Source organism: Hyperoodon ampullatus (genome assembly GCF_949752795.1).
Source record: "Hyperoodon ampullatus genome assembly, chromosome: 2".
NCBI classification, from domain to species: Eukaryota; Metazoa; Chordata; class Mammalia; order Artiodactyla; family Ziphiidae; genus Hyperoodon; species Hyperoodon ampullatus.
Genome location: NC_136915.1, coordinates 143,947,770 through 144,236,127, shown reverse-complemented (window position 1 = coordinate 144,236,127; position 288,358 = coordinate 143,947,770). Strand labels below are relative to the sequence as shown.

The 288,358-nt window shown below is 36.7% G+C and overlaps 1 protein-coding gene across 2 annotated transcripts; it reads left to right on the top strand.

Moving 5' to 3' along the window:
- Positions 1 to 59,101: 59,101 nt before the first annotated feature.
- Positions 59,102 to 286,156, top strand: SYT14 (synaptotagmin 14; the record flags this gene model as incomplete). 2 transcript variants are annotated; one of them, XM_079697992.1, is made up of 8 exons in its annotated part: positions 59,102 to 59,144; positions 136,253 to 136,417; positions 142,922 to 143,137; positions 208,505 to 208,776; positions 213,782 to 214,231; positions 281,804 to 281,993; positions 284,532 to 284,588; positions 285,843 to 286,156. In XM_079697992.1, the coding sequence occupies exons 2-8, from the start codon at positions 136,306 to 136,308 to the stop codon at positions 286,154 to 286,156; spliced, it is 1,611 nt and encodes a 536-aa protein (XP_079554118.1). In that variant the 5' UTR covers positions 59,102 to 59,144; positions 136,253 to 136,305. The 2 variants fall into 2 exon arrangements, with proteins under 2 accessions (XP_079554118.1, XP_079554119.1); XM_079697993.1 differs by lacking the exon at positions 284,532 to 284,588.
- Positions 286,157 to 288,358: the final 2,202 nt, after the last annotated feature.

Genomic DNA, 288,358 nt, shown 5'->3' with positions numbered 1-288,358 from the left:
AGCTATATTTGAACAGAAACGTGGGAAATCTTCATCTCTGTTCAGCTCCATGGTCTTAGGACAGCTGGAAGGGCGATGCCACCCAGTGTAAGGCTGTGGACTCTGAAGTTAGACCAAGTGTCAGTTCCTGCTCTAACACTTAGCAGCTCTGTGGCCTTGGGCAAGTTGTGGCCTTGGGCAAGTTGTGGCAATCTCTTTAAGCCTCATTTTTCTCACCTGTCAGAAGACAAGAATAATACCTCCCTCTTGGGGTGGTAGTGAAGAATAAAGAAGATTGTATTTGTAGAGTGTGTGCAATAGAAAACACTTATTAAATGGTAGAGAGAGAGATCTTTTTCTCCACGTTACAGAAGAGGAAATGGAGGATTAGAGAAATTAAGTAGTTTGAACAAGGTCATAAAACTAGTGAGTGGTAGGGTCAGGGTTTTGTTTGACTCTAAATCCAAGCACCATGGTTTCACTGTTGGTGCGCATCGAAGCAAACATTTAAATACATACAGTTTTAGGGCTTCCCTGGTGGCGCAGGGGTTAGGAATCTGCGTGACAATGCAGGGGACACGGGTTCGAGCTCTGGACCGGGGAGATCCCACATGCCGCGAAGCAACAAAGCCCATGCGCCACAACTATTGAGCCTGCGCTCTAGAGCCCGCCAACCACAACTACTGAGCCTGCGTGCCACAACTACTGAAGCCCACGCACCTAGAGCCCGCGCCCTGCAACAAAGAGTAGCCCCCGCTCGCCGCAACTAGAGAAAGCCCACGCGCAGCAACAAAGACCCAATGCAGCCAAAAATAGATAAATAAAATAAATAAATTTTAAAAATAAATAAATAATACATACATACAATTTTACTGGCTGTGAACTGAGCAGAAGTATTCTGATCTATCTGTCTAGAGAAGGCCCATCACAGACCATACAGATTATACTCCCTGGGGTGTATCTTGGCAAAGATGATGCCAATTCCCTTTGGTTCTTGGGCCCATCTTGCTCAAGGATCCCATTGCTCAGAGTCCCTGAGCCCATTTCTCTCTAAATGCTGGAACATTTGGTCTCTTGGGTACCCTGTATCCAGAGTCTGTGGCTTCATTTTTTTTCTTTAGCATCTAAAAAATATTTCTTCTCTTATTTCCTGAAACCCAAAAGAAAATTGGTGGTCCTGGCTCCCTGCCTTTTTACCTCCACTTTTCTCTCAAGTTTCTGTTTTAGTTTGGCTTCAGTGGAAAATTCCACTGCAGCCTTCTATGGATGAATGCAGACTCTTTAGTTATATTGAATTTACAGAGATCAATTTTTATAACCCTAACAAGGTTAGTTCCTGAGTTCCTCTGCTTGTTAGATGATCGTGGACCCATTCCTCTGGGTCCAGGGGACCCTCAGGGAGGCTAATTGACAGTGGTCAGGCATCTGTCATGAGTCATTTCTATCGTGTTGGAAAAGAGAAATTTATGGCTTTGATCAATATGTATCCTTAGGGCTCGGCATCTCCTGGTTCTATTCTCTTTCTGGCACTCTGAAGCAAAAGCATTTTTTTCCTTTTCTATTGGAATAAATTCCTCCTTGCTACAGTTTCTCTGAGGGCCTTGACCGCAAAAGAAATCAGAAACCATACCATAATTTGGGCTCTGTTAGTTCTCTTTCTCCCTCCTTCTGATTTTCTTGCCTTCCCCTCCTTCCTTCCTTCTTCTTTTTCCCCCCTCCCTTCTTCTTTTTTCCCCCTCCCTTCACTTGCCTTGCTCTTCTACCCTCTCCTTCCCTCTTCTTATCATTTCTCTCTGAATTACTCCATTCTTTTCAATTCAATAAATGTTGATTAGATACCCAATCATTTGGGCTAGATAACTGAGCATCCAAAAATGAGAATGTATCTGCCCTCAAGGAACCCATAGCCTACAACCTAATAGAAACTTTTCCTATATTGCCTTTCTTTTTCCAGTTTATACGGAGGACTGAAAAAAATCTAGATATTATTTAGGGTCAGTAAAGATTATCACAAAATGTCAAAAACACTTTGAGAATTATGTGTGGATTAGTCATTCACACATTAGTATGAATTAATTCAGTAAGATTGCTTTCTCTCATACCTAGTTAAGCAGCTTCCCTGTAAGAATAAAGATTCTGGTTGGAGAAGAAGTGGGGAATTTGGGATCACAAAAGAGTTGGAGGTTGGCAGCTTCAGGAAAGCACTTCAAACAGAATAAGGACACTGTTTATTAAGAGAGAAATTTGTTTCACTCCAAGGCTTGTCAAACATCTCTGTGAACTGTTGTCATAATTTGAACCAAGGCTGAATCAGAGAATTTGGAGGGCTTATAATTTTTATTTCCTCAGCTGTAAAAATTTTTGACCCTACTCTCAGCAACAGTAGATGGAACTTGTTTACTGAATATCTCCCCCACTAGACTGTAAGCTCCATGAGATCAGGACATCATCTTATTCATAACTATGTCCTCACGGCCTAGAACAATGCCTGGTCTACACATAGTAGGCGCTCAGTAGATACTTGTTGGATGAATGAATGAATGAGTGGAGTGACAGTAGCATACAAACTGCTATAGGGGTACAAGGGAGGAGGAAACTGCATCAGGTTGAAGGTTTGGTTTAGAAAGAGCTTCATGGAGAAGGTTTTTCAATGAAGAGTTAGGGGACTGGACGCCTGGAGTTCAAGGACAACCCAAGAAGAAAATAACTTTGCTGAGAACAAACAGGGGACACAACCAGTTGGAACAGTAACACTTTGAAAGAACGAACGCTCTAACAATTAACTCTTGCTTGAATACAATGGAAAGCACAATCAGATGTGTGCCTGTGTGGGTTGGTGGGATGATATTACCTTCCTCTGACTAGTCTGGGAATTGTCAGGAAAATGGAGGTAGCTTCAGGCCAAGAAAGGATTGCTAAGAGGACTGCCTGGTGGCCTGCAGGGTCACTTCATGCCCCACAAGGCAAGGCCTCTCACTGAAGGCTCCACTGACCATTGGAATTCTCACAAGAGATGAAGGGTGCTGTCTCTCTCAAGGGTTGTCATTGCTTGAATCCAGGAGTCCTTCCCAAATTTGTTTTCTACAGGGTTGTGCTACCCAGAATGAGTGATGGGGTCACCATACAGTCTCCTTTCAGTGAAGTCTTCCCAACCCAGGCTGGTATGGGCATGGGGATGATTCAGCCCCAAGGCAGGGAGAAGACCAAATGTCCTTCAGAGAGCCCATTCAGCCTGAAAATACAGGATTCCTCCTTGCAACTGGCTGCATACTGAAGACCTATTTTTCAGCTCCCTGAGTGATGGCAAGTGTGGTTAACTCAACTCTTTCATCTTCCGCTGTGCATCAGGCCCCACCCCCCAACCTAAACCTGGAGATTACTCCTTCCTTCCTGGTGTCCTTTTTTTCCCCCCTTGGTCTCAAAAATAATGAGATATCATGAGTTTGCCATCCATCACCCTATCAGCAGCAAGTGGGGACTTCTGATTAGTGGGATACCACAGGAGCAGCGGAGGGACCGTGGCAACACTGGCTGCTCCACCTGGCAGCCCTGTCACCCCTCAGCAACTGGCATTCTGTCTGTCAAGAAGAATCTGTCTGAGGATTATTCATGCAGCTGGACATAATGAATTCAGCTGTTTGCTAGTACAGCAAATGGGTTTTTTGTCAGTGATATTAGGGTCAAGCTGAGTAATATGATGTGTCCATACCAGAGGAATGTCCATTTAGTAGTTTCTGTGGGAACACACACATTAGGAAAATCACATTTTGCATGGCTCTGTAGCTGAGGGAACTGCTTGTTAAAAATTTCCACTCAAGCAACCTCAAGCTAAGGATTTGTATTCCAAAGAGCTGGACCTATTTCACCAAAAGTATTTACTTGAGAAGTAGAAAAGTCCCACAGGCTCAAAGAGCAAAAATAACTCTGCCTTATATAAAACCTCTGAAGGAAACTTAGCCTTAGTGCAGGAGAAAAGCTGGAGGTCTACAGAGAGGGCAAATGGCTGACACATGATGTCTTTCAACATAATGTCAATTGGCTTTTTTTAATGACAATGTGGGATTGACTTTAATTGCCTGTGAGTTTACACTGGGAGCAAGAACAGATTTCTGTCATCAAGAGAAGTAGCTGCTTACTTCATTGCAGGGACTGGAGGAAGTTTCCTTAGTCTTCCTCAGAAACCCCTCATCTGCTCAAGTGATGACTAAAATCCCACCATTTCAGATTTGTTCCTTGGCTTGATATTTGCCTTTGAAGTGTCACCAATTAAACCTCAGAATTGCACAGTGCCAGCCTGCACAGCTGTATATGGCAGCCCTGTTAAGTGTTATCAGCATGAACAATTTGAGACTCTTTCTCACGAATGAGTTTTGAAGGAAGGCTCTGGGACCCGGTGGAGAGGAAAAAAGAATATAGACATGGTAGAGAGATAATGAGTACAGTTCCAGAAAAGCAAGAAAAACTGGATTTGAAATGGAGCCTGTTTCATAGTCCGACAAAGGAAAATTTAGTAAGTAGAAGTCCCAATCTTTGTCATTAAGGAGCGTACAAATCTAGGACACTTTGAAGGGTACATCTCATTCAGCCCAGACAGCTGGTCTCCACAAAACAAATTAATAGAGCTAATCAATGAATTTGGTAAAGTAGAAGGATACAAAATTAATGCACAGAAATCTCTTGCACTCCTATACACTAACAATGAAAAATCTGAAAGAGAACTTAAGGAAACACTCCCATTTACCACAGCAACAAAAAGAATAAAACACCTAGGAATAAACCTACCTAAGGAGACAAAAGAACTGTATGCAGAAAACTACAAGACACTGATGAAAGAAATTAAAGATGATACAAACAGATGGAGAGATATATACCATGTTCTTGGATTAGAAGAATCAATATTGTGAAAATGACTCTACTACCCAAAGCAATCTACAAATTCAATGCAATCCCTATCAAACTACCAATGGCATTTTTCACAGAACTAGAGCAAAAAAATTCACAATTTGTATGGAAACACAAAAGACCCCGAATAGCCAAAGCAATCTTGAGAAAGAAAAACGGAGCTGAAGGAATAAGGCTCCTGGACTTCAGACTATACTACAAAGCTACAGTAATCAAGACAGTATGGTACTGGCACCAAAACAGAAATATAGATCACTGGAAAAAGATAGAAAGCCCAGAGATAAACCCACACACATATGGTCACCTTATCTCTGATAAAGGAGGCAAGAATATACAATGGATAAAAGACAGCCTCTTCAATAAGTGGTGCTGGGCAAACTGGACAACTACATGTAAAAGAATGCAATTAGAGCACTTCCTAACACCATACACAAAAATAAACTCAAAATGGATTAAAGACCTAAATGTAAGTCCAGACACTATAAAGTTCTTAGAGGAAAACATAGGCAGAACACTCTATGACATAAATCACACCAGGATCCTTTTTGACCCACCACTTAGAGAAATGGAAATAAAAACAAAAATAAACAAATGGAACCTAATGAAACTTAAAAGCTTTTGCACGGCAAAGGAAAACTTAAACAAGACGAAAAGACAACCCTCAGAATAGGAGAAAATATTTGCCAATGAAACAACTGACAAAGGATTAATCTCCAAAATATACAAGTAGCTCATGCAGCTCAATATCAAAAAAAAACAAACAACCCAATCCAAAAATGGGCAGAACACCTAAAAAGACATTTCTCCAAAGAAGATATACAGATTGCCAACAAACACATGAAAGGATGCTCAACATCATTAATCATTAGAGAAATGCAAATCAAAACTACATTGAGGTAACACCTCCCACCAGTCAGAATGGCCATCATCAAAAAATCTACAAACAATAAACGCTGGAGAGGGTGTGGAGAAAAGGGAACCTTCTTGCACTGTTGGTGGGAATGTAAATTGATACAGCCACTACAGAGAGCAGTATTGAGGTTCCTCCAAAAACTAAAAATAGAACTACCATATGACCCAGCAATCCCACTACTGGGCATATACCCTGAGAAAAACATAATTCAAAAAGAGACATGTACCACAGTGTTCATTGCAGCACTATTTACAACAGCCAGGACATGGAAGCAACCTAAGTGTCCATCGACAGAGGAATGAATAAAGAAGATGTGGCACATATATACAATGGAATATTACTCAGCCATAAAAAGGAACAAAATTGAGTTATTTGTAGTGAGGTGGATGGACCTAGAGTCTGTCATACAGAGTGAAGTAAGTCAGAAAGAGAAAAACAAATACCATATGCTAACACATATATATGGAATCTAAAAAAAAAAAAAGGTTCTAATGAACCTAGGGGCAGGACAGGAATAAAGACGCAGATGTAGAGAATGGACTTAAGGACATGGGGAAGGGGAAGGGGAAGATGGGATGAAGTGAGAGAGTGGCATGGACGTATATACACTACCAAATGTAAAACAGATAGCTAGTGGGAAGCAGCCGCATGGCACAGGGAGATCAGCTCGGTGCTTTGTGACCACCTAGAGGGGTGGGATAGGGAGGGTGGGAGGGAGGGAGATGCAAGAGGGAGGAGATATGGGGATATATGTATATGTATAGCTGATTCACTTTGTTATAAAGCAGAAACTAACACACCATTGTAAAGCAATTATACTCCAATAAAGATGTTAAAAAAATTAATAGGCTTCAAAGTGTCTTCATGATATATTTTCTTCCAGTTGGGAAGGAAAAATCAGATGTGAAGGTAAAGGGTCTGAGGTGAGACAACCCACCTCTTCTTTCCCAACACAGAAGACCCAAAGCAGTCTTGTTGAATGATTCCCTGTTCCTCCATGGGAGTATCAAGCCACATCTACCAGAGAAGGAAACCCCTTTGGCACCAATCTGACATTCATAGCAGTCAGCTTTTTGTGATCTGGTGACATTATCCATGTTCCCTGGAAGACAATAAAGCCTTTCCTTCAGCTCAGGTCAGAAAACACAGGGGTCTCCTGCCAGGTAAGCACTCTCTCAGCCCAGCTCCAGGGGCCTTGCTTCCCCTTCCTTCATCCTTCATCCCAGATGCCCCTCCAGCGATCAGCTTGCATTCCTTCCCCCTCATAGGTGTCCCTCATACCTACTCTTCTAAGACCTCTTTTCTCCTCAGGACTAACTTCTGAGAAGGTTATTCACTCATTAACTACACTCTTTCTTGCTATCCTCAAAGACAAACACCCGGGCTCTTTTGTTCCTTTTTATCCAGTTGCCACCAGGAAGAAAAAGCCAGGGTACAAAGATGTTCCAAACATGGGGTGAACGCAGAAGTTCCAGAACTTTGATGAGTTCTTCCAGGCACTGTCCCATACCATTATCCTCCCACGACTGCTCAGTCCTTGGCCCCTTTTCTTCTTAGGTCTGGATAATCACACGATTGCACTTCTGCCATCTTTAGGCCGAAACCTTCCAAGTCTCCATCTCTGGTCTCAGCTCTTGCTGAGCATGAAACCTCCACATCCAACTGTAGGATCAACAGTCTCACTTCAGTGTTCTCCATCCAGGACCGACGCAGCATGTCGAGAACAAAATTCATTAAGTCTCCCCCAGAATCTGCTCTTCCGCCTGAATTATTTATATTGGCTTCCGCATCCACCCAATCACTTAAACCCCAAACCTGGGAACCTTCTCAGACAACTTCTGCTCCATCCCCACACCCCTATAACTACTGGCAAAATCTTACATCTTCCTACCCTCTCTGTTCCTGACCCCTCACTTCTTCTCTGTCAGTGCTCCCAACCCCAACTTAAGCTCTCATCATCTCTCCCTTGCACTGCTCCAGTAGTAAGGGTTGTCCCTGATCTATCTTTTGCAATGCTATGACAGACTCTTCGTGCTTCCCACCTGATTAAAACCCTCAGCACACCATCCAAGCTTTTTAGGATGGTCTTTGAGGTAGTCTGCTTAACTCTGCAACTTTATCTCTAGTGATGGCCCCCACCTGCCACATCCCCCTTCCCACTGGCCTTGTTCCAGGCCATCCTCACTTCTTTACACCTCCGTATTTTATTCATTGTATCCCCTCTGCCTCTCACTAACCCCAATGCTAAGTCACTTTTTCCAAGAGAGCCTCCCTCTCTAGCAGGTAAGTCTGAAGTTAGATTTAAGGCACAGCAATAACTATGACGTAGCTGACCAATAGCTCAGGATAATTCAACTGCCTTCCCACTCTTAGGTCCATTATGGTGGTTTGGCATAAGGAAGGTGAACTGACCCTCTGTTTCCAGTATAAATTGAAATACACTTTAGCTTAGCTAATGTAAAGAACTTAAATAGATAAGGAAGGAACTGCTGTAGTCAGAATGCTCATGTTCTATTGCTTAACCCTTAGTTTTCTTTTCTTTAAAATGGGACTAATAATAATCCTATCTCACAAAGTCATTGTGAGAGTAAAGGAATTAATACAAGTAAAGACCCTAGATCTTAGAACAGTGGCTGGCAGAGAGTAAGCGTTTAGTAAATGTTAGCTATTGATGTTAGCAGTAGCAGTAAGACTAGTACTAGTAGTAGTATTTATAGAATTCCATTTTCCCTATCAAATCATCAGAAGAATCTTTACCCCCGTAACTGTCAGAGAGAGTATGGGGTGACTGTGTGATTCAGGCATCATGTTTGTATTCTGATTGATGGCAGAAATTGATCAACAGATAGAGCGGTACAGATGAAAACACACAACACATTCCTCCCCACACACCCTGCTTTATATTTTGTAAAGGGAATTCATGGCCTGGTAGGTCTGGTGTTGAGTATTTGTGCCTCTATTTAGGCTCATGGGCACCAGGGCTGCCCAAAATTCAGCCAGAGGCCAGGTACTCCAAATCACTTCATGATCCTCCATCTCCATGGGCTAGAGTTTATAAGGCACTTCCACCTCCATGATCCCTTGTGATTTCTACTGCAAACCTCTGAGGTTTTTACCTCCCCACCCATAGACAGACACTGTCACATACCTCTAGAAATGCTCTAGTTGCTACCATTTGGATGGACACTCAGAAAACACCTTTTTAAAAAATCTAAACTATCTGCTGTGGTGGTTTTGTAAAGACACAACCCAAGGGAGAGCCCTCAGCGGGTAGGTTTAACTCAAACCACTGAGCAGGGAAAATACCTAGGATTTGGCCTGGCTTTATAAGAAGAGCCATATTTTTCAGCTGAATAAAAAGACTCATCAGCTCAGTGCTTTGTGACTACCTAGAGGGGTGGGATAGGGAGGGTGGGAGGGAGGGAGACGCAAGAGGCAAGAGATATGGGAACATATGTATATGTATAACTGATTCACTTCGTTATAAAGCAGAAACTAACAAGCCATTGTAAAGCAATTATACTCCAATAAATATGTAAAAAAAAAAAAAAGACTCTTAAAAAGGGAAAAGAGGAATGAAGGAACTAATGAGGCATCCCTTTCCTCACAGATAATGTGGGCTGTTCCCCGAGTGGTCTGCAGTGGTCTGCATCTTTTACACTTCAGTGACAATCAAATGCCTTGGAGATAAGGCAACAATTATGAGACCTGAGAAGAAATGAAGGAAAACCCAATAGCAGCCAAATAGCACTGCCATCTATTAACAAATTATTACAGGCTGAGGCAGACTTTAATGAGATTTTAACAAAAGAAATCTAGTCACGCTCCTCTGGGGCAAAGGGATTTTATCATGATGTGAATGATTAAACGGGTAAGAGGCCCTCCCTGGGAGCTTCAATAAAGAAGAAAATGTGAGCCCCGCGTTCTGACTCTCCAAGGGCTCTGACTCCCATTCCAGATGTAAAACTCTTGGAAAAAAGGGCTCGTGTAATACTGTTCCACAGGAAGTTTCAGTTTGGTACCTGGCCTGGTGAGCCCTGAGAGTCTTTAGGAAAATTGTTCTAGACCTTTGTTTTGTGATTCCAATGAGTCATTGTAATTTTGGTTACCCTAAAGGGCATCACCAACTTCTCAAGAGATTCTTAAGTCAGCGGGTATCACGGTAGCATTAATTTGGAAGAACAGTGAGGCTGGCTAGAGTCAGGACCTGCCTGCCCATGACCTTGTAAAACCACTGGGGCTTTCAGAGGAGGAGGTGATATGAGTCTAATGGTTCAAGAGAGGATAGAGAAAATAGGCTGCGTGGAGTAGGTCAGAGGGAGGGAGGCAAACATTAATTCAAGGAGGTCAGTGTGCACTCTTGTCCGACGAGCTGGACCACTTACATGCAATGGATTTTTCTTTTTATTTCTCCCACCCCTTTCATTTATCTACTAAATGAAAACTTGTAGTCAGTCAATAATATCAGGGAGAGGTATAACCATTTCAGCACTAATATTTCTGTGATCCTGGAATTTGTTTTGTTTGAAAAGTGTGCCTCTGATGCCTTATTGAAGGGAACTGCAGAACAGTGATCTAGTAATGCCTGGGCTGGTAAAGAGTGTAGTTCCTCAGGAAAGGGACGCTGGACCATGGAAGGATACTGCAGGAAGGGTGAGTCAGTGGTCTCCCTCTGACCAAGATTCTTTGCTTGACCAAACTTTAGTTAGGATCCTGGACCTTCTCCCTAGGCCCATCTGTGCACTTCCTTGTAAAATCCAGTTTTAGCAAGAACCCCTGGCCCTTGATATCTGATCACCCTCTTTATCTGATGGCATTCCTCATCCTCCACCAGATGATATCTGATCACTCTAGCCTGTCTTCTGCAAGAATCCTGTTAGGTCAGTCTAGCAGAATCTCCCGACCCCCGCTGTTTCCTCTTAGAAATTTTCCATCCCCTGACCCCCACCGTGCTCCTTGGCTATAAATTCCCATTTGCCCATGCTGTATTTGGAATCAAGCCCAGTTCTATACTAAGGTCTCTTTTCTCACATTGCAACAGTACTGAGTAGAATCTGTTTTGACCACTGTAACTACTGTCTAGCTCTGGTTTTCCTTGACATCTATCTGAGGGTGAGTCAGGGAGACTGATCCCTTGGTAGTTGGGGCACAGTGTAAGATTATGTCACCTTTTGTGGCAGAATAACAGCCAGAATAGCTACATAAGATGCTGGTGATACTCCCTTTGGGACCAATGGCAGACACCAGCTGTTAAAATATTTAGTGTCTGATAATATATGATAAATGAGTAAGGAGTATAGTAGCACTTCCCTTAATGGCTCACACTGTAGGAAAGAGAGTTAATAGAACTGAGGATGAACTTACAATGACCTGGAAGATAAATCTCAGGAACATACATCTTTGGGATAGATAGCTCATTTTGTTAGAATCTAGTGCTATTATTACTATTTGCTAACATTTATTAAGCACTTACTAAATATCCAGTGCCGTTTTAAGAGTTCAGTGAATGTTACTTCAGTCCTTTGCATACTGTCTGTGATGATGAACCAGTATGTTTTTTAAAAAATTCTCTATCTGTCATGGACAAACAGTTTTGTAGAATACAATAAAAATGTATTATTCGAAAAGTGAATTTTTTTTATTAAAAATGAAAATTCAAGGTTCTTTTTAACTGTTAGATTTAACAGATATAAAATTACTCTGGCAAATTGCTATGAAAATTTCTCAATGCTTATTCTTAACGCTATGCTTATCTCCCCATACACCAGTAACTGGCACCTGTCTAAGGACCATATGTTGAAGAGAACATATGCTAAAGAGGTTGTATTATCTCATTTAGCCCTCGTAGAAATCCTACAATGTAGTTAATATTTCCATTTTACAGATGAGGAAACCAAGGCACAAAGCAGTTATCTTTCTAATGAGGCCAAATTAGGTCTTTTATCAGTCAGTTAGCTTTGCAAAGAGGAAAATCTCTATTTTATGACCATGGAAGTGTAGCTCACCTAGTCATTGTAAAACTGAGTAGCTTAAGAAAAACAAGGCTTAATGAGAAAGTATAAATGGAGTTCTATAATCTAGGCCTCTATTAGGAAAACTGTTAAGGGAATATGCCAAACATTTTAGGAGTCTCATTTTTGCTATATTGAGCAACATGGTGACATGTTTAAGAGTGTGGCTTAGGTACTAGGCTGCCTGGGTTGGCTTCCTGGCTTGGCCACCTACTTGCTGCGTGAATTTGTTAGTTCCTACCTGAAAGGATGTTTGGGAGGAATAACTCTGTTAATATATGTAAAATATTTTGAACAATGTCTAGCACATGGTAAGGGCTCAAAAAATGTCAGTCATTATTTTTGTATTTGAAAAACAATCCACTGTAAAAATTTCAGATTCCCCAAATGCCTCCATCTCTAATGGCCTGACTTCTGACTGAATAAACCAATCTTCCCTGCCTTAAACTAGAGCCACGGGTAGAACTCAGCAATGCTGCAGTGGTTGCAGCCAGACCTAGGGTACAGAGTGGGGTTTCTCAAGCGCGCCGCTATTGACATCTGGGGGGAGGCTGTGGTGTGCCTTGTAGGATAGCAACATTCCTTGCCTTGACCCATTAGATGCCAGTATCACCCCCTTCCAGTTGTGACAAAAAAAATGTCTTCAGTCATTCCCAGGTGTCTCCTGGGAGGAAAAATTGTCCCAAGTTGAGAACCACTGATAGAAAAAATATTAATAATAGTCCCTTATATTTTTGTAGCTTTTCAGTTTAAAAAGCCTCCTACATGTTTTAACTCAGTTGGGTAAAAGAAAAAGAAGGAAAGGGTGAGAAAGATTAGAAGAGGAAAAGAGAGAGGAAAGAAAGAGTATGAGAAAGGAAGGAAGGAGGGGAGGAAGGAAGGGAGAAAAGGAAGAGAGAAAGGAGGGAGGGAGGGATGAAGGGGGGAGGGAGTGAATGCAAAGAGCATAAATAGATGAAGAAAGGGCAGGCCCTCGACTAAGGAAGGAATGACTGAACAGGTATGTGCTCTTGTGTGATCTCCCACTAGTGCATCGATATCTGCATGTCCTTCCAGCACCCCAAACTCAACGTGTTCAAATCTGAACTCAGCAGATTTCCCCCCAGACATGAGCCTTCTGTGTTGCTGCAGTTTCTGTTACTGACCTCACCATTCCTCCAATCACCCAGGTCTGCAAATGTGTCTTCTTAAAAGGGTACCTCCTACCAACCCTCCTCTCTCTAACACCTAATTAGTTATCAGGCTTCCTGACTCTACTTGTTATCTCCCTCAGGGTCAGAGTCATGCATTTACCTGATGTGAACGAGGAAAGGACCTTAGACCTAGCCCATCACTCTCATTTCTTTCATAGATGAGGAAACTGAAGCCCACTGAGGTCTAGGGCATGACCTTGGACAGATTACTCGGAGTCTGGTTTCCTTGACTGTAAAGCAGGGCTAATATCATGTGCCTCATGGGGCTGCTGTGAGCTGGTGCAGACCTATCACTGTGTCCCCTTGTCTTCCATCAGTCAGTTACAGGCTGGAACCCAGCACTGTTCCTCATCCACCACACTGCCTCCTGGATCGTGCTCCTGTCCCTCACCTGCACCCAGGGCTCCTGTCCATTTGACCTCACCACCCTGTCCCATTGCCACTGCCCCATTCGTGGACAGCCCTCGGGACTACCCACCTAGTATGCTGGGAGATCTGGACTCCTAGCTGGACTTCTGGCTCCAGGCTCTCCCCAGGCCATTCATTTTACACATCGCTGTCATGTTGGTGTTCTAAGACAGCACTAGGATCAAGCAGCTCTCATTTAAAAAAATCCTTCACCCGTTCCTCATCATAAAACCGAAACTTCTTGGCCTCCTTTTTAATATAATTCCCTCCCCCTCCTCCCCATGATATGTCCCCAACTCCCTAATCTTCATTCTGCATTCTGCTTCTTATCTCTTATTAACCTAAAAATGCAGTTTCTCATATAGACCCGATGCTTTCCTACCTCTGTCCTTTGCTCATGCTATTCATCTTGGAGTTCCCTTCCTAAATCCACACAGCTTCAAGGGCTATTTCACCTAACTTCCTTCATGAAGTCTAATCTCATCTTCCCGGTTAACATGCATTCAATCTCTCTCCTCTCTGAACTCTTATAGCACTTTATCTACATCTATTCTATGGGTTTATGTCTTTCCACCTTGTATCATAAATATCTATATACTTATTTCATTTCCCCCACTAAACTAGAAGCTCCTTAAAGATCCAATATGTACAGATTGATTTATCTTTGCATCTTCCATGGGGCCTAATACAATAAATATTTACCTGGTCATATAAATGACACTAACTGTCATACTTCTTTATCCCTTATGGAACCCCTATACACCTATCTAACTAAACCTAGCAGTGGTTTAAAAAAGAAAATCAACCCTATCATACCATAGCAGCATGAAGAGAGTCCCTATGTATAAGTAAAGACATGTGTAAGTCAGGAGTTTGTGTCATGTGAACACATGTGTGTGAGCATGTGTGTGTGTGTGTGGTAGTGTAATACAGTGACTCAGGGTTCTGAAACCACACGGAACTGGTTTCCAGTCCTAACTATAATGCTTGATGGGTATGTGACCTCGGACAAGTCTAACTTGCATATCTAACTTCATTTCCTCATTTGCAAAATAGAGATACATACTTTATAATGTTATTATGAGGACCATTTATTCATTTCATCAACAAGCATTTACTGAGTCTTCACTATGTGCCAGGATCCTGGTAGAAACAAAATAATATACATACAGTGTTTACCGATGTACCTGGTACGTATTGAATATTTTAATATGTTTAAAATTCAGCATTAGAGTAATTAGAGCAACACTAGAGCAGCTATTCTCACACATAAATGTGCACATAGAGAGACCTACAGATAGCCACTAAGAGTCTTTATTTTGAAATCTGGACAGAGGGAAACCCAGTCTTATTCTTTAGCTGGAATTTTTTCTTCTCCAATTAGCTTGAATGTATTTTTCCCCTTCATTCTCTTAGTATCCATACCCATGGAAAAAGTAGGAGCTGTTAGTAATGCCATTTATTAAGTGTCTACTATGGGCTATTAACCTTCTAACAACTCTTGCAGGCAGATTAGCTGGTCTCCATTTTATGAGACTCAAAGAGGATCGGACTTTCCAAGGGTCGTACAGCCTGGAAATAGTGGAGTCCTACAAATACCACTTTCTACCTGCCCTGGGTTCTCCTGAGCAGGCAGCTTTAATGCCAGGCCAATGTGAAGAATGATTATTTGCTCTATCAATTTCTCAGAAGTTTCTGTCAATAATTCTTCTGGGTTCAGAGTTCTCTAAAATATTGAAACAAAGTTAATTTCAAACCCTGTCAAAAGAGGAGTGAACATTTTATGTTGGAGGGAGACTTCCTAGTACTCTCCCGGCATTCTCACCTCTTCCCAGAGGAGGTGACTGCCGCCACCTGTTCAGATCTCCACTCTCAACTGGCTCTTCCCCAGAGAGGAAAAAAAGATTGATTCCTGACTGTTGATAGCAAGCAGGGTTATTGGCCTCCAAAACAGAAATAGGCCCAGCAGGTCCTCTGGCACAGGTTCTACAACTGTCCTTCTGCGGGTAAAGCAGAGCCCATGGCCTCTCCCTTGTCTGTGCAATGAAGAGAACTGTTTATCCTGCTTGTGGTGATATGTATGATCTGGGGCTCAGCCTAGCAGCCTTGCTTTAGTGGGTTCACTTCAGACCCAGAGCCTCCAGTCCAGCTTACCCCTGGGGACCCTCCTGCTTGTCCCAAGGCTCAGAATCCAGGGCAGAGGTGAGGGACCCCCACTTTGGCACCAGTTCTAAGCAGATTTTCTAGTCTAAGTTGCACCATAGATTCCCCACATTGTGGAGATTATTGGACACTTGCCAAGCCATTAATAAAGCTGATATTCTTGTCCCCTTTTGGCTAGTGGTCCTTATATGTATTATCTAACAGTCCTAACCCAGAGCGAGAAAGATGGTCATTGTAGGTCCAGAACTCCTGGCTCCATTATTAGGTCAGGGGCTTTCTGCATTGCTTTCTGCTTCTTTGTCTGTTCTATATCAAAGCTAACCTTATTTTCATAGATCAGCTTACCTGCAGGACTCTGCAGTAATTTTAAGCCATGTACATAGATACTATCTAACAGTCCTCAAAGATGACCTACCACAGGAAGTATGTTCATTTCACAGTTAACAAAAATAAGGAGGATGGAGACTCTTTTGATAATTTTTGTTTAGGGGCCCAGAATTCCAAACTGAAAACTGCCTAAGTAGCTCATACACGTTAACCAAGTTAATTCTGACAAGTATCAGTCTAGGCAGGTTTATTTAGATTTCTACTTACCATCTTAAAAATAGTTTTAGCCCCAACCTTACCACCAAAGTCCTGTGACTTGGACAAGGCCCTTTTCTGGGCTGCAGCTTCCTCACCTGAACAGTGGATGTTTTGATCCAGACCATTACTGACATCCTACTCCCATATTCTATTTATATTCAAAAGTCAGTATTTGGGTCTGGATTGCCTTCAGGTTGTGTTGGTGGTTCTGAGAGGTTTCGGGAGATGAGTGAGTCTAGAGAAAAATATCTAATAAGTAAAAAGGGAGGAAATTGCCAGATGCAAAGTGGGAGTTTATTCCAGGCATATTAAATTACCATGAAACACTTCCATCTACATTTATTAAGAACAGGAAGCTCAGCTTTGCTTGCCTAAAGCCTTCATTTCCAAAGCATTAACAAATTATTCATTTCCTTCATAAGTTCTTTAGTCCTTGGGGTATTTAACACTAGGAGTTTGACCATATTATTACTTATTCTCATAACATGTGATAAAGATGATACTAAATATTTTACACAAATGACAGTAGATATGGCTTATGGATCCTCATTAATTTATTTTGCTTTTAGCATAATAGCTTAATACTTTAACCATAGACTTTTTTTCACCCAAAGCAGAACTGGTAAGTTTCAGATTTGTGGTATTTTAGTAGATAAATACCACTGACCACATAGCAAAACATTCTTCTTTTATGCAAATATGTGTCAAAGATTATTGAAATGAGAAAAAGGTTTACATTCTCAGCCACTTAAAAAATAAGATTTTAAAACAGGCCATATCACTATTTAGCTATGTACTCTGTGTTCGTTTTCTATTGCTGCATAACCTAGTACCGCAAACTTATCTGCTTAAAGTAACATCTGTTTATTAGCCTGCACCTCTGTAGGTCAGAAGTCTGTGTGAGCTCTCCAGGGTTTTCTGTGTGGAGTCTGACAAGGCCAACATCAAGGTGTTGGCCAGCGGGCTCTTGTTGGGATGCTCTGGGGAAGAATCTGTTTATTTAGATGGTTGGCCAGGTTCGGTTCCTGTGGTTGCAGGACTGAGGTCCCATTCCCTTGCTGTTGGTGGGAGGCAGGTCTTAGATCCTTTGGGTTGCTCCCATCCTTGGAAAATAAGCCTTTTTTTCTAGAAGCCAGCAACGGTTTTTTGAATCTCCTTCATGCTTTGAATCTCTGACTTCCTCTTTTGTGGCTAGCCGGAGAAAACTCTCTGCTTTTAAAGGATGCGTCTTTTGGGTAAGGCCCACCTGGGTAATTTCTATATCTTAAGGTCAACTGACTTGGGACTTTAATTACATCTGCAAAATCCCTTTTCAGCACTACCTAGACTAGTGTTTGACTGAGTAACCAGGGGACAAGAATCTTGAAGGGCCATTTTTACAGTTCTGTCTACCACATACTCTAACACAATTATGCAAATTACCTAACCTCTATAGGCTTTTTAGGATCCTACTGACAGCTTTGATGACCAAACCGTTGAAGGGGTTTCACTTTCTAGAACTTTACAGAATCAGCTAATTAAAAACAAAACTAAAACAAACAAATAAAAACCCTCTCAGACTGGGTTTACAAGATGTCAAAACATATGAACAAAAAAGAATCAGATTTAATTACAATACTTTCAGTTTTGCTCATTGCTATTTCCCTAACCCTTACAACAGTACCTGGCAGAAAGTAGGTGATCATTAAACATAGTGTTTGTGGAATGAGGGAATACACAACACTAATTAGAGCCCTTTGGTTATCTCTTTATCAAGTATTTACTGCACACAATGCATTTGTGCTGAGTTCACTGAAGAATATGAAGATTCATAAGGCTCCACCCTCACCTATGATGGTTAATTTCATGTGTCAACTTGGCTAGGCTAGTTGTTTGGTCAGGCACTAGTCTAAACATTGTTGTGAAGGTATTTTTTTTAGCTGTGATTAACATTTAAATCAGTAGACATTGAGTCAAGCAGATTATCCTCCCTAATGTGGGTGGGCCTCATCCAATCAGTTGACGGCCTTAAGAGCAAAGAGAGAGTTCTATCTCCAGCATGTCTTCAAACTTAAGACTGCAACATCAGCAGTTCCCTGGGCCTCCATCCTGCCAGCCAGCCTTGCAGATTTCAAACTTGCCAGCCCCCCCAAACCATGTGGGCCAAATCTTTAAAATAAATATCTTTACACACACATGTGTACACACACGCACATACACACACACACACACTATATACACACACCTTATTGGTTCTATTTCTCTGATTAACCCTGACTTATACGCCACCCTGAAGAGGTTAGAGGTTAGAATAATGTTGGGAAGATTGAAATGTGTCTAAAGGAAAACAGCTAATAACATATGATTGCTCATAAAGGGAGGGAATCCGCTGTCTTGGATTTAAGGAGGATGGGTGATCACAGAAGGCTTTATGAGCAGTGTGGGGTTTAATCTGTAGCTTAAAGAACAGATGAGAGATGAACAGGTAGAAAAAAGAAAGGAGGGTGTTGCACAGAAGCAGACCTGGGGAGGTGGGCAGACTTCTGTGCTCTGGTTACAGGAAGAGCAGCCCAGCTAAAGAGTCCTAACGGCTACCCTTTACGAAAACACTATTAGAAAGGGAAGCTGGAGCCAGCTTGCAGAGAGCCCTTATCAGCCCCGAGCAGCCCTGGGCCTAGAACATAGGCTGCCAAGAACTTTAAAGATTCTTCCTTGGAAACAAACAGCATTAAGTGCTCTCCTGTGGCAGGCTACATCAACTTGTCCAAGCCTCTCATCTTGCAGTGAGGAAACTGAGACCCGGGGTGACTGTCCTCAGGTCACACAGGAAATCAGTGGCAGAGCCCAGAGGAGAAAGCAAACTCCCAAGGCCTCAGCTGCGGCCCTGATGACCACAGCTTTCTGCTTCCTGCTGCTTCAGACTCATCTCCTCCCCCCTCCCCCTCGCCTGCATTCCAGCCATGCTGGCTCCCCTGCTGCTCCCACACCTTCCAAATTCATTCCCACCTCCGAGCCCCTGCACTTGCTCCCAGCCCAGCAGGGCTTTGCCTTGGGTTTTCACAGGCTGGGGGGTTTTGTCTCAGGTCTTGGCTCAGCGACTGTCTCTCAGAGAGGCCTTCCCTAACCACCGGCTCAAACAGTGTCTCCTCCAAACCTATCCTCTAAAAACCCTGATTTCCTCTCTTTATGGCATTTATCAAGATGAGGAATTTTTTTTTTTTTTTTACTTCTCACTTGTCTCCCCAGCTAGAACATAAGAGAGCAGGATCGTTTCACTGGTGTGATTTGTTCACTGCTTTAACTCCAGCGTCATGAACAGTGTGTATTAGTCACTCTACAAACACGAATTGAATGAATGAATGTTGAATACAGGCAGAGCTGGGAGATGCTGCAGGTTTGGTTCCAGACCCCCGCACTAAAGCAAATATAGCAATAAAGCAAGTCACACAAATTGTTTGGTTTCTCCATGCACATCAAAGTTATGTTCACACCATACTATAGGCTGTTAGGTGCACAATAGCATTATGTCTAAAACAACAAAGTACATACCTTAATTAACCAACACAATATCTGCCAAGTGCCATAAAGTGAAGAACAATGAAATGAGGTGTACCTGTACAGATCTCAGTACATATTTGCCGAGTGACTGAAAGGGGAAAAGAGATCTAGAGAAGCAAAGAGACACATGCGTGAGGTACACAGAAGTGCACAACCATCATGTCTGGTCCCAGACACTTGCTCTTTGCCTTCTTTCGCTTTTTCTCCAAAGCAGATACCTCTGGATTGTACTGCGAGGTGGCAGGTCTTGCTGGCTAAAAAGCCCTCATAGGACAGACTTCAGCTGGTCACTCAAATTCCCCACAGTGCCCATTTCAAACCCAACTGCTCTCCCAAAGATGAAACCTTACACTCCTCTCCTCACATTTCCCTCATACCTGAGAAGTTGGAGGTCATCTAAAATGAACTCTGTTTGCTTCCCTAGGCTTGCTTCAGATAATTGTCTTTTATCACTTTTCCCTTTCTGCCTTAAATGTTGATGCACCCCACTTCCATTCAAAGACTTCCTTTTTTCACTTGTTGTCTTAGCCCCTTCCCAAATGACTTTCCTCTGCCTCCCTGTACCCGCCCCAGATGCCATCCCCGGATGGATCCTCAGTAAGCCACATCTCTGCACGTTGCTTTCCTGCTCTAACACCTTCACTGGTTCCACTCCAACTCCAGGTCCTCCCCACAGGCAAGGCCAGCTTACTTCTCCAACCTCACTTCCCATGCCTCCTAGGCTTAAACTGGTGTCAAAGCATACAGGATAACGAATAGCCTGCAATTTTAATGAAGTGAGGCTGTTGGCCTGCAGCTGTGACAGTAAAAGAAATTTGACCACAGGGAATCTGGTACAAAGGCATTTGGGCAGAGCAAATTCCACCGTGTCGGTTTTACTGTTTTCCGTGACAAGATAAGCCACCCTGTAGAGAGTCTGAATCAGTTGACTTCTTCCTCTAAAATTTTTCTAGCTGTCTAGCTGTTTGTGTGTGGGGTGTGACTGCATCGCTGAATATACAGAGCCTGTCGATTCAGGGATTTGGATCTCAGAACTGTCGATTATTTTATATCATCCTAAGCCTCCTCTCTCCTGCACTATCATGGATAAATGGAAGCTGATTGAGTGTTAGAGTTGCACAGGGAGATAAATTCAATCAACAAACATTCAGCAAACACTTATTAAGTACCTAATGGATGCTACTGAAGGGTAGCAGAACATGCCACTTTAGCACATTGATTATATAGAGCTAAAGGTGACCTAAAAACAGATGCAAGAAAGGTGCTCTGGTTTCCTTTTTTCTCCTTAACACAGTAGATAAAACTCCATGTGAAAGATGCCCTTCCTATACCAGAAGGAAAAGAACATTCTTACCCCCAGAGATGGGGAGTTGAGGCCAAAAGAAATCTTTACCAGCAGGCCTTGTTAAAGTAACCCTTATTTTCCTTAGTCTTCCCATATATTTCAGTTACTTTTCCATAATTACTACTCTTTGTTCAACCTAGTATATAAACACTTAGGCCTAACTACTTTGTGCGTCTTCATTTTCCTATGAAGACTCCCATGTACGTGTAAAAATATTAAATAAAACTTGTATGCTTTACTCCTGTTAACCTGTCATGTCAACTTAATTCTTAGACTCAGCTGGCCCTGAGAGGGTAGGGGTAACATTTTGTCTCTCCTACAGTACCTTGAGATGCTCATAGCATAGAGGGGAACAAAAACATATAAACACAACATTATTTTAGAAGAAGAGCTGCTCTGGTAAGGGTCTGTGCAATCTTACAGATACTCGGGGAACAAAGAGACAGTGCCTCTCCCACAGTCTGAAGAGGACAGGGTGCCAGGACTAAGAGGGTGTGAATTTGAGGCAAGTCTAAAGAGAGAAGTAGGTTTTCCAGATTTCAACCATATCCTCAATATAATTTGAGAAATATGTTAAAACTTCATGAACAAACTCTTTTAGTGACAATACTTTGGCCTTACTGAATGATAACCACATGCCTTTCTACTCCTCTGACCTACTTTTTCGTGAGTGTCCAAAGAGATTTGTAAGCAACAGCTAAAAGAATAGTTATAAGGTATCAGGATGGAGTTTTGAATTAGAGGCTTCCATGTGCTGAAGCCGATGGTCTTGTAAGCTGAAAAAAGTCACATGGCTATGAGAGAGAAGCAGAAGGAGGGACAGCAGGGCAAGAGGAGGAAGGAGCCCAGAGCAGGCCTGATGCTACTGAGTTGTGAAGGGCTGGAGCTTGAGTCTTTCAGGGAATTTTTTATTGAAGTATAGTTGATTTACAATATTGTGTTAGTTTCAGATGTACAGCAAAGTGATTCAGTTATAATATATATATTTTTTTCAGAGTATCTTCCATTATAGGTGATTACAAGACATTGAATACAATTCCCTGTATTATACAGTAAATCTTTGTTTATTTTATATATAGTACTGTGTATCTGTTAATCCCATTCTCGTAATTTATTCCCTTCTCCCTTTGCCCTTTGGTAACCATAGTTTTCTGTGTCTGTGAGTCTGTTTCAGACTCATTTGTATTATTTTTTTAGATTCCACTTATAAGTGATATCATATAATCTTTGTCTTTCTATGATTTACTTCACTTAGTATGATAATCTCTAGGTCCATCCATGTTGCTGCAAATGGCAATATTTCATTCTTTTTTATGGCTGAGTAATATTCCATTGTATAATCTCTACCACATCTTCCTTTTTTTTTTTGGCCATGCTGTGGGGCTTGTGGGATCTTGGTTCCCTGACCAGGGATCAAACCTGGGCCCTGGCAGTGAAAGTGCAGAGTCCTAACCACTGGGCAGCCAGGGAACTGCCTACCACATCTTCTTAAACCAATCGTCCATCCAGGGATTTTTAAAAAGTGGATCCATCGTGATGTTTCTGGGAGAGAATATAATTTAACTGAGAGAACCTATACACATAAATTATAAGACAATGATTAACCATATAGACAAGGAGCTGGAGGAGGGGTGCCTTGTGTTTGAGACTGGTTATGTAACTGCTTAACAAAATGTCTATTGGTTCCTTTGCAGGGCTCTGAGTCAAAAGTAAGAATAAGAGCACATCAAACATGGTATTGTGGGTCAAACCAATTTCATTGCTAAAGGACAATTCATGGCATCAGTAGTAGCTGCCCTTAAGATTACCATCTAAGGCTATAGAGGTACCCTGTACATTCCTAACTTCTTTCTATGAATTTGAAATTTTAAATTACTGAGTCAACAGCAATAAGCATTTAAACTATTTTTGATAACTATCCTATATTGTTTTTCAAATGGGCTGTATTAATTTTACCATGCCACCAGCAGCATACATATATATACCAAATTCATGACAACCTTGATGACATTTAGCAAAAGTAGGTTGTTGAGTGAATAACTGGTGGTTCAGTATAATTAAAATAGTACCTCAACATTGGCTTAATAAGCATTTCTTTGATTACTGGAGTTATCTCTTTATGCTGGCACAAAGCACTACAAGGTTTTCATGAGGAGACATGGGCATTTCCACTTAAATAGGGTGACTATTTGAATAGGTCACCTGTTTCAAGATTTCTCCCTTCTTTTGTCCTCCATAGAAATCGACACATCCGGTCATTGAGTTCTTTTTTTTTTTTTAATATTTGGTTGTGTTGGGTCTTCGTTGCTGCATATGGTCTTTCTCCAGTTGTGGCAAGTGGGGACTACTCTTCATTGCAGTGCGGTGGCTTCTCTTGTTGCAGAGTACGAGCTCTAGGCGCACGGGCTTCAGTAGCTGCAGCATGCGGGCTCGGTAGTTGTGGCTCAGGGGCTCTAGAGCACAGGCGCAGTAGTTGTGGCGCACGGGCTTAGTTGCTCCACGGCATGTGAGATCTTCCTGGACCAGGGATCAAACCTGTGTCCCCTGCATTGGCAGGCAGATTCTCAACCACTGCGCTACCAGGGAAGTCCCTGGGTCTACTTTTTGAATAGGAATCTATTATTTTTTCCATGAAAAAAATACTGCTCTTTCCTCTCTGAGTCATTAGTTGTAAGAATTAAAAACAAAAACCAGAAAAACCTCTGCTTTCTGCATTATGTTTCTTCAGAGTTCCTTTTCTCTGTTCCTTCAGGTCTCCCTTTTATCTTGGAGGTATTTGTTACTCAAATATCTGGTAATCTTTGGCTACAGATTCATGTTAAAAGCAAGATACTTTCCCATCTCTTTATTTATTTTGGTCTTACTGCTTGTTTTTAAAAGAACAGCTTTATTGAAATATAATTCACGTACCATAAAGCTCACCAATTTAAAGTGTACAATTGAATATATTTTAGTATATTCACAGACATATGGAATCTTCACCAAAGTCCATTTTAGAACATTTTCATTACCTCAGAAAGAAACCTCATATCCTTTATATGTTATCCTCCTACTTACCCATCCTCTGCAGCCCTAACAACCACTGAATCTACTTTTTGTCTCATTCAGAAATACATTTCCCTATTCTGGAATTGTATATGAATGGAATGATAGAATATGTGGTCTTTCATGACTGGCTTCTTTCACTTAGCATGTTTTCAAGTTTCTTTCAGGTTATAGCATGCATTCATACTTCATTCCTTTTTTTAATTTTAAAAAATTGTGGTAATACATACATGTAACATAAAATTGACCATTTAAACCATTTTTAAGTCAATTCAGTGGCATTAAGTACATTCACATTGTTATATAAACATCATAATGCTCAACTTCCAGAACTTTTCATTACTCCAAATGGAAACACTGTACCTATGAACAATAACTTCGCCCCTCTCCCGGCCCCTGGAAACCACTATTCTATCTCTATGTATATGACTATTTTTGGTACTATTTTTGGCTTATATAAGTGAAATCATACAATATTTGTCCTCTTGTGTCTGGCTTATTTCACTTATTTTCATCACACTGTTTTGAGGGGTTTTTTAGTGGTTGCTCTAGGGCTTACAATATACATCTTAACAGCTTCAAATTTATACTAACAATTTCAATGAGATATAGAAATGTTATCCTATATAACTCTATTCTCTTTCCTCCCTTTTTGTGGTATTATTATACATCTATATTACATCTATATATGTTATAAACCCAGCAATACATTGTTATAATTATTACTTTACATAATTTTATGTTTTTTAAACATAAAGTTATAGTTATAGTTATTACTTTACATAATTTTGGTTTTTCAAGAAGCTAAGATAAAAAAGGAGAGAAAGTATATATTTATAGCTTTTGTTATATTAACCTTCTTATTTATAATTTCTGGTTCTCTTCATTTGTTCCTGTGGATTCAAATTACCACGTGGAGTCACTTTCTAATGCCAGTACAGCTTTGCTCTCACCTCCTTTGGGCTGTTAATGGCAAATGTAGTATAGTCCTATATGTTATATGTCCAACAATACATTACATACATGTTGCTTTATGCAATATGGGCATTTATCAGGTGAAACTTTGAGCCGTCACTATTTATCATTGTTCTTTTCCCATCTCTTTATTCTTTATCTGTGTGTGCTTAAGAGATAGTAAAGGAAAAAAGAAGAGACCATAATTGATTCATAGCAGGTCTGGGGAAGGTTAATTCCCATCAGGAAGCAACCCGTAGAAGAAATGACCAGGCTGGATTATTTGAGCAGCATTTATAATATGCAGCAATATTCTGAAAAAATCAAGAGCATATGCTTTTTTGGTCAGTTAGATTGCTACCTGCTAGCTGAGTATCTTTGAGAAAGTAAATTATTTTTCTGATCCTCCATTTCCTCATGGGTATAATGGGTATAGTAATATCTATGTGGCGTTGGGAGTTAAATGATGTAATATATATTAGGTGCTCGATAAATTATAGCTATTATTATACTTAACTAAGAAATAAAATTTCAGAGCACATCCCCACAAGGCTCAGGGATTACCCTAGTGGAAGGACTCTGACTAACAGGAGGGATGATGACCCACGGTTATTCTGGTTGTCAATAGCAGGGCTGATGATATAATGACTTTTGTTGTCAATAGCAGGGCTGATGATATAATGACTTTGGTTGTCAATAGCAGGGATGATCATATAATGACTTTGTTTGTCCATAGCAGGACTAATGATATAATGACTTTGCATTGCAAAGCAAAGTCGAATTTAGGGACCAGGGATATAGGGCCAATGAGTATGATGTGAAGCTTTTCTATTATTTTATCCTTGTCTTAGAATACACCTGCACACATTTGGAAGACAGATCATCAAAATCCCCTGTGACTACACAGTAGTGTAGTTTTTGGTTCATTATTTCCATGGCAAAACATCTTACTTGTAGGTCTTTTATTTATATGCATGTTTGCTGGAGAGCTGTGAAAGCAGAATGAGGAGAAGAGGGAACATTTGCTATTAATGTCCTTTTTTTTTCTTGCAGTCATAGTATAAATTGCTAAAAAAAAATCCAAGAAGAGTATCTTAATTAGTCAACTGTGGTACATGATAACAATGGGTAGTAGAGTACTGAGGTAATTAGAAAAATCTTTATCAACAGGAACATACCTTTATAATGTATTGCTCCCAAATATTTCCTCTCCTCTTATCCTCGTGGTGTGGTTTCTTTTATCTTTTCTTTTCTTTTTTTTACCACACCATGTGGCATATGGATCTTAGTTTCCCGACCAGGGATCCAACCCATGCCCCCTTGCAGTGGAAGTACAGAGTCTTAACTACTGGACCACCAGAGAAGTCCCCTCTCAGGGTGTTTTTAAGAATTTTTTTTTCTTTTAGAAAAGTTTGTTGTCAGGTGAGTTCATGGGAAGAACTCTTAGAAATATCAATATTCTAGAGAAAATTATCAGAAAAAACTCATAAATAGAACCGAGAGGTGTCTTGTCTTGCTAAAGTGACCCACCCCAGCTCTTAGGAGCTAGCATGTGCCCCATGCGGGAAGATAGTGCAGAGCCTTTGCCTCAACAAGGCAACAGAAGCCCTCCAAAGAGCTACTCCCTCTTCCTCTTCTGGATGCTAGGTTAATCACTAGGCTTATTTCCTAGCACGCCCAGCTGGGTACATACTGTACCTGAAAAGGGAGCAAAGAGGTTGTACCCAAAGAAGCTGCAAGAATTAGCTCGCATATACTGGCAGGATCTGGGGTGCTTGATCAAAGAAACCAGAAAGTAAGATTAGATAAGCAGGATTTCATTAACCTGAGGACACTTCTAAATGGAAGAAGGGATGGTTCTTAGAAACCTGGAGAAAGTGATGGCTCATACTTGGTGGAGTTGAAATGCCTAAGTGGCCATGGCAGACAGTGACAGAAGGGATTTAAAGTATCAGGGAAATGGGCATGTTGGAATATATATATTATGTGAAGTAAGAAGACCCACCAGAGGATTGTGTTCCACAGGAGGGCCTAGAAGTCACGTCATTTATCAAACTATCAGGAATGTGCTCATGAGATGGGCACCAGCATTGCCAAGAAGTATTTGCTCTTCTCTGTAGGCCAGGGCTGATGGTGGGAAATGCAATCACAGAGCTGGGCTCATCAATAGCAATGATGAAGGGGTTATGAAGCAATGGAGGCCAGTTGGTGACCCCTGACTACCAGAATCCAGGAAAAAACAATTATGATTATGAGGGTAAATTTGGAGAGATCCCTAAGGAGACTTAATCTACAAGGCAGCTGCGGAGATAATTAAGTGAAGATGGCATCCCTAGGGACAATAAATGGGACGCCAAAAAGGGGTGAAATCAAAAGAAAGCAAGAGGGGACTTCCCTGATGGTCCAGTGGGTAAGGCTCTGTGCTCCCATTGCAGGAAGCCTGGGTTTGATCCCTGGTCGGGGAACTAGATCCTGCATGCTGCAACTAAGTCCGCATGCCGCAACTAAAAGATCCCGCATGCTGCAACTAAAAGATCCCGCATGCCGCAACGAAGATCCCACCTGCTGCAACTAAGACACAGTTCAGCCAAAATAAATAAATATTTTTAAAAAAAAGAGAGAGAGAGAAAGAAAGAATGAAAGAAAGCAAGAATAGGTGAGCATAAGGATGGGGGCAGTTGCCCCCCAAAAAGTTATTATCCCTTGCTCAATTCCTAAGCCAATTGGACCTATGCCAATTTTCAGACCCCCAAATTTTTGACTGAAGAGGTGAATAGGTCCACAGGAAAAATGTATGGTAAAGATTCTTCCAGTCCTTTTCCAAAGGGACCTTCAGCTATTTACTCAGGAAACTATGCATTGGAGAAAGGAGAATGCCCAGACATTTTGAGAACTGCTAGACATAGGAACTAAGTTAAACTGGAAATCTAAAGTGTCGTCATGGCCCTTCTGTTACAACTGTGGCATATGCAGACCCATTCAGCATGGAAGAAGCACTGAACGACCAAGTATACAAAATAACTTACCCAGTCGATGCTAGCCAGCCTTTAACATCAGGAATCACAGAATTGGCTCATGAATGGAGTGATAGTGGTGTCAGAGGTAGAGTCTAGGCATGAACTCAACAGCATGGAGTCCTGCCTATCAAGGCCTGTCTAACCACTACTTCCTCTGCATGTCTGACCTGCCAGCAACAGAGACCAATGTTGAGCTCACGATATGGCACTGTTTCTTGAGAGACCAACTGGTCGCTAGGTTTAAATTTTATTACACTGGGTCCTTTCCGTCCAGGAAGGGCCAGTGATTAATTCTCACAGGAAAAGAAACTTATTCCAGGTATGGATTTGTCTTTCTTTCCTGTAGAGCCTCAGCCAGCACCATTATGATGTTGTTTATGGAGTGCCTGATTCATAAGCATGGAATCACTCCCAGTATTCCTATAACCAGAAGATCAACTTCACAGCAAAGGATTTGCAGGAGGGGGCCCATGACAATGGGATCTGCTGGTTGTATCACCTATCACATCATCCAGAAGTAGCAGATCTGATAGCACATCAGAAAGACCTGCTGAAGTTACAATTGAAGGGCCAGCTTGGAAGCATACTTTGTAAGGAAGGAGTGACATCCTATGAGATACAGTATGTACACTTCACTGAATCAGGTATATGGCTTGCGAACGAAGGGGTAGAAGCATAAGTGGCTCCATTTACCATCACTTCCCATGACCCATGGGGGAATTTCGCAGTTCCTATCCCCATAATTCTGGGCTTTTGCAGGTTTACAGACCCTAGCTCCCCAAAGAGGGGCAGGGTCCCATTGAACTGGAAGCTAAAACTCCCACCTGTGTACTTTGGCTTCGTGTGTCCAGGGATCAGCAGGAAAGAAGAGGGTCACCCTCTGTCAGGGATAACTGACCCTGATTATCAAGAGGACATAAGACTGCTGTAATATAATAAGGGCAGAGAAGAATATCTATGGAATACAGTGATCTTCTTGGGTGCTTATTGGCACTCTCTTGAACAATTGTGACTGTGAATGGAAAAGTGCAGTAACTCTGACCTGATAAAGGAGTCAGGGGCTCAGACTCCTCAGAGACATGTGTTTGGCTACAGCCATCCTATAACCTGCCAAGACCTCCAGAAGCGATAGCTCAGTGTGTGTGGAATTTAGAATGGATAGAGGAAGAGGAAGATGATGAGAGGAAGATGGTGAGTTGCAACCCTCAATCAACTGTAGAGATGAGTGCTGTAGTTCATCCCACTAATCTAAATTTCTTCTCAGGAAGGAAGCCCTATATGAACCATGGAGATGCTGAAAGATATGTTGCAGTGTTCGAGGCAAGGAAATGCTCTCTCTAGGAAGAGACTGAGCTAAAGATAGAACGTGGTAGAGAGACTAGGGTCTGGCCACTTCTGATCAAAGGGGAATTCCTTCAAGAGGCAATCTTTGCTCTGGAGCTCGCCATTGGACTGGCTGAAACTTCCTCAGAGTTGACTCACAAGTCTGATGCTCTTTCTACCCAATATCCTTCCTTCCTCTCCTTTTTTTAAATAAATTTTGATTGATTGATTGATTGATTTTTGGCTGCGTTGGGTCTTCATTGCTGCGCGAGGACCTTCTCTAGTTGTGGTGAGCAGGGGCTACTCTTCACTGCAGTGCGCGGGCTTCTCATTGCAGTGGCTTCTCTTGTGGAGCATGGGCTCTAGAGCGCAAGCTCAGTAGTTGTGGCGCACAGGCTTAGCTGCTCCGTGACATGTGGGATCTTCCCGGACCAAGGTTCGAACCCGTGTCCCCTGCATTAACAGGCAGATTCTTAACCACTGTGCTACCAAGGGAGCCCCCTTCCCCTTCGTTAACAAAGATCAGACCTGCATTGTGTCTGAGGCTTTCTACTCCTACTCCTATTCCCTTTCCCCTTTCTCTTCCCATAAATCTCTTGCACTTCTAACTCTACCTTGGCATTTGCTTCCCAGAGAACCCAAAGTGACACGCCGACTGTGAGACCTTTCCAGCTTGTGTTTCTGACTTAAGTGAATAGATCCTTTCTTATCTCTTTTCACTTTTTTCTTTGAATCCATATATGTATACATATAGCTGATTCACTTAGTTATACAGCAGGAACTAACACAACATTGTAAACCAATTATACTCCAATAAAGATGTTAAAAAAAAAAGAATCCAAGTTTTATGTGCACATAATTTAAAAATCAAAATATTCCTACAAAGTTTGTAATAAAACCCAGCATCCTCTTTGTCCTCTCCCACCATTTTCTTCCTCCTAATAGGCAACCATTTCCCCTTGTTTACCTGATTATTTTTGTATATCTACATATCTCTAAATAACATATTGTATTTTTACTACTCAATTTTTCCATTTTGGTTATTATTTATCCCACTAGAGAAGATAAGGGTTTAGCTCTCATTCCCTTCCCTACTCTTACCACACATATGCACAATTTCCAAAGTTTCTATACTGCAAGGATGTTGTATTATACTTTGGCTAGATCAATATCAGTGTTTACATTGTGATGGTGAAATGATTGCTATTCAGAGCTAAGCAATATAGTAAACGATGACTACATTTCCCTTCCTGCAAACTGAAATTGATCACTGTTTTGTTTTCGCTTTAAAAAAAAATTCTTCATTTTCTATGTACCCATCACTAATTGAAGCCCAAGTGTCTAAATACCCTTTCAAGATCTTCAGGCACCTCAAGTGTTCTATCAAATTCATCTTCATGAAGAAGTCTCTCTCTTACTGTCTTCTGACTTGGCCCACTAGAACTCATTGCCTTCTATGATTGTCCAAATGTCCCCCTGGGATCCCAAGAGTTTCTCTCACATGTTAGAGCTCCTGTTTCCTATGATCTGTATCTTCCTCTTCTTTGGTTTCTTTCACTACTATGTTGGAGAACTTTCTCAAATAATTATGAGAAAAGGTGCATAGGAGGTAAGATTTTTTTGAGATCATAGAGGTCTGAAAATGTCTTTATTCTACTTTTCCACTCTATTTATAACTTGGTTGAATATAGAGGCTTAGGAAATACTTTTCTGCAGCATTCCAAAGGCATTGCTTTAATTCCTTTTAGTTTATGGTGGTGTTGCTTAAAAGTCTAAAGCCAACCTGATTCAATTTATTGAGCAACTATTATGCATCAGATTGTTCTACATTTATCCTTGTGATACATCTGTTTTCTGATCTTCTTGCTGTCCTCAACATTCCATACATTCATGAAATGTGTTTTCGTGTGGGTCTCTTTTCATTAATTTCCCTGGGCACTCAGAGTGCCCTTTCAATCTGTAAAATCATGTCCTTCAGATATGGGAAATTTCCCAGATTTTTTTCTTTGATGATTTCTTCTCTTCTATTTTTCTGAAACTCCATTTATTTGAATATTGGAACTTCTGTGTCCGCTTATGTTGTTTTCCCTACTTTTTATATCTTTGTTAATTTACTCAACTTTCTGAAGATGTCTTCAACTGTATCCTTCAACCCTTATGTTGAAATTTAATTTATATCATTTTTAATTTCAAAAATCTTTTTTCATGTACTCTAAATGTTCCATTTTGTCCTTTTCTTGTTTCACAGTTGAAATATCTTCTTTTATGTCAGACTTAAGTTAAGGCTGGGAACAGGGCAGCTCTGGGGACCTTGGTGTCAAGAGTTAGTGAACTTCATTCTAAGCCTTTAGGTGATAGCTCCCAATTATTATGTTCTTTTACTTTCTCAGTTCAAATGAGAGAAGGAGGTTGACTGGGATTGATTGGTGCATCTGGGTTAGGTATTACCCCTGGCCCAATCAATCATGACCAAAGATTAAGGTATACTACACAAACATGACTCCCAGGGTCTCACCACTAGTAGCTGGGAAGACTGTTCTCAGAGAAGGGGAGATGTGTCATGGAATAGGAAGATATCCCCAAAGATTTCTTTCTCTAGTCTTTCTTCCTGAGACATAAAGTATTCTTCAATGCTTTTTAAAGTTGAAAAACTTCAGTATATGTTATATTCCTGAGCTTAAAATCATCTAGAGAGGGGAGAATATTCTGTATTTAAAATCAATCCTTATGGAGTAAAGGTTTGCTTTTCATGAGAATCACTTGCTTTAAAAAATATGGATCCTCAGGCTGTACCTCCAAATGTTCTGATGCATTTGATGTGAGATGGAGCCTGGGAGTCTGTGTTTCTAACAAGTCTCAGGTGATACTGTTACAGTATTAAGAACCACGGTTTGAGAAACAAACATAGAGAAGGCCTTCTTTATGCTATGCTACACAAAAATGAAAAATCTGATTTTATTTCAGGAGTCAAGAAAATACATGAATTCATTAAGGCAGGTATTTTAAAGAAACTTGGGTATTTAATACCCTGTTGGGGGACATTTTGCTTAACTCGCTAGTTTGGATGGCCAACAGAGTCAACTCTTCTTGGCAAGAGTTATGAGGTTGCTGCCAAATGTTCTTTGTGAAAAATTCAAATTGAGAATTCAGATCATTGAGGGCATGGCACAGTATCATAATTATCACAGCCACCTCATCACCTACTGGCCTAATCAATTTTCTGGGAACGAGGTTTCTTATCTCTTAAAGAGAAGTCATATATTTTTAAATTCTCTGTGTCCTCAAATGTATCACTGTTATAACAATGCCTTTGGACTTAAAATTTTTAAGGAAAGTGCAAAATATGCTATCATGTGACTCAGAAATGGGATTCATGAAGGAAAAATTTTTTAAACTTAATCCATTTTTGACTTAGCTTTAGAGTGAGTTAGCATTCAAATCTCTCCTTTTCTTGGTTTTTTTTTTTTGAGTTGTAAAGACACATCAGTAGGATATTTTCTTCTTGATCCTCGCTCACATTCTTTTAGTTATATGAAATTATTATTTTAAGCAATTACACCCAGAAATATTTATGGTAAATTCTATTGTTTGTGTTGTTTATTATTTTGGCTTTAACCTTTGTTAAAACAAATAAAAGATATAGTTAATTTGAACTAATTGCCAAATTACATTAATGAAGAATATGTATGTTAGTACCAACTTCATATAGATTATGTAAAATGCATACAAAATAAAAAACAGAGGAAGCGATCATCTCATTACATTGTAAAAGCCCAATGTACTATCTTGGTAAACTGATTTTACCTCCTAGTTTCAAGTAGTAAGCCTATGCTTTACCTACCTCTCATGCCTGAGACCTCTCACTAAGGTTCCAATCTTTTAGTAACCTCAATACCCTACAATACATTTTTTTTTTTTTTTTTTTTTTTTTTTTTTTTTTTTTTGCGTTACATGGGCCTCTCACTGTTGTGGCCTCTCCCGTTGCGGAGCACAGGCTCCGGACGCGCAGGCTCAATGGCCATGGCTCACGGGCCCAGCCGCTCCGCGGCATGTGGGATCTTCCCAGACCGGGGCATGAACCCGTGTCCCCTGCATCGGCAGGCGGACTCTCAACCACTGCGCCACCAGGGAAGCCCCCTACAATACATTTTTATTTGGGTATCCTCTTGTCACTCAATCATCTCCCATAAAATATTTCTAGTCCTTATATTTCTATGAATAATGCCATTAATTTAGGCTCTTATGCTTATAATATTAATAAATTAGAACTAATTTTGCTTTTTTCTGTACTTAATCCTATATCTGTTAAAAAATATATATATATATATATTTTTTTTGGTTGAAAATGATCGAGTTTGAATTGGATGAGAGTTAATGGGATTGAAACTCCACGTAGCTTATGGAAAAAAGGGAATTTTCTGGAAGGATCCAGGGGTTGTTCACAGAACCGAAGAAAGAAGTGCAGGCACTAGAACAGGTCTAGGAACCTCTGGAATTGGAACCAGCAAACTGGTGTCACTAGAATGTGCTCTTTCTATCTGGATGATAGCTATACTTTCTCAGTATTTTTCACAAGGCTGGGACACCAGTAAAAGACGATGTCACAGCTTACAGCTCAAAGTGCATAAAGAAAAACTGGGTATGGTCTCCATTTTAAATTCAACCAGTCTCAGGGAGGCATTCTTATTTGTCCAGCTTGAGTCACATGCTTATTCCTTGGACCAATCACTGTGGCTAGTGGATGTTGTACTATATTTGGGATTGACAGTTGCAGTAGTCTGTGTCCTCTAAGAAGCAGATGTCAGAATGGAATTAAAATATAAGGATTTTATTCGAGGAAATGTCTGTGTGGAAGGGAGGGAGCTGGTCAGGGCTGGGAAGACATCAGACTGTGATGCAGTCTGACCCTGAGTGAAGGAGAGAAAGTAGTTGGCCTAGATTGCTGTGCAGGCTATGGAAGGTTCAGCAAAGCTACTGGGTAGTTCTTGAGCCAAAGGAAGTTGGCTGAAATAGGAGTCCCTTGTCTCTCAGGAACTGATCTGCCTTGGTATTCCTGTCATACTCAGTGATTGGCAGGAGCAGCCTGCGGGAGGCGTGGCCTCCATGCAAATTTGGAGATGGGTTTCAAAGTGCAGCAGCTGGGTCTCTTAGTCAGTTGTGCTCCCTGCAGTAGGAGGTCTATGGGGAGCGATCTCATGGCGGCATCTCAGTCCACTCTGAATCATATGGCTGGAGTGGGAGATGAGCAGCTCCTCGAAAAGAATGGATATATTTTTCTGGACAGATAAAACAATAATGTCTGGTACATTGTTCATCAAAATTCTAACATGCCTCTCCAGTTCAAGTCTTTGTTTTTATTCCCACAGCTGCTGCCATTGTCCATACTTTCATGATCTTATTCTTGGACTACCAGAGCCTCTTCTAATTAGTTCCTGCCTCTATTCTCAACCTTCTTCTACCAATCTACACTCCACCTTGTAATTTAATGACTAGAACCTCAGTTTGAACATATCATTTTCTTATTACAAGAATCCTACATGGTTTTCGGAGAGTTCTCATTCTGTCTCTGGCATTCGCAACTTTCTAATATGACTCTTACTATTCCCTAATACAACTCCTGTATCTTGCAAATATCACCATCCTTCAAGCACAACATGTTCATTTATACCCCAACCTTGTCTTAGAATCACAGAATCTCAGAAATGGAGTGTATCTATATGGGCATCGGTTGTTCTCCATTTTAGCTTCTTGACCTTAGGGAGATTAGAGGTGAATATGTGGGTATTAAATCAAAAATATAAATGAAGGGGAAGGAGATGAGATGGACAAGGGGTGGGAGCATGCAAAATCTAAGGTCTGGTCCATGTGACAAATCAGCATATGGTCCTTATGATTTTGAGAGCAGGTGGCTGGGATAAAATGAAGGCTACTGGGGAGCTGGACTTTTGGAGAGGGTGGGGTGAAGAGAGTATGGGATGGGTTCCAAGAAGAGGTTTTTTGTTTTTTGTTTGGCTGCGCCACGCAGCTTACAGGATCTTAGTTCCCTGACTAGGGACTGAAGCCAGGCCACGGCAGTGAAAGCACCGAGTCCCAACCACTGGACCGCCAGGGAATTTCCCCAAGAAGAAAGCCCACCTGGGAAAACTTCATATAAGATGAATTTTAAAAAAAAGCCAAGGGCTTCCCTGGTGGCGCAAGTGGTTGGGAGTCCGCCTGCCCATGCAGGGGACGCGGGTTCGTGCCCCGGTCTGGGAGGATCCCACATGCCGCGGAGCGGCTGCGCCCGTGGGCCATGGCCGCTGGGCCTGCGCGTCCGGAGCCTGTGCGCCGCAACGGGCGAGGCCACAGCAGTGAGAAGCCCGCGTACCGCAAAAAAAAAAAAGCTAAGTGAGTAAGAGGGGAAAAAGATGGAACGAAGGAGACATGGCGGCTTCTCAAATCTGGCATCCATCTAATGTTTTTGTTGACCGGCCTGTTAGCATTATTCTGTTCCAGTAGAGCTTGTATGCAGGGTATGATTACAATCTGGTTTACTGTGGTAAAAAAATCCAATTATTTTACATACTAAACCAAGAGTGATTATTTGTAACAATAATAATCTGGGCACCAGGGTTTATAACAAGCCAAGATCTGTTTCTCTGCAGCTGCCACCCACTGGTTTTGGCTCTAACCCTTGCAACCGTACAGAATAAGCCTGCTTCCTTTACAGCTGGCAGCCATTCGAATATTTGAAAACAATTATCATGGAGTCCCTGAGTCATTTCTTTTTCAGACGAAACATTATCAGCTTTTTAACCTTTTCTCATAGAATATAATTAGAAATATCTTGCTGCTGAATTCACTCCAGGTAGTTTCTTAACCAGGGCAGAAGAAGATGGGATTACTGCTTTCTTTATGATAGATAATAAGCATCTAAAATGGCAGCCTAAAATCACATGAATAACTTTAGTAGGTACCCTATTTATGGAAATTAAACTTATTCTCAATGAAAACTCCAGGTCCTTTCCACTTGTGCTGCTTCTGGCTTAGGTCTTACCCCTTCTGTTTTCTTTCATTTATTGGAGGACTTTATTGAAGACTTCTCATTAATTAAATACATTTTTATTAATGAGGAACCACTGTGGGCTTGGTGCTGGGAGTGGGAAAGATTTATCACTGCTGGGATCCTCTCCCATTGCTGTGACCCAGGGAAGCTAGAGATGGCAGGACCCAGGGTTAGAACTAAGGGTGAGATAAGCAAAATGTCTAGGGTGCAAGTTTTAAGGAGGCACTCGCTCTCAGGTTTGTGCAAGTGCAGGACAAATAGTGTAGTACTCTGGATAGAGTTCTTATCCAGTCCCCCACTCTAGTTTATTGCTTTGGATAATCTGAGAACATAGATCAGGTAGGTTTAGTTCAACTCTTGGCCATTTTAACTACAAAACAAAGTTTTAGAGTTAGTACTTTTATATTCTGTACAACCACACAAGCATATACTCTTATTTAATATACACTGGGGAAAATGAGAGTCATATATGGTCAGCGTGAGGGAGATCAGAATACAAGATTGGGGTTTTTCCTAGATCTTCCCATGGCAGTAAGGAGAAAAAGGAGAAGCATATAAATCCAACCCTTGCCCCCAATTTGGATGTGCTTATACTCAGGGGTTTCCTTTGGGCTGTGGATTCTTGATATCATTGTCCAACTTTTTCTTTAAAAGTATCCTCTGGATCTAGATTCTCCCATTCTGTAGTGATACAGCTCAGAACATTAAGAGACTACCCAATGACCAGCACCAAAAGAAAAGCCCTACATAGGAAATTTGGAGAAAATAGAGAACTTCGCTATGATTATATAACTAAGCCTCAGACATAAAAGGAGGCTAAATCAAAAGGGAATGGCCCCTAACAGAGAACAGTAAAACCCTTTCAAGGAAAACAAAGAAAAGGAGAGCACAGGCAAAGGCAAGTTGAATATATACCTCCTCCCTCAGGTTAGGTTGCCCTGTCCAGCTCAAACCAAATCTCTTTGAGGAACTTCCCATTTTATTCTCCTCAGTGAAAGGGGACCAGGAAGATGAATGAAACAGGATTCCTAAAGTAGGACTCAGCCTAAGGCCCATTCAATGATGAAGAGATACTCTAAATTTTATAATATATGTAAATGTAAAATGTCAGGCATGTTCTTCCCCCTGATTGAAGGGAAACAGGGTTGGGAGGCATCACAGAGAGGAGGAGGAGCCATTTTTAACTTTACTTTCAGAATATAATTATATACTTTTAATTTTAAATGCTATTCTTGCTAGTTGTGAAAAATTTAAAGAATGATAAAATACAAAGTGAAAGTCTATCCCATGCTTCTGGCCCCCAGAAGAAACAACTGTTAACAATTTGGTATATATCCATCCAACACTCCTGTGTCTTAAAAATGTGTTATTACATATGTATGAGTCAGGGTTCTTCAGAGAAACAGAACCAATAGTGTGTATGTATATCTATATATCTATATCTATATCATCTATCTATATAATATATATGAGAGAGAGAGAGAGAATAAGGGATTGGCTCATGTGATTATAGGTCCTAAGATCTGCAGTTGGCAAGCTGGAGACCCAGGAGAGCCGATGGTATAGCTCCAGTCCAAGTCCAAAGGCCTGAGAACTAGGAGAGCTGACAGTGTAAGTTCCAGTCCAAAAGGTGGCAGGCTGGAGACCAGCAGGAGAGCTGGTGTTTCAGTTTGAGTCCAAAGGCAAGGAAAGACCAATGTCCCAGCTCCAGGCTGCAGGCAAAATGAATTCAGTCTTACTCAGTCTTTTTGTTCTGTTCAGGTCTTCAACTGACTGGATGAGATCCACTCACATTAGGGAGGGCAATCTGCTTTACTCAGTCTACTAATTTAAATGTTAATTTGATTCAGAAATACTTTCACAGACACATCCAAAATAGTGTTTGGCCAAATATCTGGGCACCCTGTGGCCCAGTCAAGTTGACACATAAAATCACAACATATATTTATTATATATAGTGTAATAAATGGGCTCATAGTGTATGAACTGGCCTATAACCTATATGCATTATGTATTCACATCAAGAAGGTGGGCTTCAGAATCAGTGGGCCTGGGTTTGAGTTGTGACCTTGGTAAGTCACCAAACGGCTCTGAACTTTTGTTTCCTTATTTATAATACTGATCTAATAACATGATATACCTTACAGAGTTGTGATGAGAGTTAAACAAAATGTTGCAAATTAATTGCCTAGTGGAGAATAAGCCCTCCAAATGCTAGATTTAAAAGAAAAAGTCCTAACACATCATGGATATCTTTGTATGTCAATAAATGTGGTTCAACTTTATCCATTTTTGATAAATGCATAGTATTCTATTGTATGGGTGAATCCTAATTTATTTAACGGACTCCTGTTGATGGACATTTAGGTTTTTTCTAATTGTTTACTTTTCTAAACAAACAAACAAAAAAGATAGTCTTGCAAACTTAATTATTTATTTAGGAGAAATTCATAAAATTAGAATGACTGGGTCAAAAATATATTACAGTTGACCCTTGAACAAGATGGGGGTGAGGGACACCAACTCTCTTCACAGTCAAAAATCCACGTATAACTTATAGCTGGCCCTCCATATCCACAGTTCCTGCGTATCAGTGGTTTCACATCCAAGGGTTCAACCAAGGCCAGATCGTTTAGTATTATTGTATGTATTCATTGAAAAACATCTGAGTATAAGTGGACCCATGCAGTTTGAACCGATGTTGTTAGAAGTTCAACTGTAGGTATCTTTAATTTTGATTAAGATTGCCACATTGGTCTCCAGAAACATTATATCAATTTATCCCAGCCACTCCCCTTCCTTGTCCTCACATTTGGGAGCATGTCAATTTTCCCATACACTTGTCAGAACTAAGCACTATCAATCACTTAAATCTCTGCTAAACTGATATTTGAAAGAAGTCTCATTTGTTTTAAATTCCATTGCTTTTATCAATGGTAAACTTGAGCAATTTCGCATAGTTATTGCCCATTAGTATTTCTTCTTTTGTGAATTGACTCTTCATATCTACATCCCCTTTTCTAGTGGATGCCAACATATTGTTTTCTTATTGATTTTAAGGGCTCTTTAAAATCCTCAACAATACAATAATATCTAAAACTTATATGCCACCTAGTATAAGCCAGGTTCTAAGTGCTTTACATGTACTAATTTATTCCTCAAAAACATCCTGTAAAGTCGGTACTATTATTATTGCTATTTTACAGATGAAGAAACTGAGGCATATGAAAGTTAAATAACTTGCCCAAGACCTTGCTGCTGTTAGGTGGTAGAGCCAGTTAGTAGGCATTTTGGCGCTGGAGTCCATGCTCTAACTACTTTCTTTACTGCTCTCCAACTGCTGCAAATATTTCATTTCCCAATTTGTATTTATCTTTAAAGTTTGTTTATAGTGTCCTAAATTTTTACATAGTCTAATTTCTCCTTTTTAAATGATTTCTTGCTGATCTTATTCTTTTACTTTTTTTTTGAAATTAAAACCCTATATATTTTTTTAAAATTATTTATTTAGCTGCACCGGGTCTTAGTTGTGGCACAACAGGGATCTTCATTGCCACGTGCGGGATCTTTAGTTGCAGCATGTGGGATCTAGCTCCCTGACCGGGGATCGAACCCAGGCCCCCTGCATTAGGAGCATGGAGTCTTAGCCACTGGACCACTAGGGAAATCCCCTTGCTGATCTCATTCTTAAACGATGAATAGAAATTTCCATGACAAAGAAGATCTCTACCTTCCACCTTAAGACAGAAAGATAATTGTGTACAAAAGACATGCATGAAGGTGTGAGAGAGCAGGGGACATTCAGGAAAAACTGAGATGATCAGATACATGAATTCTGGGAGACAAGTTTGAAAAGGTCATTTGGAATTAGACTGTCAAGAACCTTGTAAGTATGGATTTTATCCTGAGGGTAGTGAAAGTGGGAGCTGCTAACTTATGCTTTTGTTTTTAATAAAACATACTAATGTATAGAATGGTATAAAACAAAATAAAAAGAAATATTTTCCAACTGAGACTTCCCATACACCCAGCACATTCCCAAGAGGTAAGCTTCTTTTATGTGTTTCTGGTTTGGGTTCTTGCGATTATCACCATAATTCTAAAGAATATACTTACAGTTCTCTTTATTAATTTATAAGTTTAGACAGTATCTATTTACTCCCATTTACGAAAGAAGAGGAATTTGGCTTATACGTACTATTTCTCACTTTTTCTCCCTTCATCCTCTCCTCCTAAGTATATATTCAATACTATACCATATATATGAATAATAAAAGAATATATATACCCATGTTCTATTTTTCATTTATATCAATCAAAAATATATAAAACTTCTACTTATCTTTCATCAATTAAAAAAGAAAACTTCTAATTCTGCATTATGTAAGATGAGAGAAATTACCATCCCTAAACTATTCTTTTTTTTTTTTTTGCGGTACGCGGGCTTCTCACTGCTGTGGCCTCTCCCGTTGCGGAGCACAGGGTCCGCTCCGGACGCGCAGGCTCAGCGGCCATGGCTCACGGGCGAGCGGCATGTGGGATCTTCCCAGACTGGGGCACGAACCCGCGTCCCCTGCATCGGCAGGCGGACTCGCAACCACTGCGCCACCAGGGAAGCCCCCTAAACTATTCTTTTTCTCTCATCCCTTTGCTACTTCTTAGCCTCTGATGGCTCTGTCCTTACTTTGATGTTGTCAAGATTGCTAACGTTTACATTCTGTTTTTTTTTTTCTTAGATGTTGGGGGTAGGAGTTTATTAATTAATTAATTTATTTTTGCTGTGTTGGGTCTTCGTTTCTGTGGGAGGGCTTTCTCTAGTTGTGGCAAGTGGGGGCCCCTCTTCATCGCAGTGCGCAGGCCTCTCACTATCGCGGCCTCTCTTGTTGCGGAGCACAGGCTCCAGACGCGCAGGCTCAGTAGTTGTGGCTCACGGGCCTAGTTGCTCCGCGGCATGTGGGATCATCCCAGACCAGGGCTCGAACCCGTGTCCCCTGCATTAGCAGGCAGATTCTCAACCACTGCGCCACCAGGGAAGCCCAACATTCTGTTCTTTATGGTAAGTATTTCATACTCTTTCTAACACCTTAGAGCAAATATTGTATTTTAATATTTTATAATATTATGATTAAATAAATATTATTTATTTTGATGCAAGGTATATGATTAGAAAATGTAATTGTATATTGCTAAATCAGTGCTGACCCAAACAGTGTCAAAGTCAAATGGATTTTCTTGTCTTAAACCCTAACAGCTACTCAAAATCATGCCCTATTTAATTTGCTTGATGTATGGAATATATGGTTTTCCCCTGTAGACTACCTAATTGCCTTTCTTTTTTCTACTGAGAGAAGAAATAGATACCCTTTTCATGATAATAATAAGATCTTCCAGCTTTGTAATATATTAATTGTTGAATGGAAAGAATTTTCTCCCTGAGCATATTCTTCAGACTTTCTTTTCTAATTTAAATGTGTTGCTTTCTAGGCTTGCTGCCCAGCTGTCATCCTATGATTTCTTTTCATTGTATTCATAGGTTAGTTTCACCGTTTCTTGGATCCATAGCTTTCTCTTCCTTGGATTCCGTTCTCATTTTGTCAGACTATATCAAGTTAAAATCTAAAAAAAAAAAAAAAAATTGCACGAGAGAACCCATGCATTCCTTAAATAACTTAATTTTGTCCTCACTCTTGACTAAGTTTGATTTGACACAGAATTTGAGTTCCGTAGTCATTTTTCCCTCAGTACTCTGTACACATTGTTCCATTCTTTTCTAACATCCACTTTGTTATTGAGATTTCTGACCAATTTGAATCTCATTTTTCTGGCATTGACTTTTTAATTTTTATTTTATTTTTTTTTCTATCTCATCATTGTCCTATAATAGATTGTTGTGGCCCAACAACAATCTATTATAATTTATTTCTGAATCCTCAAAAGATATTCCATAATTCCTTTAATAAACTGTTCCACCTTAAAATAAAAAACATCAATAAAATTTTTTAACATCAGAATATGGCATGTTATATGAAACTCTATGAAATGTTCCCTTTCATTTATAACAGTATATAGTTAAGCAAAGAGAAATTCTATATTGGGAAAAAATAATTGGGAAGATAATAATGAGAAATACGATTCTAGGTTAAAAGTTCTTTAAGTTTCTTAAAGAGTTCTTTTAAGTTTCTCTTTATTGCCATCATCAATGGCTATTTTATCTTATTGGTGTACAGATGTACACTTCAAAGCTTAAGAACAACTAATATAAAGGATCTAGGCACCTAAGCCTATTATGATTTATTTATTCATTTAACAAAAAGTTAGTAAATATCTACTTTTATCCAAAGAATTCTATGCTTGTCCTTCTTGTATTTGATAAATGTAAGCAATAAAAGCTCTTAGTGATCTTCTCTGAATCAGGCCCACACATTTATAGTTATATGAACTAAGGAGATTTGAATGACTTTTGTAGCAGTAGATTTTCTCATCTAACTCAGAGTATCAATTATTTTCTTCAGTGTAGAATTCAATTCCCTTCCTACATATGTATGTTCTTGAGACCTTCTACAAGCTGCCTTCTGCTTTCTACATGATAGGTGGCCACATTTACTGGTGTGTGACATAATTATGTCATTGAAAAGGTCTGTGGTATATTTTTTGACCTTTAAGTGAAAATTGTTATATAACTGTCACTTGTCATTATGGGAGCATCTAGCTGTGAAAAAATGTATTTATTTATTTGGCTGCGTTGGGTCTTCGTTGCTGTGTGTGGGCTTCCTCTAGTTGTGGCGAGCGGGGGCTACTCTTCGTTGCGGTGCACAGACTTCTCACTGCGGTGGCTTATCTTGTTGCGGAGCACAGGCTCTAGGCTCGCGGGCTTCAGTAGTTGTGGCTCGTGGGCTCTAGAGCGCACGCTCAGTAGTTGTGGCTCACGGGCTTAGTTGCTCCGCGGCATGTGGGATCTTCCCAGAACAGGGCTCGAACCCGTGTCCCCTGCGTTGGCAGCGGATTCTTAACCACTGCGCCACCAGGGAAGTCTCAAAACATTTTAAAAAATATAATCAAGCACTCCTACCTAGAACAAAATACTACTTTGCTGTGAATAAGAACGTTTAGCTTATTTAGTTCGTATCCCCGTAAGCATGTACTTGTTGAACATTTTGTGTCAAATTGCTCTATATGTTTAGAAGTTCCGTTCACTCCTCCACACTGACAGGCCAGTATCCTGCTGTGTTGTAACTGTGTCAGTAAACCACAGTGTACTGCTCCATACATTTAGCCGATAGCAATAACTTCACTGATCAATAATAAATATTAACAGAGATTATACAGGAGCACATCATATTTGGAGATGAAAAGGGAGAGGAGTGTAGGTGGCTCTTCAGTCTGCATTGAAAGGCTTAGAAAATATAATGGAAGAAAGTGTAGGGTAGTAAATTAGCATCTATGCTATTTGCTCTCTTTTTTCTTTTCTTTGGTAGAGCTTGTGCCATCTCTAAAGTTTTAGAGGGCAAGAAGGAAAGCTACCATTTGATCTAAGTGAATAAGAAGAATTCTAGAATGCTCCACGTTTATTTTCTCTCTTAGCTATTACTCTGCTGCCTGTAGTGGAGTAAGTGACAAGTCTTGTGGAAAATAATTGGTGGAGGAAATCGAAGAGAAAAAAGAATTGTTCTGACTTATGTTTACTTTTATTTTTTCTTTCCATTTTCGTCATTAATTACCTCCACACAGCAGGATAGATACACTTCTTATTGTACCACTCTATCAGGTAGAGTGTCCACAAACGGGAAGTTATTACTGTTCTCCTCCCACCAAAGACATTACAGTTTATCCCACCAAGTAAGTGCCCACTGAGCAATCTTCTCTGGCAGTCCCTCTCTGAACCCCACCGTGCCGTTTCTGTAGCTCTAAGGCTGTGTTGTCTGATACAGTAGACACTAGCCACATATGGCTAGTAGCCAATGTATTGTGTAGCACAAATATAGACAGTTTTCATTATTGCAGACAATTCTTTTGAACAGTTCCACTCTAAGAGAACCTCAGGGAAATGTGTTGAAGTACAGTGCCCTTGCAGGCATCACTTAAGTTTTCTCTGTCCAAGAATCCCTTTCTGGGAGCCATTTTCCTTTCTCCCCTGTTCATCTGTATAGGTCCCATGGGGGCCACTGTATTCCTCCATGACCCTCCCATTATGGCCACAGAGGTCTTGTCAGAGATATGCACCTGACCCAAGCTAGGCTAATTTTAGTATCTGGCTTCCTAATTGGTATGGGGTAGGTTACCTTATTTAAGTAGAGCTAATGACATCCCACCTTTTTTGGAATTTATGGACTTGGGGCACAGAAATGTGGCAGAATCTGTGAGCTGTAAAGCTTGGAATTTCTCAGGAGTCATGTTTTCCACCATAGGGATAAAGTTAGCTTGTGGTGAGCAAGCAAAAAAACCAACATGCAGAACAGGTAGAGATAAGGAGCAGAAAATATTGTGATAGCATTCAGATTCCCGAGATTGCTGATACTGAGGCCCAGCTTTATTTCTATACTTATACCTTTATAATTAACTTTCCATTTTTCATAAGCTAGTTCAAGTTGAGTTGCTCTGATTGGAAAAGTTCCTAGAATAAATAACTAATATATAAATGTTTCCATGACATTATGATTCATGAAAGAAATGCAATATTAATGGTTTTAACTAGATTTTCATTAGATCCTTATATCTAGCCACATCTTCTCAGATAATTGCAACTGCTAATAAAGCTTAAAGTTTAAAAATGTCTCTCTTATGCAAACATTCAAAATCCCTGGATAACTAACACTTATTAATTTTCCAAAATGTAATTTTTGGTATAGGTACTTGTTAAGACTCCATTTTTATATACGTAATATATAATACTAGAATTAAGCATGTATTTAATTATATATACTAGAATAAAATATATATTACTAGATAGAATTTTTGCTCCATTCTTTTAATGGCTTTGGACTTTTTCAGTTGAATAGCTTAAATTAAATACAGGAAGTTTCCAAATTTAAAAATCATTTATTTCTTAAAAGTACATTGGGAACTTTTGTAACTTGGAACATACTCTTCCATCAAGACAGTATTGCTATTAATAGTGGTAGGTTATTTTGTTTGGCACATGAAAACTACTTAACTAATGTAGGTGCAATTACCTTTCACTTTCCCTTTGAGCTGTTCTTTCCACATGATTCACCTTCAGTGCTTTCTTTTTCTGCTTTCTGATGTTTCAGCTATACCACTGGATAATTAAGCGTTGTGTCCTCCTGTAAGTCAAACTATCATTTTAAACAATATGTCTATGAAATATTGAGTTGAAACTTAAAATACCAAAAACACATTTCCATTTCCTAGTCATAAGAAAAGGAGTTACTTTGACTTCTTTTATTTTTCTTTTCCTGTCTCAGCCCCTAACTATCCACAGCACATGATGGGAAAATTGGGTAATTGCTTGAACTATATGTTTGGAAACTATTTTTCAAATAATTCATTAACAAGGAAGAATGAAGAATTTAAAATGAAGCATTTCTTGAACATCCCCTACAATGTAAAGGTGTATAGACTAAAGATTATTTAGAGGTATATGGTCAAAATTACAAAAACGTCTTGTCCTTAGGTGGGATGCATGACTGATAAAATTTAAAATATTTAAATTATAAATAATTGACACTCCTCCAAATTAAAAGTATCAAACCCATGGCATTCTTTAGAAATAAGAGTATATAAGAAGTTAAATCTCAATTCCAAGTGGCCCCTAAGCAAACTCAGAAGCCATATGAAATGTTGGAAAGTTAGGTTAAGCCATATGATATTGTCCAACAGTAATCATAGAAATTTCCCAACTAGTATCTGGAGAGCATTTTTTTAAAAAGGCAATATTGGTAGGGAGAATTATGCATTCTAATCTGGGGGGAAATGCGATCAATATCGAGTAACCTTGGCCTAAATTCCCAGATTTGACAAGTTTGAAGCTCATGTTCGCCACACACACACAAATTCATTTTCTGAGCAAACTGTGATATTAACCTGAGTTATGGGAGCTCAAATAACTTGGACCCATATATGATACTTAGGTAATTGATGATGTAATGATGTTTTTTTTCTTTTGGCTTTCAATATAAAATTCTTAAAAAGGCTGAGAAGAGCCAGCCAGAAAACACAAACCCAGAACTGTGGTTTCAAGTTCAAACCAATGCCTTGGAGTTCAAGACTATTTTAAGGGAGGTTGCTTGGAGAAAATATCTTTGGCACTATACATATTTTACCTGAACCTCACGGATATCTATGGTAAACATACACACACACAGAGCTTTCCTAAAATATAGATATTTTAATATTTTCTGGTAGGACAGCATTTTGTTTGATCTTTCAATATCAACTCTTGTTTGTAGCTAGCTTTTAGCACGGTTCCTGGTTTGATAAATATTCACCGAACTAATGAAAATGGTAAAGAATGAATGTCTACTGAACATAAACTGTGACTGAGGGAGAGATTATATAAATGCAGTGAAAGACAATTTCTGCTCTAGATTTACAGTCCAATCTCACTTACATAAGTGCAAAATTTTCTTTGTGTCAGTCTCCAGTATAGCTATTTTGCACTAGGAGTAAGCATTTTCTCTGCAAGGAGAATCACCAACTCCCTATTCCTCCATGTTGTTTGTGCCGTTCAGGCACTTTGTCCAGGTCCTCAAAGTACCAAATGAAGCTGAGAGTTGGGTAAATGTTGAGTGGCTCAAGTACCTCAGGTCCAAATTAAACGGCCAGTTGTTCTGTGTTCGACGTTGACCTGTGACGGTTCATAATGCTCATAGGTTTGCCAGTTAAAAGAACTTGAATGTGACTTGCTTTTTCAGGCCCTTTGTCAAAACGTCTGTCTCATCTCTACTTTTGTATACCTCAAATGTGTGGAGACAAATGCCAACGCATATTTCCGAGAGAAAACCAAGCTCAGGTTGATGGCAAGCTTTATCAGGAGTCTAAGGGGTGAAGTGCACGAGCACACGTGTGTGTGTGTGTGTGTGTGTGTGTGTATGAGAGAGAGAGAGAGAGAGAGAGAGAGAGAAGCAGTTGTCCTCAGGATCCCTCTGTCTCTCTCCCGTTTGCTCTTTGCCAGCTAGCCGTCTCTCAGCCCACAGCGGAGATGTGAGGCGAGTATTTGGCTGATTCAGGCAAAGCACAACAAAAACAAAACAGACCTTCAGATTACCAAATCTGAGGGAGTCACTGGGTGAGGATTCTTGAGCCCAGTTTCAATTGAGACCTGTCCATGGTCCTGACCACATCCTTCCCCATGCCCCTCCCTCATTGGTTGCGGAGGCCGCAAGCAAGGGAGGAGCGGACGTCTCCGCCGGGGTCCTGGGCCCAGAGAAGCCCCCGGCCGAGCGGGTGGAAGCCGTCCGCACATACTCAGTGCGCCTCGGGCTGGTCTTGGGCGCCGGTGCTGGGGCTCTTTGGACCCCGCACCTGTTTCGAATCATAGCGCGAGGCGCGGTGGGGGAGGCGGGGTGGGGGCGAGGCGGCGTCACGTGCCGGCGGCAGTGGCGGCCCGGGAAGGTTCCATTTCTTCCGCGCGCTCGCGGCGCTCCGCCCCACCCCAGACCGCCCCGCCCGCGGCTCCCCCAGGCCGCGCAGCCCGGCGACTGCGGGGCTAACCCCGCCCAGCTCCACTCGCCGGCTGCCCCGGCGCGTCCTCCGCCCTCACGCCCGCTCGCCGCCCCCGCTATCCAGTTGGTGCGGTCCAGGGCGAGCACATCATGGCGATTGAAGGTAAGTGGAGGCCGTACGTGGTTGGTGAGGAGGGGGGAAGCCCAGGTAGCGGGGGCTCGGAGGTGCACGAGAGGCCGAGGCGAGGATGGGGCCGGGAGGCGGCTGTGGAGGCGCAGGGGTCCCGAATGCGTCCCGGGAGGCAGGTGGGCGGAGCGGCGCCGCGGGTCCTCCTGACTCTCGCCGGCCCTGGCTGTTCCGTCGGCCTCGGTCCGTGGCCCGGCGCGGAGAGGAGCTGGTCCGGCTGACAGGTATGGTGCCAGGGCCGCTGCCTCCTCCTGGCTGCGCGGAGTGGGGCTCCGGTGCGGCCCTGCCGACCCGGCGGGACGAGCTGGGGGAGCGAGGGACCGCAGGGTGTACCCCCTTCCATTGACCTCGCTCCAGCAAGCCATCCTCCCACAATACCCGCCTTCCTACCAAACTGGGAGCCCAGTTTCGCTGTCCCGGTCCTAACCCTTCTCAGTCCCTACTGTGGAGCCGATGCTGGGCTGTACTCTCCGTCCGTTCCCCTTTTGATTGCTGTTGTAGGGGACCAGGAAATTTGAAGTGAGGTTAATTTCCTTCTCAAGTGTTTTTTCCCCCTAACACTCAAAACTGGTTTTTCTCTACGAAAGAGGTATAAATACATCTTTACAACAAACGCACACTCTTAGAATCCTGCATATATATCAGTCCTTTAAGTGTTATAGTGCCATCAATACTCATATTTTCAAAAAAGTAGCTTAATAAATTAAGTTCCTAGATAAGGTACATAGTTGGCACTAGAGTGTATTTTTCTCTTCTTCCAAAAACATGTAACTGGGATGAAGTGTCTATATTTTGCCTTTTTTTTTGCTTTGTTTTTAAGGAAGATATTTTGAAAATTAATGTAACTCGTCTAGGATTTATGTGAACGTCTGCAGCATCTTTCAGCCCCTGTCTTACTCTTACCTTAATACAAACAATGAAAGTAGTTTGTAAAATTTCCCTGTTTGTTTGTATGCATCTATACAGATGTGCAAGGCCCCTACAGCAATATCATCACTAGGCTAAATTTTATGTGTTCCTCCTAAGTAAAACTTTTCAAAGCACTTCCCATCTTGGTGACCAATCCCTAGTGGCATACATCTTTGCCAGCTCCAGAATTGTTTTAGTTGTGTGTTTACGTTTATCTTATTTATTTAAGAGATTGATTACCTGTTATACGCAAGACACACATTCAAACAGTTTCAAGTGTCTGCTTTAGCTAAAGTGATAGAGGGCACTGGGGATAATATCTACCAATAATCTTTGATATTCTTGTTATCCAGAGCGGTACTCTCAAACTTTTCCTTACTATGCTTTTTACTAGAGGTTTAAAATCAAGAAACCAAATACACTGATTTATGTTTTGTACTTTATTTCCGCAACCACTTTGTAGTAGAATTTCTTATGACTTGGTAAAGATAAAAACGTTATTGCAGAAGGCGAGGAAGAATCAGCCAGATAGTATCCAGATATGATCCTATAACTTGTAATTTCTTTAAAAATTTTCCAGTTTTCCCCCTTTTTCTCGATTGATCCTTCCCTTCTCCCCCTGCCTCCCTGTAGTTAAATGTGATCGATTCCTTTTTTAAGTCAGCTGATGGCATTTTGCTCTGCCTGTTACTACTTGTATGTTTAAAGAACAAGATTTTTGCTTTCCCTATTCAAGAGATTCTTCTGTGCTTGAGATACTCTTGATTAATATTTTCATACTTAAGCATTTGTTTAAGGCTTCATAATATAAAGGTCAGGAATTGTCTTTTCTAGTTTGGCAAGGAAACTAGTTAACACTAGCATTTCAAATAAAGATGTCAGGTAAGGTGTACTGTTTATCACATACTAAAGCAGATTACTTATATACATCACCCCGTGCTATGTTATGAAATAGAATGAGCTCTGGATGAGGGCTTTGTACTACGGACATCTTAGAATTTTAGGGGCCCAAGGGAGCATTTCATCGCACCTTCCCAAAGAAGTGGCTGTTAAAACATGCAGTGCCTTCATCCACCTGTTAATTCCGTAGACTTACTGAGCCATAGCTGTACTCAGCATTCTGTGCTAGACTCTGTGGGGCCGTAAAGATGAATAAAACCACATTTCTTCCCTCAAGGAGTATGTGTTCTGTTGGGGGAGACAGATAATTTTAACCATGCGATTGCAATATAGTGTGAACACCAAGAGATGAATCATCCTTTTGTATAAAAATATTCAATGATAATGAGTTCATTGAACCAATATGCCAATGAGCATTTATGCCAACGTGGAACTATAATTCTTATATTTCATAAGGTCTTTGTTTTGACCAAAAATGTGCCATTTATTAACTTCTATCTATCCACTCATCCTAGTTCTGCTTTCTAGAGCAATATATTAAAAGTTCACTATTCTCTGTGTACACGACATCACTTCTACCATTTGAAGACATCTCCTGAGCATTTTCTTTTCTAGACAAAATATTTAACTCTTCCTCTGGATGGTCTGTAGTTATATGTTTGAAATATGGTAGTGGGCCACTCCATTCCAGATGTTTTGTTGAATAGCGTACATTAAAACTGTTGTATCACTCCTTGACTTGTGCATAATCCTATTAATGTAGCTTAATATTAGAATAGCCTTTTTGGAACTTCATATTGACTCAGGATGAGGTTGTAATCAACCAAAATTACAGTCTCTTTCACCTGGACTACTTTCAAGTAATGTGTCTTCAGTCCCTTGCATGGCTAACCAGTGTTTTGATTTGAAGAACAGATTATTTGTATCTGTTAAGCATACTCTTATTTGTCCTGGTCCATCGTTTTAGCCCTTTAATTTTTTTTTTTTTTTTTTTTTTGGTTGTGCCACATGGCATATGGGATCTTAGTTCCCCGACCAAGGATTGAACCCATGCCCCCTGCATTCGAAGTGCCGGAGTCTTAACCTCTGGACCGTCAGGGAAGTCCCTAGTTTAGACTTTTAAGTACTAAGCGTTACCTTTATTTCCTTCTTTTGGGAAAACCCTTATTTTACAATACCAATTAATCATTTATTTCCTCTTTTTATTAATCAGACAGATAACTTCTAATCAGGACTTCAGACAAATATAACATGATGGTGTTACCACTCTGAGCTAATATAATTCCAGTCAGAGGTGAAGAAGTTAGCCCTATCTTAGGTTAAGGTACAATTTTTAAAAAGCATATTGAAATATTGGGTATTTTACAGATCCTTATTGTTACCCTAGTGGTTTGGTGGGTGATACCAGGTTGGGAATCATTGGTCCAGCCTTGCCTATCAAGATCTGTAATTGTTATCCGGCATATTAACTCTTCTAGTGTTGGCCTCTGTCAGTCTGACATTGTTGACTATTTCCTGTTTTTCGAAGTTTTCTCTTCCTCTCTTGATTACTTACTTCTCAGCCTTCTGTTTATCTCCCTGATCTAATGTTCTCTGTGTTTCCATTCTCAACCCTATTCTCACTCTGCTTTATACACACTGCTGTAATTGCAGTGTGTATAAAGAATAATGTTGGAATCACTTATTTATAAATTTGTCTCCCCAGTCTGACCGTAAATGCCTAGAGAATAACGTTTATTTGGTTTTTATTCATTAGATTTTGTACAGTATCTGAAAATAGTATGTACTCCACACGTTTCTTGAATTGTTATAATGGACTTCTATGCATTATCTTAACGGGTTGCTTCCCTTGCCCAGATGTATTTGACCAAATATCTGCCATTTAGTAACTCCTATCTATCTACTCATCCTAGTTCTGCTTTCTGGAGCAATAAATTTAAAATCCGCTATTAATAAATTAAAAGTACGCATGATTTTCCTAACTTATATTTCCAGATAGCAGCTACATATCTTGGATGTTTCACAGCAATTCAGAATGTTTAGCTTGGGACGTTCAAAATGTCCTAAACTAAAGTTGTCGTCACAGCTGCTGAGTCCAGCCTCCATGCTCCCCACTCCATGCAAATTTACCATCTGAGTAGCATTTTTAAATAACCAGACACCTGAATTACAAAGCTGGAAATCAACCCTGTCTTATAATTCACTCCCCACATCCTGTTGATTACCAAGTTGTACCACGCCTACATCTCAAATTAACTGATGATGTTTAGTGCTTACATTTAGGTTATTCCCTTATCTGTCATTAAGAGACTTGTATTAGTTTCCTCACTTGTCATCTCCAGTCTTTAAGATTCATTCCAATCCATTTTTCAAACAATTGCTAGTTATCTTTGTAAACTGCGAATCTGAATTATTTAAAACCTCAAGATAAAGCTAGTCTTTAGTGATCTGGCCTACACCCTTTCATCCAGTCTGTATTTTTCTGTCTCTTCCATAAGATTATCATAAGACTCCTTGCAGAATGTTTTGCTGAGGTAAAAATATTCACCTTTATTGTTAACTTGCTATATATTAACTTTAAGTACTTAACATCTGTGGGTAGCATTTTTAAAAATTGTGAAAGAAGGGTAAATTAGAGAATCGGTGTGTGTGTATACTCACTTTTTGTTCATAATGCATCTTACAGTTTATCACACACTTTCACATGTATTTTTTAAGTCATTAGTACAATTTTGAGATGCTCTTGTAGATTTGTTGTGACTCTTAAAATTTCCAAGACATGATTTGGGCTTTCAAAAGCCATTTGAGGGCTTCCCTGGTGGCGCAGTGGTTGGGGGTCCGCCTGCCAATGCAGGGGGCGCGGGTTCGTGCCCCGGTGCAGGAGGATCCCACGTGCCGCGGAGCGGCTGGGCCCGTGAGCCATGGCCGCTGAGCCTGCGCGTCCGGAGCCTGTGCTCCGCAACAGGAGAGGCTGCAGCGGTGAGAGGCCCGCGTACCGCAAAAAAAAAAAAAAAAGCCGTTTGAAATGTGGAATTAAAAAACCCAATACAGGACTTCCCTGGCAGTCCAGTGGTTAAGACTCCGTGCTTCCACTGCAGGGGACATGGGTTCAATCCTTGGTCGGGCAGCTAAGATCCTGCATGCTGCGCAGCCAAAATAAATAAATTTTTTAAAAAAAAGGACCAATTTTAAAAAAACAATACAAACATGTTGTATTATTAGTCTTGAGGGAGAACATCACACTCCTTTCCTTCTTTCCATTCTATTGTTAAAGCTATATCATTACAATGTATACAGGGGATAATATAATTAGAAAGTCCTATGTGTCAGTCTGTGGCTGACTAAGGCAATTTATTGAACAGTTTATATTTGGAAGATTTAGAGTTCAGTTTAAGCAGTGATGTTCCTAGAAGAGATCCTTTGGCTTTCGGCAGGAATAAAATGTCTAATATTTCACAGAGATTTAAGACATGTTTGTATATTAGGTAAATTTGTTCACAGTACTTTTGAGTAATTTACAGTTTATTTTAGGTTCCTTTTCTAACTCATTAAACAAAATTAGAAAAAAGTAGGGAACACTAGAGAAATATTTGTATGAAGAAGCATTTCACTTTTTGATATTTTAAGTAGTATTAGAATGCAACAGTGTATGCCAGTGTGGAAAGCAGAGAGAATCAAGTATTGGCTTATTTATACAATTTGTTGAGTAATACTGTTGGCATTGTTGCTTTCTTTAAAATGACTATAATGTTTGTCCATAGCCTGTGTGTAGTAGTAGAGTAGATTGTCTTCATGAATTTGATTTCCATTCAGCTGACGTTCATTCTTACCTCCACCCTCCCCAGATCCTCACTTGTTAATACTTAATGTGAACATGCATATAGAGATAACATAAGGCTGATCAAACTACTGTAAATAAAAACATTCCAAGTTTTTGAGTAAAATGAATATTCACATATTTTATATGTATATGTAGTAAAATTTTAATTGAAACCTAACAAATTGGAATCCTTGATTTTTCATTTTTTAGGAGGAAGAAATAGTGACAACACAGCAAGCTGTTATTAGGAATTTATTTAAAAACAAACTTTTAGGATCCATATGTGTATTCAGTACAGTTTCCTATTTTCACATGTTAGGGCTGTTATTGGAATTGATATTGAGTCATCAAAAGATAGAGGATTTTAATGAAATATTAAATTATGTTCAGTATTCTGAGCTCACTGATGCAGTAATGAATATTAGTAGCTTTAAAAAATGATCTGGTGCAGTAGTGGAAATAAAAGGTATTCTCAGTTAAATAGAAAATTAAATTAAGTAGACTACCTTCTTGTGAGCATATACCTCTTCAAGGTTTTGTTATAATAATGAGCTTCTAAGAGTCAAAAACATAATTAACAAAAAAACTGAATTAAGAGTGGTCAAAAGTGGGAAAAATGGATTACGTTTGTGAACAGTAAATTTACTTTATAAGGTAAAACTTATACCTGTTAGAAAAATTATTGAATAAATTTATAGGAATTTGTATGGCTCAAAAGAGAAACTGTATTTACTATGCTGTGCAAACCATGATCTTTCAACAACACTGGGACAACACTGGGGACTAAAATTGGTGTTATTCCTTGAATGACTTAAATAGGGACAAACTAAAAAGTGTCTAGAGCTTAGGGACTGTAGTCTAAATGGGTTAAGTTGGTTGGGAGGAGTTGGCAACATTAATAGGAAATATTTAAAGTTTATGCCTATTATGGAAGTATAGATATCTGCTGAAGAATTAGCTACAACAGTTTATTAATGTGAGCTAGACATTAATTAAAAGGGTGTGGCTACTTTAATGCATGTGTTTTGGAGAGAAATCTTTAGATGAGACGGAATTTAAGATATTTCTAAAGTAGTCTTGCAGTGTTTGACTTAGAAGAAATTAATAGAAGAATAGAAGCTGTAAATTGTGATTTAGGCTAATGGTCAAAGTAAACGTGGCAGAAAGAAGAAAGTCAGTTTTAAAAAGGTTTCATTTTAAAGGAACCAAATGTTTGGGTTTAATTTCGTTTTTGTATACCTGGGCGTATTTTGATGGGAATATAACATCACTACATATTTTCCTTCTGTAGACATGTGAAAAGTACATACATACTCTATAATATCTATCCCTTCCCCTCTAAAGCGAATTGCTGGTTCCCAGGCACACTTAAGTATGTGCACAGTCATATACAAACATACACATGCAGACATTCACAGCACACGTGTGTGAACCCACACACATCTGTGTCCTCTTGTCCCCTGACTTATTCCAATTGTAGAGGATTAGTTTATATTATGTTCCTACATGGGTTTGCCTGAGGGAAAAGATGGTAACTTTGACTAAGCTTGTCAATTTCTGTTTCTCATTTCCATGTTGCTGAGATGTTTATTTCAGGACAATGCTAGTATTGTCTCCAAAAATAGTTTTGAGAAATTCACTTTTATTTAAATTACCTTAAAGAATTAGAAAGCAATATAATAATTTTCATAAAAATGAAGAAATGTCAGTGTTTACTTTTTCACTCTATTAAACATAGTATTCCGATTACTTTTTTCTGCCAATTAAATAGTGACAGTTAACTAGTGACTGGGCAACGTTACTTAACCGTTAGTGCCTTGGTTTGTTTATCTATAATGAACTAGACAAATTTATTTCTGAATTTTAGTCATTTTATATTCAGTCATTTTAATATGATTTCCAAGTCTTTATTATTATGTCTTTGAAGTAATTTGGTATGTGAAAAATTGTATTTATATGAGTTCATTTTGACTGTTCATTTTAGTGGAAAACTCATCTTTTTCTAAAGAGATTGACTAATTGATTACGTAAATAATCGTTCCTTCAAATTGGTTCAGCCATTACAGAAAACAATATGGAGTTTCCTCAGAAAATTACAAATGGAACTACTATATGATCCAGCAGTCCCACTCCTGGGTAAATATCCAAAGGAAATGAAAACAGTATATCAAAGAAATGTATGCACTGCTATGTTTATTGTAGCATTATTCACAGTAGCCAAGATTGGAAACAACCTAAATGTCTGTCAGCAGATGAATGGATAAAGATTTGAGATACACACGCACACATATGCACATACATGTATATGTATACATACAATGGAATGTTATTTAGCTATGGGTAAGAAGGAAATCCTTCCATTTGTGACAAAATGAATGGACCTTACAGGCATTATGCCAAGTCAGAGAAAGACAAATATATGATAACACTTATGTGTAGATTCTGAAAAAGCTGAACTCATAAAATAAAAACGAATAGAAGGGTGGTTACCAGAGGCTGGAGGGTGGGGAAGTGTGGAGATGTTGTATAAGGGCAACTCACAACCAGTTGATAAATAAGTCCTGGAGATCTAATGCACAGCATAGTGCAATAATGTATATAAACTTCAAAGTCGCTAAGAGACTAGATCTTAATTGTTCCCACCACAAAAAAGAAAAGATAATCATGTGACACGATAGAGGTATTAGCTTACACTAAAGTCTTACGGGAGTATGTGAGAGTGTGAGATCAACACGTTGTACACCTTAAACAGTGTTGTATGGCAGTTTATCTCAGTAAAAATAAATAAAAAATAATGATTCCCCTATGTATTGGATATACATACTTGATTATCACCATGATATACACTTTACATATCTTAACATTTTTTATGTCGGTTATACCTCAAAAAGCTGAAGTTTAAAAAGTCAATAATCATTCCCCTTGTGCATTATACTCTTAAAATCAGTAAACCACTTTCAGATTACCACCATAGCTAAGTCAAGATATGCCTACTGTGACTTGCCTTTTGCTTACAAATCTGACATTTCTCTTGTAAACTTTTCAGATTACTTTTAGAAAGTTTTGAAAAAGGCATAAAATTTGTACATAGTTCACTGTATCTCAGATTGAAGAAGTGTTGAAGGCTTTTGATTCCCAAACATGTACCTTAAAAATATACATTTAACCTATGCAATGCATATTTTTTTCCTTACTCTCTTTCTCTCTTAGGAAGGGTTGAGGATAAAAAGAATATTGATTTTATTGTTTGATAATGTAATAAAGTTTATTTAACTTTTTGTGTTTCTTCTTTTGTACTTTTAAAAGTAAGTTTTCCCCTCCCAAATTTTACTCTGTCTGACATTTACCTATCTTTAATATTCCTTTTTATTTCAGTAATAAGAGTGATTGCTCTTGAGTTAGACATGTGCATCAGTGAAATCTCACTTGTTGGTTAGAATTTTCAGAACAAATATCGAGAAGAGTAGAGCTCAATATTAGTTGCTTTTCCTAATTATGTGATTTTTGTGCATATTTTGACAAATGTAATTGTCAATTGACTATAAATTTTAAATATAGTAATTATTTGACTTAACTTTTTATTTATAAAATTCTTTCATTTGATATAGATAAATTGTATACTTTTAAAAGTGGGAGTTAGCTTTCATTGTCATTTGCAATTTTGAGAAAAGTTTAGACTACAGTAGTTTTTGTTATTGTTAATACTAAGCCTTGTAAAAATGGTGCAGTTATAGTGAAGATTAGGTGTGTATAGTAAAACCTAAAAAATTTATATTACATATGCGGGAAGTCTAGTTTCAATTACAAGCTTTAAAAAGTGCAGGCTTGTTACATGAATTAAGTAGATAACTCAAACTAAGTTATAAGTGTTACCATCTGGAGAATAGGTCTTAATGATTATATAAGAACTGCTTCTAAGTAGCCTATGAAAATATCAGTGATGGTGTCAGTATACGTTATAGTTATGTTGTTATTATGTGGTTCTTCTAAATTTCTTGAAAGTAGTTTCTTCTTATAATTTGGTAAATATTCCCCTTCCTGCCATTTGACTAGTTTCTCATTTTTAAAGATAAGGTGGTATATAGGTATAGTTCATTCTACCCCTTCAGCAACCGATCAGTGATTACTCATTGGTAATATTCCAGTTGATAAGGTTTCACTGTATTTATACTGAGGTTTGCTGAATAATAATTCTTTTCTAATCATAACTTTATGTTATGTGTTTCTTGCTAAGTCTGTCTTCCTGATAACAGTGATTAGTCTGTATTGTTGATAATAAAGAAGCAACGGCATTGTTACAGCCAAGTTAGAATGTAGCTCTAACCTACTTTAGTGATAGAAATACTGTTTTCTAGTTTTTTAGCTTGCTTCCTGGATGACCTACTTTTTTTTTTTAGTGGATATCATGGTTTTTATTTCTCATGTTATTGCTGTAAGATATTTCTGTTTCTTATAAAGTAACTGTTCATAATAAGCTTCTGTAATGAGGTAAGATGATGAAATTATTTAATGTTTTTATTATGCAAAGTTTAAACATAATTTTCAGCATAATTATAAGGTTATGCATATATAGAACACTACAGAATTTTATTCAGCTTACATTCATTTCAGGTAGTGGCACTATGTTTTAGAGTGAAGGAAATACCTATTTTTATGGTAACAAGTAATATTACTCTTATAACTAATGTAATTTTTGATAATGATTAAGATAAAGTATTTTTTGGTTAAATTTGTTAGTTTTGTCATCATAGTACTTATAAAATTTGTCTTATAGATTTATAAGAGTGGGTAGGTGGAGAATGGGGAAAGATCACAATATGAGTATATGTGATAAAATATAAATAGTGCCTTTAAGGAGTTGACCCTTCCATAATAACTTACCTGTATATATTAAGGCTCAGATACAAAAGTGGGTCTTCCTTGCATTCTTTCCTTCTAGATGATGTAAAGAGATGCTTAGGAAATGGTGCTATGATTTCTGCTCTTGAGAAGCTTGCCATTTAAAATAAAATACTTGAGTGGAGCTTCCTTATTCCAAGACTTTATAAGACCTTGATTTATGGGTTCAGGAAGATTCTGCGTATCAGATTTATCATATTTGTATAGGTAAGTTTAAGGAGAAGAATTAGGAAACGTTTTTATGAGCCCATTCCTAGAAGCTAATTTAAAACAGTTTTTTGTAACAGTCAAACTCAGGTTATGATCTGGTTTTAATTTCTAACAAAAATTTTCTTAACAGGTGGAGAAAGAACCTGTGGAGTACATGAACTTATCTGTATTAGAAAAGGTGAGTCAGTGCTCTGCATGGATATTTAAATACAAAATGAACACTTCACAGTGTATGATACATTTTAGTACAATGGCAGATAATTTGGACTTACAGAGTATAAAATTTAATAAATACTAACATTTGTTATTTGTATTGTAGACTTAACCATTCATCAAGTACATACTGCTTATTATGTGGTTATTGAGAGTTGTTACTTTATATTTAGTTTTCATGGGCTGATAAAGCCTGGTTTCTAGCATATTGGTTATCAGATGTGGTGAAGAGGCAAAGAATGGAGGGTTTGATTTTTGTTCCCTTTCAGAATCTGGAATCTGAGTGCATGCTGATCTCCCATTGACTTCTGTTCTATTACTGTACCCCATCAGAGAGATGTGAGGAGTTGGTTGAAATTCAAATCGGGAACATGTCCAAAGACCACAACATCTTTTGACACCAACAACTGTCTATGCTTCCTTAGAAGGAGCCACCTGACAACTGGGTGGTTGAACAAGGTGGCCCCAGGAAAGGTAATTCAGTTATTAGGTGGGAGGCAAGGAATCAGGTATTCTCTAGATTTGGAAGAATCAGGAAAACCTTGGGAGTCCCCACACTCCTAAGCAGTCACACCTGTGAAAGGGTGTGAAGAAAGGGGAGGTCAGGGGAAGAAATCTTCATAAATGTACTACTCTTTTCTCTTTTTAAACTTGGGGGACTTTCCTTTTCTTACGTCTTTCTTGAAAACCGAGTTGGCTCTCCTGAGTCTGGCCAACTAGCAGCACTCCTTGCCCTAACATTTCACCCTAAGGAGGTTTGAGACAATGTCAGTATTTGTGGTACGTGGCTATGATTGACAAACCAGGGAATGTCAGCATACTTTTAGGAAGTCTTCAACAGGTCTGAAAAGCCTCAGCTTCTTTAGAGTTGAGTAAAAGGTTTTTAATTCTTTTTTAGGTGAATTTGGTGTAATCATGCTAGTTTATCTGCGTGTCACTGCCTTTGATTGCTGTTCATTTAAAAATCGTCTCCTTCCTGTATTAAAGTGTAATCTATCTATATGTCTGGTACCACAAAAGAGAAAATTGAAGTCAGTTCCCTGAAATCTCAAATTTAGGATTGTGGAGATGGGGGAGAGAGGGGACAAATTATATGTTGTTTTCTTCACCTCTGTAAACATTTTTAGTCTTCATCTATAACATATTAATCCAGATTTGCTCAAAATGTTTTAAATAATTTTATAGTTACTACCTTGTCCCAGGAAAACTTTTATTTATTTATTTATTTTTTAAATAAATTTATTTATTTATTTATTTATTTTTGGCTGCGTTCAGTCTTCGTTTCTGTGCGAGGGCTTTCTCTAGTTGCGGCAAGTGGCGGCCACTCCTCATCGCGGTGCACGGGCCTCTCACTGTCGCGGCCACTCTTGTTGCGGAGCACAGGTTCCAGATGCGCAGGCTCAGTAGTTGTGGCTCACGGGCCTAGTTACTCCGTGGCATGTGGGATCTTCCCAGACCAGGGCTTGAACCCGTGTCCCCTGCATTGGCAGGCAGATTCTCAACCACTGCGCCACCAGGGAAGCCCAGGAAAACTTTTTAAAACACAGAAATTACTTGGACAGGAAAAGACACCGTGCAAATCAGTTGAAATCAAAAACTATAAAACTGTGGTCAGATGAAGAGAGAATCAAGACAAGAGTAGAGATAGCTAGAGGGGAGGAAAATAAAATGTGTAGAGGGCTTTTCATGGCTACAAGGGGAACAGAAAGCTACAGTGGAGAAAATAGTGTAGGTAGTGATAGATGATGATCTGAACACACACCTTTTTATTATGCCTCTTCTTGCTTTTCTTTACTGCTATCTCCATTCCTATCCAGGTGGTTCTCAGACCATGCCTTGCCCAGATTTCTCTGTATTAGTCCAGCTTTTTCACTTCTTCCAATTTCCTAAAGAATTTAAAATCTGTGATTAAAATTTTAAAAATCATCACAGGGCAGCTATGCAATGGAAAAGTCTCTGAATCTATGTGTATCCCCTCAGCATTCAGTGTCCTCTTCTAGTGGAAGTTCCATAAGTATTTGAATATTTTAAAAATGAATGCTCAGAGCTAAAGCTTTTTCATTTTATTTTTTATTTAAAAAATTAAAAAAAAATTTTTTTGGCTGCACTGCATGACATGTGGAATCTTAGTTCCTCAACTAGGTATCAAGCCTGCGCCTCTGCAGTGGAATTACGGAGTCTTAACCACTGGACCACCAGGGAAGTCCCTAAAGCTTTTGCATTTTAAACTGGACTTTCATAGAGTAGAGCCTGTGAAGGTTATATCAAGTGGAATAATTGTAATTAGTATCAATGGTTCTGGTAAGATGACATCTCTAACATTATGTTCAACTTGTTTTTACCTGTTGGGCTGTTCTCTGTCTCCTTTGCTGGCTTCTCTCCTCTGTCAGACCTGTAAATGTTGGAACATACCAGAGTTGGGTCCTGCGCTTGCTTCATTTTTCCATCTATTCTTTCTGTTTAATTTTATTTGGTTCTGTTGTTCTAAATGCCATACAGATGTATGAATCTGGCTCTGAGCTGTCCTTGAGCTTCCTGCTCTTATATCAAACTACTTACTTGATATTTCTATCTGGATGTCTGTTAGAATAAACACTTGGCGTGTCTAAAATGCAAATCTCGATTTTCTCACGTGAACCTATACCTTCCTCACTCTTCTCCATCTCAGCTAATAAATAGAACAGTCTACCCAGTTGCTCAAGTCCCAACTTAAGAATCATCCATATTTCTCTCTTTCTTTTATCTTCTGCATTTAATTTATTATTATTAGCAAGTTTTGTCAATTCTACCTTCAAAATATATTTTGAATCTATCCTCTTTTTTCCTTCCTGCTGTTATCATCGTAGTCTGTGTCCTTATCTTCTCTTGCTCACACTGCTGTAATGGTTTTCTAACAGGTTCCCTTACTTACACTCTTATCTCCTTTCAGTACGTATCAATGATCCTTTTAAATGTTTACATTTAAATGTTTACATTGAAATCAGGTCATATCACTTTGCTGATTGGAATTCTTCTGTGGATTCCCGCTATACCTAGAATAAAATCAAAGTGCCTTACCCTGATCTACAAAACCTTACATTATAACATCAACTCAGAAGCCTCATCTGTAAATCGTCAAAATGTCATCTAGATTTCATCAACTCAGAAGTCACATCATCTAAATCATTTACATCAGGTATGGGTGAAACACTGGATATGATCCATCCTGGTTCAGAATTCCTCTCCATCTCTAGACATGTGAAACTAGCAAATATGTTACCTGCACTTCAAATACAATGATGGAACAGGGTAACGGTTACAGACATTTCCACCCCAAAGGTGGTAAAATGGAGAGAAGAGAGGAGTCACTGGTACCAAGCAGTTTTGAAATCCAATTGGGAAAAATATATTTGGTTTCAAGGCCTGGAAATAATACTCTATTGCTCTTGGCCCTGACGTCTGAGGCTCCACTCTCAGAATTTAAGACTCTACCCTTGGAGTCATCCTTCCTTTTTCAGGAAGGGTAGTGTATATCTGCACCTGAGTATTTTTATCAGCCTGTTTCCTGTCTGTAGAATTTTGGTCTGTTTGTCTTCTTTCATTTTGGCCGCTCTTGTCCCTTTCAGTCTGAGGTGGTGGTGCTCTGCTGGTATAACAGTCTCTGGAAAGATTCTCATGAGTCTTCTCTGTTCGTTATGTGGGTTCCTTCCATAAGACAAGGCACCCCTCCACATGTCTTTCCTGGATGATTCCATCTCTGTTTTTGGCTTCTGCCGGGACGTCTGAGGAGATCCATGAGTCACATGTCTAATCTCTTCAGAGAGCCCTCTGTGTCACTGAACGGTGTGACCTTTTGTTCATTTTGAGGCACTGGCAAAAGGTTGTCTAGCCACACTTTGGCTTTGTCTCCAGAGCACACTTTCTTAACATTGAATCCCTGACTTTAGCATAGTTTACAGTCTGGGTAGGCTGAGGATTTTCCAAATCATCAAGTACTGGTTCCTTTTTGCTTAACAGTTCTTCCCTCACTTTATCTCATTCCTCTCAAATGTAACCACGATCAGCATGAAGAAACCCAGGCTGCACCTTCAGCACTTTGCTTGGAAATCTCCTCGGCTAAATATCCAAGTTTGTTGTTTACAAGTTCTACTTTCCATATAATTGTGGGACATGATTTAGCTAATCTTTCTGTAACAAGCACCTCCTTTCCTCCAGTTTCCAATAACATGTTCCTATGTTCTTTACTTCCTTCTGCACTCTCACCAGTAGCACCTTTAACATTTATATTTCTACCAGTGGTCTGTTTATGACTATTTAGGTATTCTAGATCTAATACGATATGGATTTTCTGTACCATGCTCCTCATTTTCTTCTGAGTCCTCACTACCAGGGTCATTAACATCCATATTTCTACTAAAAGTCTGTTCAAGGCAATTTAGGCTTTTTCAGTTGTGCCCCTCAAAATTCTTCAAACTTCCTCCCATTACTTAATTCCAATTACTTAATCATAACAAATACCTAACTTCCTCATCGTTAGGTATTTGTTTTAGTGGCACCCCACTTTCAGGTACCCAAATCCGTGTTCGTTTCCTTCAGTTGCTGTAATAATTTGCCACAACTTTTGGTGGCCAAAACAACACAAATTTATTCTCTTACAGTTCTGGAGGTGAGAGTCCAAAGTCAGTTCCACTGGGCTGAGGGCAGACATTTCTTCTGGAGGCTTGAGGGGAGAATCTGTTTCCTGAACCTTTCCATCATCTCGGGGCCATGATCTGCCTTCCTTGGCTTGTGGTCCCTTCCTCCATTTCAAGGCGTATCACTTTGAACTCTGCCTCTGCTGATCCATGTAGTGTTCTCCCCCACCAGCTCTTTGAATGACTGATTCCTCTAGTTCTTTCCTTTGCAGTCACACATTCCCTACTGACATAAGTCTTAAGTCACCCCCTTATCCTTTTTATTCTTAATCTCAATGATATCACCCTCCTTATTTAATAACATCTATTTTAATTGGCAGTTATCACCTAAATAGTTATTAACTTTGCGGGGAGGAGCTGTATGTCTCCTCCATTACGATAAAAGCTCTAAGAGGGCATTAGTGTTGACGGACTTGTTCACTGCTCTATCCCCAGTGCCTGAAAGAGCATAGGACATATGATAGATGTTATTGGAGTTAATAAATGAATGATTGAAGTGGATTTGGTGAATTGATCCTGAATAATTTAATCTGATGCCTACTAGTTAGTTACAAGGTATTTATAGAATACTTTCTTTATGCAAGCAAAATTCTAAATGTAATGACTGGTTAAAGAAACAGGGATTTCTTTTTTTCAGCGATATTTTGAACTTGATCATATAAAAATTTCTGCTGTAAAACACCCGAAACTGCTAGAGAAAATATAGCAAGCATACCTTTAAATGTGTTTTTGAGCCCACAGAAAAGTTAGGGAACCCTCAGGGTTTAACAGTGTAGAAGGTCATTAGGAAAATGCAAATAAAAACCACACTGAGATGCCATTTCACCCCCACTAGGATGGCTAAAACCAAAAAGGCAATAATAAATGTTGATGAATTATTATTAATAATCATTAAATAAAATATTGTTAATTTATTATAATAATTATTATGAGGTTATGGAACCTCATACATTACTGGTGGGATTGTAAAATGGTGCAGCCACTTTGGAAAACAGTTTGGCACTTCCTCAAAAAGTTAAAAATAGAGTTACCAGATAATCCAGAAATTTTATTTCTAGGTACATACCCAAGAGAATTGAGAACATGTTTACACAAAAACGTGTATAGTAATAGTTGTAGTGTCATTATTCATAAGAATCAAACAGTAGAAGCAGCCTAAATGTCCATGAACTGATGAATGGATAAACAAATGTGGTATATCCATACAATGGAATATTATTCAGCACTAAAAAGGAATGAGATATTGATTATACTACAGCATGGATAAACCTTGAAAACATTATAAGTAAAAGAAGATAGACATAAAGTATGTATGATTCTATTTATATGAATCACGTATTGTATGATTCAGTTTATATGAGGTGTCTAGAATAGGTGAATCCAAAGAGACAAAGTAGATTAGTGGTTGCAAGGGGCTGGGGGAAAGAGGGAATGGAGTGACTACTGATGGGTACAGAGTTTCTTTTTGGAGTGATGAAAATGTTCTGAAATTAGACAGTAGTAATGGTTGCACAGCTCTATGAATATACTAAAAACCACTGAACTATACACTTTAAAAGGATATAATTTATGGTATGTGAACTTTATCTCAATAAAGTTGTTATTAAAAAATAGCAGGAACTGAAAATGAGAGCTGTAGATATATTTAGTGGCTTCTCACATGGTGGTCATAGATCTAACAGATAAGGTAGATGATGTATCACTTTTTTATGATCTAATCTTAGAAGTACACACATGGTACCACTTCTGCCACATTGGCATAAGCATTTACAAGCCTGCCAACATTCAAAGGGAGGAGACATAGGCCCTACTTCTTAATGGGAATAGTGCCAAAGAATTTTGGGCCATTTTTAAGAAAATCAAAAAACCTTACATGCCTAAGTTAGAAGAGAATGAAAACTTATGAGATCAGTATTCAGTGCAAGAAGTTAGAGCTATCTCATAAGTGCAGAGAAAGTTGAAAGAAGGAAACACTAAGGGTAAAAGAAAATTAATGAAATAGAAACAGTTACAGTAAGAGGATCAAGAGAGCCAAAATGCTAGTACTTTCTTTTTTTTAGCTTTTAATATAAATTTATTTATTTACTTTTTTTTTTTTTTTTTTTTTTTTTGCGGTACGCGGGCCTCTCACTGCTGTGGCCTCTCCCGCTGCGGAGCACAGGCTCCGGACGCGCAGGCCCAATGGCCACGGCTCACGGGCCCAGCCGCTCCGCGGCACCTGGGATCCTCCCAGACCGGGGCACGAACCCGTGTCCCCTGCATCGGCAGGCGGACTCTCAACCACTGCGCCACCAGGGAAGCCCTATTTATTTACTTTTACATTCTTTTTTTTGAATATTCTTTTCCATTATGGTTTATCACAGGATATTGAATATAGTTCCCTGTGGTATACATTAGGACCTTGTTGTTTATCCATTCTAAATGTAATAGTTTGCATCTACCAACCCCTAACTCCCAGTCCATTCCTCTCCCTTCCCCCCTCCCCCTTCGCAACCACAAGTCTGTTCTCTGTCTATGAATCTCTTTTTGTTTTGTAGATAGGTTCATTTGTGCCATATTTTGGATTCCACATATAAGTGATATCATATGGTATTTGTCTTTCCCTTTCTGACTGACTTCACTTTTAGTATAATCTCTGATTGTATCCATGTTGCTGCAAATGGCATTATTTCATTCTTTTTTATGGCTGAGTAGTATTTCATTGTATATATGTACCACATCTTCTTTATCCATTCATTTGTCAATGGACATTTAGGTTGTTTCCATGTTTTGGCTATTGGGAATAGTGCTGCTATGAGCATAGGGGTGCATGTATCTTTTTGAATTATAGTTTTGTCCAGATATGTGCCCAGGAATGGGATTGCTGGATCATATGGTAATTCTATTTTTAGTTTTCTGAGGAACCTCCATACTGTTTTCCACAGTGGCTGTACCAGTTTACATTCCACCAGCAGTATAGGAGGGTTCCCTTTTCTCCGTACCCTCTCCACTATTTATTATTTGTAGACTTTTTTTTTTTTTTTTTTTTTTTTTTGTGGTATGCGGGCCTCTCGCTGTTGTGGCCTCTCCCGTTGCGGAGCACAGGCTCCGGACGCGCAGGCTCAGCGGCCATGGCTCACGGGCCCAGCCGCTCCGCGGCATGTGGGATCTTCCTGGACCGGGGCACGAACCCGTGTCCCCTGCATCGGCAGGCGGACTCTCAACCACTGCCCCACCAGGGAAGCCCTATTTGTAGACTTTTTGATGCTAGCCATTTTGACAGGTGTGAGTTGATACCTCACTGTGGTTTTGATATGCATTTCTGTAATAATTAACAATGTTGAGCATCTTTTCATGTGCCTACTGGCCATCTGTATGTCTTCTTTGGAGAAATGTCTGTTAAGGTCTTCTGCTCAATTTTTGATTGGATTATTTGCTTTTTTGTTGTTGAGTTGTATGAGCTGTTTGTATATCTTGGAGATTAAGCCCCTGTCGCATCATTTGCAAATATTTTCTCCCATTCTGTAGGTTGTCTTTTCTTTTTTTTTTAATGGTTTCCTTTGCTGTGCAAAAGCTTGTAAGTTTGATTAGGTCCCATTTGTTTATTTTTGTTTTTATTTGGGAGACTGACCTAAGAAAACATTGGTATGCAAAATGCTAGTAATTTGAAAAGACTTATGAAATAGAAATATCTCCAGCATTGATAATTAAGACAATCAGACAGAAGCAACATGTAAATAATATTAGGCTTGTAAGAGTGGATATAATTGCAGTTACAAGTGAGCTTTCAAAAATCCTAAAAGTGTTAATGACTTTTTGATAGCAAAACTGAAGTCATAGATGAAATGGACAATTTCAGCGAAAAATATAATTTAAACTCATAGAGAAGTTGAATTAATCACTAATGATTTTTTCTGGCAACTACTTTCCAGCCTTCAAAGGAAAAAGGAACCCAGTCTTATTAAAACTTTTCAGAGACTAAGAAAAATGGAACATTACCCCAAATTACTTCATGAGACTAGAATATAACCTCAATACTCATTCAGACTAGTACAGTGTGAAAGAGGGAAATACATGCTAATCTTACTTAGAAATATGAATATAAGAATTAGCAAACCAAACCCAGCAATGTTTTGAGGAAGAAAACATACAGATGTATGACAAGTTGGTTCATCTCAAAATGTTGCCTGGGAATCTACTGATACAGTTTACCATGTTAATCATATGAGCACCTCAATAGAAGCAGAAAAAGCATTTGATAAAATTTATTACTCATTTATAATAAAAGCTCTTAAACTAGGAACAGAAAGAAACTTCTTTAACCTAATGAAGGGTATCTGTCAAAAATAGATAATAAACTAAATATTAATGATGAAGCATTAGAAGTATGAATGTTGCTATTCAGCATTATGCTGGAGATCTTAGCCAGTATGGTAAGCCATGACGAAGAAACAGAAAGTATAAGATTAAAAAGGAAAGGATAATGCTAATAGTATTCATAGGTGATGTTGATAATCAATATCGGAAATCCAGAAGACTCTATAATCAAATTAATAGAATAAGAGTTCAGTAAATTTGATCAATACAAGATCATTATATAAAAATCAGTTACATTCCTGTAACAAAAAATTAGAAAATGCAACAAAAGATCTCTTTTAGAGTATTATGAAATCTGTAAATACCCAGGAACAAAATGAACAAAAGTTATGTATGGCTTTTATGCAGAAAACTAAAAAGGTTTATATACAGACTTAAAAGAAGAAATGTAAATGAAGAGATAAATAATTTTTATGGGTAAAAATATGCAGTATGTTTAAATTGGCAGTACTCCCCAAATTAATCTATGAATTCAGTGCAGTTCTAATCTAAATCCCATTAGGAATTTTCAGGGAGTGGACAAGTTAATTCTTAAATGTATATGGTAGAGCAAATAGTCAAGAAGAACTAAGTTAGCTTTCAGGTAAGGAACATGGGTGTGTGGTGGATATGTATTAATAAGATACTCATTTGGTTGCTTCTCAGAGACCAAGTGGCTAAACAAGAAAGGTTTACTTCTGTCTCATGTAAAAGTCCAAGCTGATAGGCAGGATGGAATTAGGTGATTATACTTGATGAGTTCCTTCTATCTTGCTTTGATGTCTTTTAGATGTTGTCTTCCTTGGGACGTTTGAAGTTACCATGTCTACATTCCAGTCCCCAGAAAGGGAAAGGGAGAAAGTAGCTCTTTTTTAGGATGTGATTCAGGAGTTGCAAACACATAATTTTTACTCACATGTAAGTGGCCAGAACTTAGTCATGTGGTCATATCTAGCTGCAAGGGAAGCTTAGAATAGTTTTGCCAGAGCAGAACAAGCAAAATCCAGAGGTTGATTCCATAACTAAAACGAGGAGAGAGAGAATGGATATTGGAGGCAGTTAGTCATCTCTGCTTCAGGGATTTGTCCTGCTGATAGCCAGAGCTGGTTGTAAAGTTACTGTAATTAAGATAGTATGGAATTGGCCCAGATACAGACAAATAGTCTAATCAGACACTATAGAGAGAACAGAAAGAGATACTCATTTACACGGAAATTTATGTAAAAGGTGATATCACAATTCAGTGGTGTAAGGTTGGATACTTATTAAATGATGCTGGGACAAATGGTTATCCATATGGGGAAAAAAAAGTTGGTCTGTACCTCATGCTTTAAACTAAAGTTCTATTTGGATTAACTTTAAAACTTTCAGGAGAATATTTGGTATACAATATGATTTCAGTGTGGAAAACAAGTTCTTGAGTCACAGAAAGCAGAACCCAGAAGGAAAAGATTGATAAATTGTACCATTTTTAAATTTAAAACTTTTCTACCATAAGAGATACTGTAAGCAGAGGAAAAAAAAAAAACAAGACACAAAATGGGAGATGCTGTTTGCACTGCATATGGGCAATGAAAGTTAGAGTTCAAACTACATAATGACTTCTGATATATTTTTAAATTTTACTAATGTATATGTGCCAGGTGCTGTTAAAGGTGCTGGGAGTAGAGAACATAGAAATGGCTGCCCTCATGGAGCTTATTTTCTAGGGGAAGGCGACTGATAATAATTAAGTAATGTGTACACTATATTAGGCAGTGATAAGTGATATGGAGAAAGGTAAATCATGGAAAGGGAATAGGGCTTGTGGCTTATCTCTTCAGGAATTTAGGGTGTTCACGGAAGGCCTTATTGAGAAGGTTGAGAATGATTAGAGTGAAAGAAGTAAGCCATGCCAATATCTGAGGGAAGAGCATTCCAGGCAGAAGGAACAAGTGTAAAGACCCTGAGGCAGGCGTGTGCTTGGCTTGCCTGAAGAACAGAAAGAAGGCCATTGTGTGGCTGGAACAGAGTAACAGAGAAAGGAATAGATAAAGCCAGACAAGTAATAAATAGAGGTCTAGGTTGTATAGGGTCTTGTAGGTCATGAAAGTATTTTGACATTACTGTAAATGAAATGGGAAGACATTAAGGGGTATTAATATATCTCAAGTTACATTTTTCTTTTTTTAATCATGAAAAATTTCAAACATACAGAAAAGGTAATAAAATAGTGAACCCATATAGACTCCTCACCTAAATTCAACAATTATATTCATTTTCTATGTTTGCTGCAGCTATGCAGTTTTTTTGTTTGTTTGTTTTGTTTTTTTGCGGTACGCGGGCCTCTCACTGCTGTGGCCTCTCCCGTTGCGGAGCACAGGCTCCGGACGCGCAGGCTCAGCGGCCATGGCTCACGGGCCCAGCAGCTCTGCAGCATGTGGGATCCTCCCAGACCGGGGCACGAACCCGTGTCCCCTGCATCGGCAGGCGGACTCCCAGCCACTGTGCCACCAGGGAAACCCTATGCATACTTTTTAAGAGACCAACTTAGTAGATTTTAGGATGTCCCACATTCTGGATTTAATTGTCTATAAATAATATAGAAAAATACGTGATACATATATATGGTAAATATAAGAAATGTATAACTTTTTTTTTCTACAAAAGGTGAAATATATGTATATTGTTTTATATCTTGCTTTTGTAAAAAAACCTAACTTTACATCAGAGTTGAATTCAAATTAGTAGGTAGAGATCTCTTAGTCCTCTTCCTGGCTGCATTGTGCTCTATTCTGTGAACATACCATAATTTATTTAACTAATTTCCTACCAGTGGAAATTGCTTTGTTTTAATATTTTTGCTGTTGGCATAACGTCACAATGAATACTGTTGTACATTTGTTATTAGTGGTCTGTTTTTAAGTAAATTTATCTTAAAATGCGATTGCTGAGTCCAAGAGTAATTCTTACATGATTGTATAGAAATTGCAAAATTCTTGTCCTTACGCACTGTACCATTTTGCATTCCCACCAGAAATATATGAATTCACAGCTCTGTCAACAGAGTGTATCTTAAACTTGTGGATTTTTTTGTTAATCTGGTAAGTAAAAAATTGTAGTTCTGCATCATTCAGATTTTCATTTCTCCTATAAGAGAGGTTGAGTATCTCTTTAACCTCTGTCTATAAAGTATATAAATGTTTGCATGGTATGATTTAAAGGACACTGGAAGAACCTGCTTCATCTGAAATGTTTTTCCTATCAGTGTCCCATGGTCTCTCATCTGACATTTGCTATAATTACAGTATATCTGATCTTTAGAAATTCATTTCAAAATGTATTATGTGGATAGAGAAGATGGAGAGTTATTCCTTGGTCCTCTAGCATTTGAATCTAAACATATTACCATAGTTTATCAGATATTTCACTTTAATTGTGGAAAGTGGGAAATTATGGACCTGAAGGCATGATACCCAGGACATTGTGGAGAAGGGGTTGGGTAGATGGGTGGAAAGCAGAAGTGGGACAGTCTAGGACGCTGTCCAGGATGGGTAGGTCATAGATGCCAAGGGCAATCTAAACAGAGGACACTAAAGAAAAACTGCATCTGTACTATAGTTTTACTATAAGTTGCTTGGCATTGTCCCTATTTTTTCTCCATGTGTAGAGGAGACCCAAGCCCCCCTGGGTATTCTCATCCCTTTCTTGACTTAGGGTGAATAAAACAGTCTAAAATCTGAAGGGAAAGGCCATATTAGTAATATGGTCCTACCAGTTGTGTGGCACTGTAACCTCTCCGTCTCTGTCTCACCAACCCCTGAGTCTAAGGTCCTAGAGTGGCAGACAAGGGCTGGCTTTTCATCCTTTCTTTTTTTCTTTTTCCTTTTTGAGTTGGCTTCTATGGCTATTTTATTATGTCTTCTATCCTCCAGTAGCATTTTACTCTTTGGTGGAAGAGATGATGTGGGTTTATGGGTTGCAGTGCCATGAAAGAGGCAGCAGTGGCAGGCAGGGATCCAGTTTTAGAGGTCCACATGTCAGCTTTCTCCTTGTGTAGTTGATGGAAACCAAAAGCCTATAGAATGCCTGCTGGTTATGCAGGTAGGGGATTGAATTTCTTGTGTTACCTTCCTCTTGTGTGTCTATGTATTCTTGTATATTTAATTTGTTCAGCAAGTGGTTAAGTGCCAGCTCCTGTTCTAGGTACTGGAGATATTGTGGTGAATAAAACAACTTACCCGCTCTCCTGTAGCTTATATTCTTGGGGCTGATGGGAAACAGACAATAAACAAATAGGATTTTTCTAGCTAACCATAAATGCTATTAAGACCAAAGAACAAACACAATGGTGAGTGAGTGAGAGAGAGAGAGAGAGAGAAAGTGTGTGTTTGTGTGTGTGTGTGGACAGGACTCTTTGAGGAGATAACATTTAAGCTGATATCTACATGATGAGAAGGAGCTGGAGTGTGAAGGTCAGGGAAGGTCATAGTTAGAGAACAGGGAATGCAAGTGTTCTGAGGTGGAAACAAGGCTTGGCATGTCCAAGATGTCGAAAGAAGTATGGCTGGAAAAGTAGTGAGTGAGTAAGTGAGTGTGGAAAGCCTCACAAAATAAGAGGAGAGATGGATGGTATCCAGATCCTGTATGGACTTATAGGCCATAGTAAGGGGTTTGTGCTTAGTTTGAAACACAATAGGGTGCTAAAAGGGTTTTAAGCAGGGGAGTGATGTGATTTGTTGGTAATAACATGATCAGTAGGGGGTTAAACGTGGAAGTAAGGAGACCAGTTAGGAAGCTATTGAAATAGTCTAGGTAAGAAATGATGGGGCTTGGGTTATGATGTTAGTTGTGGAGAAGTTGAGAAATGCTTAGATTTAGGATGTGTTTTACAGGTAGAATTGACAAAACTTGAAAGATTAATATGGGTGGGGGGCGGAAGGGTAAGAGAGGAAGACAAAGAGGTTTTGGCATCACTTCTGAACGGTGGTGCTATTAAGTGAAATGGGAAAGGCTGAGGGAGGAGCTGCTGGGGCAGGGGTGATGATGCACAGAAATCAGGAACTCTGTCTTGGGCAGTTAGCTCTGAGGTGCCTATTTATCACAGATATCAGGAAAGCAGTTAGTTGGATATCTGGAAATCAGGAGAAAGGTCAGAGTAGGAGATAAATTTGGGGGTACGTGGTATTTAAAGCAGTGAGGCTAGTTGAGATCACCCAGGAAGTGAGTTTAGGTAGAAAAGAGAAGACCAAATACAGGATTAATGAGAATATAGATTTGCATGTAAACATTAAAAAGATGTTTATGTTGTAGTTGTTGAACATGAATAGTTTATTATCTTAATGAATTTATTATCTTTGGAATTAATTTTAAAATACACACTTAATGGTTGTCTTGCATTCTGCCAAGGATAATTGTTTGATTTTCTCAACTAAAAGCATCATGCAGGAATAAATGTTCTCAGTCAGTTTTAATTTAGTGGTTCTTCTAGGGGTTGGGATTTTGACAATTAGAGAGTCGACAAGGTAACAAGCCATAGTTTGTATACTAAGCGAATAGAAATGGTATAGTTGAATTTCACCTTAAAGTGTTCTGTTACAAAGGAACTTGTGTTGGTTTGTGTTAGATCCACTTTTAAAAGGGAAGCTGCAGCAAGTCTGAATTCAAGCAAAATTATGATGTATGTAACATTTGTCTTAATTATCTCTTTTCTTTAAAAGTTAAAGCTCTGATTTTAAATCAAAGTAATGCTTCTTACATTGTTAATAAGAGCATTCTCTTAGCCCTTCCATCCTTTCCACCCAACCTACTCTCAGAGGCAAAGGCTCTTAACCCTTTTAGCTGTCTTTTTTCCTGCTTACCTTCATATTCTGAATAAAGTGTCTCTATTTCTTGCTTTTGAAAATATTTAGGCATCTGTTGTTTTCCTGCTCTTGTAAGTAAAGAGTTAGTTCTGGTGGATTATCATATTGGTTAGGTATATGGTTCTAGAATCAAGACTCATGGGTTCTAATACTGTCTTCATGCCACTTATTAACTGTTTGACCTTAGTTGGGTAACCTTATGTATCTCACTGTCCTCATCTATGAAATGGGATAACAGTATTGTCTTCCTTGTGTGTTGTTGTGAGGATTAAACTAGTTAATACATGTTAAGTGAATGTGAGTACATTTATTGAGTAAAACCAATCAGTAAAAGTAAATAATAAATTCAATAATTTTAATCACTATGAAAATAATATTATTTCATCCTCTTCATGCAGTTGTCCACATCCTATTTCCTCTGTATAGTTGTATTTCAGTTTTAGTTTTCAGAATTTACATTTTTATGATCAATAATGTTTGCAGTAAAGGCTTATTACACAATAAAATTATATTTCCTTTTTTTTTTTTTTTCTTTTGGTGGTACACAGGCCTCTCACTGTTGTGGCCTCTCCCGTTGCGGAGCACAGGCTCTGGACGTGCAGGCTTAACAGCCATGGCTCATGGGCCTAGCCGCTGCGCGGCATGTGGGATCTTCCCAGACCGGGGCACGAACCCGCGTCCCCTGCATTGGCAGGTGGACTCTCAACCGCTGCGCCACCAGGGAAGCCCACCCCTCTCTTTTTATTGTACACTTTTCAGGTACCCACCTCAACTCCTCATTAACCAGAGTTCAGAATCCTTGCTGATTTCTCTGTCATTAACATTTTACTTCTGCCACTACTCTTCCCTCCATGTTGACATATATCTCTTCTCTATCTTATGTCATTAGTTAGTGTTTTTCTGCTTCCTTAGGAAGTAATTAGTCAGCATATTGTATTATTTAAGGTATTGTTAGCTGCTGTGTGAAGCAAACCCGAACAAATAATGACTTATTGTCATAAAAATAAAGGTTTATTTCTCACTTGTCTAAATCAGGTGTAGCAGATTGCCACATCACACTCTTGAGCAGTGATTCAGGGATCCAGTCTTCTGTCTTGCGGCTCTGGCACCTTCATTGTGTAGTTTTGGAGGTTGCTGCATTCATCTGCATCAAGCAGGGGTTGTGGGAGAGGGAAGGGAAAGGAGGATTATGCCTAGGAGATGATTATGGACTAGGCCTGGAAGCAGTGCACATTCCCTCAGATTCATATCCCTTGTCAATAATTCAGTCATGGCTACATCTAACCTCAAAACAGACTGGGAAATGTTAATGAACCACTGAGCCCAAGAAGTACAGTGAGCTACATGCTCCCACTTATCAATGAATCCACTCTAATATGCCTACTTTTTCCAAATCTTACATGTTCTGTTTATGTTAAGGGTAATCATCTGGATAAATTCCCTCTAGATGTAGTTGTGTACTTTAAAGGTGTGACTTCAGTGAGAGAATTTCAGGCTAAGTAGGAGAGATTGAAATGGACAGATAGAATAAGGGTCGTTTGTTGTATTTTGTTTTGGCGGAGAAGGGGTTCTGAATCCTCTGATTTTGTGATTCTTTTGTCTTTGCTGGACTCTATCCCATTTTGCTGCTTTTCCTCATCTCCACCCAGTTGCCAAAGGGCCTTCTCCCTTCTTGCCTTTTTCTGCTCCAGAAATGGAGTTACAAAGACCACCAGACCACCGGTTTAAATCATGCTTGCCTTGTCAGCTCCCATGTATTGATACTTTGAGGTTCCTTCCCTGTGCTCTAATCTACTCAATTATTTATTTATTTTTTATATTTTCAGATTTAGGGTGGGCTTATTTTTCTGACTGTAGTTTTAGGTCAGCCTTTGGCCCCCTTGTTTTCTTCTCCCTTCTGTCTTCTCAGCAATTTTTCTTTTTCTTTGCTCATGACAAAGCCTTTCAGTGAGGTTGGAAGGGGGGTAGGGATGTGAGAGATTGTGCCCTATGATTTGTTAAGTTTTGTCTTTTTACTAACAGTTATTTTGAGGTTTCAGTATTCTCTGTATTCACGTTATTCTGAGGACATGGTATTTATATAGATTCACTTTTTACTTCTGGTTTTGTATAGTTTGGGGAGGAAAAATTGGGAGGCATGGAGCTAGGCAGCTTCCATTTTTTGCAGATACTCACAAATGTCTATGGTCTTTGCACAAAAATTTTAATATTAATTTAGTCTGACTTCTAAATATTCTTTTTTTCATTCTTTCTCCTTTTCTCTCTTTAGCACTCTTTGAGACTTTGGGGGGGAAATAATATATTACTTTTAAAAGTTTAAAGTCTTGCCTTTTAAACCTTAAAGTCATATTTAAGTCATTAAAACAGATGAAATTAATTGTTTTACATGGTTGAGGTAGGAACCTAATTTCATTTTTTCTTTATAGAGTTCTAGCACAATTTACTAAGTATTCCAAATATTTCCCACTGTTCCATTAATAAATACTTATCTATTCCTTTACTTCACTAATGATTAGAGCTTTGTGATTCTTATCTATTAGGGCAGATTCTTTTTCTTTTTCAGTGGTGTCATGGTTATTGCTGGGCCTTTGATATTTTTGTATAAATTTCAGAATCAGTTTGTCCAGTTTCTCAAAAAGCCCTTTTGAAATTTTAATGAGAATTACATTGAATTTTTACATAAATATGGAGTTAAACTTCTTGTCTTGAACATGGTATATCTTTGCATTTGTTTAATGCCTTTCAATAAAGTTTTAAAAATTTCTCTATAAAGATCTTACATAATTTTTGTTAGATTTATGTTTAGAAATCTCATATTTTTTTGTTGCTGTGGTAAAAGAAATCTGATAATAGAAATGCAATACATTTTTGTATATTGATTTTATATCCAGTCTTATTGCTAAACTGTTTTAATATTTCTGTAGATATTTTGGGTTTTCTATGTAGACAGTTATATCACCTGCAAATAATGAAAGTTTTATTTACTCCTTTTCAGTTATACTTTTTATTTCTTTGGCAGCTTCTAGGGAAAAATAAACAAAATAGAACTCTATAAGGATTCTTTGTTGTCCTCTTCCAAATGCTTGACTAAGGATGATCTTAAAAATGGACAGTAGCAAGTGTTGGTCAGGATGTGGAGAAATTGAAATCTTCATGTATTGCTGGTGAGAGTGTCAAATGGTGCAACCACTTTAGAAAACAGTTTGAAATTCTTCAAAAAGTTAAAAATATATGGTTGATTTTTGAACAACATGGGTTTGACTGCACAGGTTCACTTATATGCAGATTTTTTCAATAAATGTACAGTCGACACCCCACATCTGTGGCTTCTGCATCTGTGGATTCAACCAACTTCAGATGGCGAACTTAATACATGATTGATGGTTGTCTGAATCCATAGATGCAGAATCGTGGTTACAGTGGGCTCACTGTGGACTTCAGCATCACTGGATTTTGGCATTCACAGCAGGTCCTGAAACCAATCCCCCGTGGATACTGAGGGACAACTGTAGTTATTAGATGACCTGGCAATTCCACTCCTAGGTGTATATTCAAGGGAATTGAAAATATATGTTCATATAAAACTTGTACATGACTGTTCATAGCAGCATTTTTCATAATAGCCAAAACAGTAGAAACAACCCAAATATGCATCAACTGATGAATGGATTAAACAAAATTGGTATATCCATACAGTGGAATATTATTCACACATAACAAGGAATAAAATATTGATGCAAGCCACAACATGGACACATCTTGAAAACATTATGTTAAGTGAAAAGAAGCCAGACACAAAAAGCCACGTATAATTCCATTCATATAAAATGTCCAGAATAGATAAATACATAGAAAAATATACAGAAAATAAATCAGTGCTTGCCAGGGCTGGGAGGAGGGAGGATTGGGGAGGTATTGCTAATGGGTATGGGGTTTTCTTGAGGAGTGATGAAAATGTTCTGGAATTAGATAGTGGTGATGGTTACACAACTCTGTGAATATACTAGAAACCAATGAATTATACACTTTAAAATGATTGCTTTTGTGAGATTTGTATTTTATCTCAAAAAAATAAACTTACATAGTGTAATTTTAGTCTTTTTTTTCAACTAATTTTAGTCTTATTGGCCACTCTTTCTATGCAAAAGTTTGCATCACCTGAAATTATGTTCCTTTGATGTTTATTACTTTAGATCGTTTATGTCTTTTATGAACTCATAATTAAGAATGCTATGCCTTACACAGGTGAATATGTGTGTTAATATGTCCAAGTCATATTAGCCTGGAAAGTGATATTTAGTTTTATGTTAAAGGACTCTCTCTACGGTCTTGAATATAGTATTTTCTATATATTAAATCTATCTTTATAGCATTACTGAGTTGAGTTTAATTAGTATTCACAAATCAACATATAATATCCTAATACAAATGACAGCCTGTTTAGGAAATTGTAGAAAAGAATTCTTGTATTAGTGGCTAGAGAATAGGAGATATCAGTGGTGAATTTTTTTCTTTAAAAATGAAAATGGCTTTATTTTCCACGGGGAAAATGTATAGATGTTCAGATTTATTATCTGCTATATTTTTCCTTGACTAGAAGAAAATCACTTAGGTAAGCCAGTAAAATGTAAATGACTGGTCACAGTTGAGAAATAGTAACAGAGACCAGCTTTCTAATCTTTTTTTTTTTTTTTTTTTTTTTGCGGTCCGCGGGCCTCTCACTGCTGCGCCCGCGCAGGCTCAGTGGCCATGGCTCACGGGCCCAGCCGCTCCGCGGCATGTGGGATCCTCCGGACCGGGGCACGAACCCGCGTCCCCTGCATCGGCAGGCAGACTCCCAGCCACTGCGCTACCAGGGAAGCCCAGCTTTCTAATCTTTTAACCCGTTTGAATCCAAGACTGCCTTGAAGCTAAGTGGTCACCTGTGTGGTTGTTTGTGTGCTGCTCATCACTAGTCCAGATGACCGACCTTTATGATTTCTTCCAAATATGATCCTGAATAATAATGTAAACCTCATCAGTTAACATCTTAGGGGGAGTAGTTATCACCCACCTGACAGAAAAGCCTTATATGAGTGTTGACAAGGTTGTGTTTGGTAACGGTAGGGTTACAAGTTATGGGGCTGGATTAGAGAATATCTTCTATCCATTCAATTCTGATAGTTTCTTGTCCTGATATAGGTGTGAAGAGAGTACAAGGTATAAGAGAGAAAGAGAATTTGTAGACAATAGCTAGAGTGATTATAGTAAATAGAGCTAGGAGGGGAAGCTGGGCGTGGTGCTGCCTTCCCCAGCTTCTGACAATTAAAGGAGCGTTTCTGTATGTTCTATGCTTTTTCCTTTGAGTTGGATGCTACTGCTTTGTGGATAAATGGTAATCCAATTAGGTTTCCATCCTTTCCTGCCTGTGCCCTCAGATCCTCCCTTACAGCTGGTGGACAAATTTGTTCTCTTTCCTCCTCTTTCCCCTTCAGTGCAGTCTGAGCATTTCCATTTCCCTCTTTTACTGGTGTTTTTAGCTATCTCTTTTTGGGGAAACATTGGATAAGTATCTGAAAATGTAGATAATAATTTTGAATATAGAATTTGCAAAGTTATAGAACTGTATTATGACTTTTGGGGGGCTGGAGTAGGGTAGGAATTTTTTGGTTAGTGACCACACTTCAGACCTTTTGTAGTTTTAATGATCCAGAGTAAAAGAACAATAAAGTACTTTTTCTTCTTTCTAGTATTTAGAAGAGCTAGTGTTTAGTAGAAAGAATCCACGTTTTGGATTCAGGAGACATGGCTTAAATTTTCCAATTTGCTTTATCCAGGCTGGACAATTGAATAAGTCACTAAATTTTTTGAGTCTCAATTTCCTTATATATTAAATGGTGATACAATTAATGTTTTCTGAACTTAACTCACAAGACTTTTATGAGGACTGGATAAAACAAAGCACATGAAAGCATTTGTAGCCAGTGAGTTGGCATAGGCATATTATTACCTTACTTAAGGGGGTAGTGACAGCTCTTGGAACTTGCAGACTCTTAGCAATGGGACACATGTATTCTGTGTGTATGAATCTGGAAGGTATGTTCTGATAGTTTCTTCTGCTCATTCTTTTAGTGGTTTGACATTCAGCATTTTGAGAGTATGAGAGCTACTAGTGAGTTCGCTAACATGAGTCTTCCAAAATGTTTCAGGAATTCATTTAAATGATCGAATATGTATATAGGAAACACTTTGCTGATCTCTGAATAAGGAAGTGGCTCCTAGTATGGAAAATTCTGACCACTAATCTTGGATGTTGGCATATAAGCAGATCTCTATGTTCAATTTCTATGCAAATCCAGTAAAATCATTCTTCATATATCGTTAAATCAACACTCAAATACTAAAAATTACGTAAAAATCGTAATTATGTTTTTTATTCCTCTGTTTCTTTATTGTGACTAAACAGTATGTTATAAATAATGTGCTCCTTTTCCCAGCATGTAATTTAGTTTGAATTTATCTTTTAAAAATATCTAGAGTCATAATATAGTTCTCCCTATTTATACTATTTTCATTTTTTCTGGCACTTAGGATAGCTGTCTTTCCCTTTCAGTATAGCTCAGTGACTTCTAGGTAGTGCTAATAAGAGATATTCTTTTTTTTTTTTTGCGGTACGTGGGCCTCTCACTGTTGTGGCCTCTCCCGTTGCGGAGCACAGGCTCCGGACGCGCAGGCCCAGCGGCCATGGCTCACGGGCCCAGCCGCTCCGCGGCATGTGGGATCTTCCCGGACCGGGGCACGAGCCCGTGTCCCCTGCGTCGGCAGGCGGACTCTCAACCACTGCGCCACCAGAGAAGCCCTAAGAGATATTCTTGAGTTGAGGGGACAAATAGATTTTTGTAGCTATTGTGTTGGAGTACATTTTAAGGTTTAAGGTTTTTTTTTTTTTTTTTCCTGGCTCAAGAATTTTCAATTAGGTTGTGAATTTATACAGCCTTGATGGTAACAAAGAATAGGGCTTTTGCTACTATAATTAAAATGACACTTTCACTTACAATTTAATAGAAGGTGGAAATCATGGAGCTGTATTTTCTTTCATTCATTCTCAGCTTCCTTGAACTTCTTAATGAGAGGTTTGTGTGCACCCAGAGGGAAAAGAGCCTACTGCATTGACACATGCTTGCTATTTTTAGTTTTATATTCCAAATTACGGCTGCTATAAGTTAATATCAGCATTAAGTGAGTAAAGCAGCCCCTCAGCAGTTGAAGGGGGAGGTTGAAGTTCAGGACTTAAGGGGAAAGGATGTATTGTGAAGGTCACAGGAGTACAAGAATCTGGAGTCATTGTCATAAAAATGGAGAGCACACTCAAGATGAACACTGTGAGAGCCAGTCCTATACCTCACCAGGTCCTGTCTTTCTCTGAAATACTTCTGTCTGAAAGTACCACTTACTACTGTCTTATCCTCCTATTTCTTTTTCTAAAGCCTGTGTTAGTTGGAGTTTTGTGAGTATAAAACTAAGGTGTTTTGCAGAATGACATCTGTGGACCAACTTCATAAAGTTAAAGGCTCTTTCCATTTTTCCTAAGCCAATATGCATTATTCAGCTGTGGTATATACACTCTTTAATAACTGACCCTGAAAAAGGAAAGGAAGTTATTTATAGGCACTAGCACAGAAGAACCAGAATGTTTTTAACTGCCCAGCCCTTGGTCCAAGGGAAGAGTTCTAGGCATACTTTGGCTCAGGATAGATGTCTCACTGATTTGAAGTGGAGATGTCCAGGGTATACTACCCATCCTTTTTTTTTTTTTTTTAACCCTTCAGAGAAGAGGATTAGAGATGGATTCTCGATGTCACCCTGACAATTGATGTCATACATACCAACCACTACTGCCATTTTACAGAATGACCCCATTATCAATTTAGTTTTGATTTCTCCTAAGGTTTTTTTCCCATCAGAAGCAGGGTAGGGGAGAAGGGAGATTTTTTTTTTTTTTTGAGAAGGGAGATTTTTGTTGTTGTTCTTATGGATCTATTTCATTCTGAGGCCCAGACAAAAGAGTGGGACGTATACTAATTAACATTGGCTTAAGTACATTTTTATTTATATGAACTTCATATACAAAGAGATATATATGGCTGGGTTCTTTGAGCAATAAATTTAATTTTCTGGTTATTTATGCTGCCTTATGACCATTTTCAAGAGGAGGGAAAATATCTACAGAGGAAAGTTTCCATACATCAGCTGAAATATGCTTCATCTTTTCCACCTTTTTTTAAAAATTAACTAATTTATTTATTTTTGGCTGCATTGGGTCTTCGTTGCTCCACTTGTGCTTTCTCTAGTTGTGGCGAGCGGGAGCTACCCTTCGTTGCAGTGCGTGGGCTTCTCATTGCGGTGGCTTCTCTTGTTGCAGAGGACGGGTTCTAGGCGCTTGGGCTTCAGTAGTTGTGGCACGCAGGCTCAGTAGTTGTGGCTTGTGGGCTTCAGAGCGCAGGCTCAGTCGTTGTGGTGCACAGGCTTAGTTGCTCCGCGGCATGTGGGATCTTCCAGGACCAGGGCTCGAACCCGTGTCCCCTGCATTGACAGATGGATTCTTAACCACTGTGCCACCAGGGAAGTCCCTCTTTTCCACCTTTCAGTCCCCAAAGTTAGATTACCACAAACAGACTTTTAAGAAATATGTCCACAGAGTGAGAGTGATACAGGTGGTGAATATGGCTTATGTTTGGAGATGATTTCCCTAAAGAATTCAGTTTTCAACTCAGTGAATCTCTAATTATTGTAAAATGTGGGCATCTTCAAACATTTAAGTCTTTAATTAACTTGCAGGTTATTTTAGTGTGAAGGAAGGATCCAGCTTATCATTTATCTCTGATTAACTAACCAGTTATACAAATACCAGTTGTTGAATAATTCATCCTTGCTAATGTGATATACCTCTGTTATTATAAACTAAATTATATATACAAGGGTCAGTTTCTGTATTTAGATTTTTAAATTTTCTTTTATTGATTTGTCTTTTCTGGAACGACAGTAGATTGCCTTGTGTAGTATGGATGTTTTAATAATATTCTTCTGATCCCTAAGCATGGTATATCTTTCCATTTGTTTGTGTCTTCTTCGGTTTCATTTGTCGGTGTCGTATAGTTTTCTGAGTAGATGTTTTTACCTTCTTGGTTTGATTTATTCCTAGGTATTTTATTCTTTTTGATGCAGTTATAAATGAGATTGTATTCTTAATTCCTCTTTCTGATAGTTGTTAGTGTATAGAAATGCAACAGATTTCTGCATATTAATTTTGTATCCTGCAATTCTACTGAATTCATTTATTCTAATAGTTTTTTGGTGGTATCTTTAGGATTTTCTATATATAGTATCATGCCGTCTGCAAACAGTGACAGTTTTACTTCTTTTTTTCCACTTTGGATTCCTTTTATTTCTATTTGTCTGATTGCCATGGCGAGGACTTCTACTACTATGTTGAATAAAAGTGGTGAGAGTGGGCATCCTTATCTTATTCCTGATCTTAGAAGAAATGCTTTCAGTTTTCCACTGTTGCATATGATGTTGGCTGTAGGTTTGTCATATATGGCCTCTATACCCACTTTCTTGAGTTTTTATCATGAATGGATGTTGAATTTTGTCACAACCTTTTTCTGCATCTATTGAGATGATCATGTGGTTTTTATTCTTCATTTTGTCAATGTGTGTATCACACTGATTGATTTACAGAAAATGAATCATTCTTGCATCCCTGGGATAAATGCTACTTGATCATGGTGTGTGATCCTTTAAACTTATTGTTGAGTGTTGGTTTGCTAATATTTTGTTGAGGGTTGTTGCATCTGTGTTCATCAGTGATACTTGCCGGAGTCCAGCTCCAGCGAGTCCAGGGATACCCGAGGGATGGATAGCGTCGGCGAAGGAAATAACTCTGTTACACTTCTTAAAGTATCAGCATTGCATGTTTCTCTTTCTCATTCTTCTTTATTGTTTTCAATCACAGGTTTATATGTTGTAGTTGATTATATTACCGGGTATGTGGCCAAACAACCTTAGCACAATCAAACCTCAAAATATTCTATAAAGGTTTTTTTAAAAAAATATATCCCCTAGTTTCTAGATGTCCTATTAAAATATTTCCCCAAGTTCCCATTAATCACAGGTTATTTCTTAGTAACCAAGCCAAGCAGTTATATGATTATTTTAATTGTAAAAGTTGGAGCTACTTGTTCCTATTTCTCTTCTTGCATGGGCAACCTTTTACAATGGTTCCATGAAAATATTTACAATATACCCTGCATGCCCTTTCTCGTTGTTTCCTTCAACTGAGACAGTGTTTTCTCCCTATCCTAGCAACCAATTCTGCTCTAGCCATTTGCTTTTCTATAATTAATCTTCCTTTATAATAGAACCATAAATTTCCTATGTCATCAGGAACTCTGGCCCATGGCCATAACTCCATACTAGAGGGTGTTTTTCATAAAAACATCCCCTTAGTTCCAGGCTCTTAATTCTTTAGCCATTTCCCCAGGGCTTTAGTGGGTACTTCCCATTCTGTGGTAGTTTCAGGAGGGGGAGTCCTAGAGGAATTTTTCTTTCACGTGGAGCAACATGCCCCCAAAATTGCCCCTATATGTAAATTTATTATCATAAAACATAACAACAGAGCTGTAGTCCACCTTCCTGGCATGGCGCTGCCTTGCAGTTTTGCCTTCCATTGCTCATGACTTTGTCATGGTGCAATGGCTCCAGGATGGCTTCCGACAGATACTGGCCTATAATTTTCTTTTTTTGTTGTGTCTTTGTTTCATTTTGGTATCACGGCCTTATAGAATGAGTTCGGAAGCATTCCTTTCTCTACATTTTTTGTAGTAGTTTCAGAAGAATAGGTGTCAACACTTCTTTAAATGTTTGGTAAAAGTCACCTGTGAATTTTTCTGCTCCTGGACTTTTGTTTCTTGAGTAAGTTTTGATTATGGATCCAGTTTCATTGCTGGTAATTGGCCTGTTCATATTATCTATTTCTTCCTGATTCAGTCTTGTAAGGTTATACATTTCTAGGAATTCATTTCTTTTAGGTTGTCTGATTGGTTGATGTATAATTGTTTTTAGTAATCTCTTATGATTCTTTGTATTTCTTTGCTGTCCGTTGTAACTTCTCCTCTTTTGTTTCTGATTTTATTGATTTGGGCGCTCTCTCTTTTTTTTTTTGATGAGTCTGGTTAAAGGTTTATCAATTTCGTTTATCTTTCAAAAAACCAGCTCTTAGTTTCATTGATCTTTTCTATTTTTTTTTAGTCTCAATTTCATTTATTTATGCTTTGATCTTTAATATTTCCTTCCTTAGATTAACTTCAGGTTTATTTGTTCTTTTTCTAGCTCCTTTAGGTGTAAGTTTAGGTTATTTGAGATTTTTCTTGGTTCCTGAGGTAGACCTGTTTCACTATAAATTTCCCTTGTAGAACTGCTTTTGCTGTGTCCCATAGATTTTGGAATGTTGTATTTCCATTTTCCTTTGTCTCCAGATGTTTTTTGTTTGTTTGTTTGTTTGCGGTACGCGGGCCTCTCACTGTTGTGGCCTCTCCCATTGCGGAGCACAGGCTCCGGACGCGCAGGCTCAGCGGCCATGGCTCACGGGCCCAGCCTCTCCGCGGCATGTGGGATCTTCCCGGACCGGGGCACGAACCCGTGTCCCCTGCATCGGCAGGCGGACTGTCAACCACTGTGCCACCAGGGAAGCCCCTCCAGATGTTTTTTAAATTTCTTCTTTGATTTATTCAGTGACACACTGGTTGTTTAGTAGCATATTGTTTATATTCCTGGTGTGTGTGTTTTTTTCCAATGTTCTCCTTGTAGTTGATTTCTAGTGTCATAGTGTTGAAGTCAGAAAAGATAGTTGATATTGTATCAATCATCTTAGATTTATTGAGACCTGTTTTGTGGCCTAGCATGTGATCTATCTTGGAGTGTGTTCCATACTCACACATTGAAAAGACTATGTATCCTATTGCTTTTGGATGGAATGTTCTATATATCTTTCTGGTTTAAGGTGTCATTTAAGGCCAGTGGATTTTTATTGATTTTCTGTTCAGATGATCTGTCCATTGATTTAACTGGGATGTTAAAGTCCCCTACTATTATTGTGTTACTGTCAGTTTCTCCCTTTATATTTGTTAGTATTTCCTCTATTTAAGTACTCTTATGTTGGGAGCATATATATTTACAAGCGTTATATTTGGATTGATCCCTTTATCATTATGTAAGGCCTTTCTTGTTTTTTTTTGTTACAGTCTTTGTTTTAAAGACTGTAAGTATTTAAGTATTGCTACCCCATCTTTCTTTTTATTTCCATTTGCATAGAATGTGTTTTTCCATCCCCTCACTTTTATCTATGTGTGTTTTTAGATCTGAACTGAGTCTCCTGTAGACAGCATATATATGGGTCTTGTTTTTCTATCCATTTAGCCACTCTGTGTCTTTTGATTGGAGCATTTAGTCCATTTACAACTAGCATAATTATTGATAGGTATGTACTTATTGCCCTTTTTTAAAAAATTTAATTAATTTATTTTTGGCTGCGTTGGGTCTTCATTGCTGTGCGCGGGCTTTCTCTACTTGCGGCAAGCGGGGGCTACTCTTCGTTGCGGTGTGCGGGCTTCTTATTGAAGTGGCTTCTTATTGCAGTGGCTTCTCTTGTTGCGGACCACGGGCTCTAGGCGCATGGGCTTCAGTAGTTGTGGCACGTGGGCTTCAGTAGTTGTGACTCGTGGGCTCTAGAGCGCAGGCTCAGTAGTTGTGGTGCACAGGCTTAGTTGCTTCGCGGCATGTGGGATCTTCCCGGGCCAGGGCTTGAACCCGTGTCCCCTGCATTGGCAGGCAGATTCTTGTTTTGTTTTTGTTTTTGTTTTGCGGTACGCGGGCTTCTCACTGCTGTGGCCTCTCCCGTTGCGGAGCACAGGCTCCGGACGTGCAGGCTCAGCGGCCATGGCTCACGGGCCCAGCCGCTCCGCGACACGTGGGATCCTCCCAGACCGGGGCACGAACCTGCGTCCCCTGCATCGGCAGGCGGACTCGCAACCACTGCGCCACCAGGGAAGCCCGGCAGGCGGATTCTTAACCACTGCTCCACCAGGGAAGCCCTGCCCTTTTGTTAATTGCTTTCTCGTTGTTTTTATGCCTTTTCTTTATTCCATTCTTCTTCTCTTGCTCTCTTCTTTTGTAATTGTATGACTGTCTTTAGTGATATGTTTGGATTTCTTTCTCTTTATTTTTTGTTTTTCTGCTATTGGTTTTAGGTTTGTGGTTGCCATGAGGCTCATATATAACACTCTATTTATCTATAGGTGTCTGTTTTAAGTTGATTATCTCTTAAGTTCAAATGCATTCTAACAGCCCTACATTTTTACTCTCCCACCCCACGTTTTATGTTTTTGATGTCATATTTTACATCTTTTTATCTGGTGTATCCCTTGTATATTTATTGTATGTATAGATTATTTTACTACTTTTGTCTTTTAACCTTTCTTACTAGGTTTGTATGTGATTGATCAACTACCTTTACTGTATGTTTGCTTTTACCAGTGAGATTTTTCCTTCCATCATTTGTTTATTTGTAGTTGTGGATTTTTTTTTTCCTGCTTAGAGAAGTCACTTTAGAATTTCTTGTAAGGCTGGTTTGGTGGTGATGAACTCTTTTAACTTTTTTGTTGTCTGTAAAACTCTTCATCTCTTCTTCAATTCTGAATGATAACAATGCCAGGTAGAGTTTTCTTGGTTGTAGGTTTTCTTCCTTTCAGCACTTTGAATATATCATGGCACTCCCTCTGGCCTGTAAAGTTTCTGCTGAAAGTTAGCTGATATTCTTATATAAGTTCCCCTTGCATATAACTAGTTGCTTTTCTCTTACTGCTTTTAAGATTCTTTCTTTATTTTTAATTTTTGACATTTTAATTATAATGTGTCTTAGTGTGGACCTATTTGTATTCATGCTGTTTGCAACTCTCTGTGCTTCCTGGACCTGATGTGTTTCATTCTCCAGTCTAGGGGAGTTTTTAGCTATTTTTTTCCTCAGGTGTGTTCTCTGTTCCTCCCACCTCCTTCTGGGACCTTATAATGTGAATGTTAATACACTTGATGTTGTCTCTAAGTTCTCTTAAGCTATCTTTCATTTCTTTAAATGTCTTTTTTCTGTTCAGCTTGATTTCCAGTACTCTGTCTTCCAGATTCCTGATCCATTCTTCTGTATCATCTAATCTACTGTTGATTCCTTCTAGTATATTTTTCATTTCAGTTATTATGTTCTTCAGCACTGATTGGTTCTTTTTTATATTTTCTAATTTTTTGTTGAAATTTTCTCTGTTCATCAGTTCTTCTCTCAAGGTTGACAAGTATCTTTATAATCATTACCTTGAACTCTTTATCAGGGAAATTGCTTATCTCCATTTCAGTTCTTTTTTTTGAGGTTTTTTCTTATTTTTTCATTTGGAACATATTCCACTGTCTCCTAATTTTGCCTAATCCTCTGTGTTTATTTTTGTGTATTAGTAGGTTTTTTACATGTCCCAGTTTTGGAGAAGTGGCATTATGTGGGAGTGTCCTATGGGGCCTAGCAATGTGCTCCCCTCTGGCCATCAGAGCTGGATTCTCCAGTGGTGTCCTCTGTGTGGGCAGCATGCACCCTTCTGTTGAAGCTGGACTGAGTATTGTTGGCTCTCTGGTAGGTTGGGCAGGCTCCCTGTGTGAGTGGCTCTGCAGCCTAGCAGTGTGCAACTGTTTTGGGCCTGCTAATGGGTAGAGCAGGCTCCCCTTGAGGCTGGCTGTGTGTCCTGGCAATGCATGACTGCTTTCAAAGATTAGCAAGTGGGTCTGATGCAGGTGCCTTTCAAACTACTGCTTCTGTGCCCTTTAAGAGTAGTCTCTGTTTCCTATAGCCCCCCAGCTATCCTGAATGTGAGTCGTGCTGGTTTTCAAAACCAGATATTCTGGGGGCTCATTTTCTTGGTGCAGGACTCTGGGGCTGGCTCAGACCACTTGCTGCTCAGGGAGGACCTCTGCAGTTGTGATATCCTTTCTGTTTTGGGGTTGTCAACCCTGGTGTGTGGGTTCTGACTGGACTGTGTCTCTATCCCTCCTGCCTGTCTTGTTGTAGCTCCTTGTTTATATCTTCAGTTGTGGAAAATCTTTTCTGCTTGTATTCAGGTCATTCTCATAGATAGTTGTTCTGTAAGTAGTTGTAATTTTGATGTGCTCATGGGGAGAGATGAGTTCAGGATCTTTCTACTCTACCATCTTGATCTCCCACCCCCTCCCAGTTGGGCTTTTGATAGAGATTTCATTGATTCTCTAGATTGCTTTATGTAGTATTGTTACCTCAATATGAAGTTTCAATCCATGAACAATGGATGTCTTTCCATTTATTTCCATCTTTTAAAATTTCATTCACCAAAATTTTGTGGTTTTCAGTGTATAAGTCCTGTGGTTTTTTGGTTAAATTTATTCCTAAGTGTTTTATTATTTTTGATGCTTTTCTAAATGGAATTATTTTAACTTCCTTTTCAGGTTATTGATTGCTAATGTATAGAAATACAGATGATTTTTTGTGTTAATTTGTACCCTTCAGCTTTGCTGAATTTATTTTTTTGAATATTTATTTTTTTTTGGTGTGTGTGTGTTTGGTGTGTTGTTTAGGGTTTTATTCATGTAAGATTATATTGTCTGTGAACAGAGATAAGTTTTCTTCTTCCTTTCCAATTTGGATGCCTTTTATTTCTTTTTTCTTACCTAATTGTTCTGGCTAGATGTTCCAGTATGATAATGAATTGAAGTGGCAAAAGTAGGCATCTTTGTCTTGTTCCTGATCTTAGAGACTAAGCTCTCAGTCTTTTACCATTGACTATGATGCTAGCTGTGTGTTATTCATATATTGCTTTTGCCATTTTGAGAAAGATCCTTTCTATTCCTGGTTTATTGAGACTTTTTTTTTATTATGAAAGCATGTTGTATTATATCAAATGCTTTTTCTGCATCAACAGAGAGATGATTATTTTTTTGCCCTCCTTCATTCTATAAATGATGCGTATTACATTGATGGATGTTGAACAACTCTTGCATTCCTGGAATAAATCCAACTTGGTTATAGTGCAGAATGCTTTTAATATGCTGCTGAACTTAGTTTGCTAGTATACTGTTGAGGATTTTTGCATGTATATTTTTAAGGACTGTCTGCCTGTGGCTTTCTTTTATTGTAGTAGGTTTGTGTCACTTTGGTATCAGGTTAATGCTGGCCTCATATAATGAGTTAGGAAGTGTTCCCTCCTTTTCTTTTCTTAAAAATTAATTTATTTATTTTTGGCTGCATTGGGTCTTAGTTGCTGTGCATGGGCTTTCTCTAGTTGTGGTGAGCGGGGGCTACTCTTTGTTGTGGTGCTTGGGCTTCTCATTGCAGTGGCTTCTCTTTGTTGTGGAGCACGGGCCTTAAGAGCCCATGGGCTTCAGTAGTTGTGGCACACGGGCTCAATAGTTGTGGCTCACAGGCTCTAGAGCACAGGCTCAGTAGTTGTGGTGCACAGGTTTAGTTGCTCCGCGGCATGTGGGATCTTCCTGGACCAGGGCTCAAACCCATGTCCCCTGCATTGGCAGGCGGATTCTTAACCACTGGGCTACGACGGAAGTCCCCCTCCTTTTCTGTTTTTTGGATAAGTGTGAGAAAGTTTGGTATTAATTCTTCTTTAAATGTTTGCTAGAATGCACCAGAGAAGCCACGTGATCCTTGGTTTTTCTTTGTTAGGAGGCTTCTGAGTTACTGATTCACTCTCATAGATTTATTCAGATTTTCTGTTTCTTTTTTAAGTTAGGTAGTTTGTGTGTTTCTAGGAATTTTTTCATTTCATCTACATTATGCAAGTTGATGTACAGTTGTTTCTAATATTTTCTTATAATTCTTTCTGTTTCTGTAATGTTGGTAGTAATGTCCCCACTCTGATTTTAGTAATTTGAGCCTTCTCTCCTTTTCTTCGTCAATCTAGTTAAAGGTATGTCAATTTCATTGATGTTTGCAAGCAACCACCTTTTGGTTTCATTCATTTTTCTCTGTTGTTTTTCATTCTCTATTTTGTTTATCTCCACTGTAATCTTTATCATTTCATTTCTTCTGATAGCTTTGTGTTTAATATGCTCTTCTTTCCCCAGTGTATTAAGATGGAAATTTAGGTTATTGATTTGAGATCTTTTTGATGTATGTGTTAGAACTTTTCCTCTTAGCACTGCTTTTGCTACATCCCATAAGTTTTGATATGTTGTGTTTCTGTTTTTATTCATCTCAGGGTATTTTCTAATTTCCCTTTTGATTTCTTCTTAAACAATTTTTTGTTTAAAGGTGTGTTAATTTTCACTTATTTGTGTATTTTCCAGTTTTCCTTCTGTTTCTGATTTCTAGTTTCATTTCACTGTGGTCAAGAATAGATCGATTGTATGATTTCAGTCTTTTTAAACTTAGTAAGACTTGATTTATGGCCTGTCATGGGGGACTATTATATATGCACTTGAAAAGAGTGTGTATTCTCCCATGTTGGGTAGAATATTCTATATAGGTTTGATAAGATAGGTCTAATTGGTTTATAGTGTTGTTCAAGTCCCTTATGTCCTTACTGATCTTCTCCCTAGATGTTCTGTATTGAAAATGGTATATTGAAGTCTCCAACTCTTGTTGTAGACTGTCTATTTCTCCCTTCAGTTATTTCAATTTTGTCTTCATATATTTAGGGACCCTGTTGTTAGGTGTGTATATGTTTCCAATTCTTACATATTTTTGTTCTATTAAATCTTTTATTTTAATATAATATTCTTTGTTTTTGTGACCCTTTTCTGTCTTAAAGTCTGTCTTGACTAATAATAATGTAGCCACCTCAGTTCTCTTCTGGTAACTATTACCTGAAATATCTTTTACAACTTTTTACTTTTGTGTGTTTGTATTTAAAGTAAGTCTCTTGTATATAGTTTCAGCATATAGATGGATCTTTTTTTTTTTTTTTTTTTTTTTTGCGGTACGCGGGCCTCTCACTGTTGTGGCCTCTCCCATTGCGGAGTACAGGCTCCGGATGCGCAGGCTCAGTGGCCATGGCTCATGGGCCTAGCCGCTCCGCAGCAATGTGGGATCTTCCCGGACCGGGCACGAACCCATGTCCCCTGCATCGGCAGGCGGACTCTCAACCACTGTGCCACCAGGGAAGCCCTAGATGGAACTTTTTTTTAACCTATCCTGCCAGTCTCTGCCTTTTAATTGTAATTCATTTATGTTTGATGTAATTATTGATACAAAAGGACTGCTACCATTTTGGTGTTTGTTTTCTCTATGTCTTAAATGTTTTTATCTCTTCAATTCCTCCATTCCTACTTTTTTTGCATGCGGTTTATCTTTTTATAATGTACCATTTTGATTCCCTTTCTTCCTTTTCATGTATTTTTAGATATTTTCTTTGTTATTACATTGGAAATTACAATTAACATCATAAATTTATAATAACTTAGTATGATTAATAACAACTTACTTTCAGTAGCATTAAAACATTCTGCTTTTATATATCTCTCTTCTTCCCCCTTTTAGTTGTTATTGTCACACAGTATGTTGTCGTGCATTGTGTGCCCATTAACCTATATTTATAATTATTGTTTTATGCATTTTCTTTTAAAATAGTGATGAAGGAAAGGAGTTAAAAACCAAAAATGCAGTAATACTGGCTTTTACATTTATCTGTGTAGTTACATTTATCTGTGTTCTTTATTTATTCATATGGCTTCTAGTTATTGTCATGTTTTTTTTTTCATTTCAGCCTGGAGGACTACCTTAGTATTTATTGTAGGGCAGTTCTACTAATAACAAAGTACATCAACTTTTGTTTATCTGGAAATGTCTTACTTTCTCATTCTTTCTTAAAGGATACTTTTGCTGGATTTAGAACTCTTGGTTCACAGGTTTTTTTTTTTTCTTTTTCCTTTTGTACTTTAAATATGTTATCCTACTGCCTTCTGCCCTCCATGGTTTCTGATAAAAAATCAGCTGTTATTGGGAACTTTTTGTGTGTGATGAGCTGTATCTCTCTTGCTGTTTTCAAGATTCTCTCTTTGTCTTTGTCTTTCAGCAGTTTAACTGTAACATGTCTGAGTGTGAATCACTTTGCATTTATAGTACTTGGAATTTCCTGACCTTCCTGGATGTTTAGTTTATTTATTTCAACAAATTTGGGATGTTTGGGGCATTATTTCTTCAAATATTTTTCTGTCACTCTCTCTTCTCCTTCTGGGACTCCTGTGATGCATATTATGTTGGTATGCTTGATGGTATCCCCCCAGCGCCTCTGGACTCTATTCATTTTTCTTCATTTTTTTCTTTTTTTTTTTTTTTTTTTTACTGCTTCTCAAACTGAATATTTCCATTTGTCTTATCTCCCAGTCATCTTCATCATCAGATTTTTTTATTTGTTTCTTTTGAATAGTGTCTATCTATTGACATTCCTTTTTTTGTTAGTACATTGTCCTCTTTAGTTCTTTGCTTATTGTTTCTTTTAGCTCATTGAGCATATTTAATAAGTTGATTTATCATTTTTTACTAGTAATTTTAATGTTTGGGTTTCTTAGAGATAGTTTGTGTCAAAATATTTTTTCTCACGTGAATGGGCAATACTTTCCTGTTTCTTTGCTTTCTAATTTTTTGTTGGAAACTGGATATTTTGAATACTGTAATGTGGTATGAAAATCAGTTTCTCTTGCTCATCAGGGATTGCTGATTTTTGCCTGTTGGGAGCTACAGTTATCTATTTAGTGCCTTTTCTAGACTTTTTGAAAAGTCTGTGTCCCTTCTTGTGTGTGGTCACAGAATTTTCTTTTACATTATATCTGTGGTCAGCCAGTGACCTTATAGAGGTTTCCTTAAATGTCTGAATGCAAAATACTAGCAAAACAAAGTCATATGTGTCTATAAATCTTTCAGTAGTTCCTGCCAGGGAAGTCACTGTAGCTTGAGAAGGCCAAAACAAAGGCAAACATCTGAGCTGGTCCTTCAGGGAATTGCTAGAATGACCAAAATGTGCAACCTCAAATTTTCATAGGACATAGTGCTTACTGCCAGCCGCAGCACCAGCCAGCTGCTCTCCCCACTGCCAAGGCAGGGCCGAGGATGAAGGATAATAACTGGTTCACACACCACTGCTCTGCTACCGAATTTCAGCAACCTCTTCTTTCATCAAGTATGTCTCTGGTTGCTGTCAGTGTCCAGTAAGGTTGCAGAATTCAGAAATAGTTGATTTAAAAAGAAACATTTTTCTTCCAGTTTTATTGAGATGTAATTGACATATAGCACTGTATAAGTTTAAGATGTACAGCATAATGATTTGACTTACATACATCATGAAATGATTATCAGAATAAGTTTAGTGAACATCCGTCATCTCATATAGGTAGAAAAGTAAAGTAATAGAAAAAAAATTTTTTTTTCTTGTGATCAGAACTCCTAGAGAAATAGTTGGTTCTGATACTTTTTTCCAGTTTAATACTTGTTCCAGTGCAGGGACCAAGCCTTGTAGCTTTCTGCTCCACCATTTTCCATGAGATCACTCTCAATTATCTTTTTAAAAAATTCATAAGATAAAAACTGTATTTACCCATGCATTTACCATTTCCAGTGCTCTGTATTCTTTTTCAATAGATCTAGGTTTCCATCTGGTATCATTTTCTTTCTGCCTGAAGGACTTTAACATTTCTCAAGCAGGTTTGCTAGTGATTAATTCTTTTGGCTTTTGAATGTCTCACAGTTTAAAAACAATTTGTTGTTATTTTACCTTTGTTTTTCAAAGATATTTTCACTGGTAAAGAATTCTAGGCTAACAACTTGTTTCCCTTCCTTCAGTACTCTAATGATGGCGCTCCACTTTTTCTAGCTTGTGTTTGTTTCAGACGAGTAATTGGTTGTTAACCGTATCTATTTTCCTTTATACATAATCTGTAACTTTTTTCTGGCTGCTTTTAAGATTTCATCTTAATAACTATTTTTAAGCAATTTGAGTATCATACTCCTTTTTGTAGTTTTCTTCATGTTTCTTATACTTGGGTTCAATCAGCTTCTTTAGTTTGTCATTTTCATTAAATTTGTAAAAATTATGAACTTCATTTTTTTCAAATGTTTTCTGAGTTCTCCCTTCTCTGGCCTCTTTTTTATGGACTCTAATTATATACGTATGTATCTGTGCACCTGAAGTTGTCTCACGGTTTACTGCTTTTCTGTTTATTTTCTCCATCTTTTTTCTTTCTTTTATTCAGATGCTTTCTATTGGTATGTCTTCAAGTTGACTAATGTTTTATTTTGTTATATTTAATCTGCTGTTAATCTTTTTACCTCCGATAGTATAGTTTTCATCTTTAGAGGTTGATTTAGGTTTTTAAAAATGTATATCCATGCTTCTTAACACACTCAGTCTTTAGCTTTTTGAACCCATGGGATACAGCATAATAACTGTTAGTATCTGTGTCTGGTATTTTTGCTTTAACCATCTTTGCTGCAAGCATTTTCACCTAACTAATTGGGTGTAAGGCAGTTTTACCGTAAAAGATAAAATAACTCGTTGACAGTTTGGTTTCATTTCTCCATTGACACAGTGCACCCATTTTTATAGTACGCAAATCTTAGCCCTCATAATGGTCTATACAGTGACCAGTAGGCGTGTGGTCTTAAAACAGTGCATGATAACACCTACGTATATTGAGTTGATAGAAAATATGGTGATAAAACTTACTAGAAGTGTGAAATAAGAGAGTGTAAAGCCAGATTGCAAACTATACTAGAAAATAATGTATTATTTCTCAAGTCCTTTAGCGATTTGAAGGTTCAGAGCTGAACTCACATTTCCCGTAGCAGTTTGCAGTGTCTATCAACAGACATGTGACAGCATACCAAGAACAAACAACAGTGTAGAACAGTGGTCCCCAACCTTTTTGGCACCAGGGACCAGTTTCGTGGAAGACAGTTTTTCCACGGACAAGGGGTGGGGGGATGGTTCAGGCGATAATGTGAGTGATGGGGAGCAATGGGGAGCGGCAGATGAAGCTTTGCTTGCTCGCCCCCCGCTCACCTCCTACTGTGTGGCCCAGGTTGGGGAGCCCTGGTGTAGAAGGCTTTCACAGGAAATTCAAAGCTCAGTTTACAGGTTTGCGTCCTAGTATTTGGAAACTGATATCTCTTTTAATGAAGAAAGAAATGTTATTGAAAAAGTACAAGTGCAGTGCCAAACATGGAGGTGTATTAAGAAGGAAAAAAATGTATAAAATGCTGTGAATGAAAGACTTGGAAACAGTGCTTGTTACAACTCATAAAATAAAATCAGTTATTCATATAGTATTGCTATGAATTTTTTATACATGTTTTAAATATATTCAACATTTTTATATTTTGCTATATAGTCTTTTTAATTTAATTTTTATGTTTCATTATGTCCTTTTAAATGTCCTTTTTTGTTGTTATTTTATCCTTTATGGCAAAATTACCTTATGACTAATTAGTTACGTGATGAAAATATTTATGGCTGATATGTAGCAAAGATGTATACAGCAAAGATGCTTACGGCGAAATTACCTGTAACCATGTATCCTTGTCTACTAATTCTGTCACCTGAGTCAGTTTTGATTGTTTTATTTTTTCTAATTTTCACCCCCCTTCTTTGCATGCCTAACTATTTTTTATTGGATTCCAGACATTTTGAAGTTTTCCTTGTTGTGTTGGCTATTTTGTTTATTTTTTGACCTTTGTTCTGTAATAGGTTGTTACTTGGAAACAGTTTGTTCCTTTTGGTCTTGCTTTTAATATTGTTTGGTGGGATCATACCCTGGTTTACTCTAGAGTTAACTTTTCCTCACTTTTGAGCAAGATATTGTAGTATTATAATCAGTGCCCCATAAGGTTCGATATTTTTCATTTTGGACTTGAGAATAGACACTGTTTCTGTGCTGTGTGATATTTGATCACTCTTCTCTTTAATTCTTTTTCAGGATTCTTTTCCCAGACTCTGGTGGTTTTCTCACATGAATGTCTTGAGCAATACTCAGCTGTATACTCATGGGTGCCTCCGTGTGGCTTTCTGGACTTCTCTCTCTGCACAGCTTTCTGTTCTCTGCTACTCAACCAGGCAGACTCTAGCCTCCTTAGCTTCCTTTTATCCCCACGTTCATCTCAGCTCAGGGAGACCACTGGGCTCTGCTTGCGTTCCCTTTCTTTTTGCTGCAGCCTGGAAACCTTCTCTAGGATAAGCTTGGAAAATAATAATCTCTCTTTTTTTTTTTCCCCTCAATGATCACTGCCCTTTCTTGCCTGTGTCCAGTGTCTTAGTGCCATTATTTCATATATTTTGTCTCTTGTTTTAAGGTAGTAGGATAAATCTTATCCCTGTTACTCTATCTTAATTGGAATTTAAAAAAGTGATGATCAGAATAGGGCCATTTTTTGTATCTAAATAGTTGATACATACATGTGGAGCAGAGGATATCAGGATAGAGACTAGGAAACTACACTTTTTTTGTGTGGCTGTGTTGGGTCTTTGTTGCTGCACTCAGGCTTTCTCTAGTTGTGGTGAGGGGGGGCTCCTCTTTGTTGCAGTGCGTGAGCTACTCATTGTGGTGGCTTCTCTTGTTGCGGAGCATGGGCTCTAGGCGTGCGGGCTTCAGTATTTGTGGCATGCAGGCTCAGTAGTTGTGGCTCATGGGCTCCAGAGCACAGGCCCAGTAGTTCTGGCCCACGGGCTTAGTTGCTCTGCGGCAGGTGGGATCTTCCCGGACCAGGGATTGAACCTGTGTCCCCTGTGTTGGCAGGTGGATTCTTAACCACTGCGCCACCAGGGGAGTCCTGGAAGCTACACTGTATTTTATTTTATTATTTTTTAAATAAGCTCTTTCAGTTTATTCAACTGTAACATAATCCAGTAGTTCTGGTGAGATTCAATTATATAATGGCTTAATTGAAAGAAAATTAAACAAGTATATGTCTAAGTTCTGTCACACTAAATGAGATTTTAAATTACTCTAGGAACAGATATTTCACTTCTGATATGATGACTTTAAACAGGGTGATATTTGATTTTCAGAACAATCAATAAGAATTTCACAGACATTTGAGAGCCATCTTCTATTGATCTTGTACAAAATTAAATCAGATTCCACTTTATGCCCAGATGACCAAAGTAAAGAAAAAGAAGTTGAAAAGCCAATTCAAGCTTTGTTAAGTATTTTTTTAAAATGCCTTCCATGATAGTAGCAAGAATGGATTATCTTCCCTATCTTACCCCTAGTAACCAGGCAACCAGGAGTAGGCTGAAGCTGAGCACATGCTTATCATCTTACAAATTAGTTAGGTATTTATCGAAAAAGCCTGCTCTATAACCCCACTTCCATACCCTTCATGTTTCTACATAAATATGGATTATTGAATGATATATATATTTAACATCTTTATTGGAGTATAATTGCTTTACAACGGTGTGTTCGTTTCTGCTGTATAACAAAGTGAATCAGCTATACATACACATATATCCCCATGTCCTCTCCCTCTTGTGTGTCCATCCCACCCTCCCTATCCCACCCCTCTAGGTGATCACAAAGCACCAAGCTGATCTCCCTGTGCTATGCAGCTGCTTCCTACTAGCTATCTGTTTTACATTTGTTAGTGTATATATGTCAGTGCCACTCTCTCACTCTGTCCCAACTTACCCTTCCCCCTGCCTGTGTCCTAAAGTCCATTCTCTACGTCTGTATCTTTATTCCTGTCCTGTCCCTAGGTTCTTCAGAACCATTTCTTTTTTTTTAGATTCCATATACATGTGTTAGCATACAGTATTTGTTTTTCTCTTTCTGACTTACTTCACTCTGTATGACAGACTGTCGGTCCATCCACCTCACTATAAATAACTCAATTTCCTTTCTTTTTATGGCCGGGTAATATTTCATTGTATATATGTGCCACATCTTCTTTATCCATTCATCTGCCGATGGACACTTAGGTTGCTTCCATGTCCTGGCTATTGTAAATAGTGCTGCAATGAACACTGTGGTACATGACTCTTTTTGAATTATGGTTTTCTCAGAGTATATGCCCAGTAGTGGGATTGCTGGGTTGTATGGAAGCTACACTTTAAATTGATATGCATTGAGAGAGTCCTGGATTAGAGAATAAGGTATGATGAAATTTAGTTAAGAACAGTAGATAGAAATTTGATTATTGAGAAGAATTAGAAATTGGACAGTGTAGATTTATGAATGAAAAGAAGTAAAAATAAATTAAGGTAGAAAATTAGTTTTATCTTCTATTTATCTTAAGGGAAGACATTCTCTAGCCACCTGGCATTTAACTTTTGAACAATTGTTTTAGAACATTCCAGCTTGATTTCTGAATGGAATTACTTATTTTATTTGTTTTATTATTTTTTTAATTTTAAAATTTGTTTATTTTCCAGTTTTATTACATAATGAAAAGAGAATATAACATGTCACATTTCTAATTTTTTTATTTTTATTTTTTAACATCTTTATTGGAGTATAATTGCTTTACAATGTTGTGTTAGTTTCTGCTGTATAACAAAGTGAGTCAGTTATATGTATACATACATCCCCATATCCTGAATTACTTATTTTAAATTGTAATGTTCCAGAAAGGGTGATACCAAGGTAATTGCTTATATTATTTTTCTTCACTTGAAAACTTAAAATTTAACAATGATAAAAGATAACATGTATCATAGTTACTTAAAAGTTAGATATATTTTGTAATACTTTTTAAACACATGGGGGAAAAATTAGAGTTTAGTATACAGTTATGTTAACTAGTAGATATATGGTGCCATCTAATGGCTAATGTGAAAATCTGTTTGGTAAATAGCATAATGCTCAGCAGTTTGTTTTATGCTGAGTAAATTTAACACTGAAATCTTTGGTGCTTTTAATGTCCAAGGTACATTTTTTATTTAAACACTAAGGTATATGTGTATTTTCATTTCAGTTTATAGTACCTTTAAAATTCAACTACATCAGTATGATTTGTCATCACATATAAAAGCATATGTGTGCAATTTACATATTTTAAAATTTATTCAGTATAAATTTTGCATGTAAAACCAATTTTAATAAGCACGTCAAGTTTGCAAATCTTTCCATCTGCTATCTTATTTAGTTCTTGTTCCCTCTTCCTGGTCCCAATATGTACTTAGAAATTAACGCCTTGTGGAAGTTCACTACTATTGTAACATAATTCATTCTTCCTCCCTCCTTCTCTCTCTCTATTTACGTTTTATAAAATATATCCAGAACGTGAGAACGATAGAAGAGATTGGCAATTTTTAAGTGCTGCTCCAGATTCTTAGAGATTCTGTGGAGTCACTCCAGGGGCTGGCATGGAGGTGGCTAAGGTTGGAGAATTAGCATTTTGAGGGCTCTAGAAGTCCTAATCCAGTTTTTCCTACATATATTTCATTATGGAACCGTTGTCTTCCTTATTTTGGAAATTGTTCTGTATTCCCTTTTATTTAAAAAATTATTATTTTTTATTATTAATTTATTTATTTTGGCTCTGCTGGGTCATAGTTGCAGCACGTGGGATCTTCGTTGTGGCATACAGGATCTTTAGTTGCGGCATGCAAACTGTTAGCTGTGACATGTATGCGGGATCTAGTTCCCCAACCAGGGTTTGAACACAGGCCCCCTGCATTGGGAGTGTGGAGACTTACCCACTGGACCACCAGGGAAGTCCCCTGTATTCCCTTTTTAAGAATAAAAGTATCCATTATATATATATTTAAATGAAATACAGTGGGTTTTTTTCTGGTTGTCTAATAATGTTTGTTCATTATCAGTAATTTAGAAAATGCAGAGAATTGTTTAGAAAATATATAACACATAATTCTCCCCTCCACAATGACAACTATTAGTATTTTAGAGTATTATCATGTAACTTTTTATATATATATACATAATTTAAGTAAAATAGGTTTCACTTCTGTAGATTGTTTTGCATCCAGAATTTTTACTAACCTAATGTAACATTATGAGTATTTTCCCACATTAGCGACCATTTTTCATTTTATTTTCTGACTGTTTATCTGATTTTTAATGATGATATGGCATTCCATTGTATGGGAATACTGTTATTTATTAACTAATCTGCTATTTCTGGATTTTTTAAATGTACAAATTTCTATTATTACAAATAGAATAATTTCAGTGAATACAAATATTTATAATGTTTCAGTAGCTCTGATCCTTAGAAAAAAGGAATTTTTACATTGACACAGAATTCCTGGAAATAGATTATCAGGGTAAAAGAATATCCTTCTTTTTTTTTTTTTTTTTTTGCTGTACGCGGGCCTCTCACTGTTGTGGCCTCTCCTGTTGAGGAGCACAGGCTCTGGACGCGCAGGCTCAGCGGCCATGGCTCACGGGCCCAGCTGCTCCGCAGCATGTGGGATCCTCCCGGACCAGGGGCACGAACCTGTGTCCCCTGCATCGGCAGGCAGACTCTGAACCACTGCACCACCAGGGAAGCCCTAAAAGAATATCCTTATTTTTAAGGTATTTTATAAAATTCGTAGTAGTTTACATTAATAATAATCACGTACAAGATTATTTTCTCATTCTTGGTTAAAAAAAACTTTGTCAAATTGGTATATTGTTTTACCCTCCATTTCTCTGATTACCGTGAGTTTGGACATTATTCATGTTAATTTTTTTCCTTTTATCTTTAATGAAAAATGTATAAGTTCTTAACTCAAAGTTTCAGAATTTCCCTTATTATATAGCCTGTTATGCAGTTCTTTGAGTAACCTTCACTTAACTTTTGTAGCTACCAAGACTGCTGTATTAGTTTATCCCACATGGACTATACAATCATCTAGGCATCTATTTAAGAATAATAACCGGCATTACTTGATAGTTTATTTTTAACTTTATGAAAGAAAATGCTGCAGCTAGAGCAGTGTGATTTGAAATGACACAATGACCAAAATATTCAACAGTGTCATATGTACCTCAGTCTTCAGACTAGGTGGAAACTTAGGCATAAAAGATTTACAGATTTTTCACTTTTACGGAGAAATTAGAGGCAAATAAGGGACTTCCCTGGGGACGCAGTGGTTAAGAATCCACCTGCCAATGCAGGGGACACTGGTTCAAGCCCTGGTCCGGGAAGATCCCACATGCCGTGGAGCAACTAAGCCCGTGTGCCACAACTACTGAGCCAGTACTCTAGAGCCGCGAGCCACAACTACTGAAGCCCGTGCGCCTAGAGCCTGTGCTCCGCAACAAGAGAAGCTGCTTCAATGAGAAGCCTGCGCATTGAAACGAAGAGTAGCCCCTGCTCTCCGCAACTAGAGAAAGCCCATGTGCAGCACAGCCAAAAAAAAAAAAAAAAAAAAAATTTCTTGGTAAGATAGGAATGGCTTTACCAGACCTCAAAGAGAATTTAGTTCTAATTCTCTTAATTTGCCTTTGTTACCCTTGCATGGATCAAATGGATTACATTTATCAGTGACTTTTGGAATATACAGAGAGTCTTGGGATATTTTTCAAGTTTAATGATGATTTACAATTCTTTAGTGAAAGTCCATTTGAATTACTCTTGTAGGATTATCTTTACTTAAAAACATTAAGGATGTGTTGAGTGATAACTTTTCTCTCTGTTTTTGCCATGTTAATTTTTGCTGTCCTCTTTATTGTTTAACTTTGAATTTTGATTGTGGTGTCTTTTGATACATAGAATTTTTATATTTGTATGTAGGAAAAAAGTATTAATCAGTTTTACTTATGGTTTTTTGTTTTATTTTTGTAAATTTTATCTAAAATCAAAATTCATCTAAACTTAAGTTCTTTTTCAAATAGTTGATACGTATTTTTCTGATTATAAAAGAACTGTTTATTCACTACCAAACATTTTAGAAATAGAGATTTAGAAAAAATTTAAATATCACGTGAAATCCCTGTTTCTATACCCAGAGATGACAACACTACTTATTGAATAACCAGCAAACTTATTTTTTCTTCACTGATTTGAAGTACCTTCTTTATCATATCCTGGCTCACTATGTATACTAGAGTCTCCAGAACTTTTTATGTTGTCTCACTGTTCTATCATTTTGTTAATATTGGTAATTATTTTAATATCTGGTTTACTGAAATCTCATTATACATATTTTTAAACATTTTCTCTCTATACCTTACCATGAATTCTTAACAAAAAACCTCTTATATTGACAAGTACACCTTCATAATGACTTGAATGAATATCATTAATGTCTAGCAATCACTACTCTGTTTTTTAACTCTATGATTTTGTTATTTTAATATGTTATATAATTAGAATCCTATAGTATGTGACCTTTTGAGACTGCATTTTTTTCACTTAGCATAATGCCCTTGAATTCCACCCAAGTTGTTGCATGTATCAGTAATTTGCTCCTTTTTATTGCTGAGAGTATGTCATGGTGTAGGTGTACCACAGTCTGTTTAAACATTGACTTGTTGAAGGCTAATTGTGTGCTTTCCATTTTGGGGGTATTACACATAAAACTATTTTAAAAATTTATATACAGGTTTTTGTATGGGTGTTGTGACAGTTAATTTTATGTGTCAACTTGGCTAGTCTATAGTGCCTAGTTGTTTGGTCAAACACCAGTCTAAATGTTTCTGTGATGTATATTTTAGATATGACTGACATTTTTAAATTAGTAATTTTTTGAACAAAGCATATTACCCTACGTAATACAGGTGGGCTTTGTCTAACCAGTTGAAGACCTTGAAAGAAAAGACTGAGATCCAGCTGAAAAGGAAGGAATTCTACCTACAGACTGCCTTCTGACTCAAGACTACAACATCAACTCTTCCTTGGGTCTTCAGCCAGCTGGCCTGAAGGTTTCATATTTGCCAGCCCCTACAATCCTGTGGCCCAGTTTCTCAAAATAAATCTCTCTCTCTCTCTCTCTCTCTCTCTATATATATATATATATATAGATAGATAGATAGATAGATAGATAGAGATAGAGATATAGATATGTATATATACCTCCTATTCTGGTTCTATTTCTCTGGAGAACCCTAATACGGATTTTGTTACTGAGAATACTTTTAGAGGAACAGTATCTTAATGCATTTTCTGAATTTGTTTTGGGATTTCTCCAGTTGGTTCCTTGATCTGATTTGATTTAAAGATACTGATTCTGTTTTAAGTAGTAAAGAGAGTACTGATAGTCCATAGCGTGATGTGTCAGTAGTGATATGCAAAATATCACCAGTGGATACTCCTAATCAAATACTTTTAAGAGGCCAGACTTTGGGTGGCCATATGTTTTGATACCTTAGAACATTGTTCAAAATAACAAGTTTCATGACAATGGCAGGAAAGAAAAGGATGAACTTAGGGATTTGAATTCCCAGCTCAAGTACCGCATAAACCACCTGAAAGTTTCTATGTCTTCCCTGAAAGAGATCCTTATCTCCTGTAGTCAAGGGCTGAGATGGCTTAAAATGAAATCCAAAGTCTCTTCCTTGGAATGGCTAAATTACAATGCAAATTGGATTCCCAGCTTCACAGGATGTCTGCTGTTGAAATGAGGGTGTTGATTGGGAGGGAATGGGATCCCGAAAATTGGAATGGGGACATATGGGAAAATCCTGATGAGTTTGGAGTTAGCCCTGCCTTGCCCAAGGAAACTGTAATGGCCTCCCCTGAAGTAGTTGCTGTGTGAGACACTCCTGATTCTCCTTAAAGCCCTCCTTCACTATCCCTCTTTACTTCTAGATCTATGAGTGGACTGGAGTCTTAGCTGCCCTAAAGGAGAGGTACAAAGTGTGATCCATGAGGAGGTGTTCCATAATCCAAAAGAACTGCATGATTTTTACAATTTATATAGATAGAATGGCTGTTAAGGGTGTGGCCTAATGGTAGAATGAACATAAAGTTAGATCAGGCTGAATTTAAAATCTTGCTGGAATTTTGTTGGGAATTTGTGTATCAGTTGGGGAATAATTGACATTTTTAATATGTTGAGTCTTCCAATTTATTAACATTCTGTCTCTCCATTTATTTAGATCTCTTAAAATTTCTCTCATCAGTAATTCATAGTTTTCAAAATGCAAGTCCTGTATATGTTTTGTTAGACTTACCTTTATAAGTATTTCATGTCCTTTGGAATGATTATAAGTGGTATTGTGCTTTATTTATTTTTTGAATTTTATTTTTTTATACAGCATGTTCTTATTAGTTATCCATTTTATACACATCAGTGTATACATGTCAATCCCAATCTCCCAATTCATCCCACCACCACCCCCACCCCACTGCTTTCCCCCTGTGGTGTCCATATGTTTGTTCTCTACATGTGTGTCTCAATTTCTGCCCTGCAAACTGGTTCATCTGTACCATTTTTCTAGGTTCCACATATAGGTGTTAATATACGATATTTGTTTTTCTCTTTCTGACTTACTTCACTCTGTATGACAGTCTCTAGATTCATCCACATCTCTACAAATGACCCAGTTTCATTCCTTTTCATAGCTGAGTAATAATCCATTGTATACATGTACCACAACTTCTTTACCCATTCGTCTGTCAATGGGCATTTAGGTTGCTTCCATGAACTGGCTATTGTAAATAGTGCGCAATGAACACTGGGGTGCATGTGTCTTTTTAAATTATGGTTTTCTCTGGGTATATGCCCAGTAGTGGGATTGCTGGCTCATATGGTAGTTCTATTTTTAGTTTTTTAAGGAACCTCCATACTGTTCTCCATAGTGGCTGTAGCAGCTTACATTCCCACCAACAGTGCAAAGGGTTCCCTTTTCTCCACACCCTCTCCAGCATTTGTTATTTGTAGATTTTCTGATGATGCCCATTCTAACTGGTGTGAGGTGATAACTCACTGTAGTTTTGATTTGCATTTCTCTAATAATTAGTGATGTTGAGCAGCTTTTCATGTGCTTCTTGGCCATCTCTATGTCTTCTTTGGAGAAACGTCTATTTAGGTCTTCTGCCCATTTTTGGATTGGGTTGTTTTTTTAATATTGAGCTGCATGAGCTGTTTATATATTTAGGAGATTAATCCTTTGTCCGTTGATTCGTTTGCAAATATTTTCTCCCATTCTGAGGGTTGTCTTTTCGTCTTGTTTATAGTTTCCTTTGCTTTGCAAAAGCTTTTAAGTTTCATTAGGCCCCATTTGTTTATTTTTGTTTTTATTTCCATTACTCTAGGACGTGGATCAAAAAAGATCTTGCTGTGATTTATGTCAAAGAGTGTTCTTCCTATGTTTTCCTGTAAGAGTTTTATAGTGTCTGGTCTTACATTTAGTTCTCTAATCCATTTTGAGTTTATTTTTGTGTATGGTGTTAGGGAGTGTTCTGATTTCATTCTTTTACATATAGCTGTCCAGTTCTCCCAGCACCACTTATTGAAGAGACTGTCTTTTCTCCATTGTATATCCTTGCCTCCTTTGTCATAGATTAGTTGACCATAGGTGCGTGGGTTTATCTCTGGGCTTTCTATCCTTTTCCATTGATCTCTATTTCTGTTTTTGTGCCAGTACCATATTGTCTTGATTACTGTAGCTTTGTAGTATAGTTTGAAATCTGGGAGCCTGATTCCTCCAGCTCCATATTTCTCCCTTAAGACCGCTTTGGCTCTTTGGCGTCTTTTGTGTCTCCATACAAATTTTAAGATTTTTTGTTCTAGTTCTGTAAAAAAATGCCATTGGTAATTTCATAGGGATTGCATTGAATGTGTAGATTGCTTTGGGTAGTATACTCATTTTCACAATATTGATTCTTCCAATCCAAGAACATGGTATATCTCTCCATCTGTTTGTATCGTCTTTAATTTCTTTCATCAGTGTCTTATAGTTTTCTGCATACAGGTCTTTTGTCTCCCTAGGTAGGTTTATTCCTAGGTATTTTATTCTTTTTGTTGCAGTGGTAAATGAGAGTGTTTCCTTAGTTTCTCTTTCAGATTTTTCATCGTTAGTGTATAGAAATGCAAAGATTTCTGTGCATTAATTTTGTATCCTGCAACTTTACCAAATTCATTGATTAGCTCTAGTAGTTTTCTGTTAACATCTTTAGGATTCTCTATGTATAGTATCATGGTATCTGCAAACAGTGACAGTTTTACTGCTTCTTTTCCGATGTGGATTCCTTTTATTTCTTTTTCTTCTCTGATTGCTGTGGCTAGGACTTCCAAAACTATGTTGAATAATAGTGGTGAGAGTGGACATCCTTGTCTCATTCCTGATCTTACAGGAAATACTTTCAGTTTTTCACCATTGAGAATGATGTTTGCTGTGGGTTTGTCATATATGGCCTTTATTATGTTAAGGTAGGTTCCCTCTATGCCCATTTTCTGGAGAGTTTTTATCATAAATGGGTGTTGAATTTCATCGAAAGCTTTTTCTGCCTCTATTGAGCTGATCATATAGTTTTTATTCTTCAGTTTGTTAATATGGTGTATCACATTGATTGATTTGCGTATATTGAAGAATCATTGCATCCCTGAGATAAATCCCACTTGATCGTGGTGGATGATCCTTTTAATGTGTCGTTGGATTCTGTTTCCTAGTATTTTGTTGAGGATTTTTGCATCTATATTCATCAGTGAAATTGGTCTGTAATTTTCTTTTTTTGTAGTATCTTTGTCTGGTTTTGGTATCAGGGTGATGGTGGCCTCATAGAATGAGTTTGGGAGTGTTCCTCCCTCTGCTGTATTTTGGAAGAGTTTGAGAAGGATAGGTGTTAGCTCTTCTCTAAATGTTTGATAGAATTCACCTGTGAAGCCATCTGGTCCTGGACTTTTATTTCTTGGAAGATTTTTAATCACAGTTTCAATTTCATTACTTGTGATTGGTCTGTTCATATTTTCTGTTTCTTCCTGGTTCAGTCTTGGAAGGTTATACCTTTCTAAGAATTTGTCCATTTCTTCCAGGTTGTCCATTTTATTGGCATAGAGTTGCTTGTAGTAGTCTATTAGGATGCTTTGTATTTCTGCAGTGTCTGTTGTAACTTCTCCTTTTTCATTTCTAATTCTATTGATTTGAGTCTTCTCCCTTTTTTTCTTGATGAGCGTGGCTAAAGGTTTATCAATTTTGCTTATCTTCTCAAAGAATCAGCTTTTAGTTTTATTGATCTTTGCTATCATTTCCTTCATTTCTTTTCATTTATTTCTGCTCTGATCTTTATGATTTCTTTCCTTCTGCTAACTTTGGGGTTTTTTTAATTCTTCTGTCTCTAACTAGTTTAGGTGTAAGTTTAGATTGTTTATTTGAGATGTTTGTTATTTTTTGAGGTAGGACTGTATTGCTATAAGCTTCCCTCTTAGAACTGCTTTTGCTGCATCCCATACATTTTGGATTGTCATGTTTTCATTGTCATTTGTCTCTAGATATTTTTTTGATTTCCTCTTTGATTTGTTCAGTGATCTCTTTGTTATTTAGTAACATATTGTTTAGCCTCCATGTGTTTGTGTTTTTTACCTTTTTTTCCCTGTAATTGATTTCTAATCTCATGACGTTGTTGTCAGAAAAGATGCTTGATGTGATTTCAATTTTCTTAAATTTACTGAGGCTTGATTTGTGACCCAAGATGTGATCTATCCTGGAGAATATTCCATGCTCACTTGAGAAGAAAGTGTAATCTGCTGTTTGGGGGATGGAATGTCCTGTAAATATCAATTAAATCTATCTGGTGTGTTGTGTCATTTAAAGCTTGTGTTTCCTTATTAATTTTCTGTTTGGATGATCTGTCCATTGGTGTGAGGTGTTAAAGTCCCCCACTATTACAGTGTTACTGTCGATTTCCTCTTTTAGAGCTGTTAGCAGTTGCCTTATGTATTGAGGTGCTCCTGTGCTGGGTGCATGTATATTTATAATTGTTCTATCTTCTTCTTGGGTTGATCCCTTGATCATTATGTAGTGTCCTTCCTTGTCTCTTGTAACATTCTTTATTTTAAAGTCTATTTTATCTGATATGAGTAGTGCTACTCCAGCTTTCTTTTGATTTCCATTTGCATGGAATATCTTTTTCCATCCCCTCACTTTCAGTCTGTATGTGTCCCTAGGTCTGAAGTGGGTCTCTTGTAGACAGCATATATATGGGTCTTGTTTTTGTATCCATTCAGTGAGCCTGTGTCTTTTGGTGGAAGTGTTTAATCCATTCATGTTTAAGGAAATTATCGATATGCATGTTCCTATGACCATTTTCTTAATTGTTTTGGGTTTGTTTTTGTAGGTCCTTTTGTTCTCTTGTGTTTCCCAGTTAGAGAAGTTCCTTTAGCATTTGTTGTACAGCTGGTTTGGTAGTGCTGAATTCTCTTAGCTTTTGCTTGTCTGTAAAGCTTTTGATTTCTCCATCGAATCTGAATGAGGTCCTTGCCAGGTAGAGTAATCTTGGTTGTAGGTTCTTCCCTTTCATCACTTTAAGTATGTCATGCTACTCCCTTCTGGCTTGTAGAGTTTCTGCTGAGAAATCAGTTGTTAATCTTATGGGAGTTCCCTTGTATGTTATTTGTCATTTTTCCCTTGCTGCTTTCAATAATTTTCTTTGTCTTTAATTTTTGCCAATTTGATTACTATGTGTCTTGGCATGTTTCTCCTTGGGTTTATCATGTATGGGACTCTCTGCACTTCCTGGGCTTGGGTGGCTATTTCCTTTCCCATGTTAGGGAAGTTTTCGTCTATAATCTCTTCAAATATTTTCTCTGGTCCTTTCTCTCTCTCTTCTCCTTCTGGGACTCCTATAATGCGAATATTATTGCGTTTAATGTTGTCCCAGAGGTCTCTTAGGCTGTCTTCATTTCTTTTCATTCTTTTTTCTTTATTCTGTTCCGCAGCGGTGAAGTCCACCATTCTGTCTTCCAGGTCACTTATCCATTCTTCTGCCTCAGTTTTTCTGCTATTGTCCTTCTAGTGTAGTTTTAATTTCAGTTATTGTATTGTTCATCTCTGTTTGTTTGTTCTTTAATTCTTCTAGGTCTTTGTTAAACATTTCTTGCATCTTCTCGATATTTGCCTCCATTCTTTTTTCCAAGGTCCTGGATCATCTTCACTATCATTATTCTGAATTCTTTTTCTAGAAGATTGCCTATCTCCACTTCATTTAGTTGTTTTTCTGGGGTTTTATCTTGTTCCTTCATCTGGTACATAGCCCTCTTCCTTTTCATTTTGTCTATCTTTCTGCGAATGTGGTTTTCATTCCACAGGCTGCAGGATTGTAGTTCTTCTTGCTTCTGCTCTCTGCCCTGTGGTGGATTTGGCTATCTAAGAGGCCTGTGCAAGTTTCTTGATGGGAGGGACTGGTGGTGGGTAGAGCTGGCTGTTGCTCTGGTGGGCAGAGCTCAGTAAAACCTTAATCTGCTTGTCTGCTGATGTGTGGGGCTGAGTTCCCTCCCTGTTGGTTGTTTGGCCTGAGGCAACCCAACACTGGAGCCTACCCAGGCTCTTTGGTGGAGCTAATGATGGACTCTGGGAGGGCTCATGCCAAGGAGTTCTTCCCAGAACTTCTGCTGACTGTGTCCTTGTGCTCACGGTGAGACACAGCCTTTCCCCACCTCTGCAGGAGACCCTCCAACACTAGCAGGTAGGTCTGGTTCTGTCTCCTATGGGTCACTGCTCCTTCCCCTGTGTCCCGACACGCACACTACTTGGTGTGTGCCGTCCAAGAGTGGAGTCTCTGTTTCCCCCAGTCCTGTCAAATTCTTGCAGTCAAATCCCGCTATCCTTCAAAGTCTGATTCTCTAGGAATTCCTCCTCCTTTTGCCGGACCTCCAGGTTGGGAACCCTTGTTTGTATAAGTGTTCTGCAATTTGTCAGTCACCCAACCAGCAGTTATGGGATTTGATTTTGTTTGTGATTGCACCCCTGCTACCATCTCATTGTGGCTTCTCCTTTGTCTTTGGATGTGGGGTATCTTTTTTGGTGAATTCCAGTGTCTTCCTGTCGATTGTTCAGCAGTTAGTTGTGATTCTGGTGCTCTCGCAAGAGGGAGTCTGGTTTTGTGTTTAAAATTTTGGTTTCCACAGGTTCATTGCTAATAAGTGGAAATATTATTTTTCAGTGTTGATCTTGTATCCTGTGATTTTGCTGAACTTGCTTATTAGTTGTAGGAGGGGCTTTTGTTGTTGTTATTGTAGATTCTTTGGGTTTTTCTATTAGATAATCATGTCATCTGCAAGTAAGAACAGTTTTATTTCTCCTTTCTAATCTGTATGGCTTTTATTTCCTTTTCTTTCTTTATTGCAGTGGCTGGAACTTTCAGTACTATGTTTAATAGGATGGGTGAGAGTTGACCTCCTTGCCTTCTCCCCAGACTTAGAGGAAATTATTCAGGCTTTCTCCATTAAGTAAGATGTTAACTGTAGGGTTTTTTTTGTTGTTGTTGTTTTGTTTTTTAATTAAGTTTAGGATGATCCCTTCTATTTCTAGTTTTTTTTCTGTTTTGAGTTTTTAAATCATGAATGGTATTGCATTTTGTTTGATTCGTAAATCATTATGATCTTGTGATTTTTCTTCTGTAGTCCATTAATATAGTGAATTACATTGATTTTTGAATATTGAACCAGCTTTTTTTTTAACATCTTTATTGGAGTATAATTGCTTTACAGTGGTTTGTTAATTTCTGCTTTATAACTTGAACCAGCTTTGGTAATAGTGTGTAATTCTTTTTATGTATCACTGAGTTGTTTTTGCTTAAAATTTGTCAAAGATTTTTTTTTGCCTGTATTCATGAGATTTATTGGCCCGTAAGTTTCTTTTTTTACTGACTTTGTCTAGTTTGGTATCAGGGCAATAATACTATCATAAAATGAATTGGGGATTATTTCTTCCTCTTGTGTTTTATGGAAAATATTGCATAGAATTTGTGTAAATTCTTTAAATGTTTGTTAGAGTTTTCCATTCAAACTTTTTCTGGGCCTGAAGATTTCTTTTTCAGTAGTTTTTAAATCATGAATCAAATTTTTTCACAGTTTTAGGGCTATTTAAATTATCTGTTTTATATTGGTTAGTTCATATAGCTTGAGGAATTGGTCCATTACACCAAATTGTCAAATTTATGTGTGTAAGGTTGTTTGTGGTATGCCTTTATTATTCTTTTGATATCTGCAGGATAAATAGTGATATTCTGTTTCATTCCTGATGCTGGTAATTTGAGTCTTCTCTTTTTTTCTTTGTAATTCTTGCTAATCGTAATCTTTTATCCAACTAGGTTTACACATTTATTTTGCTTACTTAACTCTGAATGTATTTGAGTTTTCACCCCCTAATTTATAATTTGTTTCATACAAAATATTCTTTTTGTCAGATTTTGATGTCAGAATGATGCTAGCTTTGAAAAATGAACTTAAAGCTTTTTATCTTGTGTCCTAGAACATATTTGAAAACTTGCTTATAAATCTTTTTGGGCCTAGTACTTTTATTTAAGGTAATTCTTTTATACTTACACATTTTTATTTTATGCTAATTTTGTAGATGTTTGGAAATGTGTCTGTGCTGAAGTGTACAAAGTATTTGCCTTTAAAAATTTAAATATCATCTCTACCTATGGTTATGTCCCTGTTCTTGTATATAGTATTCTGTATTTGTAAATGATATATTGGTTCAGATGATGAGATCTGAGTTAAAAAAAATCTTTGTTTGAATCTTGACTCCACCACTTACAGCTCTGTGAATTTGAAATTATTCAGTTTATCAAGTTTCAGTTTCCTTTTCTTCAAGGGTTATGGAATATGAATGAAATATTACCTGTAAAATATGGTATAGTAAGACTTAAATTAGTGTTAGTTTTATTGTAATTATTGATTAGACTTGCTAAAGGTTTGTGTATTTTATTTTAGTTCTCCTCCACCCCCACCAAATCTAAGAAAAAGTTCTTAGATTCTTTTACTGTTTTTATCTAATTTTAGTTATTGATGCTTTTATCGATTATTTCTTCCTACTGCTTTCTTTCTGGCTATTTTACGCCTTTTCAAAACTTCTTCAATGGAATGCTTCATAATTTTCATCCTCTTGTGATTAAAAATACAGCAGTTAAGACTGAATTATGTTTCCACTAGCCTCCAAGAAATGAAGTTTTATTTTCAAGATATTTGTGAAAATACAGGAGATGAGATATCAGAAATTTAAGATCAGTGACTCTTGTTTTCATTGGGACTAGAAATCGAACATTGTTTTGAATCTGAGATAACCTAAGACCCTCATTTCAATTATGAAAATTTGCAGTGATAAGTTGGCAGCTTTGCTGTCTTCCTCATTTTAAAGTGAGTGCTTTTGTGTTCTAATGTCTTACCTTTAATTTTGTTTTCTATTCATTTTTGGTAGATTCTCTTTGTCAAGCTAAGAAAGTTTCCCTCCATTCTCAATTTACTGAGTTTTTTCTTTTTTATGTTAAAGACGGATGTTGAATTTTCTTAATGAATTTTTTACCTCTATTGAAATGATCTTGTGTTTTCTTTTTTACTTTGTTAGTGGGATGAATAATATCAGTTGATTTTCTAATGTTACATCATGTTTGCATTTGGGGATAAATCTAACTTTGTCTTGATATATTTCTCCAAGTCTTTCTGGATTTGGTTTTTGATAATCATTTTTTACATTTATGTTCATGAACATGGAGATCAAGCTATCACTGCAGTAATGCTACAGAACAATCTATTCTAAATCTCTTATAAAAATAAGCATTTATTTTCACATATCTGAAGGTCAGCTGGTTACTTGCCTTTTTGGAACTTGCATTCTAGTAGGGCAAGAGCAATAATAAACAATTAACAAGATTAATAAATTATTTGGTACTTTTGAAAATAGATATGGAAAGTAGACTAGGGAAAAGGAGAGGAAAGTTTGGTAATGGGTTGCATTTTTAAGTAGGATGGACAAAATAGTTCTCATTAAGAAGGTAACATTGAAGCAAAGACTTGAAGGAGGTGAAAGAATTAGCTGTGTGACAATTTGGGAAAATGCCATCTAAGCAGAGGGAACAACCAGGCAAAAACAACCTGGCTAATATTTGAGGAACATCATAGTGGCCTGTGTAGCTGGAGTAGAATGAGCTAGTCGGGAAGCGGTAGGAGATGAGATCAGAGGAGTAATAGAGAGCCAGATCAGTAGGAGATGGGGAACCATGGGGACGTTTTGAGCAGAGGATAGCTAGTTCCGATTTACATTTTGAAGGGCTCATTCTGGATCCAGTGGTGAGGATAGACTAAGAGGGACAGGATTGGAAGTAGGTAGTCCAGATAAGAGCTCTTGCAGAGCTGGAAAGATTTATCAGGTGTCACCATAACCTAGGTAAACTGCCCCTAAGGACTATCCATAATATTAGTTCTTTTTAAATTTGAAGCATTATAAACATTAAAAAATAGTGTTTTAAAGCCAACACCTATGTAACTACTACCCAGGAAAGAAGTAGAATGCTGCTATTCTTTAGAAGTTCCCATGCACCTTTCCTGATTTTATGTATATATAAAATTAATTTATAGGCATTCTTTATATATTTTAGGTATGAGCCTTTTCCCCCTTACATGTGTTACAAATGTACTATCCCATTCTTTGGTGTGCTTATTCATTTTATGGTATCTACTGATGACTAGAAATTCTAATTTTTAATGTAGTCATTTTCTTCTTTGTAGTTTGTTCTTGCTGTGTCTTGTTAATAAGAAATCCTTCTTTACCCTGGTAAGACTTGTCTTCTAATTGTGAAGACAAGTCTTTGTAATTTAAAAAAAGAATGCAAAGCTTTTCACATTTGGATCTGTAATCCATGTGGAATTGGCTTGTATGTAAATTCATTTCCCCCATTCCTGGTTTTCCCAGCACAGTATATTGAGAAGATGTTCTCTCTCCACTGGTCTGCAGCCATCTAAGTAATACATCAGAATCCACATATTCATATGTCTATTTCTGGCCTATCTATCCTGTACTATTGGTCTATTGTCAATCCCTATGTCAGTATCACCTCATTTTAATTATTAAACTTTTAAAATAATTCTTGATGTCTGTTAGAGCATCACCAGACAGGTTTTTATTCTGTGCCCATCAGGCAACGTTTTAATTACTGTTTCAGCTACCCTAATACCAGGATGATGGTTGTCCTGTTATTGTAAAAGTTTTCTCCAGTGTAAATTTTAAAAGTGGTTCGTATATCCTCTCCCATTTTGAATGTGGCTACTGTGCAGCAGAATCTGAAAGATGGATTGATCATTTCTATGCCAAAATTTATTTTTATTCCTCATATAGGTCTTCTAGGCCCTAATAAAGACAAGTCTTGGACTTCTAAAAGTGAAGACAAGACATTAGACAGTGATGAACTCGTCAAAGATAATGCTATTATGGAATGCTGCTTTCTGGCCAATCAGTTGCTGGCAAGTGCTTCTTAACTTGCTCCCTTTAATCCATTACATGATATGCCTTAGTGGTGTTAGAATTTGTAAGTAAAATGTGAATTTTTTTGAGTGTAGATTATAAATTTTTTATGAAACAGTTACTCCTCATTCCTAAAACAAATGCTTAATGAATACCTACCATATTCTAGGTCCTGTGCTAGGCATTAGGAAGGGGAACAGTGATGTATTTTAAAGTCCCTGTCTTTATGGAGCTATATTTTGGCAGAGGTAGACAAATAAACTGACAGTTACGATCCATTGTGATAAGTCCTGTGAAAGAGGCATGTTCAGGCACCATGGGAGCATACATTTAGAGCCTCTTACTCATCCTTAAAGTCCTATTGGATTTTCTGGAGAAGTCCACATCTGAGCAGGGTCGTGAAAGGTAAGAGATTTGAATTGACAAGTTCAAGTGAAGAGAGAAGGGAGACAAAGGGTGGTTCAACCAAGTATGTGGGAAAAACTGGAGTGAAAAAAAGGGCTGGGGCTTATTGGAAACATAACACTTATTATGAATAAGCAACTCTGTCTTAGAAATTATCCTTCCTGATTTATAGGGAGTAGTTGGCAATTTATCTTGACAATTAGTAAAAGCTGTTTCTATTTCTGTGATTTGTAGGAGCTCTGATACCCCTCTTTTAAGTGTAAAAGGCTATTTGCATATAAAACATGCAAAGGAATTACCCCCATCGTCTTGATCTTTTGATCTTTTCACTCTAAAAGATCTAGGGGAATGATGTAGTAAACCTCATTAATAATTGACTTAAGTCATCCATTTAACTAAAAGATGGTGATTTGTCCAAACGAATATTCTAATAAGTATCAAAGTTAATTGAAATCTAGTTCTCAGAAATTTTTTTTCGTTTAGGAATTTTTCACTGCTTTGAAACTAAAGGCTAAGTGGAAGAATATGTATGTTTTTATGTGTTGAGAGGAGTAAAAACATAGGAAGTAGTTTTCAAGCAATTTAAAGAGGTTTGGCTGCCACACTCGCCAAGACTGAAGGTGGGAGACTTAATAAAAGAGCAGAGAATGTGAGACAGGAGGAGTTGATTCCCTCTCTTTAATCTAATGGTCAGAATTGTAATAGACTTTGACCTGACCTTTAGGTCTTTATTTGCACCAGCAAAGACTTTGCCTTCTAACATTTATTAAACATTGCCTGATCTTTACAAATATCACTTTTCTTTGTTAATACTTTTTTCTTAGTTTCATTTACAAGTGCTCTTTTAAAAATAATTTTTAAAAATTTATTTATTTTTATTTATCTATTATTTTTGGCTGTGTTAGGTCATCGTTGCTGTGCACGGGCTTTCTCTAGTTGTGGCGAGCAGGGGCTACTCTTCGTTGCGGTGTGTGGGCTTCTCATTGAGCTGGCTTCTCTTGTTGCGGAGCATGGGCTCTAGGTGCACGGGCTTCAGTAGTTGTGGCACCCGGGCTCAGTAGTTGTGGCTCGCAGACTCTAGAGCACAGGCTCCATTGTTGTGGCGCACAGGCTTAGTTGCTCGGCGGCATGTGGGATCTTCCTGGACCAGGGCTCAAACCCGTGTCCCCTGCATTGGCAGGCAGATTCTTAACCACTGCAGCACCAGGGAAGTCCTCCATTCATCAATTGATGGACATTTAGGTTGTTTCTAACAAATGCTTTTTCTGTTTATTTTCTTCTGCTGTTTTGACTTATTCCTTCCTGTAAAATACTCTCCAAATCCATCCTTTACTCTTCTTTTACAACTTTTCTGAGTTTCTGGATCTACCTTAGCATTTTTATACAATTATATTCAGTATTATAATTATCATCTATCAACACTAATTTATATCCCTGTTTTTGAAAGGTCTCAAAATTCCTTTATGAATATGAACTTTCTAAATATCTTCATCACACTAACTTTAGCCATTTGGGACTTGTTTAAAACAGGATGTTCTTAGCCTTTCTCTCAAGCAAATTGCTAATCTCAATGCTCTAAATTTTATATTCCTCCAGCCTTTCTTGATAGCCTGTTTTAGTTCTTAATCCTCACAGTTAAATAGTTATTTCTCTAATCAAGTTTTTGAGTATCATTACACATCATTTTCTATATTTTCTAATCTTAGAGTTCTGTATTATGTGGTCTAACTGATCTGTATATACTAAAAACTTCAACACCTTTTGTCATTTCTTCCACAGTGCAAAGTAATTTCACCTTTGGCATAAGGACTTTTAATAGATATTTAGTGAATTTAATTATTTCTCTGTGAACCTTTTTATTGTTCTCGGGTGTATTTTGAAATTGGAGACCATACTGCTTTAATAAGAATCTGATAGCATAACAGAAGACTTAGTTTTCACTTGTTAGAAACTTTACACTGCTGATTTCTATCTTACTTGTATTATACCGTTATTTTACATTTTTTCCTAGCACATTTTAAGTCAACATTTTCATTAACCTTTATCAGCGTTTGGCCCCTGGTGGGATAGTAACTTGCCATTATCTGTATTGAACTTTATTTTGTTTTGATGTCTTATTTCTTTAATATACTGAGGCTCCTCATGTATCTTCCTTTTAATGAATTAGCCACCATGCCCAACCTAATGTTCCTAGCATCTTCTACAGAATTAATGACCATATTCTCAGTTCCTTCATTCAGGTTATTGGTAAAGGTATTAAGTTACAGTTTTATAGAGTGATTCTTTTTAGGCTGATTATGAATCATTGAGTTTTAGATGTAATCTTACATCCTTTTGTGTAGATTCATTCTTTCTCTCTCTATCCATATCCATATCTCAACCCTCAGTCATGGCCACAGCTATTTGCTATTCTCTGACTTTAGTTTGCTGGGCCAGAAAAAGAGAACATTCAGTTAGGGAGGGAGTGACTTATATGGCCTCTTTGACATTAGACCTAGTCACCAATTAGGGCAATTATGATCAACTAGAGAGGTTGGCACAAGGCAAGACTGGCTCTAATATCAGTGCTCGCCTGAGAGATAGCCTAAGTGTTATGGCCTGCCATGAAGCCTAGTGACTTACTTGTTGGAGTTTCAGACCTTCATCTAGAATCTAGATCCTGTCTGTAAGTTTGTAGATTAAATTGAAATTTCATTTTAGAGAAAATGGTGAGTTTTTCCCAAGAAAGCTAGACATCGTATGTGTTTTCCTTGTCTACATAACTAGTCATTCTTTCACAAAGAAATTAACAAGTTATCCTGACATATTTCACTGAGGCATAAAGATTGTTCCTGGGTGTCACATGTCTTTCTAGATAATTGAAACTTGGTATTTTGATAACTTGTACTAATAATTTCTCATGTATCTGCCATGGTTGTCTTTAAAAAATAATAGCATTTGGCATTTAACCCACAGACTGTATTTCATTTACTTGAATATCAGTTGATATTCATAGAAGAAAGATCACTTGTCAAAGCATGTGAATGGATTGCCAGCTTTTATATGCATTCACAAAATCTATAAGTAATTTATATTTTGTTAGATGAGTGTGATATAATGCCATGGATTGGACGTTCTCTGTCATTGGAAATAGAAGCATTAATGGAGCAAGTATAGGAAAAGTATTTAAAAATTAATATAGGCCCTTATATATGTGTTTATACATTTACCAGTTTATATATTTGAGACCGCCTAGAAGGTAGGCTCCAAGAAGTACCTCTTTCTTCTAGCCTGTTCAGTTGAGGCACCTAACATGTCAGGTATCACCATTTTTCGCTTGGATTACTGAAATTACAAAATGTCTTTTACTAGTCCACTCCCATCTTTATTTCTGCAACAGAGTGAACTTATCACTTCCATGCTTAAAATACTTTATAGAGCCCCTGTTGCTTTCAGGATAAAGTTCAAACTCCTCAACAATCTTTACAAGGTCTTTCATGATTTTGCCCTTGCTTACTATCCAGCTTTATCTCTTGGTACTTTACACTTTTTATTCTATTCTCTTAATATGTCATTATCTCTTTCCTGTGGGCTTTTTTTTTTAATACTATAAATACTATTTTTTCTTTTTGCTTTGTTTCTTATTTCTTACTCTAGAATCTTCATATTTCAGTTTAGGAGTCAGTTCCTTCGGGAAGTCTCTATCTCCCAAGCCAAGGTTAGGTGCCCCTGTAGTACTTTATTAAGCCTCTGGGTTCAGGGACCACATTTGTCTTATTCAGGCTTTCATTTCTATTTCTTAGTATTTATTGAATAAATTAAGATACAATTTAGTACTTCTCAGGCATTTACACTGACAGAAAAAAAGAACATTTGCCCCCTATGGGTACATAAAGATACCCACTAAAAGCATTAAAGTTTCATCATTTTGAATTTTATTTTTTAAATTTCTGCAAATTTTATTATTTAGTTTTGTTTTTTGTTCATTTAAAATATAAAAAAGTTTACTTACTAGCTAAATTATATAATATCTCCCTAAATCTCTAACTAAAATAGACATTACTGAAAGATGTGTCATGGTACACCACCAGATTTTATTCCTCTTAGTTTCATCATTCCATTGCTTATCTCTTCTCTTTTTGATAGACATATTCTTTCTTCAGCTGTGTGATTAATGCTGATTTTGTTGCAGGTGATTTGGTTAACTTACAGAACCACTCCTTATTTTTGAAACATTTTTAATTAGTCCCTATTTTAATATTTAAAAATCGTATTCACAGCCTCTAAGTACCAAGACTCAAACTGCTTCCTATTTGTTTCTGCTCCAACACTACCTTGCTTGTTCAGTAATGCTAACTGCAGCTGAAATCAGAGGGGATGTATTAGAGGTGTTTGCAAAGCTCTCAGAGTAATTTTTCTTTAAAATGTCAAATATTTTAGCTTTCATTATATCTGGTATGTTATATCAACAAAAAAGGTAGAAAGGCATAACTTTTCAAATGGAGCTCCACATTTTTATTCAATATGTGTTGGGAATTCAGGTAACTAGTTTTTAAATTTCAAATTGCTGTATTGAAGTAGGAATGCAGTATGATGTTGAGCTTTTATCACCACTAAATAAAGTGTGCTGGACCTGTTTAGTGGTAAGAAGAAAACATGATATGCTGTTAAGGTAGATGCACTTTTGATTGCACACATACATATTCAGACACAGTAAATCCATATGCCTTATTTTCAGCAAAGATTGTGTCTTCCCAAAATGGATCAAGTTTAGTGCTAAAGAAAGATTTTCTTTTAGGGTGAGCAAAGAATGTTTTAATCACTTCAGGAAGAGAAGTAGAGTGATGTCAGCAAGATAACAGATTAGGCGGTCCCAACACTTGTCCCCCCACAAAAACAATGAATAATCAACTAAGTACCAATGAAAATAGCTCTAGGACAGCTCTGGAGTACAGTGAAGCAACTGGAGCTATCCAGTGGAACATAAAAACTGAGAATAGTTTCATAGAAAAGTATAAGAAGCATTTTACCTGAATCACTCCATCTCCAAGTCCACTACAGCTTGACACCAAGAAAGATACCGTTGGCATGACCTGCCCTTGGGGGGAAAGACAAGCAGCAAGACTCTTCCAGCTGTTGCCACTGCCATTGAGGAGCCTAGTGGCCCTCACCACTGCTGTGGACACCTGCAGCTTTCACCCACTGAGGACCTCCACAATCTTTGTCAAAACTGACCTCAGCTGATGGAGCTGCCTGGAATCCACCCCACTGAGTCTCCTTGGAGTAACCACCACTGTGTCTCCTTCACCCCACTGCGCAGGATTAGAGTTGCTGCAACACCTGTATGGGGGCTAGAGCCACCTTTTTGCTCCTCCCCACTCCCAGGCTGGAGCTACCATATCCTACCTTCACCCCTCCCCAGCCTGGTGCCACTGTCTTCATGCTTCAGATCCTGGCTCACAGTTCTTTCACATGCACTGGAACACTACCAATTGAGATTTATCCCTGGCATGCAGGGGTGATTTAACATACACAAATCAATCAATTTACTATAACACATTAACAGAATGGAAGGAAAGAACCATGTGATGATCTCAATAAGTGCAGAAAAAGCATTTAACAAACTCAATATCCATTCATAATTAAAACTCTCAACAAAATTAGTATGGAAGATACTTATTTCAATGTGATAAAGGCCATATATGAAAAGCCCACTTACTATGATAAGTGGGGGGAAGAAAATGAAAACTTTCCTTCTAAGATCTGGTGCAGGGTACAAGGGAAGAATTCGCAATCCACCACTTCTTTTCAAATAGTAGTGGAAACCGCAGCCATAGCAGTTAGATAAGAAAAAGAAAAGGCATTCAAATTTGAAAGGAAGAAGTAAAATTATGTTTGTAGATGACATTATCATGATCATATACATAGAAAACCCTAAAGACAATTGTATTCACAATAGCAACAAAAATAATTAAAAACTTAGGAATAAAAGCCAAAGAGATGAAACACTTGTACACTGAAAATAGAACGTTGATGATGGAAATTGAAGAAGACACAGATAAATGGAAAGATGTCTTGTGTTCATGAATTAGAAAAATTAATGTTAAAATGCCCACGTTACCCAAAGTGAACTATAGGTTCAGTGCAATCCTTATCATGATCCCAATGGCATTCTTTACAGAAATAGAAAAAACAGTCCTAAAATTTATATGGAATCACAAAAAAACCTCAAATAGCTAAAGCAATTTTTAGTTAGAAGAACAAAGCTGGAAACATCACACTTCCTGATTTCAAAATACATTACAAAGCTACAGTAATCAAAAAACTATGGTACTAACATAAAATAAGACATATAGACCAGTGGAAAGAACAGAGAACCCAGAAATAAATTCATGCATCTACAATTTTTCCACGAGGGTGCTGAGATCACACAAAGGTGAAGGATAATCTCTTCAATAATGGTGTTAGGAAAACTGGATATCCATATGCAGAAGAATGAGATTAGGTTCTTATCTCACACCATATGCAAAAGTCAACTTAAAATGGATTAAACACTTAAATGTAGGACTTGAAACAATAAAACTACTAGAAGAAAACATAGGGAAAAAGCTTCTTGACATTGGTCTGGGAAAGGATTTTTTGGATATGACACCAAAAGCACAAGCAGTGAAAACAAAAGTAGACCAGTGGGATTGCATCACATTTAAAAACTTCTGCATGGCAAGGAAACCATCAACAAAGAGAAAAGGCTTCCTATGGAGTGGGAGAAAATATTTGCAAACCATGTATCTGATAAAGAGTTAATAGCTAATATAGTACTGTAGATCAACTATAGTTCAATTAAAAAATGAAATATATAATGTACTTATAAACTCAATAGCAAAAAAAAAAAAAAAAAATAACAAGCAAGGACAAACAGAAAACAAAGCAAATAACCTGCTTCAAAAATGTTCAAAAGAAAAAATACAAATGACCAACAGGTATATATGTAAAGATGCTCAACTTCATTAATGCAAATGAAAACAATGAGATATCAGTTCACACATACTAGAATGACCTTTATCAGAAAGACAAAAGATAACAAGTATTGAAGAGGATGTGGAGAAAAGGGAACCCTTGCACACTGTTGGTGGGAATGTAAATTGGTACCGACATTATGGAAGAGTGAAAGTTCCTCAAAAAGTAAAAATACAACTACCATATGATCCACCATTTCTGGGTATATATACAAAGCAAGTGAAACCAAAATCTCTAAGAGGCATCTGCACTTCCATGTTCATTTCAGCCATTATTTACAACAGCCAAGATACAGAAACAACCTCAATGTCCATCAATGGATGAATGGATAAATAAACTGTATATATGTACAATGAGATATTTTTCACCCTTAAGAAAGAAAAAAATCCTGCCATTTGTGACAATACAGATGAACCTGGAGGACATTATTATGCTAAGTAAAATAAGCCAGATGCAGAAGGACATATACTGCATGACCTCACTTAAATGTGCAGTCTAAAACAGTTAAACTCGTAGAGTAGAATGGTGGTTGCCAGGGCTGGGGGGAGGAGGAAATGGGAAGATGTTGGTGGAGGGGGGTACAAAGTTTCATTTATACAAGATGAATCAGTTCTGGAGATCTAATGTACAAGAACGTGACTAAAATTAATGATGCTGTATTGTATACCTGACATTTGCTAAGAGAATAATTTATAAGTGCTCTCACCACACACACCCACAAAAATGATAACTGTGAGGTGATGAATATATTAATTAGCTTGATCGTGGTGATTATTTCATAATTGTACCTTAAATATATACAGTTTTCAGTTGTCAACTATGCCTCAGTAAAGTTGGAAAAGATATATAAAGCCAAAAAAAATTTTTAAAGAAGAGAACTAGTTGACATAATATTAAAATATAGGAGGAAGGTCTTAGGTTTGAAAGAAACTTGTTTGTATTTATCAGAATTTAATGGTTCAGAATTAAAGTCTGAAGCATATCTGAAACTGTTTGACATCACAAATTGGCTTTAACTAGAAGATTCTCCTGCAGTTGGTGTTGAATTTTCAAAATCTTACTAATGAGGATCTTACTGAAAGGGATGGGCAAATAATCATTGGAAAAGTAAAGTAGAGGAAGAAGTGGCCTCATCTTTTGCCCATACCATTTGACATTCAGATAATTTTGGAGAAATTCATATACATTGAATAGACAAAAAATTTGAAGCAGGGAACCCTAATTTGTTGTTTAAAAGAATGACTTATGCTTTGCTATTGGGTGATTCACCAGGAAAAAAGTTTTTCTTAGTCTAAACTTCATTGGAATTATAATTCTTAAGCCTCAATCAAGACTGCCCTTGAAGACAAATCTCTCCCAGAGACAGAGCTTTATTAATTATTAATTAATAAGTATTTGCTTTAAATATATTATCATAAGTGTAGTAAGTATATTATTATCAAGTCTAAGTTTTAAGTGTAAGGTTTAAATATATATTTGGTGTTTCATACTTAATATATGTTTGAGTTTTTAAGATTTAGTATTTTCTGCTGCTGTTACGATAGTTGAATGAAATTTCAATTTACTACATGTTACTTATAGGAAACATAGGTTTAATTTATTGATGGTTTGACGTTTGAAATAAGTTGGGTAGCATCTATTTTATCAACCTTGTCAGGTAACTGTCTCCCAGGGGGGAGTTTTGTTTCTAAGATCTTAGTCAGTGGCCCACGTCACTGCCATCTGTGCCTCCCCCCAACCCCTGCTGTCCCTTTAAATTACTTAGCAGTGAATTATATCACTTATGAGTAAATATTTTTTTTACTGATTGTTTTTTAATAAAATATAGTATTATATTGATAGATATGTATTATTCCTTTCTTTGATTTATATGTCATTCTTCCAGTTTTGCATCATTTATATTATAAAATAAAAATTTCATGTAAGTTTTCATTTGTGGAAGTAACTGAGATGTTACAAAAGGAAATTTAAACAAAACATATCAAATTAATCTTTTATATTCCCACATTGTTTCTTGGAATCTCTGATAAATTCTCTATTTTATGTCCAAACCAGAGCAAAATAAATTGTGAATATTTTCTGATGAAAATATGTGAAAAATATTTAGGCCTTATTAAATAAGAAGCAAGCATTTCTTTTAAAATGAAAGTTGACTTCTTTTGTAGTTCCCATTTTGTTCAAGAGATAGAATTGCATCTATTAAATGAATTATTAAAGTCTCCATGACTTTAGAGGACTAGTGTTTCCTGCCCAGTAGAACAAATCAGCAATACAGACCTTATAATGCAAATTGTAAGTTGTTTCTTTTTATCCTTCTTTTTTAAAGAATTATAAGAATCATAGGTACTCCTTGTTTAATTTTGCATTTAAAATATAATGGATAAAATAGTTTTGTAATATTTATTTTGTAATTTATAGTTAATTTGTTTTGACACAAATTTTATTTAGAGAAGAATATTATTATATAAATAAGTTTATCTTGAAAATGTGTTGGCTTAATAAATAAATACCTTCCTTATAATTATATTTCTGTATATCTTTGTGTTTTTCTCATTAACTTTACATAGAAAATGTTCTTTTGTGACAACAGAAAGTAGAATTTAAGTAAATTCTACAATACTTTCAAAGTCAAAATAGATTTGATATTGCTTTTATTTTATAAGATTGTAATTTTTTTGTTTCCATGACCATTTTATCTATAGAAATTAAAATGAATTTTACTATTATTACTGAAGCTTGAATTTTGACAAAAGTGGTATTTTTTAGTTTATCTTTTATAAATATATATATTCATTTCTAAGTATACAGTACAGATAACTACTAAAGCCATTTCCATCTACATAGCATAAATAATTATTAGTCTTGGACAAGCTAAACTGTATTTTCTGGTGAAATATTATATCTTGTATGCTTCTTGACTTTTCAATGTAGTCTTTAGATAACTTCATATAGAGAATCATATAGTTCACAGACACTTTCCTTATATTTTTATTGAGCATTACTAATACATATCAAGCTTATTGTTCTATAGAATACTTTTTGTTTTTAAATTTTTATTTATTTTATTAGCTTTTCAAACATGGCATATAATAATAAGTATATAGTATTTATTTTTGCTTCTAAGCCGAGTTCTAAAGTTAATTTTAGAATATTTTGAAAAGTATCTTCAATAGAGAATATTATGATTCCAGTTTTATGATTTATATATTTATTTTGAGAGAGCTGAAATCAGTTGCTGTATTTCAATGTATATAAAAAGCTAAACCATGAAATGTTTTCTCATAATATATGTACTAAGCTATATTATTTGGTTGCATGGCTTTCCCTTGTTTTTTATACTGCTGGTTGACGTGTAAGAAAGCAGTAGTGTTACTTGGTGTTTAAGACCATGGACTCTGGAGTCAAAATGTCAGGGTTTAAATCCAGGTTCTACCATTTCCTAGATTGGTGACTTTGGACAAATTTATTACTCTCTGGGCCTCAGTTTACTCATCTAAAGACTAAGATAATGTATAGTATTTACCTATCACAGAATTGTTTTGAGCATTACATTTTTAAATGAAAGAGATTATAATAGTGCCTGGCAAAGAGGAAGCAGTAAGGATTAGCGTTTAACATTTTGGGAGCAGGAATCAGCATGCCTGTATTCATATCAAGATTTTGTCACTGAATAATAATTTTAAGATCTGGAAAATTCTACTTACTCTTATTGAGCCTCAGTACCCATATCTGAAAAATTAGATTGTAGTGAGGATTCAGTTAGATAATGCTCGTAATGCACTTTCTAAAACAGCCCTTAGCAAATATGAAGCACTCTTTAAATGTTTGGTATTGTTAATTTTGTTATTTGTTGGTCTTGGTTTTATCGTTTACCACGTTAAAGTTTTAAAAATTTGGATATGAGAAAACAATACATCAGTGAATTTTGACTTACTAACTAACTCTAAATTTGATTCAGCAAATTTATTTCTTCAAATCTGTAATATTAAGCTAAACAGTTTAACTGTGCGCTGTTAGAGATTTTGGAGGTTCTCCTTAAGAGGTAATATACATTTTTAAATAACATTTACTTGCTTGCAGTGGATGATCTAGAATGTTTGAAAAGAGTAGATTTATCTATAGATAAATTAATCATAATCTTAGAAATATGTCGAATGGCTTTATAAGCAGATTCACAGTATAAATAAGAGTTTGGAGTAAATTCCGTCTTATACTGAATGAAAATATATTTTATATTTGTGAGATCTGAGTTCGTAATTTTATTTAACATTTTTGATGGTATATAGCATTCATATCTTTAGGGTAATTTCAGTGTATTTTTCTATTGTAGTTTTATGGACACGTGGGGTTTATCAAATGTTTTTATACCTAGAACTGTTACTGATCAACTTCTGGTATTATCTCATTTGAAATCATAAATATTATTTCAATCCTGAGATAAGGATGAAAAATAGAAGTCTGAAGCTTTTTAATATTTTCTATTAGAAAATTATTTCTTTTCTACAATTACATTACTGTTTTAATATTTTAAATACAAAATGTTTTCAATGAAATGTAGATAATGGGCATTTAGTCAAGCAATGGATAAAAAGGGAGTTGTATAGTATATTTACCTTGTAGTAGTATATTTGCCTTGTAAGTATAAGGCATCTTTCACCTTTTCTTAGTGAGAAAAGATTCTTTTTGTAGTTTGTTCAAATTTCACAGTATATATTTATCTAAAAACTTGTAAAGTAAGAGACTTACCATTAAAGCCTAGTACCTATCATCTGCCAGTTTGGTTTGTATTTAGTCAGTGATGTCTTTGACATGCAACTGGATGAGCAAAGAGGAAAACTCCCAACTCTTTTATAACGAACCTGACCTTCATCAGAGCATTATCCTCATGTTTCCCTCTATTTACTAGGCATCCACACTGAAGTAGTCCGCTGACATTGCTAATGTAACATGTCAAAACCTAAACTTGGTACCTGCTTCTCTCCTACTGCTCTCTTAGTTCCCATGCCCTAAACCACATGCCTTTCTCTCGTATTTTTTCATTTTGGTAAATGCTGTTACTAATTCACCCATTCACTCAAGCCAGAAACTTTAGAATTATTTTCAACTTCTCTTTATCCTCATCTTCTACATTAATTGACTGGGTTATTATCAATTTTCCCTGAACAAAGTCACCCCTCTTCTCTGCCACCACTGCTACTGCTTAGTCCTCATATTTTGCTGCCATTCACTCCCTGCTATTTTCCAGGTTTTCTATTGTTTTAAGCAATATCGTTCTACAAGTACAAAATATGTAGGATGGTATTCAATGTTCTTTGACAGTTTGGACCTTGCTTTCATTTCCAGTCATAGCCATTCTGGTATATTCTTGGTCTTTCCTGAACACACATTCATTCGTGCATTTACAAATATTTGTATAATGTCAGATGGTGGTGCTAGGTGCTTGGAGGATACAAAGGTAAATAAGACAGCCAAGAATGTTGCCCATTAATGCTGATAGAATGCCATGCACACTGTTTCTCGTTTTTGATCATGCTTTTTCATCTGCCCTTTACACTTTAATAGAGTTTCTAGTAATCTTTCATACCCTACCCAAGTGTCATCTCCTTTCTGAAGTGTTATAAACTTTGCCAGGTAGTATTCCTTCTTGTGTTTCAGTAGTACTTTATATTCTATACTTCTATTATATGCTTGCTGTATTATACTTGTTTATAGTTGACGTTTCTCCCTTGGTTAAATTTAAAAGTGGGAGGGGAGGAGAGAAATGAAGGAGGAATACAGAAATAAGGATTAAGGCAAGGCATAGGAAGAGACAAGAAGGGAAGGAGAGAAGGAAAACAGGAGAAGCAGTATGAGCAGTAAAGACACAGACTCTGAGCGTGGCCTGTGCTTTTCACGCATCGCCTCAGGGAGCACTCGCCTCGTCAAGAAGCTCAGGGTAAAGGCACAGCTGCCAAAGCAGGAGTGAGAGCGACTTGACATTGGGAGGGAGACCCCAAAGAGGCTGCAGCCACAGGAGGCTGGAGTCCTGGCTGCTGTCGGCCTTCCCCGAGGGCTTCGACCGAGCCCCTCAGGCTGCGCACCGGCTGAGCACCGCCCACCTCATTTACCCCGTCCTCCTTCATGTCACTGACCCAGTTGCCCTGTTGCCAGAATGAGCTGAGGTCTGAAAATTGCTCAGCAGGACCAGGCATAACACGGGCCTCTTCTCTTGTGGTTTCACTTGCCAATGACCACTATCTTGATAATTCCATGTAGCCGACAGGGTCTTGGTCCTCCCAACTGGTGTCAGGCCTGAGCCTCTGAGGTGGGAGAGCCAAGTTCAGGACATTGGACCATTAGAGACCTCCCAGCCCCACATAATATCAATTAGTAAGAGATCTCCCAGAGATCTCTGTCTCAGTGCTAAGACCCAGCTACACCCAACAGCCAGCAAGCTCCAGTGCTGGACACCCCATGCCAAACAACTAGCAAGACAGGAACACAACCCCACCCATTAGCAGAGAGGCTGCCTAAGATCATACTAAGTTCACATGTATCCCAAAACACACCACCGGATGCGGCCCTACCCACGCCAAAGACAAGATCCAGCCTGACCCACCAGAACACAGGCCACCAGGAAACCTACACAAGCCACTGAACCAACCTCACCCACTGAGGGCAGACACCAAAAACAACGGGAACTACGAAACTGCAGCATGTGCAAAGGAGACCCCAAACACAGCAAGTTAAACGAAATGAGAAGGCAGAGAAATATGCAGCAGATGAAGGAGCAAGGTAAACCCACCAGACCAAACAAATGAAGAGGAAATAGGCAGTCTACCTGAAAAAGAATTCAGAGTAATGATAGTAAAGATGATCCAAAATCCTGGAAATAGAATGGAGGAAATAAGAGAAGCATTTAACAAGGACCTAGAAGAACTAAAGAGAAACAACCAATGATGAACAGCACAATAAGTGAAGTTAAAAATTCTCTAGAAGGAATCAATAGCAGAATAACTGAGGAAGAAGAATGGATAAGTGACCTGGAAGATAAAATAGTGGAAATAACTACTACAGAGCAGAATATAGAAAAAAAAAATGAAAAGAATTGAGGACAGTCTTAGAGACCTCTGGGACAACATTAAACTCACCAACATTCGAATTATAGGGGTGCCAGAAGAAGAAGAGAAAAAGAAAGGGTCTGAGAAAATTTTTGAAGAGATTATAGTTGAAAACTTCCCTAACATGGGAGAGGAACTAGTCAATCAAATCCAGGAAGCGCAGAGAGCCCCATACAGGATAAATCCAAGGAGAAAAACGCCAAAACACATATTAATCAATCTATCAAAAATTAAATACAAAGAAAAAATATTAAAAGCAGCAAGGGAAAATCAACAAATAACATACAAGGGAATCCCCATAAGGTTAACAGCTGATCTTTCAGCAGAAACTCTGCAAGCCAGAAGGGAGTGGCAGGACATATTTAAAGTGATGAAAGGGAAAAACCTACAACCAAGATTACTCTAGCCAGCAAGGATCTCATTCAGATTCAACGGAGAAATTAAAACCTTTACAGACAAGCAAAAGCTAAGAGAGTTCAGCACCACCAAACCAGCATTACAACAAATGCTAAAGGAATTTCTGTAGGCAAGAAACACAAGAGAAGGAAAAGACCTACAATAACAAACCCAAAACAATTAAGAAAATGGTAATAGGAATATACATACCAATAATTACCTTAAATGTAAATGGATTAAATGCTCCAACCAAAAGATATAGACTGGCTGAATGGATATAAAAACAAGACCCATATATATGCTGTCTACAAGAGACCCACTTCAGACCTAGGGACACATACAGACTGAAAGTGAAGGGATGGAAAAAGATGTTCCATGCAAATGGCAATCAAAAGAAAGCTGGAGTAGCAATTCTCATATCAGATAAAATAGACTTTAAAGTAGACTATTACAAATACAAAGAGGGACACTACATAATGATCAAGGGATCAATCCCAGAAGAAGATATAACAATTGTAAATATTAATGCACCCAACATAGGAGCACATCAATTAGGCAAATGCTAACAGCCATAAAAGGGGAAATCGACAGTAACACAGTCGTAGTAGGGGACTTTAACACCCCACTTTCACCAATGGCCAGATAATCCAAAACTTTAACACCCCACTTTTACCAATGGCCAGATCATCCAAAATGAAATTAAATAAGGAAACACAAGCTTTAAATGACACATTAGACAAGATGGACTTAATTGATATTTATAGGACATTCCATCCAATAACAACACAATATACTTGCTTCTCAAGTGCTCATGGAACATTCTCCAGGATAGATCATATCTTGGGTGACAAATCAAGCCTTGGTAAATTTAAGAAAATTGAAATCATATCAAGCACCTTTTCTGACCACAACACTGTGAGACTAGATATCAATTACAGGAAAAAATCTGTAAAAAATACAAACACATGGAGGCTAAACAATATGCTGCTAAATAACCAAGAGATCACTGAAGAAATCAAAGAGGAAATCAAAAAATACCTAGAAACAAATGACAATGAAAACACAGCAACCCAAAACCTATGGGATTCAGCAAAAGCAGTTCTAAGAGGGAAGTTTATAGCAATACACTCCTACATCAAGAAACAAGAAAAATCTCAAATAAACAACCTAACCTTACACCTAAAGTAGTTAGAGGAAGAAGAATAAAAATACCCCAAAGTTAGCAGAAGGAAAGAAATCATAAAGATCAGATCAGAAAAAAAATGAAAAGAAATGAAATGATAGTAAAGATCAATAAAACTAAAAGCTGGTTCTTTGAGAAGATAAACAAAATTGATAAACCATTAGCCAGACTCATCAAGAGAAAAAGGGAGAAGACTCAAATCAACAGAATTAGAAATGAAAAAGGAGAAGTAACAATTGACACTGCAGAACTACAAAGGATCATGAGAGATTACTACAAGTAACTATATGCCAATAAAATGGACAACCTGGAAGAAATAGACAAAAACTTAGAAAAGCACAACCTTCCGAGACTGAACCAGGAAGAAGTAGAAAATATAAACAGACCAATCACAAGCACTAAAATTAAATCCGTGATTAAAAATCTTCCAACAAATAAAAGCCCAGGGCCAGATGGCTTCACAGGTGAATTCTATCAAACAGAGAAGAGCTAACACCTATCCTTCTCAAACTCTTCCAAATAGGTAGGAACACTCCCAAACTCATTCGTCGAGGCCACCATCACTCTGATAACAAAACCAGACAAAGATGTCACAAAAAAAGAAAACTACAGGCCAATATCATTGATGAACATAGATGCAAAAATCTTCAACAAAATACTAGCAAACAGATTCCAACAGTACATTAAAAGAATCATACACCATAATCAAGTAGGGTTTATCCCCGAATGTAAGGATTCTTCAATATACAGAAATCAATCAATGTGATACACCATATTAACAAACTGAAGGATAAAAAACATGATCATCTCAATAGATGCAGAAAAGGCTTTCAACAAAATTCAACAGCGATTTATGATAAAAACTCTCCAAAAAGTAGGTAGAGAGGGAACCTACCTCAACATAATAAAGGCCACATATGACAAACCAACAGCAAATATCATTCTCAATGGTGAAAAACTGAAAGCATTTCCTCTAAGATCAGGAACAAGGCAAGGATGTCCACTCTTGCCACTCGTATTCAACAGCTTTGGAAGTTTTAGCCACAGCAATCAGAGAAGAAAAAGAAATAAAAGGGATCCAAATTGGAAAAGAACAAGCAAAGCTGTCACTGCTTGCAGATAACATGCCACTATACAGAGAATCCTAAAGATGCTACCAGAAAACTACTACAGCCAATCGATGAATTTGGTAAAGTAGAAGGATACAAAATTAATGCACAGAAATCTCTGTCATTCCTATACACTAATGATGAAAAATCTGAAAGAGAAATTAAGGAAACATTCCCATTTACCACTGCAACAGAAAGAATAAAATACCTAGAAGTAAACCTACCTAAGGAGACACAGGACCTGTCTGCTGAAAACTGTAAGACACTGATGAAAGAAATTAAAGACGATACAAACAGATGGAGAGATATACCATGTTTTTGGATTGGAAGAATCAATATTGTGAAAATGACTATACTACCCAAAGCAGTCTACAGATTCAGTGCAGTCCCTATCAAACTACCAATGGCATTTTTCACAGAACTAGAACAGAAAGTTCACAATTTGTATGGAAACACAAAAGACCCCGAATAGCCAAAGCAATCTTGAGAAAGAAAAACGGAGCTGGAGGAATCAGGCTCCCTGACTTAGACTATACTACAAAGCTACAGTAATCAAGACAGTATGGTACTGGCACAAAAACAGAAATATAGATCAACAGGATAGAAAGCCCAGAGATAAACCCACGCACATATGGTTACCTTATCTCTGATAAAGTAGGCAAGACTATACAGTGGAGAAAAGATGGCCTCTTCAATAAGTGGTGCTGGGAAAACTGGACAGCTACATGTAAAAGAATGAAATTAGAACACTACCTAACACCATACACAAAAATAAACTCAAAGTGGATTAAAGATCTAAATGTAAGTTCAGACGCTATAAAACTCTTAGAGGAAAACATAGGTAGAACACTCTGTGACATAAATCACAGCCAAATCCTTTTTGACCCACCTCCAAGAGAAATGGAGATAAAAATAAACAAATGGGACCTAATGAAACTTAAAAGATTTTGCACAGCAAAGGAAACCATAAACAAGACGAAAAGACAACCCTCAGAATGGGAGAAAATATTTTCCAACGAAGCAACTGACAAAGGATTAATCTCCAAAATATACATGCAGCTCAATATCAAAAAAACGAACAAACCAATCCAAAAATGGACAGAAGACCTAGAAAGACATTTCTCCAAAGAAGATATACAGATTGCCAACAAACACATGAAAGGATGCTCAACGTCACTGATCATTAGAGAAATGCAAATCAAAACTACAATGAAGTATCACCTCACACTGGTCATAATGGCCAGCATCAAAAAATCTACAAATAATAAATGCTGGAGAGGGTATGGAGAAAAGGGAACCCTCTTGCACTGTTGGTGGGAATGTGAATTGATACAGCCACTATGGAGAACAGTATGGAGGTTCCTTAAAAACTAAAAATAGAACTACCATATGACCCAGCAATCCCACTGCTGGGCATATAACCCTGATAAAACCGTAATTCAAAAAGAGACGTGTACCACAATGTTCATTGCAGCACTATTTACAATAGCCAGGACATGGAAGCAACCTAAGTGTCCACTGACAGATGAATGGATAAAGAAGATGTGGCACGTATATACAATGGAATGTTAATCAGCCATAAAAGGAAACGAAATTGAGTTATTTGTAGTGAGGTGGATGGACCTAGAGTCTGTGATGCAGAGTGAAGTAAGTCAGAAAGAGAAAAACAAATACTGTAGGCTAACACATATATATGGAATCTAAAAAAAAAAATGGTTCTGAAGAACCTAGTGGCAGAACAGGAATAAAGATGCAGATTTAGAGAATGGACTTGAGGACGTGGGGAGGGGGAAGGGTAAGCTGGGAAGAAGTGAGAGAGTAGCACTGACATATATATGCTACCAAATGTAAATAGATAGCTAGTGGGAAGCAGCAGCATAGCACAGGGAGATCAGGTTGGTGCTTTGTGACCACCTAGAGGGGTGGGATAGGGAGGGTGAGAGGGAGATGCAAGAGGAAGGGGATATGGGGATATATGTGTACATATAGCTGATTCACTTTGTTATATAGCAGAAACTAATGCAACATTGTAAAGCAATTATACGTGGCTAATGTCTGGGCATAACTTCTTGGTTTTGGTAGCAGGATCTGGTCCTCAACACCAGCCTTATATTCAGGTAGCACTCCTACTATTCCTGCCACCTTCTCCCTCACCCTCATCGCCCCTCCCTTACAATATCATTCTCTGCTCCATCCTCTGTGACAATATTACTGAGCCAGCTTTGAATAGGCTGTGATGTCATATCAATTCTACACCTGGATGCCTGGATTTCACAAATAATGAAAAACTAGGAGGTTAAAGCACTCATCATTGACTGGTGGGTGACTTCATTTTTAACAAATGAGTTAGATGCTAATTGTCATGGCTCTTCTGATTGAAAGAAAAATCTTGAAGGAGATGACATTTTAGATGCTGCTTGAGCAGTGGAGGAAGAAAGAGTAGGGGATATTTGAGGCTCAAGATTCATTCTCCACTAATAGTTGAGTATTATATGGAAGGCACTGGTGATAGAAAAATTTAGTTCCTGTTTAACTCCAAATGACTGGTGTAGAGAGATAATGCAAAAGTTGAAAGAAAAGAGATTGCTGAGGATTGGAGAAGTTGGAGAAGGTTTTGTCTGTTCTCACTCTACCAAATCTCCCTGGATGATTTCATGTATTCTCTTGAGATCAGATTCTCTTGATAACCTGGTAGTTCATCATAACAAAGTTTCATGGAGTTTCTGGAATATATCATGATCTCCTGTCTCTATATGCACATGCTGTCTCTTCTGCCTGGAATAGTGTTAACTTGGCTAATCCTTAAAATATAATCACAGCAGCCGTTACTTTCAGAAAAGCTTACTTGATCCTTCAACACTGGGTTAAGTATTTCTATAGTTCTCATAGTCCTTGTTCTTCCCCAATCATAACCTTTATTGCACCATGTTGTAACTGCCTTCACTAGACTGTTCAGGGAAGACAGGAAATGCATATGTGATAATACCTGGTATATGGCTGCTGCTCCAAAAATATTTGTTGGTTGAATGAATGAGTGGGATTTGGTAGAGAGGACACTTGGTCACTCCAGGCAAGGGGAAGAGGGCAAACAAAAACAAGGCATGTGGTAACGCATATAGCTGATTCTGAGGCAGTGAGTGGAATCATTTGATTGGAGTGTAATATTGAAAAGAGAGGCTGCAGCTTTCAATGTCAGGAAGTCCAGAGTTTGTTTAATAAAAAAAGGCCATTGAAACTATTAGAGATAAGAAGAATAATATACGTTCTTATAAATTCGATTAAGTGATAGACCTGTGCTTGGGAAGTAAGTTTTTCTAATTCTTGTTTTAAAATTTTTGTAATACTTTTCAATGGACTTAAACATATGATAACTGCCTCTTTTATAGACTCGTCTTTTAAGATTGTTCCCACATAATTTATAGGGAAAGTTTTAGAAGATTTTAATACCCTTGAATAAATTTAACAACTCATTAAACTGTGCAGTTTGTTTTTCTTATAAACTGAACTGTTGTGAACTATGAAAATTTTTAAATATTCAAATAAGGCAGTAATCTAACACATGTATAGGGGTTTCCTTCTTGTTTGTAACTTGAAGAAGAATAAATGCTTACAGCTGTGACTTTTTTTCCCCTCTAGTATCTCCAGAGGCAGTTGGATTTTTGTCAGCTGTTGGGGTGTTTATTATCTTGATGCTGCTCCTTTTTCTCTATATTAATAAGAAGTTCTGTTTTGAAAATGTTGGCGGGTTTCCAGATCTTGGTTCAGGATACAGTACAAAGAAGAATTCACAAGATAAAATTTGTAAGTATCATATCACTGCTTTCCCTTGTTTGGTCTTTCTGTCTGTACTATTTATTACTTTCTTTAAAAAATATATATATATACAATAAAAAGCTTGACTTTGACATGTAGTAAACTAGCCTTGAGCCACTATTCTGAGAGTAAAAGATGTATTAAGTAAATTATGTTCAGTTATCTTTTTATTGCCCATGAATTGCTATCATAGTGCATAAAGATGAATTGTATACTATCATTGAATGACATTTTTATTTTTCAAATATAAGGTATGCTTTTTAGCCTGCTATATGAACAGATATGCTTTAAGAAGAAGGACGTATCTTATTACATTTTATGCTTTAATCCATTGTCCAAATAGTTCCCTAGAGAGCATTTTTCCCGTGTCCCTAGAAGGCTTTTGAAAGTATTCACCCTTTATCTTTACGTGCTGTTGAGTTCTCAGTGATGGATAATTTTATTGTGTGGAGAAGGTGGTTTTCCCTGGTAACTTCGTGTATAAAGTCTGATTATGAAAATTAATGTTCCTCTCCCTCCCTTGGAACCACAGGCATATTATATGACTTAGTGTTACTAGATAGCAGGAAAGATGAGGGCTGTGAAACTGTTCTTTCTCTTATGAAAACATTTTATATTTTAAAATAATTACAAGAGTTCTTTATTTGCTACTTCCAAAGACTGGCTTATGTAAATGATAGCAGGAGCAAGTTGAAAATTGTAAAAGTAAGACATTAATTGAGAAGAATTTTAAGGAACAATAGAAGAGAAACCTTGCTTTTCTTGTCCATGAATATATGTTGAAGAGGTGCTTTTTTCTTATTTCTGATAACTTAAAAAGTGATAGCCTCATTGTTTATGAAAATCTTATTATTGAATTACATCATGCAGCCTTTGCATTAGGAAACTATAGTACTTTATATGGTTTTGGTTCGATCAAGTTTAATGTTTCTCATACGTCACTTCAGTCCTGTTTTTTCATCATTTGTGTAGAATGAACTAGTTAAAGATACGTCTTTTAGCAGCCTCCAGTAATTCTGTGTTTTAGCATTTTTGGTTTTTCTTTGGTCTATCCCTTTACACTCTTAAAAATTATTGAGGACCCCAAAGAGCTTTTGTTTATGTGAGTTGTACCTATTGGTATATACCAAATTAGAAGTTAAAGGCTAAGAAAATTTTAAAATATTTTTTATTGATTTATTTTAGAAAACCCAACAATAAGCCTATTACATGTTAATATAAATGTATTAATTTTAAAAACTGTATATTTTCTAAAACCAAAAAAAAACAGTTTGGTGAGAAGAGTGACATTGTTTTACATTGCAAATCTCTTTAATGACTGGCACAGAAGAAGGAAGCAACTGGATTCTCACATCTGCTTCTGCATTCAGTCTGTCATATGGCCTCTGGAAAATCCAAGTGCTCATTTGTGAGTGAATGAAAGTGAAAAGTTACATATCCTCTTACTCTTATTGTAAAAATAGTTTTGACCTTGAGGATCCATTGGAAAGGCCTCGGGGACCTTATTAATTTTTCTGAGGCTGTTTCTTATTCACTTATTAAATAAGAATAATAATATTTACCTCCTAGAGTTATTGTAAGATCAAGTAAGATAAAATTTGTAAATCACAATGCCTTACATGTAATAGCAACTCTGCAAATGTTCATCCTCTGCTCTTCCCTATTCTAACCTCTATGCAAAATTGTTTAGATATGTAAACAAATATATATTCAGGGGAATATATAGGGGAAACCCTTAATATATTTTTTATTTAGAAATGATATTGGTACTTTGTTAATAAGATAGGGTAGTTCCCATACATAGACTATTAACAAATAAACTAAAAAGTACATAATAAAAATCCTTTTTATACTTCTTCTTGCAGGTATAGAATAAAAACTCAATAGTATTTGAGGGGAAAATATTGTCTTGCTGCTGTTATGATAGCTGTGGAGTGGGAAAAAAGTCATTACGTTTAAACCAAGTGGTTTGATTTTTTTTTGAAGCGTCTTTACTTCAACATATTTCTTCCATTGCATAAGCATTTACAGAAAAATTAAAAGATACAATGTGAAATACTGATATTGAGCTAATGAATAGCACCATTTAAGTAAATGTTAAATTCAGACTTGAAAGTGGTTGATTTTTTGAGAAGAGGAGATTCCATTATTGCACCTTTTAGGAACAAGGGATTAGAAAATGGCATTTTTCAAAAATTTTCAGCAGAATCTGCCTTCAGTGTCCTCTCTGGTGGACACAATCAGTAATGCTGTGGAAGATTTGACCACTGCTGTGGGGGAAGTCAGCTATGCTTTCACTGACTCGGTTGCTGAACAGGTAGCAAGTATGATAAGTGGCTTTCGCCCAGAAGAGGAAAGCCCTGCAGCAACAGAAGCTGTAGATACTTCTAAAGGAGAAAATACCACGTTACCAGAAGTCTCCAAAAACACTAATTGTCAGAAAACACAATTCGATTTACAGCACCAAGCAAATCGAATAAATAGCTATAATACTTCAGTTTCACAAAAGCAAGATCAAGGAATGAATGAAGAAGGAGTATTTAAACATATTAATAATAGGCAACAGACGCTATCAAAATATCAAGAAACCAATACTGCTGGTGATTCTTCTTTGAAAGGCCAGATGAGTGATGGTAGGATATCAGTTAGCAAGCAGTATGCAAGGGCTGGATCTACGTGTCAAGAACTTGAAAGTACTGACAGATGTAGGAAATATGGATTAGGAATTTCCAATAATGGTAAGCATGACCTAAAGGAGGTAAGATTTCAAGAAATGCAAGAAAATTATTTAAAGAAGGCTGAAAAACATATTAAAAGTAAAGGATCCAAAGGGAATAAGTGTTCAGGAAATGAATGTTCTCCAAAAGGTATTTTGGAAAGCAATAGACATATGATACAGAAATCCATTAAGAAAGAAGGCATACATCCAGCAGCATCAACTAATTCTAAAGGTAAGTGTTATGGAAAAATCAAAGAACAAATCAACAAAATACTACAAAGTGAAAGGAGACATAAAAACAAAGAAAAACGAAGCCATTTCTGCCAAAAAAGAAACAACAAAGAGTGAAGATGAAAAATACTCTGAGATAATACCAGAAAAAGGTGAGGTCTCCTAATGTGAGTTTTTGAGTGATAAAATTTTCTCTTGATTTTTTACGTTAGGAAAACATCATCCAAATTTCTAAATTTTTCTATACATGTCTGTATATCTAATTTAAGACTTTCTTGAATCCTCTTACTGGGAGACATTTTTAAAGTCATACAGTTTTTTCTCACAGTCATTTCAAAAGCATTCATGTTATATATATCTCTAATTTAGTTACTGCCCCTGGTCCCTGCATTATTTGGCCAATTTTAAGGGCCTTAATTTTACTTAACGCCCATTTATTTTACAATCAGAAATTATGTGGTTTTCTTAAGTAGTGTGCATACTTTAATTGGAATTTATTTGGTGTGCTATAGTTAGATTTAAAAATTTTATATTTTTGTAACCAACCCTTAAGCCCTTTATACCGTGTTGCTCTTCACATCTTTCCTAGTAAGAATGAACCAAATGTTTTATGTTTTTCCTTGAGAGCAATAGATTTTTATCTTATTGAATAACATGCTTCAGGATATGTATCTATTCATTTAGCCATACATTAAGAATTTTATATGACTTATATGTTTCCAATGTGTATACATGAGCAATCTATTATTATTCATGAGTTCTCTATGTAGAATTAAGATTCCAACTAAGCAGTTACAGTTTTCATCCACAATATTTGTGACAATTTTTAAAACAATTAGCTGACAGTTACTTGGTTTGGGTTGCAGAATTGCTTCATATCACTAGTTAGTACACCTGGTTATACTTTAGTCATTTTCATTAATTGCTGATCTGATCACAAGGCCAGAAGTACACTAGCTTTTATTTATAAAAGATACATATAGAATTTTTGTGTATATTTACATTCTCAAAATAACCAAAATACTGAGTAGCAGTAGAAATGAAGAAGACTGTTTCAGTTCTGCTACATGACTTTGTGCATAATAGGGTCTGCTATTTATCAATTATATGAATGTTTTTTAAATGATATAATAGAGGCTGATCCAGGATAGATGAGCTAATTAAAAAGGAATGCCAATTTTTGGAAATACCTCCATTTTGAAGTCTATTCTTGTAGCAGTTTTTTGAATGTCAGATTCAGTGTTTTTTTGGTAGCCTTGGTTTAGTTTTGGTAGCCTTATTACTTGAAGTAGCAAAAATTAAAAGAGAAATAAAATTAAGTAGAGTAGTTTACATATTATTTTATTCATAAAATAACAGTAGAATGGATGCTAGTAATAAATACTGCAGTAGCAATACAGAATTTTAAATTTTGTTTTGATTTGTTTTCATTAAGAAACATGCTGCTACCTAAAAGAAATCAAATATTTCTGAAGTATTCTAGATTATAGTCAGTACTAAACTGAAACATGTTATGTTCTAAAATCGTTTTGAAAATCATTTGACCCATATGGATTGTCCGTTCATTAGCTGAACTATAATGTTGCTAGTACCTGTGTCCTAGGTTCTGACAGAGCTTACAAGGTATAATAAGAGGAAGAAGAGTTTCCTTCTCTGTTCCTGAATGCAGGGCTACTTTAGGTAATATTTTGTAATAGGTGAATTTCTAGTTACCCTCCTCAGAGCTCTCCTGCTGCTTTAAGACCACCACCATGGTATCCCACAAGTGTTAAACCCTGGGAGTCAGAATGCCTAGGTTCTAGACTAGATCTGCCATCTCAGCAGATGCCATCTCTGTCCAATAGAACTTTCTGCAATGATGGAAAAGTTCTACATACCTATATTGCTTCATACAGTAACCACTGTCCGCATGTAGCTATTGAGCACTTGAAATGTGGTTAGTAGCACTGGAGAACTAGATTTTAAATTTTATTATTTCTACTTAGTTTAAATAGCTGCATGTGGTTGGTGACTACTAAATTGGACAGTGCAGAATATAACATCAGTCATAGTTTTACCCTTTGATGATTTTATTTTGCTGAATTAAAAAGCAGGACTTAGACTAGTGACGTCCAAGCTCCCAAGCTCCCTTACTTCCAACTCTAAACATTGAATTTCTATCCCATATTTTAAAATTACTCGTTCTGTGTCTCCCCACCTGAATTTCAAACATTGATTCCTCTAGTGCAGATGATCTTAGCTGAGTATAATGAGAGAAATATCTAGACTGAACTAATAAATTCTGACTGCTATGGTCTCTTTATCCTTCTAGAGTTGTTTTATAATTCTGAGAAGGTTGCATCATGGTCTAAATGAATCTCAACATGATGCAGTTTCAAAATTTTTACCTTAAAAAAATGGTAATAACTAGTGCTTTTTAAAATAATATAAAATTAATTTACCTTCTGAAAAATTTATTTGAAATTTGGGTATATTTAAGTAGAATTTTCATAGTAAGTCTGCCTTTCACAGATAATGTGTTAAGCTTGGTGTATATGCTTCCAGATGTTTTTGTATGTACGTGTAAACTTATACTGCATGTATGTGTGTATATGTTGCATGTAACCATACGTATGTGAATCTCTTTTCTTCTCTTTTCTCTTAACATGAGAAAAGCTTCTCTTTTCTGTTAACATGATGTGGTAGTTATTCTTTCCCTGTGAATACTTGTAAGTTCACCTCCTCATTTTTAATGACTGTATAGTATATCATTGCATAGATGTGTCATAATTTACTTAACCAAGGCTCAGCGATGGACATTTAGCTCATATTTTATTTTATTTTTTTCCTTTGCTATTAAACACAGTGCAGTAAATTGTCTCAAATACATATCATTGCTCACTTGTTAATTATTTTCTTAGGCTGAATTCTTAAAAATGGAATTGGTAAATTCCTAGAAATGGGTCAAAGACTATGCAGATTAGAAAGTTTGATATGTATAGCCAGATTGCTCTCTAGAAAAGTTGTACCACTTACAATTCCATCAATAGTGTATCTCTGTCCATTTCTTTGTTCTGCTTCTAACACTGAGCGTCATCAGTTACGAAATTCTGACTAAGATGATAACCAAAAACGTCTCTTGTAGCATGAATTATTTGAATCAGGTCCATATGTATTGGCAATACTTATAACTTCCTTTGTGTGCTACTGATGCTTTAAAAATAATTGTGTAAGATGGAGAGCCTTATTACTCTGTTTACCTGTACCGTGGTTGGAAAATCCCTATGACTAATATTATTTATATAATTCAAATATACAAGTCAGTTTTTTCTATTAAAACATAAAAATCTAAAGCTTGGGCTTCTTAAATGAAAAAATATTTTTCTAAAGCTGAAAATTCAGATTGTGTGTATGTGTATATATATGTTTATATATATATATATTTGTGTGTGTATGAATATATGTGATACATATATAAGCATGTAACATGTATGTAACTATAGCAAATTTGCTACATTTTATTGCGTTATATTTTGATCTGCTCTCCTTGTCGTTCCAAATAGATAATTCCTACATTGACAAAGATGAGCATGGTTCATCCTCTGAAAGTGAAGATGAAGCACTGGGTAAATACCATGAGGCCTTATCCAGAACACACAATTCCAGACTACCATTGGCAGATTCTAGACAAAAGAGCTATACTTGGGAAACAAGACAGAAATATAGCCCTCTCTCTGCAGAGTATGATGGATACAGTAGTGAAGCATCAATAGATGAAGGTAAGATAGGTTACGTTTTTTTTTTTTTTACACTACAGTATTTGATTATTTGTTTCTAAAGCTCTAGGTGTCTGTGGTTGTACAATAAATAAGAGATAGCATATATAGTAGGGTCACATTTCTGGGAATATAATTTATTCAAATTCAAGTCTTTGGGCTCAAGCCAAAAACCAAAACTAAAACCAAAACACCCAAAAGCAAAACACCAAATAATTTAAATACAGTGGTAATTCTAGCTCTCTTTTCATAATGAACATATGCCTAGCAATCATGAGATGGGAAGTGTGAATCTGCTGTTGTCTCAGATGGAATCAGTTCCTAAATACCTGTTACAGGAACTGATATGGTCTAAGAATATCGCAGTGTTGAATATGATTCTAGTGTGTAAATGAATGCTTTTTCATTCAGTATGGGCCCTAACATGAGCCAGATACTTCATGTGGCATGAAGCAGAAGGAGTGGTGATCTCTTCCATGTAGGAGGAAAAACTGTCTGAGATAGATTTATTGAGAGCCAGTACTGTATTGTACGAGACTTTAAGGGAAATTTAAGGAATTTTCAAGGATTTTTTTGTCCCCTGTTGATTTTTGCCTCATGTGCTGACGTTGACATTAGAACTCAACCTATGTAGAAGATACAGGTCCACTCTCAAGTGTTTCTATATCTTTCTAAAAGAGAAATAAAAAAGGTTTTACCATTACCTAAAGCATTTTTATTTCCACATCTAAGTAAGTTGTTTGTGTGCTTGATACAATGTGTGACTACTCCTAGTAATTATTATATTTATGCCCAGATATGAAGAAAAGGGCAATATATTTTAAATAGCATTTTTATTATTATATCAAACACAAACGAACCTTAATATTGTAGCTATGGTTTGTGTTTTGGGGCCCATTACTATTGATGACTTACTCTGGCATACACAGTTGTCAAAGGGGTTAAATTTTGGTATTTGACTTCATGCTAACTAAAGATTGATATACCTCCCTTTTATTTCTGCTAGTATATAGGTACAGTAAGAAATTAATCAAATATGGAAGGCTCATTATGAGATGCTAGGAAAGAAATAAAAAATATTAGACATGGATTCTACCCTCAAAAATACCTTTCTTAGTACTAGAGAAAATAAGACATGTGCTTACAAAGATAACTAAATAATGCAAAAGCAGTAAAGCCAGTCCCCAACTTATGTAAACCCTGGCTCATGAATAGTAGAGCAGAAAGAGAATGGGTCTTGAAGCCTGATCCTTGTTCACATTCTGGCCCTGTGACTTACCATATTAGCGGCGAAACCTTGGGCAGTGTACTTAATGGGCAGTGTACTTGATAGTTTCTAGGTTTGTTTCATTGTCTCTAAGTGTGAATAATACCTTGCTGATAGGGTTGTCATGGACATTAAATGGTATATGTGGTGTTTTTAGCATAGTGTCTGGTGCGTGATAGGTAAGTGATCAGTAAATGGTAGTCTTAGTTATGGGTGGTGAAACATTGATGGTGATGATAGTGAGTGGCTGCAAGCAAGCCCTGAGTGTGTAGTCTGTGACCCTAGACACTTCCCTTTCTGCAGCTTCAGTTTAGGGTTTTATTTTTCCCTGCTCACTCCTTCTTCTGCCTCTCTGCTGGCTTGATTGCTTCTTCCTTGTAGTCCTATTATTCTCTCATGGCTCAACAATCTGTGGGAAAAGGGGTGAAGAGAGAAGCATAATCTCAGTGGCTCTTCTGTTCCTGCCCTCACCTCTGGAATCACCCTCTCATTTCATTTCACCTATATGTTTAGGACCCACTTGTACTTTTCTACCATTTCTACCCTAAATCATTTGATAAAGCACCCAGGGTAGATTGATTTTAGGCATTCTGAAATTATTTATTTCATAAACATTTGTTGAAAGTTTTATATGTGCCATACTAGATCCTGTGGATGTAAAGATGAATAAAAACAAGCTTGTTTTAAAGAGCCCACAGACTGGAGGAGGATGACCAGTGAGTACATGTGTAATGTAGTGTGTTAAGAGGTCTGCTAGTTACATGAACAACGTAATGTAGAAATACAGAGGAGGAGGACTGAGACTTGGTTTGGGAGGTGGCGAAAGGGGAAGTCTGTTGTATGATGCAGTCTTCACAGGATAGGTGAACTAGACTTGAGGGAGAACTGTTCAACCACCATGTAATAGTGATTGCAGGAAAGCAGAAGACAGTGTGTTTCAGTGTCTTTAACCTAGGATCTGTGCTGAATGCCATGCTCAGGAGTTTGGATGTTGTCTTATAGAGAATGTAGAACCCTGGAAGGTTTTTAAGCTGGATAGTGTGGCACTTTTAGGTCAGTGTGTTTAAGAAAGGTTATTTAACTATTGTAATAGAAGATGAATTGGAGGTAGGAACTACTGGAGGCAAAAGGACTGGTTAGATAAACAGTGATGAGATCCTCATTAGCAATGTTAATTGAGGGACAAAGAATTTGCAGATTGAGGGATGGTCTCAGTATATCCTGGTGAGTGACTGAACATATGCAATGAGTAAGGAATTAAGATTGTTTAATTAGTTTAGAAAGCAGTAGAGAAGTAAGTTTGTGGGAGGGAGATAATTTAGTTTCAGTCATGCTGAATTTGAGGTGTCTGTGGAATATCCAGGTAGAGATGGATATCCTTGTTGTTAAAATACTGTCGTTGGGATTTAGGATGGGGAGATGATCAAGTGGTAATGTAAGATAACAGTAGACTAGGAGGATAGTTTTTTGTATCATAGATTATTGCTAATTGAAAAATCAAAGATTGCTGTGAGTGCAAAATACACTCACAGCAATCAGTGGGGTTGGGGAAGAATAGGAAAACTTGATTAGAGAGGGAGATTTCAGAGCTCCAGATTTTAGAGAAAAGCAATTTCAAGTGATAGTAAGTTCTGAACATGCCCACAAGCAAAGATGCAGAAGTACATATAAAATGCTAAAAGGTTTTAAGGAAGGGAGTGAATTACCATCCATTGGGGAAGATGTGAGACAACATCCATGAAAATGGCATTTGGGTTCAGCTTTGAAGAATGGGTATAAAGTTGAAAAGAATAAGCAGAGGTATTTTGGATAGAGGGAAGTTCATAAACACCAGAGTATGCAGTGGTAAAATGTAGGGACTATTTCAGGACAAGAGAAAAGTCCTCTTGGGTCTAACATAGGTGTATGTATGTATATGTGTGTGTGTGTGTATGTGTGTATATAAGTATATATATGTATATGTATCAGTATATCAGTATATATACTGTATATCAGTATATACACACATATATATATACACACACACACATATATATATGTAAAATAAAAAGGAAAGAGATGAGGTCTAAAGCCTGGAGTGCCTCACTGAGTAGAAGTTTGGATTTAATTTGTTAACCAGTGAAAACTCACTAAAAGTTTTTCACCAAGGAACCATGACCAGGGATGTGCTTTAGAAAGAGTAATGTAGCAACAGGAAGGCTATAGGAAAAGACACCAATTAAGGAGGTCTTTGGAGTCATCTATGAGGGAAATGGTAAAAATCTGAATTAAAGTAGTGGCAAGAGGGATATAGGAGGACAGGAGAGACATTACAGAGGTGCAATTTACTGGATTTAGGAACTAAATGTATTTGGAACATTAGAAAGAAGGAAGGAAGTGTCAAAGATGACACTAGTTTCCAGCAAGTATGACTAGGAAAATGATGAGGTCATTAATATAAATAAGAAATCCAGAGAGGGATGGTTTTTTCTTGGATGGTGTGTTGGGGTGGAAGATAAAAGTGGTTTTGTGTATATGGTAAGGCAGAATATTTAGGCAACTGGAAATGGCTGTGGATCTTGAAATCATGAATGGAGTTTGGGAGAAGGTTTTTTCAGATTGTATATAGTTAGAGAATAGGAACCAAGGGAAGGGATTAAATTGTTGAGGGAGAATGTATGGAGAGAAAAGGTAAGAGAGTCATTTCCTTTCATTAACAGAATTAAGGATGTCCCTTAAACAGAGAAGAGAAATTAACAACCATAAAGTGGGGAATTAGGAGAATGTTGCATTTCATCAGACACGGAAGGAGAGTTTTGAATGCTACACCACAGAGAGACTGGGGAGGATGAGAATTCAGACAAGCCCCTTTGTCCAGTAGAAGATGATCAGTTACTTTCAGTGTACATTTTAGTAGTGTAGAATCATACATGAGATTGAAGGTGGTTAGGAGAGAATAAGTGGAAGAGAGTGTACATTTGCTGCCTGCACTTTCATACCACTTGTTCTCTATCAACTTTCAGAGTCAAGAAAGAGAGGTAGTTGAAGGGGTTCACCTTCTCCCTCCAACCCAACAATAGTAAGCCTCCTCTGGTATATATTTGGGAAGGATGGGGATTTGCTTCTAATACACATTTGAGTCTCTGCCAGGTGGTTGTGCCTCTGCATAGTTGACTCAGGAGAAGTACTGCTCACTTCATGTCCAGTCACCTAAGAGGGCTACTGAGTATAGTTCTTTTATAGGATTTGGTTCATTCTCCTGAGGTACAAGGAAAGGGATCGGTAGAGTAGGTTATGCTTCTCTTTACTGCTCTGACCCTTTATTCTGCATACTATTCTGCAGGTTTATGAAGGTCACAGTTGACTAATGTGGGTTGAGGTGACTAAAGGGAATTATAAGGTAGAAGGAAAAATATTTTTAAATGTACTTTTTTTTTTTTTTTTTTTTTTTTTGCGGTACACGGGCCTCTCACTGTTGTGGCCTCTCCCGTTGTGGAGCACAGGCTCTGGACGTGCAGCCTCAGCGGCCATGACTCACGGGCCCAGCCGCTCTGCGGCATGTGGGATCTTCCCGGACCGGGGCACGAACCTGTGTCCCCTGCATCGGCAGGCAGACTCTCAACCACTGCGCCACCAGGGAAGCCCTAAATGTATATTTTTTACATGACATATTGCTACCTCATTAGGGTTGGTAAAGAACTATTACCCCATTCCTCAAACTCTGAATAATTTCAGTAGAGAAGCTTTGGAACAGCCAGTATTGGAAATATCTACAAGAATAGAGAGGGTCAGAGAGGGCCTGGATAGGGATTAGGAGGACCAGTGCAAGAGAACTTTCTGATCAAGTAGGGAGAACTACCATTCATTGAGCTCCTACTGTGTGCCTGACTCTGTTAGTTTCTGTACACATTGTTATACTTAGGCTTCACTGCAACACATTGTGGTAGATAAGATTATTTCCATTTTACAGAAGTGAGAGGAGATTTTAGATCAAATAAGTAATTTTTAACCTAAGGTCACACAGTAAGTTTATAAAGGCTATACTTGTCAAGTCCACTGCAAAAATGAATGATGCTTTAGCTTCTGTTTGGTCATCACTGCTGCCTTAGTGTCCTCCCTAAGTCTCTTTCATTCATAATTAACCCCTTCAGTTGGGTCCTTTAGAGCAGTTTATATATTATAAATCTGAAATACAGATATTGTAGAAAAAGTAAGAAAATATTATGACCTCTATTTGTTGATCATATTTTCTCCTCTAGGTGGCCATGTTAATCTTCCATTTTTTGGAATACAAAAGGAGATAATATCTATAAGAAATTTTTCTAGGAAAAATAAACATTAAAATAATTTATCAAATTTCTTTGTTCACAATTTTAATTTATTTTACTTTGTTCTTCTTAAAATTAAGCAGATTTTCTGATAATCCTCTTATTTTAAAAAGGCCTAAGAGTTAAATAGTAGGTTGTGATATCTTGTTTAAGTTGGTAAGATAGAACAACCTTTGAAATTCCATTCATGCTATTTAGTACTTCCCATTTTTATATTAGATAGGAGAAGCCTATTAGATTTTATATAAACAAACTTAGTGTAAAATTATTAGAATGTCTCTGTTATTTATAGCTTTTCATTCTCAGTTCACCATAGAGATTACCAAGCTATATTTACATATGGTGGCATAGCTATATTATTAAAAATCATATGATGTTATTTTTTTTGGTGAGTTAATTTTAAATGCTATTAAAAATAATTTCCAGCATCACTTATGTCTTAGGGTACATGTAACCCATATATATACACACACACACACACTTGCCACTCTCTTTCTATGGCTGCTTCACAAGCTCCATGCTATTGATTTTGATGTTTTCTTAAAATTAGGGTCATTAAAACACATTTCTTTATTCCTTTTATTTAAATGTTACTTTAAAAATAATTTAATACTGAAGAGTAATAAATTCTTTGTTTATATTTTCTTTAAGTGTATTTTAACTGCTTTATATTGTTCTATTGATTTTCACAATTTCTGTGTGAAGAGGGTAAGTATAAAAAAATTGTCTGTGTTTTCCAGATGGCTTTTACACAAAAATTTTTAGTCTTAAAATAGTAAAAGTTATTTATATTACATGGTTTATTTAGATTTTTGATAAGCCTTTTCTTTGACTTCAGGTTTTTGTTCGTGAACATTTCTCCTCTGAAGAATTCTTTAGTGTGTGTGTGTGTGTGTGTGTGTGTGTGTGTGTGTGTGTGTGTGTGTCTGCACTCTAAGTATGACCAATTTGGGGAGAAATTGATCTTGAAGACTTTTCCTGCATCTTTGTGTTTTGGAGATCTTTTTATGTGATGAGATCAATTGTTACTAGTAGTATAGAATTCTTTTATAGTGCTACTTTTGCAGGCCACCTGTGACCTGTAAAATGAGATGTCTTTGTGCAATTTAGGTAAAGGCATAGCCTGCTGGGTGGATGAATTAGAAAGCAGTACCACCTTTGAGCAAACAGTTCATCATGAGAATATAGTTCAGTTAGCAGATACCACCTATGTAAGAAGAAAAAGACATTCCTTCCTCCAGGTGTAAGCTTTGGTGGACCCAACGCACACTGTACTTAAGCACCCCCGTCAGCCAGGTACTTATTGCAGTGCACAGCCTACACAGCCGTACACAGTGGTCCTAAAAACCTATTTTTATACACTTCCAGTCTTAAAATAAGCTGGTGGGATTGCTGTGTTTTCCATGGTAAATCTATATATATCTTTCATAATTTTTTTTGTCTGAGCTACTTGTCTAGTAGTGGAATGATAGAAATTAAATCATAGACATTAAAGATATCCTTAATTGACTGATTACAAAACTGACACCTAGAGACGTGCAACTTTACTAAGATCATACAGTTCATTAGCAGCAAAACTGAGGCTCTACGTGTTTGTAACCAGAGAACAGAGGTCAGTGCTCTTAAAAAGAACTATTCAGTAACCAAGCAAGTAAATAAGAGAGATACACTATAAATCAAACATGGCCTGTGTCCATTGCTAGGGGTTGAGGCATGTCTGGGAAGTGGAGGAATAATGTTAATGGCAATCTGACAGTTAATAGGACCTGACACTTTACAGGTTTCTGTTAGCAAAGCCTATAGGAACTCAGTCTCAGATACATTTAGGGAGCATTACATAGAGTCACAAATGGACTGACAATAATCTTATTACCTGAGGGCAATAATGGGTGGTTTAAACTGACTAGAACATCTGTATTTGCCGTAAGTTTAAGCTTACCAACAAGGTACATCTCTTAGGAAACTGTCCCTAATGAGGGAGGCAAGTGTGTTTGTACTTTGTGAGGTAATCTCTTTAAGGAAATGGAAAACTCAAAGCTATTTCTGAAGACTAGGCCCAACATGGCTGTCAACTTTGGAGCTCAGGGAAGAAACCCTCACTGTTTTAGAGTATAGTGGAAATCTGGAGGATAGCATGGTGGGAAGGCCCTATGGTAAAGGAGTCCTCCAGCCAGAGGGATGTTTATTAATGTGGCTACAGTAATATATATGTTTATTGTGTTTCAGGCTCTGCTGAAGTCTTTGTATAGAACTTAATTTTATCTTCACAGAAATATTTTGATTTTATTACTTACTTATCTGTTTAATTAATTAATTTTGAAAAAGCAGCAGCTTAGAGAGGTACATTAACATGCCCAAGATTGCTATCTCATTGTTCTAAGAGAATTTCATAAAGACTTTGGACACCTAGGAAAATCAGGAACCATACAACTGGGAAATATCTGGGGTTTTGGTCTCAAACTCAGATATGAAGCATATTATGCCTGCTGTATTTAGCAGAAAACTTGAGCAGCCCTTAAGGAAATATTGGTGACTTATTACTTTACCTGCTAGGCTTATTCCAAAAAAGACAGAGCTGGGTTTTTGACATACTATAAAACTTCATGATGGACTATTGTGGGAAATCATGTAGATAAGGGGAAGGATTTTGGGAGTTGGTTCCTATGGGAAGTATTCCAATTATCTTGGGTACAGAAATCTAGAACTAGTCTCCTGTCACCTGCAGATGCGATTGTATTAAGCATACCACAGCAAAGAGCATAAGGGTCTATGCAGGTGGCACACTACCTGTGCCTGCACCTTAGTTTTATTATTATTTTTTAATGTTTGGCAGAAATCTTGACTGTAGACCTTTGCTTTAGAGTATGTGATAGGAGATTTAGGAAGCTCCATCTAATATTGTAAGTCTTTGTCACAGTCTCAACAGTAATAAAGGTAACACTATCACTATGATACTTAGGTATAGTTCTAGGAACTGTGAGAAGGCAACTGTTGTTAATATGGGCATCTCTAATAAGAATAATAATCTAATCAACCAATAAAATGCTACACCTTCCCTTGTGATGGACTGGTAGGAACTTAAACGGTAAATACTAAGAAGTTAATGTCCTTCACTCATGTTCATACCACCCAGAATCAACCACCATTAGTACTTTAGCATACTTTTTTCAGAAATTTTTATGGCTATATTTTTAACAACTTTATGTAGTAATACATGGATACATGTTGCTTTTAAAAATTTAACCTGTTAGGGTGGAGAGGGACGAGTACTATTGGCTGCCACCTCATCACACTTCCAAGCTGGAAACATGCACTGTGGGGAGGGAGGCTGCTAGTACATGCAGTAGCTAGGCACTGAAACTTGTGTGGTTAGCCGTGGGAGAGGACTCCATCTAGGTGCATGGAGACAGCCCTGAGGGCCTGGGATGTGGTCTGGACCAAACCCAATGTCAGTACGCACATAGCGGGGCATGGCTGTCAGAAAATACCTCGAGACAAACAATAATGACAGCACATATTGGGATGCAGCAATTGCAGTTCTAAGAGGGAAGTTCCTCAAGAAACAAGAAAAATCCCAAACAACCCAACCTACCACCTAAAAGAATTAGGAAAATAAGAACAACAAAACCCAATGTCAGCAAAGGAAGGAAATAAAGATCAGAGAGGAAATAAATAAAATAGAAATTAAAAAACAATAGACGAGATCAATAAAACCAAGAGCTGGTTTTTTGAAAAGATAAAATTGACAAACCTCTAGTCAGGCTCACTAAAAAGAAAAGAGAGAGGACTCAAAAAAACAAAATAAGGAATGAAAGAGGAAAAATAACCAATGATACTGCAGAAATACAAAAAAAATAAGAAAATACTATGAACAGTTATATGCCAACTAATTGAACAACTTAGAAGAAATGGACAAATTTCTAGAAACATACAGCCTGCCAAGTCTGAGTCAAGAAGAAACATAATTTTAACAAACCAATCACTAGAAGTGACATAGAATCTGTAATAAAAAAAACTTCCTGCAGGGCTTCCCTGGTGGCGCAGTGGTTGAGAGTCCGCCTGCCGATGCAGGGGACACAGGTTCGTTCCCCGGTCTGGGAAGATCCCACGTGCCACGGAGCGGCTGGGCCCGTGAGCCATGGCCGTTGAGCCTGCGCGTCCAGAGCCTGTGCTCTACAACAGGAGAGGCCACAACAGTGAGAGGCCCGCATACCGCAAAAAAAAAAAAAAAAAAAAATTCCTGCAAACAAAAATCCAGGATCAGATGGCTTCAATGGGGAAATCTACCAAACATAAAAAGGAGAACTTATACCTATCCTTCTCAAACTATTCCAAAAGATTGAAGAGGAGGGAAAACTCCCAAATTCATTCTGTGAAGCCACCATCACCCTGATATTAAAACTAGACAAAGACACTACAAAAAAAAGAAAATTACAGGCCAGTATCTTTGATGAATATAGATGAAAAATCCTCAACAAAATATTAACAAACCAAATCCAACAGTACATAAAAAGGATCATACACTATGATCAGGGTGGATTCATTCCAGATTTGCAAGGATGATTCAACATATGCAAAGAAATCAGTGTGATACATCACATTAACAAAAGAAAAGACAAAAACCATATGATCATCTCCATAGATGCAGACAAAGCAATTGATAAAATTCAACATCCATGCATGACAAAAACTTTCACCAAAGTGGGTATAGAGGGAACATATCTCAACATATTAAAGCCATTTACAGCAAACTCAACAGCCAACATAATACTCAGTGGTGAAAAGCTGCAAGCCTTCCTGCTGAATTCTGGAACAAGTCAAGGATGCCCACTCTCACCACTTCTATTCAACATAGTATTGGAAATCCTAGCCACAGGGATCAGACAAAAAAAAAGAAGTAAAAGGTATCCAAATTGGAAGGGAGGAGGTAAAACTGTCACTATGTGCAGATGATATGATACTCTATATAGAGAATCCTAAAGACTTCATACAAAAACTATTAGAACTAATAAATGGATTCTGCAAGGTAGCAGGATACAAGATTAACATACAGAAATCTGTTGCGTTTCTTTAACAATGAAATATCAAAAAGAAAGTAAAAAACCAATCTAGTTTAAAATCATGTCAGAAAAAATACCTAGGAGTAAACTTAACCAAGGAGGCGAGAGACCTATATGCTGAAAACTATAAAACATTGATAAAGGAAACTGAAGAGGATTCAAAGGAATGGAAAGATATGCAATGCTTTTGGATTGGAAGAATTAATATTGTTAAAATGACCATACTACCCAAAGCAATCTACAGATTTAATGCGATCCCTATTAAATTACCCATAACATTTTTCACAGAACTGGAACAAATAATCCTAAAATTTATATGGAATCACAAAAGACCCAGAATTGCCAAAGCGATCCTGAGGAAAAAGAACAAAGCTGGAGGCATAGCCTTCTCAGACTTCAGACAAGACTACAAAGCTACAGTAATCAAAACAGTGTGATAGTGGCCCCCAAACAGACATATATTATAGATCAGTGGAACAGAATAGAGAGCCCAGAAATAAACCCACACACCTGTGGTCAGTTAATCTACAACAAAGGAGACAAGAATATACAATGGAGAAAAGACAGTCTCTTCAGCAAGTGGTGTTGGGAAAGCTGGACAGCTACATGTAAATCAATAAAATTAGACCACTCCCTCACACCATATACAAAAATAAACTCAAAATTGTTTAAAGACCTATATATAAGACATGACACCATAAAACTCCTAGAAGAGAACATAGGGAAAGCATTCTCTGACATAATTTGTAGCAATATTTTCTTAGATCAATCTTGCAAGCAACAGAAATAAAAGCAAAAATAAATAAATGGGACCTAATCAAACTTAAAAGCTTTTGCATAGCAAAGGAAATGATCAACAATACAAAAAGACAAACCTGTGGAATGGGAGAAAATATCTTCAAGTAATACAACCAACAAGGGCTTAATTTCCAAAATATATAAATGGCTCATACAACTCAATATCAGAAAAACAGTCTAATCAAAAAATGAGCAGAAGACCTAAATAGACTTCTCTCCAAAGAAGACATACAGATGGCCCACAGGCACATGAATAGATGCTCAGCATTGTTAATTATTAGAGAAATGCAAATCAAAACCACAATGAGGTATCACTTCACACCTGTCAGAATGGCTAGCGTCAAAAAGTCTACAAGTGGGGAATTCCCTGGTGGTCCAGTGGTGGTCCAGGACTCCACACTTTCACTGCCGAGGGCCTGGGTTCAATCCCTGGTTGGGGAATTAAGATTCCGCAAGCCTGTGCAGCACAGCCAAAAAAAAAAGGAGGGGTTTGTAAAGCAACTATACTCCAATAAAAAAAGGGGGGGGACCCTCCTATACTGTTGGTGGGAATGTAAATTGGTACAGCCACTATGGAAAACAGTGTGGAGGGTTTTTTTAAAATTGGTTTTTAAAAAATTAGTTATCTGTTTTATACATATTAGTGTATATATGTCAATCCCAATGGAGGTTTCTTAAAAAACTAAAAATAGAGCTACCATATGATCCAGCAATCCCATTTCTGGGCATATATCTGGAAAAGACAAAAACTCTAATTTGAAAAGATCTGTGCACCCCAATGTTCATAGCAGCACTGTTTACAATAGCCAAGACATGGAAACAACCCAAGAACCTATCAGTATAGCTAGCAGGAAGCAGCCGCATAGAACAGGGAGATCAGCTTGGTGCTTTGTGACCACCTAGAGGGGTGGGATAGGGAGGGTGGGAGGGAGGGAGATGCAAGAGGGAAGAGATATGGGAACATATGTATATGTATAACTGATTCACTTTGTTATAAAGCAGAAACTAACACACCATTGTAAAGCAATTATACTCCAATAAAGATGTTAAAAAAAAAAAGAACCTATCAATAGACGATTGGCTTACGATGATGTGGTATCTATCTGTCTGTCTATCAAATGGAGTATTACTTAGCCATAATAAAGAATGAAATGTTGCCATTTTTAGCAACATGGATGAATCTAGAGAATATCATACTGAGTGAAGTAAGTCAGACAAAGACAAATATGGTATCATTTATATAGCAGAATCTAAAAAATAATACAAATGAATCTATATACAAAACAGAAAGAGACTCACAGACATAGAAAACTAACTCATGGTTACCAAAGGGGAAAGGGAGCATGGTGGGGAGGGATAAATTAGCGGTTTGGGATTAACAGATACAAACCACTATTCATAAAATAGATAAGCAATAACGATTTACTGTATAAAAGAGGGAGCTATGTTCAATCTCTTTTAATAACCTATAATGGAAAAGAATCTGAAAAAATATATATGTATATATAACTGAGTCACTTTGCTGTACATGTGGAACTGACACAATATTGTAAATCAACTATAATTTAAAAAAATTTAACCTGAAAGCTAAATGTTCCCTTATCTTGATCCCTTCACCCTTTCTCAGAGGCAACCATTATAACGTTGGTATATATGCTTCTGGTCCTTGTTTTCATACTTTACATGTTAACTGTTCAAAGAAAGTATACTTTTGTGTGTTTTTAAGCTTACATTAATGTACCTTTTTCCTTGTGGGAAGAGGAATAAAGTAGACAGTGAGTAAAAGGAAGTCAGGAAATATCAGTTATTGGAACAGCTGGATAAGATCAAAAACTTTCCTCATTAGACTCTGAATTTCTTTAGACCAGGGACTGAGTCTTCTGTTCTTGTTTTTGTTTTTTTAAAGAATCAATTTTATTTATTTATTTATTTTTGGTTGCGTTGGGTCTTCGTTGCTGCACACGGGCTTTCTGTAGTTGTGGCGAGCGGGGGCAACTCTTCGTTGCGGTGCGCAGGGTTCTCCTTATGGTGGCCTCTCCTGTTGCGGAGCACAGGCTCCAGGCACACGGCCTTCAGTAGTTGTGGCACACAGGCTCAGTTGTTCCGCAGCATGTGGGATCTTCCCGGACCAGGGATCCACCCGTGTCCCCTGCATTGGCAGGTGGATTCTTTTTTTTTTTTTTTAAATTAATTTATTTATTTATTTATTTTGCTTTATAACAAATTTAATCAGCTATACATATACATATGTTCCCATATCCCCTCCCTTTTGCGTCTCCCTCCCACCCTCCCTATCCCACCCCTCCAGGCGGTCACAAAGCAGGCAGGTGGATTCTTAACTACTGCACCACTAGGGAAGTCCCGAGTCTTCTGTTTTTAAATACACCTTTCCTTCTATCCCCTCGTGCCTAATGTAATCTGATTAAAGCCATTAAGTAATTTTCGTAGGGCGGGTTTATATCTCAAAATGTTAATCTAATGAATTTACAGTTAGTGGACCAGTGGGAAGATTCATTACAGTTAGAAGTTTCTAAATTATCACTTGTCTATCTAAAACAAAAGAAGTTAAACAGGAAAAAGGGGGAAAGGAAAACCTAATCAGAGCATTAAAACATGAAATCATAATTGTCTATCTATGATGTTAACTCCTCATATATCCTTCTCTCATTTTTTCAGAAGTGATTCTGACTCTGTACTGCTTAGTTAAAAATCCATCACTGAGAAATAATGTAAATAGTTATAAATGAATACTGGAACTGAAGAATATATCAGTGTTGTGTTGGTTTCTTATTAAAAACTTTATCATGAAGACAATAATTAGAAATTGATTAATTTCCCTATACTGTTTTCCCAGTTTGCTCTTCAATGTTTCTCATTCTGCACGTTGAGTGTGGTACAGACTTAACTAGGCATTTGCACTAAATTTATTTACATGTCCTCTAAACTTGTTCACAACACTTCTGAAATTTTAGCACTTTTTTTTAAAAGAGTTTGTCTTGAAACTAAACCTCATTGTGGGGAGAGATCATTCAAATATCCTTTCTTTCCAGTTTCTGCTATAACAAAAGATAGAATACGAAGTTAAGGGAAGAACAAGGAAGACAGTTATGACCACGAAGGCATGAACCAAATTTATATGATAATGTCAGAAGGCTATGTCTTACCTGTGCCATGTTTGGGCAGATATTAATCATAGTTTGAATTTCAGAAGGAAAGAGAAAAGAGACCTGAGTGAATGCAAACTTTTATTGGGCAGTGGGGATAGACTGTGAAAGTTGAATCAGACATGTAACTATACAAATCATACATCATGGCATACTCCTGCTCCATTCATGTTGAATAATTACTGAGCTGTTTCAAAGAGGAAAATATCAACTTAATTATCAGTTTTTGGTGAAATGAAATTGAGGTTCTATTTTAATTTTAAAATTCTGAAAAATCTCTCATCTAAGCAGTCTTGATGTGGGGCTCTCCTTTGGAGACTTGCTGCCTTTGAGAAAATAAATTACATTGAAATCTCTGATGCGTGAATTCAAAATTACATTGAGAAGCTGAGAGGTGTTTTGATGCTTTGGCGTATCTCTTTCCTTTTGCTTGATACCTACTCATAAGGATAACGATTTTCTTAGAACATATGGTTATATTTAAGTCTCTGAGGTGTTCAGAAATACCGTCAACCGAAACTAAGGTAATTTAAATGGATTTTGAGAATTAGTATGGTAGTTATTTAAGGCCTAGACAGTTACGAAGAAAGTTCTTTTCTTTTTACAATTTAAACCATCTTTTAGTCATTGTGCCTTGTCTCAGTAGTTAAGAGAAAAACATACTATGGGATTTTGGTCATTGGTAACTTTGGAAATGCTTCTTTAAGTATAAATTTAATTAAGCATCAATTATCTATGAGGAAAATATTTATAAACTAAATCTTTTAAAATTTCATAATGAACAGCTTTTTCAAGATGATAGATTAAAATATTTTTGAAGTCTAAAAATCTGTATTTTTACTACATTGACAAAAGATTAATTATAGTTCCATAAATTACATTAGTTATAATATGTTGAATGATTACACTTTAGTAAACACTATTCTAAACACTTTACATAAATTAACTCTCTTAATTTTTACAATAATCCTAAGAGACAAATGCTGTCAGTGTCCATATCTTGCAGATGAGGACACTAAGCACAGTGAGGCTGAGTAACTTCTCTGAGGTTGTACAGCAACTGTGTGAGGGAGCCAGGATTCAAATACAGCCATCTGTCCTCAGATCTGATGCCCTGAACCTCTCCACTGAAATACCTCTGTCTTTTTACGTAACTTTTACACCTAAATAAGTTCTTAATATTGCTGTTTTTATTGTGTAAGTAATACATGTTCATTATTGAAAAAATCAGAAATTACAGATGAACGAATAGAACAATTACTCATATTCCCACCATCACAAAACCATTGCTTTCATTTTCATGTATCCTTTTATAGATATTTCTCTTTGCATGTATATTTTTAAATCAAAATGGCTTCTAGTTTACAGAGTGTGTAGTAATCTGCTTTTATTCCACTCAGAAATATAGTTTTCCTTGCCAATATGTGTACTTCTATGACATCAGATATACAAATTGTATAATATGTTATTACATGGATATTTATTTAGTAATTTCCAGTTACTGACATTTAGTCTGTTTCTTTTCCCTTATGAATAAGGTTGTTCTTAATAATTCCTAAAATTTGACTTCTTTTCTACCGTGTTCTTTGACATTCTCTGTTCCTTCAAGATAGTGACTTGAATTGCACTGCTCAGAGGAGCTTTTTTCATTCTGTGCTTATGTTTTTAATAAGGCGTCTGGATGTGATTTGTGCATGTTCATGTTTTGTATAGTGCCAAAAACAATTCAAGGTGCAGTACATTTGTAAGGGCATTATAGTGACTCAGAAATGGTGATATTAAAAATATTTAACAACTGGTATGATAATATAAACTAATATATTAATCAAGAGGAAATAAAAATTGAATACAGTCATTTTATTCTCTACCTAAATTAAATTTTTCCCATTATAAAATTAATTACCAAAGGATATAAGTTATAGGAAAAACTATCAAGTTATTCTAGTAATTTCATACTCATTTAATTGTTTTTAGAAATTGTTGCTATGATCTTCTGTTTGCTGCTATGACCAGCTAAATGATATGCTTTTCTGAGCCATTATTTGACATTGGGAACTATCTCAAACTCTTCCAGTTATTTTCCCATTAAATTTGTAGTCATTAGTTGATTTGTGTTAATAACTAGAAACTTTCTCTTAATAGTAATGTTATTTATGATACAGAATCCTATATCAGCTTCTGCTGAGCTAAAAAATTATATGAAAATGTTTTCTAGTCTTCATAATACTGACAGATATTTTTTATATATTCACTATCTCTAGAAACACTAAATGCACAAAAATAATTTATTGGAATGCTATATTTAATAAGGTTGAATTTAATCCATCGAGATAGATGAGAGAGAAATAAAAAGAAAGAAAAAGAAAGAGGTGAACTTGGGCGCTCTGTTTTTGAGCTGCCCAGGTTTGCATCCTGACTCTGCCATCTTCCTCTCTGTGCTAATATTTTCTTATCTGGTAAACGGATATGATGATAGTAAATATAATACCAAAACAAGCTAATATTTGTTTATAACAGTGCCAGTCACTGGACAACTGATAGGTAAAGGTTAACTCTCATTTTTAGTATTGAAATTAATATTATTATGCCAGTGTTGGCTAGGCATTCAGTGAGTCTGTGAAACTCAGAAGAATATTAGGAAGGAGTTCCCTGTCCTAGGCATCTCCCCAGCTTCATATTGCCAGCCTACCGTGATCTCTGTCCCATTACAGGAATGTTTGCAGTGCAATACCAAGATGATGCCTGCAGTGACTTCCATTACCACCTACTCCTCTGCCATCCTTAGATCTTTCAGAGCCAGTCCTATAGTGGCTGTAGTTACCATAAGGAGCTGCATGAGGGGATGTAGACAGGCAGCAGGTAGCTATAACTTGGGTAGACCAGATGGACATTGAGCATTCATTTGCTGGAGGGCCAGTGCCAATAGTGTCTCCTCCTGTAGCGTCTGTGGGAACATGTCAGGATAGGGCCTGGACCACTACTGGGTGGGTGCTAAGGCATCCTTTACCCAGGGCTCCTGAGGTAGCCAGATAGGAGGCCTTAGGTTAACCCTCTAGAGTCCCTATGGTGTCCAGGAGATGGAACTTGTGGTGGCTACTTGCTAGACAACAACCAGCCTAAAGGAAATTTCCAGATGAGGAAACTGAAGCTATACTGGTACTGTATGGTGAATGTCAGCCCTGAGCTGATCGCTGATCATGGTTTGATTACTAGTGAAATAGGTAAAGCGCAATAATTTACCAAAAAATTATTTCCTAGGGATAGTATATGTGTGTAGGCAATATATGAATGCTTAATATTTACACTGCTAATGAGAGATCTCCAGCATATATTAAGTGGGGAAAAAAAACAAGGTCCAGAAAAATGTGTATACTATACTACTCTTAATGTGAGAAAGGGAGAATATGTTTGTATTTGTTTATATTTAAAAATAATGGGGCCTCCCTGGCGGCGCAGTGGTTGAGAGTCCGCCTGCCGATGCAGGGGATACGGGTTCGTGCCCCGGTCTTGGAGGATCCCATATGCCGCGGAGCGGCTGGGCCCGTGAGCCATGGCTGCTGAGCCTGCGCGTCCGGAGCCTGTGCTCCGCAACGGGAGAGGCCACAACAGTGAGAGGCCCGCGTACCACAAAAAAAAAAAAAAAAAAAAAAAAAAAAAAAAAAAAAAATAATGGAAGGGAAAACAAGAACTTTTACAAATAGTTATCTGCGAGGAAGGGAGGGACGGAAAGAGGGAATGAGGTAGAGGGGACAGGGATAGAAACTAGACTTCTCTGGAAAGCCTTGTTTTACATAATTATAAAACAGAATTAAATTTAAAAACACACCCTAAAAACCAAAATTACAGTAAAACAAAGGAACTTAGTTGTGTATTCAGTTAGCTTAACCATACAGAGAGGGATGTTTAATTTTTTTTTTAAGTGAAAGTTAGGTTGGTAGGAAGATGTTACTGTAATCCAAAGGGCATATCATAGTTATCACCTGCAGTAGTAGCAGTGGGGATAGAAGTAGAGACATTTGAGACATATTTTGTTATGAAGATCGACAAACTTTCAATTCAATATGGGGGGTGACAGAAAGTGAGAAATCTAGGATAGGTTCCTGGGTTTTCGGTTGATCAGTGAGGATGGTATGAGAAAAACTCATAAAATAAGGATAAAAATAAGGATTTTGTGGACATGTTAAGACAATTTGAGATATCCACTTAAAATATCAATTTGATAGTTCACTGTATGCATCTGAATACTGCAAGGAAAGATCTGGACTAGAAATATGAATTTGGGAATCATAACTGTGTAGATGTATTTAAAACAAGGGACTATTTTAATGATGCCTATTTATTATATACTACACTATAATCAAATCTGCCTCGCAGACTATTCCAGATTTTTGATTAGGATAATATTGACACAGTGAATTTCAGTAATGTGGACAAATGGAGTATGCTTCTTTTTTTAAAAAAAATCATGTAAAATATTATACTCCTTTGTATTGGCATCTCAGTTTAAAATGGTTTAAAACGGTTTAAAACGGTTCCCCCTTCTCTGAGGACTATCTCTAATTTCTAGGGGTGGAGCCCCAGCAGTTACATCTGTATTTCATGACCTTACCCCTGTGGCTGTGGTTGATTGATTCAGTGTTCTAAAGAGAAGGTGCGTCAACTTCCACTTTTGGGTCCCTAGAGGGATCCTGGTTCATGCCCCCCCCCTTTTTTTTTTTTTTTTTTTTTTGCGGTGCTCGGGCCTCTCACTGTTGTGGTCTCTCCCGTTGCAGAGCACAGGCTCCAGACGCACAGGCTCAGCGGCCATGGCTCACGGGTCCAGCCGCTCCGCGGCATGTGGGATCTTCCCAGATCAGGGCACGAACCCGTGTCCCCTGCATCGGCAGGCAGACTCTCAACCACTGCGCCCCCAGGGAAGCCCCATGCCCCTTTTTAAAGGCTTAGTTTTTCAGTCATTTCTTGGATCATGTGACATATATCCTTTTTTGTATACATTTATATCTTTAGCCTACGGTAGCTGTAGTTGGTTTCTGTTGCTAACTAATACAGAAATGTATGTAGAGACCCTTGTGTTTTACTATCTGAGGCTCTGTGTTGAGTTTTGTTAAACTTTGAGATCCTTTAGAAATTTCACCTCAATTTTTCCCCCATTTAAGCCATTGCTGGCATCTATCCTTTTGTGGAAAACTTCTACTGCTTGAGACAATCGTTTAGTGAATCAAGGCCATAAGAATCTTTTGTTTCAGTTTCAGAACTTGTCAGGATGCTTCCTCCAGCAAATGTGGTAGATTTATTCTTTTTGGATCTAATAGTGTTGATATTAAAGATATCTTCCTGCTCAGACATTTTTATTCTAAGGATAAAAGTGTCTTAAAAGTTTTCCCCTTCCTTGGAATTTTCAGAAAGTGATACTCTTTTATTTTTTGATTTTTATTTTGTTTATAAATTTATTTATTTTTGGCTGCGTTGGGTCTTTTTTGCTACACGTGGGCTTTCTCTAGTCGTGGCGAATGGGGGCTACTCTTCGTTGCAGTGCACGGGCTTATCGCGGTGGCTTCTCTTGTTGCGGAGTACGGGCTCTAGGCACACGGGCTTCAGTAGTTGCGGCACACGGGCTCAGTAGTTGTGGCTCGCAGGCTCTAGAGGGCAGGCTCAGTAGTTGTGGCTCACAGGCTTAATTGCTCCGCAGCATATGGGATGTTCCCGGAACAGGGCTGAAACCCCTGCATTGGCAGGTGGATTCTTAACCACTGTGCTACCAGGGGAGTCCTGATTCTCTTTAATAATACTATATATTCTTATTGAATATATATATGTATAAAATTTTCACATGTATTTAGATTTTAAAATAATAGAAGCATTCAGTGCTGCACACATTCAGTTGAAAGTTTCTAATACAGTGAAAATTGTGGAAGTTAATTTCATCAGTGTGAATTAATCCACAAAATATTTTCCTAATGTATTTGACAAAACCTCGTCAGATGAAGATCTGTTTATTCAAAATAATGCTAAATATAAAGTAAATGCTTTTCCCAAATTAATAAGATTTCTGTACATATGAGATGCTTTGAATGCGTTTAATTTGAAGTTTATTTATTTCAGAATCTTACATTTCCAATTAATACATTTTAAATGTTGTAAGCTTAGCATACTTTAAGGGAGGACATATTCTGTGTGTTTTTGTATGTGTGGGTTTTTTTGCATTCAGATAAAATAAACTTTAAAAACAGAATAATGCTACCAGCATCTGTGAAGGAATATTCCTTCCTATGAGATGAAGGCTTGGAAAAAACCTTCCTTTAACCATTTCATGTCTCTGATGTAAATGTAGTTACATGAATAAACAAGAAGGGTTTTTACCAAATGAAACAAAACTCATCTTTCTGAACTCTGGTTTAGGATAGCATTTGGATGAAATCTACCGTTGTAATAAAAATTTAAGGTCTCCTATTGTGTTCTCACCAGTCACACACACACACACACAAAAACCCCACATATTTTTTAAAAATGGAGGGCACAAAGAAACATTTGGAGGTGATGGATATGTTTATTACCTTGATTATGGTGATGGTTTCATGGGTGTATGCACATGTCCAAACTCATCAAATTATGTATGTTGGATATGTGCAGTTTTTGTGTATCAGTTATACCTCAATGAAGCTGTTAAAAGAAGGAAAACTTTTAAATAGAATAGCACTTGGAGATAACATTTTGGAGGTGCATTTATCAGTAATAACTAGTAGACTCTGTGTATATGAAGTCAAATGAAATATTAATAATAAATAAGTAAAATCATTATATTAAAACAGAAACTAGGGCTTCCTTGGTGGCACAGTGGTTGAGAGTCCGCCTGCCGATGCAGGGGATGCGGGTTCGTGCCCCGGTCCAGGAAGATCCCACATGCCGCGGAGCGGCTGGTCCCGTGAGCCATGGCTGCTGAGCCTGCGCGTCTGGAGCCTGTGCTCCGCAACAGGAGAGGCCACAACAGTGAGAAGCCCGCGTACCGCAAAAAAAAAAAGAAAAACCAAAACAGAAACTAGATTTTGTAAGTCTTTATGGGAATATTTTTCTTTGTTTCTATTATAGGTAGAACATTTTCCAGTGACTTTAGAATTTCTGAATTTTTAGAAAATTATCATCTTCTAATTAATCCTCACATATTTTGCAAATTTTATTGTATGGTCTATTTGTCCTTGGGAAATATATTTTTTTGTGTCTTATTTGATAATATAAATTACACAGTACAAAAATATTACTTGATTTATTTTAATAGTAATTACCCATTTATTGAATACATTGTTTAGTAAGTATTTTTTAAAATCAGCTTTATTGAGATTATTGTACATATAAAATTTACTCATTTCAAGTGTGTAATTCAGTGATTTTTAAAGTAACTTTATACCGAATGGTACAACTATCACCTTAAATTATTTCTGGAACATTTTTATTCTCCAAAAAGATCTCTCATGCACTCTTACAGTTAATCACTATTCTCATCCTTAGTCTCAGGCAATTGCTAATCTACTTTCTGTAAGTTTGCCTATTCTGGACATTACATATAAATGAAAGCATACAATGTGTAGTCTCTTGTGTCTGGCTTCTTTCACTTAGCATAATGTTTTTGAGTTTTATCTGTTGATGTAGATGTGTCGGTAGTTTGTTCCTTTTTATTACTGAGTCCTGTTTCATTGTATAGATATACCACATATTCTCTATCCATTCATTGGTTGATGAACATTTAGTGCATTTTCAGTTTTTGACTATTGCAAATAATGCTGTTATGAGGTCACCTGCAAGTCTTCATGTGGTTGCCAGTAAGTATGCTAAGATCTTTGTGTTTAATGCATTTAATCTTCACAACATCTTTGTATGTTAAATAGTAACATCATCCCCATTTTACAGATGAGGAAGCTGTAAAATTACGTTAACATCGTACACCTAGCGACTGGTGGGCCCAAGTATGTAACCACTTTCATTAGTTTCTAGTATATCCTTCCTATGGTTTTATTTTTGTTTTTGCAGGAATAAGAGTGTGTGTTTTATTATTTCCCCATTGTTATGTAAAAGGTAGTGTACAAATATATAAAATTTTTTCTTTTGCATCTTCTTCTTGTTACTTAGTATATCTAGGAAATCACTAGGTCATATAGAGATCATCTTCCTTCATTTTACACCTACAGAGTACACCTGAATAAGTACGTAGCATAGTCAACCAGTCTCCTACATATCGGGGAAATATCTTTCAGACTACTTTTTAAAATTTTTTTTATATAAAAAAAATTTTTTTAAATTGAAGTATGGTTGACTTACAATGTTATGTTAGTTTCAGGTATACAGCAAAGTTATTCAGTATTTATACATACATATATATATATATATATATATATATTCTTTTTCCAATTCTTTTCCCTTATAGGTTATTACAAAATATTGAGTACAGTTTCTTGTGCTACAGTAGGTCCTTGTTGGTTATCTGTTTTATATATTGTAGTATGTATATGTTAATCCCAAACTCCTAATCTATCCCTCCCTCCCTTTCCCTTTTGGTAACCATAAGTTTGTTTTCTATGTCTGTGGGTCAGATTACTTTCTATACAATATTAATATCAAGTTTCTTTGAAGACTAATCAGCCTTATATCTGTTACTTTGTTTCCTTTATACTTAATATGGTTGAGACTACTAAGTATATTTTAGTTGTTTTTAGCAGATTATTGAACTTTCTTGTTGGCTGTTATATATGGTAACTTTTGGACCTTTTTTCACACACACACATATATATATACAGTCAAATTTCTTGGTTTGTATTCTGAATTGAAATCTATCAGGAATACTCAAAGTACTAACAATGACTTACTGAATTCTTTTCAAGCTCTTATCTGTTAAGTTACTCTTTAAGAGCAGTTTATTTGAACTCTTAATTACGGAACTTTTAGTATATTCAGGCTCTTGGGTTTTTTTCCCCCCGTGGTAAACTGTTTAGAACCAATTTTAGGTATTAAAAGCTTCCTAAGCACAGAAACAATGGCATTCGTAGGCAATTTAATAAATAATAAAGAGTTGCCAGGCAGGAAGCATTGTGAATGGTTAGGGGTCCATTCAACAGATTGCTCACGGGGAATTAAAGAGGTATATTAATTAATAAAAAGTTCCACCTGTCTATTAAAAGTTTATAAGTTTTCCTTTTTAAAAATCTCAATCCATAATGTGTTACCTTTAAGTTTTAGGCGTGACATTAAATGCCAAGGTCATTCTGCTGTATTCTCTACATTTTTTTACAACTTCCAGTATTATAATTTTATACAGAATCTGCTACATGGCTGCAGATTTTCTCTCTTCATTTATTTACACATAAAGACATAGTCCAGATCAAAGAAGGCCAACTTATACCAAAACATGGAAATTTGGTATCCATACATGTAATCCATTATTTACTTAATTCTTCTTTGCTCTTTTACTACAGTGAATTACTGATTTATGCCACGGTATTTTTTTGAATGCCTGCTGTGCTATGCATATATAGAAAAATAGCTTTTTAAGAGAAATGAACTTCTTCCTCCTGAGTCTGAACAGCGACAAGTGGTCATGTGTTGCTGGTAGTAGTAAAATATGAGACTGAAAAGTTGTTGGTATAGGTCATTTATGTCTTCGCTGCTGGGCTAAGCAACTTAAACTTTCTTTTTAGTGATGAAGAGCCATTATAAGATTTTTAAATAGGAGCATTACATGACCTGACATTTGTTCTAGGAAGATAACACTGCAAAGTCTATGAAGAATGGATTAGAGATCTGAGAAATTAGAGGTAGGAAGATAAGTTAACTGTTCAGGCAAGACATTTTTATGGTTTACTTCAGCAATAATAGGAATCTTGTCAAGTAGCTAAATGTAACAATTTCTAGCATTCATTAGGCAATTTTGTGGACTATGTCTATAGAATGAGTGCTTAAATGTTCAACTTCTGGTATCAAACTCATTAAAACCTAAAGCCATTAGCCATTATTCTAACCCTGGTCTTACTATCAGAACACCTTTTAGTTTTTATAAAACTAATTCATGTAGATAAGTGCATAAAAAATAAGCAGTCTTCTGGTTTACTTTCTCATTTTGGTGTACAATATATCTTCCAGTAGCTTCCAGAGAAATGTTGTTTTGAATGTGAGCTTTTTGAAATGTTGCACTTATCTTTATTTTAACTTCCTAAGTGATGGTTGGTTTGGCCAGATATTTAATGCTAGTTTAGAAATCATTTTCCCTTAGGATTTTGAAGACATTGCTCTATTGTCTTTGCATTTACAATGTTGCTGTAAGAAGCCTATTCCATTTTGATTCTCAGTCATTTTTCGATGACTTATTTTCTCTGGAAAGTTTAGCATATTCTCTTTCTCTTATATTGTACAATTTTATAATGATGTACCTTGAGCACAACTTAATTATAACTATAGTTTCTGAGGCCATTCAGATTTTTTTAATACTAATTTTTATTTTTTTTAATTAATTTATTTATTTAGTTTTGGCTGCACTGGGTCTTCGTTGCTGCTCACAGCCTTTCTCTAGTTGCAGCGAGAGGTGGCTACTCTTCGTTGCGGTGCGCAGGCTTCTTATTGTGGTGGCTTCCCTTGTGGAGCACGGGCTCTAGAGCACAGGCTCAGTAGTTGTGGCATACAGGCTCAGTAGTTGTGGCTCATGGGCTCAGGAGTTATGGTGCACGGGCTTAGTTGCTCCGCGGCATGTGGGATCTTCCCGGACCAGGACTTGAACCCGTGTCCCCTGCATTGGCAGGCTGATTGTTAACCGCTGCGCCACCAGGGAAGTCCCAGCCATTCAGTTTTTCAGAAGAATCCTCCATCACCCTTCTTTTGGTAGGCATGTGGTAGATGCTTGACTGCCAGCTCTCTAGGAACTGAGTAATAATAGGCAGCTAAGTGTCTTGCCAATCATCATACAGATTTTCACTTATTCTCTGTTTTCAGTATGATGACTCTCCCTCTTCTTCCTGTGCCTATGTCGATGTCCCTTAATTGGATACGTGGATGCTTAGTATGGAGGATGCAGTTTGAGGTCAGGATGCTAATTCCTTATCATGAAGCTTTTATCTGCCTTCTTTTGTTTTTGGCAAACACCTCCCCTACCACCTTGCATAGTACCTGAGCCTTTCTGGAGTTCTGTGGAGTGAATTGGTTTGTTTCTCATCATATTCTAACTTAGTCATATGAGTCAGGAAATGAATACAGTGTGGACAAACTTAATTCGAATCCGTCTTTGATTATTATTATTGGTGTAACACAGTTAGCTTTTGTGAGTATAATTTATTGAAAAAACTGAGTTCATAAACTTGGAACTATCTACAGAAATGGGAACAGCTGGCTTTTCACCGATGTTTTATTAGTCAAGAAAGCAAAAGTATCCCATTTTTTCCCATCAGAATGTTACTCTTAAAAGCAGAATTATCTCCCATCCAAAAAGTTAATTCCAGTTATAGTTACTGGTTAGATAGTTAAAATTTAAATTAGTTTTAAATTAATTCTCAGTTACCATTTTCACTTCACCTCTAACAAACCTTTTAGAAACTACCTCTAAACAAGGATGTCTCTCTTCTTAGAGAACATTTAGAAACACCATGTAATTAAGATTTTTGATGCTATATTTGAAAAGTAATTTTGCTCTTTTGCCTATAACTAACCAGGATTTTGGTGAAAGTTCTTTAATTATACAGGTAGATGCAAAGTTTGCCTATTTTAAAATCACTTAAAATATTGATATAAATTAGACCCAAAGCCTTATTTTCATAAGTTTATGTTCTTTAAAGTACATTCGATGACAGTGTTACAGAAGTTGTACTGACTTAAATATTTCCAACATTTAGACTAATGGAGCTGATGTCTCTCAAGAGCTTGCAGTGAAACCATGTATAAAGGAATCTAAAGGGTGTGAAATCAGATGAGAATTGGACCAACTAAAGCTAGTTGAGACCCCCAAAATATTCCACAATAATTTTAAACTTGTGCCTCTTGGATGGGTCCTGTGGATCCTTAGGAGTAGTTTGCTCTAGGAGTGAGATCAAATGAGGGGTGGGAAATGAAAATGGGGAGATGGAGATCTAGCTCCTCATCTCTTATTAGTTTAAATAAGTTAGATTTTATTTGAACATAGGTTTCTGTACCTAGAAGGTTTTTTTTCTGAAAGGCATTAGCTAGTAGTATTGATAGTTGAAATCAAAAGATTGAAGACAAATTTGAGCATGAGGTAGTATATAAATATCTAAATCAGGCTTTCCTTGTTCTCCTGTTCCTAACACCTCCTTCGGTTGGTTATTGTTCCCTGTGGTCATCATGCTTTTTCCTGACTTTGTACCTTTGTTGATATTGTACCCAAATTTGGAATATCATAGTCTCTTTCTACCTAGTTAGCTCTATATTTCAAAGCAAAAGTTAAGGCCAGCCCCTGCCATGAAGCTTTCATACTAACACTCCCACACATTGATCTTTTATTCTCAGAATTTCTGTAGCTCTTGATTATATTACTTTGGGTTGTTCTTTTGTTACATACAGTAATTTATTTCACTTCACTACAGTGTGAATTCCAGTTTGTCACATAGTGCTCACAGGGTACAAATTTAATAAATCAATAATTTTTTTATTTAACTGAAACAAAATCATGAACCTGATTTTCCCAATTAAAATCTCTTTTTCCCTCATTACCATGAAACATTAATTTTGTTAATTATTTGCATATTTGGACTTTTGAGTGTGATGCTTTAATGTGCTTTATGCTCTTTCTCATTTTGCATTCATCTTGATTTGCCCACAGAATGGAATGATAAATCATTCATATTTGACAGCTGTACTCCTACTTCTCTATACCTTGGCAACAGAATACTCCTTTGTATATGTAGATTCCTTTTGACTGTTTAGGGGTAAAGAGGATCATCCTTCAGAATATATAGAATATGTATACTTTCTGTCCCTGTCTGCTCTCACATAGGCATTTAATCTTTTTAGTTTGTATATCAGGACCTATACTGCAACAAGTTACAGTGATGTTTGGGGATGATAGTTTATCCCTAGATCAGAATGTTTAATGGGACTTTTATTGAGACATCTGTTATTCTGTAATTGGTAAGTCAGGGCCCAAAGATGGATTGAGGACATGATACTACTACATTCCGCACACCCTGTCCTAAATCTAGAGCCAACTGACAGTCTGAGTCAGAAACTTCCCTGAGTATTTATTACGAGGTAAGCCCAGACTGATTCCATCACCCCCAAATATTCCCACTCCCACATCTCCACTCCCATTCCATATCAAATAGAAGACTGAGAAAGGAAAAGAGGAGAGAGTTGGAGTTTGAAAGTTTGAAGATGGTATATTAACAGCTCTTTTCCCATTCCACCTCTCAGTGGGCACTTAAAATTCTTGGAAGGCAAGGAGATGTCTTCAAAGTTTCATGAGAAGGAACATGGAAAGTCAAAGAGAGCATAGTCATGGGACTGATCAGGCAACCAACAAGCTAGAAGTTGCCCTACCTAATAAGGGGACTAGGGGCATGGGCTGCTGACCACAGGGGAGGGAAGACATGGCTGCCCTATTCTGGGGAAGCTGAGGTGAGGCTGAACATCACCCAAGTGAATTATGTGCATCACCTAGGAAGAAACCACCACATCAGCAAAAGCTGCCACAGCTGGTCAGAACTCCAGTGAGGTTTGGGGTTCCCTACCACCTATAGGCAGCCGGTAAGGCAGTCCTAGTAATTTCTGCCATTTTCCCTCTTCAACACATCATAGTAATTAGAGTTGGGAGAATAAGGGGAAGAACATGTCCCAGAATTAAGGTACCAAAGTGCTGGAGTAGAAGGAGGATTGAAAGTGTAGACTATCCTTGTAGACTGTCCTATGTCCCCCGCTCAGAGTTCTGTGAACAAAAGCTTAGCATCTGTGGGAGGGAGTAATAAAAGCTAATACTTGTATAGTGCTTACTGTGTAAAAGGTGCTGTTTTAAGCGCTTTACTTGTATTAATTCATTCAATCTTTTAACAGATCTATGAGCTGTTAACTATTAACTGTTATTAACTATTTTACAAATTAGAAAACTTAGTTATAGAGATTAGATTAGATTTGAGTTAGACCTGGGAATGGAGTTTTTAAATTCTACTAGCTTGAGATTTCTTACAAGCAGAAAGTGACTGGGAATGTATGAACTTTGCCCTAAGACCAAATTAAGGTCAGTATGGGGAAATTCAGTATCATACCACTGAAAGATAGAGATCAGAGAAAAAAATGTGCTACTTCATGCTATAGTCTACTGAATTGAGAATGTTTAAAACACTGCTTATATATTTAAAATCAGTTGGACTCAGCTTTCATATATTTAAAACATATATAATAAATACAAATATATATAGTATATAATGAAAACCCAGCTTTTTATGTTTTTCTGTAATTAATGAAATCCAATATTAGAGTTATAGAGTATATAATATTTAGTAATTTGGCAATGAATTTAATATTTAAGTGTTGATAAACTCATTCCTGCTAACCTGAATGAGAGAAAGTGTGTGCGTGTATGTGTGTATCCATCTCAAATATTGCCAAGTTTCTCTGTCATGTAGACATGAATAGGATCACATTAGCATTAATGGTCAAATCTTAGTAATACCAGCTTTACCTACACATGCAGACACTCTAATCTCTTGCATTTCCCGTTCCTTCAACTATTTTAGGGCGTTCTCAAGGGGTGCCATTTAGGCCAGGTTGCTACTCCCTTTTTACCTCTGTTGCTCTAAACTGATCTTCTTTCTTCTGCCACCCAAAACACATTCTCATCACTGCTTTTAACTGTACTAGTTGGCCTCTACCACCATGACACTCAGTAATCCCTGAGACATGACAGCTCAGCATTCTTTTGCAAGAGAGAAAAAGAATTATCTTTTTGCATTATGCTTAGTTTGCGGAATCCTGGCCAAGTTGTGAGCTCCAAAGTGTTAACAGGGTCTAAAGAGGCTCTTCTTTCAGTTCATACACAGCATTTTTTCTTCCCAGAGTGTGAATACCTGTCCACAGTAGTTTGGCCTGATGGGTTCATCGCCTTGCATGGGGGTCTCCTCTTTTCTCTAACTCCAGGCTCTAAAGCTTAGAGTGATTTTCTGTGACAGGTATCTCCTTTCCATTGCTCCTCTCAGAAATGTGGATTGTCTCATTCGCTTCACCCTCTAGTAGCCCAGACACACTGGCATGTAGTCTTAGCTTAAGATGTTTTCCGGGAGGCTTCTCGTCCCTGAATATAAATCAGTGGGTGCAGGTAGCTCAACAGGGAGTGGAGAGTGGAGAAATGTGGGGATGTGAAGTGGGAGGTGGGAAGTTGGGGGATAAGTGTGTCATCTAATTCCATATATGAGCTGTATCTGCATCTTAGCTCTAGTCTAGCTTTGGCCTTTGCCATATCTATATTACTGTTAAAACTTCATATGCAACTTCATTTTTTTTTTTTTTTTGCTTAAACCTACTTAAGATAAATGGTTTGAGCCACCATGTATGGTTGTACAGGTCTGTACTCAGCAGCCCTTAAGTGGTAGATGTGGCTTCTCACCCTACCCTTCCTATAAACTGTTACTTTGAGCATGTCACAGGCTCTCTCTGCTTCCTTTTGCGGAAATGATAGGGTTGAGCCATATGACCTAAGGTTCATTCCGGTTCTCACATTCTGAGGTCCTGTGTTCCTAAGTAGAACTGTTAAAATTTCATTTTGTTGCCCTCATAATTTCCAGTATAATAGGTAAAGTGAGTTGTGAAAAATAAATTATTTATGTATGCAGTTTATAGTCTGTAATCATTCTTTTAGTTCTTTTTTGTTGACTAGTAGCCTCTGTGTCCAAATTAATATGAAAATACTCTGCTCTTTGGGGCTATATGACAAATATTGTCCAAAGTAGGTTTGTAAATAAAGGAAGAAAACTCTGAGCTAATAATTTATCTTTGGAGAGCTTTAAAAATATTACATGGTTGTAATTGTGGGCAAGAAATACAGAAATTTAAAGGGAAATATCCTCTAAAGGAAGGAAAAAAAAATTTGGTCCTTGGTCCATGCCATTGTTCTGGCTAGGTGATAGCGAACTTCCATCTTTTTAGGGCAGTTTTCTACTTGCTATTGCTATTGTAATTTTGAATTTCTGTGCATCAGTTTCTCTAGTGTTAATTGGTTGTTGAATTACTCTAAAACTTTTTTCCTGCTACTTTCTTACAGAATAGTTCTTGGACTGGTGTGGCTAATAGTGCTATCTATAAGCTCCTAATTAAATTCAGGTCTTAATCAATGAGGATATCTTTGATTTATCCACTCTGTCATCTGAACTTTCATTTAAATTTTCCATCTCTGTAAGGAAACTGAAAAGATATATTCTGTGTAAGTGAACTAGATTCTCTGTCTTCATTGAAAGGACTTCCATGCCTTTACTGTATTTCCCAAAGGCCTGCCATTTAATCTTTTTTTTCATTATCTCAGATACCATTGAATCCTTTCTCACCATCCCATTAATTTCATCCTTCATATTACTGTACCTTGATATTAATGGACTGTCATGGTAGAGGATATTGTGTTTGGTATGTCTGTAATACTGAATAGCACTAATAGGAAATTTTTATAATTAAGTTGAGTTGCCCAAGCAAGGTTGTCGTTCATATCTGGAGGGTTTCTTTAAATGACGAGTCAAATTTGAAGCTTCGAGGAGGAAAAACTATCAAAATATATACATTTATTCTTGTTTATGAGAATTTTAGTCCAGAAGCGCATCAATTATGTGTCACATTTCAAGTTATTGTTAGATATAATTATGTTTTTAGTAGCCTCAAAAATAGACCTTTATAGATTAAGACCCAGTTATCTTTCGTATTTTATTTTTTAAAAAGCAAAGATCCACTGTGAGGTGACAGAGACTAGAGTCTGGTATTGTAGATATTCAGAGCTATCTCTTGACATACTTAGCGGATAAACCTCAATTTAAATTCAATAGAATCAAGCCTTTCTAGACTTAGGCCATTTCTAGACATATTACTAGTTATAGAAATTTAGTAGTTTTTATTTAAGAAATTTAAATGAAATCAACTTTACTGATATTAAAACCATAATCTGAATTTACGTGTAGAAAGAACTCCCAATTCACAGTATAACTTAGATCCTTGATTTTGTAATTTTATGTATGTTCTGGTTGTTGGCAAAACTTCATATAATCTATTGTTATATTGTGAGCTTTGCTATTTGACTCGTGTTCAGCTTTATCTCTTTCACTATTTAGAATTAATTTTCTAAGACTACTGTAGTGCCTTATTTATTTTTTCAATTATCTCTTTATTCAATAGTGTAAAGATCTATTATACAGTGGCTTTGCATTTTTGGCATTCCATTGCAGAAAGTATCAATTTGTCACATAAAAAGAAAAATTAGATATACTTTATTCATGTTAAAGTCACACCCTAGCTTTTTTAAAGGCAGCTTTGACTTAGATTTGCAAGCCTGAGGATATTGATTTGAATTATGCATGACTGTCTGGTGTGCGGTTGCATTAGCCTGCTGGATGGATAATGTAAACATGTTCTGAATTTTAAGTACATGACAGTATATGAGTGGCAGGTTAAAAATAGAACTAATAACCAAGTGCATATTTGGATATTTGATTTTTACAGTGTAAAACTGTACAGGGATGATCTCTGCAAATGGTTGACTGCCAATATAATAACTTGTTTTGTATTTTATAAATATAAAATGTGTTATCTGATAAATGTACTAGGTCAGTAATTTTTTTTTCTAATTTGTTGAACTTTTGACAGTAGAAAACAAAAACGCAGTAATGTGCAAGTGAATAAGGATTACGTTTCACAGATTATGAGTTGATTGCTTAGGCATGCCATTTCCTACATGTGTGGGGTTATTTTGTTTTTTGACTCTTTGAAGGGTTTTTTTTTTTTTTAATTGGAGTATAGGTGCTTTACAATGTTATGTGTGTGTGTGTGTGTGTGTGTGCTTTAAAATAAAAAGTCAGGAAGCTTTTTGTTGCTAGTTATAGCACTTTACCACAAGCATGTGCATTTTGAATTCTGGAATTGCAATGGGTATAACTAAACATTGTAGTTTACAAATGAAATTTGACATTCTAGCCTCTTAAAATCCTGTATGTTTCACTTCCATGGAAATTGGGAAAAAACAGTCAATTCTAAATATGGTCCATATCTTTGACACCTATATTTTATTTTACATTTCTAAATATAAATTTCCCCTAAAGCTATAATCGCTCTTAAATTGTGAAAAGAATTGCTAGTTCCAGAGTTTGATATTAAATGTTTTCACTTCTGAAGTTTATGTGCTTGTATTATATATTAATATATTTGTGAGTTAGTGTTGGTAAATTTGACCCATTTTTCTTTTGCATTAATATTATTGATAAGAACCTATGGATATTAAGAAAATTAGCCCTAGTTGTCTGTTAATAAATATTTTTGTAGTTGGTTTTTTTAATATTACTGATACTGATTTTCTAACCCAGAATTTTAATGTTATGTTAAGATTTTTTAGTCTTTTTACTTTTGGCTTCTGGATTCTATGTTAGGTTTAGAAAGACCTTTCATATTTTGAGGTTTGGAAAATTTTTGTATGTTTTCTTCTAGTATTTTTATGGTATCACTTTTTACCTGTAAATCTTTGATCCAGCTGGGATTTCTTTTGATACAATGACTGAAGTGGAGATCTAGCTTTTTTCTTTTCCAAATTACTAGCCATTTATTATTACGTTATTTACTGAACAATATAATATTTTAACTACTGATTTGACATACACTAAATTTCTTTTTGGACTTGTGTCTATTTCTGAACTTTATTCTGTTCAATTACTTCCTCTATTACTGTGTCTAATGATATTCTGTAACATTATATTATTCTTTGTCAAATTTTTTTCTGGTTATTCTTATACATTAATTCTTCCAGATGAACTTTAGAACAATCCACATGCTATTTTGATTGGGTTTCTTTTTAACACTGATTTTAATTACCAATGTGAAGTTTTTCAGTGCCCCTTCTTTCCACTTCAAAATCTTTTTATTTTTTCTATCATCTCTACTAGAGGTCAAATTTTCCTATGCTTTTGCTACTTTCTGCATATGACCTCAGCTAGAATCATTTATCAGCAATCACTTATCCTTTTTTATTATACAACTTAATTCTTTCCATGATTCACTTCCTTCTGTTCTTAAACATTCCTAGGTCTTCCTACATAAATGGTGTCCATCCTTCTAATTTTCTTCTTCTATGTTTTTTCTTAAAGTATTTTTAAAAAATCAACTTAAGATAATATCTTTCTAATCTTTTGAGTTATTCTGTGCTAACACCCTCTTTCCTTTCCTTATAAATTCTCTTTAAAAGCTAGTTAACAATGTATTCATATCTTTACCAGCTATTATTTCTAGTCTAGCTGGATTTTAACTCTCTCACTCTAGTGAAATATTTTTAAATTAATTGTTATTATGGTAAAATATACATAGCAGAAAATTTATCCCATAGAAGTAGACCCATAAAATATTACTATTTTGGGGGCTTCCCTGGTGGCACAGTGGTTGAGAGTCCGCCTGCCGATGCAGGGGAAACGGGTTCGTGCCCCGGTCCGGGAAGATCCCACATGCCATGGAGCGGCTAGGCCCGTGAGCCGTGGCCGCTGAGCCTGCGCGTCCGGAGCCTGTGCTCCACAACGGGAGAGGCCACAACAGTGAGAGGCCCGCATACCGAAAAATATATATATATATATTACTATTTTTGTGTCTGGCTTATTTCACTTAGCATAGTGTCTTTGAGATTCTCCCATGTTGTATTATGTATCAGAACTTCATTCCTTTTTATGACTGAATAGTATTCCACTGTATATATATGTGTGTGTGTGTGTGTGCCACTTTTGTTTATCAGTTCATTCATCAGTGGACACCTGGGTTGCTTCTACTTTTTGGCTACTGTGAATAATGCTGCTGGTGAACATTGGTGTACCAATACCTGTTTGAGTCCTTGCTTTCAATTCTTCTGGGTATATACCTAGAAGTAAAATTACTTGGTTCCGTCAGTTTTTACTTCATTTATTTTGGTGCTCTGTCATTACTAGGTGCGTCTATGTTTATAATTTTGTTATATATTTCTGCTGGATTGACCATTTTATTATTATAAAATGTCCTTCTTTATCTCTAGTTAACAATTTTTTTGTTTTGTTTTAAAGACTATTTTTCTGCTATCAGGATAGCCAGTCCTGCTTTCTTGTGGTTTGTTTTGCAAAATATATCTTTTTCTAACTCTTTAATTTCATTTTGTTTATATCTTTTAATCTAACATGTGTCTTCTGTAGACAGCATATAGTTGATCATGTTTTTCTAAATCCAGACTGATAATCTGTACCTTTTGATGGGATTGTTTAATCCATTCACACTTAATATTATTTGATACTATTAGAATTATATCTGCCATTTTATTTTGTTTTTCTTCGTACCTCAAGTCTTTTTTGTTTCTCTGCTCCTCCTTTAATACTTTCTTTTGCCTGATGGGGATGATTATAATGTAGCATTTTAATTTCTTTAATTACTTTTTCATTGTATTATTTGAGGTTGTTTGTTTGCCTAAGGGTTTACCATATACCTCTTAACTTACCCAAATCAGCTTCAAATTTGTTAGCTTAACTCCAGTGATATATAGAAACATTACTCTTAACTCTGTTCCTTTTCCCCTTTTCTGTTGCATTATTATTATACATATTATACCATTAATTTTACAACTTGAAGAATGCATTGTTACAAATTATTACTTTACCATTGTAGTCATTTCCTTAGCCCAATATAGTTTTACTTCCACCTACCCGCTTTGTGCTGTTACTAGCAAATATACTACATACATATTACATTTCTATATATTATAGGCCCAACAATATACTATATACATATTATTTCATACAATTGCTTTTTAAATAAGAGCATAAGGAGAAAATACACATTTCTATTGTCTTTTATAATTAATTACCTTTACCATCATATATTTCCTTATGGATTGGAATTACCACCTGGGGTCACTGGCTTTCAGCCTGAAGAACTTCCTTTAGTATTTTTTTATAAGGTGAATCTGCCAGCAGCATATCAGTTTCTGTTTATCTGGAAAAGTCTTTATTTTGCCTTCATTTTTAAAAGCTAACTTTGCTGGATATAGAATTCCTGGTTTACAGTTTCTTTTCTTTTTTTTTTTTTTTTTTTTGATCGTTTTGAATATTTTATCCCATTGCCTTCCAGTGTTTTTGCTGAGAAGTCATCTGTTAATTTTATTGGATTCCTTTATACGTGAGGAGTCATTTTTCTTGAGCTAGCTTGCAAGATTTTCTCCTTGTTTTTGACTTTCAGCATTTTTACTATGATATGACTGTTTCTCTGCCTTTATCCTGTTTGGAGTTTGTTGTACTTCCTGAATGTGTAAGTTATTGTTTTTCAGTAAATGTGGGGAGTTTTTTGACATTAAATCTTCGACTATTTTTCTGCTTTTTTTTTGCTCTCCTGATATTCACATTTCTTGCAGTTGGTGTGCTTAATGGTGATCCACTTTTCTTTAAAACTCTCTTCATTTTTCTATGTTCTTTTTTCTCCTGGTTCCTGGGCTTGTAAAATCTGTATGGATATAGCTCACGTTCACTTATTCTTTCTTCTGCCAGTTCATATCTACTGATGAACCCTTCCAGTGCAATGTTTATTTCAGTTACTGTAATTTTCAGCTCCATAATTTCCATTTGGTTGTTTTTTATAATTTCTCCTCTTTAATGATATTCTCTCTTAGATGCAACATTCTGATCATACCTTCCTTTATTTCTTTAATTATGTCACAGTCAATTCTGTGACTTATTAATGGCTACTTTAACATCTTTGTGATAAATGGTGTTTCTCACAGACAGTTTCGGTTGCCATTTTTTTTCTAGTGTGTGATTCATACTTTCCTGTTTCTTTGAATGCCTCATAACTTTTTGTTGTTGAAAACGGGGCATTTTATATAATATATTATAACAACTCTATGTACTGATGGAACAGCCCCCACACTGGGAGCTTGTTATTGCTATTTGCTTATTTTCTTGTTTAGTGACTGCCTGGGTTGTTTTAGTGAAGTCTGTTTCTCTACCACAGTGTTCAGCTCTGATGTTAAACTACAGCTTTGGGGAAGGCCCACAGTCACCCCGGGTTAACAGTGGTTTCAGTAAGGCTCTCTTTCTCTCTTTCCCTGGCCACACCCTGCTGTTACACTCCATTAATTTCCAGCTGATTGCTCTGGTACTTTTAAAAATGCCCTGAGTCGAGGCTTCCCTGGTGGCGCAGTGGTTGAGAGTCCTCCTGCCGATGCAGGGGACACGGGTTCGTGCCCCAGTTCGGGAGGATCCCACATGCCGCGGAGCAGCTAGGCCCGTGAGCCATGGCTGCTGAGCCTGTGCGTCAGGAGCCTGTGCTCCGCAACGGGAGAGGCCACAGCAGTGAGAGGCCCACATACCACAAAAAAAAAAAAAAAAAAAAGGATCTGCTTGCTCAAAAATGCCCTGAGTCATAAATTGCTCTGTAAACCAATCCAGTCAATGTCTGCCTCCTTTGAAGGAACAGTTTCTGAGGTCAGTGTTTGATTTTTTTTTTCTGACCTTAGGAAGGCTTCTCTCAGTTGTCTCAGTCCCCTGCTCTAGCCTGCAAAATAGCTGGCCTACAGTTCAGCCTGCATCCTTATTGAATCTAAACCTCCTCATTGTCTTTTACCACAACCTCCACTATTTTTTTTAAGTTTATTTAATAACTTTATTTTTTTACAACTTTATTGGCGTATAATTGCTTCACAGTGGTGTGTTAGTTTCTGCTTTATAACAAAGTGAATCAGTTATACATATACATATATTTTGAGAGCACCTTTAGGCTTGAAGTTCTTCACTCTTTGTTGCAGAGAAGTCAGGTCTTTTGAGATTAGATTAGGAGCTAGGTAGATTTTATGACCTGTTTCAACCCCTGGCTGTACTCTGAGCCAGGACTTGGGAAATGGAGAATGGGGGTGGGGACAATGGCAAGCTTCTCTCTGACTGACACTTCTGGTCTAGGAGCTGAGTGCTCACTATGGGGAGGCAGCAGCCTGAAGTTCTTTTTGACTTCTCTCTCCTGGTGTGGAACTCTGCGTCCCCAGCCTGGACAAAGGTGATGAGAGCTGCAGTATTCTCAGCATGCCATGGCCAGGGTTAGAACCCTGCATTCCATGGTTGGGGGCTGGGCAGAAGAAGGGAGCCCCATCTCTCAGTTGCACTTGCTTGGGACTTAGCCTCAGCAACACTGGAAACAGGATGAAAATGCTGATATTTTGCTCCTCCCTGGCAAGAGCCCTCCATCTGGGGCTGAGGGGAGATGGAAGCTTTGTTCTTGGCTGCAGCTATCTGGAGTAATCTCTGCCTCTCTAAACTGGGAGGGGTAAGGGAGGGGAGCAGTCTTGGATCAAGTACTACAGACTCTTGTCTTTCTTTGTGAATTTTCATAGATATTCTTGAATAGATGTTTCTTCATTTGCTGTTTGTTTCCAGAGATTAAAATTTAAAAAAATTTTTTATAGTTTTCACCAGTTTCGCTGGAGAGCAGATGAGTAGAGCTCCTTATATTGTCAGCCAGAAGTTGGTCTCCTAATAATTTATTTTTAAATTAAATATTTTAAGCATACAAATAAGTACAGATAATTTCATAATGATGCACACATTCTCTAGTTTTTTTAGATTCTAACATTTTATTATATTCCAAGAATTGTTTTTAAAGAGATGAAACCTTGGATAGATTTGAAGACTTCTGTATATATACCTTTATAGTCTATAATTTGGTATTTATCATTCCCATGCATTTTTGACATATTTTAAAATTTACCCTCCATTCACAGTGTGTAAGCCTTGTTGCTGATCTATTATATGTTCAGCAACACTTGTACTTGCCAGACTTCTGCATATTTGGCAGTCTAGTAGATGGCATTCAACATTGTGGTGGAGTTCCTAGAAAGAACAGATAGGACAGAAAAAGAAATGAAATTTGTAAAAATTTGAAAGGAAGAAATAAGATAGGCATTTCTGGGAAATACAATTGTTTGCCTAGAAGAGGAACAAGACTGTATAGGCAATTATTAGAAAAGATATTTTATCCAGCATCTTTGTTCATTGTTTCTAATAATTTGTAATAATTTGCCTTTAGCTCTGGCTAGGAACTCCTGTACAGTGTTGAATGCTAACAAATGCTTCTTGATCCTGTTTTAAAGGGATTTCTTCTAATGTTTTCCTTTTGTTATTGCTGTAGGTATATAGAAGATATTATTTATTGAGTTAAGTATAACTTAAGGATAACCCTTCTGTTCCTAGTTTTCTAAGACTAATTTTTTAGTCATAAATTGATGTTTAACTTTATCAGTTGCATTGTCTGATTTTACAAGATTACATAGTTTTTAACTTTTAATCTGTTTATGTTATATATTATATTCCTATGATAAACCAACCTTGCATTCTTGAGATAGAATCAAATTGTCATACTATATTTGGTTTATTGTTGTTTTGCTTCCCTTAGGATTTTTACAGCTATGTTCCTAAAGGAACTTACTATAAACTTTTCCCTTCTCATATTGCCCTTCGTTGAGTTCTAGAATCAAGGTTTTACTAAAATCACGAAATGGATTTTAGATTATTTCCTCTTTCCCATTTCCTTAGAACATTATATAAAATTGAGTATCTGTTCTTTAAATGTTTGGTAGAATCAATCTGTAAAATCACTTGTACCTTATAATTTTTCTGTGGGTTGATTTTTTATTGATTCAATACCTAAATGTTGTAGGCATAATTGGGTTCTTTTTTCTTCAATCAGCTTTGGTAAATTATATTTTCCCAGGAATTCTGTTTTATTTTTATACATTTTCAAATTATGCTTATAAAGTTATTAATAGTATTCTTTATATGGCCCAAAGGGTTATTTTTTTCCTTAGTTTTTTCAAGGAACTTGGTTTGGGTTTTTAGCAATCTTCTCTGATGAATATATTTTAAAATTTTATTTATGCTGTGTTTTATATTATTTCCTTTTTTTCCCTATTTTCTTTGGACTTAATCCTTTCTTTAACTTCTTGAGCTGAAAACTTTATTATCCTTCTCTTTTTTGTTTTCTAACATATTGCAATTAAGGATATACATCTCTTTACTACTTTAACTGTATCACACATTTTAGTATATAATATATTCATTTACATTTGTTTCTATGATTTCCTTAATTTCTGCCATGATTTCTGTTTTAGTTCGTAAGTTATTTTGAAGTTTAAAGAAATATTAAAACTTACAGAAGATTTTGTATGGATACCAAGGGGGAAAGCGGCAGGTGGGAGGAATTGGGAGATTGGGATTGACACATACACACTATTGATACTATGTATAAAATAGGTAGTTAATGAGAACATACTGTATAGCACAGGGAACTCTGCTTAATGCACTGTGGTGACCTGAATGGGAAGGAAGTCCAAAAGGGAGGGTATATATGTATATGTATGTGGCTGATTCATTTTGCTGTACAGTAGAAACTAACACAACATTGTAAAGCAACTATACTCCAACAAAAATTAATTTTTAAAAAAAAGAGGATTTCCAAATATATTGAACTTTTAAAAAATCTCTTGTTTGTGAGTTCTAAGTAATTATGTTGTGATCAGATAACAGAATCTATGTGATATTGACTCTTGCAATTTGTTAAGACTTGCTTTTTATGGTTAATGTATTTTTTTTTTTTGGAGGAGGGGAAAGGTTGTCAATGTTCAATATCTCCATCAAAGGAATATGTATTCTTTAATTCTTGGCTGCAAGTTTCTATGAGTGTCCTTTAGTCAGACTTACTGTGTTCAAAATGCTATATCCTTCCTAAATATTTTTCTGCTTTACCTTTTTTTTAAATTGAAGTATAGTTCATTTACAATATTACGTTAGTTTCAGCTGTACAATGTAATGATTCAGTATTTTTATAGATTTTACTCCATTTAACATTATTACAAAACAATGGCTATTTTTCCCTGTGGTGTACAATATATCTTTGTTGCTTATCTATTTTATACATAGTAGTTTGTATCTCTTAATCCTGTACTCCTAACTTGACCTTACCCCCTTCCCACTCCCCACTGGTAACCAATAATTTGTACTTTATATTTGTGAGTCTGTTTCCGTTTTGTTATATACGTTTGTTTATTTTATTTTTTAGATTCCACATGTAAGTGATAACATACAGTATTTGTCTTTCTCTGCCTTAGAATATTCATTAGCATAATATTCTCTAGGTCCATCCACCTTGTTGCAAATGGTTGTTTTTTTTTTTTGTGGAACGCGGGCCTCTCACTGTTGTGACCTCTCCTGTTGCGGAGCACAGGCTCAGTGGCCATGGCTCACAGGCCTAGCCACTCCGCGGCATGTGGGATCTTCCTGGACTGGGTCACGCACCTGTGTCCCCTGCATCAGCAGGTGGACTCTCAATCACTGCACCACCAGGGAAGCCCCAAATGGTTGTTTTTTATGACTGAGTAATATTCTGTTATATAAAATATCATATAAAATAATATATATATATATATTATATACATATAAAACAAAATATATATATATAAAACATCTTCTTAAGCCAGTCATCTGTTGATGGATGGCTTAGGTTGCTTCCATATCTTGGCTATTGTAAATAATGCTGCTATGAACATTGGGCTGCATGTATCTTTTTGAATTAGTGTTTTCATTTTCTTTGGATATATACCCAGGAGTAGAATTGCTGCATCAAATGGTAGTTCTCTTTTTAGTTTTTTGAGGAATATATATAGTGTTTTCCATCATGGCTGCACCAGTTGACATTCCCACCAACAATGTACTGGGGTTCCCTTTTCTCCACATCCTCACCAACAATTGTAATTTGTGGTCTTTTCCATGATAGCCATTCTAACAGATGTGAGGTAATATCTTATCTCACTGTGGTTTTGATTTTTCATTTATCTAATGTGTATCTGCTTTACCTTTCAATCATTGAGAGAGATGTGTTATATCTTTCACTATTACTGTGAATTTATCCATTTTTTTCTCTTGGAATTCTGTCAGTTTTTCCTTAATTATTTTAAAGTTATGTTTTCAGGGACTTATGTTTATAAATTTATATGTTCTGGTAAATCATCCCATCTATCATTATGTTGTATTAACTATCTTTATCTTTTTATTTTTATACCTTTTGGAGGAGGGGCTCAAAAACTATTATGTTACATATATTATATATAGTATTATATATTTCCTATATATTTATTGCAAAACTATTACAGTTATTCACATGTTTGAATTTATTTCCGCCATGTTATTTTGCTCTATTCACTCCACTTTTTCTATGCTGCTTTTTTTTTTTTAAGATTTATTTTATTTATTTTTGGTTGTGTCTGCACTTAGTTGTGGTATGAGGGATCTTCATTGAGCCATGCTGAATCTTTCGTTGCAGCGCGGGCTCTTCGTTGTAGCATGCGGGCTTCTCTCTAGTTGTGGCGTGCGGGTTTTCTCTCTCTAGTTGTGGCATGTGGGCGCCAGGGTGCGTGGGCTCTGTAGTTGTGGTGCACGGGTTCCAGAGAGCGTGGGCTCTGTAGTTTGCAACACGTGGGCTCAAGTTGAGGCACGCGAGCTCAGTAGTTGTGGCGTGCGGGCTTAGTTGCCCTGTGACATGTGGGATATTAGTTCCCTGACCAGGGATCAAACCCACATCCCCTGCATTGTAAGGTGGATTCTTTACCACTGGGCCACCAGGGAAGTCCCTCTATGCTGCTTTTTCTTCTCTTTTTTGCCTTTATCCTGATGTGATTTTTATTTGATGGCATCTGTGTCTATAGAAATATCCTCAGAAAAGAGGATATTACTTCTGAGATCTAGCATAATATTAATGTAAAATGTCTGCAAAATGTAACAGTCACTTATATTACTTGGTATAAACGTCTTCTTCTCAGGAGGGCAAAGTGTTTTTTATTCTTTTCCTCTTTTAATCTTTACCTGTAACCTTTCTTGACATGCTTTCCATCTCCTTTTGCATTGTGCAATCACCATCCATTTATTTGTAGAATCGCGAATCCAGATAGGATCTTGAGAGCTATGGAGTAATGCAGGGAGGTCTACATCTCAAATATCAAAAGCAAAAAGTAGTTTTGAGCAAATAGACTTCAAGAAAGTAGAAGTCTGGTCTAGTTCTCTCTTATAATTCATCGCATCTTTAGTAATTTTCACTTTAATTAATCTCTTATTTTATTCCAGTTCCAAAATGGAACTGTTAAATGTTATGGATTCATAATAGTTAAAATTGCAAGGATCGTTTTTTTTAATTGTAAAGATCTTTTAAATTATAAACTCATTTTCTTCATTTTATGCACACAGGCCCAGAGTTTATATGCTTACTTAGCTTCTTAGTAGCAGACTATAGTTTCAAACCCAGATTCCCTCCCTCCCTGTTCAATGTTCTTTATCTTTTCTTCTTATCTCTGGCATAAAAGCAAATTAGGTTTTCTTCTGGGGGCCAATGGAGTTTCAGTACCTTGCGTAGTGCCTAGCACAAAATAGGTACCAAAATAAATACATTTACCTTTTTCTGAAAGAGAAAGATAGGTAAACTTGGAATTGCTCTGTTTTAAGTGTTTTACACTTTGTTATATGTGAGCACAGAAGAGGCCTGCTGAAATCAGGTGGGTGCTTTTCAGTATGGGTCTGCATGTTATTTCTCCAAACCACTCTTAACGGAACATGGCTTTGGGTCTCCTGTGGCAATCATGAGAGAAGCTGATTCAGGTGGATACATTTTCTCTGGTATTCAGCTAAATTCAACAAGGATAGTTTGAGTATAATTTTTTCCACAAACTTTTGCTGCAGTCATTAGTGGTAAAGAAAACAGATATTAAATATTTCCTGTGAGTCCTTATAAGAATTTCAGAGATGTATTATTTTTCCCTCAGCCAATTCTGATTTAAACCAAGTAATCCCATTTCCCTTAACCGTTCTTATGGTTTCTATTTAGAAACTTTCATAGTCTTTCAGTAACTACAAAAGATGTTTTCCCCCTCTACAGATGGAGAAACTGAAGCAATATGAGGTTTGACTTGGAACTTGTGTGTAGAATTCACTGTATCAGACTGAATTTGTGTATTATATGTGCTGCTTATAAATTCAAGAGCTTTCCTTAAGTAAATCAATGTTTGTGTTTACTTAATCTTTATGATCTCTAGATCACAAGTCCTTATAGATGGAATGATATGTATTACTAGGTTGATGTTTCTTAATCATAAAATTTAGAATAATTAAACGTTCACTGAAGGACATATCTGTACACATTTAATAAAGTAATTCTTGCAAATTGTTATGTCATGTGAAGAGAAGGAAACTGTGTATGTACATTTGTCTTTAAAAGTAAAATTATATAACTCTATAGGAAGTCTACCTCACCACCCCTTACGTATTTATATTATTTTTTTTAATGTAGGTCACAAAAGGAGATACTGAAATTATTTCTTGTTAGAAGTAGAGTTTGATCTTAAATTCCTGATTTTTTAAAAAAAATGTTTTATGTAGTGAAAACTTTAAACTTATTAAGAAAATTAGATTGCTACAGTAAGGAAGAAAAAAATGTAGATAGAATGAGATGATTTCTGAAATTGTCCAAATAATTTTTTCTGGTAATTTTGCCTGATAATACAGATTCTATTCTATTTTGCAATGGTGTTTTTGGTACAAGGCAGCAGTTAAGTTTGGCATTGTATATGTTCTCATAAATGAGTTCCTCTGAAAATTTTTATTGTGGGCTATATAATATGAACGTCCCTGTGAGATATTTTCTTTACTATAATTAGAAGTGTTCAATACTAATGATCTCAAAACCTAACTCTAAGTTTCACTTTGGACCCTGTGAATTACTGATGGACTGTTGTACTAGTTTATTTTAATATTTGTACATTTTCTTTTATAATACCTTTTTTTTTTTTGCCCAGTGATTTGTTGTCGACTCAGATTTTTAAAATAATTTGCTGGTCAGCTGGTTTGTTTACTTAAAATTTTTTTTCTTTTTTTTAAAACACCATGAATAATGGTACAAACAATTAGAAATTCATGGTATCTAGATGGCTTCATTCCTGCCATGTCAGTTTTGTTGTGTTTGATGAGACACATAAAGCAGTTGTGGGAGAATGCTTGTCACGGGTATCCATGGTAACTCCAAAGATACTTTGGAACTCAGATGGATAGAGTAAGCCACAGTAATAGGTCTCATTATAAGGGCAAAATACATAAAAGGTTCAAGCATATGCTTTTAATTAGTTTCCAAAAATAGCTAGGACTGGAAAAGATGCAGTGAAGTAATATTTTTCAGTGTTGGAAATAGTATGGGCAGCATTTGAATGTGATGATTTTTTTTTTCTTACTAAAGTAAGGGAAATGTACACTCTGAATACTCATGGTAGTATAGTTTCTTAATCATAATTTGATCATGAGAGTGCACATTGATAAAAGGTAGGCTTAGTTTCATATTGATACAAATGTGGAATTTGCTTATCATTCTTAATTCTTATCCCTACAACATAGTTTATTTAAAACAGCACTCTTTAGGCTTTTTCTTATAGATTCTAATGTACATGGGAAACATACTTTCTATCTACACAATGTGCAAGAATGAGTCCATGCATTTTTATTTTAAAATGCAAATAAGACAGTAGCCAAAATTCTTATTGTTCAGGTATATTAAATTTTCAGTCTTCTTTGGAACATATTACATTTGAATGAGTTAAGATAGGATTCTGGAAAAGTAGACTAGAATAATTAAGTATTTTCTGTCAGAGAATTATGGTGGATAAAAGATTAATAACTCTTTTAAGACAAAATTCTTTAAAGATTTCCTTTTGAATTGCAATCTGTAAAGAATAATCTTGTATTGCATTGCAGTTCAACACATTATTTCTTCCTGTTGCTATAGAAACTAATTCTAGTGCAGCTGTGATTGCTAATCAAAATTCTAACATTATACAACCTTTTTTCCCCTTAGTGCTTCATTTTATTTTTAGTTACAAAATAATAAATTTCAAATGGTGAGTTCATAACAATGGTCAAAACATTAATGGAATTTTTTTTTAATGAGCCCTTTTCTATGAAAATAGAGGTATTCTTATTGTATAGTTTCAATATGAATAAAAAGAAAACAAAACCTTTTAGCTGAATTACAAAGGTCTATAATTGCCATATTACATCAACATTGTGAAGCACTTAACTGCTTCATAATCCTAAATTGCTACTATTTCAACCATCTATTTTTGAAGTGTCTGGTTACTTGGTATTGTAAAAAATGAAAAAATAAAAATCCTTGGAATGCCTGAAGTCTTTTTACACAAAATGGTAATGAAATCTGCCTTATTGTTTCATTCTCAAAGAATTGAGATCACATCCCCAGTTTATGTCAGAAGGAAAAGCTAATTAGTTGTTCTCATTCTTGCCTTATTAGTATATAACCACCACCACCCCCAACCCCACCCCAAACTACACTGTTAACATCACCCAGTATAAATCTGTGCATATTTTACAGGCCAGAACTGAACTCCTTTTTTGTCTTTCTAAGAATATTGGGGGTTTTTTTCCGTTTCATAAAACAAATACAACAATTTCTCACCAAATTATTCATAGCAAAAAATGTAGTATATAAACTCAACAAGACTTAAGCTCGATTTTAAAATTAAATCTTTGGTATGTGTTATAGTATTATTTGCATATATGGTACTTAAAATTTTTATTTTCTGATTTGATACATTAAATAAGGCAAACAGAGCTAAAAGTTATTTCAGATTATTGATTGATTTAAATTAAAACACATGTGAAAAAATCTGTTATCTTCTTTTATATGAATAAAATAAAACACAATGGGAAATGTGGCAGATAGGATTTTTTTTAATGTGTGTTTATTTATTTATTTTCTTATTAGTCATCCATTTTATACACATCAGTGTATACATGTCAATCCCAATCTCCCAATTCATCACACCACCCCTACCGCCCCGCCGCTTTCCCCCCTTGGTGTCTATATGTTTGTTCTCTACATCTGTGTCTCAATTTCTGCTCTGCAATCTGGTTCATCTATACCATTTTCTATGTTCCACATATATGCATTAATATACGATATTTGTTTTTCTCTTTCTGACTTACTTCACTCTGTATGACAGTCTCTACATGCATCCACATCTCTACAAATGACCCAATTTCGTTCCTTTTTATGGCTGAGTAATATTCCATTGTGTATATGTACTACATCTTCTTTATCCATTCGTCTGTCGATAGGCATTTAGGTTGCTTCCCTGACCCGGCTATTGTAAATAGTGCTTCAGTGAACATTGGGGTGCATGTGTCTTTTTGAATTGTGGTTTTCTCTGGGTATATACCCAGTAGTGGGATTGCTGGGTCATATGGTAATTCTATTTTTAGTTTTTTAAGGAACCTCCATACTGTTCTCCACAGTGGCTGTATCAATTTACATTCCCACCAACAGTGCAAGAGGGATCCCTTTTCTCCACACCTTCTCCAGCATCTGTTGTTTGTAGATTTTCTGCTGATGCCCATTCTAACTGGTGTGAGGTGATACCTCATTGTAGTTTTGATTTGCATTTCTCTAATAATTAGTGATGTTGAGCAGCTTTTCATGGGCTTCTTGGCCATCTGTATGTCTTCTTTGGAGGAATGTCTATTTAGGTCTTCTGCCCATTTTTGGATTGGGTTGTTTGTTTCTTTAATATTGAGCTGCATGAGCTGTTTATACATTTTGGAGATTTCTGTGCATTAATTTTGTATCCTGCAACTTTACCAAATTCATTGATTAGCTCTAGTAGTCTTCTAGTGGCATCTTTAGGATTCTCTATGTATAGTATCATGGCATCTGCAAACAGTGACAGTTTTACTTCTTCTTTTCCAATTTGGATTCCTTTTATTTCTTTTTCTTCTCTGATTGCCACGGCTAGGACTTCCAAAACTATGTTGAATAATAGTGGTGAGAGTGGACATCCTTGTCTTGTTCCTGATCTTAGAGGAAATGCTTTCAGTTTTTCACCATTGAGAATGATGTTTGCTGTGGGTTTGTCATATACGGCCTTTATTATGTTGATGTAAGTTCCCTCTATGTCTACTTTCGGGAGGTTTTTTTTAATCATAAATTGGTGTTGAATTTTATCAAAAGCTTTTTCTGCATCTGTTGAGATGATCATATGGTTTTTATTCTTCAATTTGTTAATATGGTGTATCACATTGATTGATTTACGTATATTGAAGAATCCTTGCATCCCTGGGATAAATCCCACTTGATCATGGTGTATGATCCTTTTAATGTGCTGTTGGATTCCGTTTGCTAGTATTTTGTTGAGGATTATTACATCTATATTCATCAGTGATATTGGTCTGTAATTTTCTGTTTTTGTAGTATCTTTGTCTGGTTTTGGTATCAGGGTGATGGTGGCCTCATAGAATGAATTTGGGAGTTTTCCTTCCTTTGCAATTTTTTGGAAGAGTTTGAGAAGGATGGGTGTTAGCTCTTCTGTAAATGTTTGATAGAATTTACCTGTGAAGCCATCTGGTCCTGCACTTTTGTTTGTTGGAAGATTTTTAATCACAGTTTCCATTTCATTATTTGTGATTGGTCTATTCATATTTTCTATTTCTTCCTGGTTCAGTCTTAGAAGGTTATGCCTTTCTAAGAATTTGTCCATTTCTTCCAGGTTGTCGATTTTATTGGCAAAGAGTTGCTGTAGTAGTCTCTTAGGATGCTTTGTATTTCTGCAGTGTCTGTTGTAACTTCTCCTTTTTCATTTCTAATTTTATTGATTTGAGTCCTCTCCCTCTTTTTCTCGATGAGTCTGGCTAATGGTTTATCAATTTTGTTTATCTTCACAAAGAACCAGCTTTTAGTTTTATTGATCTTTGCTGTTGTTTTCTTCTGTCTATTTCATTTATTTGTGCTCTGATCTTTATGATTTCTTTCCTTCTACTAACTTTGGGTTTTGTTTGTTCTTCATTCTCTAGTTCCTTTACGTGTAATGTTAGATTGTTTATTTGAGATTTTTCTTGTTTCTTGAGGTAGGCTTGTATAGCTATAGACATCCCTCTTAGAACTGTTTTGCTGTGCCCCATAGGTTTTAGAACATCGTGTTTTCATTGTCATTTGTCTCTAGGTATTTTTTGATTTCCTCTTTGATTTTTTTTTTTTTTTTTTTTTTTTTTTTTTTTGCGGTATGCGGGCCTCTCACTGTTGTGCCCTCTCCCGTTGCAGAGCACAGGCTCCGGACGTGCAGGCTCAGCGGCCATGGCTCACAGGCCCAGCCGCTCCGCGGCATGTGGTATCCTCCCTGACCGGGGCACGAACCCACGTCCCCTGCATCAGCAGGCGGACTCTTAACCACTGCGCCACCAGGGAAGCCCCCTCTTTGATTTCTTCAGTGATCTCTTGGTTATTTAGTAACGTATTGCTTAGCCTCCATGTGTTTGTGTTTTTTACGTTTTTTTCCCTGTAATTGATCTCTAATCTCATAGCATTGAGGTCAGAAAAGATGCTTGATATGATTTCAATTTTCTTAAATTTACTGTGACTTGATTTGTGACCCAAGATGTGATCTATCCTGGAAAATGTTCTGTGTGCACTTGAGAAGAAATGGTAATCTGCTGTTTTTGGATGGAATGTCCTATAAATATCAATTAAATCTATCTGGTCTATTGTGTCATTTAAAGCTTGTGTTTCCTTATTAATTTTCTGTTTGAATGATCTGTCCATTGGTGTAAATGAGCTGTTAAAAGTCCTCCACTATTATTGTGTTACTGTCAATTTCCTCTTTTAGAGAAGTTAGCAGTTGCCTTATGTACTGAGGTGCTCCTATGTTGGGTGCGTATACATTTATAATTGTTATATCTTCTTCTTGGATTGATCCCTTGATCATTCTGTAGTGTCCTTCCTTGTCTCTTGTAACATTCTTTATTTTAAAGTCTATTTTATATGATATGAGTATTGCTACTCCAGCTTTCTTTTGATTTCCATTTGCATGGAATATCTTTTTCCATCCCCTCACTTTCAGTCTGTATGTGTCCCTAGGTCTGAAGTGGGTCTCTTGTAGACAGCATATATATGGGTCTTGTTTTTGTATCCATTCAGCAAGCCTGTGTCTTTTGGTTGGAGCATTTAATCCATTCACGTTTAAGGTAATTGTATGTATGTTCCTATTACCATTTTCTTAATTGTTTTGGGTTTGTTTTTGTACGTTCTTTTGTTCTCTTGTGTTTCCCACTTAGAGAAGTTCCTTTAACATTTGTTGTAGAGCTGCTTTGGTGGTGCTGAATTCTCTTAGCTTTTGCTTGTCTGTAAAGCTTTTGATTTCTCCATCGAATCTGAATGAGATCCTTGCTGGGTAGAGTAATCTTGGTTGTAGTTTCTTCCCTTTCATCACTTTAAGTATATCATGCCACTCCCTTCTGGCTTGTAGAGTTTCTGCTGAGAAATCAACTGTTAACCTTATGGGAGTTCCCTTGTATGTTATTTGTCGATTTCCCCTTGCTGCTTTCAGTAATTTTTCTTTGTCTTTAATTTTTGCCAATTTGATTACTATGTGTCTCGGCGTGTTTCTCCTTGGGTTTATCCTGTATGGCGCTCTCTGTGCTTCCTGGGCTTGGGTGGCCATTTCCTTTCCCATGTTAGGGAAGTTTTCGACTATAATCTCTTCAAATATTTTCTCGGGTCCTTTATCTCTCTTGCTTCTCCTTCTGGGACTTCTATAATGCGAATGTTGTTACGTTTAATGTTGTCCCAGAGGTCTCTTAGGCTGTCTTCATTTCTTTTCATTCTTTTTTCTTTGTTCTGTTCTGCAGCAGCGAATTCCACCATTCTGTCTTCCAGGTCACTTATCCATTCTTCTGCCTCAGTTATTCTGCTATTGATTCCTTCTAGTGTAGTTTTTATTTCAGTTATTGTATTGTTCATCTCTGTTTGTTTGTTCTTTAATTCTTCTAGGTCTTCGTTGAACATTTCTTACATCTTCTCAATCTTTGCCTTCATTGTTTTTCCGAGGTTCTGGATCATCTTCACTATCATTATTTTGAATTCTTTTTCTGGAAGGTTGCCTATCTCCACTTCATTTAGTTGTTTTTCTGGGGTTTTATCTTGTTGCTTCATCTGGGACATAGCGCTCTGCCTTTTCATCTTGTCTGTCTTTCTATGAATGTGGTTTTTGTTCCACAGGCTGCAGGATTGTAGTTCTTCTTGCTTCTCCTGTCTGCCCTCTGGTGGATGAGGCTATCTAAGAGGCTTGTGGAAGTTTCCTGATGGGAGGGACTGCCAGATAGGATTTTATAATACAGTTGTATTAATTTTTTACTTTCATTTACTGATAAGCGTATTTTATGTGCTGATTGACATGAACATATAAAATTTTAGGAGCATGTAATATGCTGGACACTTGAGAAAGTAGTGAATATCTAAACTTTGCACTTGAAAATAAAGTCAGCTCTACTCTAATAGATTTGTTGCATCTCTGATGTTACATAGATATAAATACTATGTAATCTGATGTAATGTAATATAAATAGTATGTGTCCCAAGCTATCTATATTCCTCAAAGATAGCTGCGAATTCTTCCTTAAGCATGAGAATTCTTTAATTTTTTTAATGGAAATCTTTCTGATTTGTATTTTATATGTAGTTTAATTGAATCTTTAATGGTAACTTAGGGTCTTCATTAATATTGATTACTAGGTAAAACCAAAGTATGTATGTAGAATTAAAAATATGTGAAAATAGCGCAAAAAGTGAGAGGAGAAGTATTCTGTTGTAAGATTTTTATGTTATATATGAAATTATTTGTAGATAGATTGTGATAAGTTAAAGATATATATTATATAAATCCTAGAAGAACCACTGGAAAATAAAACAAAGCTTAAGGCTAATAAGCTAATAGTGGAGAGAGAACTGAATTATAAAAGTACTCAATCTAAAAGAAGTCAGAGAAAGAAGAAAAATGAACAAAGAATAGTTAGGGCAAATAAAAAAGAAATTACAGGAGGGTAGATTTGTACTTAACTATATAGATGAGGTATTGACAGACTATTCCCCATGAACCAAATTTGGCATGCAGCCTGTTTTTGTATGGCCTGTAAGCTAAAAATGACTTTTACTTTTTTCTTAATTATGAAAAATATATGTAACAAAATTGACCATTTTAAACATTTTAAGTGTACAGTTCAGTGACACTAAGTAAATTCACATCACCATCACCACCATCCATACCTTTTCATCTTCCCAAACTGAAACTCTGTACCCATTAAACTGTAACTCTCCATTGCCCATCCCCCAGGATCCTGCCAATCACCATTATCTTTTCTGTCTCTACGAGTTGACAACTGTAAGTAACTCATAAAAGTGGAAACATACAATATTTGTCTTTTTTTTGTCTGGTTTATTTCACTTAACATAATGTCTTCAAGATTCTTTCATGTTGTAGCAAATATCAGAATTTCATCCCTTTTTAAAAAATATTTTTAGATTATAGAATAATTGAGCTGATAGCACATAGAATTCCATATACCTACCCCACTCCCAGCCCTTAACCCTTTATTCCCACACAACGTTTGGCCTATTATTAGTATCTTGTATTAGAGTGGTACATTTGTTAAAATAAATGAGCCAATATTGAAACATTATTATTAATTATAGTCAATAATTACATTGTTTTGTTCTTTGTGTTGTACAGTTATAGGGGTTTTGAAAAATGCATAATAACATGTATCCACCATTAGTTTCATATAGAATAGTGTCACCACCCTGAAAAATCTGTGTTCAAGCTATTCATGTCATACCTCCCTCCCTTGGAATCCTTGGCAACCAATGATATTTTTATTGTCTCTATAGTTTTGTCTGTTCCAAAATGTCATAAAGTTGAAATCAACAGTATGTAGCCTTTTCAGACTGGCTTCTTTCACTTACCAATATGCATTTAAGGTTCCTCCATGTCTTTTCATGGCTTGATAACTCCTTTCTTTTTATAACTAAATAATATTACATTGTATAGATGTACCATAGTTTGTTTATCCATTCACTTATCAAAGACATATTGATGACTTCCAGTTTGGGGTGATTATGAATAAAGCTGATGTAAACATTCATGCACAGATTTTTGCGCAGACATACATTTTCAACTCAATTGGGTAACTATCTAGGAGCCCAGTTGCTGGATTGTAAGGTAAGACTGTGTTCAGCTTTGTAAGAAATTGTCATCTAAAATGATTGTAGCCATTTTGCAGTCCCAAAAGCAATGAATGAGAGTTCTTGTTGCTCCACATCCTCACCAGCATTTGGTATTATCAGGTTTTTTAAAATTAATTTTTACTGGAGTATAGTTGCTTTACAATGTTGTGTTAGTTTCTGCTGTACATCATCCCTTTTTATGGCTGAATAATATTCTCTTGTATGTATATACCAGATTTTTCCAGTTTTAAAGTATTATAAAACTCATAAACACACACAGAGAATGTGTGCTAGACACTATATGTGGCCTACAAAGTCTAAAATATTTATTTTGTGTGGTCTGTTAGAGAAAGCTTATCAGTCCCTGATTTTGATAATTATGCTAAATCTAAATGATTTAAATATGCCAATTAAAAGGCAAATATTGTCAGATGAGATTTTTTAAAGCAATATCCAAACATATATTGTGTATGAGAAACCTAATTTAAATATAAAGGCATAGATAATTTAAAAGTTAAAGGATAGAAAAAAATGATATACCTACCATGCAAACATGAATTCAGAGGAAGCTGAGAAGGCTGTATTAATATCAAAGAAGACTTTAGAATAAGTATTATTATCAGGGATAAAGAGGGACATTTCCACAAGAATTTGAGTCAATTCATCAAGAAGACATAATAATCCTAAATAACAGCTTCAATAAACTTGAAGCAAAGGAGAAACAGAAATTCACAATTATATTCAGAGATTCAGTACTTCTCTCTTGGTAATGAATAAGAGAAGTAGACTGAAAATCAATAAGGATGCAGAAGACTTCAGCCACAAAATCAACCAGTTTTTTTTGTTGTTGACATTGATAGAACACTCCACTCAGAAGTAGCAAAATACACTTGATGGACAAATGTTTTTGACTATATTCAACTTCCATTCATGATAAAAACCTTCCATCAAACTTTTTCAATCTCTGATTACAGGCTCTAAAAAATAACAAAATTTTAAAATCCCACAAGGCTAATAATATTTAGTGGTGAAATATTGAATGCTTTTTTTTTTTTTTAGTAAAATCCAGTATATGACAAGAATTTCCACTCTCACTACTTCTATTTAGTGTTTTTAATTGAGAGTCTAGCTAGAACAATAAGGCAAGGGGAAAAAAAGTCATAGAGCTTGGAAAGGAAGAAGTCATCATACTATCTTTACTTGCAGATGATATGATTATGTAGAAATTTCTAAGAAATTTACAAGGAATTTTTAGGATACCAGGTCAATATACAAATATCAAATGTATTTCTGTATATTAGCAAAAACAATTGGGAAATATGATTTTTAAAACAATATCATTTATAGTAGTATCATAAAACCGAATCCTTAGGAATAAGAGTAATAAGACACTGAAAACTACAAAACATTGTTAAGAGACTGTAAACAAGAATTAAATGTAGTGGTATAGCATGTTGATTGATTGGAAGATTCAGTATTGTGAAGATGTTTATTCTCCCCAAATTGATCTGGAGATTAAATATGATCTCCATTAAAATTCCACCAGGCCTTTCTTTATTTGTAGCATATGACAGACTAAAATATTTATGGAAATTAAAGGGGCATAGAATAGTCAAAACTGTTGTGGAAAAGAAGAGCAAAGTTAAAGGGCTTACACTACCTGATCTCAGGATTTAGTGTAAAGCCACAGTAATCAAGGAAGTGTGGTATTGGCACAAGGATAGACATATAATTAAGTGAAACAGAAGAGACTAGAATGCAGACTCACACACATATGACAATTATTTTCAACAAGGTGCCCAGGTAATTCAATGAGGAAAAAAGTCTTTCAGTAAGTCATTCAGGAACAATTGGATATCCATATGGAAAAAATAATAAACACCAATCCTTGCTTCACACCATACACAAAAATTAATTCTAGATAGGTCATAAATGTAAATGTTAAAACTTATTTAATTACTAGAGAAGACATAGATAATCTTTGTGACTTTGCGTTATGCAAAGATTTCATTGATAGGAATCAAAAGGCATGAATCATAGAAGAAAATTGGAATCACTGTGACTACATTAAAACTTAAAAACTTTTGTTCTTCAAAAGACACTATTAAGAAAATGAAGAGGCAAGCCACAGACTTGGACAAAATATTTTAAATGTATTGCAAAGGAGAAATAGAAATTCACAATTATATTCAGAGATTCAGTACTTTTTCTCTCTTGGTAATGAATTTCTCGTTTGCAATAAATGCATGAAAAGATGCTCAAATCATTAGTCATTTAGGGAAACACAAACTAAAACCACAATGAGATATCACTACACAGCCAGTGAAATGCTTAAAATTTAAAAGACTGTCAGTACCAAATATTGGTGAGGATGTGGAATAAATGGAACTCTTATGCATTGCAGTTTGAATGCAAAATGGTAGAGCCAATTGGAAAACAGTTTGAAAAGATAAATTGTATCCCTACAGTAGAATACAGATTAACAAAAAGTAACAAACTTCTGATAGAGGCAAAAACGTAGTTGAACCTCAGAAGCATTTACAGGAAGTAAAAGATGCCAGATACAAAGGACTATATACTGTGTGAGTCCATTTATATGGTATCCTGTAAAGGGCATAACTATAGTGAAGGAAAGCAGATCAGTGGTTGGCCTGTGGCAAAACTTGTGGGAACAAAGGGACATGAGAAAACTTAAGGGGAATGGAAACATTCTATATCTCCTTTGTGGTGGTGGTTACAGAACTATATGCATTTGTCAAAACTCGTTGAACGGTACATCAAAATGGCTGGATTTTATTGTCTACAAATTATACCACAATAAAGAAGATTTTAAAAATGGAGGACTTAATTGTAATCCTCTAACTAACCATTATGGGAAGGCACTCTGAATTCCCCCTAGCACTGATTGGCTTCTAATATCTCTGTTACTGCTACCTGGTAAGCCTTGGGTGGTCTGTCTTTGCACATGTACAGCTAACTCTTGGTCACAGACTCATTGGGGTCCTCCACACAGACTTTGGAGGCCCCGTTCTCTGCACAGCTTTCTCCTTTTCAGTGACCTGCCCCACAATTTCCAGCCACTTCAGCTGCCTCAAATCCTTCACTTCAAACTTCACACTTCAGCTGCCTCCTCAGCTCAGATGACTGTTTTGGCCTGCTTAGACTCCAGTTCTTGTTCACAGAAATAATGTGACATGCTTTAATTAGAAGAGTTCTAAAATGTTGGGCATTAGTTAGTGACATCTTGTAATATCAGCAATTCTTTTATTTCCTTAATGTTAAAACAGAAAATACAGTTTGAGTTCATGGTCTGTAAACCCAGAAGTCTCACTGCCTTGCCAGTTATGTTTGGGTCACATTGAGATCCCTCTGCAACAATTATTTTGCCCATTAATCAACAAAAATGTTTAAGGTAATATACTGTGTTTCAAGCTTTGTGTTGCTAGGCACTGCAGGTACAAAGGTAAAAGAGACAGTACCTGCTCCCTCAGGGAGCTCACAGTTCATAATATCTGAACAGATAACTACAATACAGTGTACACGATAGAAGCAAAGTGTGTTGTAGAAATATTTAGTAGGAACACTTAGGCTAATCTACATGCATGATGTGTGTATTTGGGGGGAGGGTGGATACATTTGGGGGGTAGGTGATGAATACAACTGAGAAGGCTAGGAGAGAGTTAATGTGAAATGTTTATTTTTTATTTTTTTATTTTTTATTTTTTTGCGATACGCGGGCCTCTCACTGTTGTGGCCTCTCCTGTTGCAGAGCACAGGCTCCGTACGCACAGGCTCAGCGGCCATGGCTCACGGGCCCAGCCGCTCCACGGCATGTGGGATCTTCCCAGACCGGGGCACGAACCCATGTCCCCTGCATCGGCAGGCAGACTCTCAACCACTGCGCCACGAGGGAAGCCCTGAAATGTTTATGTTTTAAATCCTATTGGATAAAACTAGGGATTCCAATCTAAGGAGCAGAGCAAAAAAGTAAAGTAATGCAGTTGTTATACAACTTAGAAACTTCTTCAATCTGGGAAAGAATTAGAATGTGTGAGGTTAAATTTTAGAAATCATGTTATCTGCTGCGTATTTGTGTTTTAAACTATATTGGAAATGTAAATATTTTCAGGCACAAGAGCCATTCTAGGTCTGCCAATCTTTCTTCTCCTAAGTTCTTACATCCGGCTGGACCCACTAACTGAGGCCAACTCTTATTCTAAGCAAAGTTGAAAACCAAATGAACTGCTACAAATTCTATCCACTGAGAAGAGTTTCCTTTTTTCTTATCTTTCAGGGCCGTCTCTGAAAGATTATAAAGATTATAATCCTATATAATACCAGAAAATTCCACTTCTGCTGGTTTGGGGCATATCATTAGACATAATTTTTTAACCCTCAGTTAAGTAGTCATAGCATACTTTGAGACTGTGCATGCAGGTGAAGCAAGATACGGCAGGAGTAACTATCATACCTCCCTGTGCCTTCAGAGCCTACTTAGTCCTCATGCAAGATCTGCCAATTCCCCTTGATGGTGGAGTACAGCTTGACATTCGTAACTCAATAGCTAGGTGATCACATGCGATCTACTTCATACTGGACCGGTTGGATGACATTGCTACCTGGTGTCCCTTGATCTTCCAGTTAGTCTCTGTTTGACACTAATATTTGGTCAGGAGCTCTTTCTCAAAAACAAACCACTTTTCATTTCACTTGCGGAAGTGAGTATGATCTTTTATCAAAACCTAAGAGTCAAGAAATGAGAGGCAATGAATTGATTTTCGACTCAGAAAGTAGATGTGCTGAGTAAGATTTTACTGTTAGAAAGTCAGTAGCTACATGCGAAGTATGGTTTGAATCAGGAATTATTTCAAGCTACCAGGGAGATAAAGTAAGAAAGATTAGGGTTTCAAGGCATGGTACAAAAATAATCTGGACTCTGTCTTCTAATAAATTGTGTTTGGAGGTACGAAAACATCATAATTTAAAAAATCTAAAGGCCTCCAATGCAATTCTACCATCAGAACTTCTCAATGATACTTTTAAGCATCATGACCTACCGCAGACATTTGAAGACCATTTGGTTTGCTGAGTCTTAAAGGTCACATGTAGAGCTTACACTACTGTACCTGGATCATCTGGAGAGACTTATCTTGCTCTGGGTGCTACTGAAAGCTAATAGCTTTATATTTTACCTTATAAATGGATCAGAGCTATACACTCAATTATGGAACATGCTGCTCTCAAAGTTTAAAGCGGCCAACCAAACTTTTTGTCTCCTTCTTAGTGGGAGGCAGACAAGGGGTAGCAAATTCTCTTTGACTTTGGGAGGAATATTCTAGCATACCCTGGATCCTCAAGAACTTTACTGAGGAGGCAAGCTCTGTGTTTTCTTAAGATTTAGTTCTCACTTCTGTTACACGTGTATTTACCAAGAAACTTCATCTGTCAACTCTTCTACTCTTACAGATCCTAATAGATTGCTGTCTTCTAGAGCAGGATCAAGGAGATGTAGCATGGAATGTGAAGGCAGCCAAAGTCTCTGCAAAAGCAGATCACGGCATAGAGCAAGAATATTTTATTATGTTTCCCTGAAGCAGGGCAGTAGACGTATCTGTCCTTACCACATGTAAATAACCTGTTGCTTTTGTTCTCTCTGGATTATTATGAAGGGAAAAGCATTTGCTAAATTAAAGCTACATATCAAATACCAAGGCTGTGTTAAGTTGCTCAGTAAGGAGGCTCCATCTGGAGTGGCAGCTCCAGTTAAGTCATCTTCTAATTAACTTTATGATAATCTTCCATTAATTTTCAAGCCTATTAATTTTTGTAGAGGCCAAACTAGTGAAGGCAGTCACCAAACCTGCAATTCTCAAGTCTCTGACTGACACTAATCTCTGCTTTTCCCTTGGGATGTCTTGTTGCTCCAGAAAGGAAACTGCAGTGTTTCCAATTGGCCCTTCCTGTAACATATAGACGCTGCTTGGAAAGCCAAAGTGTGGATTCTGCCAATTGCTCAGAGTACACATTCTAATTGTAAACCCAAGAACTGGAAAAAGAGCAGCAAGGGGATTTCTGAAATTTACTCTTAGATATTTGATATTATCTGATGCTATTATATGTGAAATTGGTTTTAAATTTCTTTTTAATTGTTCATTGTGTGTATGTAGAGATTCAATTGATTTTTTAAATACTAATCTTGTATCCAGTGTCCTTACTAAATATGCTTACTAACTCTAATAGCTTATCTCTAAATTATTTTGAGATTTCTATATCACAGTCATCATCTAAGAGTAGTGACAGTTTTATTTCTTTCTTTCCAATCCCTTTACATCTTCTTTTTCTCACCTTATTACATTGGCTAGGACCTCCAGTACATTGTTGAATAGAGGTGGTGATAAAAGGCATCCTTGTCTCATTCCTGATCTCAGAGGTAAAGTTTTCAACATTTCACCAGTAAATTTGTTGTTTGCTATAGGACTTTCAAAGATATTCTTTATGAGTTAAAAGAAATTGCCTTCTATTCCTTGTTTGCACAGAGATTTTTTTTATCATGAATGGATAATTAATTTCATCAAATGCTTTTTAAAATCTTTAAAGTAATCCAGAAAGGATGTGTGTGGAAAATGGAAGGTGTAAATGAAATACAGTGGTACAATTTTTAATAATTATTAAAGCTGGATAAATAAAAAAACCAAAATCTGTTACAATTATCACATTACTTTTAACCTTTATTCTTTAAATGCAGTGAATTTGATAGATTAATTTTCTAATGTTAAGTCCATGTTGCATTTATAGAACAACTTTATAGTCCTTTTTACCACCTTGAGTCATTTGAGGGTAAATGGCTTGCTGATCTGATGTTTCTTTACCCCCAAATACATTAGTGTATATTTTTTATAAGTAAGAATATGCTCTTACATAACTGTAATCCAACCATCAAAAGTAAGACATTAATACTGATATACTTTTAACATTTAATTCTCGGAACCCACTCAAGGTCAACAGTTGTCCAAATAATGTGCATTATAAAAGGATCTAGTTCAAAATCATGCCTTGCATTTAGTTACCATGTCTTGTTAGTCTCCCTTGGTCTAGAACAGTTCTTCGGTCATTCCCTTTTGGAGATTACACTTGTTTTTTAGAATATCTGAGCTTGTCTGATATTCCTCACAGTTAGATTCAGGTTATGCATCTCTAGCTGGAAATGGTACCATATTCCTCTCATTGCGTCTTACCAGGTAATGCACAATTTTGATTTATCCCGTTACTCAGAATGTTCAGTTTGATCTCGTCATTAAGGAGGTGTGTACCAGGCTTCTGTACTAAGTTACTCTTGATAATTAAGTCCTTTGTCAGAATGTATTTCTAACTACATAAATGACATATTTCTCAAAATTCTTTCAGTTTACTCTTATATTTATTTATATCTAGATGGATTCATGGTTTTCTCTTTTTCTCAATGTCTTATAATCAGTTACTATAATTATTTATTTTGAAGCTCAAATTGTTAGTGGGATTTGGTCAGTGTGAACCCCTTCAAGCTGGTTTCTTTGTCCTTTTGACAAGACCCCATCATTCTTTGAGTGTGTCCTTAACTCTCAACACAAGAAGCTTGTCTAGGCTTTTCTTGTATTTTCCTTTTCTCAGCCCTGGAATTAGCCATTTCTTCGTGGAGTCGTGGTTCCTTTTAGTGAAGAACTGATTGAAAAGCCAAGATCTGGGCAATAGGTATGCTCATTACTATCAAAGTGTTGTTCTTAAGCCCTCTCAGTGGATAGAGCTAGTATACTCAGGATTGTGTGTGTGTGTATACACACATTATATGCATATTTACACTATAGTTCTACCTATTACTAACAACCTGAGTTCACACTGATATCTTTTCATTCTAATTCAACACCACAGAGTTTATTCTAGTGTTTTCCCTTTCCATATTTGTAACTACCTTTTCAAATACTGAAAGAACTGGCTCCCATTAACCATAATATATATATTGTTTAATCACCACCACACCACTCCCCATCACTCTGCACACATCCCCCCTTCACCCCATTTAGGTTCCAGTATCACATACAGCCTTTTCCACTCCTGAATGTCCTTGTAACCCTCAGAACATGGACTCTGACAGCCCAGGCCAGCTTGCCCGACATTGAATGTCCTCATCATCCTACCTAAGCTCTGACTTCCTGCTTGGGTTCTGACCCCATACTCCAGGACTTCCCCTTTTCCCCACATAGTTGCCTTCCTTTTCCCACTTGGACTCAGACAGCTCACTCTAGGCTATCCTCACAGGTGGATACCCTCCCCGTCCAGCTTAGGTTCTGGTTTGCCTGTGTCAGGCCACCTGTTTGTGTGGATGCCCTCCTCAGCCTTCCTGGGCTTGACAGCCCACACCAGTCCCCGCTCCATGGCTCTGTTGCTACTCAGGCTCTGGCTCCCCTTCCCTCAGTGTAGACACACTCCTCACTCTGTTTGGGCTCTGTTGCCCCAGACTAGGCTTCCTGTCCATGGGGAACCTTCTTATCCTGCTGAGGCTCTGGTTCCCTTTGCTGGGCCTTTCTCATCCAGATTGGGTTCCATCATGCTGCATGGTGCTGCCCCATATATGGATGCCCTCTTTGCCCTCCTTGAGCTCTGACGCCTCACTTCTGGCCTCTCCCTGAATGAAGGCCCTCCTCACCCCACTTGTGCTCTGACATACAGCTCTGGGCCACTGCGGCTGCTTGTGCCACCGCCAAGGCAGACCACTGCCTGCCTCTGCCCCACTGATAACTTTCCAAAAAGGGAAGAACAAAGGGAAAGCTTGCTATCTTTTTAATGTCTAAAGGATTTGAAATGATGTCCTCATTTTTACTCTTGATATTAATAATTTATGCCATCTCTCTTTTGTTCCTGACTAGTCTCTTCTAGCAGCTTATTAATTTTATTAGTGTTCACAGTGAATTTTATTTTGGTTTGCTGATGCTTTCTATTGTATGCGTGTTTTCTCTTTTTGATTTCTGCTCCTAATTTCATTCCTCCTACTTTGTTTGAGTTTCACTTGTATGTTTTTTAAATTTTTAACATCTTGAAATGGGTACTTAGATCATTGTTTTCAGCCTTCCTCTCTCCCCTGCCCTCCCTGGTATATGCACTTAAGCCTGTAAATATCCTTCTTAGCCACATTCCACAAGTATTTCTTTTTTTGTTGTTAGTTTCTTTTTTTTGTTAGTTTCTTTTTAATGCACTTGTAAATGGGATTTTTCTCCCTTAATTTCTTTTTATGATAATTCATTGTTAGTTGATAAAAACGCAACTGATTTTTTATATTGATTTTGTATCCACCAACTTTACTGATTATGTTTATTAGCTCTAACAGTTTTTTGGTGGACTCCTGATGGGTTTCTATATATAATATTATGTCATCTGCAAATAGAGACAGCTTTACTTCTTCCTTTCCAATTTGGATGTCTTTTTTTTTTTTCTTGCCTAATTGCTCTAGCTAGGACTTCCAGGACCATGTTGAATAAAAGCAGTGAGAGTCAGCATCCTTGTCTTGTTCCCAGTCTTAGAGGAAAAGCTTTCAGGTTTTCACTGTTGAGTATGATGTTAGCTGTGGGCTTTTCATATATGGATTTTATTATGTTGATGTATGTTCCCTCTGTACCCAGTGTGTTGAGGGTTTTTATCATGAATGGATGTTGAATTTTGCGAAATGCTTTTTCTGTATCTATTGAAATGATCATATTATTTTTATATTTCATTTTGTTAATGTTTTTTATTACATTGATTGGTTTCCATATGTTGAACCATCCCCTGGAATAACTCCTACTTGATTATGATGTATGATCCTCCTAATATATTCTTGAATTCAGTTTGTTAATATTTTGTTGAGGACTTTTGCATCTGTGTTCATCAGGAATATTGGCCTGTAATTTTCTTCTTTTGTAGTGTCCTTGTCTGACTTTGGGTAATGCTGGCCTCGTAAAATGAGTTTGCCAGTGTTCCCTCCTCACCTGTGTTTTATAAGAGTTTGAGAAGGACTGGTATTAATTCTTCTTTAAGTGTTTAAGAATTCTCCAGTGAAACCATCTGATCTTGGACTTTTGTTTGTTGGGAAGTTGATTACTGATTCAATATCCTTACTAGTAATTGGTTTGTTCAGATTTTCTATTTCTTCATGATTCAGTCTTGGTAGATTGTATGTTTCTTGGAATTTATCCATTTCTTCCAGGTTGTCCAATTTGTTGGTATATAATTTTTCATACTAATCTCTTATGATCCTTTTTATATGTGGTATCAATTGTAATTTCTCTTCTTTCATTTCTAATTTGAGTCTTCTCTCTTTTTTTTTTCTTGATGAGTGGCATCTACTCTTTTCCATATAGATATGAACAGTGAAATGGATCCCATCCCCAGCTTCAATTTGATGGCTTCTGATTAATCTAAACCATTTATGGTAATCACATTCCCCCTACCACAGATGGGTTTAGAAATAGACATGTGACCCAGTTCTGTCCAGTGAGATCTGTGGGGTAATATGCTGAGAGACTTCTTGGAAAGATCATCTCTCTTTTTGAAAAAATTAAGGTAAAGGAAAAGATGGCATGCTGATTCTTAGAACTACTACATTGGGAATTTTTTGATTGTCTTCATGGTACAGTAAATATTTAGATATTACAATTTAACTTACAATTCAATGGCTGATTAAATGTACATTTTAAAGGGAGAGAAGATGTCGTTTTAGTGATTTAAAACCTATCAGTAGAGAATATATTTAGAAACAACAGAAAATTCAAATATCAGGTTTTGTTGTGTTTTTTGTTTTTTGGCCATGCTGCAAGGCATGTGGGATCTTAGTTCCCAGACCAGGGATCGAATCCCTGCCCCCTGCAGTGGAAGCACAGAGTCTTAACCACTGGACTGCCAGGGAAGTCCCTGTTTTTGTTAACAAAGAGGGATTTATTTGTCTCAGGCGTCAAGAAGTTTGGAGATAGCTACTTAGTGATTCTTCAGATGCTTCTTCATTATTCTTAGTTTTCATTCTCATGCTTGTTACTTCATGGTTACAAGATGAGTGCAGCACCTCCAAGCAGGAGGAGGGGGAAAGGCCAGTGAACAAAAGGGGCATGCCAGTTGAGTCTGCCTGCTTTTGTCAGGAAAACAAAAGTTTTCCTGGAAGCCCTGTTCTGAAATCTGGTTTATTGTGTTTTATTAGCTACTATTTGCAATCCATCTATTTAATCTATCTTCTCAAATTTAGCTATATTAAGTTGTTAACTTTTCTACTTTGTGCTTATGTTTTCTAAAGTGGGTATGTTAGACTCAGTAGGTGAGACATTTAATTTCTTTTTACAAAATTAGGGCTTCTGAGCAAACATGTAAATCTGTGCTAAGTTCAATATTTTTCATTTGAGCCAGACATTGTGGTAATTTTTCAATGAGTTTTATAGTTCTTATGTAAAGTTTTTCTAAGGAAGAACAGAAGACCTATTGAACATTTGAACTGAACTCCATTATAAGAATTACAATACAAACTACCTTTTTTTCAGAGTCCCTTTTGAGAAAGGAGAGTCACAGTCCATTGAAGGAAAAAACGAGCAGTGTTTAAATTTAATATCTGTTATTGTGTCCAGGATTTATCTACACAGACTTAGCTATTCCTAAGTTGTATACTGAACTCTATTTCCTTACATACCCTCCTGTCCCCACCTCTATCCTGTTCACAGACATGTTTATTCTCAGTTATTTAGATAAATCATTACGGTAAAAGTTAAAAGCATAATTTAAGAGAGAAAGAAAATGTAGTTTCAAATTAACTGCTGGAGGTGGAGATGCGTGCTGTGGACAAGGTGGAGCCATACTTTAGAAGGAATACAGATTCAGGGTGTGGTGGAGCAGGGTGTGGCCTCTTTATAATGGAGATGGGTGGAATGCAGACTTCAGGCTTTGCTGGGGATGGGGGAATTAGGCCTTCATTCAGAGTGCACCCATTCCAGGATTCTGGATCTAGGATAGATGTGGAAAAATAGTTTCCGACTCTGCTAAGGTGAATGCTAGTTTAAATTCATCTCAGTAATTGAAGACAATAAATGAGGTTTATATTTGTTTTACTTACCATACTTTTACTGTTGTGGCTAGAGAGGTCACAGATCATAAGGGAATAAATGAAGTTTGTATGCTCTAGGATTGTTTTGAAAGACCTAAATAAATCATCAATTTCACTAGTATTTTGTGCTCTCCCATTTTTATAGTATAAAACAGGGTCTCTCTTGTTATATAACTTTTATTTTTCCTGATCTTATTATGCAGGAGGAGAGGAATGGGAAACCAGATTATTTTATTTCTGCATCTGAACTAGGGAAGAAGACAACTCATTAGTAAATCTAGTAGTTACTTTGCCACAAAATTTTAATCCAGTTTTTTAAAGTTATTACAATTATTGTGGACTGTACTGCATGTCGAGGCTAATTGGAAACAGTGACCAGATTCTTAATCATTATCAGGAAACTGCATTCAGAGAATGAGAAGAACACCCCCACTGGATGAATTGCAGCCACCACCATATCAGGATGACAGTGGTTCTCCCCATCTCTCATGTACACCCTCAGAAATTGGGGACAGTAAATGTGAATTTTCCCACTGCAGCAACAGTCCAAGATGCTCATATAACAAGTGTCCAAGTGAAGGAAGCACAGGTCATGAAATAGAAAGTTTTCATAATAAAGGATATGAAGAAGATGTTCCAAGTGACAGCACTGCAGTCCTGAGCCCTGAAGTAAGTAAAAGCACATAGAATTTTTAAATGAATGTTATTTGGAAGATAATAATCCTGTGCTTATCCTCTTGGTCAGAAGGTTTTATCACTATCTTGTCCTTTATGGCTTATGGTACCAGTTTCTATTTTTATCCAGCAGATTTTTCAGGGCTGTCCCAACCATCCTTCAACTCCCTTTCAAAAGAGGACAGGTAGATAAAAATGAGAGCAATATGCAAGATATTGAGAAGTATCTTGCCGCAGGTTTCAACCTCAGTAGGGGTTTAAAAAAAATTTTTTTAACATTTTACATAAAACATTCTGGAATTACCCATTTCTTTTATCTTAAGGTTCCTATTTATGTTTGTGTTTATTTTTTAAATTATTTTATTTGGATATTTTTACTATTGGGAGGTGGCCCTTAAATGTTTTACAAGCCTTTCAGAATAATGTCTGCATTTCCATACCATGGAATATGGAAGGGATAAGTGATGCTCAGCTTTACTAATGAAATTTGAATTCATGACATCATTCATTCAGAGTGGTTGGTTAGTTGTGTTTTAAGTTATTTCCTTTTTTTGGAGCAAAAAATGTGAAAACAACAACAAAAATAGGTGTGTTATACTTTTGAAGTCTTTCCATGTTCTAAAAAGGATTTGTTTTAATCTTTCAATGATGATAAAAACTATAAAGGTAATCTAGAGGTTTTCATTAGGCAGTATTTACTTTTAGATTTCCTTTTTTTCTAGATGGCAAGTTTTTACAACTTTTGTCCCAGACAACATTTCATAATACTGCAGTGTGTCAGTGTTCTTACTAGGTGAATTTTTATCTACTGCCAAAATTAAATAATGAAAGTACAGCTCTGAATAGAATTTCCTTAAAGATTTTCTTATATAATTTCTAGGAACACTTTTTATCTGTTACTACTCTTCTACTATTTCTAATATTATTATATAGTATCTAACTTATCTAACTTAGAAGGAAATTCTGCATTGGTATTATAAATTTAACATAGCAGTATTTCATCATTTTCCACAAAGAATATTTCTCCATGTTTTGTACCTGAGCAAATTTGAGATAACTATTTTATAGATTTGCAAACTATATAGATAGCCAACACATAAACAGTGAAACCTGGATTGTGGAACTAACAACAACAATAATAGCTATCACCAATTGTGCCAAGAACTTTTCTATAAGCTTTACATAGCTCATTTAACTCTAACAACCTCATCTTCAGAAAGTTGTTATTTCCATTTTAGAAATTGAAAACATTAAGACTCAGAGAATTAAGCAAGTTGCCCAGGTATAAGTAGCTCTTAAACAGTAGAACTGTAATTCAAAGCCAGGTCTGCCTGACTGCAAAAACAGTGGTCTTAACAACTATGCTCTATTGCCCCTCTTGACCTGAATCATTGTGTGTGAAATTACTTTGAAGTATTGGTACCCTCCAAGTACACCACCAGACAAGCTATCCCAGAGGACTCACAGACCAAATTAAGATATTCAGGTTACACTTGTGTGTGTGTGTGTGTGCATGCATGTGTGTATGTGTGTTTTAAGCTATTTCAAAAGTAAAGCAAGAAGGAAGAGGAGCAAGATAAGGTAGGAGAACACACTTAGGATAGGATGCCCTTAGGTACGGGTGGCAAGACAACAAACACCGTGTGAATCCTGGTTTATATAATGTCCTTATGTTCAGTCTTACTCTTTCTGCTCCATCAGCATTCCCTAATTATGGCACGGTAACAAGGACAAAAGTTGAGATTTGAACAAGGGTGCCAGGGGCCCAAAACACATACTTGTTTTATGGGAGAGATGCAGGGGCAAGTACTCCTGGCCACAAGTGAAACTTGCAGTTAGTCTACTAAATAGACATAGATTTTATGTGCATTTCTTAAATAGAACACGTGGGTGACAGAGCTGTCAGCCCAGAGGTGACATGATCATAGCTTGGCCTTTCTATCCCTTTCCATAGGTAATAGTCATTTGTTCTATCTCATTTTCTGTTTATTCTGTCTTTGACATATCTTACAAGTCATTAACTTAGTTATTATATATATTTACGCATCTTCTGAATTCTGCCTGTGTCTCTCAAGTTACTTCCTTACTTATTATCTGTAGTTAACAGAACCTGTGAGTTTTGCCCATATTTCAGAAGCTTGCTGTGTTAACATTTCTTATTGAGTCTCCTCCATCCTGCTTGCTTTTGTGTCTTCTACAGCGAAACTGAATATGTTCAAACTGCAGCAAATGCATGTCACATAAATATTTAGGTGCTGATAGCCTGTGTTAGTGTAAAACTCATTCTTGTGTTTTTTCAAGTTTACTTTGCTTCCTACCATTCCTTTAATAGATATTATTTATCAAATAGAAAATTCTTACCTTCCTATTGGTTTAATCCAGGATCCAGCTATTTTAGAGCCTATCTTCCTACACAGTTGAACTGGGAGAGGAATGAGGAGAGTTCAGAAGGATTCCCCAGCAAGGAGTTCATTAACTGTATTGATGACCTGTTGCTGGCTAAAGATTATTGAAAACTTTGACTCAGAACCTTGAAAAGAGGAATTATTTTCTAATTACCTGTTTGTAGAGTACAAATAGTAGCTTTTATCTGTAAAAGTCCCACCCTTTTAACCCTCAGTTTCACAAGGAATGCCCAGGAAAAAAAAATGCCCAGGAAAAAAAAAAAAGGGAGGCACCAAGAGAAACAAAACTCAGAAATAGTTATCTGAGACCATATAAAAATCTTTATTGCCTTGAAAATCTTAAATGTCATGACACTGTTTTGGAAAATATTTAATTGAAAAATAAATTAATGTAATTAATCATTTAATTAGCAATTATGAAGTGGCATGCATTAAAACTTTTTTTTTTTTTTTTGCGGTACGCGGGCCTCTCACTGCCTGGCCTCTCCCGTTGTGGAGCACAGGCTCCGGACGTGCAGGCTCAGCGGCCATGGCTCACGGGCCCAGCCACTCCGCGGCACGTGGGATCCTCCCGGACCGGGGCACGAACCCGCGTCCCCTCCATCGGCAGGCGGACTCTCAACCACCGCGCCACCAGGGAAGCCCCATTAAAACATTTTGTTCTAACCTGTCAGTTTAACAGAGTAAGAATATTTTTACCCTGATCTAATCATATTGCATAAAAAACTGAATTATTCTATGAGAGTTTGTTCCTACTCCTAAAGTATTCTTCTTCACTTGTCATCTTTTCTTCCATACACCATACAAAATTGAGTCATCGTAGGTAGACATGTAAGATCTATGAGGTCAAAGACTTGTCTCTTTTTGTTTCTCTGCTGCATCCCCCACCCAAAATATGTCCTGGCACATAGTAGGTGCAATAGTTAGGCACATGTTAAGCTGCTATAACAAGGAGACAATTACAATGGCAAATACAGATACAAAACCACAGAAGATTGTTTGTCTTTCATTTAACAATACTCCTGGGTGAGTAGGTGACTTTGCTCTACAACATCATCCAGGGGCCCAGTTCCTGCTTTTTAGTCACTCTTCTGTCCCCTAGGGTGTTGTCCTAATCCACATGGTCCAAGCTGACCCACACATCCTATCTGTGTATCTGTTTGTGGGAAGAGTGAGAGATAGAGAGTGAAGAGCATGTAATTTTTTCTACAAACCTGATCTGGATGTTTCATACAGAACTCTGTTTCTCTCCCTTTGGCTAGAGCAGAGTTCCATGGCTGTATCAGTTGTAAGGAAGACTGCAAAGTAAAGTCTTTTGCCAGACAATGTGTTTCTGGCTAAAACCCAGGTAGTTTTTTTGAGACATGCGAAAGGGAAGACCAAGAGTCCGTAGTAGTGCCTACTACAGTACGCATTAAATAAAAGTTCAGAAAAATTCAGAAAATTATAAAATTGGCCCACATTTTAAAATGAAAAACACTTAATATTTATTAAAATATTTGAAGGGGTGAAGTGGTATAGCTGAAAAGTCAGAGACCTGAATTTGGCACTATTAGTCACTAGCTGAAACTCCTGTTACATTCCAGATAGTTAGACTAGCAGGAACTTTAGACAATTCCAGGCAAAAGAGATACAGTTTCTTTTAACCTTACAATTAAAATATATAGTTTCATACTTTCTTAAACTTTTGGAATTGTATTCTGCCATTTTCAACAGTAATTAGTATCAGAAAATAATACGTAGTTTTAAATTCTGGTTAAAAATCGAAATAGTGTGTGTGTGTTATGGAAAATAAATATTTGGCTGCAAGTATTTTGAGGCCTTTGTATTTATACTTTCGTATTTCACATTTCCATTGATTTTCAAGCCTAAATGTGTTAACATTCTATTACAGATGGGGGCATTTGAAACAAATCTGAAAATGGTACCAAAATTTTCAGTAGCATTATACTTTCATTTATGTTCTCTTTCTCTCCAGCCTAATATTGAGCTGTCAGTTGTTTTGTTTATAATGTTACAATTTTAGTAATTTTTTTTTACAAAAGGAGCAGAAATATACATGGAAGTGTATATTTTTGTTTCTCATGATAAAAACGTATATCCAACTTTCTCTAAATTGTGATGGTGGATATTAAATTCTATGTCTTTATTATAATAAAATTTTTTTTTTTTTTTTTTTTTTTTTTTTGCGGTATGTGGGCCTCTCACTGTTGTGGCCTCTCCCGTTGCGGAGCACAGGCTCCGGACGCACAGGCCCAGCGGCCATGGCTCACGGGCCCAGCCGCTCCGCGGCATGTGGGATCTTCCCAGACCGGGGCACGAACCCGTTTCCCCTGCATCAGTAGGCGGACTCTCAACCACTGCGCCACCAGGGAAGCCCCTATTATAATAAATTTTTGAGTTTAACTTACCACTTACATTACTTTGTCCCCATAGAGTAGCTTTTGATTGTAGTTGGCTGTTAATTATTATTACTTTCTTTATGATAGCAAATAAAAACAGTCATTCTTCTAAAGAAATATCAGATACTTATTTACATGCTAGATGAAATAATAGAGTTAAAAATTGAAAACATTTAAATTTGCTTTTCTTAGGATATGTCAGCTCAAGGATCATCTTCACAGCTTCCTAAACCTTTTGATCCTGAGCCAGAAGCTAAATATGGCACACTGGATGTGACTTTTGACTATGACTCACAAGAACAGAAGCTTCTGGTAACAGTGACAGCTGTCACAGATATCCCAACATATAACAGGACAGGTGGCAACTCATGGCAAGTACACCTTGTTCTTCTACCTATAAAGAAACAGAGAGCAAAAACCAGCATCCAAAGAGGACCATGCCCTGTCTTCACAGAAACATTCAAATTTAATCATGTTGAATCTGAGATGATTGGAAATTATGCAGTTCGGTTTAGACTGTATGGTATACATCGCATGAAAAAGGAAAAGATTGTGGGGGAAAAGATTTTTTATTTAACAAAATTGAATCTTCAAGGGAAAATGTCATTACCTGTGATATTGGAACCTTCTTACAATCATTCTGTGAGTATCTGATCAAATAACCCAAATACAGTTTATGTCATGGTATATAATATACACAATTTTTAAAATCTATGATCAACCCAACAACTTTCTCAGCCTATTTTTTACATAGTAATCATACCTACAAAATTTCTAAGTCCTAAATAGGTAGGTATAACTTATGTATTTTATTTTATCTTCACAGAGTCTGGCCTGATGTCTTTCATATTTATTCCTTTGTTAAACATTTATTACATGATTGCTTATGACATCATCTGAACTCCTTATAGAATTTATTGTTTTCTTTCCAGGTTAAAACTAGGTGATACTTTAACAGCTATCTAGCCCATATCTTATTTGATATACTGCAGAAATTATTTGCATTTATAGAATTTATGCTGCTGCCTAGGTCATAACTGATTATCCTTCCAGATCTGCTATGAAATTATTTTTAAAGGTTCAAAAAAAACTCTGCCCTTGTTATACTTTCCACTTTTTTTTTTTTTAAGCAAAGATTTTGCAGTGTTTCTGAGAGAATACTTCCATTTAGTACTATGAGCTATTCTCCCTTTTCTCTTTTTTCCTCCAGGTACTGATCAGACACAAGTGTCTCTCCCTTACTGTCTGTCTGTGATCTCTCTCTCCATATTTTTAACTAAAGTCCTGCAAGGCATTGCAAATCGCAGGAGAGTTGCACTGTTTATTTAAACCAGAGAGATACACTATGCCACATAGTTATTTAGATTATGAGAAAATCTGTGATATGCTGGAAATATAAATTTTGAATTATATTTATTCCTCTCATAATTGAATAAGAAGCATTTTTACACATAAATATACAGATTTGGAATAGACTTATATATTAAAATAAAGGTATAATATTTTAGAGTTGTTTTTAAGCCTTTAAATATATTAAGCATAAGTGCAAGGTTAGAGTCTCACTGAATTTATACCAGGCAGCATTTGATCTTATAGGACCTTCATTCCCAATAGAACCATACCATTTTAGCTAGATGATTTCAGCATCTTTAAAAACCAAAAGGTGATAATAAATATAGTATACCCCTATGGGTTTTTAATATAATATTTATCCTTTATTGGGTAAATTGATAACTTGATTTAATTTTACATTTTAGAATTACTGTTTGGGGGAAATGTCTTTTTTAAATGATATCAGCAGTTTATCAGAGGAGAGGCAAAAAAAATTGCAAGCACTATTTCAGAGGGAAGAAGATAACTTTTAATAAAATTGAATATTCTATAATTTTTGCTATGATTTTTAAACTTACTCATTATTTGGTTTGAGTGATCACTAGTTAATCTGTGGAAAATGCATCCTTGTATATAGAAATACCTGATTTATATTAGAAGAGAATGACTGTATCATCAAGAGGTATGTATCTTGTGTTTCTTTATTTGCTTTGAGTTATCTGTTCCCAATTCTGTATTAATTATCTTCTTTTCACAAAGAAAATGAAGCCATACAAAATAATATGTTTTCTTCCTCTGGTCAAACTAAATGATTTCTATCCACACCTACATCACATGTGTTGGCTTATGGGTTTTTTTTTTTCATTTTTTTTTAACATCTTTATTGGAGTATAATTGCTTTACAATGGTGTGTTAGTTTCTGCTTTATAACAAAGTGAATCAGCTATACTTATACATACATATACCCCCTTATCCCCTCCCTCTTGCGTCTCCCTCCCACCCTCCCTATCCCACCCCTCTAGGTGGTCACAAAGCACCGAGCTGATCTCCCTGTGCTATGCGGCTGCTTCCCACTAGCTATCTGTTTTACATTTGGCAGTGTATATATGTCCATGCCACTCTCTCACTTCGTCCCAGCTTACCCTTCCCCCTCCCTGTGTCCTCAAGTCCATTCTCTGCATCTGCGTCTTTATTCCTGTCCTGCCCCTAGATTCTTCAGAACCATTTTTTTTTTAGATTCCATATATATGTGTTAGCATACGGTATTTGTTTTTCTCTTTCTGACTTACTTCACTCTGTATGACAAACTCTAGGTCATCCACCTCACTACAAATAACTCAATTTCGTTTCTTTTTATGGCTGAGTAATATTCCATCGTATTTATGTGCCACATCTTCTTTATCCATTCATCTGTTGGCTTATGTTTGATTCTGTATTTCTGTATGTCTGACAACCAGTACAATAAATTTCTGTGGAGTGTTCAGAAAAAGAAAAAAGTGCTAAATAGATAGCTTCTAAGACATAACATTTGAATCTGAACAAAACTATTTATCTTCTGCTCTTAGAGAATTTTTTCTCTGCATTGCTATGCTTCTCAGAGTTAGTGCCTATGTTGAATTGTTGCTCTGTCTTGGCCTTCTTTCTTTCTCCACCTGCTCAAAATCTCATTGCTTGTTTTTGACTTCTGTGCCAAAAACAACTAGTGTCAAAAACAACTAGTGTATGACAGTTGTGAGGTTAAGACTCATAATTCTGCCTATCAGCTGTCTTGTAAGAATAAAATACTAAAAGAATGTATGTGTTCTGTCTGTGCTCTAGTGTTAATGTTCTCTTTGCTTAGGTGTTGATATTAACTGTATAGAGAAATCATGTGATTGTGGATTACTTAGGTGATTTTAGCTCTAATTTTGTAAGATGTAATAATATATGAGTGAGAGGTACTTTCATAATTAAACATTTATTCTTATAGCTTTTGACTAATTACTTCTTCTTCTTGCAAGAATATTAGCCTTTTGGCAAGGGAAAGTTTTAATCCAGTTAAAAAATTTACAGACTATGGTTAAAACATATTCAAAGCTTAATTACAGTTCATTTTCATGGGTAATAATAGAAAATTAGAATTCTGCAAATAGAATTTAATTTTATAGCTAGTTTTTCAGAAACTGATCAAATCAATACATTGAGAGAAAAATGACCAGTATCACCAAACTGACTTTCTGAGAACTAAGCCCTGAGTTTCCTTGAGGGTAAAATTTAAGTTTAACATTAAGATAAGCGTATAGTTTGGTCAGTGAACAGTGGAAAATATATGAAGGGTTGAAAAGCATGAGTTCTTTCTACTGACTAGTTGTGTCAGTTTGGATAAATTATCTAATCATTTTGGGCATCAGGTTTCTTGTTTGTAAAATGAGAGAATTAAACAAATGATCTCTAAGGTTCTACCCAGCACTATATTCTCTGATTCTACTAATATATATTGGGAGAAAAGTTAATGGATTTTAGGTGAGTTTTGTATGCTTAGCATATGACATTTTGTTGTGGGCATTTATTATGTTTTCTCACTCCTTCATACTTTTTTCAGCAACCTTCTAATGTCTGAGGAAGTCCCAACTAAGTCCCACCTCCCTAAGTTAAGCTGTATAATTCACTTCCCTAGTTTCACTGGTAGCTAGGGCATGAGCCATGTTACCTAGATGCTCCACTCATATTCATCTCTAGGAAACCTCAGCACAGACTGAACAGAGAAGCAGATGCTGCACTCAAATTATGTTCTCATCAGGTTGAAGGAATCTGATATCGAGTCATTAGTAATTCTAAAATAGATTTGCTGGTACAGAAATTGTATTGGTGCTGAACAATAATAAATAATAATTACAGGAAAGAAAAGACCTTGGCATAGAAGTGTCCAGTAGAAGCAGCAGCAGATTTCCTCATAAGGTCAGTTCTGCAGTATGGTTTTAGGTTTTTTCTTGAGAAGCTTAACCATAAGCCTGGTTCTCTAGTCATACCAGTCCCTTTAATAAATTGCTGTTCCACTTAGACAGTTAGCTTCCAATGCTTTCAAATAAGAACCCTGACTGGTAAATGTTGAAATAGCTATATGGTTTAGTATTTACTTGCTTTAGTCAGTTCTTAAGTTATACTCAATAGTTAGAATGTTGTCAGTTACCCTTCCTACCATGGTATATCCCTCTCATATTTTTTTTTTTTTTTTTTTTTTTTTTGCGGTACGCGGGCCTCTCACTGTTGTGGCCTCTCCCGTTGCAGAGCACAGGCTCTGGACATGCAGGCTTAGTGGCCATGGCTCACGGGCCTAGCCGCTCCGTGGCATGTGGGATCTTCCCGGACCGGGGCACGAACCCGTGTCCCCTGCATTGGCAAGCGGACTCTCAACCACTGTGCCACCAGGGAAGCCCCCCTCTCATAATTTGAACTTTTGTCATACACTCAACTTGTTCGTATGGCATTCTTTCCTAGTGTTTAACCCCAATTACTTTCTTCACTTGCATTTTTGGTACCATATAGTAATCTCTCTATTACAGTTATCTGGAATAGCCTCTCGCCTTTTCCTCCCTCAAGTTTTATTTCTTATTCAATTTATTCGATTTATTAATAATGAAACTTTATTCTTTCTCTCATAAACATAGAACCCTTCCTGTACAGACAGTAGTTAATTAGTATAATCTATGCAAAGTAGTCTGTCTAGCTAGAAAATTCGGAATTCAGTCCTACAACTGCAAAGCGCTGAATTTGGCTAACAACTTGAATGAGCTTGGAAGTAGATTTCTTCATCAGAGCCTCCAGATAATATCCCAGCCCAGCTGAAACTTTTATTAGTCATGTGAGACCCTAAGTGGAACATCCACCTGAGCTCATTTGGACTTTTGACCTACAGAAAATGTGTTGAAACTTAAGTTTTAGTGATAGAGGGTACTTAATATGTGCCTAGATGTCTATAGTTCATTAAATCTGGCTCCATATTTCATTTCTGTGTGAACACATAAGAGTTATAAGAAATAGACATGGGAGTGGGTGGGATTGTCTTGGGTGAGAAGAGAAAATCCTCAGGAACTCCTAGATGTAAAGATTGGAGAAAGGTGGGATAGAGTAGGAAGAAAGAGATAGTAAAACATCACAAAATCCAAGAATGAGGTTTTGAAGGAAGGAGTACTCAACTTTGTCAAATGCTCCAGATGGAACCAATAATCTGAGTGCTGAAAACTGTCCATTGAATTTAGGACATGCAAGTAATGGGTAGCCTTAGAGAGACCTGTTTTGGTGGGGTAGAGGGGTCAGAATCCAAACTAGAGTGGCAATCATGTAGACAACTCTTCCACCAAATTTGCCTGTGAAAATAGAGGGGGGGTTCAGGAAAGATGTTTCTGAGGTTAGGGGAGATTTGGGCATGCTTAAATGCTAATGAAAATGGTAAAATATGGAGTGTTAAGATATAGGAGAGCTAATTGAAGATAGCTATTAATTGAGGTCTGGGATGAACAGAGAGGCAAAAATGTTACGAGTATTTTCAAGCCATTTATTTTAATTGTAGACCATGAAATCAAAGTGGAATAAAGAGAGAAGTGAAGCTAGAAGGGGACTAATAGGCAGGGGAAAGTAGAAAGGTTAGTGGACTGAAAGTTCCAAGGACATCAAGGAACAGATGTGAGGGTAGTAGTTGAGCAGGAATTATGGAAAGGGCTGTGGTTAGAGAGGAGAATGTTTTCAATTAATGTGATGTGATGAGAAGGGTTCAGAGTATGATGGTGGGAGTGGGCAGCTGAGGTGGAATAAAAGGTAAAGACACTGGAGATGGATAAGTTGGTCAAGAGAGGCCAGGTTCTTGGATAGGTTATCCACATGGACATTGATTGAAGTCACAAAAGATGGTGGCAGCAATTGAAATGTGAGAAAAGATAGAATCAAAGATCGTTGTTCTCAAGAAATGAAGAAAAAATGTTCGGGGAGTGAAGAGGAAATGTCTAGGAGAGAGTATCTATGAAGACAGGATAACATGAGCCTTAACGGAAATTAGTTATTCTTTTCCACAATTTTAGGGAAGCAGTGTTTGACAAAGCAGCAGAGAACTTCGCTTCTTGACTCTGAGACACTTTGGGTATGAGAGAATAACCAGGATGAAAAGTCTACAGAGGGTGATATATCCTCAGGGAAGAATTGGAATTCAAGTAAAGCAAGGTGTTGAGGGTTCAGGGAAGAAACTCAAGCTCTGGACGAGTCTATCATAGATCAGGAGGGCCAGAAGGCATAGTGAAAAGATTCTGAAAAGGAGGAGCATGATGGAAGTTTGTGTTAGTGAAGAAGTACCAAGAATAATAGAATGAATGTTAAAGTAAAAGAGAGGCCAATATCATCAGGGATTTGCCTTCATTTATATTATACCAAAATGTTCATCCCAATCATAATTTGAGTCTATTTAAATCTCCGATGTCATTTAAAGTCTAATTTAAATAAAATCTTTATGAAAATGTATTAGGTTATTTCGAATATACTTTAAATTAGTTGATCTTATCTATCTTTGTATACCAAATATCTAGTACTGGTTATTGCTGTACAAATGTTGAATGGATGGATGGGTGATTAGGTGAATACAGTACATAATATTTCTGAGTTATTGCCTCCGGTGCTGATTTTTGCAGCTAGTCATGTGTTTTCTTATTCTCGAACTTATTTTATGTCTTCCTTCTAGATTTTCAACACTTTGAGAATAGATACTGTTGTTTTACTTATTTGATATTGTTCATAGAACCTAGAACATAGGGGAAATTGATTCATCAACATGTTCAGATAAACCTAATCATTTTTAAAATCTTACTAAGTTCCATATAACATTATTCCCTGATAGGTATCACCATGCTTAAAACAGCTCTATTAGGAATATTTTACAACCTGGTATTCAATAAGCATGCATCTCAGGGTAATTAAATAGGAACACATCAGGATTTGCTTTATTTTTAACTCATAATTGACTAATTAGGGGCAAACATACTTATATAATTTCTCATTCGAGAGTACAATGCCACAGTTTCCTAAGAATGATCACCCTTCCTCATGACTTACAGCAATGATGGGCTTATTTTAGACTCTTGTATTTTCCACCTTTAATTTCTAAAATCCCTGTATCTCAAAAACAGCCTGTCTTTATATTAATGGATTGAATTAACTTAGTTTGATATTTGTACTATTACTTTTATTTTTAAGAGAGGTAAATTATTGCTCAGACATAATTGAAATATGTGCTCCTCTAAGAATCATACTTTAGTCTCTATTATTAGCAAGTGGCTTTTATTTCTTTATTTTTAAAGTGGAATATAGTCGCTTTACACTGCTGTGTCAGTTTCTGCTGTACAGCAAAGTGAATCAGCCATACATATACATATATCGCCTCTTTTTTGGATTTCCTTCCAATTTAGGTCACCACAGAGCACTGAGTAGAGCTCCCTGTGCTATACAGTAGGTTCTCATTAGTTACCTATTTTATTCATAGTGTATACCTGTCAGTCCCAGTCTCCCAATTCATCTCACCCACCCCCTTTCCCTCTTGGTATCCATACGTTTGTTCTCTACGTCTGTGTCTCTATTTCTGCTTTGCAAATAAGATCATCTTTACGATTTTTCTAGATTCCACATATATGCATTAATAGACGATATTTGTTTTTCTCTTTCTGACTTATTTCACTCTGTATGACAGTCTCTAGGTCTGTCTGTATCTCAGCAAATGACACAATTTTGTTCTTTTTTATGGCTGGGTAATATTCCATTGTATAGATGTACCACATCTTCTTTATCCATTCCTCTGTCAGTAGACATTTAGGTTGCTTCCACGTTCTGGCTATTGGAAATAATGCTGCAGTAAACACTGGGGTGCATGTATCTTTTTGAATTATCGTTCTCTCTGGGTATATGCCCAGTAGTGGGATTGCTGGGTCATATGCTAGTTCTATGTTTAGTTTTTTAAGGAACCTCCATACTGTTCTCCATAGTGGCTGTATCAATTTACATTCCCACCAACAGTGTAAGAGGGTTCCCTTTCTCCACACCCTCTCCATCATTTATTGTTTGTAGATTTTGTGATGATGGCCATTCTGACTGGTGTGAAGTGATACCTCATTGTAGTTTTGATTTGCATTTCTCTAATAGTTAGTGACGTTGAGCATCTTTTCGTGTTTGTTGGCCATCTGTGTATCTTTTTTGGAGAAATGTCTATGTAGTTCTTCCACTCATTTTTTGATTGGGTTGTTTGTTTGTTTTTTGATATTGATCTGTATGAGTTGTTTGTATATTTTGGAGATTAATCTTTTGTCAGTTGCTTCGTTTGCAAATATTTTCTCCCGTTCTGAGGGCTTTTTGTCTTGTTTATGGTTTCCTCTGCTGTGCAAAGGCTTTTAAGTTTAATTTAGTCCCATTCGTTTATTTTTGTTTCTATTTTCATTACTCTAGTAGGTGGGTCAAAAAAGATGTTGCTGTGATTTATGTCAAAGAGTGTTCTGCCTATGTTTTCCTCTAAGAATTTTATAGTGTTCAGTCTTACATTTAGATCTTTAATCCATTTTGAGTTTCTTTTTGTGTATGGTGTTAGGGAGTGTTCTAATTTCATTCTTTTACATGTAGCTGTCCAGTTTTCCCAGCTCCACTTATTGAAGAGGCTTTTTCTCCATTGTATATTTTTGCCCCTTTGTCATAGATTAGGTGACCATAGGTGCGTGGGTTTATCTCTGGGCTTTCTATCCTGTTCCGTTGATCTATATTTCTGTTTTTGTGCCAGTACCATACTGTCTTGATTACTGTAGCTTTGTAGTATAATCTGAAGTCAGGGAGCCTGATTCTTCCAGCTCCATTTTTCTTTCTCCAGATTGCTTTGGCTATTTGGGGTATTTTGTGTTTTCTTACAAATTGTACGATTTTTTGTTCTAGTTCTGTGAAAAATGCCATTGGTAATTTGATAGGGATTGCATTGAATCTGTAGATTGCTTTGGGTAGTATAGTCATTTTCACAATATTGATTCTTCCAATCCAAAAATATTGTATACCTCTCCATCTGTTTATGTCATCTTTGATTTCTTTCATCGGTGTTTTATAGTTTTCTGAGTACAGGTCTTTTGCCTCCTCAGGTAGGTTTATTCCTAGGTATTTTATTCTTTTTTGTTGCAATGGTAAATGGGATTGTTTCCTTAATTTTTCTTTCTGCCCTTTCATTGTTAGTATATAAGAATGCAAGAGATTTCTCTGTATTATTTTGTATCCTGCAACTTCACCAAATTCATTGATTAGCTCTAGTAGTTTTCTGGTGGTGTCTTTAAGTTTTTCTATGTGTAGTATCATGTCTTCTGCAAACAGTGACAGTTTTACTTCTTCTTTTCCAATTTGGATTCCTTTTATTTCTTTTTCTTCTCTGATTGCCGGGGCTAGGACTTCCAAAGCTATGTTGAATAACAGTGGCAAGAGTGGACACCCTTGTCTTGTTCCTGATCTTAGAGGAAATACTTCCAGTTTTTCACTATTGAGAATAATGTTTGCTGTGGGTTTGTCATATATGGCCTTTATTATGTTGTGGTAAGTTCCCTCTATGCCTACTTTCTGGAGCGCTTTTATCATAAATCGGTGTTGAATTTTGTCAAAAGCTTTTTCTGCATCTATTGAGATGATCATATGGTTTTTCTTCTTCAACTTGTTAATATGGTGTATCACATTGATTGATTTGCATATATTGAAGAATCATTGCATCCCTGGAGTAAATCCCACTTGATCATGGTGTATGATCCTTTTAATGTGTTGTTGGATTCTGTTTGCTAGTATTTTGTTGAGCATTTTTGCGTCTACATTCGTCAGTGATACTGGCCTGTAATTTTCTTTTTTTTTGAATTTTATTTTTATACAGCAGGTTCTTATTAGTTATCTATTTTATACATATTAGTGTATATATGTCAATCCCAATCTCCCAATTAATCTCACCACCACCCCCACTCTCCCCCCTTGATGTCCATATTGTTTGTTCTCTACATGTGTGTCTTTATTTCTGCCTTGCAAACCAGTTCATTTGTACCATTTTTCTAGTTTCCACATATATGCGTTAATATACAATATTTGTTTTTCTCTTTCTGACTTACTTCGCTCTGTATGACACTGTCTAGGTCCATCCACATCTTTACAAATGACCCAATTTCGTTCCTCTTCATGGCTCAGTAATATTCCATTGTATATATATACCACATCTTCTTAATCCATTCATCTGTCGATGGGCATTTAGGTTGCTTCCGTGACCTGGCTATTGTAAATAGTGTTGCAGTGAACATAGGGGTGCATGTGTCTTTTTGTGTAATTTTCTTTTTTTGTGATATCTTTGTCTGGTTTTGGTATCAGGGTGGTGGTAGCCTTGTAGAATGAGTTTGGGTGTGTTCCACCCTCTTCAATTTTTTGGAAGATTTTGAGAAGGATAGGTGTTAGCTCTGCTCTAAATGTTTGCTAGAATTAGCCTCTGAAGCCATCTGGTCCTGGACTTTTGTTTGTTGGAAGATTTTTAATCACAGTTTCAATTTAATTGCTTGTGATTGGTCTGTTCATATTTTCTGTTTCTTCTTGGTTCAGTCTTGGAAGGTTGCACTTTTCTAAGGAGTTGTCCATTTCTTCCAGGTTGTACATTTTATTGGCATATAGTTGCTTGTAGTAGTCTCTTATGATCATTTGTGTTCTGCTGCGTCAGTTGTAACTTGTCCTTTTTCATTTCTAACTTTATTGATTTGAGTCCTCTCTCTTTTTTTCTTGATGAGTCTGGCTAATGGTTTATCAATTTTGTTTATCTTCTCAAAGAACCAGCTTTTAGTTTATTGATCTTTGCTATTGTTTTCTTTGTTTCTATTTCATTTATTTCTGCTCTGATCTTTATGATTTCTTTCCTTCTGCTAACTTTGGGTTTTGTTTGTTCTTCTTTCTCTAGTTCCTTTAGGTGTAAGGTTAGATTGTTCATTTGAGATTTTTCTTGTTTCTTGAGGTAGGCTTGTATAGCTATAAACTTCCCTCTTAGAACGGCTTTTGCTGCATCCCATAGGTTTTGGATCATTGTGTTTTCATTGTCATTTGTCTCTAGGTATTTTTTGATTTCCTCTTTGATTTCTTCAGTGACCGCTTGGTTGTTTAGTAATGTATTGTTTATCTTCCATGTGTTTGTGTTTTTTACATTTTTTTCCTGTAATTGATTTCTGATCTCATAGCATTTTGCTTGGAAAATATTCTTGATGCGATTTCAGTTTTCTTAAATTTACCAAGGCTTGTTTTCTGGCCCAAGATGTGATCTGTCCTGGAGAATGTTCCATGTGCACTTGAGAAGAAAGTGTATTCTGCTGCTTTCAGTTGGAATGTCCTATAAATATTAATTAAGTCTGTCTTTTCTAATGTGTCATTAAAGGCTTGTGTTTCCTTTTTTATTTTCTGTCTGGATGGTCTATCCATTGGTGTAAGTGGAGTGTTAAATTCCCCCATTATCGTGTCACTGTTGCTTTCCCCTTTTTTGCCTGTTAACGTTTGCCTGTGTGTTGAGGTGCTCCTGTGTTGGATGCATAAATATTTATAATTCTTCTTGGATTGATCCCTTGCTCAGTATGTAGTGTCTTTCCTTGTCTCTTGTAATAGTTTTTATTTTAAAGTCTATTTTGTCTGATATGAGTATTGCTACTCCAGCTTTCTTTTGATTTCCATTTGCATGGCATATCTTTTTCCATCCCCTCACTTTCAGTCTGTATGTGTCCTTAGGTCTGAAGTGGTTCTCTTGTAGACAGCATATATACGGGTCTTGTTTTTGTATCCATTCAGCTAGTCTGTGTCTTTTGGTTCAAGCATTTAATCCATTTACATTTAAGGTCATTATTGATATATATGTGCCTATTACCATTGTCTTAATTGTTTTGGTTTGTTTTTGTAGGTCTTTTTCTTCTCTTGTGTTTCCTGCCTAGAGAAGTTCCTTTAGCATTTGTTGTAAAGTTGGTTTGGTGGTGCTGAATTCTGTTAGCTTTTGCTTGTCTGTAAAGCTTTTGCTTTCTCCATCAAATCTGAATGAGATCCTTGATGGGTAGAGTAATCTTGGTTGTAAGTTTTTTCTTTTCATCACTTTAAGTATGTCCTGCCACTCCCTTCTGGTCTGCAGCATTTCTGCTGAAAAATCAGCTGATAACCTCATGGGGATTCCTTTGTATGATATTTGTTGCTCTTCCTTTGCTGCTTTTAACATTTTTTCTATGTATTTAATATTTGTTAGTTTGACTTATATGTGTTTCAGCATGTTTCTCCTTGGATTTATCCCGTATGAGACTCTCTGTGCTTCCTGGACTTGGTTGACTATTTCCTTCCCCACGGTAGGGAAGTTTTCAAATATAATCTCTTGAAATATTTTCTCTGACCCTGTGTCTTTCTCTTCTTCTTCTGGGACCCCTATAATTCAAATGTTGGTGCATTTAATGTTGGACCAGAGGTCTCTGAGACTATCCTCATTTCTTTTCCATCTTTTTTCTTTATTCTGTTTCGTGGCAGTGCTTTCCACCATTCTGTCTTCCATCTCACTTAATCCGTTCTTCTGCCTCAGTTATTCTGCTACTGATTCCTTCTAGTGTATTTTTCATTTTAGTTATTGTGTTGTTCATTACTGACTGTTTGTTCTTCAGTTCTTCTAGGTCCTTGTTAAGTATTTCTTGTATCTTCTCGATCCATGCCTCCATTCTGTTTCAGAGATCTTGGATCATCTTTGCTATCATTACTCTGCATTCTTTTTCTGGTAGATTGCCTATTTCCTCTTCATTTATTTGGTCTTGTGGGTTTTCACCTTTCTTCTTTGTCTGCAGCATATTTCTCTGTCATCTCATTTTGTCTAACTTACTGTGTTTACAGTCTCCTTTCCACAGGCTCCAGGATTGTAGTTCCTCTTGCTTCTGTTGTGTGCCACTTGGTTGGTGAGATTGGTCCAGGGGCTTGTGTAGGCTTCCTGGTGAGGGACTGGTGCCTCTGCTCTGGTGCGTGGAGCTGAGTCTTTTCCCTCTGATGGGCAGGGCCACGTCTGGTGGCGTGTTTTGGGGTGTCTGTGAGCTTAGTATGATTTTAGGCAGCCTGTCTGCTGACAGGTGGGGCTGTGTTCCTGTCTTGCTAGTCGTTTGGCGTGAGGTGTCCAGCACTGGAGCCTGCAGGCAGTTGGGTGGAGCTTGGTCTTGGCGTCAAGACAGATTCTTCATCCTGCCTTCCACAGACTGTGTGCTATATTCTCCTTCGATCCCCCAAAGGTCGCTTTCTCTCCCAGCTGATTTCGCACTGTGGGGGGGTTTTCTGATTGCAGGAACCTCTCCTCACCTTCAGCTTCCTGCCAGGGTTGGTGGTCCCTTTATTGATTCCTCGTTTCTTTTTTTCTTTCTTTCATTCTACCCAGTTGTGAGATTTTTCTTGTCCTTTTAGGTATCCGAATTCTTCCACTAATGTTCAGCAGGTGCTCTGTGAGAATTGTTCCATTTGTAGATGTATTCTTGATGTACTTGTGAGGAGAGATGAATTCTGCATCCTCGTATTGTGCCATCTTGACTCCTCTTGCAAATAGCTTTTTATTTTTTATTTATTTGGCTGGGCCGGGTCTTAGTTGCGGCACACAGGATCTTTGTTGCCATGTGTGGGATCTTCACTGTGGCATGCAGGATCTTATTTGCGGCATGCAGGATCTTTAGTGGTGGCATGCAGGATCTTATAGTTGCAGCATGTGGGATCTTTAGTTGCAGAAGCAGGGTCTTTAGTTGTGGCATGCAAACTCTTAGTTGTAGCATGTGGGAGCTAGTTCCCTGACCAGGTATTGGACCTGGGCCCCCTGTATTGGGAGCGTGGAGTCTTAACCACTGGACCACCATAGAAGTCCCCTTGCAAATAGCTTTTTAAACTTACACCTGGGCTTCCCTGGTGGCGCAGTGGTTGGGAATCTGCCTGCCAACGTAGGGGACATGGGTTCAAGCCCTAGTCCGGGAAGATCCCACATGCCACGGAGCACCTAAGCCCTTGCGTCACAACTACTGAGCCTGCGCTCTAGAGCCTGCGAGCCACAACTACTGAGCATGTGTGCCACAACTACTGAAGCCCGCATGCCTAGAGCCCATGCTCCACAACAAGAGATGCCACTGCAATGAGAAGCTCGCACACCGCAACAAAGAGTAGCCCCCACTCACCGCAACTAGAGAAAGCCCACGTGCAGCAACAAAGACCCAGCACAGCCAAAAATAAATAAATAAATAAGTTTATTAAAAAAAAAAAACTTACACCTAAAACTAAGACAACACTGTACAACAACTATACTCCTGTATAAAATAAAAGTTTTTTAAAAAACTAATCTTCATCTATTTTCATATTTGCTACAAATCACATACTACCATCGTCAATAAAAATCTACATTTTCTAAATGTAGGTTACACTTCTTCATCATAAAGCAATTTAAAATAAATACTTCATGATAAATTAATGATCACAGTTAAAAATGACTACATCAAAGAGAAAGCTGCATGAAGCTGCATGTATGCAATTCAGTTTCCTAGACAATAACAGTAATGTGAGTCATGGCTCACTTTAGTATAAAACTAAATAGTTATAGGCCTATTTAGAGGCAGTTATTCAAAGAGAAAGTAAGTGAACATATATTACTGGTAGAGGGGAATAACTAGTCTCACATGAAGAATTGTTAATCAGATAAATCAGTGAAAGGGAGAAGCTAAGTTACAGCATAGAAGGAAGCTTTTTGTTTAAATCAGAGTCTTAGTTTAAATGTTAAGTTTAAACTTAGTTTAAAAATAAGTCAAGTTTAAATGTTAAGTCTCAAGAAATTTTGAACATGCAGAAGAATTGAGTGGAAGAAACTAAAATTTCAGTGACTAAAATCATTTGTTTTGGGCTTCCCTGGTGGCGCAGTGGTTGAGAGTCTGCCTGCTGATGCAGGGGACATGGGTTTGTGCCCCGGTCCGGGAGGATCCCACATACCGCGGAGCAGCTGGGCCCGTGAGCCATGGCCGCTGAGCCTGCGCGTCCGGAGCCTGTGCTCCGCAACGGGAGAGGGCACAACAGTGAGAGGCCCACGTACCGCAAAAAACAAACAAACAAACAACAAAAAACCCAAATCATTTGTTTTTTATATCTAGTCTGGGGAACGAAAAACATCAAACATCTTAACTGGGGTTCATTTAGTTGAACCATCCAAGTGCTAAACTATAAACTCATACTTCATTTTTTTTGTATTATTTTTTCAAAAAAAGCCAGAAAAGTAAAGTATAAGCTTAAGTGTAATAAATATTCCAGGTAATATTTTCCTTTCCTGCTCTATTTTATTTTATGCAATTAATTTTTCCAAGATACTGATATCAATTGTTTGTAATACTAATGAGAGAAATTACATGTTTTTTGGAAAGAGAGTACTATTTGATCATTTTAGAGTGGAGTAAATATTATGATAGGTAAATTTGGGTCCAGGTGAGCAACATATTCTATAATTAAGAACATTAAAATGCATTAAATGGAGTAAGAGGGGATAAAATAGTGTTTTCTAAAGAAACACCATGGAGAGAGATATAACATTCAAATTCTAAATATCGACCACAATTTTTTTTTTAATTTATTGGCTGCGTTGGGTCTTCGTTGCTGCACGTGGGCTTTCTCTAGTTGCAGCGAGCAAGGGCTCCTCTTCATTGTGGTGTGCAGCCTTCTCATTGCAGTTGCTTCTCGTTGCAGAGCACGGACTCTAGGTGTGCAGGCTTCAGTAGTTGTGGCTCGTGGGCTCTAGGTGTGTGGGCTTCAGTAGTTGTGGCTCGCGGGCTCTAGAGCGCAGGCTCAGTAGTTGTGGTGCACAGGCTTAGTTGCTCTGTGGCATGTGGGATCTTCCTGGACCAGGGCTCGAACCTGTGTGCCCTGCATTGGCAGGCGGATTCTTAACCACTGCGCCACCAGGGAAGCCCTTGACCACTATTTTTAAAAATTCTTTTGGAGCGTCTATAAGGTGGACATCCTGAACACATGCCTTCTTCATCATTACCAACAACTGTGAAATATATATATTTTACCTTAAAGAAGCACTTTATTATATTACCGCAAGCAATTCCCTTTCTTCTGGATTGTTTCACAGTAATAAAATAGTTGTATCCACTGTGCCTCTTGTTCATTATCTTAGGCTTTTCGTAAATGGATGATAATTAATGAACAATACCATTGAGCGAGCTTGTCCTTGAGGCCTTCCCTTTAGAAATAAAAGAAATACCAAACAGAAGCAACATTTTATTTTTTCCTAGTCATTCTCCTCATCATGTTAATATTAAATAGCAGGGTAGTTTCCAATGGGCAACTGTATTTCGAAACCAAAATCCTTAATTCTAGGATTTTCACATTTAAAGTCTTGACAGATAATTTAAAATAGTAGGTTCTTCATTGGAAAAACAACATTAAAGTACTAGATACTAATTTTGAAAAATCGTAGATATGAAAATCTATTTTATCAGAATATATTTCATAAAACAACCAGTAGTAATGGTATTGATTAAAGTTTTTTCATCTGAATTAGGAGTATTGAGGATGTTTCTTCCTAAAGAGTTGTGGTTTTATCTGCTGTGACATTTATTTTGAGGTTGATGGGGTTTAATGCTGCTTTTCCAGGGTGATGCCTATTTAGGCATACAGTGAGAATTTAAATACTAATTACAAAAACATTTTTCTTTCTGGAAAATTTGAAATTTAATTTAAAAAAGAAGCAGTTTTTACATTTGATGCATTTATGTTCTTATTGTGGAATATGAGCTTAAGACATACTGCATTCAGGTCTAGGACAGAGGAACTTTATTTTAAAAAATTAAACTTGAAGGAAACCTTTTATTAGTGGGTTTTCTGTCTCATCATCACATTTGTTTTATGGACTCTGTAGGGACATGTAATGAGCCAGAAAAAATATCTATTTGACAGTTACATTTTCTTTTATTCTATTCAAGGCAAGGAACAACTCTGGTCAAAAATGATAGTACATTTAAGCTTATATATAAATTCCTGATGCTATTTATATGAAGCAGGTATATTTAAATGATTTCTATCCCTGAAAATGAGCATGGCTCTGCAAGTACCCTGTGTGCTCATTCATTACTGGGAACTCCTATTTGAGTGAAATACACATTTTTAGGTGTTGAGCATGCAAAGCTGTTGTTGTAAAAAAGACTAAGTCTCCATAGTACACATGTTAGCAATTGGGATACTATTGGGATATGTGACCTAAGTACTTCCCAAAGTTGTGATGATTAAATGAGATGAGGTATGTGAAAACCTTCATAGACTAGAAATATTAGTTGTTAACCTGAAATAAAATACGTATTCTTTTGTTTCTTCCTTGGCTGCATCGGGTCTTAGTTGCAACATGCAGAATGTTTTTGTTGCGGTGCGCAGGCTTCTTTCTCGTTGTGGCCTGTGGGTTTTCTCTCTCTAGTTGTGGCATGCAGGCTCCAGAGCATGTGGGCTCTGTAGTTGTGGCACGCAGGCTCCAGGGCCTGTGGACTCCATAGTTTGTGGCATGCGGGGTCTCTCGTTGAGGTGCGCGAGCTCAGTTGTTGTGGCGCACGGGCTTGGTTGCCCCGCGACATGTGGGATCTTAGTTCCCCAACCAGGGATCAAACCTGCGTCCCCTGCATTGGTGGGCAGATTCTTTACCACTGGACCACCAGGGAAGTCTCAAAATATGTATTCTTAATATATTTTAATCATTCTGCCATTATTTATTGTTTTATAGTTTAAAGATAACTTCTGGTCTTACAAAAAATAATGACTTTTGGGACTTCCCTGGTGGTCCAGTGGTAAAGAATCCGCCTTACAATGCAGGGGACACGGGTTCGATCCCTGGTCAGGGAACTAAGATCCCACATGCTGTGGGGCAATTAAGCCCATGTGCTACAACTACAGAGCCCATGTGCCCTGAAGCCTGCGTGCCACAACTAGAGAAGAGAAAACCTGCACACCACAACTAGAGAGAAACCCACGTGCCACAACGAAGACCCCATGTGCTGCAACTAAGACCTGACACAGCCAAAAATAAATTAAATAAATAAATAATAAATTAAAAAAAAAATAATGACTTTTGTCTTCCCTTTTCCTCTTAGACCTAGAATTGTTTATATAGGCTATATCTTACCTACTTACAGTGTTGATTTTATAGTCTGTCACTTTGGGGCAACTGATAGTTAGAGTAGTACTAATTACATTCTTTTGAGGCAGAAAAAAAGCTAGTAGAGCTAATTGGAAGTGAAGACTTAAGTCTGGTACACATAGATTTTTAATTATCTCATGTTACATAATCAAAGTATATAATTTATATAGTCAAAGTTATCTATCTCTTAATATTTCCGTATTCTACAATAATAAAGTAAACTGAACTTTAATTTGGCTGATTTTTAAAGGAATACGATAACATTTAGTTGATAGAAAATATCATGTATTATAAGTACATTTTTTTTTTTTTTTTTTTTTTTTGCCGTACGTGGGCCTCTCACTGTTGTGGCCTCTCCCGTTGCGGAGCACAGGCTCCGGACGCGCAGGCTCAGCGGCCATGGCTCACAGCCCCAGCCGCTCCGCAGCATGTGGGAACTTCCCGGACCCGGGCACGAACCCGTGTCCCCTGCATCGGCAGGCGGACTCTCAACCACTGCGCCACCAGGGAAGCCCGCCTATAAGTACATTTTTCATATTAGTCAGCTTACCCGGGGGGGTGGGTATATTCTTCTTTGAAATGAAAGCTGTCATTGTCCCTTAAGCTAAATTAAAGTTCTGAAACTGTATTCTTTATACTAACTCACTTGTGGTTTGTCATAAAAGGTTTAAAATTACTTGATAGTGGAAATTTATAATTTTAATACTGAAATTGTTGGATTTTCAAGATCAAGTTTATATTTGCATTTAGGAGGGTTGGTATAGCATAGAGGTTGGGAGCATAGAGGTTCTGAGGTCCGTGGTTCCACGTCTTGGTTCCCCACTTCTTCCTAACTATGTGTTCTTGGGTAAATACTCAACCTCTGTGTGTCTCATTTTTTTCATTTGTAAAAAGGAATGATAAAAAAAAAAAGTTAATCCATGTAAAGAACATCATCTGGCACAGAGCAGGAACTCTAAATGTTATAAATTAAATAGCATTAGACAAATGTTAACTAATGTTGTTTATTGGGTCCTATTCATGTGTGAATAAATTTAATCTGAATTAAGTGCTAGTTCTTAAGTGAAAATTTACATTGTCTTTTTCAAGTTTCAAAATCAGAAGGAACATTGCAGTCTGGAAAAGAGGGGAAAAAGTGCTTTTTTAAAATTAATTTTTATTGAAGTATAGTTGCTTTACAGTGTTGTGTTGTTAGTTTCTGCTGTACAGTAAAGTGAATCAGCCATACGTATACATATATCCCCTTTTTTTTTAGATTTCCTTCCCATTTAGGTCACCACAGAGCACTGAGTAGAGTTCCCTGTGCTATACAGTGGGTCCTTACTAGTTATCTATTTTATACACAGTAGTGTATATATTGTCAATCCCAATCTCCCAGCTGATCCCACCCTCCCTTCCCCCCTTGGTATCCATAAGTTTGCTGTCTATATCTGTGTCTCTATTTCTGCTTTGCAAATAAGTTCACCTGTACCAAAAGTGCTCTGATCTAACAATACAAAGAATGCTTAGTCCAACAATACAAGTAGCTGGTAAAATAATTTTTTAGGAACTAAATATAATTCAATCCTTGAATGTTTTTAAGATACAGCTTTTTAGAAATATATTTTGAGTAATTATTAAGAATGCTGAATTATAAATATTATCTAAATAAATACAGTTTTATTATTTTCAGGCATATAGAGAAACGCGTATTACATTAGCAAAATGTATAAGGCAGTTTAGGCTAGATTATTCTGAGATAACAAACCCTAAAACTTTTAATGCCTTATAAACAACAAAGGTTTCTTTCTCACTTGTGCTGCATGTCCATATTATGGGTCAGTTATGGCTCTATTCCTTGTCATCTTCATTCTGGGATCCAAACTGATAGGGGAGGATCTTTCTGAAACTTTGCTGGTTGTCAGATAGAGGACGTGGCAAACTAAACTAAAACCTTATCTTTTAAAGCTTCTTAAAGCTTCTGCCCAAAATTGACACATGCTACTTCCACTGACATTTCAAGGGTCTAAAGCAGAGGTTGGCAAACTTTTTCTATAAAGTGCCAGAAAGTTAACTATTTTTAGGCTTCACAGGCCACATATGGTCTCTGTCACATGTTCGTTTTATTCTTTAACCCTTACTTAACTTATTTTATTTGTTTATTTTCTTCCAGTTTTATTGAAATACAATGGACATACAGCACTATATAAGTTTAAGGTGTACAGCATAATGATTTGACTTACATACATTGTGAAATGATTATCATAGTAGGTTTATTGAACATCCATCATCTTATATAGATGCAAAATAAAAGTAATAGAAAAAAATTATTTTTTTCTTGTGATGAGAACTCTTAGGGTTTACTCTCTTAACAACTTTCATACATAACATACAGCAGTGTTCATTATATTTATCATGTTGTACATTACACCCTAGTACTTATTTATCTTATAACTGGAAGTTTGTACCTTTCGACTGCCTTCATCCAATTCCCCCTCCCTCTAACCCCCACCTCTGATAACCACAAATCTGATCTCTTTTTCTATGAGTTTGCTTGTTTGTTTGTTTTTAAAGTATAACTGACCTACAATACTATGTTAGTTCCTGGTATACAACATAGTGATTCAATATTTCTGTACATTTCAAAATGATAACCAGGGTAAGTCTAGTTACCGTCTGTCACCATACAAAAATAATACATAATTATTGACTATATTCCCCACACTGTACATTTTATACCCCTAACTCATTTCTTTTGTAACTGAAGGTTTGTACTTCTTAATCTTCCTCACTGATATCTCTTCTCCCTTCACTTCACTTCCCTCTGGCAACTACCTCTTTGTTCTCTGTATCTATGACTATGTTTCTGTTTAGTTACGTTTGTTCGTTTGTTTTGTTTTTTTAGGTTTCACATGTAAGTGAAATCATACAGTATTTGTCTTCCTTTGTCTAACTTATTTCACTATGCATAATACCTTTAGGTCTATCCATGTTTTGCAAATGGCAAGCTTTCATCCTTTTTTATGGCTGGGTAATATTCCATTGTATATGTACCACATCTTCTTTATCCATTCATCTATTGATGGGCACTTGGGTTGCTTCCATATCTTTGCTATTGTAAATAATGCTGCAGTGAACATAGGGATGCATATATCTTTTTGAATTAGGGATCCTAGAGCTAGTGTTAGTCTGGTAGTGGGCAGGGCCATTCCTGACATGACTGGCTTCGGGATACAGGGTTTTCTAGAGCTGGTGGTACCTACTGGTACCTATTGGTACCTACTGGTGGTTAGGTCCAGATCCCAGGGCAGCTGGCTAAGGGGCCCAAAGTGTCCCAGAGCTCGTGTTGGCCGGCTGGTGGTCAGGGTTGGGGCCCAGGGCATCCCAGGGTATTGCCAGCCTGCTAGTGGGTGGACTGCATCTTGACATGGCTGGCTGAAGGGCGATGGTGTTGGCCCACTGATGGGTGGGGCTGAGGCCTAGGGAGTCCTGGGAATGCTGCCCAGCCCCTCGTGGGCGATTCTAGGTCCCTGGGTGGCTGGAGGTTCATGGTGTCCTATAGCAACTGGCCTGCTGATAGGTAGGGTTGTGTCCCCACCCAGCTAGCTGCTTGGCCTGGGAAGACTCAGGACTGGTGCTGACCAGCTGGTGGACAGGGTCGGGTCTCAGCACTTACAGGCTAGAGGGGGGATTCCAGAATGGCGCTTGCCAGCACCGGTGTCCATGTGGTAGAATAGGCTCCCAAAAATGGCTGCAGCCAGGGTCTCTGTCCCCAGAGTGAGTCCCAAAGGCATCCTGCCTCTCCACGAGGCTTGCCAAAACCAGCAGGTGGGTCTGACCCAGGCTCCTTTCATACTACTTCTGCCCAGGGTCTCAGAGTGTGTGAGATTTTGTGTGTGCCCTTTAAGAGTGGAGTTTCTAATCCCCACGGCCCTCTAGGTCTCTCAAAAGTAAAGCCCCACTGGCCTTCAAAACCAAATATCCTGGGGGCTTGTCTTCCCAGTGCAGAACCCCTGGGCTGGGGGCCAGATGTGGGTCTCAGACCCCTTGCTTCTTGGGGAGAACCTCTGCAGTTTTAATTGTCCTCCTGTTTGTAGGTCGCTTACCCAGGGGTATGGGTCTTGATGATACCACATGTCTCCACTCCTCTTACCTGTGTCATTGTGGTTCCTTTATTATATCTTTAGTTATGGAGAATCTTTTCTGCTAGTCTTTTGGTTGTTCTCATTGATAGTTGCTTTTTAAATAGTTGTAATTTTTCTGTGCCCGGGGGAGGAGGTGAGCTCAAGATCTTTCTGCTCTGCCATCTTGGTCACTCCCCCTAGAACCATTTTTTAAAATATAAAACCACTCTTAGCATGCTGGCTGCATAAAAACAAGAGGCCGCAGGCAGCATTCGTTTTAAACCTGTAGTTTGCTGACCTCTGGTCTAAAGCAAGTCATGTGATATCAACAGTGAGGGGCAGTGAATAATTGTGAACTATTAATAGTCCATACAAAGAATTAACTAATGTTATTTATAATTTGCATGTCAGTAGCTTGTACATAAAGTTTTGCTTTTATAGTGTAAAAATTTGCTCTCTTGGGACATTCTCACATTCTCTCTCCTTTTTTAAATTAATTAATTTATTTATTTTTGGCTGTGTTGGGTCTTTGTTGCTATGTGCGGGCTTTCTCTAGTTGCAGCGAGCAGGGGCTATGCTTTGCGGTGCGTGGGCTTCTCACTGTGGTGGCTTCTCTTGTTGCGGAGCATGGGCTCTGGGTGCGTGGGCTTCAGTAGTTGTGGCTCGCGGGCTCTAGAGTGCAGGCTTAGTAGTTGTGGCGTACGGGCTTAGTTACTCCGTGGCATGTGCGATCTTCCCCGGACCAGGGCTGGAACCCATGTCTCCTGCATTGGCCAGGCGGGTTCTTAACCACTATGCCACCAGGGAAGTCTAAGACATTCTTTTAAATCTTATTTAGGTAATAAATTTGCATAGCAAAGTCTTTCCTAAATGCTTAGCCTTGTCCAGTTATCACAGTTTCTGAATCCAGGTTCTTAATTTATAAACGTATTATTGAACTTGAAAAAATTGAATATATGACAAGTCCTAGTATATATTAAACATGTTTGCATAAACTGACACTACCAGAAGAAAATGTAAGGAATGGTTTGTTTATTCTTACAGTTAAGTGTAGTGGATTAACCACATACGTTTATTTCCTTTTCTTTCTGTGATCCACTAAACAGATAGTATCTTGGTTAAAGAATTAAATACACACACACATACACATTCACACTTGTACCCACAAGGTCAAAGAGAAATGGAATGAGGGCATTAGCAGATTAGTGTCTGGAAGACAGTGTGGGTGGAGGAACCTAGTGAAAAGTGAACATAGAAGCAGGAGAGAATTAATCTGACCCACAAAACCATACATACTTCTAGGTACAGCAGAGGATAGTGTGAGTCTGGGAATTAAAAATGAGAATCTCTCAAAGTCTATAAAATGCGCTGTTGTATCTCCATCTGTCATGAAAAGTAGTGGCAGGCTTGTGCCTAGAGCTGGGCAATACATATCATATCATTACTTCTCAGGGAAAACTCAGTTGTCCAAGCTAAGACCACCTCATGCTGATATGTGTGGGTCCCCCACACATTTATGATGGTCAGTGAACAAATTATGTTTAAAAGTATAGGGTTTTTGATCAGCTCTTTGGTGATGCATTCTTAAATATGAACAGGCAGTCATAGCTCAGGAGACACCAAGGGAAAAACTCTACCAGGAAAGAGAAAACCAAAGATAAACATTTTTTAAAAAATTACCCTCAGGGAAGAGTACATAATGTAGAGATGAGAAGAAAATTAAAAACTAATTCAAATTAGAATTTTCAGAAAGATTTGATAAGATATTATATACATATACACTTTTTAAAAAGAGGACGAATACTCTGAAAAAGGAACAATCGTAGAAGAAAGGGCTTTTGTGAATTACAAATATGATTGCCAAAATAAAGCATGTTCTGGACGGGTCAGTACAAGGATGGAAGGATTGGCAAACTATGGCCCATGGGTCAAATACAGCTCACCAGCTGTTTTTGTAAATAAAGTTTTCTTGCAATACAGCTATGCCCATTTGCTTACATACTGTGTATGGCTGCTTTTGCACTACAGCAGCAGAGTGAGTAGTTGTGACTGAGATCATACGGCTCATGAAGCCAAAATTATTTACTCTCAGGCTCTTTACAGAAAAATTTTGCTGATCCACATTATTCAGAAGATAGAAATGAAGAGAAATCTCCAGAAATAGAAAAGAAAAATAGAGTAGAAAAAGTAGATGTAAAGACAAAAAATAGAGACTTAGACAATCTAAGAGGATTTAACATATGACTAAATAGTGAATCATAAAAAACAAACAAACAAACAAAAAAAAAACAGCGGAGAGGAAGTTGTATTAAAATACAAGAAAATTTGCCAAAGCTGAAGGACTTGAGTTTCCAAATAAAGAACCTGAACAATAAATGAAAAAGTCCAGACTAGGCGCATCATTGTGAAATTTCAGAACACCACGGGTAAAGAGAAGATCCTAAATGGGCCCAGGTCACATAGAAATGAATGAAGATCAGAATGGCATCAGACTTCTCAGCTACAATGCTAGATGCTAGAAGCTTAAGCCTTCAAAATTGCAAAGGAAAGTAATTTTCACTGTATTAAGTGTTTTGTATGTATTAGCTCCTTAAACCTTCATCATAACTCTATTATGGGTATCATTATTTATCCCCATTTTACAGATGATAAAAATGTACTTTAGTGACTTTGACTATTCCAGTGTTACTGTGTTACATTTGATTGCTTGGCAATCTGTAAATATTCCCAACCTTTTCTAGTTTCTTTCCTGTGCTTCAGAGGAATACACTTCCCAGATTCCCTAGAGTTCTGAATGCTAATCAGGTTCCCCCAATTAAATGCATTCATGCAAGATTTGCAAGGTGAACGTGAGACAGAGGCCATCTTCCTGCTGCCCCAGGCAGGCAAGTTCAAGGGAAGGTGTTTGTCTACCTCTAGCAACATTCTAATAGCTAGTTTTCAGCTTCATGGATGCTAAGAAGTAATTGCAATGGCAGTGATGACTTCCTGATCCCTTGATGAAGCTAAAATAGTTATGTTTTTTAACTCATACTGTATCTCCCCACCTTCTTGGTAAGTACAATATATTCCTTGGTGAGTCAGATTTTCTGTGTTCTAGCAGTCATTCCTGCAGGACCAGCCTGGCCCCTGCTGCTCCAGCTCTCCCAACGATTCTGTACGCACCTGATTTCCTGAATTAAATCTTCTTCTTCTTAAAATACCTGAAGTGATTTCTGTTTCCTTCACTGAACCCAGACTGACACAGTTCACAGTAAAGGCTTATTGTTAATGTTGGAATAAGAGGTCTGAGATTTTAGATTTTAAATTTTCAGTTTTTAAAATTTGTATCTAGGTAGTCCGTGCTGTACAAGGACACTGTCAGTTGTAACTAGGGTTTGATCCTAGTTAAAATAATTTTTAATATATAATTTCTGAAAATAATTACACCAGTAAAAGAGGTTAAAGAAAAGGAACAGGGCTTCCCTGGTGGCACGTTGGTTGGGGGTCCGCCTGCCGATGCGGGGGACGCGGGTTCGTGCCCTGGTCCGGGAGAATCCCACATGCCGCGGAGCGGCTGGGCCCGTGGGCCATGGCCGTTGGGCCTGCGCGTCCGGAGCCTGTTCTCCTCAACGGGAGAGGCCGCAGCAGTGAGAGGCCCGCGTACTGCAAAAAAAAAAAAAAAGAAAGAAAGAAAAAAAAGAAAAGGAACATTCATTTACTTTCTTCAACTTGAATAGTGCTTCCATGTGCTGGGTACAGTTTTAAGTTTATGCACTGGTGAACAGCTGTCTTATACTGTTAAAGCAAGCAAGTTTATACCTTATATAAAGTATTTCTTCCCTTCCCCCTAATTGTTCTTTTAATAAGAACTCAAGACTTTTTTACCTTTGGGTTTGTTTCATATTTTTACATACATATTATAAATGCCACTCCAAACAATGAATATTTAAAATGCAAAATTAAAATCTAAAATGTTTGTTCTGAAACGAATCTAATACCTAACCCTCTTCTCTCATGTAGTTTAAAAGCAGTTTCTCACAGTGAGCTCTCTCAGTCATTTACATCAATTTGGGGGCTCAACACCAGATCCACAAAATCAGAATCACTAGGAAGCAACCTAGCAATCTTTATTTTAAACAAATTCCCCAAGTGGTCATTAAATACATTAAAATTTCAAGGCCACTGGTATAGAAAATGTTAATAATAAAATATATAAGGTTTATACTTTGGGGTAACTTCAGAGGATATATTTTTATTTGTTTTCTGTATTTCATTAGATCTCTTCATCTTTTATTGCCTTTGGTTTCATTTTAAAATATTTAGCAGTGTATGTTCTTTGGGCATTCAAAAATAATTAAGGGAAGTAGAATTATAAAGAAATGTCAATGAAATGATAGTAAAAATATGAAGAAAAGTTTCCTCTTTGGAAAATCCCACACCTTCATTTATTTAACTGAAATTACCCATGAAGAGCCAGTGATTACATTGAGTAAATACATCAGTTAAGATTCTGTCAGTTTCAAGAGAATGCAAACCAACTCAAAATGGCTTGAACAATAAGGGAAGGTTCAGATAGTAGGTCTGCTTTCAGGCATGGCTTGATCCAGTGATTCAGATATCACTAAGGTCCTGGTTTCTTTCTCTTTGTACTCCCCTACCACCCTGTCTTCCATGTGTCAACTTTATAATCAGGTTTCATATAGTGGCCCTGTTGAAACTTTTTGTGTCTCACTAGGTTACATGCCCATTCAGAACCAATCACTATGGCTACAGGGGTGGGCTGCACTGATTAGCTTTAGCCCTAGAGCTGAGCAGTGGGTCACTTCCCAAACCACATTAGATAAGAAATGAAAAGGAGTTTGTTCACTACTGGAAGGAAGTGGTGAATGGATGCTAGGGAGATAACTGACTCATGTCCAATATAATGTTTATTTCAATTCCTTGAAAATAAAATTCACCAAAACTTTAGTGATTGGACATACCGTCAATGAAATCCTATTTCAGAAAATTTGATAATACCTCAGAATTAGGCATACTTTTCTGCATGTCGCTTCAGGAATCTTGAGTTCTGTGTTTCACACAGTGTCTTTCTGATATGCTTAATTGGCTATGTACCAAATCCTAAAAACTGTGCTTCTCAATCCTGATTACACTAGTATGACTTGGGGAGTTTTTAAACGAAAGATGAATAGGCCCCCATGTAGACCTGTTGAATCAAACACTTAAAGGAGTGGGGCCAGAGTATCTGCATCTTTAAAAGGCTCTACAGGAGACCCAGATGCCTGAGCAGCATTGATTATCGTTGCCCTACAGAACCTATCTTATCTCCACATCTTATTCTTCACTGTCATTTCCTGGATGGCCAGAGGACTAAAACAAGTCATTGCCAAGTTCTGAAACACCTGTTGCACCTGACTATAAGATTTAATGTGAAACTAACCATATCATTCAGAAAACTCTACTGTAAGACTTGTTAATACTACATTTTTCCAAAACAATCTGCTCAAATTGTAACCAACTATTAAAAATCACCTTTAACACAAAGAGTTTTATTTTAAATACTTGTAAAGAGAATTAGATTTTTATAAATTATTTTGAAATAGGCTGAATAGGAAGAAATGGTTATGCATACTAGTAACTGTTAAGTTTCATTGCCTTGGTTTCTTTAAAAACTTTGTATTTCAGATATATTATAAAATATTAAAATTATTTATCTCCTTGACTCATTAGAAGCTTGACATATTTTGAGAACAGAAAAAGATGAAAAACATTTTGAAGGGAATTAAAGTCCTTATGGCCAATAAGAAAAATTGTGTCACCAAAAATATTCACTGTATATAAAACCTAGAATATTATAGATTAGATTTTCTTTGGATTCAGTTTATTTAAACAAAGTTTATTGAGACACTGAAGATATTAGAACTAAATTTTTCAGAAATTGACAAATTCAGCATTTCCTGGGTTTCAGTGGTCTTTTAGGAACATGAATTTGAGAAAATATGCCAAGGGCCCAGTAACTGTCCTCAAGGCCATCTTTATAGTGTAGTGCCACTTGGACTGTCCTGAAATTCAGACTGTAAAATTACATAGGTAGGGAATGAGAATAGCGTTACAAATTTTATTCCAAAATAGTACACATCGTGATAAAGTGAAATAAAAGGCATTGCTATTTCTGTTAACATTTCATTTCCTGGGAACTGCTTTGAATGCTCTATGAGGATATGTACAAAAGCAACAGTAGTCATGTCAAATAACTCTGATAGCTAGGGAATTCATTACGAATGAAGTTCCATTAAGACTCTCAGTAATATCCTTCTATGTTCACATTTTAATGAACATATAAATCATATTTTGCTATTTGTCACTAAATTACTCATAACGTTCAAATTTTGAATCAGAGCTAATCTTCAAATAGTCTGTTTTGTGGCATAAGAGAATTGTTATTACCATTTTAAAGTTTAAGAAAGGAAATTTGAAGTTCAAGGTGTTTATAAATTTAAACTGAAATCATCATTGTTCTAATGCATTGGTGAGAGTGTCATTAAGATTTGTGTAAAGTAGTTACACAGTACCTGGGACTTAGTAAGCCCTCAGTAAATATTAGTTGTGCCAATATCATCATCATCATCACTACATTACTACTACCATCACACTACTACTTTCACCTTTTACCTATTTTTTGCATAAGAGTAGCTTAGTTTTGTTTTCTTTTGGTAGGAACCCACAGTTCATTATCTTCACGATTCATTTGGTCCCTGTTAACATTCTATGTGGTAATTTTTAAAAATATTTTCCCTTTTGATATGGATAGTCTCATTAATATAGAAGTAGGACTTATAAAATATGAAAGAAAATGTAAATTTTGGAAGCTTTAATTTTACACTAGTAACATATAAACTATCCAAAATATCTTTCATGGCTTTTTCATAGATACAAGACATGAAATATTTATTCTGTTTTTAAGTAGTAGTATTCTATTAATATGTATGTGTATACATACATATTTATATTTATTTCTATGTCTGTATTGAAAGCCATGCATTCACACTGAGATGACCAGTTCCACTTCACCACAGGGTTCATTCTAATTTCTAAGTACCATCTTCGATAGTGAGAAGCCTCCTACTATCCTTAATGTATTAACTTAATTTGGTCAATCTTTTTATATGTAACCAGTATTCCACTGCAACCATCACATCCTCCATACCCATACCCTCCTCCCCAGACTCAGGCTCCAGATTCCTGTGTCTCTTCGCTCCTCCTGCATGGAAGTCCTTATCGTGCTTGTCCTCTGACATCCCTACCAGTCTGCATCCCCACCGCCACCACTGCCTAGAGGATCTCTCAGCCTGCCTAGGCTTGGCTGTGGCACCCTGCGTTGCATCACCCTTCTGTGGAAACAGCCTCCCTACCCTATGTGGGATCTGACAGCCCATACTGACCCATCCTATTAATGGGTGCCCTCACCCTGCTAAGTGTCTGACAGCCCATTCTGTTTCACACCTCAGTGCCCTCAGCAGGATGTCTTCCTGACCCTGCTGGGGCCTCTACACCCCAGGCTAGGCCACACCTCCTCATCCTGCTCAGGATCTGATAGCCAGCATCAGGCTGCCCATCTGGATTCTTTCTCCCCATGCTAAGTGACCACTTCATATCTTCTGCCCCACCCCAGCATGGACATGCTCCTCATCCTGCCTGGGCTGGTGGCCCACTCGCCTGAGGATACCCTCCTCAGCCCGCTTGGACTTAATAGGTTTTTTTTTTTAAGTTAATGACACTTTGCCAGGCCCTCAGTGAGGTCAGGAATAATGACGATGATAATGATTATGCTTGTGCTGATCATAGCAACTAACTTATATTGGCCACTAAGACAGAACATATGGCTATACTCTATGTCACAAATAATTGAGATATTTATCTTGTCTAGGTGTCTATAAAATGGCCATCAGGTATAAACTTAAGAATATTGCAACTAGATATAAATTTTGGCCTCCTGGGATTAAAGCCTAAGGGAAACTGTTTCAGCATGGAACTGTCCGTGGTACTGACAAGTCCCTGGTGTCTCTTGGATTCTCATGTATCTGGCCTGAATCTTCCCTACTGTTTGTTATAGGTCTGACTATACCTCTTAACTGTTCCTGAGATTCCGCCCCCCCAGCTTTATTGAGATATAATTTCCATATAACATTGTGTAACTTTAAGGTGTTTTAAATTTGAATGATTTAATACACATGTATAGTATGAAATGCTTACCACAATAAGGTTAGTCAGTACATCCTTTACCTCACTTACTTACCATTTTGTTGTTGTTATGGTGAGAACATTAAAGCTTCACTCCCATAGCAATTTTCAAGTGCACAATACAGTATTATTAATTATAGTCACCATGCTATACATTAGATTCCTGGAACTTACTCATTTTATAACTGAAACTTTGTACCCTCTGGCCAACATCTCCCCATTTCCCCCACCTCTCGGCCCCTGGCAGCCACCATTCTACTCTCTTGTTTCTACAAGTTTTATGTTTTTAGGTTCCACATAAAAGTGAGATTGTACAGTGCTTGTCTATCTGACTTTTGCTTCATTTTTTCCCTTTTATAAAAAATTGAAATATAGTTAATAAAATATTATGTTAGGTGATTTGACATTTGCATACATTATGAAATGATCACGATAAGCCTAATAACCATCTGTCCCCATACACAGTTACTATAATATTATTGACCATATTTCTTATACTGTATATTACATCCCTGTGGCTTCTTTATTTTATAGCTGGATGTTTATATCTCTTAATTCCCCTCACCTGTTTCACCCCACACCTCCCTCCCTTCTGTCAACCATTGATTTGTTCTTTGAATCAATGAGTCTGTTTTCATTTTTGTTTGAATTTTCTTCATTTTTAAAGTTGTGTGTGTGTATCAAATTTTCTTTATCTGTTCATCTGTTGATGGACACTTAGATTGTTTCCATATCTTGGCATTGTGAATAATGCTGCAGTGAACATGGGTGTGCAAATATATCTTCAAGATAGTGATTTCAGAAGTAGAATTGGTGGATCACATGATAGTTCTATTTTTAATTTTTTGAGGAACCTCCATACCGTTGTCCATAGTGGCTGCACCAGTTTACATTCCCACCAGCAATGCAGTAGGTTTCCCTTTTCCCCCATATCCTTGCCAGTGTTTGTTGTCTCTTGTCTTTTTTTAAATATCTATTCTAAAAGGTGTGAGGTGATATCTCATTGTAGTTTTGATTTGCATTTCCTCAGTGATTAGTGATGTTGAGCACTTTTTCATGTGCTTGTTGGCCATTTGTATATCTTCTTTGGGAAGTGGTCTATTCAGGTCCTCTGCCCATTTTTAAGTTGGATTGTTTGGGTTTTTGCTGTTGAGTTGTGTGAGTTTTTTATATGTTTTGCATATTAATCCATTATTAGATATGTGGTTTGCAAATATTTTCTCCCGTTTTATAATTGTCATTTCATTTTGTTGCTCTGGAGAAGCTATTTAGTTTGATATAGTCCCACTTGTTGATTTTTGCTTTTGTTGCCTGTGCTTTGCTGTCAGACCCCAAAAAATCATTGCCAAGACTGATGTCAAGGAACTTTTCCCCTATGTTTTCATCAAGGAGTTTTACAGTTTCACATTTTACATTTAAGTTGGTAATACATTTTGAGTTAATTTTTGTGAGTAGTGTAAGACGGGTCAAATATCATTCGTTTGCATGTGAATAACCAGTTTTCATGACACTCTTTATTGAAAAGACTATCTTTTCCTCATTGAATATTCATAGCTCCCTTTTCAAATATTAGTATATACTTGAGTTTATTTCTGGGCTCTCAATTCTGTTCCATTGACCTGTTTGTCTATTTTTATGCCAGTACCTTACAGTTTTAATTATTATAGCTATATAGTATATTTTGAAATCAAGAAGTTGTGATACCTCCTATTTTCTTCTTCTTTCTCAGGATTTCTTTCAATATTCAGGGTCTTTCGTAGTTCCATAGAAATTTTAGGAATGTTTTTTCTATTTCTGTAAAAAATTCCATTGGAATCTTGATAGGGATTGCATTGATTCTATAGATGGCTTTTGGTAGTATTGATATTTTAACAATATTAATTCTTTCAGTCCATGAACATAGGATACCTTTTTATTTATTCATATTGTCTTTGATTTCTTTGGTCAGTGTCTTGCAGTTTTCAGAGTAGAGATCTTTCACCTCCTTGTTCAAATTTATTTTTGATGCTATATAAATAGGATCAATTTCTTTATTTCTTTTTCAGAGTATTTGTTTTTCATGTATAGAAATGCTACTGATTTTTAGATGTTAATGTTGTATCCTGCAACTTTACCAAATGCCTTGATTAGTTCTAAATGTTTTTTGATTGAGTCTTTAGGATTTTCTCTATAAAGTTATATCATCTGTAATAGAGACAGTTTTATTTCTTCTGTTCCAATTCTGATGCTTTTTATTTCTTTTTGTTCCCTGATTGCTCTAGCTAGGACTTTCATTAGTATGTTGAATAGGAGTGGTGAGAATGGCTACCTTGTCTGGTTCCTGATCTTAAAGGAAAAGCTTTCAACTTCCACTGTTGAGTATGATATTAGCCATGGATTTGTCTTCTATGGACTTAATTATGTTGAGATATGTTCCTCCTTTGCCTAATTTGTTGAGAGTCTTTACCATGAATTGATGTTTGATTTTGTCAGATGCTTTTCCTGCGTATATTGAGATGATCATATGATTGTTGTCTTTCATTCTGTTAATATGATGTAGCACATTGACTGATTTGCATATGTTAAACCACCCTTGCATCCCATTAACATTAACGTGCTGCTGAATTTGATTTGTGAGTATTTTGTTGAGAATTTTCGCATCTGTATTCATCAAGGATATTGCCCTGTAGTTTCCTTTTCTAGTAGTGTCCTCATCTAACTTTGGTATCAGGATGATGCTGACCTCGTAAAATGAGTTTGGAAATAGTCTTTCCTTTTAAATTTTTTGGAAGAATTTGAGAAGTATTGGTGTTAATTCTTCTTTAAATGTTTGGTAAAATTCACCAGTGAAGCTATCTGGTTCTGGGTTTTCTTCATGGGGAGATTTTTGATTACTGATTCAATCCCCTAACTAGTAATTGGTCTGTTCAAACTTTCTATTTCTTCCTGATTCAGTCTTGGTAAGTTGTATGTTTTCCATTTCTTCTAGGTGCCCAGTGTGTCCTCTTTTTTTTTCACTTGGTTAGTGTAGCTAAGGGTTTGTCAACTTCGTTTTTTCTTTTCACAGAACCAACTCCTAGTTTGGTTGATCTTTTCTATTATTTTTCTGTTCTCTATTTCATTTATTTCTGCTTTAATCTTTATTATTTCCTCCCTTATGCTAACTTTGGGCTCAGTGCTACTTTTTCTAGCTCCTTAAGACATAGCATTAGGTTGTTTATAGATGATTTTTCTTGCTTCTTAATGTAGATGTTTATTGCTATGAACTGTGCTTTTAGAACTGATTTTGCTACATCCCATAAGTTCTGGTATGTTGTATTTCCATTTTCATTTGTCTCAAGAAACTTCTTTATTTCACCTTTAATTTCTTCTTTGATCCATTGATTGTTCAAGAGAATGTTGTTTAATTTCTGTGTAGTTGTGAATTTAGTTTTCCTTCTGTTATTGATTTCTACTTTCAAACCATTGTGGTTAGAGAAGATACTTGGTATGACTTCAATCTTCTTGAATTTGATAAGACTTGTTTTGGAGCCTAACCTATGGTCCATCCTAGAAAATGTTCCATGTGCACTTGAGAAGATTGTATATTCTGCAGTTGTTAGATAGAATGGTCTCTATGTGTCTCTTAGGTCCATATGGTCTGTAATGTTGTTCACATCTGCCATTTCCTTGCTGATTCTCTGACTAGATGATTTATCCATCGTTGAGAGTGGGGTATGAAAGTCCCCAGCTATTATCCAGCTATTATTGTATTGCTGTTTATTTCTTCTTTTAGCTCTGTTTGTTTTTGCTGTATATATTTAGGTGCTCTGATGTTGGGTGTATAGATATTTATAATTGTTACATCTTTTGATGGATTGACCCCTTTATCATTATATAAGGATCTTCTTTGTCTCTTTTAATCATTCAATCTTTTTGAAGACCATACCAATTACATCCAGTCCTAGGATTATCTCATTATTAATATCATGATTAATTTTATAAATAATATTGTCTAACTTTTATCCAACAGACATGTCTTTTCTTGAAAACTTAGCAAACACTTTTTAAAGGTACCTTTAGGATGCTTGAAAATTTTGCAGTTCTGCTGTGGGTATGTTGCAAGTAAGATTACTTTCTATTCTAGGCTTTAATTTCTTTTGAATTTACAAATCCTGAAATTTTAAACATCAGGCTCTTTTGCACATTTATATTTCATGAGATATTTAAAAGTATTGTTAGATTGTCAATTAGAAGGGTAATCATGACTGGTAATGGTGGGCTAGGATAACTAGATTAACCCTTTCGCTAAATGTAACTGAATAAAGCTGGATGAAATATGGAAAAATATCTTAAGCACTTAAGAGGTAATAAGATTTTGAGGAATTACCAGGTTCAAATATAGGGAAGAGACTGGAACCCAAAAAGATAAGCATAACCCTAAAGCCACTTCTGCCTTGAAGTCATTTGTCAAACCAGATAATAAATAAATAAATATTATGATCACTTATTTGGCTCTGTTTAAGTCTGTCATCTTGCTATTTGTTTCCTATTGGTTCTGTGTTCCCCTTTCCTCATTTGTTCTTTCTTCTTTTGGAATAATTGAATATTTTGTTATTTCATTCTATCTCCTTTATTGGCTTAATTACCTGTATCTCTTTATTTTGTTGTTGATGTTGTTACTGTGTTGTTTTAGTGGCTGATTTAGTCATTATGGTGTACATATTTAACTTATACTGTACCAGCAGTAATATTTTTCACTTCATATACAGGCTGATAACCATATAATAATATAATTTTATTTTTCTTCTTTTAGTCTCTGTTACTGTTGTCATACATTATGCTTCTGTGTTATGAATCCCACAGTACATTGTTATTATGGTTTGCTTTAAAAAGTCAATTACATTTTAAAGAGATTTAAAACATGGGAAAAAAGTCTTTTATGTTTACCTACATATTTACCATTTCTGGTGCTCTTTATATTCCTTTGTGTAGATCCAGATTTCCATATGGTATCATTTTCTTTCTGCCTGAAGACATCTTTTAAATTTCTTATAGTGCTGGTTTGCTGGTGACAAACTCTTTCACTTTCTTTGCATCTCAAGAAAGTCTGTTTTGCCTTTGTTTTGGAAACATATTTTGCTGGGTGTAGACATTTAAGTTGATAGTTATTTTTTTCCTTTCAGTCTTTAGAAATGTTGCACCATTATTTTCTGGCTTACATTGTTTTTGACAAAAAGTCTCCTTAATTCTTATCTTTGTTCCTCTGTATATAATGTCATTTTTTCCTCTGGCTACTTTAAAGATTGTCTCTTTTTATTTAAGCAACCTAATTGTTATATTACTTGGTATAACTTTATTCATTATTCTTTTGCTCAGTATTTGTTAAACTCCTTGGAGCTATAGGTTTTTAGTATTAATTTAATTTTAATTTGTTTTTTTGCCATTATTTCTTCAAATATTAATTTTGGCCCATGTACACATGTATTAGACCATTTGAAGTTATCCCACAGCTTGCTGATTGATACTCTGTTCTTTTTTATTTTTATTTTTTCTCTCTGGTTTGCTTTTGGCTAGCTTCTATTGCTATGTCTTCAGGTTCATTAATCTTTTCTTCTGCAGTGTTGTCTGTGTTGGTAATTCAGTTTAGTGTATTTTTCATCTCAGATGTATTTTTCCATTTCTAGGAGTTAAATTTGGGTCTCTTTTATATCTTCTTTATCTCTCCTTAACATGCTCATGCATTCTTCTATTGTCTTGAACGCTGGGAGTATATTTATAATAACCATTTTAATGTCCTTTTTTAGAAATTCTATCAACTATGTAATTTCTAGGTCTGTCACTTTGTTGTTTTCCCTTATTATGGATTATATTTTCCTTCTTTTTTACATGCTGATAAATTTTTTATTAAATGCCAGACATTGTGGATTTTCCATTGTTGCATGCTGAATTTCTTTGCCTTTAATATTTTTGAGCTTTGTTCTTGGATGCAGTCAGGTTACTTGAAAACAGTTTGATCCTTTTAAGTTTTGTTTTACAAAGCCAGAGATTCTTTAGTCTAGGGCTAGTTTAACCCCACAACTCAGGCATTATCCTTCTAATTACTCAACTTGATGCCCCATATGTTATGAGTTTTCTCCATTTGGCTGTTCAGAGTGTGAATTATTCCCAGGCTTATGTGAGTTCTGAGAATTGTTCTGCCTGGTTCTTTTCATTGCTTCTCTCCTTGGCTATAAGTAGTTTCCTCACATGCATGCACACTAATCAAAACTCAGAGGAAGATTCAAGGTGTATCTTTTGAAGACTTCTGGATCTTTGACGATCTCTTTGTGTTGCTCTCTACTTTCTAAAATTTGCCCTGTTAAATCTTAGTTACTTTGGCCTCCCCAAATTTTCCATACTGTGTCCCCAACTCACGGAGACCCCAGTCTCTGATTTCTCCCTACCTACATTGCAGCTTAGAAGCTCTCTCCAAGCAGTAAACTAGACTATCCTGCACTGCCTGTTGCCCGTTATATAAAAACTATTTTTACATTCATTTTGTCTGTTATTTTACTTGTTTAAAACAAGAGTAAATCTAGTTCCTGTTACTCCATCATGGCTGAAAATAGAAGTGACAAATTTATTTTAAAATGTGCAGGACAGGGGCTTCCCTGGTGGCGCAGTGGTTGGGAGTGCGCCTGCTGATGCAGGGGACGCAAGTTCGTGCCCCAGTCCGGGAAGATCCCACATGCCGCGGAGCGGCTGGGCCCGTGAGCCATGGCCACTGAGCCTGCGTGTCCGGAGCCTGTGCTCCACAACAGGAGAGGCCACAACAGTGAGAGGCCTGCGTACCGCAAAAAAAAAAAAAAAAAAAAAAAAAAAGAAAGTGCAGGACATAAAATGGACAAAACAATTTTGCAAGAAAAAAAAAGATGGAATATTTATACTCCTGATCTCAAGATTTACTACCAGAGGCCCAGTAATTAGGATGGTATGATATTAGCATAAGGATAGACTAATTCTTGGTTAATATTAATAAAACTTCTATGAAAATTCAGGTACAAATCTTTGTTGAAATGTTTTTATTTCTCTTGGCTAAATACCCAGATAGATCAATAGAAAGTCCATAAATAGACTTATACAATTGATGTTCAACTAAGTTGTCAAAGTAATGCAATGGATAATGATTATTTTTCAGCCAGTGGCTTTGTAACACCTGGATATGTGTCAGAAACTAAATGAACTTCCACCATATGTAAAAATTAAGTTGAAATGGATCATAGTCCTAAATGTAAAATCTAAAACCTATAAAACTTCCAGAAGAGAACAGTAGAAAATCTTCAGCACCTTGGAGTAAGCAAAGATTTCTTGAGTCAGAGAAAGCACTATCATAAACAATTGTGCTTTATCAAATATTTTTAAAACTTCTGCTCTTCAAAGACACTGTTAATGAAAGACAAAAAGGCAACTCATAGAGTAGAAGAGAATATTCCTAATACAATAAGACTTGTATCAAGAATATATATATATTTTTTAACTCTTAAAATAATAAAAAGATAAACAACATGATAATTCACAGGCATCAGATTTGAACAGACACTTTTCTAAAGAAAATAATGCAGTTGACCAATAAGCATATGAAAGAAGTTCTTAGTATCATTAACTGTCTTCGAAAATGCAAATTAAAGCCAAAGAGATACTATTACACAATCACTAGAATATCTAAAATTGAAAAGACTAACACTACTAACCGTTGCTAAGGCTGTGTAAGACCTGGAACTTTCATACACTGGTGGCGGGAATGTAAAATAATACAATCACTTTGTTTCTTATTAAGCTTCCACTTAACATATATCCCAGCAATTCCTAGGTATTTATCCAAGAGAAATGAAAACATTTAAACAAAGATTTGTACCTGATTTTTCATAGAAGCTTTATCAATATTAGCCAAGAATTAGAAACATCCTGGATGCCCATCAACAGATGAATACATAAAATATTGACTAGTCATGCCATGAAATACAAATAAATAATAGAAATTAATGAGCACTGATAGGGCAGTATGGTTGGATCTCAAAAACATACTGAGCAAAAGAAGACAGATATGTACCATATGATTACATTTATATAAAGTTTTTAAAAAGGAAACTAGTCTATAGTGGTAGAAATAAGATCAGTGGTTGTCTGGGATGGGAGAATTGATTGAGAAAAGGCACAGTAGAACACTTTCTGATTATTTAAGTGTTCTGCATATTGGTTGGGAAGTGGTTACACAAAAATGTATACATTTATCAAATTTTATTAAACTGTACACTTAAAATTGCTACATTAATCTCATATCTGAAATGATCGTTCAGTAAAGTTGATTTTTAAAAATCAAAAAAATACAGAAAGGAACGAACAGAACAGTTAGTAAAAATAGAAAGCACAAAGGAACATGATAGATGTGTCAGTAATAACATTACATGTAATTGACTACTGTAGTGAAAGATAAAGAATCTCATATGGATTTTTTTAAACTGTATATTGTTTAAAAGAAAAATGTTTAAAACAAGGTTACTGTTAACTGTGAAGAGGCTGAGAATTTAACCTCCTTCTAGTTGACAAGTTAGGCTGCCACAGTTTAGTGGATGCTGGCAGTAAAGGACTTTACAGTGCTTGCCATTGTAAGCAGCATTGTCTCATCAACATGTTTGCATCAGTTCCCCTGCCCTCAAGTTCCATAGGGGCAATATAGGTGGACCCAGATGGATGCCTGCAAATCAGATCCCATAAAGGGGAAACCTCTGCTCTACGTGGTCCCTCAGGGGTCCATGTTTCTTTCATTGTGTTGCTCTGTCACATATCCCCTAGAACAGGAGGTCAGCAGACTTTTTCTATGAAGGGCCAGATTGTCAGTATTTTAGGCTTTGCCAGCCATGTATGGGCTCTGTCACATACTCTTCTTCTTCTTCCTCTTCGTTTATTTATTTATTTATTTATTTGCAATCCTTAAAAAGTATAAAGTCCATTTTTAGCTTGTAGGATATAGAAAAACAGATTTCAGGCCAGATTTGGCCCACAAACTGTTCTTTACCAACTCCTACTCTAGAACAGTGTCATCGTTGTGATTGTTCAAAGCTTGGTCTGAGTTGCATCCAGATTCCAAGTGATGAGAAAGGGGAAAAGAGGATAGAGAAGAGGCATGCCCAATGTCTTAAGGCCTGGGCTTAGGAGTAGCATGCATCTCTTCTGCTCATATTCCATTTTCAAGAGGTCAGTCACATGTCCATACATAACTCCAAAAGAAGCTGAAAAAATGTGACACCGCATGCCCAAAAGGAAGTGAAGAATAGATTCTTGTGGACAATTAGCAGTCTCTGTCACAACTAGAGAAAAAGATAGGAAAAGAAAACAAAAACAAAGAGAGGGAGGTATCACAGAAGCAAAGGATTGAGTTTTAAACAAGAAAGGGTAGTTGGCTGTATTGAATGTTACCTATTAGATTTAACATGCAGGTCTCACTAGTGACCTTAATGAAAGTAGTTTTGGTGGAGTGGTAGGAACATGAGCTCAGGGATGAGTGAGAGCTGAGGATATGGGTAATGTAGACAAACTCTTTAACCAGGTTTGACACTGAATGAGGAAAACATAGAAGAAAAAGGGGTAAAGAGAGAATAGGGTATCTGGAGGAGGGTTTGGGATCCAAATAGAGTTTTTTAAAAATAGGAGTGAGACTTGGGCATATTTAAATATGGATGAGAAGAATCCAGTGAAGAGAGATATTTAGGGTATGAGAGAAAAGGAGACATACACTATTTTTAAGAAGGTTTAAGGAAATAGAATCTAGACAACATGTGGAGAAATTGGTCTGAAATAGAAGAGATTCCTCCTCATAACAATGATAAGAAGGGAGGAGAGGATCCAGATGTAAGAAAGTTTGTAGATATTTTGGCAGGAAATTGAAGATTCCACGTGTGTGTGTGTGTGTGTGTGTGTGTGTGTGTGTGTGTGTGTGTGTGTAGCAGGAAGCAAGGATAAGTACGGAGAAAAAAAATGGTGTCAAGTTATTTTAGGAGAATGAATGATTTATAATCATTGAGAAAAAGGAAAAATACATTTACTAGGGAAGTATAACAAGACTGTAAGTATAACCAGACAATGACCCAGGCAAGGTTCTAATCCACTGCATTGTGTGATAACTTCCCCAGTACAATGAAGGAGTTACTAAATTCATCCATGGTTAGTATTTTGCCAGCCTATTAAGTATGTTGAATAGAGAGAGAAGCAAGGAAGTTTAAGGCAAGAGAATGATTGAAATGGTGAATCTTGATGGAGGAGGAAGTGCAGACAGGAACGGGCTGATGAACAAAATTCTAGCACCAAGGGAATGGAGGTCCAGTCAAAGTAGTGGTATTGTGAGAGTAGTAGTTGAATGAGCAAATTAGATGACTAAGAGGATGTGCTTAGCAGCTGGGATTTTTACTTAGTAACTTTGGTGAAGAGCTAACAGAGCCTCTGATGATGCTGAGATCCAGAAATAATGAGATTGGGAGGAAGAAATCATTAGAGTTGAGAAAATCAAATACCTTAGTGCCCATGGGTGTTAGAAGGGTCCTTTGTGTAGAAATTTGATTCCCCTTAAGTCAGAAAGACGTTAGGGGAAAGGGTAAGTCTGGGAGCCCAGTGGGAATCTTCAATAAATGAGCAGGACTTACTAGATGATGAGTAGTTGAAAACATGGCTGAGAGGGAAGAGGATGGTGCAGTCAGATGGCGGGAGCTTCGGACAGAACTGTGTTGCACAAAAATGCTTCAGGGATTTTGAAAATATATGCCTCAAATTTTATAAAAGTAAATTTTTTTCAGTGTTATGGGCAGGTTTGAGGGCTTACTCCATAATTTTGTATCAGCCCCCACTGAAAGCACCTCAGATAATAATGTGAACTCTCAAGGAAGAGGGTGTGAACCCCATGTTTGAGAGGGAATTGTGTAAGACACAACCTCCAACTCCTGTGTTCACTTTCTTGATAAGCTGTTGATACGCTCCCACCAGCATCCCCATCACCATCCCACCAGTGCCCTCAGCAGATATTTTGCGGCCTCATTGATGTTACAAACTGTGCAGGAAAAAAAGTATAACATTGAATTTTAAGATGAAGCCAAATTATAGAGATTCTTGAAAATCAGAATGGGGATTTAGGTTTATTAGTAGTAAATGACTATTGGACTAAGAATAGTGAGTTCAGAATCCTGAGTCCTGGTACATTTTCTTTTTTATTGAAGTATAGTTGATTTAAATATTATCTTAGTTTCAGGTGTAAAGCATAGTGATTCAGTATTTTTGCAGATTATACTTCTTTATAGGATATTATGAGATAATGGCTATAATTCCCTGTGCTATACAGTATATTCTTGTTGCTTATCTATTTTATACATAGTAGTTTGTATCTGTTGATCTTGTACCCCTAGTTTATCTCTCCCCACTTCTCTCTCCCCTTTGGCAACCACAAGTTTGTTTTCTATATCTGTGGATCTGTTTTGCATATACATTCATTTTTTTTAGGTTCCACATATAAGTGATATCATACAATATTTGTCTTTCTCTGTCTGGCTTATTTCACTAAGCACAATATTCTCTAGGTCCATCCACATTGCTGCAAATGACAAGATTTCATTCTTTTTTATGGCTAATATTCCATTCTGTGTGTGTGTGTGTGTGTGTGTGTGTGTTTATACCACATCTTCTTAATCCAGTCATCTGTTGATGAGCACTTGGGTTGCTTCCATGTCTTGGCTATTTTAAAGAGTTCTGCTATGAACATTGGGGTGCATGTTATCTTTTCAAATTAGTGTTTTTGTTTTTTCCATATATATATACACACCCAGGAGTGGAAGTGCTGGATCATCATATGGTAGTTCTATTTTTAGCTTTTTGAGGAACCTCCATACTGCTTTCTGTAGTGGCTGTACCAATTTACAATCCCACCAACAGTGCTACAAGGGTTCCCTTTTCCTCCACATCCTCACCAACATTTGTTATTTGTAGACATTTGATGATAGCCATTCTGACAGGTGTGAGGTGATACCTCATTGTAGTTTTGATTTGCCTTTTTCTAATATCAATGTTGAGCATCTTTTCATGTGCCTGTTAGCCATCTGTATGTCTTTGGAAAAATGTCTTTTCAAGTCTTCTGCCCATTTTTTTATGGAGTTGTTTGGTTTTTTGATACTGAGTTGTATGAGCTGTCTGTATATGTTGGATATTAACCCCTTGTTGGTCATATTTACACATGAATTTTAGAATCAGCTTCTCCATTTCTGAAAAAAATACCTTTGGAATTTTGATAGGGATTGCATAGAATCTGTTGATTGCTTTGGGAGGTATTAGCATATTAACAGTGTTAAGTCTTCCAATCCATTAACATGAGATGTCTTTCCATTTATTTAGGTCTTCTTTAAATTTCTTTCAAAAGAATATTTTACTGCTTTTGGTATACAAGTCTCACACTTCTTTTCTTAAATTTATTCCTAAGTATTCTTGTTGATGGTTTTGTGAATGGAATTATTTCTTAATTTTGTTTTCAGATTGTTCATAGCTAGTGTATAAAAATACAGTTGATTTTTTTTATTGAAGTATAGTTGATTTACAGTGTTCTGTTAATTTCTGCTGTACAGCAAAGTGATTCAGTTATACATATATATATACCTTCTTTTTTATATTCTTTTCCATTATGGTTTATCACAGAATATTGAATATAGTTCCCTGTGCTATACAGTAGGTCCTTGTTGTTTATCCATCCTGTATATAATAGTTTGCATCTGCTCACCCCAACCCCCCAATCCATTCCCCCCCCCCCAACACCTACCTTCCTCCTTGGCAACCACAATCTGTTCTCTATGTCAAACTACACTTGATTTGTGTATGTTGATCACACATTCTGCAGCCTTGCTTAGACACACTCATTAGTTCTAATGTTTTTTGTGTGTATTTGTGTGTGTGTGTGTTTTTGTAACATGTATGTTAGGATTTACTGTATTCAAGACCATGTCATCTGTGAATAGAAATCATTTTATTTCTCTTTTTTCCCCCAATCTGAATGCTTTAACAGAGACTCTCTCCTTGACCAAATTTTAATCAGGCTCCCCTGAGCCCTCTTTTTGACTAGGACTCTGCCTTGATCGTGGTCTTGTCTTTAACCAGCTCAGCCCAGTCCAGTCTTAGCAAAGAATCCTGCTAAGTCAGTTTAGGGAGAATCCCCCCACTTTGATATCTGATCAAATTCTTCATCCCCCCACTTTTGATATATAAGTCTTTGGCCTGCCTTAAGCAGTAGTACTGTTAAGTCAGTTTAAGAAGAATTTCCCTACCCTTGACGTCTCAGAAATTTTCCATTCACTGACCCCCCTCACTCTGCTCATTGGCTACAAATCCATAGTTGTCTTTGCTATATTTGGAGGTGAGCCTTATCTCTCTCCCCAGCTGTGATAATCTTGACACCTGTTGCAGTAGTCCTGAATAAAGTTTTCCTTACTATATTAACAAGTGTCAGAATAATTTTTAACAGCCTTTTATTTGTTTTTCTTACTAATTGCCCTGACTAGATCCTCTAGTACAATGTTGAATTGAAATGTTGAAAGCAAACATCCTTGTCTTATTCCTGTTCTTAGGGGAAAGCTTTCAGTCTTTGACACCTAGGCATGATATTGTCTATAGGTTTTTCATATATGTGCTTTATCAAGTTGAGAAAGTTCCCTTCTATTCGTAGTTTTGTTTACTGTTTTTATCATGAAAGGACGTTGGATTTTGCCATGTTTTTTCTGCATCTGTTGAGATGACCATGTGGTTTTTGTCCTTTATTCTGTTATTATGATGTATTGCACTGGCTGATTTTCATATGTTAAATATTGTTACAGTCCTAGGATAAATTCCACTTAGTCATGATGTATAATCCTTTTTATATGTTGCAGATTTGGTTTGATAGTATTTTAGTGAACTGAGGATGTTTGTGATATTCATAAGAGAAATATACCTGTAGTTTCTTTTCTTGTGATGTCTATGCCTGGCTTTGGTATTACTGGCCTCAAGGAATGAACTGGGAAGTGTTCCCTCCTCTTCTATTTTTCTTTTTAAGTTTTTCTTTAATGTAGACCATTTTTAAAGTCTTTATTGAATTTGTTACAGTATTGCTTCTGTTTTATGTCTTGGTTCTTTGGCCGGGAGGCATGTGGGATCTTAGTTCCCTGACCAGGGATTGAACCTGCATCCCCTGCATTGGAGGCGAAGTCTTAACCACTGGACTGCCAGGGAAGTCCCCCTCCTCTTCTATCATGTGGAAAGTTTTTTAAACATTTGACAGTGTATTTGTTTCTTAAGCCTGCTGTAACAAACTGTGTGGCTTAAAACATCAGAATTATTCTTTCACAGATCTGGGGGCTAAGAAGTTTGAAATCAAGATGTTAGCAGGGTTGGTTCCTTCTGAGGGCTCTGAAGGAGAATTTGTTCCATGCTTCTCTTTTACCTCATCTTACCGTACATCTTAATCAATCTGCAAAGACCCTGATTCCAAATAACTTTACATTGATGGGTAACAAGTGTTAGGACTTACACATATCTTTTGGAGGGCACATTCAATCCACAACAGGTAGAATTTACCAGTGAAGCCATTCTGGCCTGGGCTTTCCTTTGTGGGAAGTTTTGGGGTTTTTTTGTTTTATTACTAATTCAGTCTTTACTTGTTATAGATGTTCAGATTTTCTGTTTCTTCTTGAGTCAATTTCAATAATTTATGTATTTCTAGGAATTTTTCCATTTCATTTAGATTATCTAACTCGTTGAATTGTAGGTAATATTTCCTTATAATCTTCTGGAAGTTCAGTAATGATGACCCCTCTTTCATACCTTCTTCAGTAATTTGAATGCTCTTTTTTCTTGGTCACTCCAGCTAAAAGTTGGTCAGTTTCATTGATCTTTTTAAAGGATCAGTTTTCAGTTTTTTGCTTTACTCTGTTGTTTTTTGCAGTCTTTCTACTCCAGTCTTTATCATTTTTCTTTTCTTTGCTTCAGGTTTAGTTTGCTCTTCTTTTCTAGTTTCTTAAGGTAGAAAGTTAGGTTATTGGTTTGAAATATTTCTTCTTTTTTTTTTTTAATATAGACATTGTCTGCTGCAATTTCCCTCTAAGCTAGTTTTCACTGCATCCCATGTGATTTGATATGGTATGTTTCTCTTCTTATTAATCTCAAACTTTTTTTCTAATTTCCTTCATAGTTTTATCTTTGGCCCATTGGGTATTTATGAAAGTGTTGTTTAATTTGCACATTATGAACTTCCAAAAAAATCTTTCTGTCAGTGGTTTCTAATTTAATGCTGTTGTCATTGGAGAACATAATTTGTATGATTTTCAGTCTTTCTGAATTTATTGAGACTTGTTTTTAACCTAATATATGGTCTGTCCTGGTCTATTCATAGAGAAATGTTCCATGTGCACTTGAAATGAATGTGTGTTCTGCTATTGTTGGGTAGAATATCCTGTAGATATCTTTTAGATATAGTTAGTTTATAATGTTCATGCCTTTTATTTCCTTATTGGTGTATCTAGCTGTTCTACCCAGTATTGAAAATGAAGTATTGAAGGCTCCAACTATTACAGTTGAATTGTCTATTTCTCTTTTTAATTCTGTTACTTTTTGCTTTATATTTTAGAGTTCTGTTATTGGATGCATATATACTTTTATTGTTATATCTTCTTGATAGATTGACTCTTTTATAATGATGAAGTGTTATTTGTCTCTGGTATCAATTTTGTCTTAATAGCTATTTTGTCTGATGTTGATATAGCCACTCCAGCTCTTTTTTGGTTTCTGTTTGCATGGTATATCTTTTTTCAGTCATTTTACTTTCAATCTATTTGTATCTTTGACTCTAACTTATTATTCTTGTAGACAGCATATATTTTGTGTTATTTTCTAGTATACCATTTTAATTGCCTTGTTGTTTCTTTCACTCTATTTTTTAAGTTATATTCTTAGTGGTTTCCCTGGGGATTACAATTCGCATCTTAATATAAAATTATCTAATTCAAATTAATGCCAACTTAGTTTCAGTAGTATACAGAAACTTTGCTCTGTACCGTTCCCCTCTCCTTTATGTTATTATTGTCATACAAATTACATCTTTATACATTATAAGTTCATCAACAAATTTTATAGTTATTCCATGTCTTTTAAATTAGATAGTGAATAAAAGAGTTATGTATTATATTCCTGTTGCTGCTGTAACAAATTACCACAAACTTAATACAACACAAATATATTATCTTACAGTTCTGGAGGTCAGAAGTCCAACATGTGTCAGCAGGGCTGTGTTCTTTCTGGAAGCACCAGAGAAGGATCCTTTTTGTTTTTGTTTTTTTTCCTTTTTTCAACTTCTAGAGGCCATCTGCATTCTTGGCTCATGGCCCCTTCCTTCATTTTCAAAGCCAGCAGCATAGCATCTTCATATAGCTCTCTCTCTCTTTGCCTCTTGCTCTTCTGCCTCCCTATTATAAGGGCCCTTGTGATTACGTTGGGTACATTCAGATAATCCAGGATAATAACCCATCTCAAGATCCTTAACTTAATCACATCTACAGTCTCTTTTGCCATATAAGGCAAAATATTCATAGGTTCTGGAGATTAGGATGTGGACCTTTTAGGGCCAGGGGAAGCATTATATCAGCCTATCACAAGTTACAAACTAAAATACATTTATACTGACTTCTATATTTACCTATGTAGTTACCTTTACTGACGCTCTTTGTTTCTTTGTGTGGTTCAAGTTATTGTCTAGTGTCCCTTCATTTCAGCCTAATGGACTCCTGTTAATATTTCTTTTAGTCAGGTGTATTAGTAGTGAATTCTCTCCATTTTTGTTTATCTGGAAATTTCTTGATTTCTCCATCATTTTTGCAGGGTAGTTTTACTGGATTTTCAGTTCAGCACTTTGAATATGTCATTACACTTTCTCCTGGCCTCCATGATTTCTGATAAGAAGTCAGCTATTAATCTCATTGAGGATACCTTGCACGAGATGAATTGTTTTCTTTTTTTTACTGCTTTCAAGGTTCTCTCTACTTCACTTTCTACAGTTTGACTCTATGTGTCTTGGTGTGAATATCTTTTAGTTTATCCTACTTGGAATTTGTTGAGCTTCTTGGATGTGTATATTAATGTTTTTCAACACATTTGGGAAGTCTTCAGTCATTATTTCTTCAAATGTTTTCTGTACCTTTCTGTCTTCTCTCCTCCTGGAACTCCCATTATGCATATGCTGGAATACTTGATGGTGTCTGACAGGTCTTTGAGGCTCTCTTCCTTTTCTTGATTAATTTCTTTTTCCTTCCACTCAGACTGGATAAAAACTGGATAATCTCAGTTGACTTATCTTCAAATCTGCTAATTCAAATCTGCTGTTGACCCCTCTGTTGAATTTCTTATTTCAGTTATTATGTTTTTCAACTCCAGAATTTCTGTTTTTCTTTAATATTTTATATCTCATTATGGATATTCTTTATTTGGTGAGACATTTGTTCTCATACTTTTCTTTAATTCTTTAGACATAGTTTTCTTTAGTTCTTTGAACATATTTAAAAGAGCTGATTTAAAATCTTATCTGTTAAGTCCAATATCTGGGATTCCTCAGGACAGTTTCTATTGACTGCTTTTTCTCCTGTGTTTGAGCCATATTTTCCTCTTTTCTTTGCATGGCTTGTAATTTTTTTTGAAAACTGGACACTTAGAAATAATATAATGTTTCAACTTTGGAAGTTGTTGCTGCTGCTGTTGCTGTTGTTGTTTTTTTGTTTTTTTTGTTTGCTCTTGGGGCATGCTTTCAGTGCTCCAGTGTTAAGTTTACAACTGTGTCTTAGCTTTCACTCCATGCATGCACAAAGCCTCAAGGTCAGCTAGACATGAGAGTTTATGACCTTCTTAGGTCTTTCTTAGGCATATGCATAGTCTTACACATGTGCATGGATTTTAGATTCCTAGGAATGTGTTGGAATTTATTGAATCCCCCTATGAACCTCTCATTCCCAAGATTTTCCTTATAAGCTTTTCTGTCAACCTCTTGTTAGCCCTAGTTGATACTGCCTTCTTGTGAGGCTGTGATGTTAAACAATTGCCACTGATTGTTTCCAACAAACATCCTAAGGATACAGCTGTACTGTACACCTATATCAGGCTCTAAGTAAGGTCAAATCAAAATAAAGCCTGAGAATGGAGCTTTTCAGGGACTTGAAAGACAACTCAAGAAATGATAGTTGTCTGGGAATCAGACTTTGGAGAAGCTCCAAACCTTTTCTTACCCTTCCAGTGTCAGCTAGACTGCTTGTTTTCACAGCTACCATAGTTGTGAGGCTGTTGGTTTTCAAGGCTATCATGGAACTGGGGAGAGGGAGATGGGAATAGGGTAAATTTAAAATGCCCCAAAGCTTGGTTTTCAGCCACTTTTCTTGAATAAATACTTTTTGGATCATTGCAAATGTTTGGTTAATTTACAGTTCTGAAAACATTGATTTTAACAATTTTTGCCAGTATTCTTATTGCTTTTATGGAGGAACAGATTGTCAGAGGTCCTTACTTCACCATTCTCCTCTTAAGTACTTTTGAGTAGAAGTATGTCACTGTCAAAGCTAATTTTATGGACATCTAGTTTACCAGTGTCTCATGTCTTTCCCCTGGCATGGAGATTGGTGACACAGAGTGCAGTACGTGGACTCAAAATGGTCATCCAATTAAGTAAAATCTAATAACATTATCAGAAGAGAGCTACAAGGCCAAAAGTTCAAAGAATCAAAAGTAAGTAACAGACTGAGTGAACCAGAAGGATGACCTAATTGAACATAGGAGACTTCTCCTTTGCCTGCTCTCTCCCCATCCTTCACATCCTCTGTTTCTCACTCCATGTACTCATGACAGAGTGCATAGATCATGGTGTACAGGAAGCGTCAGAATGGGGGAAAGCTAACTAAGATGCTATTGCATTGTAGACATAAAGTTTTCTTGTAGTGGTCTATTTTCAAAACACTTATCAGATGTTAGCTCATATAACCTTATAACTGGACAGGCCATGAACAAGAATCTGTATTTTATAATGGAGAAGAGTGAGACTCTGGTAGCATTGCTCTCAGCTCTTTTGATTTTTTGTCAAGTATTCTTTGCTTTACTAGGTGATAACACTCTCTTAGAGAAGTTTTTATAGTAAGGATGAACCAATTTTGAGATGATTTCTGGAAGAAAAACCACCGAGATGTGTCTGATTGGATATGTGAGATTTAAAAGAGAGAAGATGCCTAAGATTTCTAGCATAGAAAGTATAATTTATGTGCATTGCCACTATCCAGAATATAAGTTCTATTCTAACATGGGCAAATAAAGATCAAATTGCTAATTCAAATTGTTAATTCAGTGAAAGAATCAGGGAAATAATTACTGAAGATTTAATTTAAGCCAAAATGTACCAATTTTGCTAATTTTCCACAAGGTGTCAGCAGCACTTTAAACAATAGCAATTGTAGAGGTTACTTGGAATGCGATATCTAAATTTGCTAAATATTATGCAAATTGGGAGTATATTATTCTGTTATTTGTTCCCACTATCAGATTGTTTGTACTTAAGTAATTGACAAATTTCATATATTATTTACTGCTACAGTCACTATTTTACCATCTGCATTATTATAGCCTTCCAGCCTACTGTAGGGTTACCTAACTATAATACTAAAGTATAAGTTTTGACTTCTCAGAAGCTTCAAAATATTACATATTGGAGAAACTGGGTCAGCAGGGGGCAGCACAGTCTTATAATGTTTAAAATTTGGTCATTTGAAAGGACCATTCAGAAACAGAAAGATATAAAGACAGTGTGGTACATGTTTTTCAGGTTTTTCAAGCATTCACAGCCTTTATTTCAAATGAAATATTATTGGTAACCCAAATATATAAAGTGATCTTACTAACAGAAATCTTACCTTATAATATTTATTTATAACATCAAACACCAAAAATAATGGAGCTGTTTCTTGAACAAAAAATTTAGAATAAAATTTTTGAGATAGTACTATTTCTGTCTTCCTTTTATAAATAAGGAAATTGAGTATCAAGGAAATTTTAAAACATGTCCAAGGTCATACAGATGGCAAAATGTCGAGTTTACATGCAAACCCACTGTCTTACTTCAAAGCAGAGATACTTACAATTATACAATTGCTGATAATATGTTTTAGCCTTGCTTCAGCTCTGAAATTAAATCCATATTATTTCTTTTTTAAATATTACACAACAAAAAGATAAGTCTGATTCACACAGATAAGGAGTTACAAATGGTAACTTTTTAAAAACAGCTTGCTCTGCAATCTTCAAGTACTTCTCAATAAACAGAAATGGCAGGTGAATCTTTAGTCCAAAATACAAAATTAAATCTCCAATACAGAAATGCACTGGTGTTCTCTAATATGTTAACAATTGGTGTAACTACTAAGAAAGTTGACGGTTATTCTGTGTTTTTTAGGTAAAGAAACTAAAGCATGGAGATGCTAAGTACCTTGCCTAAAGTCATATTCCATAACTGACAGACCCTGGTAGTCTGACTCCAAGGTTTGCTTTCCTTACAAGTACACTGTATCACCTATCTTAATACTCATTTATGTGCATCCATAGCTATTATTTTAGTTTTTAAATAGTTAAAAATATATTTTTAAATGAAATTGAATAGATTCCATTAACCACAGTTAGAAAACAGTTAGCCTTTGGATAACAGAATATAACCCAAAACTTAGGAGGCATTTTGTAATAATTTTGGGCCGTTGTTTTACAATTATCATTCTATTTCAGTTTCCAATAGTAAAAAAAAATTATATTTCTATTAAAAACACAGATTCAGATCATCTCATTCAAAACAAATTATTTAAAGGGAAGCTTTAACACATTTGGAATACACTGACTTGCATAGGAATAACTGTGATTCTAGCACTCTGTTAGGTTAGTGTCCAATTTTAAAAAGCTCACACCTCCCCTGGGTATGTGTGTGAGGGCATTTCTGGGGTGCAGAGTCTGTACTACATTAGCAATACAATATATGTTTCCATGACTCAGATACCTTAGAGAAAGAAAGCTTTTGCGGTTTTCAGAAATATGATAGATCAGTAAGAAGACAGAGAAGTCAGCTACATTAATTTTGAAACAAAAGCCCTAGGTTTTAACATGTGCTAAAGCTGTCAGTTACAAAAATCTTACATGATTACGCCCACTCTAACGTGTTTCTACATCTCCAGTAATAATTATAATAAATTATATTTATTTCTAAATAAATTATATTATAATCATAATAAATCAGATATTTTTAAAGTCTGTGCTTTCCCTCCAGGGTAAAAAATTGCAACTTTTTGCTCAAGAGGTAAAATATACACAAAGACAGACTACAAGTGATTTTCAAGGAAAGACCTATCTGTCACTAGCCCAGCAAAGTAAATTGTGACTTCTCCCTAAGCACTCAGTCATGTGCATGTTTGGCCTTACATTTTTTTCTGACCTGAGGTGTTGCTCCCCGTTCACTGTGCCTCTCTTCCTCTCCACTGCTTGCAGAGCAGGTCCAGTTTTTCTCACCCCCGCATTTCATGTTTTTCACAACTTATTCTTTTCCTTAAACAATCTTTATTAAGTGCTTGCTGAGCAAGAGGTACTGTACTAATTTGGGAACATAAGAGATGAATAAAACAAAAGTTCTACCCTCAACAGACTTAACAGTCTAGTAGGAAAGACAGAGCAACAGTTACAGTGCAGTATAGTAAGTTTATGATGGAAATGTTCACCTAGTTAGATGAGTAAAATTTGGCTTCAACCTTACTTCCTAGAGCTACATTTTCCACCCCTCTCCCCACATGCATCAGCTACACTAGATCAATTTATTTACCAAACGTGCTATCAACTTGTGGGCCTTAGCTCATCACACTGTCTAAAATGCCCATCCTTCCCTGTGCCTTTTAAAATCCTTTTGGGGCCTACTTCAAAATCTCTTCTCAGGAATAAAGTTTCTGATATCCCAGAGTTTATCACATCTACCTGTATTCTCACATAAACCTTTCAAGACATCATAGTCTGCCTTAAAATCAATTCATCTCTCCCCTAGAGCAGTGCTTTGTGCAGAATAGACATCCAATAAACTCTTATACTGCTGACTTCCAAAACTGTTTTGTTTCTATTCAATTCTGTTTCCTTCAGTAAGATAAAACAGTATTTGGTCTATTGATTACTTTTTTGCAAGTAGCCTGAAGTCTGGTCACAAATAAATTGAATCAGGATTGTGAGATGAATAAGAGTATTTCTAAAAATTATTAAACAGATGAGAATATAAATATTAGATATGAAGATCTAATAGATGCTGTTGATTTTCTACCAGTCTACTGTCCCCATTACTTCTTAGTTCTTTCCTTACATAACATCCTATTTTGTTCAAGTAGCCAAACCTAGGTAATACATAATTCCCACAGAAAAAACAATCCCCCGTGAAGATGAACTCACATTAAAAAAGAGTGTAAGCAGAAAGAAATGATCCATCATGAATGATAGCAGACCCAAAAGATAGATAGGTTGACATCTCTAGGACATGAACTAATAGAACACTGTGAAAGAGGTTATAAAATAAATATGCTTAAAATGAATAAAGAGCTAAAAGAAGTAACAGAAACCACAAGGAAAGAACAAGACAATACGAGAAAAGAGGCAGATTTAAATAATGACCATATGGAACTTCTGGAATGAAAAAATAGAGTCATTAAAAATAGAATCAATGAAAAATATGAGTAACAGGGTAAGGAGAATGAAGGGTAGAATGAGAATGTTAAGTATATTTTCTTATAAAAACTCCAGAGTGAGAAACTAGAAAAAGTGAGAGGCAACATTTGAAGTATATAGATTATCAGACTGAAAAAGTGCAGGTGCTCATAAGCAGGATTATCAAAAATAAATCCACACCTATAAAGATTATAGTGGTAGGATGAAACACCAAAGACAAAATGATAAAAGTAACTACAGAGAAAAGATAAGGAAAGGGAACAACAACTGTCTACCAGAAAGCTTCTCAACAGCCCTAAATACCAAACAGCATTAGTATAATATCTGTAAGGTGACAAGGCAAATAAACTATGGACTTAGAATATCATAGCCACCTAAATTATCGCTAAGAAAGGGGGTAAACTCCAGGTATTTTCAGTCAAAGACCAGGAGAGTTTAGCACTCTTAGCTCATTGCTGGGATAATTACTAAAGCATATACTTGTGTATGAAGAGCACTGAATTCAAAAGGAAGAAATAAGATGGGAGAAGTGATGGTGAGCCGAGAGATTAAGTATGTAGACTATCTAAATAACAGAGATAGATCAAGCAGAAAAATACTAGCAAAGATATGAAAGATTTGAGTAACACTTAAGTTTAATTTAATGTATGTATGTGGGACCTCTACTTAATAAACGTAAGCCTATGTAGAACAGTTACAAATGTCAACCATATATATGCCAGGCCACAAAGGAAGTCTCCACAAATATCAAGGACTCAATATCATATCAACTTTGTTCTTTGACCACATTGGATTGAAATTAAAAATTCATTCAAAAGTATCTGTGGCACACACACATACTACATGCTGGACATCGTTCTAGTTATTTGGTGTACATTAATGAAAAGCAGAAATAAATTTTGACCTGCATGGAATTTAATTCATTAGGGGGGAGGGGAGACTTGAGATACAGTAAAGGTAATAAATATAGTAAATATATAGTATGTGAGAAGGTTATAAGTATTATGGGTAAAAGAAACAGAGTGAACAGGATCACGAATGCTAGTTGGAAAGGAATTGTAATTTAAATAAGAGGTCATTGGAGACAATGTAACATGTGGGCAAAGACTTGGAAGAGAGGAAGGCTTAGTCATTTGCATATCTGGTGAAAGAACATTGCAAGCAGATGGAACAGCCAGTTCCCAGAGCCCAGAGTACATGTGTTGTCTTCAGGAAAGAGCAAGGAGGCCCATTTAGCTAGAAGTCCAAGACTGAGGAGTAGAATAGTAGGAGGTAAGGTAAAAGAGGCAGTCCTCCTCCTCCTCTCACCCCTCAAATCTATATATCTAGATACGCAAACAAACAAAAAACTCTAAATTAACTCAGGGTCAGAGAAGAAAGCATAATGGAAATTAGAAATATTTAGAATCAGACAAAATGAGAGCACTATTAAATTTATGGTGTACAGATAAAACAATATTATAGGGAAATGTATAGCCTTAAATATATTTGTAAGATAAGAGTGCAAATCGATGAGCTAAATATTCTTCAACTCAGGAAGTTACAAAAGGAAAACAAGGAGAAATTAATGAAAGAAAAAAAGTAAAGAGGTCTAAAAATCAAAAGCTGGGTTTTTTTAATTGCTGATAAGTAAGCCTCTGGAGATAGATCAGGAAAGAAAAACATTACATTAAATGAAAGGGAGGACATAATCATCAATTCAGTGGAAATTTCAGAATCATAAAGAGAATAACTCTAGAAAAACAAGTTTGGAAACCTAGATGAAATGAGCAATATTTTTGGAAATACAAATTTCTTTTTTTTTTTTTTTTTTTTTTTTTTTTTGTGGTACACGGGCCCCTCACCGCTACGGCCTCTCCCGTTGCGGAGCACAGGCTCCGGACGCGCAGGCCCAGCGGCCATGGCTCACGGGCCCAGCCGCTCCGCGGCACGTGGGATCCTCCCGGACCGGGGCACGAACCCGCGTCCCCTGCATCGGCAGGCAGACTCTCAACCACTGCGCCACCAGGGAAGCCCTGGAAATACAAATTTCTAAAAACTGATTTAGGAATAATAGAAAACATGAAATGACTTATTACCATTAAGAAATTCAATCAGTAGTCAAAAAGATTCTCATAACAGAAAGAGAAAGAAAAAAAGATAGTTGAGTTTCAAAGGCAAGTTTTACCCAACTTCAATGAACAAATAACTTTCCTGGAATAACATCTATCTGATGAAATGTGTATATATATACATGCACACACACATACACATATATATGTGCATTTTTTTCTGAATTCAGTTTAACATTGTTTAACTTGAGGTTTCTGCATATGTTTCTAAGTGAGATTGGTTTATAATTTTATGTTCTTCTTGTCTAGTTAGTGTCAAAATTATACATCTCAAAAGAGAATCTGGGTACTTTTCCTTTTCATCCTCTGAAATAGTTTGTATAGCATAGGAGTTGTTTGAGAGCATGGGGAAATTTTTATAAACTTTTTAAACCAATTTTATAAACTTTTATAAACCAATCTCACAAGCATGTGTGCAGAAGTGCCAATTTAAATATGTTCACATTGAATGTAGCAAAAAATAATATGTGCATGTGTATACGTGCAAAATTTCTGATAAGAGCAGGAGTTTTGATAAGAGCAGGAGTTTTTATGACCATTTCTCCATGATGAAATATTCAAACATTAGCAATAGAAAAGATTTTGTTTTTGTTTTACAATTTTTGCTGTATTTTAAATCTTATCAATAAGTTTTCAGTGTTAATATGAAACATCTTTCTGTATGAAAGAGAAAGTGAGAATTTTCTACTTTTTTTCCCACTCTTCATTAGCTAACCTGTATATCAGGTATACTGTGTTCCCTGAGTGTAGTAACATTCCCTTTCGCTGAACCATCTTTTCCTTTTCCTTGGTTCTTGCAAGGCTAAGGCCTTCAGACCAGACCCAGCAAAGAGACAGAGGGAAGTAGTCACAGTTGGTGCAACCCCTCAGTAGCAGGGCTGATAGTCCTTACTGAAGGCCAAGGGGAAAAAAAGCAGGGCAAACAAGTCAGTTGAATAGGCTCTGTAGTAGACATCTGTTTTTTCTGCCTAGCATCCATGTCTTCTGTGGCCACAGTATCCAGATTTTGCTTGGGAGACCAACTTGCTCCCGTACTTTGGGTGAAGTGACTTCATTCCAAAGCCCAGAATTAGATCTCACGAGCCTTAACTAGTGAGTTCTAGGGTTTTGGTGAGAGCAATCAGGATGCTGTCTTCCTCTTTTCCACAACACTCAGAGCCACTGAAAACTCTGGCAACTTGGAGCGAAGAGTCTACCTGAGGATAAAGCCAAATTTGGGAAACAAGCCCAAGGAATGGAGGAGAACTGTTTCCTAGTGACATGGGTTGAAGCCTGGATCGGTGAGCACCTGAAGCTACCCTTGTATTAACTGTTATAGTACAGAAGCCAGTAAATTCCCTTGTGTCTTTTAAGCCAGTTAAATTTGGTAGCGGTTTGGTGGTTAAGTGCCTGAAGCTTCTCAGCACCAGGCTTCCCTGGAGGGAGGGAGACAGACTGATGTTCTGCAGGCTGAATCCTAGTGGAAGTGCAGGGGCCCATAGATGGCAGGAGGGCTTGCTGCTGCCATCCGGCTCTCTGTCCTTACTTTTGGATGCTTTCTGTTTCTGTCCCTCCTGTGTTTTGGGTTGGGAGCTCTTGATGGCCTCTGTACCCTGTTGCTTTGGGGCAGACCCTTCCTGGGAGGGCCACTTCTTCCCCCGCCAGTAGCCATTGTCTGTCACTTGCAACCAAAAGCATCCTGATTCCAACACCACTCTGAAATTTAAACTGTCCACCCATCCACTGCTCATCCCAGTAAGTTATCCTTAGAGTCAATGGGTGTGTTTTTACCCCTACCAAAATACAGAATGTCTCTCCTTTACACTGGATTGGGGAGGGCGTGGAAGTGGAAGTGGGGTAAGATTTGGAGCAGCTATGCTGTTCTTGCTTTCTCCTTCCTGAAATTGCCGCTGGTTATCTCCTCCTTACCTTGTCTGATAGGCACTCAGTGCCTTGGGGCTAGGGAAGGGCCCCTGAGGAGCGAGCACTGCTATTGGAGATGCAGCTCACCAGGTTTGCAGCAGGTGGCTGCCCTCTGGTTACACTTCAGTGCCCTGCCCTCTGGTTACACTTCAGTGCCCTCATCGCTCCATTTCCAGGAAAGTATAATGGAAGCATTTGGGGTCAAATTACCTTAAAAAGCAGAAAATTTCTTCTAGCCACAGTGAAAAATAAATTCAACAGAAAATATTCAAATTCATAATAATTATCATTGTAGAGTTCAGCAGTTTTACCTTAAAAGTACTGAGTAGAAGTGGTTACAAGTAAGGTGGAGTCAGTTTAGTATTCATAAAAAGCCCCATACGTTTACTTAATAGGAGTTCTGTTGTATTTTCAATCTTACTTTTTTCTCTCCATATTTACAAGTTCCTACCTGATTTTAACCTATTAGCACCATTAAAGACATGTAATGGCTGCCATAAGTACTAATTCTGCTTATGGTAAACATTATATAGAGTTTATTCACTTTTCTGAAAAATTAAATAATTTTTTTTCTACTTTTACAAAATTGCTTATAATCCTTCACCCTAGGGCAGAGGACTCAGGAGGAAAGAGAAGAAGTATTAAAAAAGAAATAAAGTATTATGTTAGATGGCAGGAAGTTATACTTTTACTTTAGGGAGCCTATGGGATGATTCCTTTAAGTAGACCCAATTATGACTGGGATTTGTTTGACTTTGGGTTAATCACCTGCAGTTACTGCCACCTAGGGAAGCCTCAATTATAAATTAATGATGGGGTCTGCAGTGAGAGTAGGTAGAGATTCCTGAATACACACTGAATGGAGCAGCATGCCCTGAGGAATAGTTGGAGGAAAGATGCCACTTGAGTATATAGTATCTGTATTTAATTTGTCTTTACTGCAGTTGCTCTATTTATATAGTTATTCTGTACTGCTTTTGTTGTAATCAGTGATCCCCTTGGATTGCCACACCTATACCAATCCTGGATAGGCAGTTACACTGATAGCAATAGAAAGACCATGAGATTAGCACTTTTTCTAAGGTATAAATGCAGAATGAACTCTTCAGACAATAGTTTTTTGTTTTTTGTTTTTTCTGTTAAATACTACTGTATTTCAGCTGGGCTTACTAAAATAGAATATGATCACCAAGAATCTTATCACTCTTGCTTTTTTTTGTTGGGCTTAGAGACAAGAACATTTTTGCAGTAGTAAAGCAGGGAGATAAGTTAGCTGTTTTTCTCAGGAGCAAGAAAGACCTTTCCCAAGACTTTCTCAGGACATCACTTTGTTGCGCAAACTTGGCAATATGACCTCTGTGTTGATAAGAAAATATTAGATTCACATCTTATTATCTGACAGTAGGTTAATATGAAAAATGCTATACTATGAAAAATGTATTTCACAGTATTCTGACAGATGCTGCTAGTATAATAGCCTAATGTAGCAAATGCACCAAATGTGCTTGAGCATGTTTTTGACACTATTTTCATAAGTGATGATATATCCTAATTGAAACTTACTAAAATTATGTTTTCTCCTCCAACTGTCATGAAAACATACCAAACTGTGTTTTGTGTACCCATGATTTAGGAATATAAGATTTATCTTCCTTTTGGTTTTCTCCTCTATGGTTTAGAGTTAGATTTGAAAATATGAGATTTTTATCCCTCTGAATATTAGTCCCATGAACTAATTCAGTCACCAAGTATGTATTAATTCTCCTTGATTACTCGTATAGGCCAACCTAGATTCAAACTTGAAGACTTGTATAAGACATTTTTAGATTTTTTAAATCTAAAAATCTAAATCTGTAATTTTTAAATCTAAAAACTTGTTATAGAAAATAGTATTATAGTCTTTTTTTTTTTAACTCATGGAGTGAATCCCTTTAGGAATGTTCAAAGAAAGTCCTAAACATTTTTATTATTGTTTATTTGTATACGTTGTATCCTTGTATCATGTAATCCTTTCATTAAACCTTTTTTCTGGTGAAAACAAGCACATAGTAGAAAAGTGTAAAAGGCAGAAATGTACAACCCATCTGACTACCATCCAGGTCAAGAAATAAAACATTACCAGTACCCCTCAGAAGCCCCCATGTCCTTCCTAATCACTATTTCTTCTCTCCCCACCCCTAGAGTTAACCACAATTTTGACTTTTAAATTAATCACTTTCTTGCTCTCTTTATAGTTTTACCACCTATTCATGCATCTGAAATACTATGGTTTAGTTTTGCCTGGTCTTTATTTGGTTTTTGTTTTGGTTTTTTGTTGTTGAAATTTACATAAATGGAACCATACAGCTAAATATCCTTTTAGGTTCAGCATTTTACACTCAAAATCATGTTTGTAAATGTAGTTATAATTAGTTTCATTGCTGTATAGTGTATATATACTGTATGTACAGTATAGTTGCTGAATTATATGAAGTCACCACAAATTGTTTATCCATTCCACTCTTTGGGGTCATTATAAATAATGCTACTATGGACGTACTTTCGTATGTCTCTTAGTAAACATTGCACAGATTTCTGATCGAGATGTATATATATGGAATTGACAGGTATTAAGGTATGTGTATTTTTAACATTTTAAAAAAACATATCACTTTACACTATAACCATTGGAATATGAGACTTCCCATTTCTCTGTGTCCTCACCACACTATTGTTTTAGCCCAGCTATTTGTTGTGTAGTGTTAGCTCATGGTTTTAATTTCCTTTTCCTTGATTAGTAATGAAGTTGAACATCATTTCACATATTTATTGACCATTCTTTTGTGAAAGTGCTGATTCAAGTATCTGTCAAGTGTTTTTATATTGTGTTGTCTTTTTCTTATTGATTTACAGGTATTCTTTACATATTTGGGATTTGAGCTAATTGTGAAGTATATGTGTTTCAGAGATGTTCCACCTTTGTTGTAAATTAACTGTCGATTATGCATGGATTAATTAGTGGACTTTCTATTTAACAGTCTCTTAGACATTGTTTTATCACATTGTCTTAAATAATGTACCTTTATTATAAATTTTGATACTCAGTAGAGCAGAGCCCCCTATCTTGTAATTTATTTTATTATTTTCTGGTAAGAACATTTAACATGATATCTACCCTTTAACAAATTTTAAGTGTACAATATTGTTTACTGTAGATATAATGTTGTACAGCAGATCTCTGGAACTTAATCATCTTGCAGAACTGAAACTTTATACCCATTGAACAGCAACTCTCCATTTCCCCCTCCTCCAGCCCCTAGCAACCCCCATTCTACTCTCTGCTCCTATGACTGACTATTTTAGATATCGCATATAAATGGAACCACACAGTATTTGTCTGTGACTGACTTGTTTCACTTAGCATAATGTCCTCCAGGTTCATCCATGTTCTCACATATGGCAGATTTCCTTCTTTTTTAAGACTAAATGATATTTCATTGTATATATATACCACATACATTTTAGAATTAGCTTGTTAAGTTCCACAAAGAAACCTGTTGAGATCTTGATTATGCTTGCATTTTTTATTAGTTTCTGCTTTATAACAAAGTGAATCAGTCATACATATACATCTGTTCCCACATCCCTTCCCTCTTACATCTCCCTCCCTCCCACCCTCCCTATCCCACCCCTCCAGGTGGTCACCAAGCACCGAGCTGATCTCCCTGTGCTATGCGGCTGCTTCCCACTAGCTATCTACCTTACGTTTGGTACTGTATATATGTCCATGCCTCTCTCTCGCTTTGTCACAGCTTACCCTTGCCCCTCCCCATATCCTCAAGTCCATTCTCAAGTAGGTCTGTGTCTTTATTCCCGTTTTACCCCAGGTTCTTCATGACATTTTTTTTCTTAAATTCCATATATATGTGTTAGCATACGGTATTTGTCTTTCTCTTTCTGACTTACTTCACTCTGTATGACACACTCTAGGTCTATCCACCTCATTACAAATAGCTCAGTTTCATTTCTTTTTATGGCTGAGTAATATTCCATTGTATATATGTGCCACATCTTCTTTATCCATTCATCCGATGATGGACACTTAGGTTGTTTCCATCTCCGGGCTATTGTGAATAGAGCTGCAATGAACATTTTGGTACATGTCTCTTTTTGAATTATGGTTTTCTCAGGGTATATGCCTAGTAGTGGGATTGCTGGGTCATATGGTAGTTCTATTTTTAGTTTTTTAAGGAACCTCCATACTGTTCTCCATAGTGGCTGTACCAATTCACATTCCCACCAGCAGTGCAAGAGTGTTCCCTTTTCTCCACACCCTCTCCAGCATTTATTGTTTCTAGATTTCTTGATGATGGACATTCTGACTGGTGTGAGATGATATCTCATTGTAGTTTTGATTTGCATTTCTCTAATGATTAATGATGTTGAGCATTCTTTCATGTGTTTGATGGCAGTCTGTATATCTTCTTTGGAGAAATGCCTATTTAAGTCTTCTGCCCATTTTTGGATTGGGTTGTTTGTTTTTTTGCTATTGAGCTGCATGAGCTGCTTATAAATTTTGGAGATTAATCCTTTGTCAGTTGCTTCATTTGCAAATATTTTCTCCCATTCTGAGGGTTGTCTTTTGGTCTTGTTTATGGTTTCCTTTGCTGTGCAAAAGCTTTGAAGTTTCATTAGGTCCCATTTGTTTATCTTTGTTTTTATTTCCATTTCTCTAGGAGGTGGGTCCAAAAGGATCTTGCTGTGATTTATGTCATAGAGTGTTCTGCCTATGTTTTCCTCTAAGAGTTTGATAGTGTCTGGCCTTACATTTAGGTCTTTAATCCATTTTGAGCTTACTTTTGTGTATGGTGTTAGGGAATGATCTAATCTCATACTTTTACACGTCCCTGTCCAGTTTTCCCAGCACCACTTATTGAAGAGGCTGTCCTTTCTCCACTGTACATTCCTGCCTCCTTTATCAAAGATACGTTGACCATATGTGCGTGGGTTTATCTCTGGGCTTTCTATCCTGTTCCATTGATCTATCTTTCTGTTTTTGTGCCAGTACCACACTGTCTTGATTACTGTAGCTTTGTAGTATAGTCTGAAGTCAGGGAGCCTGATTCCTCCAGCTCCATTTTTCGTTCTCAAGATTGCTTTGGCTATTCAGGGTCTTTTGTTTTTCCAAACAAATTTTGAAATTTTTTGTTCTAGTTCTGTGAAAAATGCCAGTGGTAGTTTGATAGGGATTGCATTGAATCTGTAGATTGCTTTGGGTAGTAGAGTCATTTTCACAATATTGATTCTTCCAATCCAGGAACATGGTATATCTCTCCATCTATTTGTATCATCTTTAATTTCTTTCATCAGTGTCTTAGAATTTTCTGCATACAGGTCTTTTGTCTCCTTAGGTAGGTTTATTCCTAGATATTTTATTCTTTTTGTTGCAGTGGTAAATGGGAGTGTTTTCTTGATTTCACTTTCAGATTTTTCATCATTAGTATACAGGAATGCCAGAGATTTCTGTGCATTAATTTTGTATCCTACTACTTTACCAAATTCATTGATTAGCTCTAGTAGTTTTCTGGTAGCATCTTTAGGATTCTCTATGTATAGTATCACAGCATCTGCAAACAGTGACAGCTTTACTTCTTCTTTTCCAATTTAAATTCCTTTTATTTCCTTTTCTTCTCTGATTGCTGTGGCTAAGACTTCCAAAACTAAGTTGAATAAGAGTGGTGAGAGTGGGCAGCCTTGTCTTGTTCCTGATCTTAGTGGAAATGGTTTCAGTTTTTCACCATTGAGGACAATGTTGGCTGTGGGTTTGTCATATATGGCCTTTATTATGTTGAGGAAAGTTCCCTCTATGCCTACTTTCTGCAGGGTTTTTATCATAAATGGGTGTTGAATTTTGTTGAAAGCTTTCTCTGCATCTATTGAGATGATCATATGGTTTTTCTCCTTCAATTTCTTAATATGGTGTATCACATTGATTGATTTGCATATATTGAAGAATCCTTGCATTCCTGGAATAAACCCCACTTGATCATGGTGTATGATCCTTTTAATGTGCTGTTGGATTCTGTTTGCTAGTATTTTGTTGAGGATTTTTGCATCTATGTTCATCAGTGATATTGGCCTGTAGTTTTCTTTCTTTGTGACATCCTTGTCTGGTTTTGGTATCAAGGTGATGGTGGCCTCGTAGAATGAGTTTGGGAGTGCTCCTCCCTCTGCTATATTTTGGAAGAGTTTGAGAAGGATAGGTGTTAGCTCTTCTCTAAATGTTTGATAGAATTCACCTGTGAAGCCACCTGGTCCTGGGCTTTTGTTTGTTGGAAGATTTTTAATCACAGTTTCAATTTCAGTGCTTGTGATTGGTCTATTCATATTTTCTATTTCTTCCTGATTCAGTCTTGGCAGGTTGTGCATTTCTAAGAATTTGTCCATTTCTTCCAGGTTGTCCATTTTATTGGCATAGAGTTGCTTGTAGTAATCTCTCATGATCTTTTGTATTTCTGCAGTGTCAGTTGTTACTTCTCCTTTTTCATTTCTAATTCTATTGATTTGAGTCTTCTCCCTTTTTTTCTTGATGAGTCTGGCTAATGGTTTATCAATTTTGTTTATCTTCTCAAAGAACGAGCTTTTAGTTTTATTGATCTTTGCTATCGTTTCCTTCATTACTTTTTCATTTATTTCTGATCTGATCTTTATGATTTCTTTCCTTCTGCTAACTTTGGGGGTTTTTTGTTCTTCTTTCTCTAATTGCTTTAGGTGCAGGGTCAGGTTGTTTACTCGAGATGTTTCCTGTTTCTTAAGGTGGGATTGTATTGCTACAAACTTCCCCCTTAGAACTGCTTTTGCTGCGTCCCATAGGTTTTGGGCCGTCGTGTCTCCATTGTCATTTGTTTCTAGGTATTTTTTTATTTCCTCTTTGATTTCTTCAGTGATCACTTCGTTATTGAGTAGTGTATTGTTTAGCCTCCATGTGTTTGTATTTTTTACAGATCTTTTCCTGTAATTGATGTCTAGTCTCATAGAATTGTGGTCAGAAAAGATACTTGATACAATTTCAATTTTCTTAAATTTACCAAGGCTTGATTTGTGACCCAAGATATGATCTATTCTGGAGAATGTTCCATGAGCACTTGAGAAAAATGTGTATTCTGTTGTTTTTGGATGGAATGTCCTATAAATATCAACTAAGTCCATCTTGTTTAATGTATCATTTAAAGCTTGTGTTTCCTTATTTATTTTCATTTTGGGTGATCTGTCCATTGGTGAAAGTGGGGTGTTAAAGTCCCCTACTTTTATTGTGTTACTGTCGATTTCCTCTTTTATGGCTGTTAGTATTTGCCTTATGTATTGAGGTGCTCCTATGTTGGGTGCATAAATACTTACAATTGTTATATCTTCTTCTTGGATCGATCCCTTGATCATTATGTAGTGTCCTTCTTTGTCTCTTCTAATAGTCTTTATTTTAAAGTCTATTTTGTCTGATATAAGAATTGCTACTCCAGCTTTCTTTTGATTTCCATTTGCATGGAATATCTTTTTCCATCCCCTTACTTTCAATCTGTATGTGTCTCTAGGTCTGAAGTGGGTCTCTTGTAGACAGCATATATATGGGTCTTGTTTTTGTATCCATTCAGCCAATCTGTGTCTTTTGGTGGGAGCGTTTAGTCCATTTACCTTTAAGGTAATTATTGATATGTATGTTCCTATTCCCATTTCCTTAATTGTTTTGGGTTCGTTATCGTAGGTATTTTCCTTCTGTTGTGTTTCTTGCCTAGAGAAGTTCCTTTAGCATTTGTTGTAAAGCTGGTTTGGTGGTGCTGAACTCTCTCAGCTTTTGCTTATCTGTAAAGGTTTTAATTTCTCCATCAAATCTGAATGAGATCCTTGCTGGGTAGAGTAATCTTTGTTGCAGGTTTTTCTCCTTCATCACTTTAAATATGTCCTGCCACTCCCTTCTATCTTTATGATTGCATTTAATCCATCAATTTGGAGACAGTATTGCAAAACTGAACCTTATAAATCATTAACATAGTATATATAGCACTTCTAAATTTCTCTCAATAATAGTCATAGTTTTCTGTATAGAGTCCTCGCATGTCATTTGTACATTTATTCCTAGATATTTTATATTTTATGTTGTAATAAATGTTATTTTGAAATAAATGTTATTTTCAGATTTGTTCCTGGTATATAACAATATATGGATTCTTAAATTTTAGCTTTGCAGGCAACTGTAATACCTCTGTGGAGTTGATTAGATTTCACATGTGCATAACTATATGGTATGCACATAAGGACAGCCCAAGTCATTATACTTTTTATTTCATTTTATTGCCTTTCATAAGGCTAGGACCTTCACTGGCTGGAATCTCCAGTGCAATACTGATTAGAAGTGGTAATAGTTGACATCATTGTCACATCCCCAATTTCAAAGGGGAAACATTAAAAAAAATTAAGTATGATGTTATATGTTGCTCGATTTGGTTTGCTCAGTGTTTATTTAGAGTTTTGAATCTAAGTTTATGAATGAGAAAATCCTGTAATTTTTTAATAATGTCCTTGTCAGGTTTTGGTTTTAAGGTTTTGCTAGTTTCTTACAGGAAACTGGGGAGTGTTTCCTCTTTTCCTGTTATCTGAAAGAGTTTGCATAAGACTAATATTATTAATTAGAATTCACTATTGTAGTCATCCGGCTAAAGTTTTTGAGTTTTATTTTGTTGGTTTTGGAAAGGTTTTTAATTGCAAATTCAATTTCTTCATTAAGACTGTTCAGATATCCTATTTCTTCTTGTGTCCATTTTGCTTAGTTGTACTATTCTAGGAGTATGTCCATTTTGTCAAAATTTCAAATTTGTTGGAAGAAAGCTGTTCTTACTCATTTTTTAAAAATCTTTTCATGGCCTATAGAATATGTGGTAGTGTCTTTTTTCATTCCTGATATGTTTTCATTTGTGCCTTGTCTCTTTTTTTCTTAATTGGCCTAACATTTATCTATTTTTATTAATCTTTTCAAATAACTTGTTTTCATTATCATTTAGTTACCCATGGATTATTTATATTTGTATCCTTAGTTTCCAAATTTGTAGGAATTTTCTTCACTAGAACTTAGTTTGGATTTCTAGCTGATTCAAAAAACATTCTGAATGATTTCCATCATTTGAAATTCATTTTTGAAATTCGGTTGCTTTTTTTAATTAATTAATTTGTTTGTTTGTTTGTTTTTGGCTGCATTGGGTCTTTGTTGCTGCGCGCGGGCTTTCTCTAGTTGCAGCGAGTGGGGGCCACTCTTCATTGCGGTGCGCTCCTCTTGTTGTGGAGCACGGGCTCTAGGCACGTGGGCTTCAGTAGTTGTGGCTCACAGGCTTAGTTGCTCTGTGGCATGTGGGATCTTCCCAAACCAGGGATCAAACCTATGTCCCCTGCATTGGCAGGCAGATTCTTAACCACTGTGCCACCAGGGAAGTTCCCGTTTGCTTTTTTTTTTTTTTTTTTTGCGGTACGTGGGCCTCCCACTGTTGTGGCCCCGCAGGCTCAGCGGCCATGGCTCACGGGCCCAGCCGCTCCGCGGCATGTGGGATCTTCCCAGACCGGTGCACGAACACGTGTCCCCTGCAACGGCAGGCGGACTCTCAACCACTGCGCCACCAGGGAAGCCCCCGTTTGCTTTGTTAATAAATATTTTTGTAAAAAATCCACTGCATGCTTGAGAAAATGTATGCTTTATAGTTGTAGGATGGAGTGTTCTGCATATTACCATTAGGTCAGTTTTACTTATTGTGATATTCGAATCTTCTACATCATTACTGTATTTATTTGCCTGCTTGTTTGGTCAGTTACTGAAAGGAGTATGTGGACAACCCCACTGGTTGTGGATTTGCCTATTTCTCTTTCTAGTTCTGGCAATTTTTGCTTCTTTTATTTTGAGCCCATGTTATTAAATAATGCAAATTTGGAATTACTTTATCTTCCTGGTAAGTTTGCAGTTTTATCATTATTGAGTGTACCTCTTTGTCTCTAGTAATAGTTACTGCCTTAAAGCTAACCTTGGCTGATACTAATGTAGTTACACCGATTTTCTTTTGGTTATTATTTGCATGGTAAATATTTTCCCACCCTTTTTTTTTTCAATTTCTGTATATCAGTGTTTTACATATTGACTTATAAGTAGCAGATTTTGTGTTTATTTAATCAAAGTCTGCCAATCTTTGTCTTTAAAGGACAGTTAAGACATTTACATTTAATGTAATTGAGTCTGAATCTGTGTCGGTCTTTTAAGGTCAATACATCTTTTAAACAATTTTTTACATTCAGGAAAGAGTTCATTGACACCTTTGAGTTTAAGAAATTTATCTTCTCTGATTTGTATCCAAACATGCAAGAATTTATGAGACCTTCTCATCTCCTGTCATTCCTTTGACTGCTGTATAATGAAAAGAGATCCAGGAACTAAAATATGCTAAGAACATTTCTAATCTAGTGTTTTGGGAATTTTGCTTACAACTCTTGTTTTTATCATGACTTATCTACCTAATTCCAATAAACAGGGCATTGCCAATGTATCTATTAATGTATCTTTTTTTACAAAATACTATAAAGATTTCATTTTTGATTGCAGGGCTGTAACTCCCAAATGAGCGTGTCAGAAGTCTCCTGTAGTGAAAGTACATCCTCCTGTCAGTCTCTTGAACATGGCTCAGTTCCAGAAATTCTCATTGGCCTGCTTTATAATGCCACAACTGGAAGACTATCAGCAGAAGTGATAAAAGGCAGCCACTTCAAAAACTTGGCAGCAAACAGACCACCCAGTGAGTGAAAAATATTTTTCTTAATTCTAGTGCTTTCTGTACTTATGAGACTTGCAGTGTAGGGGCTTCAGTCCTATCATTTAGTCTTAACCAATCAATGATGGTTTAATCATCAGCTAATCTGTTTCATGTTTTCTGTTTCCAGCCATTGGGGAAGTAGACAGATCTGAAATTCAAAATATTAATTGTAAGGTGACAAGACTTTAACTTTTTCAGCATCTGCAGAATGAATTAGCCCTATCATAGCCATTATCTTCTAATGCCAGAAAAAGTTACAGGTTTTTTTTTTAAAGGTAGTAACACTCCACAAATATGATGACGAATGCTTATAGCTGTTGTTTTTAACTGAAGATCGATGTCGTGTTTCCTGTCTGCATGCAGTACTATGAACTAATGTGTATACTTCTATATTTTTCCTTCTTTTCTCCCTTAACAATTTAAGAAAAAACTGTTTCTTCACATTTTTCCTCCTTTAAAATTATAAATCAGTACTGCCAGCAGAATCTTTTCTTAAATGGAATGTGCTTTGCTTTTACCAGGACAAACAGAATAAGGAATAGTTTGATATTTATGCTCGATGCTAGGAAAAGAAAGCTAGATGGTATAGATACCTCTGCCCTGTCTATATGCCTCTCACTCCTCTCTCCTTATCTCCCTCCCAGCTCAGGAGGCTGGGGATAGGTTATGCACAGAGAAATTGTCACGCAGTATACGTCCAAAATTGTTTATTGTTATCTGTAGAAATAAACTGGGAAAGTAGCAACCTCTTTATATTTCTCTAAAATTAAAGCTGTTAATAACGGCCTAAACTCAAAATTTTAAAGGAAATCTTGAATAATAATGGCAATCTTAAATTTGTTTAACAATTTCTCACAGACTTGCTTGAAGCAATATTTCACTCCAAGTATCAAATAATTGTTGGAGGGGAAACTTTTTTCCACCCTTGAATTAACTTTACTTCTAAATATCCTAAAAATTATTTTTCAATCAAAGTGAAAAGTCATAAAAATATATTTAGTGTGCCCTCAGTAGTACTGGAAACCTCACTTCTTACATACATCATGCAACGTATCTGTCCCTTCATTAAACGTCAGAAGGCCAAAATTAGATTTCTATTTCTACCGTTGGACAGTGACCTAACTTCCCTAAGGCTGTTTCCTTATATGTAAAATTAAGGTTGTGTTTCTCACAGGGTAACTGTGATACTCAAATCAGATAAAGGCACATAAAAAGGATGGAATTATTATTGTCCCCTTTTTCCTTTCAGAAGGAAACATTCAGAGGGTGGAAAAAAGCAATTACTAGAGTAAAGAGCTTTGGAAGTGTGACTTGGTTATCTTCATTAATCCACACTAGGAATGCAAACTCAAATGGCCTGGGAAGTAACTTAAATGAGCAGAATTTGTAGATGAAAGAGAAGGAGCATGGAGAGGCCTGTGATAAATGCAGGGATGCACACCCTGCCTTAAGACATTCAGGTTCAAAATTTTTGAACACGGTCTATTATTTGGGGTTACATTTAGCCACAAGCTGTCAGTTTGCAATTCCTGCTTTAGCTAATAGTTTAACTCTTTGACAAATCTTTAACTTGAAATGCTAGAAAGCAGCAGAATGAAATGACAGATTTGCCTTTCTGTCCCTGCTGAACCCACTCTGATAGAAACAGAGAAACACTAATCAGAACTAAAATGAAGCAGGGGGTGGGTGGAGGTAGGGGTGGACAATAAACAAGTTAAGAGAACTTTGCATCCACAACATAGAGTAGATCTATCAGGTTAAAGAATAGGTTGTAGCAATTTCCATTATTTTAGAATTAGATCTTCAGTAGTAGGACAGTTCATGGTATTAGCTGGGAAGTAACTAGTAGGTAAATGTAAGTCAACATTAAAACTAATTATATGAAGTAGAGTATTTACAAAGTAAAATATGACAGTTTTATCAGTTTGTCTATTGTATATAAGATTGTGACCCTTCATATATACCTAGGTTCTAAACTTTGAACTATGTTATAGACTGACTAATTCAATTTTTATCCCAAAGGAACAGTGGTAACATTCAAGAACAAAAATTTTGGTAGTTCTATTTTATTTTGCATAACTTAATTTTATATTACATTGGGAGTAAAAAAAAAGTGTTTGAAATGTTAAATATTGCATGGATAAACTTAAAAATTTAGAAAAATAATAATAATAATGATCCTTTAATGACTTTTATTCAGTCTTTTATGGTCCGATAATTTGCATGATTCTATGTTCAATGTGCTTTAGACCAAGAAAATATCATTATAAAGGTGTCCCCCTTTAAAACAGTGTAATTTTTGTTTAAGATTACACAATGACCTTAAAAATTCTCATTCCATGAAATTTACCCAACATACCCTTTTTTCAACCCTCTACCTGAATTAAAATGCTAAAGTTTTGTGTTCTTCCACTCCAGTGAACAGTGTTTCCTCTTTAATTCTAACCTTTGACCCTCTTTCACCCAACAATTGACATCTGGTCATTATTTCTTTTACTGCTTTCCACCCCCTGTTGTCAGATGGACTGTTCTGTTGTCTAAAACACTTGATAGGTGGACAGGTTTATATAATCCGAGGTGAGTTCCTGTAGAGGCTAATTGGATGTTGTCTTTTCATGCAAAAACAAAATACCCTAAAACTTGCCAGCAGTGAAGCTGTCCACCATGTTGATTTCCAAAAAAAATGCACATTTATTATCTGTGGTACTTTAAATAAAACTAACTTAGAATTTATCTCTGATTATGGATGATGGTATTCAGAGTATCTATAAAACTAGCAAAACTTTTTAAACTAAAGGTTTATTTTTTCATTCATTATATTTTGATTCATAAGTAGAAATAGATATTTCATGAGAAATATTGCAATTTTCATTAAAATTAATTGAAATTTTGATATGAAGTACACATGATGGATCTACATGCTGAATATAATTTGCATGAGTCTAAAGAACTTGAAAACACAGTTGTTTGAAAAGAGGGTTTATCTCCCAAGTAACCAGGTAATGAACTGTTATGTTTCACTTGGTACACTAAACATCACATCAATTTTTTTTTTATAATTCATGAAAATAGTTAAGATACCATACCTAAAATTTCACATTAAATTGTGCCAAAAAGGAATCCTGTAGTATTTAACTATCCAAAAAGCACATTAAATGTATTCTTGCATGAAACCAGGAGACAGTTTTACTTGATTTGCTAAACTTTGAGCCCTTAGTGCATTTGGCTTCATTTTGGCCCTTAAATGTTTTAAAAATATATTTAAAAACCACATCCATGCAGAGATTTTTTTGACATTTCATCCTAAGCTGTTTTGATGTCATCTTTGCATTCTTGTCTTTCTCTTTTCCTCCTTACCATTTGCCTTCATTTCTATTTGTTTGTTTATTCTTACACTCTGAAAGCACAGTGGAATGCTTTACAGTGTTGTGGCTAATTGAGCTTGCTAAGTGTTTATTAATGCTATGATGTCCTGCTTAGTGAAGCTAAACGGGGGTGGGGATGGGAAGGGTGGGTAGTGGGAGGTCAAGGATGGGGGTGGGAGGGTGGAGGAAGGATTATGAGGTATACCTTTAAATTCTAACTATAATGTAGAAATAGTGAGGTTAAGATATTATTACCCCAAAAAGATTTTATGCCTACTTAGCATTCTCTGTACTTGTCACATTTTATTATCATTTAATCAAAATGGAATTATTGGATTTCTACTAAACATGGTATACACCATATCCTTATAAAGTATAAACACTTAATCTTCTCAGCAAGTGTTACAAGAAAGACGTTTTGAGTTTGTTTCAAATGATATTTGTGATATGTTGTTTTTTTCTATAGATACATATGTTAAATTAACTCTACTGAATTCCATGGGTCAAGAGATGTCCAAATGCAAGACATCCATCCGCAGAGGGCAGCCAAATCCAGTATACAAGGAAACTTTTGTTTTTCAAGTGGCCCTATTTCAACTCTCTGATGTGACACTCATACTGTCTGTGTATAACAAACGCAGCATGAAAAGAAAAGAGATGATAGGCTGGATTTCTTTAGGTCTGAACAGCTCTGGAGAAGAGGAACTCAATCACTGGACTGAAATGAAAGAGTCGAAAGGACAGCAAGTATGTAGATGGCACGCGTTGCTAGAGTCGTGATGACTAGGATTAATGAGCAATTGCAGTTCAAGGCAGCATCATTTCTGAGTACAACATTACTCTTCTTACCTAGTCACCATGGGAAGATCTTTTCTTTGAAGAATCATCTTTAACATTCTACCCAAATGCTTTAAATTCTGTGGAAAGAACATCTAATACTGACATAAATGAAGAAAAGAAGTGTCTCTAGTAGAGCTTGTTTGAGAAAATGAGAAACTTTCATCTTTCTTAAACTGACAATCCTCCAGAGCTTTAAGAGCATCCTTTTGGTGTGAAGTTAATTTAACTTTAGCAAAAGAGCCAATAATTTTATGAAAAATCAAAGTTATAAATTATTTTGAAAATCAGAATTTTTAGTTGCAGCACCCTTTTAGGTCACCCTACATCCTATACACAAGACATATTTTGACTGGCTCATCCCTGGTGTTCGTAATGTTCTTTAATATGAGAAAGTCGTTCTCCAGCGTTGTCAGTCAGATCTAATGGTGAAAGGTTTCAATCACATTGAAAATCATTTTATTTCAGATATTTTCCCTTTGTGCACTTAGTTTTGTTGTGCCTCAGTTCTTCTCAATAGCACTAAATCTAAGTGCAAGCAAGTATTCATTTTCATAAGGGAATGTTTTTTATGTGTTATTTTAAGAAAAGCTCACTTCTTCAATTGCCTCTGATTTTGCCTGATCCAAAGAGACCAAGTTACTCTACTGGTCCCTTGCAAGTCTTCTAGACAGGTTGTACTGTAGACCATGTAACTTTCTGTTGAAAGCACTTCCTGTATTCTTGTATTCCAATGTAGGAAGCTAATAGAGCAGGACTTCACTTTAAAATCTCTTTCAATGGTTGACTCTTTAAAATTGTAATAATGTGAAAATACATTTTTTACAAACTAAAAAAATATAGTGAATAAGCTGTTGAAAATTGAAAACAATTCAAGTTAAAGAAAATTTTAATCATCTGCTCTGAGTATTTAGTAACCAACACTGCATAAAGCAGGTAGCATTCAAATAAGAAACAGTTCTCTTCACTCTTACTTCAATTTGTATTTGTGATCTAAAGACTCTCCAGTTCTAAGTGTGAATCAGAACATCATGTTAAAAACAGTTCTGAGATTCCTTAAGAAGTTTCTAGTGACTTGTGACTAGATTTTATGAAATTTACAGGTACGTTCTTCAGCGTGATGTCATCCTGTGCCTTCCATGTAAGTTAAATTTGCTCATACAGCTTGGAAGTTGTATTTGCAAAATTAGGCCTTCAGTTTTTATAAATGTGAAGATTAGATTCCTCAGAACAGTGTCACAAGATCTTTATTCCCTCTGAAGTATGTAAAAGTTGTATAATGTGCTAATTTTTTTAAATGGCAAGGCATTTGTTGTTTTATATTTAGGAACTCTGATTACCATGAATATTATAAGCTGTTTTCTTTTTAATTTTGCTCCTTATCCAATATATAATTTTATGCATATACTTTATTAAATAGAATATGTTTTGTATATATGAAAATATTTTTTTCTCTTTCTAATTTCTAGTTAAATTAGAAACATACTATTTACCAATTACTAAAAAGTGGTATATCATTGTTCCTAGTCCCAACTAAGTACTACGTATTATTATAAGCTAGAACTTGTTATTACCATAATAACAAAACCATGCATAGATATTATTACTTCAGCTTGGCTGTACTGAAAGGCCTTAAAAGAAATCCAAAAAGACAGTGAACTCCTAATATTTTTTAGTTTAAAAAATGGCAGCTCTATGCATTCATACACATGAGTTATATGATAAAATACAAATGCTATATCAGGTGACATGGGGTTTAAGAATGTGTGTTAGAGAGTTGCATTAAAGGGAAAAATCTATTCTTTTATTATTACATTAATGAGCATTTTCCAGGGTTTTATAAATGAGTTAAGTTATAAAGTTAAAACATGAATCAAATGATAAAATATCTCATGACAGTATTTTTAGCAACAGTTATGGAAAGAGATTGGAAAGGGGGCTGTAGATTTTACTGAGAAATTGGTTTTAGGCATTTGATGCTGCAAGTATCTTTTCTGGCTTTGAAACAACTAACTGCATTGCTAACAACTGGGATCGTCCTAATAATAAAAAGAGTTACCAGTCTTATCTGTAGCTGTAACAAAGCCTAATCAAATACATATGAGACCAGCTTGGTGCTTCCTCCTACAGCAAGGAAAAGAACAC